Raw genomic sequence first — 288,358 nt, 5'->3', positions numbered from 1 at the left:
ATCCACCACTCTACCTGAACCGAGAGTGGTGATGGAATTTATCTCACCTACGTTTGCATTTTCTTTACTAGCATTACCATTTACTTCAAAGGCTGTGTTTGGTGTTTTAGGATTAGGTATCGCTTGTCTTGGTAACACACCTTTAGGTTGTACTTTCTCCTGAGCTAACTGTTGTAAGGAAAGTTGGATGGCTTGTAAAATCTGTTGTTGAGATTGCATAAAGGTATCAAAATGATCCGGTTGTGGAGTAGTATTTGCTACTGGTTGTGTGACAGGAACTATGTCACGTTGATTATTAATGGGTGGATTTTGGTAGTAATTATTTACCGGAACGATACATCTATTAGTATTATAATTATTATAATTACCCTGACCTTGTCCTTGTCGTGGTTGAGCTTGGTTGTTATAATTATAATTACCCTGACCTTGTCCTTGCCTCGGTGGACCTTGGTTGTAATTGTTTGTTGGCCTAACATTTGGGTTAAACAACCTTGGAGGTTGTTGATTATTTTGCCAACCGAAGTTGGGGTTTTGTCGCCAAGTTGCGTTAGGTTCGCTATTAATGGAACAAACATTATCTTGTTGTGATTGTTGTTGTTCATAGGCGAAAGGACAATAGGAGTCGGGATGCTCTGGACTCAAACAGAAATTACATGGATTTCAGTTGACATTCATGATGGGGATAAGCGTTTGTTGAACAGAAATAGCCTCTACCATTTTAGTTAGAGATTCGATTACATTTTTAAGTTTCGGATCGGGTTTCATCTCAAACATACCGGCGGCCTTTACTGTTGTAGAAGAACTAGCGTTGCAGGAGATATCATCACTACCCCCCAGTTATTATTACACTTAGTTTAATCTTCTAAAAATTTATAAGCCTCTGAGGCTCCCTTAGTTAGGAAACTACCCCTATTCACTATGTCAAGCACCTCCTTGTGGTGGTGTAACAGTCCCTTGAAAAAGGCACGAACTAGCGTGTCTTTCGCGAGGTTATGGTGTGGACACTCTATAAGTAGATCGGTGAAACGATTTCAAGCCTCTGAAAATGATTCATGAGGATTCTATCGAAAGAAATGAATCTTGGAAAGCATTTCATCGATCTTCAGTGGTGGGTAAAAATGTTCCATAAACAGTTAAACAAGTTTAGCCTACGAGTCCACAGAATTTGGCGCTTGGGCAGTTAACCAAGACGCCGCCTTATCGGCTAAAGTGAAGGGAAATACCCTTAGTTTAATTTGTTCAGCACCAACCGTAGGATGGTAGAATGTAGTAAGGACTTGGTCAATCCTACGCATGTGCTAGTAAGGATTTTCATGGTCTAACCCATGAAAAACGGGTAACAAATTAAATATATTTGGGGGGATTTGGAAATCCCCCACTGGGTCTGATAGTTTGATGCAAGATTTAGGGCTATCGTTCAAGGCTTTGTAAAAGTCAGAGAGAGGAAACTCTCTTTCTTCAGCCATTACTTCAGGTGGTGTGTGTGCTATATTAGCTAGAGGTGTAGTGAGTGGTATACTAGAAAAGCGTGTTTGTTGACGTTGTCGGTTGATTACGTTAGGCATTTTTCTTCGGCCTGACCTTAATCTCATGCAAGGCTAAGGCAATCTTAACGAAACACAACAACACTCCAAACAATCCTGATATGCTAGTATGAACCTCTAACAGGAGATGCGAGGTGTGGAAGAAAAGAGTGCCTGAATGCCTCCTTGCTTCACTTATGAATAGCGTCTTGTTTACGTATGCTCAGTGTGTATAACCAGTTAAAACACTAAAAACTATGAAGAAATGGGAATTTGAAACAAACTTGTGGAAATCGGGCAGTTTCAACAGAGGGCGCAGGTCGCGCTCAGAATAGGCCTAGGTAGGGCGCAGCTAGCGCTCAGGTTCAAGCTAGAGTTCCAGGCGTTTGGGTGCAGGTCGCGCTCCAATTTAACCTTGGTAGGGCACGGGTCGCGCTCAAGGAAAACCTCAAGGTCCAGGCGCTTCTGCGCGGGGGGCGCTCGTGTTTTGCCTTGGCAAGGCACGGGTCGCGCTCAGCCAAAAAGTGGAGTTCTAGGCGCTTGGGCGCGGGTCACACTCTGTGTAATTCTTTGAGGAAAATTTTTGATCTTTGAAACGACAACAACCACGGAGAATCAAACAAGGGTGGGTGGGTTATGGGACTTTGGAAAATTAACAATTCTAAAGAAAACAATACTAAAAGGAACTAAGATGGCAGCAGCGCCATTTGATAATAGTAAAATTGATAGTTTTACTAATGAATAAAGCGATGAAACTCTAAACACAACTATACTCATGATTATCAAAGATTTCTACTCTCGATACTATTGAAGTAGAGTTGGAATTGAAGATTCGTTCCACTCCTAATTCTTTAGCATTCAAGTTTCCTATGACTATCAATCCTACCAAAGTCAATGAGAGTTTTACGAATTATACTACGAAATGCTACAGAATACTAAAGTTTGAATCTAGAATAAGAATTAGGGGGGAATTGAATCCACCTTGAATCCAACTTAAGAAACTGGCATAGATTGTTGTAATCCAATTCTTACGTTCTTACGGTAAGAATTGGTCGTTCTAATCCCTAATTATACATAGCATCTCTACCAATTCATAACTAGCATGTGAGGACGTCCACCCATTCTCATGGCGAATCAACGACCTTCTAGAGTGGAATAGACTCTTACAACGATTCTATACTACACAATCAGGTTTTCATCAAGGCTTCATCAAACCCTTCTAATGGAGGTTTAGCCTTGATTTATCAAACTATCATTTCCATATGAAATTGAATAAGACATACTATAAAGATTCTAACTTTATTAAATTCAACTAAACAATAATTGAAATCTAAATTAACAACTAAGAAATCATTAACGACTAAGAATTGAAATTAGAACTAAGCAATTGTAAATAACAAAAATCGAAATTATCAAGAACTAACTATTTTATTTATCTAATGAATGATAAACAATGATTCAATACTAAAATTAAAACAAGAATAACAACTAATTAATTAATTGAAAAACTAGATCTAGAACTAAGGTTTAATGGCTACTCTAATGGCTACTTTTTATCGTAAGCTAATTGATACTTAAAAGCTAAGTCTTGTGTGTGTAAATGGAGGAGACCAGATCCACATTTTCGTGCATGGGCTGAGGGTCCATGTTTTGGGCCGGAAAATCGAGCCCAAAGCCCAATTTCTTCAGTCCACAGGGCCCTTTTCAGCTGGCTTTGACTTCAATAGAGTTTTTGTCCACTTCTATTCCTCTGATTGGGTCAAGGTTTGAACCATTGGAAAGCGCTTTCCGAGCCGGTCGTTTTGACATAAGGTATGCCCAATTCCAAAGCTTGAGTCCAAAGATACAATCTTCGGAAGGTCTGCTGACTTTTTTGTGCGGCTGTTTTATGCCCGTCTTGGCCTTTAATCCCAGAACTTCTTAGCAACCAACCCTTGCTCGTTTATATCACCAAAGTGGCACATTTCAGTACTTAATTGACTTCAATGCCTGAAATACATAAAAGCACGTAATTACTATTAACTCTTATTTATTACTCGCATAATTGGTCTAAAAGTATTATTGTTAAGGGGTTAAAACTACAGTTTTGGGCTCTTATCAATATACTTCACCAACGTCAACAAGCACTGCCCAAAGGATAGTTTCCCACTACCAAGGATCGACATACTTGTAGATCAAACATGCGGCCATGAGCTCTTGTCATTTATGGACGCATACAGTGGATACAACCAAATACCACTTGCAGAAGAAGACCAGAAAAAGACGTCCTTCATAACCGAGCAAGGTACGTTCTGCTATAACGTCCTACCTTTCGGCTTGAAGAACGCAGGTGAAACCTACCAAATACTAGTCACCAAAATGTTCAAAGACTTGCTAGGAGACACTATGAAGGTCTACATTGACAACATGGTGGTCAAAAGCGAAAAGGCGGGTGATCACATCTCCCACTTGCAAGAAGCCTTTGAACGACTTAGCCAAAACAAGATGAAGCTCAACCCAATTAAGTGCGTATTCAGAGTAGCCTCAGGGAAATTCTTAGGTTACCTTGTTTCACAAAGGTGCATTGAAGCAAGCCCAGAATAGATACGAGCTCTCCTTGAAATGCTAGAAGCAACTACAAAGCAACAGATCCACAAGTTATCTGGCATGGTTTCAGCCCTCAACATGTTTATCTCAAGAGGATTTGACAAGTGCAGACCATTCTTGCAAATACTCAAAAAGGGAGCAACACTCACATGGATAGACGAGTGCCAGAAAGCCTTCAACGACCTGAAAGCTTATTTATCAACTCCACCCGTCCTGTCCAAACCAGAAGAAGGAGAAACACTGGGGCTATACCTTGCAACTACCGACTTTGCAATAAGCTCAGTTCTTTTTCGCGAACATGATGGAGTCAAAAAGCCGGTCTACTTCACCAGCAAGACGTTGGCAGATTCAGAAAAACACTACTCTCTAATGGAGAAAACAATGCTTTCTTTACTCTACTCAGCTTGGAAGTTCTGACCTTACTTCCAATCTCACAGCATCAAGGTCATCACTAATGTACCCATCAAGCAGGTATTGAGTTCCAACAACAAAATAGCCCGTATGGCCAAATGGGTTGAAGAACTCGGAGAACATCACATTGAGTTTGTTCCCAGAACGTCTTGCAAAGGTCAGGTCGTTGCTGATTTCTTAGCGGATTTCCCCGCCGAAGACATCAACTGGGAACCTGAGCCCATCACTTCACTCCATCAACCAGCCACCCCCAAACACATGGCACTTCCACGTAGATGGAGCATGCAATAAAAGCGATAGTGGACTGGGGTCTGTGTTAACTTCACCAAAAGGATCCCAGCTACAAAAATCAATCAAGATCGATTTCGCCACGTCCAACAACGAAGCGGAGTACAAAACATTGATCACAGGCCTCCGCATAGCACAACAACTACAAGTCCTAAAGCTTAAAGCTTACAGCGACTCCCAGCTAATCGTCAAGCAGTTCACCAAAGAATATGTCACGAATGGAGCAAACCTGGCAAAGTACGCTCAGGTCGTTAATGACATCATCAGCTCGTTCAAAACATTCTTCTTAGAACATATTCCTCAAGAGGACAACAGACATGCAAACAGCCTGGCTTTCCTAGCCTCCAAAACACAAGAAGCATGTCCGACCACAGTCTACATTAACATCCTGGAACGACCCGCGTACCATAAAGAAAGTGTCAACAGCCTCACAGATTTCCAGCCCTCATCCGAAGAAGAGATCAGTCAATCTTGGATGGGCCCATTTCTCAAGTTCATCGTACATGGTGAGATCCCATCGGAAACAAAGAATGCTAGTGCAATATAATTTTGAGCCCCAAGATACACAGTGATTAGCGGACGACTATTCCGCAAATCAGTAGGAGGACCCCACCTAAGGTGCATAACTCTGAGAGAATGACAGCTCATTTTCGACGAAATCCACAAAGGTGAATGGGGCAACCACGCAGGAGCAAGATCTTTGGCACATAAAGCAATAGCCTAAGGGTATTATTGGCCAGGCATGCATATCGAGGCAAAAAAGTACGTTCTTAAATATCTCCAATGTCAAACATTTGGCCACAACCACCTAAGTCCAGCAAGGAAATTAATCAATATAGCCAGCCCATGGCCTTTCCACATGTGGAGGCTAGACATCATGGGACCGTTCATCCCACAAAAGAAAACAAGGCTCAAATACGTAGCAGCAACAGATTACTTCACCAAGTAGGTTGAATAAGCAATTCCACTAGTCCAAGTCAAGGAAGTCAACGTAATCAACTTCATATGGACCAATATCATCACAAGATTTGGTCTACCCCACACCCTTGTCATGGACAACGGAACATAATTTGCTGGCACACAAGTCAAGGCTTTTCTACAAAAATGGCACATCACTCAAGTAGTTTCTACACCTAGATATGCACAAAGCAAAAGTCAAGCAGAGGCCACAAACAAGGCTATCAAAGAAAACCTCCAAAAGAATTTGGAGAGCAAGAAAAGCAAATGGCCAGAGCATCTCGAGAACATTCTATGGGCATACAAAATAACAGCCAGAGCCAGTACAAATGAGTCTCCTTTCACACTTTGCTTCGGAACAACAGCAATAATACCATCAGAACTCACACTCACAACCACACGTTCTGACATCGTCGAGTCAGAAGACAATGACACTATCTTGGCAAAAGAAGTTAATCTCCTAGAGGAACACAGAGAAACAGCTGCAATATCCCTAGCTCGGTACCACCAAACAATCTAACGATCTTACAACAAGAAGGTCGCCCCAAGATCTTTCCAAGCCGGGGACCTAGTCCTCAAAAAGACACTGGCCCCAGCCAAACTCGACCCAACATGAGAAGGCCCCTACATTATTAACAAAGTCGTTGGAAATGGTGTATACTGGATCAAAACTCAGCTGGGTGACATGCTTCCCCGACCTTGGAATATAGCTCTCCTAAACCGATTCTATCAATAAGTCTTTCTCCAAATACATAAGTTAATATGAATAAAATTTCATTAACATTTTGTGTACAGATATCATTGTTTACATTACATAAGTACAATGCATTTCACACTGCGCAACCCAACCTACGTCATCACAATGTTAGGTCGTACATCAAAGACAGAGTCTACAACGACTCAACTACAACCACGCAGTGGTTAAATATGAATCAATTCAAACAAGGTCCCCCAAAAGGACCCTAAATCAACTTAACACCAACACCAGGGTTAAGTATGATTCAACTGTAATTGCCACTCAAAGGCCAATTATCAAACAAATACAATCTAGGGGACCCCCAAAGGGACCCTAAGTCAACTTACGACCTCACAAAGGGTTTAAGGTAGACTCAAATATAATAGCCACTGAAAGGCTAATTATATCAAGCAGAAGTTCGCCCAAAAGGAACGAATCATGGCGTACACCTAGGGACAAGACGAAGCCTAGGTACCAACTACGCAAATATACCAGGTCGTACACAAACACTTTACGACCTGTAACAATCAGACGACCTAACAAAGTCAAGCAGTTCATTAGTATGACTACTATACAACACAGGTCGTCAAACAACAAATCAAAAATAGCAAAAGCAATCACATGCATGCTTCAAGCAAATTCCAACAAGTAAGTAATTTAAATATTCCTACTTCCATACAAATTTCGGTTAGATACATGAGGCCCCCAGGTTATCCCAGGAAAACGAACTCAGTATCCCCATCATAAGAATATAAAGTATATCAGTATCAGTATCAACTCGGACAAAAAAATATATTGTTCAAACACTTTACCCACATCACAAACAACAATCAAACCAAAAAAAGCTTAAACAACATGCGATACTTGATCAACATTCAAAGGATCTAGCCCACAGCCCTCTTCACCCACCGGGCCACTAGCTAGATCAACAACAACTTCATGAACATCCAAAGAAACAACAACTGGAGGCACAACTAGAGGGGCAGTGACCTTGCCTCTTTTTGTGTATGAGATGAGATGGTATATGGATGATGTAGATAGATGATGGTCGTTGAACAAAATAGAAGCGTATTAAAACATAATTATCCCTCAATGAGTAAAAGATGAGTAGGGTATCGTTCCACTTTTAAGTGTATGTTTATATGAAGAACAGGACTGGAAATGGGGTTTGAGGGATTAAAAACTATTATTATAGATATTGTAGATTCTAATGCTAAACTAAACTAAACTAAACTATTGAGAATTTATAAAAGAGGAAATTCAAGAGATTAGAATCCACCAATACTTTTGATATATGACCTTCTGCTTCATGGTTGTTCTCACAAGTAAACTACAATTAGGCAATCGAGCGAGTGTCGATGCCCTCTTGGATGAAACATGGTTAACGAATAACTCTACTTAAGGTTGTTCCTATATTCATGTTACTAGTATCTTCTTTCCTTTTATGTGAGCTTGGGTAGCTATTCAATGAATCACCATCTAAGGCAAACATAAGGAATACTTCCCTTACTATAAAACAATACACAACTAGAAGAAAAGTAGAGAATAATAGTATAATGTTCAATTACAATAAATAAAACCCTATTCTAGCATTGTATTCAATTGCAATAAATAAAAGCATGTTACTAACAAATATTCAATTGCAATAAATACAACCCTAAACTAGCATGATATTCAATTGCAATAAATAAAAACCTTAATCTATACTTCCATCCCCTGGTCTGGGCAATGAAACTAATAACTAAAAACATAAAGAACTAACCTGATTGAAGAACACCATGAACTAGAAGAATCATTAAACCTTAAGCACTGGCTTCATCTTCTCCCTTGAAGGAGAAGATTAGCCTTCCATAAAAAAAGAAGAACACTATGAACAAGAAGAAGATGAGTCGAAGAACATAAGACTAGAAAGACTAATTTATTAAGACTCAGCTAGTTAAAACCTAATCTTTTATTATTAATCTCTCTCTGCCTCAAGTTTTGGAGACAAGAATATAAGTGAATTGGCAAATTACATGAGGCACTTAGGTTCTCTATTTATAGAGGTTACAATGAGCTATAGAAGCATTCCAAACCGTCATTTGTTTCCTAATACAAATAGACTTCTTTCAGAGTCCAACTTCATCTCCAAAACTGAGAAGGAATTGGCTATAGTGTCGATCCATGCGTCTGGACGCACTATTCATACGTCCCAGATGCAAGCAATGCGACTGGATGCGCAATCCATGTGTCCCAGACGCATAAGTCTATTTTGTCTCTTCTGCTCTATCCTTCTATCCTCTTTTGTGGGCTTTGGTCAAAGCAACAAATTATTTGGCCTTGGGCTTCCAAATAGGCGTTAAAATTGGTCCAAGTCGCATCTTTAATAGCTTCAATGCCTTGGCCTTCTCCTAGATTGTCCACAGGCTTCCCATGTGATCCTTAATGCTCCATTTTACCCCCTTTTCTCTAATATTCCACAAAACTCTCTTTTTCACCTGTAGAATCATAAAACATAACTTACAAACACTATTAGTCCACTAAGATGGCTAAACAAGAGGTATAATCGAGGGTTAAATAGCATTTTTTGAGCACTTATCACAACTCCCAACTATCCTTTTGCTAGTCTCTTAGCAAATAAGATAAAAAATAGATAAGTGATCAAAATCACATCCAAATAACAAAAATAAAATCCTAACTCATTTTCGCAGGCATCGCGATTGCATTTACCATATGCAACAAGGCTTTAAACCTTTAAGTTCCCCAAAAATGACGAGTTATAGTCTCGTGAGGGCTTCAGGTGATATACCCACAAAATCAATCAATAGCATGTTCAAGAATGATAGTATTTTTTAGAGAGAGAAATTCCTTACCCACTCAGTGCTTACTCCAACAGACGGTCTCCATTGCTAACTACATTGCTGCAAAGACTCATAGATTATGATGGGAGATAGTAAAAATTGACAAAATTCTCAATCAAGGCTTATGTGTGTACTTAGTCAATCTCTTATACTCTCCTATCCAAGAAATGGAATCCCTAATTTACCATAGGTAGATAATCTCGACTTTCAATCCTCACCGGTCATACCCTCAGAAAATAATCTCTCAGAAGATGGTCTACTATTTTACCTCATATATGTGGGGAAAAGAATAATGAATGCGAACATCCCACATACTACCTTGAAAAACAGACTTCTTGATGAAATTAGTCTCATGGAAAGAATGTCAATCACATATGAAGTGTCGGGTCCTTCACTTTAGCATCCTCTCACCTATTCTAGACTTCGTACCATACTGTAGTGATAAGTCATGGGTTGTAACTTAGTTTGGGTATTGGTTTATGAAGAAAAGGTAAAAAAGATTCTAAGGTTGTTTCTGAAAACACTAAGGGTTTCACTTCATTCTTTAGAATATTTCTTCAAATTCTATATTGCAGAAAAAATTTTTCCTTTGTCTTAGCTTTTTCATCTATTCTGTTCAACTTTTTTTTTTTTAGCTCAGTGGTATATCCTTGATTAGTTCTAGATATGCTTGTTTTCCACTAGCTTCTTTCACTTCGAACAGAATGATGGTCTTCATTGTATCTCTCTGATATTTCCTTGTAATCTTCCTTTTGTGCTCTTTATTTCTATTGTTCCCCTCGTATTCTTATAAACATATGGGTATGGATGATAAAGATTTTGGTTATACTCCTTGTCTGGAGTTGAGATAAAAGGTTTTGAAAGAAAATGGCTTATTGTAAGGCTCAAAAGGGTTTAACATGATGGTCCTACTAGGTGGGATAAAGGCTAAATGGGTTCACTACTTGACTTATCAGTATGATACTCTATTTCGAATAGACTACAAGACCTAATGGCTATCTCCCCAGTTGATGTCACTTCGTGATTAACTAAATCAATGAATAATGAGACTATATTACAACGACATAAAGAACTGAAAGATGTTGAGTCTCTAATACTCGGATTTTTCGTAAAAACTCTCCAAAGAATGGGTATAAAGCTCAAGTTTCACGGGCTAAGTCTAAAAATTCTACTTCCAGTTTACTAGGGGTTTAAATCTCTCTTCTAGCAAACGTACACAAAATTGACCAAGTACTATGGTGGTGCCTTGATAAAGAATTCTATCAACAAAAACTATGTTCGAGCATAATAAATAGTCTAAGTGGTAATGAAATCAACAATATCAACTATCTATCAAACTCAACACTAAGCAGTATAGAATATATATCCCAGACTCATAATTAAAATTCATTTTTCTCATGCTATTCATATAGAAACAAAAATATCTTTATTTTTGAAAGCTAATTTTTGAAATTCATTTCTCAAGTACACTCTCCCCCAACTTAACATATGCATTGTCCTCAATGTATAGAAATTAAGTGAAATGGATGAGAAAAAGGTAGGATATTACCATTGATGCCAAATATCAATATTTAGTTCAAGAAACAAATTTTTAGGTCTTTTTACGTCAGATCCCCAAGACGTAATGTGAGTCTTTTAAAGTCAGATTCTCAAGACTTTTGAGTCCTTTATAGTCAGATCCTCAAGACTAGTATTATATCATGCATTATCAATTTGGAGTAAGGAAATCAGATTTTCTTACCCAAATCTGACAAATGTTTGGAGGACGAGGAGGTCTCACCTTGTGGGTCGTCAAAAATACTCCTTGATATGCTGGAAAGATTGTTGGTGAAGTTATTTCTCTACCTTGAACTATTTTAGGTCTGATGATTGTGTGATAGGCCTTGTGGTTCCTCTGTGTAGAAGATTGACAAAAATCTTTCTTTCTAACAGGACAATAGTATCTAATGTGCCCTTTACCACCACAGTAATGATAATGGATGTCTGGCTGACTGCGCTCAAGGTAGGCGGTAGACTGGTTCACATACTTCTCTCATTCAGACAATGATGATGTAGAAGAGGCTTCAACAGTGCAATGCTTCTTATTAATATGGTCCACTTTCTGCTTCAGAAAGCTCATTTCAGTTTCTAGATTCTGTTGTTTTTCCAAAACTTCTTTAAGCTGATTCTCTAGTAACTGATTTTTCTGGGCAGAAGTCTGTTGTTCATCCTGAAATGTAGAGTTCATCTTCTCAAGGTATGATACTCTCTCTTTCAATTTTCCATTCTGGTCACTTAAATCCTGAATTTTCTACAAAGATTCCAAGAACATGGCTAGCAACTCCTCTGTGGTGGGGTTCTCAGGTTCATCACAGTTTTCTGTAGATTGAGCACTCTCAATTGTATCTTCGAATATGAAGGATTCTTATATCATGCTATCAAGGAAGTACACCTTTCCACCTTCGGTGTCATCACAATCCTTATGCAACAGGTGAAAGATATTTATGTCCATGGACATCTTACCAAAGTTGATCTTCATTTCACCATTGTGATAATTTATCAAAGCTTTTGTGGTAGTGAGGAAAAGTCGGCCTAGAATAATTGGAATTTTATCAAAGGCCTCCTTGGTGTCTATCACAATGAAATCCACTGGATAGTTGAAATCGGCTACTTGAACAAGAACATCCTCAACTATGCCTCTGGGAATCTTGGTAGAACGGTCAGCTAACTTCAATTTGACTTGTGTAGGCTTTAGGTTCTCCAGGCCCAACGCTTGGTACACATTATATGGCAAGAGATTAACACTAGCACCAAGGTTTAAAAGAGCATTACCCGTGAATTTTTCTCCTATCTTGCATGATATTGTAGGACTTCCTGGATCTTTGAGCTTGACTGGAGCTTGCTGATGGATAATAGATGTTGTTTGTCCAGCTAGAAATGCTCGCTTTGGAACATGAGTACTTCCCTTTATGTTGCATGCATCCTTCAAGAATTTGGCATATGATGGCAACTGCTTGATTGCTTTGAGAAAGGGGATATTAATGTTATCTTTCTCAAATGCCTCCTTCATCTCTAAAAATTGCTTGTCCTTTTTGCTTTGAGCAAAAAACATAGGAAAATGTGCCTTTGGTACAAACACATCAACATGTGTCTGCTCTTCTTTCTCTTCGACATTCTTGCATATCTTGTCTTGGTCATCTTGACAAATGGGAGTGGAAAGGATTTCCCCCACTTCTTTTTGAACTTCATTTGAAATCTTGACCGATTGCTCTGTAGCAATGTCATCATGAGAAGGTAAGTTAACCTTGTTGTCTATCTTCAATCCTGATCTAAGAGTAGTAACTGTGTTGAATGATCATGGAGGTGATCAGTACTAGCAGTTGTCCTAATGTGGCATACATCTTCACTCCTCGATATTGGTTCCAATAAGCTAGGTTGAGTGGCTTGTGTCTTTATAGACAAAGCAGTAGTGAGTTGGTTGACCTTGGACTCTAGAGACTCCATTCTAGAACATTGACTTTCCTGGGATTGCTGGAGATTGAGCTGAGACTGTGCAAGAAGCTCTAGCACACTTTCAAACTTCTGATTTTTCTGTGATAGCAAAGTAATAGCATTCTCCAGGTTAGCAGGTGCGGCATAATTTCTCCTAGGATCAGGCACTAACTCTTCACTTGTATTGGAATTCTACTGAGAGTAAAATTGTTGTTGAGGAACCAACTGTGAAGCTTGACTTGTCTGTGGAATATAACGCTATAACAGAAAAGACATTTAAAATCACTCTATAAGTGATGTCAAAAATATACGACGTCACTTTTGCAAGTGATGTAACTGGTGGAGACGTGAAAAGCCAGGGTTTTCCACATCACTTTTTAAACGATGTCCACAAGTGATGTTACTTCACATCACTTTTTAATTGATGTCCACAAGTGATGTTATAACTTTTCATCACTTTTTAATCGATGTCCACAAGTGATGTTATAACTTCACATCACTTTTTAATTGATGTCCACAAGTGATGTTATAACTTTGCATCACTTTTTAATCGATGTCCACAAGTAATGTTATAACGTTTAACATCACTTTTTAAGTGAAATCAATAAGCCCGATTAACATCACTTAGGAAGTGACGTTTCATCCAGATTCCAATTTACTTGTAAAGTGATGTGAAATAACTCTATAAATCACTTTAAAAGTGATGTCCCATTTATCAAAATAATAAAAAAATAATAATAAAAAAAATAAAATTGCCAATATCATCCCCATTTTCCTGGTCATTTATCATCAAATAAAGATGAAACGTATCTTAAAATCACATTAATCACACAAATATCATCTCCAATTACAAATATTATACTATATACAAATATCATCTCCAATTACAAATATTACACTGTGAGCATCTGCAACAGTTACATGAATGCCAAGGTTGGCAAGAAGAGATCGAGCCCTAAGGCAATTTTGAACCATCACCCCGTACCCAAGCAAAGCAACATCTTTACCCTCTACAAGAACCCTGCCTTTTCCAATTTGGAAACCAGTAGAACCAGTGTCATGAGCTATGCCAAAGATATTTCAGCTGTAAGTTCACATGTTGACACGTCCACACAAACAGACGTGTGTTCTGGAAGTCCATACATGAAAGACATAATGTACAGTAATTACCTCCAGGGGTATTCCATTGCATAAAAGCTGTTCATCCCACCAACGGCACCTCTTGGATAGCGGAAGCAAATGGGTTTATCATCTACATGGGCAGCAGTCACCACCATGTTTACAAGCTCAACCTCATCCGCTGGAGCCATGACAATCATGTTTGGCAAGCATGACATGAATGTGATATCAAATTCCCCACCAAGCGTGGGACCATCAGATCCAACCAGTCCAGCAGTTGAAATTGTACACTGGTACCTTTTGCCGATCCACGTCATGGACAACCTAAGACCACAACAAAAAGTTGAGGGAGGGAGAGAGAGTGTTACTTCCAACTATAAGATTTTAAAAATATAGAACGGAGAAAATCAAGAAGTAACCATGCATTTTATATATATTCTACGCAAGAAATACTTGTGTATCCATTTGGGATATTAAAGCAAATATGTTAAAACACTAGAATATGAGGCATCATGATATTGATGTAGTGGATCCAATCTGTGAAACTATCCAATATTTGTGCATGGAATTGTTCAATCAGTATGGTATAGATTCTACTTGCATATGAAAAGGAATGTGGAATTGGGCTATTTTTGGTTGGCATAGAAAGATCAAATTATTACTTTTAGGATATTTGATTTATTTCACGTCAGAAGTTACTTTATCCCTAATCATGACTTCTTTATCCCTCACCATAAGTATTTAATGAGAAAAAAAAATTCATAGAGAAGGCAATGTTATATTTTCTTGCCTACATGCTCGAAAATGTTCATGCTATTCCAAGTAGATTAAGTAGAACTAGTAGTCTAGCATAGATATAACATTGCAGATGTCATCGGAAGTTTCTAATTAATCAAACACATGCTCAAGTTTAGAGTAATAAGAAGGATAACCTGATCATAAGCTCTCTGTAGAAATGTGGATGGAACAACACAGGACGACTTCAGTCCCCCACAAGACAAACCAAAGAACAAAAGTCATGATGTTGCTTTCGACCATCCCCACATCAAAAAACATGTCTGGGAAGCTTGCATGAAATAATTGAAGTGATGGATCCATTTCCATGCCAGCATGAACAACCACAAGCTCTTTGTCCCTCTTGCACAACAAAAATGGCATGAGATTGAACCAGCTCCAATCCAGTAAATTCGTGATGAAAAACCACTCCAATATGCTCTAAGGAAAACCAAGAAGAGTACCTTAGCAGCCTCTCTAAACTTTCGAAATGATTTACTGGATTAGAGCTTGCTAAGAGTGGTAGATAAAGCACTGATTGTTGTCTTGGAGCCCTCTTCTAGCTTTGGGTGTAAAGAGTATCGGCTGCCATTTAAGATCACTACCATATTGGAATCCAAGTATCCAGCATTGCTCATTGCCTCATAAATCTGTCCAGCCATAGTAGTTACATTGCTAATCACAGTCACTACACGGTCCTGCTTCCCTAGAACATCTCGTGCAGCAGCAATGCCTGAAACAAAGCAAAAACTTAAAGAAACCACCCCTCTATATAAAGCCTTCCCCTCGTTTAAAGAAAGCCCTCTCTGTGAGCTACAAATAGTGGGATGTGATGTGCTTACACAATACAAGCACATAGAACAACTTGTCAGTTAGCAAGTCCTGGAACAAAAGCGGTGGTTGAGATTCCCGAAAGAAGAGAAGTAATTGGGACAAACTTAAAAAGTTTTGCATCTGGGTTAGCGGACACTGTCTGGAGCCATTGGTAGTGATTGTGCAGAAACACATCTCCTCCTTTTTTTGAGCAAACAATAGCAAGGCCCTATTAGGAATGAACCAAACTTGTTAAGATTTTAACACAAGCTCAGACGCCTAAATCAGAAAGTAGAAGGTATATCGGAACTAACATCCTTGCTTGATGTTTCTATAATGCTGGTCAATTGCATGGTGTTTGCTTGCAAGATACGGTGGAATACATCTGGAACCTATATAAAGAACTACATATATCAATAGTAAATATACATGAGATGTTGAGAAGAAAGTCATACTCTGAAATGAAAGGATGATACCTTTTGTTTTTCTCTAGTTTGTCTTTGATGTGGAGAAAGACTTCTTCCATCTGAAAACCAAGAATCTCCAAGATCCTCCAAGTGCTTTTCAGGTCGGGGGGGGGGAATGGAGGATGAAGGTTTTTGTCTAACACAAACTACATCTTGACCCCCAACTGCCATTCCGACAACTATGTGTGTCCCATACCTCTGGATGAACCTGATAAGTAGAGCAATCATGAACAAGTACTAATACCTACCGATATTTGTTTCCTTTACTCATATATACAGGGTGAATTAAGAAATAAGTACCTTGATAGTGCGCCAGGATCCCAATTAGGTGCAACATCCTTCTTTACTTCATCTTGGAGGACCAAAGGAGATGTTGTTAGGGGCAAATAGTATAGGGAGATGAAGTAACCATCAAAAGCAAGATATTTTGTTTCAGTGGTATCTTTTAGCCAGGCTCCAGTTAATTTAAATATAGAGTTAAATAACCAGAAGGAATTTTCCCTTGGATCAAAGATTTCTGGTTGAGTAACTCAGACATCTGCCAATGGAAAAAGGATGAGTTTGAAACCATAAACATCATTAAAAAACACAAATAAGATTCACTTAACAAGAAACCAGAACAGAAGTCAAACTGCACTTTTAAGGAATGTTTACAGATACACTAAAATAGAACTATTCCACTATCACGATGCAAGTGTTCAATCATATCATCCTTGCACATAGCCACATAGGTCCACACTAATTTTAATTGACTTGTGTGGGAATGTGAATATCAATTATTGTGTGTGATTGAAACCTTTGATGCCAGGCAGACGTGCCCTCGGCCTAGTGGCCTGCTGCACAACTTGACACACCAAGTGTTGATTAAAGTTTAATTGGTGAATTTAAGCTTTGTTTAAGCTTGATTTCGACATAAGTTTGTAAAAAAAAGAGCGTACCTGATTCAACTCGAGAACATTAGATTTGAACCGAATCTGATCGCCTTTATCGCACCGAATATCTTTGGAGACACCTCGAATAACAGAGTCATTGGCAGGAATGACAATATCTCTTTTGTCCACTTCATCAAGAACCACCAACCTTTTACCAGTATCTCTCCCTTTAGCAAACTAAAATCCCTAAAATTTTGAAGTGAGGGCGAGTTCCATTCTTAATTTTGTTCTTCGTATGTATTAGGTATTACAAATCTAAATCTATGGACCGGGCCTTGCTTAGAGGGTTTAAGCCTTTTGGGTATTGGTGGCGGTTTTTTATTTTTTATTTTTCATTTAAGGGCGGCTAGTCTAGCAAACCAGCGTCCACCTGTTTCATTTCTATTTAACCTAATTTTTTATATGTTTTTTTCTAACTAATTAACTTAATTAAGAGGTATATTAATAATAATACTTCTGGAAGTCACATTATAAGTGATTTCGAAAACTTGGCAAATTCACTTTTAAAGTGATGTTAAATATATAGATATTATATCACTTTATAAGTGACACGGTGAGTGACAACACATTTAAAATGATGTTGAATACATAGATATTACATCACTTCATAAGTGACATGGCGATTGACGTAAAAAGGTGTTACTATATCACTATCACGACATCACTTATTAAAATGATGTTGTACAACTCTACTACATCATCCTTTTAAATAAGTGATGTTAAAAAAAGATTGTGATAATTATTACATCACATGCTAATAAAAGTGATGTCATAGTTTTCATATGACATCACTTCGCTGAAAGTGATCTAAAATTAGTGATGTCATATGTCATATTTGTTGTAGTGTAACTTTGATCTTGAGGCCCAGCGTTCTATCTCCAATAATTACCTTGAAAGTTATTACCACCTTGGTTGGCCCTCTGAAATGAGTTCACATTGTACTCTCCAACTGATGCATGTTGATAGTAACCAGGACATTCTAGAGTTGCATGGGAAGTGTCTGAACAAACTTCACAGTATCGGCTAGCTTGCATGACTGGGAGAGATTTAGCTTGAGACTTGTTAATTTTGGAGGGATTCATGGAGAACTGATTGAATTTCTTACTCAAAGTTTCAATGCTGGTGGCCAGGCTGGCCAATGTAGACTTCAGTTCTTGATCTGATTGTTCATGTGCTTGGTAACCAAATTGATTTGGCTCCCCCTCCATGCTAGCGACATCCTCGTTGCTAGTAGTCCATTGTTGTGTTTCTTCAGCTAAATTCTCAAAAAAGTTGTAAGCTTCATCTCCATCCATTAATATAAACTTGCCTTTGTGCATTGACTGTATCATCTGCTTGTTCATCATCGAGAGTCCTCGATAGAAAAATGAGCCAACAGTGCTCTTGTCATTATCCATGATGTGGACACGAGACTAGCGATTATTGAATTTCTCCAGCCTTTGATGATATTCTTGATCCACCTTCCCTTTGAAATTGTTGATGGCTTGCTGCATGGCATCTGTCTTCTGGGGTGAGTAGAACTTATTCATAAACTTTGTTCTCAACTTCTCCCAGTTGTCTATTGAATTGATCGGCTGTGCAGTTAACCATTCGGAGGCTTTACCTTCGAGTGAGAGCGGAAAAAGAATCAACTTGATACTCTCATCTTTGATATTCTGGTTCTTGAAAGTTTCGAGGATCGATAGAAATTTGTTCATGTGAACATATGGCTGAACATTGTCTGAACCATTGAACTCCGGAAGCATAAAGATTATTGATGCTCTAAGTTCAAACTGGTTAGCTTCTGTCTCTGGAAAAACGATATTGCTGGGTGGGTCTCTAATGATTGGCAAATAGAAATCGCTCAGCTTCTTCCTCTGTTGTGCTTGCATGTGTGGGATAGCTTCAGGATTATTCAGGTCCACAACACCTCCATCATTGCGTGTGGCCATTGAATCAATCTTGTCTAGTATTCTTGCTATGCGAAGATGATGAAAAACTATCCTACTATGCTTGAATGCAATTAAACTAATATGCAATTATTCTAAATTATACTAATATGCAAAACTACTTTCCTTCAACTGGGTTGGGCTTTGCAGCTAGTATCTCGCCCGTTGTCTAAAGCTGTCTCTTCTAGGGTTATGGTGAATAACTTGGATTGCTTAAGTACCACGGCCTACAGACGATAGTCCGTTTTTCAAGATTCAGACAAGAAACACTAGAGTTTGATGTTTCACTGTGTTGGCTTACAACTTCAATTGTTGAAAAGGTCCTAAATGCAATTATACTAGAAATCAATAAAACTAAACTACAATGCAACTATACTAAGAATGAAATAAAAAGAATGAAGATTCGACTAACCTGGATGGTAGATCTTGTCTTCGAGATGTCCTTCAAGCTTTTTTCTTTCTTAAAAGGATGGATGATGCGGCTAAAATTACCTCAAGATCCAAAATTCTAATCTTGAAAGAAAACGTTAAACATAAACAACTTAAAATGGCAGCGGCGCCATTTGACCTTGCCTCTTTTTGTGTATGAGATGAGATGATATATGGATGATGTAGATAGATGATGGTCGTTGAACAAAATAGAAGTGTATCAAAACCTAATTATCCCTCAATGAGTAAAGGATGAGTAGGGTATCGTTCCACTTTTAAGTGTATGTTTATATGAAGGACAGGACTGAAAATGGGATTTGAGGGATTAAAAACTATTATTATAGATATTGTAGATTCTAATGCTAAACTAAACTAAACTATTGAAAATTTATAAGAGAGGGAATTCAAGAGATTAGAATCCACCAATACTTTTGATCTATGACCTTCTACTTCATGGTTGTTCTCACACGTAAACTACAATTAGGCAATCGAGCGAGTGCCGATGCCCTCTTGGACGAAACATCATTAACGAATAACTCTACTTAAGGTTGTTCCTATATTCATGTTACTAGTATCTTCTTTCTTTTTATGTGAGCTTGGGTAGATATTCAATGAATCACCATCTAAGGCAAACACAAGGAATACTTCCCTTACTCTAAAATAATACACAACTAGAAGAAAAGTAGAGAATAATAGTATAATATTTAATTAGAATAAATAAAACTCTATTCTAGCATTGTATTCAATTGCAATAAATAAAATCATGTTACTAACAAATATTCAATTGCAATAAATACAACCCTAAACTAGCATGATATTCGATTGCAATAAATAAAAACCTTAATCTATACTTCCATCCCCTAGTCTGGGCAATGGAACTAATAACCACTAATACAGAAAGACCCATATACCACGGTAGAAATTCATCTAATTTTTTGGATGTTAGTTTATACCACTAATTTATAGAAACCGTGACATCTTGTTAGATTATACCACGGCCCATTCGTTTTCCATTTTTCAGTTATGGAGTATCCCACGGTTTCCTGGCAAACAGTGGTTTATATTTCGGCAAATTAAAATCCCGTGGGGATAGAAGAATTTATATCGAAACAGAAAAAGAAAAAAAAAATGAAGTTCCACTCGCTCTAAACCGTTAGCACTCAGGCTTTCAATTTTCTTCTGCAACTTCCATTAACTTTAGGGCCAATTTCTCGATCCCGAACTTTAAGAGATCAGTGTGTTTGTTTCATCAGGTTGTGAGCTTCTTGTTTTGTGCCTGCTTCGTTTTTAATTTTTCTTCATTCTCATCTAGTAAGAATTTCTCATTTATACTTTGAAATTCAAAGTTTTATTTTTTAATTACATATAGAAAGTTTATCAGTTAGAATTTCTCATTTTCACTTCGAAATTTCTGGTGTTTAATCTATGTTTGTCGTCTGAGAAAATCTAATTACTAGACTTCTTGCCAATCAAATTTGAGAGAGTTGGATACCTAATTGACGATTTAGGATTTAGGTTTTGTTTCTTTGTGATGAATTCACTGTAGTGGGTTGGTTGTTCTCTAAATAGCTTGTCTTGCTCTTAATGTGTTTGATTTAATGTATGTGTGGGTTGGCTGGAGTGGTCTTAATGTGTTTGTTTTGACTTTTGATGCTTTTCTGGATTTAGGTTTTTCATTTTAAGTTCACACCCTTGTCTGGTGATGTTGTTAGTAATGTTGTTTAGCGGTTTTTATAATTATGCAAAGGTTTGTTTTATTTCTTAAATGTTCCAATTTGGGATTTTTCTGGCTCTTTGAAAAAAAGACTGGTTGTAATATACTGAAATCTTTGTCAAGTTTAGAAATTAGGCATGATACGATATAAAGGATAATAGATGGCAATAGTCTTCGAATCGTTTAACTGCTGTCAAATATGAAATTAGTTGGGACAAGATGTTGAAAATAACATTGATAGTTGTTAAATTGTGTTAAGTTGGACTCTTTGGCAGGTCTGAAGTTTCATTCCTTCTCGTTGCACTTTATAACATGTTGCTTAAGACCAATGGATAGTCGAACTGATTTCAAGATAGATAGTAACTGTGAGGAGAGAGAGCGAGAGACGTGACTGCTATCTAATAAGATTGGAAGGGAGGAAGTAAAGGAAGGGGATCACATCTATTCTTGGAGGAGTATATGTGTGTGTGTGTGCTCATCAAGGTCTGTTATTTACTTTTACTTCTATTAACTATTCCATATGTCTTTGTTTTTTATTTTTAGTATATGTCTTATAATTAATGATCTCCAAGATAATGAGCTTATAAATTGATCACGAATGCGAATGCTGTGAGTTTCAAGTTAGAAAATTCATTTGAGGCTTGTAATGTTACTGTATGTCGTTGCTTCTAATAGTTATCTGTTTATTGATCGTTATAGGCATTTGACGTTATAGTAGGAGACATGTTATAGTCACAAACCATACATGGATTGTGGATCTTACTCTACCATTTACTGATTCTGGACTTCTTGAGTAGTTCCATTTTAAAGGTTGAATTCGGGTGGCTGGTCTTTTCTTTGGCCATTTACACCACAGTTGTGTGGATAACATAAACAAAAATGGGTTCAGGGGGCCTCCAAGAGAATAGGTTGTAACAATTTTCTGGTGTGTTTTTAGACTGTAATCGTAACTGCTAATATTAACATAGTTCGTAATACTAGCTTGGTTTACAAATTCTCTTGAGTTATGCCTCTGTACATGTAGAAATTATGTTTTTTGAGGGATTACTCTATATCTTGATTACAGGTTTAATGGATTTTGCGCTAGATAGAGCACTTCAATTGCTTCTTTGATATTTTTTGCAGCTCATACTAGGGAATGCAAACCATGTTAAATTTATATGCTAAAGAGATATGGTTCTTACTTCTTAGTATGTGTCAATATAATTTTATTTTATTCTTTATCGGTAAAAGTCAAGTTATAACAATATATTGGTCAAAGTTTCAAAGTGTTATAAATTGTATAACAATTAGATTTCCTAATGTCTGTGCTTCATTTTTGTAATAGATGAAAAAGTATTACCATAACTAGATTGTGAACTCTATTCCTTTCTTTACTTCTTCTTAACTCACTAATATACCACCTTCTTACATACTCTGATCTTCGAAACTTAAAAATAATGGTGTCTGATGTCTTGTGCTCTTATTGCAGATTTAGCTTCTCCACTTTATTATTTTCACACAGTAAGTGATAGAAGAGATCTTATCAGGTTTGTATACTGGGGAGAATGGAAAGTGGTTCTTTTACAATCTTATTAAATCGGATTGCTTGTTTAACATGCAGGACACAACACAATGACCACCGTACTTCGGTCACTTTGTACTGCTCATATGGCCTTTTGTGGTACTCCATGCTAATCAACTCAAGCTACACTACTAGCCTGACCTCAATCCTCACAATCCCACCATATCGGTTAGTTACAGGTATTTGTCCTAGTCTCATGCAGGTGTGGGCGAGTAAGAAAAAATAGTATTCGGGAATGAAGACTAGATGTGTATGCATGTTAGTTGTAGTGATTCAGTTGAAATTTTATATATTTGCAGTTAAATTGTTTGATGTCAAGACCATGTACATATGTAGGTGAAAGCATTTGATTGGCTTCACACGAACTCTTTATTGGATACTAACTGAATTCCGGTCAACTTATGGACAGGTAAGATGCCTAGCTTACAATTTTTTAGAAGTACTTTTGACTTCATATTTTTATGAAGGTTTGGAAATGATTTCTTTCCTAAAGTGTATTAAAGCTATAAAGAGTAACTCTAATTCTAGTTATTTCAATCATAAATGCAACCTCATCTAGATTTAAGATTGATTAAATGAATGAGAGCTTCTTGTTTTTATATAATGTTTTTGATTTTTTCTATTTCTTATTAATTTATTTTTCACTTAACAAGATGTTTCTTCACGAGTATGCAACAATTATTATCTTGGCAGATTATAGATTATGCGTCGCAACCAACTAATCATACTTCAAGAATCTTAAGGAACCAATGACTTAACAAGGTATCGTAAGTGGTTGGTTATACAATTTCTAAATTGTTTTACTTATACCTTTTTTATTTTCTAATCACAACTATTTCTTTTATAGGGTGATCAAATTAACATTGCTTGGTCTTGGCTGAATGCTCTTGAGACAAGAATGCCAACATATAAGAGAATGTTCTTGGTGAAGTTATATAGATTTACATTTTTTTTTTCTTTTGTTATTCTTCCATTGCAATACAATTTGGAATACAGAACAAGATAGAGTGAGTAGGTTTGGAGGTTCTTTATATTATATTAGTATTAATTAGAATATGAATTTTCGATTGGGAATGAATTATTTTTGGGTGTTTTAAAATTAGTTATGTGGTGGATCATGGTGTTTTAAATTTGTGATGAAGTGGAATGTGATACGCATAATTATTTTCTAAAGTTATTATGTGATTGAAATATTTAAATAATCAGGGTATTTTTTTCAAATATGGTGAATATACCACTATTCTGGAAAAACCGTGGCTAATATGGTGACTTTATACCACGGTTTCTCATAATATCAGAACTTCGTAATGGTCATATACCACGGTTTTGAAAACCTTATTACCACGGTTCTAGACTAAATCGTGGTTAATAAGTAGAAGTTTATACCACGGTTTTTCTAGAAATATTTACCACCCCAGCTGATACCACGGTTTAGAAACAGTAGTAAAAGCCTTTTTACCACTGTAAAAAACAGTGGTATATGACATTTTATGTAGTAGTGAACTAAAAACATAAAGAACTAACCTGATTGAAGAACACCATGAACCAGAAGAATCATTAAACCTTAAGCACCGGCTTCATCTTCTCCCTTGAAGGAGAAGATTAGCCTTCCATAAAGAAGGAAGAACACGAAGAACGAGAAGAAGAAGAGTCGAAGAACATAAGACTATAAAGACTAATTTATTAAGACTCAGCTAGTTAAAACCGATCTTTTATTATTAATCTCTCTCTGCCTCAAGTTCTGGAGACAAGAATATAAGTGAATTGGCAAATTACATGAGGCACTTAGGTCCTCTATTTATAGAGGTTACAATGAGCTCTAGAAGCATTCCAAACCGTCATTTGTTTCCTAATACAAATAGACTTCTTTCAGAGTCCAACTTTGTCTCCAAAACTGAGAAGGAATTGGCTACAGTGTCGATCCTATAGGAACCGTTATTCAGAATGACTATTTCTACAAACCGCGAACACCAAGCGCAGCGGAATTAATGGGTGTCCACGATTTGTGATTGGAAAACATACCTTTGAGAATCGGTCTAGATAACTCTGAGAATCCAAGCTTTATGAATCCGAATCAACAATCAACCCCTTGATCTTCTTTTGTATTCCTTTAGAATAGATTGGTCGTTGTGTGGACAACGATCTACCAATCCCCTTCTTTCTCACAAAGCTAGATCCAATTTTGGATCTAACTTTCCTTGCCTCTTTTTCTGTTCAGATGAATAGTGAATTTCGGCCAAAGAGAAAGTATTCTATTTATAGGCTACAACAGGGTTCATGAGGAGAAATTAGGGTTGGGCCTCCTAACGGGCTTGGCCTTTCCATGTTCGCCCAGAACACACGGCCCAAGTCCGTCAACAAATGGCTTATTCCACTAAAGGACATTGTTGCACTACCACCCTAATCCTAAATTTCGTGTCAGCGTTTATGGGCTCCATATTATATGCTCGTTGATCTCCCCGTGTTTAAGATATCGAATGTCCGTTGATTAAGTTAAGTTACTGACAACTACATTAATCAATTTCTTATGTCCTTGAGTAGTACCACTCAACCTCATTCTCATGTCGGAATAAATCCACCTGCATGGTTTACATGACAATCTTTTTGAGCTCCTCAAGGGGACATCATCAACCCGACTTCTTGCGGGACACAGATTCCTTCTATAATCAACAGTACACCTTACATACAATGTCATTACCCAATCCATCGAGTTTGTTGATTCATAAATGAATCTCACTCATTGATGATTTAAAGCAATGTACAATGCATGTAAGTGCCTGTTATTATATCCGGATTAGGAAGACAAGCATCCATAATAACAGAGGCGTTTGTTCTCTTATATAGTCAGTATAAGGAGAAACAACCTTATTTGGTCATGTTCAATACACACAAAGTGTACTAGTGTAATCCTATAGTCAAGATAGACTAATATCAGATTATACTACAACCGTACCAATGGTTTGTCCAAATCCATCTAGGTTGTGGACGATTACTTATACTTTATAAGGTACTGATGATATGATCTTCTGTGTATTCACACCATATCATCTACAACATAAAGTATTAGACACATGCATATAACTAATAACATATATAATATGCATAACATTTGCCTATATGATTCTCATTCAAAATATAAAGAATTAGAGTTAATACAAAAGTAATGCTTTTAGTATATAACCCTATTAGATCCATGCATCTGGACGCACTATTCATGCATCCCTGATGCAAGCAATGTGTCTGGACACACAATCCATGTGTCCCAGACGCAAGCAATGTGTCTGGATGCGCGATCCATGCGTCCCAAACGCGAAAGTCTATTTTGTCTCTTCTGCTTTATCCTTCTATCCTCTTTTGTGGGCTTTGGTCCAAGCAACGAATCTTTTGGCCTTGGGCTTCCAATAGGCTTTAAAATAGGTCCAAGTCGCATCTTTAATAGCTTCAATTCCTTGGCCTTCTCCATGATTGTCCACGGGCTTCCTATGTGATCCTTAATGCTCCGTTTTACCCCCTTTTCTCTAATATTCCACAAAACTCTCTTTTTCACCTGTAGAATCATAAAACATAACTTATAAACACTATTAGTCCACTAAGATGGCTAAACAAGAGGCATAATCGAGGGTTAAATAACACTTTTTGAGCACTTATCAGGTAGCCGGAACAGCACCTAGGTCGGTCAGATCGTCTACTTGTATCTACACCAGTATCGTCAGCGGATTAATTGCGTTGCGAGCTTCAACTTTCAATCGACATCTTGGGAGCTCATACCTACGATCTAGATCCAAATAATCATCTACTAGAACGTAAGTATAACCACCCTCCACCAAATCAACCAGGTTGTTCTATTCAGTCTCAGCTTGTTCAGCAACGGCCCGCTGCTTCTTGCACTCGGCAACCCATTGCTGAACCTCCAGCTTTGCAAAGTCAAGAGAGTGTTGCAACAGAGCCACTTGTAGGAACCATTATTATCATAATCAAATATTTCTACAAACCGCGAACACCACGCACAGCGGAATCAATGGGTGTCCACGATTTGTGATAAAGAACATACCTTTTAGATCCGGTTTGATAACTCTGAGAATCCAAGCTTTATGAATCCGAATCAACAATCAACCCCTTGATCTTCTATTGTATTCCTTTAGAATAGATTTGACGTTGTGTGGACAACAATCTACCAATCCCCTCCTTTCTCACAAAGCTAGATCCAATTTTGGATCTATCTTTCCTTGCCTTTTTTTCTGTTCAGATGAATAGTGAATTTCGGCTAGAGAGAGAGTATTCAATTTATACAACAGGGACCATGAGGAGAAATTAGGGTTGGGCCTTCTGACAGGCTTAGGCTTCCCATGTTCGCCCAAAACACACGGCCCAAGTCCATCAACAAATGGCTTATTCCACTAAAGGCCATTGTTGCACTACCGCCCTAATCCCAAATTACGTGTCAGCGTTTATGGGCTCCATATTATATGCTTGTTGATCTCCCCATGTTTAAGATATCGAATGTCCGTTGATTAAGTCAAGTTACTGACAACTACATTAATCAACTTCTTATGTCCTTGAGTAGTACCACTCAACCTCATTGTCATGTCGGAATAAATCCACCTACAGGGTTTACATGACAACCTTTTTGAGCTCCTCAAGGGGACATCATCAACCCGACTTCTTGTGGGACACAGATTCCTTCTATAATCAACAGCACACTTTACATACAATGTCATTACCTAATCCATCGAGTTTGTTGATCCACCAATGAATCTCACTCATTGATGATTTAAAGCAATGTACAATGTATGTAAGTGCCCATTATTATATCCGGATTGGGAAGACAAGCATTTATAATAATAGAGGCGTTTGTTCTCTTATATAGTCAGTATAAGGAGAAACAACCTCACTTAGTCCTGTTCAATACACACAAAATGTACTAGTGTAATCCTATAGTCAAGATAGACTAATACCAGATTATACTACAACCATACTAATGGTTTGTCCAAATCCATATAGGTTGTGAACGATTACTTATACTTTATAAGGTATGCGATGATATGATCTTACATTGTGTTCACACCATATCATCTACAACATAAAGTATTAGACACATGCATATAACTAATAACATATATAATATGCATAACATTTGCCTATATGATTCTCATTCAAAATATAAAGAATTAGAGTTAATACAAAAGTAATGCTTTTAGTATATAACCCTATCACCACTTTCCCACCCAACTCTTGCACCTGAGCCCTCAGCCCTGCAACCTCAGCCATCTCCACTTGCTGCTCGGCCACCAGCTTTCTATAAGCTTGCTTGCTGGCATCCAACTCATTCTTGTACAGATTTAGTAAGACGCTATCTCCCTCAACTTCATGTACATGGCCAGAACCTAACAAAAAAAAGATATATTTAGAGATTAGATGGGATCAAAATTGACAAAACCCAAAAGAAGCAAGCTCAGAACAGAAGAACACTCACATAGCACAGCGACCGATCCATCTCCTGCAAGCTCACATCTAAATCCTTACCATCAAGCTTACGCCTATCCCCATCAAGCACAATACTCTCCAGCAACCCCCAGCAATCAACTTGGACTTGAAGCTACAGTCTCCATTCTCCACAAACTTCCTCAACCCACTAACAGGGTCGTCATACATAACCAACCTATTCAAAATGTCACTTGCACTCTTCTTACTTGGGTCCACACTTCCTGACCCCTTGCACTGTTTAGAAGCAGGCTCAACATCATCAACCTTCTTCTTTCCACGGGCTTCAGCCACCCCAGCATCAGCAGCCAAATCAATTAAGTTCATCTTATTCAGATGAACCTGACCTGATGAAGTTCGACCCTCAACAGTACTAGGTCGTTCCTCAGACTTAATTCGGGCCCTCTTAGCCCCCTCCGACTCAACCACTTCGGAGCGCCTCTTCAGAACAGGCCTCCGCAACGAAGTGGGAGCATCACCCTCTCCACCAGCACTCCCACCAGCAGCAACACCACCAACACTTCCAACACCCGCATCTCCAGAGGAGAAGCAGTTGGATGCAGAGCAATCTGCATCACCAGAGGAGAAGTGGTTGGATGCAGAGCGTCCTCCATCCCCCAGCTCAGATCGTTGGGATGCCAAACGATTTGCGTCACCCAACTCAGAACGTTGGGATGCCAAACGATTTGCGTCACCCAACTCAGAGCGTTTAGATTGCGTCACTCCTCCAGCCGTCCTCACCGCCTTTAGCGGCTTTCAGCGGCTCCACCACCATCCTAGCTCCCTGAATGGTTTGTCACCAAAGACCTCGCCCTTTTCACTCCAGAAATAGATGCTTTCTTTTGGCTCTCCCTCTCCATGACAAATTTCAAGCTAAAATTAGAGATAGCAACCACAGCTTTGCGAGCCCTCGCTTTTTGCTCCAGCCTCTTACGGTTGATCTTCTCTTCTCCGCGCCTCTTAAAATAATGCGCAACCTCCCCCAACAATGCTTATTTCTCCTCCAAGCTCAAACAAGCAAACCTTTCAATAACACCGGCCTTAGTACGAAAACGAATGTTGATCTCTGCAAAAACAAACCAAATACATCAGAACGTCCAAATTATGATATACCATACACGCATTACAACCTAAAACCAACGACCTACCAGGCAACTGTACAACACAATTCTCAATCTCCAAACTAAGAGGACAATATCTACCCACATCCAACAACGGCCTACACCCTCATTCCTTCTTGCTCACCCCCATGATAACAGGAGACTTCCCCTTAAAGACATGAAAACTGAAATTCAAAGCACCCGACCTCCTCCCAACAATGTGCTCCATCACATCCGATAAACAGATGTTATAACCCCTATCATTCAACAGATCCAACACATGGAGAATCCTCCAACTGTTCCTTACGAACTGACAATGGGCTTTCCCCAAAAAGTTCAACACCTCCACAGTAAGACGAGAAAAAGGCAACCTCATCCCAGCCTTCAACTATCCGTAACAAACAACAACTCCTCCACCCCAAGGAACGTAGTCATCTCCATACAAATTCCTCTCCTCACTCAGGTCGTACATGGCCAGGTTGGACTCCACCCAACCAAACTCCTCCCTCAGAGCTACATAGCAATCCTCCGACTTAGGCTTCCTCACATCTATCGTCTCCAACGATGAAGACGATGAAGTCTCTGCACCACTACTAACCCTATCATCAACCTCTTCATCACTTACCATTCTCTCTCTCCATTCATCAACTTCAACCTCACCATTCAAACTATCACTAGTCATAGACATTGCACAAATCAAAGAAAGAAGAAAAGATTAAATTTTTTAAGTGGAAACACGAACCTGATAGCAAAGGAAGAGAAGTTTTCTTTCTTTTCTTTCTTTTCTTTCTTTCACTCTGGTTTTTTTTCTTTTTTTCCTTTGCTTGAAAAAAAAATGAACAGACAAAAACGCTTTACAAGTCAAAACACTCAACTACCCAAAACCTCGAGACTTTCAAAAAATGTTTCGTGTTCCCAAAACCTAAATCATTACTCGCCCACAAATCGCCGTAATTTCTGGCCCACGAATCTAGCCCAACAGTTCCCGCACATTCTCCGAAACCTATATTCAAAACAAAATAGTTGTCAGACACGTGCTTTCAAACTTTACTTTTTAACCGTTCTTGTTCCACGCAACAGCTGTCTAAAGAACAAATAAAAAAATAAAGCGGGCTGTGTAAGTACCCTCTGTTCCACACTACAGTACACGTGTCCATATAACAGGTCGTCCTCTTTCAGGTCGTCCAACACCATCAGACTGTACCCAATGACCCAACACCCGTGTCGTCCAAGCATCGATTCATGACCATTTATGGAAGGATATCAACTAGCGCAATCTTGGAGCTCAATCAACGCCACAATCAAGGAAGCATTAACTTTGTAACAGCAGATTAATGGCAAATCATCAAGATAGCACACAAGGTGGATCTACAATTCATAACGGTCAAAGCACACATCTATAAATAGAGAGAGATTAACTACATAAGGCTTGATTCAAGTTTACCCCGAAAAACTTGATACGTAGGCAACTCTTATCCCAAGAAGAGTACGGCCATTCCCTATCTTCCAAATCCTCAGGTCGTAGTCCAGTAAACACCAACATCTACACCAAGTGTTCCTACTTAATTTGATACAAACTCTTATAGTGCAAACTTCTATGGTTATCTATCTAACTCATATTACCTACTTGATTATCAAACAGGATCTTAGTCACTAACTTCAAAGGTTAAGGCTATCAGATCAAACAACCACTAAGTAAGTTTGCAGTGCAAAACATTCAATTTGAATTTATAGGGTAAAAGATTGGCATGTATCCAAAGTTCTACTGAGGTACAAAATAGGTGGCGGGACAAAACACCATAATACAAAAAACGTTGTGACAGTTATATATGCAAGTAGTTAAGAAATTTCAAAGAACTTTTCAGTATTTAAGAAATATATGACCAAGGATAGTGTTATCGAGTACAAATATTATATACTTGCATCTGGTCTACTTCTTTTATAATAATAGGTAGTGCTAGTGTTAGTGATAGTGCTTATTTGTCATGATATGACCAAATAAAAAAAACATAAATAAGCTAATAACAATATATATTTCCTCGAACACTTAGTCTTGCTAAGGTATTTAACATCAAACTTTCAAAAGATTTGCTCAACTTAATGTCATCACATATATATTGATTTTTCACTTTCAATGGTGTTGTAAAAGCAAGCATGAAAATATATAGAGAAGTGAATCACGTACATGCAAAATAATTTGAAAATAATACCAATGAATTCTTAACAAGGAATAGACATTGCATCTTTTAATTTTAACTAATCTTCCTTGCCTAAAGATTCCTCATATGATCAGTAGTCTGTTATTCAAATAGTATCGAAAACAGTAATAAGAATGCAAATAAAACTTATCACTGAGGATTGTGCTCGGCACAATTTCCTTAAGACAAAAAACACCGCCGGTATGGTTGCTGCCGGCCTCAAGCGTACGTCTCCCAGGATACAACAGCGGAAGAGCGAGGCACCAGCCAATGACCTGCTCTGCAGAAACTCTAAGTGTACTCCAGACATGGTTTTTTGTAAGATGAAAAATAATGCTTTTTCCCCCCTTTTATAAACAAGAGAGAGCTATGTTTTATAGATCTGATACTCGCAACTCAAGGCGAGAGTCACGACTCCTCTACTGGCAAGTTTTTAATGAGCGAGAGAAAATGCGAGTAAAATGTTTTGACTCGATCAGAAAAGGAAAGATAATGTAACAATAGTTTTTGGAAAGAAGACCAAAAGAATTTCCGCAAAAATAAGCCCAGTACTCGCACCCACGCGAAGCCCAATTGGGTGGATTTGCCCCCCCCCCCCTGCGCGCGACGTGTGTGGGTACACGCGCACTAAGGTTTTCTGGAGCTCCCACCTCCCGAGAGCCCCCAAACCAAGGCGGCCTTGTGTGCGTGAGAGCACCTCCTTGTATCTCTCTACACTATCCCTCCATAAGGACACAAACAATATAAACTTAAAAGACTTAAGTTTAGTAACCAATGTGGGACTAAAGCCCCCCACATTAGAGAGTAGTAGAGACATAAGGTCATGGGTTCAAACCCATGAGGACACAATATCATTCAAGATTCCAACAATCCCCCACATGAATGAAGTTATAAAGAAACAGAAGAAAAAAAGAAGAATGTCTGGAGTATGAAAAAGTTATGAATGGGCTGAAGGTGTCATACGACTTGAACCTTCGCTTGGTGTTTGTCTGTCGGGATTACTAATTGACCAGTGACCTTAGTCTTGAATTGTTCAACATATATGTAATCCAAGTCAACAGGTAACACACATAACTTCAAAAATCATCATAGAGTTCCCTCAGTTGTGGTCATATAGCCATGAGCTTCCCAGGTTTCATGAGTGCTCTAGAGAACAAGCCTATAAGTTCTCATAAGAAGCGGCTTTACTTCCTCACTCATATAGGTGCCTCTATCAGGAGTGTACTGTATCATTACACCCCACTGGAAAAACTAGCTATAGAAAGCATTAAGAGTATTCACTCATCTTTTAAAAGATACAGAAGGTACTACTACATCATAGGGATGGGTACAGAGTTTTCACTCTAGGTGTAGTACCCCCACAAATCACGCAGATAACTCGTTTCCCCATTGAACCTTGATCCTGGGATCTCCATTCACAAAGGTTGGGTGTCAGTTATCGGTGATTTAAATAAACAGGCTTAGTCTTTAATAGACTTTAGCCCCATCCCCCTCGATGTACTAAAAACCTCTCTAGCGGGCGCTTTTAGTTAAAGGATCGCCTAAATTTTCTTTTGACCTCACAAAGTCAATAGCTATGATCCCATCTCTTAACAACTGTCGCGACAAGATGTTATGTCTTCAATTTAATATGTCGAGATTTCCCATTATAGGAAGTATTTTTTGCCCTCAAGATAGCAGCTTGGCTATCACAGTGAATAGAGACAGGTGGAACAAGTTTAGGCCAAAGCGGGATATCCATCAAAAATTCCCGATCCCTCTGCTTCCTCACTAGCTTTGTCTAAAGCTATAAACTCGAGAATCCATAGTGGAACGGGCAATGCAAGTTTGCTTAGATGATTTTCCAAGACCGCACCCCGCCATAGTGAACACATAGCCATCGGTGGATTTAGATTTCGAGAATCGGCAATCCAATTGGCATCACTGTACCCCTCAAGCCGCAATTTGGATATCCGCCATAATGAACACCATAATTTGAAGTATATTTCAAATATCTCAATACTCTGATAAGAGCATCCCAATGCTCATTGCTGGGATTTATAGTGTATCTACTGAGTTTGCTTACGGCGTAAGCTATGTTTGGTCTAGTGCAGTTCATGAGATACATGAGACTGCCTATAACCCTAGAAACTCTAAAGGAGATACACCTGATCCAATATTTTTTGTCAAATGTATACTAGGATCATATGGTGTTCTGGCAGGTACATAGTCAAATTGATTAAATCTTTTAAGCATTTTCTCTACATAATGAGATTGAGTCAAATTAATTCCATCAGAATTATACACAATCTTAATGCCAAGAATGACATCAGCAATACCCAAATCTTTCATGTCAAAATGCTTACTCAAAAAAGATTTAGTCTTATTGACGGTTTCTAAACTGGTTCCAATGATCAACATGTCATCCACATATAAACAGATAATTACACTAGATTGTTCCTCAAATTTACAATAAATGCATTTATCTGCCTCATTTATATTAAACCCATTAGAGATTAACACATTGTCAAATTTCTCATGCCACTGTTTAGGAGCTTGTTTGAGACCGTAAAGAGATTTCTTTAGTCTACAAACTTTTCTCTCAAGGCCTTCTAAAACAAAACTTTCTGGCTGATCCATATATATCTCCTCTTGTAATTCCCCATATAGAAATGCCGTTTTGACATCCATTTGGTGAATTACGAGATTATGAGTAGAATCAAAAGCTATTAACATTCTAATAGATGTAATCCTTGTCACAGGAGAGTAAGTATCAAAGAAATCAAACCCTTTTCTCTGTTTATAGCCTTTTGCTACTAATCTCGCTTTATATTTATCAATGGATCCATCTGCCTTAAGTTTATTTCTAAATAACCATTTATTCCCAATAGTTTTACAACCAGGGGGCAACTCAACCAGCTCCCAAGTGTTATTGGTTATAATGGACTCATATTCACTTAGAATGGCCTCCCTCCAAAAAATGGCATCGAGGAAGATGACATGGCCTCACGAATAGGTCCGAGGATCATCCTCTACCAAGAAAGTAAGGAAATCAGGTCCAAAAGAGGTGTTAATCCTAGGTCTCTTGCTCTCTCCCGAGTTCAATTTCATCTTTTGAGAAGAATCTTCTCGAACTCTAGGAGCAAGTCTAGAAGAACTTCAAGTCCCTCCGGATCTCTCAATGAATGGGAATTTATCCTCAAAAAGACAAAGATCCCTAGACTCAATAATGGTATTATCATCAACAAATTTATTTTTATATTTGAAAACTAAAACCTCAGTATTTGCTATTACATTGCATACCCAATAAAGACACAATCTACAGTTTTAGGGCCAAGTTTAGTCCTCTTGGGTGTTGGTATAGACACCTTAGCCAAACACCCCCACACTTTAAAGAATTTATAAGACGGTGTCCTATTTTTCCACATCTCATATGGAGTTTTATCTGTGTCTTTAAAAGGTATCTTATTCAGAATATAACAGGCCATTAGCAAAGCCTCCCCCCATAGGTTCATAGAAGCCCCAGAACTATTGATCATATCTTTGAGAGTCCTATTTTTCCTCTCTGCCACAGATCAAATGACTAAACCATATAAGAAGAAGTAGATGCTTTATTAAATTCAAAATCAGTTACATTGAGCTTAAATAAGCCTTCATCTAAATAACCTTTACCCACAAAGGTTCCCCCCTTAGTCAGAACAAATTTGTCTGACTCAAAGACAAGTTTGAACCCCTTCTTACTTAAAAGGGAACCAGAAACCAGATTTTTCCTAATATCAGGAACATAAAGAACATCTTTCAAATTAAGAACATTTCCAGAAGTGAACTTCAAATTAACAGTCCCTTTTCCTTCAACTCTAGAAGAAGATGAGTTACCCATGAACAGACTTTCTCCTTCTCTCAGAGGAGTGAAGAACGCAAATGCACTTTTGGTGCCACAGATGTGTTTGGTAGCCCCAGTGTCTACCCATCAATCAGTCATGTTACTCACCAAGTTAACCTCAATAATCACAGCAAAAAAGTTACCATCCTGAACTACATTTGCTTGTGCCTTATCTTTCTTCCCATCATTCGGACCTTTTTTGAATTTACAGTCCGGGGCTATATGACCTCGTGATCCGCACACATAGCAATGAATTTCAGGATTGTAAGGTTTCTTTTTAAAGTGAGGTTGGGAATGTTTATTCTTGTTCACATATGGTTTCTTTTTGGCTTGGAATTTAGATGATTTAGACTTAGAAGAACTAGCAGCGTTACCTTCAACCAGGTTAGCCTTAGCCTTCATTTCTGTAGTCTCCACATTGATTTCAGCCTTCCTGTTGTCCTCCTCGATCCGAAGGTTGACGATCAGATCTTCTAGGGTCATCTCTTTCTTCTTATGTTTGAGACTGTTTTTGTACTCCTTCCACAAAGAAGGGAGTTTCTCAATGATGGAAGCAACCTAGAAACCTTTGCAGATTTTATAACCTTCCTGCAAAATCTCATGAATAATTATTTGCAGCTCCTCCACTTGAGAAACAACAAATTTCCATCTTCCATCTTGAATTCCAGAAACTTTCCTACAAGAAACTTTTTCGAACCTGCATCTTCAGTAGCATACTTCTTATCAAGTAAATTCCACAACTCTGTAGCAGTCGTACACACAGCATAAACATCATACAAATCAAGAGAAAGACAATCAAGTATATAATTCCGACACAAATAATCCTTCTTTTCCCATCTGTCCACACCACCAGAACGACCAGGTTCTTCTTCATCGTCATTTGAAATGGGTTTCTCAATCGAAATCCATTCAACCAGTTTTAGAGTAGTCAGATAAAACCGCATTTTCATCTGCCAGTGCTTGAAATTTCTACCATCAAAAATCTCAGGTTTGACAGACTTACCACTAGGTTTTTCCATTTCAGTAGTATAAAAAACAAACGAGCACAAATACAATACTAGATAATAAAACGTTTTTTCATCTTAAGATTGTTATTCAAATAGTATCGAAAACAGTAATAAGAATGCAAATAAAACTTATCACTGAGGATTGTGCTCGGCCTTAAGATGAAAAACGCCGCCGGTATGGTTGCTGCCGGCCTCAAGCGTACGTCTCCCAGGATACAACAGCGGAAGAGCGAGGCAGCAGCCAATGACCTGCTCTGCAGAAACTCTCAGTGTACACCAGACATGGTTTTTTGTAAGATGAAAAATAATGTTTTTTCTCCCCTTTTATAAACAAGAGAGAGCTGTGTTTTATAGATCTGATACTCGCAACTCAAGGGACTCGAAAAGGAAAGATAATGTAACAACAGTTTTTGGAAAGAAGACCAAAAGAATTTCCGCAAAAAAAAGCCCAGTACTCGAAGCCCAATTGGGTGGATTTGCACATCCCCCCCTGCGCGCGACGTCCACTAAGGTTTTCTGGAGCTCCCACCTCCCGAGAGCCCCCAAACCAAGGCGGCTTTGTGTGCGCGCGAGCACCTCCTTCTATTTCTCTACACTATCCCTCCATAAGGACACAAACAATATAAACTTAAAAGACTTAAGTTTAGTAACCAATGTGGGACTAAAGCCCCCCACATTAGATAGTAGTAGAGACATAAGGTCATGGGTTCAAACCCATGAGGACACAATATCATTCAAGATTCCAACATAGTCTACATACCTTTTTACCGAAAATTTGTTGCCGGTGTGGTCGATTGGTGGTGACATACAACAAAGATGATCAATTACATCCTTCACTTGAGCATGCATATATAAAGAACTTGATTACAAATATCTTAAATTTTTCCTAAAGGTTAGGGATGGAGGAAGCATTTTACAGTCATCAAAGGATTAGGGGAGCATTCCATTAAGGATCAGGGGAGCATCCGATGAGTGTGAAGATCCAATGTTCAATAATTCTTTCTGTGCCATACCGATGTACTGACCAGTGGGATTATAATAGGCAAAGCCTAGTGGACTGAGAAGTTGAGAACCATAACATTTAGCAGTAAACAAACCTGTGGCAGCCAAGCTTAATATGCAGAGAGGCAATGATGCTTGATCATGCTTGCCCAATTCTACTATTGGTGATTAGAATCCTACTTGCCAAAAATCAATGGAAACTAATCAAACTATTATAAAATCCTATGCTCCTCACAAATACTGTACCATCAATTAGGAAGTCAAATACAATGTTGGATCAAATTTAAGAAAAAACTGAGTATTGGATCAAATCAACTATAGTACAGATCTAAAAGAATTATTTGTCGCTTATCTATGATAAAACTAAAATATATATTTTAAGATATATATATATATAGCTTAAAAAAGGCATAGTCATATGTATGACACGCGCCTCAAGAGACACGTACGTAGAAAGTTAATAGATAAAGAACTATAGAAAAGTTTTACTTGATCCTCATATTTCATGCGTTCGGTCTTAAAGAACTTTAGGCATCAAGATGCAAGACGATTAAAGGCATAACCTGCAAAGGTTTTCTTCTATTTGTGATTTGATGATTTTGGAGAAGAGCAGGCGGGATATAACGTCAAACACTATTAATTTTGCATTGGTAATGGTCTTGGTTCCCTTTGAATTGAATCTTGAGTTTGTACTGTAAGAGGAAATTTATAATAGGAATAATCTTGAGTTTGTTTGTTCCTTGAGAGGAAATACATCGGGTGCATAAAGAGATCCACGTGGGCTAAGATAAAAGATATACTTTGCCCTTTAATATATAGAGAGAGAACAGGATTTGGAAATACACTCAAACTTTTCAAAAAGGTTACCAAAAGAAAAAAAAAACACTATGAGGTTCCACGTGGTATGATAGGTTTAGAGAAAATACTATATTTCATATTATTATAATGCCACCTAGGAGAGAGAAAAATCTCTTTTAGAGGTCTCTAATTAACAGATAGTAGATATTTTTTTATGTGTGACTTTTGGTCCATTTTTTGTGATGATTTTGCCCTTAACTTTTTTAATTGAAAAAATGGACATTTTGTACCATGAACTTTTCTGTTTTTAGACCAAGAACTTTTTTTTGAAGCAAATTGTACCATGAACTTTCTTTTTTTTTATCAGTTTGGGCCACCGTTACGATTCCGTTAATTCATATGCATATGTGGCATGCTGGATATATATGTGTCCGACTAAATGCTCATGTGGCACCGTTGAGGTACACACCTAATAACCGGTGACGTGGCTCCAAAAATTCTCCAAAATGTCACCAAAATTTCACGCAAGTTTTTGTTTTGATAAACAAATTTCATGCAGGTTACATGTGTTTCCCCAAATCCCAAATTAAAAAACCTAATTAAACCTCAATCCCCAAATAAAACAACTAATTAACCAAAAATTACATCGGTATTTGTCACGTGCAACAAATGCAAAAATCTCGAAACTTGATCACCCCTTATATCAAAATCCATTATTTTACACTTCCCTCTTCTCGTTATCGGTTTCGCAAAAGGAATTTCATCAATTGAGTCCACAAACATCATTATATCATTCAAAACACTAGCTTTTAATAAACAATTCTTTAAATTTGAACAACCCTTGAACAAAACCCATCTCTTCAATTGCCTAAACAATGTCAAAAGCGTTACATTCTATTCTGCCACTTGAATTTGCACTTAAAACAGCTGTTTTTTAGAGGGTAGATTTGGGATGCTAAAATTTTTGCTATTGTTGGTTGGAAGTTTTGAGGTGTTGATGATGAAGCTTCTTTCATGGTGGGAGGTTTTTTTTAGAGGGAGAAAAAAAATAACAGGTTCTTATGTGGGGAATCGAACTCCAAACCATTTTATTTTACCGGCTTGCCCCAAATTCCGCAATGCAAGAAACAAGTGTGGTGTTGTTTGTGACGTAATGCTTACATAGTCGAGCCACATCAGTTTTTGTTAGCTGTCCATTTGAATAGTAACACATCATCCTCTGTTAGCATACATAGTTGTTTGTACACATAGACAAATCCTCTAACGGAACTACACCGGTAGCCCAAATTAATAAAAAAAAATAAAAATTTATGGTACAATTTGCTTCAAAAAAAAGTTTTTGGCCTCAATTGATAAAACTAAAAAAATTCATGGTACAAAACGTTTATTTTTTCTTTTTAATTTAATGATTGTTTTGTCCTGATTTTTTTATAACTGTTTTGTCCCTCTATTGATCGTTAAATTTAAGTGATTTTAGATGTGTGTTTAACCCACCCAGATAGGAAAATTTGCTAAAATGACTATAGTTTTTTTTGTGGCGTTAAGTTTAATAACATAAGACTAAACTCCGGCCACTTCACTTTTTTTTTTTTTGACCAACTAAGATACAGTACGGCACTTCAGTTGACACTGTCAAACTTGGTCGTTTATTTGTCACTTTTTTTTTTTGGCAAAGTGGTCATTCGTCACTTTATCTTATTCTTCTTGCCTTAAAGGATCTTTGTGCATTAAAAAGAGGAGGGACTAATATAACTGGCACGTTCGTTTCGTATATGAATTGAATTTTCCACATTCAGTTGCCAGATCAAGAAGCATCTATAGGGCCGGCCATATCGAAAAAGAAGGCATAAATGCACACTACCAGATTCGCAAGTGCCTCTAGCAATAGTTAATTCCTTCCCGTCCCTTTCATATAGCCGTTACAGCAAGTCCAATAGAGAGCTGCTCAATATAGCTGCTAAAAGGTGTTACCTAAGTTTTTTTTGGTAGAATGGCAGGTTTAGGTATGCAAGTCAAATTTGGCAGGTGAAAACCGAAAAACAGTTCCAATAGGGTTTTAAAGTTGGAGTGCCAAATTGATACATTTGTCATCTGTCCAATATTTTTGTTACTTAAGTTGAAAATTAAAGCACAAACGGCAAAAAATGTGCCGTCCGTCGAAATTTAACATACAGACAGCAGAAACTCTGTCGTCTATCTCCCGAAACATAATTATGGCAGTTGTTAGACAATACCACAAATTTGGTTGGGTTTATCACAGCAGCCATATTTAAGATCCTTCTAGCAGCCCCATTGAAATGACATTTTGGTGTTTGGGGTGCTATATGGCCCTTTAGCAGCCCATATAGCACCCCATTGGACTTGCTCTTAGCATAAGCAAATGCAAACCCTTTGAACAGTTTCTTTTTGTTATACAACTTATAAAGGCATCTCCAATGGGGGTGTAAATCATATAGAGTGTAAAGTTTACACTCCAAATGTCAAAAAATAATTTCCAATGGGAGTAGTATATCGTAGGTAATAGACTATTAGTTGAAAGTCATCTCACTATTAGTTGATAAATAGCTCGGGCGACACTTTAACCAACATCCGAACAAAAAAAATTTCGGATGTCAATTTAAGTCACTCCCTTTCTAGTTCTAAAGTCATAATTTGTAAATTTTTTAACTCAGACACTGATGTCTGAGTTTAAAATCCAATTTTTTTTTTACACTTTTCTATTGGGGACTATAAAGTGTGGATATTATTTCATTTTTTTCACCATAAAAAAAATGTAGATATTTATAGGCTATACAATAGTATATAATTGGAGTTGTAAAATCCTAATGGCACCTACTATACGTAGAGATAAGGGTGGAATTCGAGCTAAACGAGCCGAACTTTATTATGTTCAAACTTGGCTCGTTTATTACACGAGTCTTAAATTGAGCAACGAGCGAGCTCGAGTAGCTTGGTTATTTTACACTACAAAGATATTATTTGAGCTAAACGAGTCGAGCTTCATCAAGCTCATTTGTTATACAAGCTTTAATTTCAGCTCGAGTTCGGCCCATATCGTTAAACGAGCGAGCTCTAACCGAGCCAGAACCGCTCAGCTCAAATTCCACCTTTACATGGAGCCTATATGTGGAGGTGTAATTTTGCACCCCAATAGGAGGATGCCCTAAGAAATTGACCTCTAGTTTATCCACAGATTTAGGTGATGTGACCAAGTTGTATATTATTTTTAAAAAATAGAAGGTAATTTGGAAGCCTGATTTTCTCAAATTGTATATAGAATGAAATAGTATATTTTCCCATTTTTTTTTTTCATTCACACAATTTCGTCACCATATAGTTCTAGCATTTTTCAATGGATATATATATACTAGAGGCATGAGTAAGACACTAACACCCGAACCATGCACCTCTTAGGCGAAGTCCAATGGTGTGGCAAAACACCAAATATCACGGAAATTCTGATCTAATGGTGCGTCAAAACGCTAACCCACCAACGCTATCGATATAACTTTACCTATCTATAACGCTAGTTTTAACGAGATATCATCAAGTCTACACGCCAGTATGAGTAGCGGGTAGCAGAAATCTAAGCTACACGCCACACTCTGCGGCGACTAGATTTTTTTTTATTTTTTTTCCCACATGCCACTACTACAGAAAAGCTCATATAGGTAAAAAGCTTTTAGCCACTGTTTTCAAACCGTGGTAACAACCACCGTGACAAATACTTCTAACAAAACCGTGGTAAAAAGTACATATTATATACCACGGTTTTAGCTAAAACAGTGGCATTAGGATTTCCGAACCGTGGTTAATAGTCTTTACAATTTTCCCTATCCGCGGTGAACCATGGGAAATAGTGATGATATATACGACGGTTGGATAAAAACCGTGGTTTATAGACATTTAAAAAAAATAAAAAAATAAAACCCCTAATTATTCAATTTTCATCATATTCAACCTTAGAACCTGCAACCTGTCCATTTTCACCATATCCACATTGGATTTAAAAACACATTGTTCAAATAAACAATTCATAATGCAACAAACAAAATAAATAAATTTAGACATTGAATTGCTAAAAAGAAGTTTGAACTTGTTCCATCCGGCCAAAACATCAAAATAATAATGACCAACTTGTTCCATCTAAAACATCAAAATAATAATGACCAACTTGTTCCATCTAAAACATCAACCAAGTACCGAATCTTAACTGGAAAGGGTCAAAACCTAGCTAAGACACAATGCTTGGCTCGAACGCTCCATTATGCTGAATGAATCTAAGAATTTCAAGTTGAACAACATCAAGTTCCTCTTGTGTGTATGTATCTTTGAGGCTTAGATTTGTCATATACACGATCAAAGATCAAAAGGTAATATAATAACTAAATAATTAATGAAGAGTAACACAAAACAGAGAATGTTAATGTATGACTACTTCTACTTTACAACGAGAGTAAGGCCATATCAATGGGATTGAAAAATGTCGCAAGACCAGGAGGGCATCTATTAGGAGTAATTGACAAGCTTACTATGTCTACCCCGTCTTGGGCAGCCTGGGGATATAATAATGGCAATGAAGAAAAATATAAGATCTTACAAAATGCATATTTATAATATATAGTTGTGCATGCATGTGTGTCCGTGGGCGTGGAGTACAAGGATTAATTTGCATCGTAGAGAGATGCTACCATTAGATGAGTCTCCATATTTATTTATTTATCCATTTTTTTTTTTATCGTAAAAGGTGGGTCTCCATAGTTATCTGTAGATAAAGTTAAAAAAATTTGGATGACAAGTAATCATTTGCATCTTGGAATGTTGCGGATCATCGTTAGAAACGTGAGTTTATCCCAAGTAATGACAGAGCTACATACAGCGTGTTGGACACCAATATGAGGTGTCCAACATGAAGACTTCACCCAAAACGTTAATGAGGTGCATTGATGTTAAAAGTGATTTATTATCTGTACTTGGGAAAAAAAAAGGAAATGCATCAAATGCACTTGCAGAGAAGCTGCACCTAGTGATTATAGCTGACCGATAGTACTCACTCAATAGTCTTTGGTGAATGTACAACTCATACACAAATAGAAGCATCAATATGTTATTGAAATTTGAACGCTTTCGAACAGCTATAAACAATTAATATCTAAATAGGATAAGCAAACTACTAGCGGGTAACTAAGTTGTCTTTATGTTTCTCTTGTTGATAAGGAGCGAGATAACTTCATGTTGATAACTAGAAATAATAATTAGATGTTATATCAACATTTATATATATAAATAATATAAATCTAAACTACAATGAGTGTTGCAAAAAGAAATTATGTAAAGAAGTTTGTATTTGCAAGTTGCAACCAACACTAGATATTCATGGATTTCATAGATAACGAATTAATCAACATGTGTACCTGGTCAATGGCAGCAACAACATCTGCAGCGAAGCCTCCAAAACTCTTGTACAATGCCTTGTAGACCGAAATGCTGAAACAGATTTTCAGACCATCAAAAATGTCTACTTACATCAAACTTTGACATGGAAATAATACTTCACTATTTATTTACTGTACAATGAAGATGAGAAGCTTTCCAAATTACAAAGTAGGGCAGCTGATATGGTCATAAAATTTTGTGTTTTTGCTGTTAGATAGCAGTGGATGGCGTGCAATTAAATGTATCCAATCAATCACCGCACCAGCCACCAGCTCGTGCACAACCTACACACCTAATAACTATACATACCATATAAATTAACTTTTATAGGCACATTACTAAATTTATATTTTCCATCTTTATAGATCTTGAAAAGACATATAATATAGTTCAATAAGATGTATTCTACTACATGATTCGTTCAAAGAGGCAAATTAGCAAAAGAAAATCTCAGGTAGAAAAAAAAATTGATTGCACCAAAAGAGTACATGTAAAAATGTAATCTAATAGTAACAAGAAATACGCCTTAAACAAGAACCTAGACAAATAGTTTTTCATTTGAGAAAGAGTACAGTGGTTTTCTCAGCATAAGAGTTTACCCTATACAGATCTGGTACAGTTATCAGGTTTTCTAATGACATATATACTTGTATTGTAGTGTTCAGAAAGAAAAAAATCACAGTCCATAGGCAATTGTATATATCCAAATTAATTACTGTGAGAAAAAAATGAATTCATCGTGAGCGAGGAGCCATGCCACTTGCTTTGCCAAAGGGATGCCCAAAGAACGATGACAGGGAATCCCATGGTTCCCGCCAAGAATGGAAGCCGTATGCCCGCATTTCGGGATTATAACTTTCGCGATGACCTTTAACAAAAACAAACACGCCTAATTAATGGAAATTGACAATCCATCATCATATTAAGCATCGGCTAAAACTCTATACAAGGCAATGAAAAGTGCTGCAATTTACTATCACTGGTACTATCTTTATGTAGTTTTGCACACATTTATGATATAGTGGTTAGAAAAACTTACGATCCATGACCATCACCGTCAAATGGTGAAGCATAGTCTTGACTGGCATTGAATATTCCTCTTGTTATAGCGGATGCAGCAAAATGACAAGCACCAATCAGTTTTCTATTACAAGAACCAGATGGAAAATCACTCGTGACTTCACAGATACCAGAAAAGTGTTCAAGAACCGGGAAAACATGCTCAAAAATGTCATCGGAGAAGCTGGGGTGTGTTGGATCAATTCCAGTGTCAACAAAACCAATAACAATTCCTTCTCCAACTAATTCAGGTCCACCTTCCTCAACCCATGCCCCTAGAGGAAGACCCAAGAACTTTGGAGTATGGGTAGTTGCAGTTCGGACTGAAAAATATAAAACCACGTTGGCCACTTCTTGTCTCCTAGAAAGCTTCTCTGCCTTTGAAAATCATTAAAGTCATGACATTATAAGATGTATAAATAGTTTATTTAACATTAATAATAAATGCTATGGCATCAAGATAAAATCTTCCATCTATATATGCAGACAAGATACACACTTATTCAATCGGTGGAGGCCACGAAAGTGAAAGTGGATTATATTGGAAAACCTCCTGCCTACAGATCGACCAGATTGGTTTACATTAGATAACAGTGTCATGACCAATTTTTTTAATTCCTCTTAGTAGAAGGGTGGATTGACACCAACCGGTTTTACTTTCTGAAGCTGGAGATTTTCAAGTCGGCATCAATTCATGGTTCTAGTGACGCTACACAACAAACACTTTCCCGAGGATCAAGCTGCTACTGAAGTTGATCTTAGAAGCTAACCAACCAATAGTTTCTAAACTGCGAATGCTTATTAATCTAATGCTAGACATGAATAGAAGTTTCCAGTCCTAATATCACTGAAATAGTTCGACCTTACACATGGAAAATGAGTCAAAATACAATAAACCGAAGATATATGTATGACAAACCTGCTGAGTGGTTACAAGTACAACAAAGCCATTGATTAAGTAATGATAGCTATACAGCTTCAGATAATTTCCCCCCTTTAAAACCCACTTCAACAGAAAATCATGAACTCGATTCAGATAAGATCCCTGACCTAATCTGGAAATGTTCCTGTTTCTTAAGAAAATGCAAATTAAGTGTGTCTCATAAAACAATCCAAACTCCACAAAGTCTTGGAAATTGAGTATTGATGAGTTCAATAAATGGATAAAAAAAAGTTTAGGCATAATCCACAGTGATCTCAAGTGCAAGCTGTACTCGATGACAATACCACTAGAACCATGCTACACCTACAAGTTTGTATGATTTATTGGGGGGGGTGCTATGACCTAAGATTCATATATTTCTAACACATTAAAACTGCCACTAGAAAACTAAAATTAACTAATTCTACAAACTTAGAAACCTCAGAATACGTAAACGAATTAAAACCAATGCCTGAATGTCTATTTGAAAACAAAAAGTATGTAAGTCAAATTCTCACACTTACACACATCATGAATGAGTACATTTATCCCCACATATAAATTTGTAATTTATCTTATTTTTGCTTTTTCATACGCATTAAGGGCACTAGATGTTAGTGTGTGTGTGTATGTGGGGAGTGACATTAAACACATTGAGAAACATACTATACTCCCACATAATTGAGAAAAAAAAACATAAAAACATGATCAAAATAGATTTTAGTACTAATCAAAACACTTAAGAAACAAGAATGTGGTAAAATTCAGAAGTACCTTGGTTTATTAAACTTATTAAGTGTTCCATAAGCTCCTCCTCCATGTCTAATACCATCATCACTCTCCAATTTCAAGTCATCACCAATATAATGAACTTCAGGAGCTTGTTTCAAAGTAACTATATAAACTGCATGCCCCTCATTTCTTTTCATGAAACAAAACACCCCAAGTAAGTTTAAACTTTCTTCTTCAACAGTAAATTCTAAAACTTTTCTAGTACTTAGCTCATTTCTTTCAAGTACTAGAAAAGTTAACCAACAAAACTAAACACACTAGTCTTGAACTGCTTTAACACAATGCACAAGTGATTAGATAAACAAGTAATAAAAGTACTTGAGAAACAAGAATATACAACTTTCTTGGGTGGTGTGAATAGGTGTGAAGTTTTGTAAAGGGGTTTCTACAGTTAAACTCTCGAACTTTTACCAAAAAAAAATCACACTATCTAAAAATGATAGCCTAACGAAGACATGGGATATAATTGTTGACTAGATACCACTATATATTCTGTAGCACTGAGCATCCAATCCAAAACTACTACTCAACAGGTTAATTCTTTCGGCGCCAAGGTTTCCTTTCTCAAATCAGGTTTCCCTTTCTTAACAGTAGGCATAACCACATCACCAAAACAAGCTGATGGTAATCGATTAAGACGACCCTTAATACCTTTCACAGAAATGGTGAAATACTACAAACAGTTGGAATATTATCAAATACTCTCTAAGGTTTCCACCAAGGAATATTAGAGATCACAATAGTTTATCTCTAGTACAAACTAATCAAAACTAACAGAAATACAGCCTACATCCAGTAGCTTTCATACTGAACTTTCCAAGGTTTATGACCTATTACTAAAACAACTAATGCTTAACATAAACAAAATTGGCTGTTAAGCGTATGACAAAATTGGATTACCTTTAGTAGCAATTGCCAACAAATAGTCTTTGTGTAACGAACTGACGGTAAAAGTGGGCTTAACCCTTCCTTGCGGCAAAACAAGAAACAATTTTTTTATCAAAATTCTCACCAATGGAAATCACTACAATTTTGGGCTTTATTTGAATTGGAGAAGAAAATCAAACTTTTAGAAATTGGGGTGAGAGATAGAGAAAAAAACAAATACCTGATCGATAACCGAAATTGGGGAGAGATGAAACAAAACTCTACTTGAAACCCTAGCTAGTTGAAAAGAGGGTGTCGATAGAAGTTTTAGCGCTAGACAGTTTTTCCCATTTTTTCTTTTTTATGGTTTTTTATTTTCTTTTTAGATTGTTTTACCCACGGTAGGTTTATTTTTTGGCAAAACATTAGCCACTTTTTCTGTAAAAACGGTGGGGTAAATGAATGTGAGAAAACAAATTAGGAATTTTATGTTGTACCGTGGTATATGGCATATTATATGCCACTATTTTACGAGACTAGTGGTATTTGCTTGTACCGAAATTAGAAAAGCCATCTTTACCGTGGGAATTGACTATTAGCCACCGTTATTGGGAAAACAGTGGTATATACCATTTGACCTACCGTAATGTGCATTTCTGTAGTGGTGTACCTTTGACAATGGCGGCTGTGAGAAAAACCATTGCCTTTGCAAACGCTAACCCACTAAATCTATACACTATACTATTGTGGTTTAGTGCGATGGCGCACCACTATTGGACTTAGGCTAAGTCCGGCCAATGGTGCGGTAAAACACCAAATATCACAGAAATTCTGATTCAATAGTACATCAAAACGCTAACCCACCAACGCTATCGGTATAAGTTTACCTATCTATAACGCTAGTTTTAACGAGATAGCATCATGTCTACACGCCAGTATGAGTGGCGGGTAGAAGAAATATAGGCTAAATGCCACACTGTGTGGTGGCTAGAATTTATTTATTTATTTATTTTTCCCATGTGCCTTTTACAATGGCGGCTGTGAGAAAAACCATTGCCTTTGCAAACGCTAACCCACTAACTCTATACAATATACTATTATGGTTTGGTGCGATGGCGCACCACCATTGGACTTAAGCTAAGTCTAATGGTACGGCAAAACACCAAATATTATGGAAATTCTAATCTAATGGTGCGTCAAAACGCTAACCCGCCAACACTATCGATATAAGTTTACCTATCTATAGTGCCAGTTTTAACAAAATAGGGTCAAGTCTACACGCCAATATAAGTGGTGGGTAGAAGAAATCGCTAAGTTACACGCCACACTGTGTGGCAGCTAGATTTTTTTTTTTTTTTTTTTTTTTTTCCCACACGTATTTGACAATGGCAGGTTGGAGGGTCAAAATAAAAATTTCCTGTACACAATAGGTACTTACGGCTGTGAGAAAAACCATTGCTTTTGCAAACGGCTAATCCGCTAACTCTATACACTATACTATTTTGATTTGGTGTTTTGACACACCAAACCATTAGACTCGGCCTTAACCTTACCAACTCGGTTGAGAGCTGGTATGAAGTCATTATTATTACGTGCAAGTTTTAGCACAATGAACATTCAATATTCTGATATATAGTACAGATTTTCCACGCAATGAACAATGAATAGTATATATGTATAAGAACAAAGATTCAAAGAAGTTGAGGTTGTCCTTGGTACAGTGGTGTAAGACCAAGACTTCAGCCGTGACTGTAAAAGTGCGTTCGTCAAAGGCTGAAGATAGTACATGTTAAAAAAATAGCTATATTTTAGGACAAAAGATCTATTGAGTATTGACTAGATTGACTTTAAAAATGAATTCCTCTTGAGCAACTGGAATTTATTCCCTCTTATATAATTTTGCATTAAAGTTATCTTTTCACGTCAAATGACTTCTTAATCATATCGTTATTCCCTTCTATTTTCTTTATAACTTTCTAGCTAGATATATTCGTTTGATGGTAATATATAGTCTAAAATTCTAAATTCCATTTTTAAGATATTGTCATTTATTTTTCATAGTTATTACAACCAGTGTTTATTGTAATGATTTTCATCAAACCATTAAATCTTGAACAACATATCAAGTGACTAAGTACCCATCATAATGCTGACTTGAAATGAATTCTGTCCAAAGTCCAAAATTCAAATATATTCAAGCTAGCACAAGTAAAAAACTATCTTAAGACTTGAATGCTAGTGTATACTTGTATACTAGTAATACTACCCAGCTCAAGACTCTTTCTTTTTTCCGCTAAAGACCAGCTCAAGACTTAGCAGCTAGCACAAGAAAAAAACCCATCTAAAGACCAGTTCAAGACTTAGCACAAGAAACAAACGATCTTTTTAGACTTTGAATAGTAGTACACTACCCAGTTCAAGACACCAAGGCGAGAATCAAGGCAAGAGGTAGCTAGCTAATCACTGTCTTCTGTACCTTCACAGTTCACACAAGCAAACAAACCTAAGAAATAGCGCATGCGAGAAGAAAATCAAAAGCTAGCTTTGATTCTTTGAAAAAAGTAAGCAAGAGTACTGCTGCCACGAGGTGGGGTACCAATTTACCCAAGGAGAAAGGAATTACCGAATTACAATCAAGGCATCTACAAGACTACAACTACATTATACACTTGTGGATTTGTCGTCATGGTCCAAAATTAATATGGGGCCCCAAACAATGGATGAGCTCCCATGCGTGCACCACAAGTTCTGTTTCCCAACCTTGCTTGGATAGTGATAGAACTCTTTTTCTCCTTTTTCACTTTATCATCCATTTTATTATTTTACCCTTCTAAGTTGCCTATAAAATGCACACCACCACTACATCACATAGACAGATAGACTAAGAAGAAGAGCATAGATTTCTCAAGTACAGAAGATATAATATATCTTGAGCGAAAAATGGAGTCCTTCCCAGTTCTCAACATGGAGAACCTAAATGGTGAAGAAAGAGCAGAAACCATGGAGATCATTAAAGATGCTTGTGAGAACTGGGGCTTCTTTGAGGTAGAAACCAGTTGTTATTAGCTCCTCCCATTTTCCTTGTCGATGTCTTGAGTTTTCTCAGATAATTACTTGTTGACTTGGTTCATTTGTGCTTGCTAGTTTATAAACTGTATATATACGAACTTTCTACATGTACATATTTGCAGGAATTATGTAACTTAAAGTGTGTTTGGTTTCATTTTTGTTTTTTTTATATGTTGATTTCAGTTAATGAATCATGGGATCTCTACTGAGTTATTGGACACTGTTGAGACTCTTACAAAAGAGCACTACAAGAAATGTATGGAGCAAAGGTTTAAGGAACTGGTAGCAAACAAGGGTCTAGGGGAGGTGGACTCAGAAATAAATGACATGGACTGGGAGAGTACCTTCTACTTGCGCCATCTTCCTGTGTCAAACATGTCTGAGATTCCTGATCTTGATGACCAGTACAGGTAACCCTTTATATTAACAATACCGACTTGAGAACGTTTATAGTAGTATATAGTTCAAATGTCAAAGTATGCTAGGTACTCAGCAGTTGGTAGTTAGTAAATAAACATAAAAATCCGACTAGACTTTGAGGCTTGAAATAAGAGCAGCGCTTTGTTTTTCTATAACTTGAATTGGCAAGAAGCATATACTTAATTTGGCCTAACTGTACTGTGTACACTTCTTGTAATTCGTACAGGAGTGCTATGAAAGAATTTGTGAAGAAAATAGAGAAATTAGCTGAGCAATTATTGGATTTGCTCTGTGAGAACCTTGGGCTAGAGAAGGGGTACCTTAAGGATGCCTTCTATGGATCCAAAGGACCAACCTTCGGTACAAAGGTCAGCAACTACCCACCATGCCCACGCCCAGAGCTCATCAAGGGCCTAAGAGCCCATACTGATGCTGGTGGCCTCATCCTCCTCTTCCAGGATGATCAGGTCAGTGGCCTCCAGCTTCTCAAAGATGGTAAATGGGTCGATGTTCCACCAATGCGCCACTCCATCGTAATTAATCTCGGTGATCAACTTGAGGTACGCATTGTTTTTAGTTTTACCATGATAGACATTATTTAAAATTTTGAGACTAATAGCATAAACTTCTCTTTATTGTAGGTGATCACAAATGGCAAGTATAAGAGTGTGGTACACCGCGTGATTGCTCAGACTGACGGTAACAGAATGTCAATTGCCTCTTTCTATAATCCGGGAAGTGATGCTGTGATCTACCCTGCACCGGCATTGGTGGATGCAGAGACTGAGGAGATGTACCCAAAATTTGTCTTCGATGACTACATGAAGCTTTATGCTGGTCTGAAATTCCAGGCCAAGGAACCTAGATTTGAGGCTATGAAGGCAGTGGAAAACACCATAATACCAACTCCAATCGCGATATAGCTTAAGACCTAATTAGGCAATAATTGCATTTGATATGCCAGTGTGACCTTGTGTGGTACCGTAAATAGCTCCTGTTTTTCCTCGGTGTAAAAGAAGGGTTAGTCTTTTGTGATGCTCTTGTCATTTCATAGAGTCATAGACTATAGAAAGTGTAATGAAAGTTAACGTTGTTATAAAAAGGATTGTTTTGTGTGTTTTAAAATTTTGTTCATATAGATAGGGTGACCGGCAAAGCTCAACGAAAAGCCTATTTTAAATTTTTTAATGCATTCTACTAGATTTTGGCTCCTGTCTGCCAAATTGCATGACAAATCTCGAGTACTTTTGAGTTTTGCCAATATAATAAAAAAAAAAGCTAAAGCTAGGGTGCGCAGGTGTATGGGTGTGCAGTACCACTAATTGGGGTGCACTCTGCGCACTGTAGAAGAGCTCCAAAAAAATATAAAGAAAAAAGGAAAAGAATAATAGGAAGAAAGTCTTTACGGTGGCAGCACGAAACTAAGATTTTAATCCGGGGAAACAGTAACTATATCAAATTATAGATCAATTTCAACTTAATTTGACGGCATATTTTCCTTGCACAAATTATGATAGTGCATTTTACATTAGCAACTTAGCACAGGCCTTCCTAGTCAGTGAGCAATTTTTTTATATATATATATATATATATATATATATATATTTTTTTTTTAATCAATCTAGTGAGCAATTAGAAGCAATTGGTTTTTAGAGCATCTTTAGGAGAGAAACAAAAAAAACACAAAAAAATTTAACCAATAAAAAAATACCAACTTCAAGAGAAACATCAAATATTCGATATCAAATGACGCGGTTTTGAATAAACCACACGTATAGCCCAGGTAACTTTTTCAAAACCGCACTACTAAAGCCCATCTTAAAAGCTCAAATCTACGTGGTTTTCCTAAAATCGTGAGATGCCATCAACTTTATTCTTTCTTTTTTTTTTTTCAAATCTCACGCGATTTTCACAAAATTGCGTAATTGAAGTCCACACTCTAGCCCAAACTCATACGGTGTTTAAAAAATTATATCGCGAGAGAGATTTGATACAATACCAAAACAAATACCAAATTTTGGCCGATTTGGTGTTTATTTTGGTGTTTTTTTTAGTGATTTCATCCATATGTATTTCTCTTAAAAATAAAAAAACACCAAATTATTAAAAATTTGGTATTTGATACTAGGATAATATCTCACCTAAAAATACTCTTAACATTAGACCACAAACTTCTTTAATTGGTAGTGTAATCCACAAAAAAAAAAACTTGTTACCAAAAAAAAAATCCAAAGGAAAACTTGCTCAAAATTCAAGAAACAGTGCATCACTCAATAATTTCTCTTTTTCTTTTACAATCTTGGCTAGCCTACTAATAGGATGTCATTTTGTGACTCGAATCTTGGCTTTTACAGTAAGTATATATGTTACATTACTTGCATCGATCATCTCTAACCAAGCCAATCCCGAATTCGAGGAGAGGGACAAAAGCATTACAGCATTACAGCGGGACCTATCAAAGAAGCTAATGAAACATCTTGTTTGTTAGTTTCTCTGCAGACTTCATAATAGCAAATGCTGTCCAGTTGTATTAGCTTTCCCCAGATTGCTTGAGTGTGCTGTACGAATGTCAGTGTCACGCTTCTTTCTTTCTGTTAACCCATATTGAGGGACCCCAAAGTTGGAAGCCTATAGTTTAGCCCTATTTAACAGCAGATTTTCTATATTTCTACCAGCCAGTTTTATATGAATTCCACTCATATGAACTCGAAAGAAATTTCACGAAAAACAATAAATTAGAAACTGATTTTTGATAGAGATATTATTTCCATCATATAGATCATCTTTAAAAAAAATCAGCACATTTGAAGTTATAAAATTATCCAATAATTCAAATTTTTCAAATTTCAAAACAACTTTTAATAAAGTTAAACATTTTAGTTTTGACTAATTTTTTGTAAGAAGATTCTCTATTATGAGAAGACTATTTTCACCAAAAATCATATCTCAATTCATTTTATAAATCCACTTTTGGTGGTGGAGTTCATATAACCGGCTCCATCCTTCTAATATATATAGATAAGACTATAAGAGGTCTTCTTTCAAAACACTGTTGCACAATCAACACTCTACATAGATACATAGAGGAGCAGGACCTGCACAGCGTGCTCTGCCTATACACCATACATGGCTTACATTGTTCCCATTTTAACTTCCATCATTTTTTAGCTTCAAGAAACTTCAACTGGTAAACTAGGTAAACTAAAGAGAATATGATCAAATTGAAATTGTCAGATAGTATTGCCTTAGCAGCTCAGAAGCTTGGATCTCCACTCATCATATGCTTAGAGTATTGTGTTGTTGAAGCCCATGAATTCTTTCATAGTTTTCCAAACTTACTTCAATTGAAATAGAAGTGTAATACATCTACTCTAGTTATCAGAACGTCCATGAGCATTCAACATCAGTTTGGACCTTCTGTTCTCCAAATTTCAAACTCGCTGACTTAGGAAATTAAAAAGTATACTGGGATGTCAACACACACAGGCAAGTCGTCAGCTGTTAGTATTTGCTTGGGTGCAGTTGCTTCATCCGTGCTTTATGGGATTCCCAGAAAGCCAACAAAACTGATACCATCCAAAGTCCGCAACTCCTTCCGTACATTTGCAAGCTTCACCCATACAGATTATTTCTTTTGTATTCAACTTCAATCAACCGTAGTCTGACAAGGTATATACACCTATACAAGTAGAGAACATCCTAAGACTTGTTGACTGTCTCCTTGTTGACTTGTCTCCCCATCTGCAAACTTAGTGCAGAACGTCTCTTAATCCTTGTAACGCCTCTGTTATGTGTCCACAGTAGCTTCGATCTTCCAAGATCTTAGTAGGTGGCTCTTACCAAGAGCTTACAGAAAGTAGCTTACCACAAGTATCACACCCCTCAACCCCTAGTTCCACTATGTCAGCAAACACCATCGTAGACCTCAAAACATGAGAAGGGACTTTCAAGATATAAGGTCCCTCACCTACTATTGGAAGAAAGATAGCTTGTAAGCTTGCAATCACACACAAAACATGAAAGTCAGTCTGCCAGTGATTGATTTTCTTATAAAAATTCAGTCACGGTTTAGATACCCAGATAGTCAGATACATTAACTTGCACAGTACCCATGTTAGAAACTATTTTTAGAGTGGAATTATGTATAATGCCATGGGCTTGTATTTTGCTCTCTGGGTGATATAGCTTGCCCAAGGACATAGGAGATACAAACAGGCAAATGGAAAGACACAGTCACTGATCAAGCTCCGGCTAATGGCTAAAGGCTTATACAGTGGAGACAATATTCTAATGAATCTATTTCAACATTTATATCACCCTCTGAAACATCATTTTTGGCCCGAATTGGCTAACTATGAGCATTTCATCCCTTTTCGGACAGTGAAACTACAAACGTACATCTTGGATTTCATTTTATGCAAACAAGTAAAAACTGAAAATCCCATTCCTTTCAGAAAATACAAATGTTAGGTAACTAAAGCAAACACCAGCGGTATGATGTAAAGCACCTTTTATAGCATTCCTCCGCTAGCGTATGAGTTAAATGTGATAGTGGAGGAGGATGCTAGGGGTATGATGTACCAAAGAGGATAAGCTGGTTTTCTAATACAGGTTGGGGTCCGCCTAACCCCTAACTGCTTCAAAAAAAAAAAAAAAAACAAAGCAAACACCAGCTACTAAGGAGGTAAGGCAAAACAAATAATAGTTTGCCTTCATCTCTTTTCTGAAAGTGAAACTAACAAATGGACATATTGTATCACAATTATGTATGTAAACAAACACCAACGACTGAGGAGGCAAGGCAGAACAAATAATAGTTTGCCTTAATCTCTTTTCTGAAAGTGAAACTACAAAATGGACATACTGTATCACAATTACATATGTAAACATGTAAAAACTGACATCCCATTCCTTTCAGAAAATACAAATGTCAGGTATCTATATCATACACCAGCTACACAGGATGTAAGGCGCCTTGAATTGTACGGCCAAAACTGCCAACACAACTAACCTAGCTGCAATATTCAAATTCCCCATCCCCCCCCCCCCCCACCAAAAAAAAACAAAAAATATGTGTATAATACTATAAAGAAAGAAAAATCTTTGATTATGTGTATATTGGTGCAATGTACCAACAATATATGGAGTCAAGGGTTTCAGATCTGAAATGTTTAAGCATTTTGTTCATCATAGAAACATTGACATGCCCTTCATTGTTCTTGTTCGCAGAAAATGAGGATGATGCACTTGAGACATAATACAAAAATTGGACAATCAATTAGATTCGATAGAGAAAATAACATAACTTGATTACTATCACAAACAAATTCACAAGCGCATCTTATCTATAAAGCCATTCAAGAAGAAATAAAAAACAACATATCTTTGGCAAGCACAAACCTGTGTGCAGAAAAGAATCAAAATCTTTTCATTTCCATGAAAAAGAAAAAGAAAAACGAAGAAACAAAATCACACAACCTTTTTGTTCTCATGGATAACGGAACCACACATGCTAACACTCCAAGAACTGTCAGCCAGAAGCCCAGAACAGCAGAAAAGCTTAACTTCAACAGTCCACATGGGAGAATCCCATTTAAAACACCAAACCTGAAAACAACTATTTCTGATCACCTTTCTAGCAAGCTTATACCCCAATCCCTGAAGTGGGAGAATCCAAACGAAACTACAGGATATGTTGTTCACTAAGAAGCAAAAGGGTTTTCAAAAAATTTAAGAAGAAAAAAAAATAAAAGTAAAATAAGATTATTATCAGCCAATAGAAACAGTTTTTGACAATAAGATGCGAGTATATTGAAGAAGGGTCACATACTCTAATACTAGATCTGCATTTCATACCACCTTAATTAATAACTGAGCACAGTACAATGAAGGAAATCAGCAAATAAATTAGTAATAGTCATTTTTGGATACCTCCAATGCTTTGTCGTATGTTTATTTAAAATTATGGTCATCTAACATAAGCACAGACGTACATCCAGTACCATTTAAGCCGCACTGTATCCTAAATGGCTAATAGCTTACATATATAAGGATATGCAAGGTCCGCTTAATACACTCAACATGAAAACTACCTATGGATTGACAGAGGGAGCTCAAACCACATGCTGATTACTGATGGTTTGACATTTTGAAAAGACATTTGACTGGTTAGAGGATTTTAACATACTGAACAATCTCTCTGATTTCTTCAAAATTAGCCATAAACCTAGGTAGCAACTTCAACCCTGGAAAGAAAGATGAAAATCAAGTAGAACATTTTCAAAAGAGGTTATGGATCATTGATGTTTCTACACTATTATCAGTATTTTAATATATTTCTATGAATAAAATGCCCTCCTGTTTCTTCTAGGCTATCGATTTTGTAAAGTTCAAATCACCTACTACAGACCATCCAACCAATGACATGTTATCCCAACTAGCTCCTCCATACATATTTGAGATCACTGAAGTTCGACATAATGACATATATAGGCATTCGATGGAATGAACTCATCCTCTGAATTTTTCAACGACATTAAAATTCTCCATTTAGACTTTGTACATATAAAACAGTTGTAAACCTAGGTAGCATACAAAAGATGAGACTCTTCCGGCTGATTGGGGCATGCATAAAATATCCCTATCTTCTCTTGGCCGCCCCCCCCCCCCACCCACACTACTCATCTGTACACCCATACTGTGAACATAAATCTCAGTTCTGCAGCATTCTTCTTGATGCGCATCATTAGGCCTATTATCAATTGATAAAACTCGCTTTCACTTAGCCATACATATAATGAGCACTTGGGAATGCCAAAACAACCATCTGATTCAGTAACCAATCCCAGATTTGATGGGTAATATCTGCCTCAATCTCCCCACCTCAATGACAAACAGAACATAGGTACATTCATGTGAACCGACATTTGACCAAGATATTTCCTCTACATATTTTTCTTCTATAGTTTTTTCAAAAAATAACGTAAGTCTACATCTAGAGTCCCATGTTTTGGCGGTGAGCATCAATTCCTATGCACTAGAACTCTAAAACTATAGAGCAAACATAAATGTACCAAACTGATGCTTGGAACCAATTGTAACTAGTAACTGCACTGACTCTCCCATCCGTTACTACAAACTATATATATACCATTAAAAGAAAATGAAAGCCCTAGCATCTGTAACTCACACTTACACCTTGGCTAATCTCCTTTCATGTAAAAATAAACATGGGGAAAAAGGGATAAACATTGATAAAATAATTGTGTGCTGCACACCTGAGTCCTAACACTCGAATAGTTGATTTGTAAAGGACCTGAACAACGTCTAAGCTGTATAAAAATAACAAGGACATGCCTATCGGACTATCCCATTCAAATAAACCTGACCCTCCTACCCAACTGAAGTATGTTCTCATGTGTAGAATATAGGTTACTAAAGGGTGCTTACATGGAAATTTTCCATATGGAGTATCCACACTACACAGATCCTAGGTAGCTTTCAGGACCAAAAAAATAAGTGTGCATGCCTCTAGGGTTTTACCACTATAAAATCCTTTTTGTTGTCACACATGTAGATAATTTGATGATACAGGACTTGAACAATCATCGAAAATTTGAACATTGAAAACTATAATCTGAGATTATCTCAAGAAGTCTATAAGCTATATAAACAAGTAAGTAATCATGTCTCCATCGTGAAAAATACTATGTAAACAACTCACCTTTTAGTTCATCAGTTGAATTTCACCGATTTGTTCAGATCGCGTATCATTAACCTCTCCAATATAAAATACATTCATAAATTGCATATTGCAGATTAGGCACATGACTAAATCCTATCACTGTCCTTAATAGTTACCTGATAACAATATATAAAGTTTGTGGCATATGGAAGAACGTGTTTATTGCATCATCGCCTGATACAGTACTTGAATTCCTGCCAAAACTTAATCATCTTTAGAGTACTTTTAACTTAGCAACCAAAAGATTCATTAGGCATATGTGATCAGGTTATATTACAGAAAGAAAGGAAATAATTGTTTACAAACAAGCAGAGTAATTATTTTTTTTCTTTTCATTCTTTTTCTAGGTTAAAAAGTAAACTCAACAGGCCAAAGATTCTCTACCTGTAAAGTGAACGTCTTAACCATTAGAAATAGAGAATAATATATGCGAAACATGTTTTTAACAACGTCTATGATGTCTATCTTTCTTAATGTCAATGTGACTATCAACCATTTCAGTGTAGCATCAGAAAGAACTTTGGTTTTCATAGATTTGGTGAGGATACAAATATTAGGGGATAAGCGCAACAGCAGACACCACTACACCACCACAATAGGGGCTATTAAGATTTGGAAGAGCGTGTATTCTTAAACGATGACAAAACACGGGTACAATACGAACATTCTAGGTCAAAGTTTCATGAAAATACACCAGTAAACTCTGGTGGGACCCAACTACCTTGAAATAAAACTCAGTTTCTTCACTAGACAACTACAGTCAAATAACTACAAACATGAGCATGATTTATCCTCAATCTTACTGATGCACTCGGGAAATAGAATGCCTCCATTGTGGCACTTTGAACCGAAATTCAAGTGATTATAAAATATGGTGTAAAGCATTTCAAATCCCATGACTTCTTACAGGAAAAAATCTTAAGATGAAAACAAAATCAAACTGAACATCCACATTAAAGGACTAATAATACCATTGCACCTAATGAAAGAAGTAAGGTTTAAAGACAATTTAATGGAAGATATATGGAAACGATACAACTACAGAAGAGAAAATTACCTAAGACATCTACAACATGTAGGGATCCCTTTACGCCATTGTAATTTGCTAAATAAAATAAAGAGGAGAGTAAGAAGGTGAGAGAGAGCCTCAACAAACGAACAGATACAGCCAGTACAGAGGATACAACACATTAACCCCAGATGATGCAAACTCCTCAAAATGACTGCTCCCAACCCAATTACTTAGCTACCAACACATTTCTAATTTCTGTTGTCTACGCAAACATTCTCCAACGAGAGCTATGTCATCAGGGGTCAGACAGAGGCCTAGTTTCCCCAAGTGTCCCCTTTGACCGCTTCAGTAAGACAACATGCTTAATATTTCAATATAAATTGCCCCTAAAGGAAGTGATGTGTTGGCCCTCCTTTGACAATACAGTCAAGGAGAAGGGTCGCTCCCTAAAGAATAGCACAAGAAAAGACAAATCCTCACGCCCATTCATTGAATTCCTGTGGTAGCCTTCCAATTAATAAGTTCTCTGTTAGAGTTCTATGAGGACATCTCCTGAGGGGAATTAAGGACTAGGCCCGCAAACTAAAACCCTATTATTTCCTATTATAACCCAAAAATTTTAGTAAGTTTCTAGTATGTAAAACCTTGTTAATTTCTTACACAAATATTGAGTGATACAAGACCGAAACTAACTAAGTCCGTATCCTCTCTTTTCTCTCCAAACTTTTGTCTCCATTAATAATCATAAGCTTTTACTTTCTCCAAACAGTAAATGATGCACCTGACACCATAAAGGCTTGCACTACGTGATTCCAAAGCTCAATATTGTTAACATAACACATTGCAGATGATACACATTTTTCGCGGAATACAAAAGGGGCTACCCCCACCCCCACCCCACCCCCCACTCCAAAAAGAATAATAATAATTAAATTTAAAAAAAAAAAATGAATAGGTTTCTACAGTAGCAAGGGATGTCATCTATGATTCTACTTCTATAACCCGAGTTCACTGGTATACACTCCCTCGTACAATAATATATAGGCATCCAACCTAAGGTATATGAATTGGAATACAAGTTTTGGATTATAACTACTTAACAGGTTGAGCAAAAACGATACATACGTCCAAACAGGCATCACTATCATTGACCGATTAAGGATAAGAAGCATACATTAGAAATGTCAAACGTCATAATAGAAATTGTGACTGCAAAACATGATATATATATACACATATATTTTATTGGATAGATAGATATTGTCAAGATCAACATAGCACACAGTTTCCAACGAGAATAAATTCAAGTTTGAGCCTTTTGGTCAGTATAACTGAGAAAACAACTAAGTTACATGTGTGTCCGTGTCCGACACGGATATGAAGTGTTTGACACGGTGAAATATCAAATATCGAGGTAAATCACATACAAAATGTGTCCAATATGTGTCCGACACGGACACATGGATACATAATGGCATGTCCATGTTACATAGGAAAACAATATATGCTGATATACATCTACCTATAAAACATCATGCTTATTCTATAAGCAGTCAATTGCGTAATTATGGAACATGCATACGTAATAATATGAGAAACTATTTCTAAAATATCGATAACATAAAATAATTTGAATCCAAAAATGAGTATATTACCCAACAGCAGAGATCCCACACCTTTAGTTGGTCAAGTTTGCATTAAATTAGGCAGTACAATCAAGATGAAGTAGGGCAATTAAAAACTTAATTATTAAATTGCAAAGGGACACTAAATGAACTCAATAAAATCACAAGAAGAGAAATGATTAAAATTCACCTCTAAAGCCGTTCCGTCCAGAAGAGCTCAGAGAGATCAAATCATTATGGGAGCAGAGATTTGTGCACTTCAAATTCACAACTCTTCTCCAGAAAAAAAAATCCACGGCCAAACAACCAAGGACTGGCATAGTTTTACCAGAACAGGGGAAAAAGGCCTATCTTGCAACAGTCTATGTCATGAATACTTGGAAGAAGGACCAATATGTGGGAGAACCTCCTTTAAACCATAAGCAGCTTAACCAGCGTCACGTCTCCAAAGCATGACTACCTTCATCCTTTCCATTTGCTTCTGCTGGAACATCAGTGTTTATAACCTTATCTTCACCCACCAGTCCTTCCGCATTGGAAGAATGATTCTTCAGAACAACAGAAATGTCTGCTTCAGAAGCTCCAGCAAGTTTAAACCTTTCCACAGCAGCATCCAGATTCTTCTTCCAACCATCTAAACCAAGTTTGAATTCAACTTGGGACCTTTCAAAGAGCATATTACCCCAAAAGAGATGTATCTGAGATCTCATGACAGCTGCTTGCTCTGCCGCTTCATCAGGGGAAACAGTGGCCTGACCACCTCCAGACAGACCACCATCTGCATCTGTTCCCTGCTTCTTTCTTCGTTTTAACAAGTCATCCTTCTTGCTGGAACTTGGGTCTTTGAGTTCATTAATTCTCTGTTCCTCCAGTTTCTCCCACATTGCAGTAGCGGCCTTCATCTTTTCTTCAGCATCATTAAATAGCTTAATGGTTTCTGTCGGATCCCAAGTTTCCAGATCAACCTTATTTGCCAAAGTAAATGACCATTGTAGCTTTGCGGTCTCAAAATGCTGCTGCCCCAATGCAAGCAACCCTTCATAAAAATCTGGCTTGATTTTGAGTGCTTCCTCATACTTCTCCCCCGCAAGGGCATACTTCTCCTTAACCCAATCATAAGCCAGCTGAAGCTGCGCGGTCATCACCTCCTTTGACGCGTTGTCATCTAATGGGATACGCTTCCTAGCCGCACACATGTGAACATTTCCCCAGTTAAAAAAAGCCAAGGCAGCAACCTCCTGGAACTTTGAAGCAGCCATGTCGAATAGGCTTTGAGCCTCTTCACTCGTGACTGTCTCTTCAAGAGCCTCAGAACAGAGCTCCATCCCAAGCTCATGCAGATCAATATGAGCATCAGGATCAATCCCTACGTGGGTCCGGAACAGCTGAGCAAATTCAAACAACCAGTCATCCATCTCCACTTCCTTGCTTTCATTATCATCTCCAGCCTTTTCCTTGGGAGCTTCTTCCTCTGCTTTATGAATCTCTGTATCCATAGTTTCTGATATAGAACTCTTAGGAGAAGAACGAGACCCACTCTCATCAGTTTTCACACCCTCGTCCTCCACTGGCCTCTCCTCCTCTTCTTCTATCAACGGTGGCTCTTGGTCAGGACTCACCTCAACAATATGCAATCTCAACATACCAAACGTCTCATTTTTCTCCTTACCCTGCTCCTTTGATATCAAACTGTCCACACATAATTCTGCCAATCTAAGCTCCCCAGTTGAAGTTATGGTGACCAGATCACCATCATTGTCCTTATACTTAACCAAAACTGATTTCGAAGACGGGAAACGAGTACTCACCGTCTCCCTCAATACTCTAAAACTACAATTCACAGGCATCTGAGCAAGCCTAATGTCATGATCATAAACAAGCTTTAATGGCCTCCATTGAGTAACCATAGGGTTTGAAGCCTGCACATTAATCTTCTTCAATACAGAAGAAAACTCGTCCTTGAGGTTATTCTTATTCAATGTAGTAGTTACAGGAGTTGCCGTAGAAGAATCCTTTGAAAGCTTCAAAGCTGTTTTCGTCGCCTGCTGCTGCGACTTCACCTCAGACCCATCTTCAAAACTACCACGAAGTTGTGGATTCTTCTCAGCCACCTTATTACTAGGTGAAGTCACATTCCCTCCTACATTCAAAACCGCCTTCTTGGCCACTGGCCTAGCAGGCAAAACAGGACCAAGTCCAGCAATAGGTGCACCTCTAACCGCGGAAGCACCAAGTGCAGCTGGAGAAGGACGACTCTGAAGATCCTGCTCATTCCTCGTGGTCCCCCTCAACCTAGCAACAATCTCCAACGCGTCCCTATTATTCGGTTCAAACCCCAAGACCGCCAAAACATCATGCATTGCCATATCAAGTTTACCCAAACCCTCATAAGCTCTAGCACGACGGACTAAAGCCCGCGAAAAAAGTGGCTGAACTTGTAAAGCAAAAGTGCATTCAGAAACAACAGTTTCATAATCAACAGGCTTCATTTGCATTAAACAAGCAGCACGGTTACTATGAAAGACGGCGCGGTCTGGGTGGGTTTTGGGTGTTAAACGAAGGGCATTTTCGTAATGTTGTAGTGCTGTTGAATAGTCTTTGGATTGGAAACGCTTGTTTCCTTCTTCTTTCAATTCATGAGCTCTTTTCATTATTACGTCCGTTGTTTCAACATTAACTCCGTTCTGTATAATAACAGATTTTGAGGTGTTACCTGATGATGATGATGATGGGTTTGGATTCGCTGCTCCAGCACTAGTCTTCTTTTTCTTACCTCCTGATTTTCCCATCGGAGGGAACGTACGTGCTCTTTTTTTATTGGTGTGTGACGGAATAGTGTTTTAAGGACGGGGATTGGATAATAAAATACAACCCTAGACTAGAAAGTGTTGTGTAGTGGATGTTTCTAGAGACTTCTATGTTGGAATTTTTTTTAATGTTGGAAATGTGGGATTGGGGTTTTTGGTTTGCTCTTTTGGTTTTGAGGAGAGGCTGTTTTTCTAGGTTTTAGACAAGCCAAACTTCCCGCACGCACGCACTCTTGTCTGAGTCCAGGACCAAAATATCAATATCGGTTAATATATCGGTGTACTCAAAAATCGATATATATCAGAGATATTTATTTTTTTGTGACCAGTCAAAACTATTTAAAATATCAAATATATAATATCAAATATATCGAAAATATATTAGAAATATCGGATTTATATTAAAAAATAGTCAAAAAATCAAACGATATATATTATAAATATCATATATATCGATTATATCGGTAATATAAAATTTTATATTAGAAACTCTGATATATATATCGGAAAAAAAATTCGATATTTGGTAGATATATATCGAAAATATCAATATCGGTGTACAATAGATATATCGGCGATATTTTGGTCCATGATTTGAGTATATGGGTTCCCCCACATAATCACAAAGGACCTGACTGGTTCATTATGCACGAACCCTCTCGAATGGAAATGGTTCGTAAGTTAATGTTTTTTTCCTGCCACGTGGGCTTGCTTTTAACCATTGTGGCAAAGTGTTTTTGATGATCATAAAAAGAACATACAAAGCTGTACAGTCTATACATAAATATAAAACTCTTGGTTCATTGATGTTAATTGCGAAAATAAGAAAGGATTGTAGATTGAATTTCATTGATATTGATTTTGCTAATCTTATGTTTACTAAGTTTGAAATTACAACGGATACTCTCCATATATGAAGGGAGAGGAAGAATTAAACACATTCAAACTATTCTAAAAAACCCTAAATGTCAACAATAACTATTCTTCAGGTGCCATGTTTTGGTTACACCCTCTTTCACATAACACATAACTAGGTCTTCTTCCCACAAAGCATGCTCGAATAATTTCATCATATTTCTTTTGTGCTTCTCATACTGCAATGACGGGTTTGCATTAACAAAACTGGGAGGAATGTATGTCAAAGCTTCCTTACCAAGGAACATCGACCCAAAATATCTACCCAAGAACTAGTCTTGCCTGATTTCGATGCTGCTTCTCGTTCTTTGTGTTCACTGCTTCTGCCTTCAACCTTTACATCCAGGTTTCATTACTCCTCAATAATCTTTTTTTTTTTTTTTTTTTTTTTTATGGTATACTCAATAATCTTTTGATTGTAACGCAACTTATACGTTTGAAGCTCATTTCAAGCCAACCCTATGCAATACAATTTGTATACAAAAATAATCAACTCCTGTTCAAAAATCATTCTTCTATACTCTGTCTTCAAGCATCAAGCGCAAGAACTGTTATAGTTCCTCGACTATTGGCAGTCAACATGGTTGGGCTATCGCTCTTCCAACACACAGCACTAACGAAGTATGGTATTGCTGTTGGATTACTTTAATCCTACATATTTAACATGCTAATCTAGTATTGATCAAAAAAATAATTAAAAGAAAAATACCTTCAAAGCTGCCGAAATTAGAGATTGACAGTAAATAGAAACTTTCCAAAGCTGAATCCAAATCGCGTAGTCTTCAGCTTTCTAATAGTATTCACCACACAACACACCACAAAACACTTTTGCTTTTCTTCTAGTTTTAGTTGTACTTTTTCTGGAAAGACTAATGGTCCTTTTCTCTAAAAATTCATTCTCTTATATAGAGAAACTTTGAGAATATGTAGATGTGTGTGTAGTGGGATCCACTTAGGATTCCAAGTCTTATCTTAAGAAGACAAGTCCTTGTCATACAAGTACTTGTACTTGATATATTAAAACCCTTTTAATATATATCTCTTTAATATGGAAAGTGCCTATTAACAAATCCATATTTACAATAAGGCCACTACTACAGAAAGGGTCATTAACCACGGTTGGTCAAATGATATATACCACTATTTTTCCAATAGCAGTGGCTAATAGTCATTTACCACGGTACAATTTGCATTCCCAATTTAGGTGCAAGCAAATACCACTGTTTGTAGTATACAGTGGTATTTATTATGCCATATACCACGGTACCACCAAATATGGATAATTTGTTTTTGGGAATTCATATACCCCACTGTTTCTCGGAAAAAGGTGGTTTATATTTTTCGAAAAATCAAACCTACCGTGGATAAAGGGGTTTCCAAAACCACTGGCTAGAAAAAACAAACAAGTAAAACTGAAAACAGGGCAAAAAACATTGCGATGAAACTCCATCTTTTCAATTGTCAAAAGGGTTTCTGCTCTATCTCTCTCTCAGATTTCTCCAAGTCCTGTTCTTCATTTCGGACAAGGTTAGTCTATCTCTCTCTAGATACAGATGCAAGGTTGGTCTTTTCACGAAAGTAAGATGATGTTTTGGTTAATTTAATTTCTTAAACTTGACTAAATAAATATAAGATCGCCTTTTTTTTGTAATTAGGTTATTGTTATTGAACTTGAAGACATTTTTTTGTTTGTAATTTTTCTCTGCAAAATTTGAAGACATTTGGGGTATTTTGTTGTAAAAATATCCGAAATTAGGGTGGTTACAAGTAAACATTGGAGAGCTAAAATTGAGTGGAGTAATTAAGGAAGCAAACATTGGAGCTCCTACTGTAGGCAGGGGTTACGCTTAAGTGAAAATAACGTGAGAAAAATCACGAGGCAGAAGATAATACAGTAGAAAAAATATTAATCAGTACAAAGCAAACAACATTGCGATAAAATTAATTTGGGGTATTTTGAAGTGTTCTTCATCTGTTTAGACTTTAGTAAGGTAGCTTTCGAAATCGAATCTGAAAGTATCAAGAATCAGGATGCATAATCTCCTAGCTACTTCCATCCCTTCCATTTTGTTGTTGCTAGATAGTTTTAACTTACCTTAGTTCATGCTGAAAAACGAATCCATAACTCCCCAAGGTCTGTACTCATCCCTGTCTCTTGGTGATGGCATGCAACAGCTCGATAATGGCCTATAGTGGCATGTTGATTGCCTGTATAGTGGCCTGGTGTAATGTCTTGACTTTTAGGCTTTTAGCCAAGCTTAGTTTGATAATTTGGATACAACGTTGTAGGTTTTGCTAGTGGAGTCTCATTGTGAGCTTGGTTATTAAAATTATTAATTTCGAGTATTGGGTTAGTGATATTTTATTGAATTCGGGATTCGATTGTTTCCATCATGGTTTGTTTTCATTGTTTAGTTTAGTTAATTAAAGTTTATTGTGGGGAAATTCAAGATGTTAATGTTATATAGGACTTGCTTATGTCAATTGAATGCCGATTTTAGAACACATGAATTAAATGGTGAGTTTGTTACATCAAGCTTGGTGATTAATGACACTTTCAAGATGTTAATTTTCTGAGTGTAGTGGATGGTAATGAGCTGCTCATCTAATAGCATGTATGAGCATGTAGTATCCATGGGTCAATATAACACATCACGTGAGCTAGTTTAAGCTAATATATATGCCTTAGTGAGATAATTCTCATACTATTCATTACCAATTGGTTTGGTTTCACTATTATGCATAACTGGATTTCAGTTCAGGAAAATCAAGAGCTCGTGATGTATATCTGATGAAGGAATCGAAGCTATAACTAGTGCTCCTCATAATTTCAAGATTTAGTCTATCTACTGGATGAGTGGAATGTTAGGTAATCTGATATTATTCTTTTTGCACTGTCTAACAGTATGTGGAACTTCAACATACTTATTGTTTCGAATATTTTTTGGAATTTGTATAGGGTAACAGACATGCACTTGATTTGTGGCTGTTAGGTTATACTATCTCTACTTTTGACATGAAATGTTCCAAAGCTATTATCCTGTACTCCAGCATTTGAAGCCATCTCTACTAAGGAATAAGGTGTTGCCAACCATCCCCTTAACTTGTTCTTGACAGTGGTAATGTTGCTGATCACACACCCATTTGATCATGGGTAAGTAAACAGTTTTCATTGTCATTAATTTCTAATGCATACACATTTAGTGACGTGCACTATCAGCTCTAAATCTGCATGACAAGTTATTGTGGCAGTACCATAATGTCGCACTTCAGTCTGAACTCTTAACCACAATTCACACTTCAACAGTGTCAGTTATAGCTTTGTCCAAACTTTTGAACATTCGCCTCCAAAATCTTCGGTGTAAACTTAACGTCGATATTAAATGCTCATAGGTTTGCCAAATCAAAACTGGTTCAGAACTTCATCCTACTTTCTTTTTATTGGTTTCATATTATTTGCATTGCTCAATAAACTTTCTCCATGCAACTTATGGTGTGTGAAACTGCTATTTCTAACAGCTTATGCATCTTCTCACGCATTGTCACAAACTCATCACAAGTAATATCAAAATTGATAGGTGCTAACTTTGGTATCATCTGTGGTTTTTCTCCATCTGATTACTTCCCTTAGATCACATAATATTACAGATACAAGTTTTTAGTATAACCGTGTACCACGATATCATAGAAATAGTGGTATACATATGTTTTATACCACGGAAAACTTGAGTTTCTTTTTTGTTGCTAGTATATGCCACAGTATTTCTGGCAACAATGGTATTTAGTAATCTGCTTACCCCGAAATTTTGTCCAACTGTGGGCAAAGAAACTTTATTTCGTTTTTTCGTAATCAAACCCGAAACCGTTCGTGCTCATAGAGAAAAACTGAAAGCCCTTTCTTACTCAACGAATCTGGGAAAAAACTTTTCACCTTCAATCGCTCTACGAAAATACTCAAAAACCTAATTTTTTGCATAGATTTTATATTTTTCAGTTCAAAATTCATGGTGGGTTTCTTGAAATTGAGATTTGATGCTTCAGTGTGGTGTTGTACGTGATTGTAGGTTCTTATGGGAATTGATAGGGAGTTCAGCTTGATCCATTAGGTATTTTTTACATTCTCTTTGAATTTTTCTTGTATGTTGTGGCATGTGAGTTAATCTTGTGATTGCCTCATTCGGCAGGAAGATAACAAAATACAAAACTAACGAAGCAAGTAATCTTTTATTGCAAATGAATGAAATTGTGCATCTTGGGAAGTTAATCAAAGTTGGATGAAATGGTGCAGTCTTCCTTTGTGTAGATCGACTTCTACTTGATCCATCAAACAAGATTTGCTATGGTCAGCTGGTCATTGCCCATTGACTTGTTTGAGTTTACTTTGAATAAAATGTTTATTTTTTGTTTTTTGTGTTTTGTAGATGAACGAACCTGGTAAGCAAGTGAGGAGTGCTATAAGATGTAACAATCCTAGCAGGTCACGTATTGGTTTTAAGGTATGAGAAGATTATAGTTACATTTGTTTGTGTTTTAGAACTGACGCTGATAGGTTTTTGGTTTTATAGATGAAAAGTAACATTTCGGGCATTTGATATTTGTTTAGTATCTAGGCCATGATAGAGTTATATCTATTAACTGTCTAACGATTGTGTCGTGTCACATTGGTTTCAACTGCACCAAAGAATTACTTCATGCATCCTCCCGTGGTATACTTGCATTTTGAGAAAGTATTATTGAGACTGTATTAGTCTTGTCGTGTGTTCCCAATCTTGCATTTACTTAAGTTCGTATTTTTGCTGTAATGTGCAAAGGAATGAAGAAAATTGGGCTTCAAAGTAGTTTGTTTTTTCTTCACCTTCTTTTACTTCTAATGTGATTTGAAATGCTAGTCTTCCAGTTGGTGGAGCATTCAGAGAACAATGAGAAACAATCTGACTAGAATAATCATTTTAAATTGTATATTATCATCTACCATCTAATGATATGAATAATCATTTTAACAGGTGAGTCATGAGTGTATATGTTATGCGAAAATAATTCGTTACGTGTTTATCCTTTACTAACATTTAATTAATTTTTGTGTTGATTTTATTTTGAAGTGTGGTCATGACAATACAAAGATGTGAAGGGAAAGGACATAAATGCCGGGTGATGTGGGAGATGATTATGATAAACAAAATCTTATGCATTCATGATCTATGTTTGTGTTTGGAAAAATTTATAGAAGGTTCCAAATATTTTTCATTTGTCTGTACTTAGGCCCGTGTCAACCTGGTGATACAAAGTGTTGGTATTACGTAACGAAGCTTATGAGGGAAATAATGGAAGCTTGTTTAGATAAATTATTTTGAAAATAAGGTATAAGTTGTCATATCATACACTTTAGCATTCTATTTTTTTCGTTAATCTTCATTATTAAGTTATTACCTCTTGATCATTGATTGCGCATATGACAAACAAACTTAACACTCAGAGATATATACCTACATACAAGATGAACTTATATATGTTGTTCGACTTGAAATTCTTAATTTTATCCAGCATAATGGAATGTTCGAGCCAGTTGTGGTGTGTACGCAAGGTTTGGAGTCCTTCCAGTTATGGTTTGGGGATTGATCTCAGCATTTGTTTATATATTGGTGTTGCCAAACTCTTGATGTATCAGTGGAACAAGTATACTAGTCTTTTTATATTTTGAAAGGAACAAGTTACTCATTATTTTGATGTTTTAGATGGAACAAGTAGAATTGGATGATTCTTTTTTTATTGATGCAAAAAAGTTGTCAAATTCTTTTAGAAATTCATTGTAGCATGTTGGATGTCTCAATTTGTTTATTTTGTTTGTTGCACTATGTATTGCTTGAGCAGTGTGTTTTTTAATTGGCAGGTTCTTGATATTGCAGGATGAATATGAAAAAAAATTAAATAAACAGGGGCTATTTTTTTTTAAAAAAAAATAGTATAAACCACGGTTTTGTTAGAACTGTAGTATAACAAGATTATATAAACCATGATTATTATGCAAACCGTGGTAATAGATATCACTACTTCCCACGGTATTAACCACGGTTTGGGAGATCATAATACCACAGTTATAGAAACAACCGTGGTAAATAATATATACTTAATACCACGGTTTTATTAGAAGTATTTGTCACGGTGGTTGTTACCACGGTTTTAAAATAGTGGTTAAAGGGTTTTTACCACTGTATATAACAGTGGTTAACGAGCTTTTCTGTAGTAGTGGGCCCTTGGAAATTTCAAGAAAGTCCTTTCCTACCATTAATTATATCTAAGTCCCTCCACCTATTTTGTATTCACAATTAGACCATTGGGAATTTATTCTTCACTGTCACACCCATGTCTAATTGACCCAATTTGACATTTAACATCAATTGAGCATTAAGAAACTATTTCTTATACCGGTTGGGTTTGAGCTCAATTAGTTATGTCACAATTTCCTAATACATAACTCCGTAGAGTGGTGGATCCTTTATTAGAATTCGTGATTCAAGACGTCCTACATTCATTACCCAAAATGTCAAGTCTAGTCTATGAATAGACATTTCTTTTTAACATCTCAAAGTAATAAATTTGAGACACAATGAATTTTCACAATTCCTCAAGTCTAGGGATTAATTGGTAGAGTGAGATTGCATACTAACCTTAACAGCGAATTTATAGTGTGTTCTCACTTTGATCCCCTCAATGTCAGTCATGTGACTACACCAATATACAAACTTAGAGTCATACTCAAATGATTGAGATATCATCATCCTATCATATAGCAATTATGTATATTACAGTCTTATAAATGAAGCGTTCGACTTCACCCCTAACTGTGAGCATTCTAGGTAAATAGATACAATCAAATCTCCCGCACATGACTCTTTATATGCTTGATTGTTCTAATTCTATTACCTATGGAACTTATGGTTTCATCATATGATATTAGTTCACCCATATGCATAATAATAAGATTCGTGTATTTAATTAAACATCATCATGTATAAACAATAAATGTTCATTGGCTTTGTAAAGGCCAAATATCCCAACAATCTCCCACTGGCCTTCAAAGCCATATAGCAACCATTCTAAAACCCATAATATTAATATAAGGGTCTGCACATACATATATACCAATATATAGTATTTGGTCCTCATAGACTATATCATTTATAATGACTAGTGTATCATATACATATGAGACCATTAACATAGCCATTGTACCTTCAACCTTCTTGTAAAACACAAGGTCCTTCCTTACATTGATCAAAACCAAACGATTTGATTGTTTGATCAAAGCTTACATTCCAACTCCTTAAAGCTTGTAGGAACTGTAAAGCCTCTAGGTTTTAAAACGCGGTCTTTACATCCATTTGCCAAATCATATAGTCATAATGAGTAGCAATCACTAGAAGGGTTCTAATGGACTTTTCATGGCTACTAGCGAAAAAGTTTTCTTATATTTGATAACCTCTTTTTAAGTAAACATTTTCTCCACCAGTCTCGCTTTAAAAGTCTCTACCTTTCTATTAGCTCCCCTTTAACTTTTGAATAACTACTTATTCTTAATAGGCTTAATATTTGGCAATGGATCAACAAGTTCCCAGACTTTGTTGGAATACATGGACTCCATTTCCGATCTCATTGCTTCAAGCCATTTTCTCGAATCAATATCAAAAATTGCTTCTTCGTAGTGTATAAGATCTTTATCCTTGTCATATGATATAACATATAAAGTGTCCCTTAATAATAGGGTTAACTTTTCTGGAGGTCTAATTGCCCTCCCACTACGACGAAGTACTGGAGTAAGTTTAGATAAACTCTGAACTTTACATGGAAGTTTTATCTAAATTATAAATTAATCTAGATTGAACATAAATAGGAATATCTATTGACATTTCTAAGGCTTATCTCAAAAAAGATATAGAGAGAGTTTGAATAACTCACCATAGTCCAAACCATACCCCATAAGGTTATGTTCCTTCTTTCTGCAATCTCTTTTTGTTGTGGAGTTCTTGGTGCACTTAATTGAAACAAAATCATATTTTGCATTAAGTTACCTTTTGTTTTCACATTTATAGGCCCATGTACTAACTCCATTAACTATGTGGCTCTTGACCCTTTACTTTAAAAGATCTTTTAGTCATCTCTCCTTCTAAGTAAGATTACAAGTTGAGGAAGATTATAAAGGGAGTAAACTTAAAATCCCATCTTTCACCCAATCTATCAATCCTATTCAGATTGATATGACCAAGTTTAAGTGCCACAAGTTTGTTAGATTAACTGAAGAAAATACCCTCTTTTGAGGTAATAACATATGATGAATTACTAATATCAAAATCATTTATTTCTAGCATAGAAGAAAGTAAATAGAGACCATTTTCCAAAAAACCAGAGGCAATAATCTTTTTATTTAATCTGATTACAACTTTTGAATCAAATGAAATAGAATATTATATTCTGACTTATAATAAAGTGCAGAAACAGAAACCAAATTTCTCCTTATCCCTGGAACATAAAAATAGTCTTCTAAAACAAACATTTTCTTTTCTAATGCTAAACAATAAACTCCTATTGATACTGTAGCAACATTTGCCTCTGTCGTCCCTAGTGCTTGGTACACCTTTTCTTCATTCATTCTTCTTTTCCTCTGAAACTCCTGTAACATTTTACAAAAGTAGTTAGTGGCCTCTTATTCCACATAACAGGTGTTAGAAGGAAATACCAACTCTTTGGTTTCAAGAATAAAGGATTGCATACCTTCTTTTTGTTTTGTTTCATAGCGGATACTCTCTACGGTTGCTTTCCAATGACCGGGCTTTTCACAATGATAACAATTACCTTTTGCTTTAGCCCCTGAATTCTTCTCCACTCCCCTTTTGCCCCAAGGGCAACTTTTTACCCTTTTTCCACTTGCCTTTTTGCCTTTCGGCTTAGGCTTGGAAACACCAACATTTTCTCGAGACCAAGATACTTGGCTTAACCTTAACTAAGTCTTTAGCTTTCTGCAAAGAGTTCATTAACTCTGGCGATTGTCGGATCCATATTGTTCATGTTGTAGTTCAACTTGGAACCGATTAAATGAAACTGGCAAAGGCTGAAGAATAGCATCAACCTGAGAATTGGCGTCTATTTCAGCGCCTAGGATCTCCAACTCGTTGACATAGCCAATCATCTTAAGGATATGCTCCCTAACTTGAGTCCCATCATCCATTTTTGTATTCATCAGGTTTGCCATTGCAATCTGACGTTTAGTGCGATTTTGTTCGCCAAACATCTCTTGCAAATTGGTCATGATCTCAGTAGCTGTACCAAAATTTTGGTGTTGGTGCTGGAGTACGTTTGACATGGATGCCATGAGATAACACTTGGACATCTCATTGGCCTTTTGCCATTTTTTGTACTCATCTTTCAGCCTTGTGATATTAGCTTTTTACGACCACTTAGAGTTTAGAACTCTCTAAATTGAAGCAAAAGAAATCAAGGTTCCTTACTCACGATCTTCGTTGAGTAGAGTTAGAATAAGGATTCGAACTACCTAAAGTATAGAACAACTACAAATTGGATGTTACAATAAGGGAACTAAGGAGTAAGGTTATAATACTAGGTTTCTTCCTAACAAACATTAAAGCAAAACATTTAAGTTTGAAATCATGCACTTAAACAAAATACAAATTACTAAAAAGAAAGGTGGAGAGTTAATCCTCCTCATGTGAAACTATCATTAGTTGTTTATTTGAAAAAAGGTTTTGATTCTTCCTAGACTCATAGACAAGTCCCTAATGGAAAAATAGAATTGATCCCTAGCATGCATGGCTCACTTAAGAGCTCATACATGCTAGCAAGTGAAACCAAACAATGACTTATCTCTAAGCTCATTGTTTGATTTCTAACTAGACACTACACCAACTATCATTTTGGGATAGGATGTAGTGTTAGTTGTTCATCCTAAAAACCTACCAAACTCACAACCAATGTTTTTTCCCTCACATGAGTTGGATTAACTCCCCAAAAGGGAAGTTAGCTCATGATCCTTGGGACAAGGACTTATGAACTAATAAAAACTCCAAAGAGAAAGAGAGAGAGAGAGAGAAGAATTAACAACAACCAAACTCACTTCTATTATATCTCTAGAAGAACAAGTGTTCCTCCATTAAAACTATTACAAGCTTTTTGCCAAATAAAAACTAAAAACTAACTTCTCATTTTCCCTAAGGAACTAAAATAATGCCATGTGAGGAAAATAAGTCAAGGGAGTAAATGGAGTATCCCCCACCTTTGTCTAATTTCTTCTCCATTTGAGAGAAATCTCATTTCCTCCCACGTGAATTAACAAACCACATTGATTCATTTTTATCTACCACATTAAAACAAAGTGACACCTTGCCTTTTTCTCACTATTAACACCTAATCTAATTTATTACATGCAAGGTGTCAACTTTGCACCAATAATTTGTTATCTTTGTCTTGACATGCTCCATGATTGATTACTCATCCAATCTTGTGGCCCCAAGATAGTGGGTCCATAATGCGATCCGATGGCGATCCGGTATTTTGGGCGTTTTACAACTTCCCCTTTATCGCGTAGAGTTCATCGCCCTGATTGTCTGAGCAGCTCTCTTGTCGCATTCGGAGTCCTGGTTCGAGCGGTAGGAGCTTTAGAAGTTTGATGCTTCAACGTGGATTTAGAAGAATTCATATATACGCCGTTCCTCGTGCTTTATTGCAGGTTTAACCAATATTTCCATGTTTACTGCAAATACCTGCAAAAGTATGAAAACATATTTATTTCATGATTATTAAACACATAATGAACCAAATTTATATGTCTCAATGGGGTTTCATAATACACTTTTGGGTACTTATCACACTACCCCCAAACAGCACTTTGCTTGTCCTCAAGCAAAGAAGAGACACTAAAATAGATAAGTGGCCAAAAATGTGTAGTCCTAAACTAATTCTCGTTTCGCAGAGTGCGATTGCATTGACCATATGCAACAAGGCCTTAAACCACTAGGAATTCCCTAGTGGACGAGTTATAGCCTCGTGAGAGTTTTCGAAGAAAAGATACTCACAAACTTTATTTATACTACAACGACTTCGATGTGAAACTTGTTTCCTAAATTAATCTCGGATATCCATACATCTCCTTAGCGAGGGAAGCGAGGATTTATTTCTTTGAAACTCAAGTTAATATGTATTCAATAATTAAAACATCTACATATGATTATTCATGCGATGAACTTTTCATTGAAATATACTAGCGGGGTTGTTTTCGGATCTTTGGAGAGCATACCTAAATGGGTTCTCCGCGGTATGTGTTGAAACACATATTCACTCAAAATTTTCCCACTCGGGTTTTGTTAACTCCGGTTAATGCGGTGGGCACACGTTTCCTTACATCTCAATGACGGTCGAGGAGGAGCCGATGTCGATCAATCACATCTACTACTTATTATCACACCACCCTACTCCTAATTGGAGCTAGAAGTCTTTATTAGGTATTGTGGGGCTTAGGTGATAGTGTACAAGAAAATGGAAATGGATAATCAAAATTTACGAGTATGAGAGAATAGGGTCTTCATATATTTACACTAGAGAAATCTTTGTTTCCTTTCCTTCTTCTAACCGAGTTTTTCCAACCTTGTTCTTAAGCCTCCGGATACTAAGATTTTTTTTTTTTTTTTTTTTTTTTTTTTTTTTTTTTTTTTTTAAGAACATGATTCTATTTTCCTTTTCTGAAGCAAGTAACCCGACTTATATTTGGGACAAGTCTTTCTCTTTATTCTTTCCACATTTCATCCTATTTCTCATACTCATCACTTAGGTAGGTTCTTTTATTTGGTTTAATAAATGGGTAAGGAATTTTTTTGGTGAAAGTGAAAGGTTTGATGAAGCGGTTCGATGGGAGTGACTAGCGGTAAAATTTTTGTAACAGGTAAGAATTTTTAGCTATGTCGATCCAAAGAAGGCCTAAATTCTCGCCTAGGGTTGGTGGTGATCAAGTAAGTAGATCGTAATTTCCTCTAATCGGAAAAACTACTCCCCGCGGTCATCACACACAAATCACTCATATCAAGGCTTTTGGTTAGATTCTCCACGGGGTTTATAGTTTAAGTAACTAACCGTTGTTTTCGAAACTTATTGCTATGTACAATCAATGATACTCGTACATGAATATTAATGAAAAGATGTATAAACTATTGCGTGCGTATTATCTAAAGTTTCTAAAAACAAATCCTAATTAGGATACTAATGTGAGATTTCTAGACAATTTTCATCATTGAAAAGGAAACAAGACTTTGTCACTAAGTACAATTATTAATATGAAAATAAAAACTATATATAGGCTACAAGATGCCTAATTTTTTGCTCTGAGGTTTAAAGCACCCCCAAACAAAATGATGTTTAGTCCTCGAAGGATCAATAATTAAAAGAGAAAGTACACGAGAACCGTGAGCAAAATTAGGGCTAGATTCTTTGGAAGAGAGGTTGGAGATCATAATATATTATTCAGAAAGAACAAGAAAATGTTCAATAGCACACTAAACATAGCACACGATATAATAAACCACAGCATACCGAAACATGAAAAACAATAGCACACCAAATAAAAGGTTTAGCTAGATATATGTACAATGGCAAACTCAAGTTTACCATCCAATAGGGGCGTGAAGGTCCGGCGTCCTCTTTAAGGAAATGCATTTCCTTAGCATCTACCAATAGATAATAGTCCGCCAAATTTCTGCCCATTCTTTGTCTCGGATTCTCTCAAATTGGTCTTCATCTTTTTCGTCCTTTGGGTAACATCGAACATGCCTCGGTATCGGCGGGACGCTTCCATTAATGAAACCTCAATGAGCCGAATGATTACGTTTCTTCGGGCACATGGAATCCACCTTGACCCGATCATGAAAAGTAGCTGCAAACTGTGGGAAATGTGTCTTCATGATTCGGCAAGCGGTGACTGGTAAAAGTATATACTTATCCTGAAAAGTTCGAGCTCGTTTTGGTGGAGATAACACAACCCATAATGTTAAATAATGCATGACCACGAGCTAGTAATGAATACAACGCATAGCGACCTCATTGGCAGTAGAAAAATGCCAATCTCCCATAATGTTTAGGAGTACAAATAACATGGCAGTCCCCATGTTCATGGTCATGCTTGCTAATGGAATGGTGATGTTTCGCCATGGCACATGGCCATCTCCTTCCCGTTTGATCACAAGACCATCACCATAAGAGTCGAAAACGCTTTCCACTAAAAAGGAGCGGTAAGAATTATGAAAGATGTCTTGCCAAGATGCACGGTGGTTCGTGATATGGGAGGTCCAAAGATAGAGCAAGTTGTTGTTCGAGAAAAAGATATGAGGGTGTGTCATCAACTTCGGATTGTGAACCCGTCTAAAGTAGAAACCATGCGCATGGTTGAATGCTGGTGTGTCATCCATATTAGCATAAAAGTATGCAGCCAAACTAGGAGAATAAGTTTGGTCAGGTTGAAGAATTAGGGAAGACCACCCAATGTTTGTGATGTAATCATGGAAAAGATGGCCATAGGCATTGGAATCCATCATAGACTGAAAGGATTGCTCAGGAATGAGTTTGGGAGGGACCATGGATGATGAAGATGCTGTGTTTGATGAAGATGCCATGGTGGATGAAGTAATAAACTAGGTACGGCAACTGGATGGAAAAATGAGTATGTAAGAAAATAGACCCTCCTGTAGCACATGTTACAATTATATTAGTCACAATGGAAATGATGACAATCCTATTAAGCATTTCATACAAAATAAAACAAAAAGATAAGATAAAATGCATAGTACAACGGAAAAAACGTAATAACATATATGATTATATACTTATTGACTTAGTAATATCATGGATTCTGATATTGATCTAGGAGATGCATATTTTGCACCAGATTGTTTAGGTCTTCTATTTGTTGGCCGGTGCATCTGAATGTCCCTGGTTTGGGCAGAGAGTCAGTTTGATTTTCCATTAGGAGCGTGATTTTGCAAGGATTGAGAATGAGTTTCCAAGATCTCTTCTGTCAACATCATGAGTTGCTTGGCGATCTTGGAAATCACGAAGAGTTGTGATGATGATATTTCGACGGCGTGTAGTTCCCTCAAACCCCGATGAAGGAGTTTAATGCGATCCATAGGATTAATAATATTCAAAGATGGCATTTTCATCAAATAAATGGTCGAATTTGAGCTTGGGGTGTTACGCTCATCTATCGAGTATTAGGGGTCCAAAACCAACAGAGTAGTCTGTTTGAAAGACCTTTATATATGCTCTTTGAAGGGGTGTCTCGGAGAAATTCTTGGATAACCCTAACGCATCATAATCTAGCGTAACCAAAGTGGGTAGAGCTGCGACCTTCTTGTTTTCTTGGTGATTACGTTCGGAGGTGTTGGATCATACAAAAGTCATCTCCGAGTTTGCAAAATCCAAAGTAGGTGAAGTCGAGGCTTTGTGACTTCAGATTGGTGTGATGTACCTAACACATTATGTCCCAACCCGATTGGAGCACAACACGTTGATTCTGTTTCAAAAGCGTTGAAGAACAATGTGATGTGTATTTTTGACGTCGCCATGAGATCTGGTAGCTCATGGTAAAAGTTTTTGCGGAATCAAATGATGACTCTTGAAAAAGGGACTCCTGGTTATTTATTGGGATTTGAAGTATGTCGGAGATCATGTCCTTATTCAATTCCAAACGTTGTCCATAGGCATTGAAGTAGAATCTTCCATCTTCATAACCGCTAAATTGGTAGAACATCAAAACCAATTCTCGGGAATAACTAGCTGATGAATGATATAGAAGAGGTGTCCAGCCGCGACGACTGATTTTAGTGTCACAATAAGGAGAAAACCGGCCCTCTTCGAAAGATTTCAGGTAGTCTTTCTCTGCCGTTATTTTTCTTGGTTGAGCCATTAGTGAGGGAAGGATAGTGAAAATTGTATGAATAAGAATGGCTTAAAAAAAAGAGATTTATAGCCAATCTGGAGTCCAAGTGTAGTTAATGACCCATGTGATTATGAACAACATCATAGGGGATCCACAGTAAGTCTTTGTCATGTCAGATATCCAAATATAATTAATGAGATTGTTGAATGTTTAGAAAATACGGAGGAAAGTTTCACAGGGTAGTTAAACTTACACGTAATTTCAGAATTGATGATCATAACTCAGTAATAGAATATGGATAGAATAATCGAGCTGCATCTGTGACAAGTGTTATGTGTACCTTGTAGCGTGCGTGATTTTCTCTGAACACCATGTGTATCCATTAATGATTTTGGTGAATTTTTGGATGGCCTTTCTTTGTTATGGTTTGCTTATTTATTTACTTATTATTATTATATTATTATTATTATTTTTTTTTATTTTTTTTATTATTTTTATTTTTTTATTTTTTTATTATATTATTTATATATATATATATATATTTATTAGAGACGAAAAGACAACTAATAGACACAACTAATTAATCGGAACTTCTCCATTTAATAATTAACCCTAGTTATTACAAATGTGTGAGAATTATTTAACACACCATACTAATATACAAAATGAAAATATATATAAAAAAAAAAAAAAAAAAAGCGGTTACATAGATCTAGTTATCTTTGCATCGTGAATTATTTATGTATGCATGAAAGTGACAAGAGAATGATGATAAACACAAGAGAATGATCATCACAATTAATGTGATAGCCCATTAGCGCGTTGCTCCTTTTCCCATCGCTCTAGTTTATTCATTATTGTCAAGAAATTGAAAATTTGTGAAGAAGAAGTTGTGAAGATTGAGAGAAGGGAATGAGTGAAAGAGGAAAGGAGAGTTGTATTTATAACTTGATTTCTGACCGTTGGGCATCTGACCGTTTGGATCAGTCCGTTGGGTTCTGACCGTTGGGCTTTGAGAGTAGGCCCAATGAATCAAGGAGCAATCTCATATTTTTGAAAGTACTATATTCACATAACATAAATAATTTCTCATTTAAACCGTCTGGAGATACAAAATTATGAGAAGTCAACCGATATATAATAATTTAGCACTAAAAAATAAAAATGCAATGCATTAGGGAAATAAATGACATAGTCATTTTTAAACCAAAAAAAATAAGCGACTCTTTGGGAATCCTCGGGTTAGCGAGAAGATGAACCCGGTTTTACGTCTTCGCCACGACGAACAAATGAGTTATTTGGGGCAGGAATGTGGCCTATATCTTTGTAGCAACCGATCTTGGAATTCTTTGCTGATTAGCCATCATCATTCTCTGGAATTGGCCTTGGCGATTTCTCATTTCTTCTTTGGAATTCATGCAGGAAGTAATCGTCTCTTCTGGCGAAGAAACATCCTGCGCGATACTAGAATTCATGTTCCTCAAGGCATCCATAGGAGTATTTATTTACGCGATGGTATCTTCGTTAAAACGATCGGTGGTGAAAGAGGAGGAGGAGGTATGCGTTATCATGCTCAATGTCATCTCTAGCTACTTGGGTCCCAATGGTCCAAAACACAAGTCTCAAAAATTCCAAAATTCTCGAAAGCCCTTGTTTCAATGAAAGGCGAATTTGGAACCCTAAATTAAGCATAAAATTTGAGTAACAAGTCTGACAAGAGGAGCTGACTGTTTGACGATGGTCGTAAGAATATGGCCCAGGAAATGGACCATACAGAAAGTGTGCTTCCTCTCCTGTAGGATCCACAGCAGGTGCAAGAAAGTCTTGTTCACGTCAGAGGTCTTTGAAGTTCCAATGACATTGTGCGCCAACCATTGAGTGACGGCTAATTGGTTACGTCGGCGAATCTTTGGTACATGATTCGAGCGGTGTTGTACTCTCCCTCGAGAAGCGTGTCAAACATCAAATCCCTCGTGGTCGGATACTCTGACAATAACAGGGTCGGGCTATCCGAGTTAATCGGAATCTGCGCGGTATTCGAAATCAACTCCAGCGTGAGTTCACGTTCCATCCCATCCGCCGTAATCCAAAATTCGTCACTCCGGAAACCTCCATTGTTATAAAATTTCAACACCAAATCTTCGGAATATTGAGCTGGGATTCGATGCAAAAGATATTCCCACTCTCTACTTTCAATTTCCTCATCAAAAAATGGGTGAAACATCCCGGAATTATATAGATTTGCGAAATTTCTCTCGACTGTAATTCGTCTTCGTGCTGCCATAGCGCGGTTTAAATTGAATTTTGATAGTGCAAATAGTAAGAGGAGGTGGAGGAGGTGCTGCTGGAGGAAGGGGGTTGAGGTTGGTGGAGTTTGGCCCGCGTGCGCGGGTCGAATTCTCTGCTGGTATGCCGCGCGCGCGAGTGGATAGTGAGGGGACCAAGATCCGTTTTTTGTGGAAGAAGAAGTGAGGGGGGTGGACGCGTGGGTGCCCCGCGCGTGGGCTTTGTACCCGGATCTTGGGTTTTTGGGTCGGGTCAAAATTTTGGCCCAAGTACAAATGAATTACAGAAATTCCTCTTATGTCGAAAAGTTCGAAATTTCAAAGCGTGGAAATTTGATTCGTTTCAACTCCGAATTTAACGGATGAGATATCAAAACGATCAGTATTAAAAATGCCATCCACTAGAATATGAAAAATCACATTCAAACATCAATTTTTTATTTTTTTATTTATTTATTTTTTTTTAACAATCTTTGGTTTTTATTTATTTATCCTTTATATACAAATGTACAAGTCGAGAAGAACGTGTCAACAACACCGGAAATCCAAATAAAACAACACATCACAAACAGCTTAACTCAGGCAACTTTCATGTCGGCTCTGGGTGAACCCAATCCAGCCAGACTGTGGCTTATCCTTTATGTTTTGGGGGCCTAGGGTTTAGGACGGTACCATCCTTGACCAATGTGCAATGGTCTAATAATAATATTACCCTTAGTACATATGGTATAGCCTCAAACCGCCCCGAAACAGTCACATAGAAAACTGAATGGGGTTGGCCTAGGGGAATCCATTGCCCGTACGAACTATGAAATATCCGATGGTGCATATCACGACTCTCTTTGGGCACCATGCTGGGTGCTAATAAAACAAAACGTGTATATACATGTTGAGTGTTTTAACGTCAGATCCTCAAGACGAATGTGAGTCTTTTAACGTCAGATCCTCAAGACGAATCCCAACCTGTGGGAGCAACGAGGCGGACGAAGTTTATCCCTGTTGGTGGTGTCGGACAATAATATACCTTATACCGGCTCATCTCGGATAAAAGATCAAGACACGGACGAGAAAGGAGTTTGACGGTTCATACACCACCCCATCTTTTTTAAACTCGCCGCTTTTCGAGCAAAAAACTACGACCATTACCAATTCGAGATGGGTGAGATTTGGACCAAATGATGAGTTGGAGTTCGCGAGGAAGAGAATAGAAAAAGGAAAGAAAGAAGGAGTTGAAATTTTTGGTACCCATTGTTTTCCTGGAGGCACCGTTTGCTCGATTATCAGAAGACATTTATACTCAGTTCTGAATTAGAGTTTTTGTGGACTAAGGTTCGGCGCTTGCAACCACACACTCTAGGGAATTTTAGAAAAGAAAATAGAAGAGGGCCCGGCTACCCTAATGGCATACTTTTCCGTGTTTAAATACATGGAAAGAAGTACACCAGCGAATCTATTAGTCTGTGTAGACTGGATCATTGAGAAGAGTCTCTTCGACATCTGGAGAGCGCAACTCATGATAATGTTTAAGGCGCTGGCCATTTACTTGGAATTCGCTACCATCATTTACGTTTTTCACAGAGATAGCCCCATAAGGGGTGACAGCAGAGACAGTGAAAGGACCAGACCATCGAGTTTTTAATTTTCCTGGAAAAATGTGTAATCTTGAGTTGTACATCAAAACTTTTTGACCGATTTTGAACTCTTTTCGCAATATGTGCTTGTCATGCACTCTTTTCATGTTGGCTTTATAGGATTTCGAGAGATCATAGGCATCACTCCGAATTTCCTCAAGCTCATTTAACTGCAATTTTCTCTTTTCGCCCGCCACGTTAGTGTTATAATTGAGGCTTTTGATGGCCCATAGGGCACGGTGCTCAAGTTCAACGGCAGATGACAAGGTTTTCCAAAAGCGAGGCGATACGGAGACATCCCTATAGGTGTCTTAAAAGTCATTACGTATGCCCACAAGGCATCAGATAATCGTAGAGACCAGTCTTTCCTAGATGGATTGACAGTTTTTTCCAAAATGGATTTTATTTCTCGATTAGAGACTTCTACTTGACCACTGGTTTGAGGATGATACGGAGTTGCCACTTTGTGCGTGACTCCATATTTCTTTACTAATGATTCAAAAATTTTATTGCAGAAATGTTTTCCCCCATCACTAATTATAGCTTTTGGAACACCAAATCGAGAGAAAATATTTCCTTTTACAAACAAAACTACCGTTTTATGATCGTTAGTGTTTCGACCAAATATGATCAAAACACCAAGTGTTGATGAAAAAGACGAAGAACGTAGAAAAGTAATTAGAAAAATGATGGTGATTGGGGGAATGATGAGATCAGACCTTGCGGTTGCCTCATTACCCAAATTATCGGTGGGATCAAGTCTCAAGAACGTAGTTCAGATGAAAAATAGTTTTGTATTTATATAGGTAGAGTAGAGAGTCCTTGCAGCTCAAGTAATCTTGTAGCTTGAGCAATTGTGATAGACTATAACTTTCAACTGATAATTATCTCTTTGATAAGAAATGAATCTGGACATAAATCAATGTACATTAGTGGCAAGCCATGTGGCTAAGGTTCAGCCTTAGCCACATGAGTTAATGGGCCTGTACATTGATCCATGATATTGCGAATTGGGCTTTAGCCCTGTCGATTAAACGAATAAAGTGGAGACTCCTACCAATGGACGTTTGCCACGTAGGTGGGGGTCGAAACACCGCCCCCTCTTTGGCATGCGAACAAAGTTCATATGGCAAAGAAGAAAGAAAAATGAACGGAATTATAACGAAGTGTCGTGCGAAAGGAAATGATAGGAAAATTGACTATCGAAAAAAAAAAAATCGTGAATTATCGGGAACGAAAAAATGTCAAACTAACGGATACGAAACGCAATGTAATTAAATAAAAGATGGCCGAAAATGCATAAAAAAAAAATAAAAATAAAAAATAAAATATGCACAGACATAATTTCAAAAGAAATTGATTGCCGAAAAATCAGATTTAACGCGATTACGTAAAAATACGAAATTTGAATCTGACGATGCGTGCGGCCGAATATCGATACTTGGATTATACGTTAAAAATTAAGCGTAGGGGCAGTTTAGTAATAATAAAAATAAAAGGTAGTTAAATATGAATTGGACTCAAAGTGTTGGATGAGATAAGAATTGAGAGTATAGATAAAGTTGGAGTTGGAGAAGAATCCTATCGAACTGAAAAACAGCTCGACCTTATATAAGTGTTGGCACTTATCAAAATAGTCGTGGTTGAGAGAAAAAAGGTTTGAAGTCACAATCTATCGCTCAAAGTTAAATGAATCAACATATGCATGCATAACCTTCAAAGAAAATTCTTCCCTTTCTCCCAAATAATCTCCAATCATGGTTTGATTAAGCCCATTAGTGTCTTCGAGAAACAAAGCAACTTTTCGGAGAACGCCCGATTTTCCTCGAACTTATGAGAAAGCCGATGCCCTTGGAAGGTTTTCGATTGAATAGCGAAAATGCCTTTCTGAAATTCTATTTTGAAAGCACGCGTTGCTCAGAGTAGCAGCTTCTCAATGTTCAGAATTTGCTTGAGTGTAGCTCATAGTCAAAGATGGCTCCTTCTTCTCCACGCAGTACTTTGATTCTCCATTGACACGTCATCCTCGGGACTCTTAGGCGGATACAAATCACCGATTAGAGCTGTTGGTCCATCCATGCTCCCATTGACTTTATGATACCAACCAAGCACTTAACAGATTCATGTCGGAATGACATATCCTGGACTGGAGACAATGTCGTCGTAGATCCAGAAGGAGGGCCTAAAGCAGTCTTTAGAAGGCCATTGACAGTCCTGCATATATCTCTCAAAAATATTTGGTGCATCCACATTGCAGTCATAGTTCACAAAGATGTCAATAACGATTTGAGAGTCTTGAGATATCTTCTCCAACAAGTTGAGAACTGTCATTTTTGTAAAAACTAGTGAAGAACGTTCTCAAGAACTTCGTAGGGACAAGCATAGGAAAGAATATTCCAACCTCAGCCTTCAATCCGGATCGAAACTTGGATAATAAACTCATCAAAATCGAACCACGGTTTGGAAAACACTCATGACCGACAAAGCACTATTCTTCAACGGTGATAAGCGAGGTACCGCTTAATAGCACCAAGAAATCTGTCATTTGTCCGCCATATTGGACCACTATTCTCCATCATGACCTTAAGAAGCTCCGGGGACAAAACTTTGGAATTTAGGGGGTAGTTAGTCACGGGGAGTTGTAGTGGCGATCCTATCGAACTCAAAAGATGGGATTCCTCAACAACTTTAATCTCGGTGGCAAGTTCCCGAGGTGGTAGTTTACCATGTCCCTATAATGGATATCGAATTTTGTACCGGTGGTAGCATGTTTGAGTTATGGAATCCGGATTTTGAATTGGTGGATGAGCGTCCTCACGATTGGTGGTGTGACCTTAGTCTCTTCCTCAAAGAAAAACTGGGACACATCTCTTTGAGGCGACAAAAAAAAAAAATAAAAAAAAAAAAAAGATCGGCCGGAGAAGATGGTGATGAAGGCGCGAAGATGAAGATGGCGCCACGTTCAAATTGGTACTAACCAATATGATACGTGCAACGCTTGTGAATGAAGGGTACCGTACTGATTCTTTATAATATGGGCAAAGTGTATCCGAATTGAAAGAATAAAACAAGATCTGCGTGCCACCGACAAAGAAAGGAAGGGCACCGTACAGTGTTGCCTTGAGTTGACCCGATGAACCCGGTTTTTGAGCTTCGACCCGATTATTTATTTATTTTTTAATTTTTTATTTATTTATTTTTTGCAGGTAGAAACGACTCTATTACACTCCGAAAAAAAACGAAAAGTCTACAAAGAAAAGTGTCGAGCGGAGAAAATTTTTCGCTTTTAGAAATTTGATGTAATGCGACTTTTACCGCTCGGAGAAACGGCGGTACTACGAGCAAAATATATTCAAAAGAGTTGACGGATAAAAGTTTTGTTAATAGAAGAAGATTAAAGCTTACCAAAGTTTCGTTTGAGAAGAGACGGTTAGGCCTTAGAAAAATAATGAAACGGCGAAAATTTTACATTTCGGAAAATTTTGTTTCACTATCTCAATGGCGGTCCCAGGAGGAGCCGATGTGATCAATCCACATCTACTACTTATTATCCTGGCCTTCTTTCTAATTGAGCTAGAGATTAACATTAGGTATTATTGGAAACAGGTGATAGTGTACAAGAAAAAATGGAAATGGATAATCAAAATTCTGAGTATGAGAGAATAGAATGTTCATATATTTGGCTAGAAATAGAGAAATCATTTCTCGTTTCCTTTCCTTCTTCTGGATACTAAAGTTTTTTTTTTTTTTTTTTTTTTTTTTTTTTTTTTTTTTTTTTTTTATTTTAAAGCTTAAGAACATGATTCTATTTTTCCTTTTCTGCAAGTAATCGACTTATATTTGGGACAAGTCTTTCTCTTTATTCTTTCCACATTTCATCCTATTTCTCATACTCATCCTTAGGTGTAGGTTCTTTTTATTTGGTTTAATAAATGGGTAAGGAATTTTTCGTGAAAGTGAAAGGTTTGATGAACGGTTAGATGGAGTGGGACTAGCGGTAAAATTTGTAACAGTAAGAATTTTTTAGCTATGTCGATCAAAGAAGGCCTAAATTAAGCCTAGGGGTTGAATTGGTGATCAAGTAAGTAGATCGTAATTTTAATCGAAAAACTACTCCTCCGCGTGTCATCACCACAAATCATAAATATCGAGGCTTTTGGTTAGATTCTCCACAGGGTTTATAGTTTAAGTAACTAACCGTTGTTTTAAACTTCTTGCTATGTACAATCAATGATACTCATACATGAATATTAATGAAAAGATGTATAAACTATTCATGCACGCATTATCTAAAGTTTCTTAAAACAAATCCTAATTAGGATCTTAATGTGAGATTTCTAGACAATTTTCATCATTGAAAAGGAAACAAGACTTTGTCACTAAGTACAATTATTAATATGAAAATAAAACTATATATAGGCTACAAGATGCCTAATTTTTGCCTCTACTGAGTTTAAAGAGCCCCCAAACAAAATGATGCTTAGTCCTCAGAAGGATCAATAATTAAAGAAAGTACTGGAGAACCAAGGAGCAAAATTGGGCTAGATTGCTGGACAGTAGAGGTTGGAGATCATAATATATTATTCAGAAAAGAACAAGAAAATGTTCAATAGCACACTAAACATAGCACACGCATATAATAAACCACAAAGATACTAAACATGAAAACAATAGCACACCAAATAAAAGGTTTAGCTAGATATATGTACAATGTCAAACTCAAGTTTACCATCCAAAGAGGCGTGAAGGTCTCAAGTCCTCTTTAAGGAAAATGCATTTCCTTAGCATCGCTACTAATAGATAATAGTCGCCAAATTTCTGCCCATTCTTTTGTCTCCGGATTCTCTCAAATTGGTGCCCGTCTTCATCTTTTTTGGGTAACATCGAACATGCCCCGGTGTCGGCGGGGCGCTTTCCATTAATTTTAAAACCTCAATGAAGCGAATGATTCGCTTTTGCCGGGCACATGGAATCCACCTTGACCAGTCCATGAAAAGTAGCTGCAAACGTCGGAAATGTGTCTTCATGATTCGCAAGCGGTGATCGTAAAGTATATACTTATCCTGTGAAAAGTTCGAAGCTCGTTTGTTTGGAGATAACCACAACCCATAATGTTAAATAATGCATGACCTCGAGCTAGTGCACCGAATACTAACATAAGCCAACCTCATTGGCGAGAGAAAATGCCAATCTCCATAATGTTTAGGAGTACAAATAACATGGCGGTCCCCATGTTCATGGTCATGCTTGCTAATGGAATGGTGATGTTTCGCCATGGCATTAGCCATCTCCTTCCCGATTTGATCACAAGACCATCACCATAGATAAGTCGCCAAACGCTTCCCACGAAAGGAACGGCAAAATTATGAAAGATGTCTTCGCCAAGATGTTAACCGGTTCGTGATATGGGAGGTCCAAAGATAGAGCAAGTTGTTGTTCAGAAAAGATATAAGGTGTGGTCATCAACTCCGGATTGTGAACCCGTCTAAGTAGAAACCATGCGCATGGTTGAATGATGGTGTGTCATCCATATTAGCATAAAGTATGCAGCCAAACTAGGAGAATAAGTTTTGGTCGGTTGAAGAATTAGGAAGACCACCCAATGTTTGTGATGTAATCATGGAAAAGATGGCCATAGGCATTGGAATCCATCATAGGCTGAAAGGATTGCTTTCGGGAATGAGTTTGGGAGGACCATGGATGATGAAGATGCTGTGTTTGATGAAGATGCCATGGTGGATGAAATAAACTAGGTACGGCAACTGGATGGAAAAATGAGTATGTAAAAAAAAGACCTCCTCAGAAGACATGTTACAATTATATTAGTCACAATGGAAAATGATGACAATATTAAGCATTTCATACAAAATAAAACAAAAAAAGATAAGATAAAATGCATAGTACAACGGAAAAAACGTAATAACATATATGATTATATACTTATTGACTTAGTAATATCATGGATTCGATATTGATCTAGGAGATGCATATTTTGCACAATTTCGTTTTAGGTCTTCTATTTGTTGGCGAAGCTGCATCTGAATGTCCCCTCGGCCGAGTACAAAGTTTGATTTTCCATTAGGAGCTCGCGTGATTTTTGCAGGATTGAGAATGAGTTTCAAGATCTCTCCTGCCTCAACATCATCATGAGTTGCTTGGCGATCTTGGAAATCCTGAAGAGGCCAGGATGATGATAATGCAGCGTGTAGTTCCCTCAAACCACGATGAAGGAGTTTAATGCCGTCCATAGGATTAATAATATTGAGATGGCATTTTCATCAAATAAAATGGTCAATTTGAGCTTGGGGTGTTCTCGCTAATCTATCGAGTATTAGGGGTCCAAAACCAACAGAGTAGTCTGTTTGAAAGACCTTTATATATGCTCTTTGAAGGGGTGTCTGCGGAGAAATTCTCATCGGATAAACCCCAACGATCATAATCTAGCAAGAACCAAAGTGGGTAGAGCTGTGACCTTCTTGTTTTTCTTGGTGATTACGTTCCGGAGGTGTTGGATCATACAAAAGTCATCTCTCCGAAGTTTGCAAAATCCAAAGTAGGTCGAGGCTTTGTGACTTCAGATTGGTGTGATGTACCTAACACATTATGTCCCAACTAATGGAGCACAACCGTTGATTACGTTTCAAATAGCGTTGAAGAACAATGTGATGTGTATTTTGACGCCGCCATGAGAATCGGTAGCTTCAGATAAAGTTTTTGGAATCAAATGATGACTCTGGAAAAAAAGGGACTCGGTTATTTATTGGGATTTGAAGTATGTCGGAGATCATGTCCTTATTCAATTCCAAACGTTGTCCATAGGCATTGAAGTAGAATCTTCCATCTTCATAACCGCTAAATTGGTAGAACATCAAAACCAATTCTCGGGAATAACTAGCTGATGAATGATATAGAAGAGGCGTCCAGCCGCGACGACTGATTTCAGTGTCAAAATAAGGAGAAAACGGCCCTCTTGAAGAAGATTTAGTCTTTCTCTGCCCGTTATTTTTTTTTGGTTGAGCCATTAGTGAGGGAAGGATAGTGAAAATTGTATGAATAAGAATGGCTTAAAAAAAGAGATTTATAGCCAATCCGGAGTCCAAGTGTAGTTAATGACCCATGTGATTATGAAACGAAGCATCATGGGGATCCACAAAGTAAGTCTTTGTCATGTCGGATATCCAAATATAATTAATGAGATTGTTGAATGTTTAGAAAATACGGAGGAAAGTTTCACAGGGGTAGTTAAACTTACACGTAATTTCAGAATTGATGATCATAACTCGATAATAGAATATGGATAGAATAATCTGTACATCTGTGACAAGTGTTATGTGTACCTTGTAGCGCGTCGTGATTTTCTCTCGAACACCATGTGTATCCATTAATGATTTTGGTGAATTTTGGATGGCCTTTCTTTGTTATGGTTTGCTTATTTATTTATTTATTATTATTATATTATTATTATTTTTTTTTTTTATTATTATTATTATTATTATTTTTTATATTTTATTATATTATTTATATATATATATATATATATTTTATTATATATATATATATATATATATATATATATATATATATATATATATATATATATATATATATATATATATATATATTTATTTATTAGAGCTAAAAGACAACTAATAGACACAACTAATTAATAACGGAACTTCTCCATTTAATACATAACCCGCATAAAATGTGTGAGAATTATTTAACACACCATACTAATATACAAAATGAAAAAAAAAAAAAAAAAAAAAAACAAACGTTACATAGATCTAGTTCTTTTGATCGTGGTATGCATGAGTGACAAGAGAATGATGATAAACACTGCCATCACAATTAATGTGATAGCCCATTCGCGTTGCTCTTTTCCCATCAGCTCTAGTTTATTCATTAAATATATATATATATATATATATTTTTATATATATATATATATATATATATATATATATATATATATATATATATTTATTAGAGACGAAAAAAAAGACAACTAATAGACACAACTAATTATCATGAACTTCCATTTAATACGTAACCTGCATATAAATGTGTGAGAATTATTTAACACACCATACTAATATACAAAATGAAAATCAAAAAAAAAAAAAAAAAAAAAAAAAAAAAAAAGCGGTTACATAGATCTAGTTATCTTGATTGGTATGCATGAGTTGACAAGAGAATGATGATAAACACCGCCATCACAATTAATGTGATAGCCCATTCGTTGCTCCTTTTCCCATCGCTCTCTAGTTTATTCATTATTGTCAAGAAATTGAAAATTTGTGAAGAAGAAGTTGTGAAGATTGAGAGAAGGGAATGAGTGAAAGAGGAAAGGAGAGTTGATTTATAACTTGATTTCACGACCGTTGGCATCGACCGTTTGGATGATCCGTTGGTTGACCGTTGGGCTTTGAGAGTAGGCCCAATGAATCAAGCAATCTCTATATTTTGAAAGTACTATATTCACATAACATAAATAATTTCTCATTTAAACCGTGGAGATACAAAATTATGAGAAGTCAACCGATATATAATAATTTAGCACTAAAAAAATAAAAATGCAATGCATTAGGGAAATAAATGACATAGTCATTTTTAAACCAAAGAAAATAAACAACATCTTGGGAATCCTCCGGGTTAGCGAAGATGAACCCGGTTTCTACGCCTTCGCCCCATTGAAACTTCAACTTGAAGCCGATCGGCAGAATGTGGCCTATATATCTGTAACAACCGATCTTGGAATTGCCGCTGATTAGCCATCATCATTCTCCTGGAATTGGCCTTGGCGATTTTCATTTCTTTGTCGAATTCATTCTGGGAAGTAATCGCCTCTTCTTCGGCGAAGAAACATCCGCGATACTAGAATTCATGTTCCTCAAGGCATCCATAGGAGTATTTATTCGGGCGATGGTATCTTCGTTAAAAAAAATCGGCAGTGGTGAAAGAGGAGGAGGTACGTTATCATGCTCAATGTCATCTCTAGCTACTGGGTCCCAATGGTCCAAAACACAAGTCTCAAAAATTCCAAAATTCTCGAAAGCCCTTGTTTCAATGAAAGGCGTAGCAGACTGGAACCCTAAATTAAGCATAAGCTGAGTAACAAGTACAGCAAGAGGAGCTGACCTGTTTGACGCGGTCGTAAGAATATGGCCCAGGAAATGGACCATACAGAAAGTGTGCTTCCTCTCCTGTAGGATCCACAGCAGGTGCAAGAAAGTCTTGTTCACGTCAGAGGTCTTTGAAGTTCCAATGACATTGTGCGCCAACCATTGAGTGACGGCTAATTGGTTACGCCCGAAGCGAATCTTTGGTACACGCAGTTCGAGCGGTGTTGTACTCTCCCTCGAGAAGCGTGTCAAACATCAAATCCCTCGTGGTCGGATACTCGACAATAACCGGGGGTCGAGCTATCCGAAGTTAATCGAATCTGCTGCGGTATTCAAATCAACTCCAGTGAGTTCACGTTCCATCCCATCCGCCATAATCAAAATTCGTCATCCCGAAACCTCCATTGTTATAAAATTTCAACACCAAATCTTCGGAATATTGAGCTGGGATTCGATGCAAAGATATTCCCACTCTCTACTTTCAATTTCCTCATCAAAAAATGGGTGAAACATCCCTAATTATATAGATTTTAAAAATTTCTCTCGATGTAATTCGGCTTCGTGCTGCCATAGCGCGGTTTAAATTGAATTTTGATAGTGCAAATAGTAAGAGGAGGTGGAGGAGGTGTCGCTGCTGGAGGAAGGGGTTGAGGTTGGTGGAGTTTTGTACAGCGTCTGGTCGAATTCTCAGGGCGGTATGCCGAAAGTGGATAGTGGGGACCAAGATCCGTTTTTGTGGAAGAAGAAGTGAAGGGTGGACGGCGTGGGTGCCCCCCATGCTGGGCTTTAAAACCGGATCTTGGGTTTTGGATCGGGTCAAAATTTTTGGCCCAAGTACAAATGAATTACATAAATTCCTCTTATGTCCCGAAAAGTTCGAAATTTCAAAGCGTGGAAATTTGATTCGTTTCAACTCAATTTAACGGATGAGATATCAAAACGATCAAGTATTAAAAATGCCATCCACTAGAATATGAAAAATCACATTCAAACATCAATTTTTTTATTTTTTATTTATTTTTTTTTTTTTAACAATCTTTGGTTTTATTTATTTATCCTTTATATACAAATGTACAAGTCGAGAAGAACGTGTCAACAACACGAATCCAAATAAAACAACACATCACAAACAGCTTAACTCGGACAACTTTCATGTCGGGGCCTGGGTGAACCTAATCCAGCCCGGTATCCCGGGTTTATCCTTTATGTTTTGGGGGCTAGGGTTTAGGGCGGTACCATCCTTGACCAATGTACAATGGTCTAATAATAATATTACCCTTAGTACATATGGTATAGCCTCAAACCGCCAAACAAATCACATAGAAACCGAATGGGGTTGGCCTAGGGGAATCCATTGCCCCGTCACGTAACTATGAAATATCCGATGGTGCATATCACGACTCTCTTTGGGCACCATCTTTGGGTGCTAATAAAAGAAAACGTGTATATACATGTTGAGTGTTTTAACGTCGGATCCTCAAGCAGGCGAATGTGAGTCTTTTAACGTCGGATCCTCAAGACGAATCCCAACCCGGGGAGAAAGCGGGACGACGACGGTTTATCCTGTTGAGTGGTGTCGGACAATAATATACCTTATACGGCTCATCTCGGATAAAAGATCAAGACACTCGACGAGAAAAGGAGTTTGGCCCATTCACCACCGTCCCATCCTTTTTTCGCCACTTTTCGAGCAAAAGTACTACGACCATTACCAATTCGAGATGGGTGAGATTTGGACCAAATGATGAGTTGGAGTTAGCGAGGAAGAGAATAGAAAAGGGAAGAGAAAGAAGGAGTTGAAATTTTGGTATCCATTGTTTTTTCCGGAGGCACGTTTGCTCGATTATCGAAGACATTTATATTTATTACGAATTAGAGTTTTTGTGGACTAAGGTTCCTAACTTGCAACCACACACTCTAGGGAATTTTAGAAAAGAAAATAGAAGAGGGCCGGCTACCCTAATGGCATACTTTTCTGTTTAAATACATGGAAAAAAGTACACCAAATAATCTATTAGTCCGTGTAGACTGGATCATTGAGAAGAGTCTCTTCGACATCCGGAGAGCCTTAACTCATGATAATGTTTAAAGCTGGCCATTTACTTGGAATTCGCTACCATCATTTATGTTTTTCACAGAGATAGCCCCATAAGGGGTGTGAGCAGAGACGATGGGAAAGGACCGGACCATCGAAGTTTTAATTTTCCCGGAAAAATGTGTAATCTTGAGTTGTACATCAAAACTTTTGACCGATTTTGAACTCTTTTTTAAGTAATATGTGCTTGTCATGCACTCTTTTCATGTTGGCTTTATAGGATTCGAGAGATCATAGGCATCACTCGAATTTCCTCAAGCTCATTTAAGCGCAATTTTCTCTTTTAGCCCACGCGTTAGTGTTATAATTGAGGCTTTTGATGGCCTCCATAGGCGCGGTGCTCAAGTTCAACCGGCAGATGACAAGGTTTTCCAAAAACAGGCGATCACGGAGACATCCCTATAGGTGTCTTAAAAGTCATTCAGATGCCCACAAGGCATCGGATAATCGTAGAGACCGATCTTTCCTAGATGGATTGACAGTTTTTTCCAAAATGGATTTTATTTCTCGATTAGAGACTTCTACTTGACCAATCGGTTTGAGGGATGATACGGAGTTGCCACTTTGTGCGTGACTCCATATTTCTTTACTAATGATTCAAAAATTTTATTGCAGAAATGTTTTCCCCCATCACTAATTATAGCTTTTGGAACACCAAATCGAGAGAAAATATTTTCTTTTACAAACAAAACTACCGTTTTATGATCGTTAGCACGACATGCCAATGCCTCAATCCATTTTGACACATAGTCAACTGCTACAAGTATGTATAGGAAGCCATGAGAATTTGGAAATGGACCCATGAAGTCGATGCCCCATACATCAAAGATTTCCACAATTAGAATGGGATTTAAGGGCATCATATTGCGTTGAGTAATGCGACCTAACTGCTGGCAACGATTGCATGCTTTGCAATGCTCATGTGCATCTCTAAACAGTGTTGGCCAATAAAAACCACATTGTAGAACCTTGGCCGCAGTTTTCTTACCACTAAAATGACCACCACAAGATTGTTCATGGCAGAAGGATAACACATCGTTGTGTTCCCAGTCGGGAATGCAACGGCGGATTAGTTGGTCTGAACAATACTTGAAGAGGTAGGGATCATCCCAGAAATAGAATTTCACAGTGGATAAAAACTTTTTCCGGTCATTACGAGACCAAGATAAAGGAACTTCCTCGGTAACTAAGTAATTTACTATGTCAGCGTACCAAGGGGGACCGAAAAAATAGAGTACAAGTGTTCATCCGGAAAGGAATCCGCGGATAGGATCGGTATCGACGATCAACATCACTTACAAGTCTTGATAAATGGTGCGCAAACCACATTTTCGCTACCTTTTTATCTCTAATTTCGAGAGTAAACTCTTGCAAAAGGAGAATCCATCGGATCAACCTTTGTTTTGCATCTTTTTCGCTAATAGATAACGAAGTGCGCATGGTCAATGTAGACAATAGTTGGAGAACCCACTAGGTAAGGGACTAAACTTATCTAACGCCAGATACAACAAATGAGAAACTCTTTCTCGGTGGTGGTATAGTTACGTTGAGCTTCATTGAGGGTTTTACTCGCATAGTAAATGACAACCGGCTTATCTTCGGCGTTGCCCTAGTACAGACTCCAATAGCATAGTAATACACACATTAATTCAAAAGGTTTAGACCAATCGGTGGTTGAATTATAGGAGGCGGTAGTTAATGCGGTTTTAATACCTCAAAGGCTTGTTTGCAACTGAAATTGAAATCAAAAGCGGCATCTTTTAAGGGGAGATTGGTTAAAGGTCTAGCAACCTTTGAGAAATCTTGAATAAATCTCCTATAGAAACCTCGCATGTCCTAAGAATGCGAATGTCTCGAACAGTTTTGGTATAGGAAGTGAAGCATTTTTTCTATCTTAGCTTTGTTTCTACTTCGATTCCGTCCTTTGAAAGCGATATGTCCTAAAACTATTCCTTTAGTAACCATGAAATTGCATTTTTCCCAATTAAGAACAAGGTTTTTCTCTTCACAACGTGTAAAGACCTTTTCAAGATTTGATAGGCAAACTATCGAAAGAATCTCCATAAATTGAGAAATCGTCCATGAATACTTCCATAAACCGTTCAACCATATCACGAAAATATGAAGCATGCAGCGTTGGAAAGTACCGGGTGCATTGCAAAGGCCGAAAGGCATTCGGCCTATATGCAAATGTACCAAATGGACGGTGAGCGTTGTTTTTCTTGATCGCCAGGATCTATGACTATCTGAAAATAACCGAATAACCATCAAGAAAACAAGTAATAGGCATGACCGGCTAAACGTTCGAGCATCGATCGATGAATGGAAGTGGAAAGTGATCCTTACGAGTGGCGGCATTAAGTTTCGCGATAGTCAATGCATATTCGCCATTTTTTGGGATCTGGCGGAAATGCATTCATCTTTATCATTTCGCACAACCGTAATGCAGATTTCTTTGGAACTACGTTAATGCGGGACCACCCAAACACTATCGAGATAGGGTAAATAATACCGCATCTAGTAATTTTAACACTTCTTCTCGTACCACATCTTTCATGGTAGGGTTTAGCGATTTGTGGTTCACTGACGTCTTAGCATTTTCTTCCGTGTATCGCGATGGGTGCACACATTAGGTTCAATGCCTTTAATGTCATCGAGGGACCATCCAATAGCAGAACGATGTTGTTGAATGACATTAATTAAACGAGCTTCCTGATCGTCAGTTAATTGTGAAGAAATAATAACTGGGTGACGACCATCAGCATCAAAGTCATGCGTATTTTAATTCGAAGCGAAGTGGTTTTAATTCAGGGGGTGGGGAGTGGGTATTAAAGATTCTTGAGGAAGGTCATCATCCATGTAGTATACAGAGGGATGATCATCCAAGTTACTAGACATCACTGTTGTAGGGTCAATTAATGGTACTGACTCTAATAACTCATTTACTTCGTTTGTATAATCATCGTCCTCAAACTCAGAGTCGCTAAAGGAAAGAAATTGGTACACTTCATCCTCAGGAAAAGAGTTTGAGAAATACTCTTGGAATCTTTGTAAATCTGTTGACTTCACCATCAATGTCAGGCTCTGGAATTTGTTTCATTAACTTGAACACATTCACCTCGACCGAAAGATTTCCGAAGGACATGGTCATGGAACCATCTCGACAGTTAATAAGAGCATTAGCAGTGGCAAGGAACGGACGTCCTAAAATGATAGGAATGGAATCACAAGCAACTTCTGTATCAAAAATAACAAAGTCTACAGGATAGAAGAAATCTTGGACTTTTACAAGGACGTTTTCCACAATTCCTTTTGGATACTTTATGGAACGATCTGCTAACTGTAGAGTCATGGTGGTAGGTTTGAGTTCATGAAGACCTAATTGTTTAAATAAATAATATGGAAGTAAGTTCACGCTAGCTCCTAGGTCTAATAAGCCAGATGGAGTGTATTTGTCACCTAAGGTGCATGGAACCGTTGGTCGACCAGGGTCCTTGTATTTTACAATACCATTGTGTTCGGTGATGGAGGGAAACTGTTCAGTGAGGAACGCTTGTTGAGGAACATTAGTTCTCCTTTTTGTGGTGCACATATCTTTTAGAAATTTTGCATGTTTTGGTAGTAATTTTAAGGCATCGAGAAAAGGTAAGTTGATTGTTAAAATTTGAAAAGTCTCTCGAATTTCAGCAAAATTGTCATCAGGTTTATTCTTTGCCAAGCGTGCAGGAAACGGTGCCTTAGGTCGAAATTTAGCGAAGGGGTCTACTTGCTTGTTTCCTACATTCGGAGGTGTTGACTTTGTTGTATCAGGGGAATCTTTTGTAGGTTCATTATTAGAACTAGAATCCTTGGAACCTTCTTTTTTCTTTTGTTGATCATCGGCATAACGATCGATTGTCTACTGCTTTTTCAGATCGTAAAGTAGTGATTGCATGCACCTCACCTTGGTTGGTTGTGCTTGTACCGGGGCATTGGTGAGTTCAAAGGCTGTGTTTTTGGTTTAGGGTTTGAGGCCGCTTGTGCAGGAAACACGCCTTTTCGACTCTTTTCTTGCGCCGATTCTTTGAAGTGATTGTTGGATAGGCGTTAAAATTTGAGATTGTTGGTTCATGTAAGCCAAGAAAGTCTCATTTGTTCTATCCGTAATGGTTGGTATGAGTTGTGCAACAGGTAGTAGTTCTCGATTATTGCTTAGAAGTTGTTGATTATAGTTGGGATTTGGATTAGCTGGAACAAGGCTTCGGTTGGTCTGATAATTAGCATTGGAATTATTTTGAAATTGACCTTGTTGGTATTGTTGATTATTTCCTTGGCGGTATGGAATAAAATTATTGGTAGGTCGAACAGGTGGATTAGCGAAACCAGGAGGAGCCCCCATTTGTTGGTTATTTTGGCGCCAAGCGAAATTCGGATGTTGTCTCCATAGTGCATTGGGAATGTTGAATGCACATGCCTCCTCTGCTTGTTGAGTAGGGGAAACATATAACAAGGGACAATATGCATCGGGATGATCGGGGACTAAGACAAAGGACACAAGGAGGGTGTCAACGTTCATGACCGGGTTTTGGTAGTTGATCGTTTACTTGAACTGCAAAGGGCATCTACTTTTTAGTTAGGGATTCTATCAAATTTTTTATTTCGGGATCGGGTTTTACCTCAAAAATAGATGTGGCTTTTGTAACGGTATCCTTTGATGATCTAGGCGGCCGGTGTTACCCCGGTGTGTACCTTTTTTTCGCTTGTTTTTCAAGAAAAGTATAAGCTTCAAGTAGCTCCTTTGTCCATGAAGCAACCTCCGTTCATTATATCTAGAGTTTCTTTTTGATGGTCGCATTGACCATTAAAGAATGAACGAACAAGGACTGCTTTTTCTAGTTGGTGGTGAGGACATTCTAACAGAAGATCAGTAAAACGACTCCATGCTTCCGTAAATGATTCATGAGGATTTTGACGGAAGAATTGAATTTTCTGAAGCATTTCAGTTGTTTTCTTCTGAGTGTAAAACTGAAGCATAAAATCTTGAACTAGTTTATTCCATGTGTCTATGGATTGTGATTGTTGTCCCGCTAGCCGATTGATGCTTTTTCCGCTAAAGTGAATGGAAACACCGGGAAGCAAGAGTTGTTCCTTAGAGCTATTTGGATGATGAAATGTTGTTGCCACTTGTTGAAGTTCACGAAGATGATTATACGGTTTTTCGTGCTCCAAACCATGATATATTGGTAACAAACTGAAAACGCGTTTGGTGGGATACGAAAATCACCGACAATGTCCTCGAAGTTTGATGCGGGAAGAAGGTCCTTCCTGTAATGCAAAGATAGAAACCGAGGGGCTTCTCTGGCGGGTGGAGGATCGTCGGCCATAATGAGAAGTTGATGGCAATGAAGGATTATGATGAAGGTAATTAGCAGAAGAAGAACAATTTTTATGTGAGAACTTACGCAATTGCTTATCGTATGTTTTTCGACGATAGGTTTGTTCAATTTCTTTAGTAGAACCAGACCTTAATCTCATGCAAGCATAAAATTAGATCTAACTTACAGAAGGAATTATGAGGACTCGAATTTTATTATTATCTTAAGCATTAGGGTTGAACAACATATGCCTAAGCTGCTGCTAACGTAGCAGTGAAGCTAGGAATACGTGTGCATAAACCAACAGCCAGGTCACAAGATAGATATGAGGGAGGATTTCCGTGCAAGCACGGTTCTAATTAAGTAACCTCAATCTTTCAAGTTTCCTAGACACCATTGGAATATGATTAAGATTTATGGAATTAAAATTTATGCAAAGGTGGTATTAAATTAATTTTAATTTAATTTAATTTAATTTAATTTAATTTAATTTTTTTTTTTTTTTTTTTTAAAGATTTATGCAAGGTTTAAAATACAAACATACAAATACGATCTACTCATACAATACTAGGTGCAGTAGCATGTGAAGATACTCTACTCATACGTATAGCTATACGAATAGGCAAGCTTGTGTCATCGATAAATATTTCCATACGTACAGGCAAATATACATCAGTAATACGTATATGTACGCTAATTTGTAAATCGATATTACGTAAATGTATATCAACAGTAACAGGTGAATTTGAATCACTCATACGTATCTAAATACCTTAGCATACGAATACAGTATACATACGCAGAATAGATGACAAAACTAAACATGCAAAGTATTATACCCAAACTAAAATACGACTCTTGTATTGCATAATAAATCGATTTCGACAATACTCATTGAGATTGCGAATGTCCTATATAGAGCAAACTTTTACCCGTAGGGTTTAGAAACAACTTACCCAACTAAGATTTTAACCCTCGTTGGAATGTTCTCCTCTTTCTTGACAAAATCGACTTAATATACAAGACCCGGTAATGATATCGTAGAGAAATATCAAACATGTAACAAGAAACATTTATAATTAGAAAGACATATACCCATGCAAAAACAATTACCATTAATATGTAAATATACATTAATATGTAGATCATGTCCAAGTAATCGTATATAAATATTTACGGTATCTAACTTCGATTCATACATAATGCGAGGCTAAAACTTAAATAATGATCCATAAATATTACCTAATACTATATACATGGCATACATGCAGAAAAACATAAAAAAATTTACTGATATCTGAAAATTGGAACTGTGGTAATTTTCCGCGTTTTAGCCAAAAAATTGAAAAAACTAACGCTTCGATCCGTCAACGCTGATTAATCCCAAAGGAATATTGAATGTTTCAGGTACAGGGCCAAATATTTAGGCCTGGAAATGGATCAAGGTGGATCAGGAGATGCTGGTGGCCGAAGATGAGCAGTAAACAAGAAAATTGACTTCATGGACGCTGTTCACACTTGTAGCGACTACACTCCAGCGCTGGCGACGTGTCAAGTAATCCACAGTAAGTTCAATTTTTTATGGAAGTCTTATAATCTCCTGTAGGTTTGTTTCCCTGTCCTAACTTTTGGTACCTGAAAGTGGAACGAAATTTTTTTTGGATTACAGGTCAATCGCGAGGCAAAAATACGAAAAAAATATGAAAAAAAACGTAATACGAACTAGAAGGAAAGAAAGAAAGAGAATGGGGGTTCCCCCTTGATGCAACTTTCGCTTTGTAGCCCAAGTTCTATTGCTTTAGAACAGCAGCGGCGCCATTTGATATTAGCTTTTTACGATCACTTAGAGTTTAGAACTCTCTAAATTGAAGCAAAAGAAATCAAGGTTCCTTACTCACGATCTTCGTTGAGTAGAGTTAGAATAAGGATTCGAACTACCTAAAGTATAGAACAACTACAAATTGGATTTTACAATTAAGGGAACTAAGGAGTAAGGTTATAATACTAGGTTTCTTCCTAACAAACATTAAAGCAAAACATTTAAGTTTGAAATCATGCACTTAAACAAAATACAAATTACTAAAAAGAAAGGTGGAGAGTTAATCCTCCTCATGTGAAACTATCATTAGTTGTTTATTTGAAAAAGGTTTTGATTCTTCCTAGACTCATAGACAAGTCCCTAATGGAAAAATAGAATTGATCCCTAGCATGCATGGCTCACTTAAGAGCTCATACATGCTAGCAAGTGAAACCAAACAATGACTTATCTCTAAGCTCATTGTTTGATTTCTAACTAGACACTACACCAACTATCATTTTGGGATAGGATGTAGTGTTAGTTGTTCATCCTAAAAACCTACCAAACTCACAACCAATGTTTTTTCCCTCACATGAGTTGGATTAACTCCCCAAAGGGAAGTTAGCTCATGATCCTTGGGACAAGGACTTATGAACTAATAAAACTCCAAAAGAGAAAGAGAGAGAGAGAGAAGAATTAACAACAACCAAACTCACTTCTATTATATCTCTAGAAGAACAAGTGTTCCTCCATTAAAACTATTACAAGCTTTTTGCCAAATAAAAACTAAAACTAACTTCTCATTTTTCCTAAGGAACTAAAATAATGCCATGTGAGGAAAATAAGTCAAGGGAGTAAATGGAGTATCCCCACCTTTGTCTAATTTCTTCTCCATTTGAGAGAAATCTCATTTCCTCCCCGCGTGAATTAACAAACCACATTGATTCATTTTTATCTACCACATTAAAACAAAGTGACACCTTGCCTTTTTCTCACTATTAACACCTAATCTAATTTATTACATGCAAGGTGTCAACTTTGCACCAATAATTTGTTATCTTTGTCTTGACATGCTCCATGATTGATTACTCATCCAATCTTGTGGCCCCCATAGATGGGTCCATGTGCGATCGATGGCGATCCGGTATTTTTTGGGCGCTTTTACAACTTCCGCCTATCGCGTAGAGTTCATCATACGATTGTCCGAGCGACTCTCTTGTCGATTCGAGTCCCGGTTCGGCGGTAGGAGCTTTAGAAGTTTGATGCTTCAACGTGGATTTGGAAGAATTCATATATACTGTTCCTCGTGCTTTATTGCGAGGTTTAACCAATATTTCCATGTTTATGCAAATACCTGCAAAAGTATGAAAACATATTTATTTCATGATTATTAAACACATAATGAACCAAATTTATATGTCTCAATGGGGTTTCATAATACACTTTTGGGTGCTTATCACCTTGCACTAGCATTGTCTGCTGGTTCAGGGGGGCAAGAGGTAGTAAGAACGAATTTGTAACTTTCAGCAGTCAAGATAATGTTAATGTTACGCTTCCAGTCCACATAATTAGGATCAGTTAAGTTGTTCTCTTTCAAGATAGATGCTAAGGGACTGAAATTTGATTGAGACATATCTGGAACATTTACATTTACACAAAAATTATTATAATGCATTTAATATTGGTTTTGGGAATTTAATAAACCAATTTCCCGCTTATATAATAAAAATACAACACCCTCCATATTGTATCAATAAGACAAATATAAGCAATGGAAACCTAATACTTATGAATAATCTCTTATCCGTAGGGCATCAAAATTATTCAACTTAATCAGGCGAGTAATACTAGACCCATCAATTTTACATACATGTAATATGATTTCCATTATTATTCCTTTTGCTACTAAAACATAATGCACAAACCGTAGAAATTTGTCAACTATGTTTCAAATTAAATGTACCATCATCATAATTCATTAATATAACTGCGAGATAATGAATCCGTAAGAGAAAATATTCCCACTAGCCATACATGGATTTTTCTTCTCAAAAATAGACAATAGGTAAAAATATTTTAGCATGCAATTAATTTATCTGTAGGGATCATATTAATCACATCTAAAAATATAATAATTCGTATTGAATTGATAACGTTGTAGCAAGGAATTTAATTCGTAAATTAAATGCCTTTACCACTTGCTTTATATAGATCGAGGGTATTAATTAATAAAAAAACAACGTTAAGACAATGACATATTTCTAATTTTCTAATTAAGAGACTATGCATCTCTTGCCAAAATTAAAGATCTCTCATTAATATATTAGTGTAAAAAAAAAAAAAAAAAAAATAGCTGGCATCATATGCAAATTGTTATCTCATAAAGATCATGCATGCAAATAAGAAAAAAAAAAAATCTAATATAGCATGTAATGTGTGTATCTAATATATCATATAATAATTTAGCATCTGGACAAGCATATTTGACTCATGCACGTACGTCCTATGTGTTTGCATCATTATATATGCATCTTTAATTAGTATATAGTGCATGACTCCATGTTCTATGTTTTTGTGCATCCCATGCATTGAATAAATACTGTACTTGTCCAATAAAGTAAGCTGTAATAGAAAACTTCCAAAAAATAGAACTGCACATGTATACCAATTATAACCATGTCTATTGTACAAGCTTCAAAAGCTTTGTAAGCACTCATGTGTCATAGTAGACAAAGTTCCAACAGCTATATACTTCTAAAAAAAACGTCATTTACTTAGCATGTGGTCCATATATATCATGCAAAGAAGAGCACATGTCAGGCAAAGAAAACTTAAATGAAGTACAAAGCCTTAAAAGTACATCCTACTTTATTTTGTTAGTAGCTACTAACATGGCCAAAAAATTAGTCCAACGTCTATTTATCTTATGTAAAAAGATTATGTTTAATTAAATAGGATACATGATAGCCACTAATTAAACAAATTAATATGCAAACAGTAAAACAAAAATTGTACAGACTATTAATATACTCATGCAACAAAAAACCATATTAATAAACTAACATCTCATGTTAACAACGTTAATATATTTTTTCTTTTATACAATTTTAAATAGTACGTCCCAATACTAAAAAAAATTGCACCTTTATTACTAAGAACAAGCAGATATGAAATTACCATATATCTCATATAAAATTTTCAGATCTGATTATTCTTTTTAAAAACAAATAAAAATAGATAATAAGCATTACCCATTTCCGATACCAATTGTTGGATTACTTTAATCCTACATCTTTAACATGCTAATCTAGTATTGATCAAAAAAAATAATTAAAAGAAAAAAATACCTTCAAAGTCGTAAATTGGAGATTAACGGTAAATAGAAACTTTCCAAATTTGAATCCAAATCAGTAGTCTTGATCTTAAGTAGTATTCACCACATGACACACTACAAAACACTTTTGCTTTTCTCCTATTTTTAGTTGACTTTTCCTGGAAAGACTAATTGTCCTTTTTTAAAAAAGTTATTCTCTTATATATAGAAACTTTGAGAATCGTAGATGTGTGTGTAGTGGGATCCACTTAGGATTCCAAGTCTTTTCTTAAGAAAGCAAAGTCAAGTCCTCATCTATACAAGACTGCGTACTTGATATATTAAAACCCTTTTAATATATATCTCTTTAATATGGAAAGTGCCCATTAACAAATCCATATTTACAATAAGGCTCTTGAAACTTTCAAGAAAGTCCTTTCCTACCATTAATTATATCTAAATCCCTCCACCTATCTTGTATTCACAATTAGACCATTGGGAATTTGTTCTTCACTGTCACACCCATGTCTAATTGACCCAATTTGACATTTAACATCAATTGAACATTAAGAAACTATTTCTTATACCGGCCGGGTTTGAGCTCAATTAGTTATGTCACAATTTCCTAATACATAACTTTGTAGAGTGATGGATCATTTATTAGAATTCGTGATTTAAGACGTCCTACATTCATTACCCAAAATATAAAGTCTAGTCTATGAATAGACATTACTTTTTAACATCTCAAAGTAATAAATTTGAAACACAATGAATTTTCACAATTCCTCAAGTCTAGGGATTAATTGGTAGAGTGAGATTTGCACACTAACCTTAACTGCGAATTTATAGTGTGTTCTCACTTTGATCCCCTCAGTGTCAGTCATGTGACTACACCAATATACAAACTTAGAGTCATACTCAAATGATTGAGATATCATCATCATATCATATAGCAATTATGTATATTCTGATCTTTATAAATGAAGCGTCCGACTTCACCCCTAACTGTGAGCATTCTAGGTAAATAGATACAATCAAATCTCCCACACATGACTCTTCATATGCTTGATTGTTCTAATTCTATTACCTATGAAACTTATGGTTTCATCATATAATATTAGTTCATCCATATGCATAATAATAAGATTCGTGTATTTAATTAAACATCATCATGTATAAACAATAAATGTTCATTGGCTTTGTAAAGGCCAAATATCCCAACAATTGCATCATCATCACTATCATCCATATCAAAAGAGCCGAATTTGTGCCAAGCTGCAGGTTTTGAGATGGCCTGTACATAGGGAAAAAACATCGGTAAGAGAAGACTAGGAAAAAGCACAGCTAGACGGTCAGCAGTATGGTAAACCCTAGCTTGGTCAATCTCGAGTAAACTAACCTTGTGGTATACAAATACTTCGTTTGTTTCACTTCCGCAAGCAATGTATTCACTGTTTACAGAAAGGCCCACAATTTTTTTTTCATTGGTGTGGCCTTTAAACGTGCGTACTTGAGGATATTCCACAGAAGGCAAATAAAGGGGAGCAGACGTTAGGTTTGACAAAGAACAATAACAATTGATGTTTAAAGAGCAGGAAATGTTTTTGATTAAGAAGGTGCTTAACGAAGCTTTTAATCGAAAATAAAAGTATAAAGCCAACAGATTGTCGGTTCTCAACCTATGTTACATGGACGTACTATATTTCAAAAAAATCCATGTCGGATACACATGGACACATATGGTATGTAATATACCTCAATTTTTTATATCTCGCCGTGTCAAGACACTCGTATCCGTGTCGCATATGTATGTGTCAATGTAACTTAGCTCTCAACAAAGCATTACGGAAGCACCACCATTCACATGCTATATCCTAAACTCAAGAAGCTTCATGAACAGGTTCTAGATATTTTTCCTACTTTGTGAGCCGCAAGATAGTGAAAGGGTCCTGCTATTCCAAACACAAGTTGGTATTAGATATTTATCCACCCAATTTAACAAATCAAAAAGGACTTTCGTGTTCCTTTAGAAACCACCTATTCCACCACCAATTTAACACTGCCACACCACTCCTCAGGGTGACAACCACCATTACTGATGCACCAGCACTCCTCACGGTGGCAGCCCCACCATCAAGAATGGGGCATAAGGAAATATTGAGAAAAGGCAGTGAATCATTTGAGGGGGGGGGGGGTGTTGAATTTTTGAGAAGGGTTTAGGAGAAGTTTGTCTGCAGAAGTAAGAACCAAGAACATGATGATTTGAGAAAGAAAAAGGACCCATGGTGGTGGTTTGGCAACATTTTCCATCAAGAGTTGATTATAGGATTTTGGTTCTCTTTAAGAAGATAGCGCAGGGCAGTGATGGGGGTGGTCGCCTGTGAGGAGTGGAGACGGTGGACAAGGACATGAAAGTTACATTATCAAATGTTAATTAGGGTGGATTTATTAAAACTTGGGGTTGAAAATACAGGACCCTTAATAGAATTGTAACTTTCCCAAAAGCCTTAAGCCCTCAACTAGACTAGTAAATCACTACGAAATTCAGGGGCTACTGCCTTGGAGCATAAACCTATTTGTACGGAAGAAATTCATACAGTTCATATCATTCCTGAATCTTTTATAAGCAACAAAGTTACATAATAATCAGGTATCCTATGGAAAGAAATGGAAAAGGTTAATGTCGCAAAGGTCGGGCTAGTCTATGCCAAACAAGAACTAAAGAAAGTGACAAAACCAAGCCTATTTTACTTTGATATACTAGAAAAAAATTTAACTAATTATACGAGTAATATAACTTACTCGCAAATTTTCCTTTACATCCCACAGCCGCAATGTGCTGCTTGTCGACGCTGATGCAAGTTCGTTGTTTGACAAAAATTTTACGTATGAAACAATTTTTCTGTGTCCACTGAAAACATGGGGAGGAGTACTGGTGTTTCTCAAGTCATAATAGTGAATGTGATGATCTGCAGAACCAACCTGTAAATGCGAAAAAGATGCTACTAAGTGTATTACAATAGATGGATAGATAAGTCAAGTTTTTTGCTACAAAAGTATGGCACAAAATCAAATAATTTCAAGCACAGGAGGGGTTTTTATGCCAACGGAAATGCAAACTAGTACTTAACGATAAAAGAAGACCAGCAACCTTTTCTTCAAATAACTCAGTCCAGAGCTTGTTTGAAAAAACAATAAAGGTAGAATACAATTCCACCAGACTCTCCTTAAAGAAATTCAAGGCAAATTTGCTCTGAAAATCTTACTTTTTTTTTCCGATAATTAAAGCGGACTCATATTTCGAAAAAATGAATAAAAATTAAAAAGTTGATTTTTCCGCTTTCCCGACCCTGAGCTGTCTTAAAATGATGCAGAGAGGACCATACCGAGACATAATTGCTAGAACCAGGATTGTACTTGACAGTTGACAGAACCATGGACCAAAATATCGCCGATATATCCGATATATCGCCGATATATATCGGTATTTTGGTACACCGACATCGATATTTCCGACATATATCCACCGAATATAGAACTCTTTTTTTTCCGATATATATCGGAATTTCCGATATGAAACTTTATATCGCCGATATAATCGATATTTCCGATATAATCGATATATATCGGTTGACTTTTTGACCATTTTAAAATATAAATCCGATATTTTCAATATATATCCGATATTTCCGACATTATATTTCCGATATATCCGATATTTCCGATATTTTAAATAGTTTGGACTGGTTACAAAAAAATAAATATATCCGAAATATCCGATATATCCGATATATATCGGTTTTTGAGTACACCGATATATTCGTCGATATCGATATTTTGGGCCTTGGACAGAACAGACGTTTGCTTCCATTGCGATATTTAGCACACTAGCTTTTTGCTTTGTGCACCAAACCTTGACCTGATTGTGACATTAAGGACATGAAGTTAGTCTCAGATGAAACAATTTAAACGGTTACACAGACATCCAGGTTCAGGCAATATAACACTCCATACCCCAGATATCAAACTCAATACATAGTGTATGTGACTGCTTAGACAACAAATATGCTACTCAAATCTACCATCTACATTAACTAGCAATCAATTTTTTGTTTGGTGAGAACTGGTATGCATATGCATTGTAATCAATACTTTATAGAAATCAACAATGCTGTCTGGTTCTCAGGCCAGAAGACCAATGTACCATCTTTACCTTTTCCCCTTCGTGGTACTGTTACAACTAGCATAATGGGTTGCTTTAGCGAGACAATAAATTTTGGTGATTCCATTGGGCACTCATCAAATTGGATTGGGCAACCCAAAAAAAAAAAGAAATTTTACAAATTTGCCATATTACAAATTTGCCATAAAGCCCAAGCCCAGCAACCAATTCAACCGGTATTGCCAAAGCGAACCCTCGGGTCGTTTACATTTTTACTCAAGCGACGACCAGTATGTATGCGGAAGGTGTACTCAAACGACTTGGCGAAGTCGTTTTCATTTTACACTCAAACGACATGGTGCGGTCGTTTGAGTGTAAACAAAACGACATGACCATGTCGTTTAAGTGAAAACAGAAACGACTTCGCCAAGTCGTTTGAGTGTACACTCAGACGACATGGCCATGTCGTTTGAGTGTATACTCAAACGATATGGACAAGTCGTTTGAGTGTTACTCACACTAACATCGTTTGAAACTTCGCGGCCATGTCGTTTGAGTATACACTCAAACGACTTGGTCATGTAGTTTGAGTGTCAAACTACTCAAACTACATGGCAGCGTTCAGTGTTACTCACACTAACACTCAAACTACATGGCCGCCGCAGTTTTGAGTGTTAGTGCCACTCAAACGACTTGTCCATATCGTTTGAGTGTACACGATTTTGTCCATATCGTTTACTCAAACGACTTGGCCATCTAGTTTGAGTGTAACTCAAACTCAAAGTAACACTCAAACGAAATGGTCATGTCGCCCGATGCGAGTGTACACTCAAACGACTTGGACATGTAATTTGAGTTTACACTCAACGACTTGGTCGCGTGTTTGAGTGTACACTCAAACGGCGTGGACACGCACTCAAACGATTCCAAATGCACTCAAACGACATGGCCGATTGAATTAGAAAAATTGAAATCCGATTTAAAAAATTGGGTTAGAAACAACACAATTACATCAATAAAACTACATGCACTCTACACTCTTTATCCATTTATGACATAGTATCTTTATAACCAAGTTAAAACATGTAATCAAACATGCTATAAAATCTAAAATAATAATTTGTTTTATATCTAAACTTGTTATTATTATTATTTTTTCAATTGTGAATCATAAACTAGTTTGGGGTTTAGAGTTCAGAGTTCAAGGTTTAGAAATTTCGTACCAACATATTTCACTTAATTATTTGAAATAATAATTTGTTTTATATCTAAACTTGTTATTTTTTATTTTATTTTTAAAATTGTGAATCATAAACTAGGTTGAGATTTAGGGTTTAGGGTTTAGAGTTGTTTACAAATTTCGTGCTAACAAATTTTACTTAATTATTCAAAATAATAATTTGTTTTATTTATAAACTTATTATTTTTTATTTTCTTTTTCAAATTTTGAATCATAATCTAGTTTGGGTGTTTGGGGTTTGGGTTTAGGGTTTAGGGTTTACAAAATTTAAAAACCAGACAAAAAAAAAATTTAATTTCAAACATATTTCACTAAATTATCCAAATCTAAAATAATAATCTGTTTTATATCTAAACTTGTTATTTTCATTTTTTTTATTCAATTGTAAATAATAAACTAGTTTGGGGGTTTACAAATATATTTCACTCAATTATTCAAAATATATCAAAATTTCAAATATATATAGAATACTCATTCTTTTCGGTTTAGAGTTTAGGGTTTACATAGAATACTCAAGTTTCTCTACATACTCAAGTTTTTCTCTACACACTCAAGTTTCTCTAAATGGAACATGAAGATGAAGAAGAAGTATTTGAGGTAATGTTTGATGTACAACAACAAATTAGAGAAGAACAACAAATTAGAGAAGGAGAAAATAGAAGATATGTTGAAAGTGAAGAAGTGGAACAAAATGTTGAAGGTCAAGGTGAAGAATTTGAAGATCGCGACAAGTCGAGCAAATGAAATTCCGAGAAATCGTCGACGACAAAATGCAAACCTAAATAATGAGGTAACACTTGATTAAAATGAATACAAAACACTTGATTGATTGAATGAATGAATGAATGGATGCAAAATGAATGAATGCAAAACCCGAGCCCAAACGACATGGTTTGGGTCGTTTGGTAACACTATCAAACGACATGGGCCTATAGTTTGAGAACACTTCTGAACGACATGGCGGTGTAGTTTGAGAACACTTCTGAACGACATGGCGGTGTAGTTTGAGAACACTACGGAACGACATGGTTTGGTCGTTTCATTACACTTCTGAGAACTACATGGCGGTCGTTTCATTACACTATAGAACTACATGGCGGGTGGTCGTTTGGACTCTTGATGAAACTACATGGCTGGGTCGTTTGAAACTAAATGCATTGTTTGAGACTCTTGTTTTATTCTTCTATATGTAGAATTCTTTGCGCTATCGGGGAACCGATCTTACGCAAACTTCGAATGATGTGGATTGTCAACCGATTTTAAGTGATACAACAAAATTTTTACTACGAAAGAGGTATGATTGAGTAGGCATTGATTTCATTTTTTTTTTAAATTTTCTAAATATAATTTTATTAGTGTATTAATAATAGTTGTTGTTTTTTATGTGTTTAGGTCTTTCATACACGTAGCGAGGCAATCGATTGGGCAACCACTAGAGGAAGACAAGTTAATGTTGTTGTGGTCATTGAAAAGTCGGAGTGTGCCAAAGGAAACCGAGTAGCAAGATTGAATTTGGCTTGCGAGTGCTTTCGGGTGTGTATCGGTCACACAAGAAGGAAGGCTAAGAGAAGGCTAATAAGAGAAGGTCGGGGAACCAAGAAATCGGGATGTCCATTTAAGTTAAAAGGTATTTTCCAACGCTGCCTTGTCGATAGTTGGAAAATTGTCATTCTTAATGGTGTTCACAACCATCCATTGGCGAAGACCCTTGAAGGACATGCATTTGCTACTTTCGACTAACCGTTCGAGTTCGGTATTTGTCGAGAGATGAGTAAGTGTGGAATAAAACCTAAACAAATATTGGATTCCATCAAGAATAGGTATCATGATAACATCTCTAGTATATCCTAAGTCTACACCGCAAGGCGAAGGTGAGGAAATTGGATATGAGCGGTCTCACACAATTCTGAGAGATTGCGTGAGTTGTTAGCAAAAGAACATTATTTTGAGGAGTTGAGGCGGGATGAGAATACCGAGGAGATAACGGGATTGTTATGGGCCCATCCGAAGGTGTTAAGTTGGCTCGGACTTTTCCAACGTTTTTCATGTTAGACGCTACCTACAAAAAACTACGGTGTATCGGTGGCCTTTCGCACGGTTTGTTGGGGTGACTTCAACATGGAAATCTTTCACCGTGTGTCAGTCTTTGCTTCATCGAAACAACAATCGACTATGAGTGGGCCTGCATCATTTTAGTGGCTTGCTTGGTGACATAAGTCCATCGTGATCGTGTCCGCGAGGGACTTATACGATGAGTGCGGTGAGAGTTTTCCTAACACACAAGCATCTATGTAGATGGCATATCGCTACGTCGTCCTTTCAAAATGTTACGATATTTTTCCAACTCTGAGAACTTGTAGAAGGCCCGGTTCGTGGAACAACGTAGTCAAATCGAAGCGAGAGGTTATTTTTCGTAGATGGGATGCTTTGGAAAAATATTACAGGGTTGAGTACTCAATTTTGTTTGTTATTTCGAGAGACTTGGTTTCCTCGCGGGGATCGATTCGTATGTTGTTGGACCGACCAACACATTCACTTTGGGAGTACAACGACCAATAAAGTTGAAGGGTCTCATGCTTTCGGTGAAGCGTGTACTAGGAAATGCAAACTATCATGATTTTTGAGTATGTTTAGCTTAATCCACCCGATTCTAGAGATCCGGATGTCCGAGATTAGAGCTACGCCGAGAGAAGTATGATTGTAACTTCGGCACCACCACGGATTCCTTTGTTTCGCGTGAACTTCGGAGGCCTTGTCTCCATAAAGTGTTTAGACTTGTTATTTGAAGAAATAGATACCCAGCGTAAAAGCGTGTTAAAGATGGAGAGATAAGGTGTTGGTATTTATTTGCGCACGAGTCATGGACTGCCATGTGCTCATGAATTAATTGAGTTTGAAGAGCAAAAGCGGTCCATCCCTTTGTCTGCTATCGACCCCTTTTGGAAAACATTATGCGCTTCTCCCAATGTGTCGGTGGGTGTTGGTCGATGTTGCACCTTCGATGGACTTGTTCATGAATAGGTTTGCAATGGTTTACGAAGAAGAGCGAGAGGGTTATGATTAGGAAGCTTATGGAGATTGCCGTACGAGAAAGTACATGGCTAGTACGCCTTATGAGGAAGCAAAACCAAAAGGTCGGCCGAAGGTAGGCTGCAGAAAAGCTTCAAACTGGAGATGATAACTCTTTGGCGAGATCCATCTCATTTTGAACATTCTCAACGTGACCATGAAGAGTGGGTCTCGTCACAACCAAACACTTCGCCACCCAAAACAACCACACTACACCAAGAAAGAAGTCTTCTCCAAAACTACCAACCCAAAACATCCACACCACACCAACAAATAAGCCTTCTCAAAAACACCAAAACAACCACACCAAGAAATAAACCTTCTCCCAAAACACCAAAAAACAACCACACCACGAAATAAGCCTTCTCTAAAAACAGTCACACCACGAAATGTGAGAGATGGCTTAGACTTTGGAAAGACGAGGGGTCCTAAGGATTACGGGTTGGATATTTCTGAAGAAATGCATAAATACATTGTTAGAGTCCATGACCCGTTGGCGATGGCAAGCTGCGCGGTTATAGAGCTTTCTGCATTGCATTAGGAAGAAGTCAAGAAGAATGGCCACAGATGAGAAGGGAGTTGTACGAAGAGCTTATTGACAACCTCCCCCTTTATTGTACTTTGTACAATCAAAGTGAGGTTTTGTATTCGATGAAGGAAATCCTACATGAAGAAGGTTCGCACCCTTAAATAAGTGGATGAGCATGCCTTTTCTTTGGATACTTATTTGCTTCAAGATTTAATGTTGTCCTTATGCATTTAGGAGCTCGTCGATTGCTTCCTTCTCATCATGCTGAGAACCCAAGCAAATCTGAGAGAGTGACCCAAGTGTTGGGTAGCGCACATGTTGGTGGAAATCATTTTGTCAATGTTGAACTTGTTGAAGATTGTCCGGTTCCTCGATGTCGCCAATGGCTTAGAGCTCGATATGATATTCTTTGAAAGTTGGAATTTGGCCTTGACGAGTAAGGCAATTGCAATTTATGGCATTGAACATTCCCAATTTAATATGGGAAAATGAGCTCGTTGAAGACCCAACGATTACATGTTATCGACTAAGTTGTTTGTATGTTGTCGATATGATATTTTGATGTAATTTGTATTTTGATGTAATTTGGAACAAGTGTAATTTGATTTGATTTTTATGTTATCAATGTTAGGGCTTTTATTTGATTTGATTTGGAAATCGAGTGTCGACTAAGTTGATTCGGACGACAAATTTTGAAATCGGCGATCGACTAAGTGATATATTGATGTAATTTGATATTTTGATGTAATTTGGAACAAATGTAATTTTATTTTATTTTTTGTTATTTGGAAATAATGTTAGGGCTTTTATTTGATTTGATTTGGAAATCGAAAGTGATCGATTAAGTTGATTCGGACGGCAATCGAAAGTGATTTGGAAATAGAGCGATCGACTAAGTTGATTCGGACGTCAATCGAGTGATTTTGAAATCGAATGATCGACTAAGTTGATTCAGAAGGCAATCGAGTGATCGACTAGTTGATTCGGACCGCAATTGAGTGATTTGAAATAACGTTCGTATGTTGTCAATAATGACCGAAACTACACGGTGAGGTCGTTTGGTTTTAATACAAAACGACCCAGCCAGATCGTTTGGTCTAAAGGGAAAACGATGTGGACATGTTGTTTGGCCTTTAGACCAAACGATGTGGCCATGTCGTTTGGCCTTTAGACCAAACGATCTGGCCATGTCGTTTGGCCTTTAGACCAAACGATCTGGCTGGGTCGTTTGGGATTAAAAGCAAACGATCTGCCGTGGTCGTTTCGTATAAAGGAAAAACGATCTGCTGAGGTCGTTTGGCCTTTATGCCAAACGATGCGGCTGGGTCGTTTGGAAGAAAAATTTTTCAAAATTCGTTTTGTTTTTACAACACTTTCATATTCATCAAATTCCACTTTTCCATTCAAACATCAAATATCAAACACTCTCATTCATCAAATTCCACTTTTTCATTCAAACATTAGATATCAAACACTCTCATTCATCAAATTCATCCATACATAAAATTCCATTCAAACATTAAACCCTAAACTTAAACAAATTACATTTAAACATTAAACCCTAAACCCTAAACATTAAATTCCATTCAAACATTCATGCAAACATCATATCCATCAATTCATTCGAAGTTAACAAAATTACAAACCCTAAACTGAAACAAATTACATCCATCAAACTAAATTACAAAGTTACAAATCCTAAACTGAAACAAATCAACTATAGTGCCCACCAATGTACTTGCACCTAGTCAAGTTGTACGCCTGTTCGAATGAGGACCTTGCTTCCTCTGGCATATCATTCCCAGCCAATTGCAGACCTCTCTCTAGCAAACGACTGGTTTCATCGATGACGTCGTTCTGTCGAAAAAAGAAAAATCAAGATAAGTTACCAATCGAATGCAAAAAATCACAGTTAGAGAAAACTCAATTAAAAATCACAATACTTACAATCGGTGAACAGTTAGGCAGTGTCTCCAGGGAGGGATGAATCGGAAGAAGCTCAGGGTTCACCAAAACTACATGAGAATTCCTCGCATACCAAGTCATGTAGTTTTGATGACACTCCCATGGATAAGATGAAATAGGTCCTCGGTTGCAGAGTTGGATCACGTGATTCTGCCACGACTCCCAGTAAAGTGGCCCAATATTGGTCCAGCTCACCTCATACCCGCGTCCTGCCACAGTTCTTGTTCTCCAATTTGGCATTGGAGGATCTTTAGGTACAAGTTGCACGTGACCCGGTGACGCGCACCACCCTTGCGGCAGCGTAAAGCTCGACAATGTTGAAAAAACATAGCAATCCCTCAAAAATGCAATGTCATCGATCGGGTTTGTATCTCGATATTTTTGTAGGGATGCCAAACAACTGAAACAAAATCAAATGTGTCATTAACAACTCTAATGATCAATTACTAAAAATAAATATAAACAAACTTAAATACCAAATTGTCATTGAATTTAATACTTACATTGAACTCATTCAAATCATCAATTATCATTTCGATAAAACCGCAATGCATCGTTGTGTCGTAATAGTGTGGAGGCGGCTGGGATGTGTCTATGAGCACGCTTGGTGAGGCGAGATATAGTTGAAATTTGGGATTTGTCATGAATACCGGAAAATACTCATAGATCCATGCCTAGATATACACAAATAGTTAACATATTGATAGAGTAATAAAATTAACATTAAAAAAAAATAAACTCTAAAATACTCAAATTTTTACGTAGAAGAGTCATATAGCTGTAACCCCTTTCACCTTCGCGCACATGTGGCGGCCCGAGACCTCTATATAAAAGCGCCAAAATTTGCGCACCCCATGCATACTCTTCTATCTCACTGAATTTCAACAACGGCCTCGGATAACATATAGGCACTCCGGTCCCGGACTTGTCGGTAAAAGCGGCACATCAAAGAAAAAGCGGAATAAAAGCTCTAACGATCCGTTGAACATCCCGGAAACTTCGAGGCCTTCTCTACCACATTCAAAAAGCGTCACATAAAGGGCTATCATGAATCTTGTTCGCAAAATGCTTCCGGATGAATTCTAGCCTTACTTTTGAAGTGAACCTGCTAGCTTCCATCTCCGCCCTAATCAAATCAATAGGGAGCCCCAGACCAAGATGTAAGAGATTTATCGATTGTTGTAAGTTCAGCTCACTGTCCCCTTGCATCGCTCTTCCTCTAATTGTGACTCCACAGATTTGGACAACATCGTCCAAAGTCACAGTCATCTCCCCAACTGGCATATGGAAGGTGTTGGTCTCCGGATGCCATCTCTCCACAAACGCCGAGATCAATGGTGGATCCATATGCTCGTGATAACCTTCCGCGAGATCAAACAACCCGATCCTTCTCAATCGCTGCGGCAAATCTCGGAGACCTTTCACATTCATTTTGAAATTCCATTGGGATAACTTAAGCTAAGTGTGAAACACACTTCAACGCTCGCGATCCTCCGAAACAACCGAGCACGCATTAGATATATATGAGCGAAACAAAATATTTTGTAAAAAGAAAATCAAAGTACACAAGAAAAACAAAATATTACCCTTCTCTCCCCAAACATCGCGGCGACATGCACCGCATAGTCATACAACAACTCGACTCATACGGGCCTCCCCATACACACATCTTTGAAACTCCAAATCATCATTGGATTTTCTTACGAAATCCAATACGGAGGTGCTTCTTCCTTCGGTGGTGCGTCTTCTACCACATATTCTTCAACATCATCATCCTGCTCATCCTCCTCCTCACTCTCCTCCTCACTCTCACTCTCCTCTTCTACTATACTCTAAACCCCTTTGTCTAAACCTACATCTAAACCTACATCTAAACCTACATTAGTATCACTATCTACACTATCTACACTATCTTCACTAAACGAATCAACCTCGGGGAACCTCAAGAACCTCTTTTCCAAATGGTCCCCTACTGGCTACTGATGCCGTTAAGCCCGTCGCCCCTCTATGTCTTTTTCTTCCAACTGCATCACCGCTAGAGGAACCGCCACCAAACAATTTCTTAACACCCTTTAATGTAGTTTTACATTACATTCTTCACATTCTTTGATCGAGGACCCATCGCTACAAAGAAAAATAAAACAAGTATTAGTAAACCATATTTAAATAAACAATGTACAAAGAAAACCACTAGAAAAAAGAGATCATCCCAGTCGTAAAACTAATAGACTTATAAGCTTGCTATGATAACTCCAAGTATATATGAAGAAATAGAATGAGGCGTTACGCTATCCAAATTCTATCGAATTTTGGGCAGAGTTTCCTTTGTTTGGTCAACATTTCGTATACTTAAACCTGTCATAAACTGGAAATCAATAATGACATCCTTCCAACAACCATATGTACATACCACCCTATAAAATTTTCAACCCACAATACAATTTCTGTCCCTCGTCAAGCATAGGGGAAACCACCCAAAAAAACCACCTTGATTGTACATTCAGTAAATTTGATAACCAAAGAAAAAGCTTCTCACCTATAATGCTTTACCGCCGGTTTGTTCCCCTGTATCCAGACCTTAAGCAAGTACTCGTAAAAGCTGCATGTAATCAAGGTCATTACTCATTAGTCAAGACTCAAGAACATAAGCAATATAAAAGGTGAGTAACAGAATGTACAGAAGGTCATTATATAGTGTATTTGATTATTAGCTTATATAGTGTCGTTCGTTAAACAAATTAATAAGACTGTAAACTAAAAGGTTTTGAGACTACACTGTGTAAGCTTATGAAGATATTATATAAGTTTTCGACGAACACGTCCATTTAAGAGAAAGCTTGATACCTACACTATAATATAAACACATATTACAATATAAAGATTCTCAAATACTAGAACTACTATATTTTTTTTTTATGTCAGCTGACTAAGGAATGAGCAGCATTTTTGTTGCCCATCCCACATGACATGATATGAATGGGCTTATAACTAATAAACACCAAAATTCAACAGTATCCAATTATAATATGGATTCATAGGCGGACAGTGGATTGAACTCACAAGTTAGATAAAGTACCATATCATAAAGGAAAAAGCGGGCTTTTTAAAACCGATTCGCTCTTCTATATGATCAAATATACATGTTTCTTGTATTTGTTTTACAATATTGTTTTGGTTTAGTATTAATTTTCCACATTGTTAACTAGCTTATTGTGTATATGTTCTACTTAGGTCTTTGGCGGTGATGGCTTTATTGCTCGAGACATATCCTTTGTCAATACTGCCGGTCCATCTAAGGGTCAAGCGATTCGCTCTTATAGTCATCTGCAGATAAATCGTGTTTTATCGATGTTCCATTATTGGTTACCAAGACACTTTTTGTACACCCTCTCGAATCGACAATTTCTAGAGAGACCGATATCTATGGAACTAAAACCTAGTACACTTCAGTTCACTTTAGTTCACATTAATCGACACTTAGTACACTTTGTACCCTTAAAAAAAAAATCTTTTGTTGTTCACTTTCAATGCATTGATTCTCTTTTTCAGTTTCTATCGAAGAAAAATATATAGGAAATTCGAGCTCATTTTCTCATACTATATAAAGATGAACAAGACAAACATCACATTCCATAACTCATCACATTCCCATAATATATAGGAAATGCGATTTAGGCTTGGGCGGAGGCTGCCTAATGTAATTCGGTGGTTTCAATACAAAGACTCAATAAAAACTTGGTGTGTGACGGGTTTAAAAGGTAAGTGTCTTGACTGTTAATCGTGGGGCAGAGAGGAGCGGGCAACCCCTAGTAAGTATATAACAACCCTACTCCAATTGTCGACAACTCTTCGTTAGATGTTATATAGACCCAACGCTAAAATGGCGGTGGTCGTATCAAAATATTCCCACAATAGAGATATTGAAAAAGAGATTGGGGGATCTCGACATCTTCCGTGTGTACTAAATAAACTCCATATTTAATAAAGAGTAAAAGTGTAAAACAAAACAATCCCTATTTCACGGAACCCGTGCTATTAATGAGCCCCTTCCTTTTAGACTTCTCAAAGTATTGGATTTGCATTCTGAGACCTACCCTAGTGCAAACCTTTGTGCTGATTCTCCAAGATCGCAAAAAAAGGCATTTCAATTATAGACCTCTTTTTATCCTTTTTCCACCAAATGGTGGTGAAGGCGACCCCTTTAGCGTTTTCTATAAATACTCGTTGAGGTAAGGAAAATAACTTCCAAAATCCAAAGCTTACCTAGGGCTATCCACCTTTCTTCATCCCTCTTTTTAGGTATTCTTTACGGTCCTATACTCTTATCTAGTTTTGAGCTATGGGTTCGGGTACCACAAGCCTCTAGGACGGTCTTGGGTGCGACAACGATGAAGGGTAGGAAGGTTACCAACCTATCAAAGGATGGGTCGACAGATTTTATTACGTCCAACATCTCCGACAAGCAAGAGGTGAAAGACCCTTTCTATGTATTGGACTTGGGAATTCTAGTGAGCCTAATGGAGAAATGGACGCGTACCATGCCCATTGTCCGTCCCTTTTATCTTTGTCAAATGCAATCTCGAGAGCCTGCCTTCCTAGGTGCACTTGCGGCTCTAGGAGCGGGCTTTGATTGTGCTAGCCGCTGAAATTGAAGCCGTCTTAGCACTTGGAGTTTCACCGGATCGAATTGATCCGAGGCGGTCGAGGCCAACGCAACTCTTTTGGTTCCAACTTTTTAGCAAAGCAAAGATCCTTGCTCTATAGCTCTAACTTGTAGGTAGAGAATAAACTTTATTCCGTAGAACCCGATTATCGGCTATTAGAGTATTACCCTCCATATCTCTTAAGATACCACCATAGCCCGCTCTCTTTGTGTGCGGTACCATGTGTCCATGTGCATTTAATTCCCTTTTAACAATTCTTGAATATGGCTCCATTGTGCATTATAAAATTTCTCTATCCGTTTACAACTAGTGAAGTAATTGCTGATTTCTTTGTGATTCTCACCAAAAAGATGGAAAAAGGCGAAAAACAACTGGCGTGATAAATTCACAAAGGGCAGAAAAACCGAAGTCCTAAATTATTACTTTGCTTCCGCTTATAGGCACTTGCAAAAAAAAAAAATTGGAAAATAAGAAGAACCGAGAACGTTTCCGCGGAACTTTTCACCGGAAGCGGTGGGTACGCACCACGAATTCTTGAAGTGTGTTAAACTTGGAAAGTTTAGATCCCAACGCCACATGCTATGACTTGTTCCAAGTGTTTATTGGATGAGTAAGTAAACATGGCCTCTTGTTGGAAAGTAGTTCATCCTTAATACTAAAAACATTAAGGATGGGTATTTTAGCATGCAACCTGTGAAGGCTACTCCTTTAGCATGCTCATCTAGTCGTGCTAACCCAACATGTCGAGGGTGAGGACATATGAATCAACAGTTTTTGGACCAACATGTGATGCACTAGACACATTGCTCACTGGATTTCAGCTGCGGAACTCGGTGAGCGACCGGTTAGTGTTTCCCAACATGGGAGCCTACACGGTACTGGCGGGATCCAACTTCAACGGATTCAAAACATCCGCTATCTCCACTTACCTCGCCTTTTCCACTCCAACAAGAAGCTAACATATGAAGCAGTTCAAGTAGGCAAAAACATTGTATCGGGGTATGAAGCAGTACAAGAATGGATATGAAAAATCATTTCGTAGTATCCCTCCTGACATCCTTATGGTGAGCCTTACAATAACAGCTCTTCATGTATTCTAAACCAACATATTCAAAATAAAACTTAAAGCAAAGCACGATTACCTTTGACAAATCTCGGTTCAATTTCTTCACAGTAACATTCAACGAATCCAACATCAGAAAAACTCGGAATCACAGTAACATTCAACGAATCTCGGTTCAATCTCGGTTCTTTTGACAATTTAACCTACAAAAAAACCAACCCAACATCAGAAAAACTCAATTCCCAAAACCACCAAATTCCAAAAAAAAAAAACCGAACTTTTCTCACATTTTCCTCAACAACAAGCCTCAATCTAGAATCCGCTTCATGAAACCATCGGGCAACTCAAATTTTTTTTTTTTTTGGGGTTTAGACTCGCGATGGCGATAGAGATGACCGGTTAGTTTGGGTTTTCCCGGTTTCGCGATTTGGTGGGGGGTGTATTGGGCTTTTGTTTGGGCTTTGTTGTTTGGGCTTGGATTGGAGGCTGCCCGATCTAATTTTAGTGGCGCCCAATACAGCACTCTAAATTTTATGTGCCTGTAAAAGAGTACCTTGCAATCATCACCGCCAGATACAAGTATTGATGGTTCCGTAAGCGAAAAGTCAACACTCCAAGCTCGTTTTTCATGCTCTTTATATTCCATCACACTCTAAAACCCAAAAAATTGTGAATTTCTTGAAAATAAAGATGAAAGGGAGGGAATCATAGATGTAAAGGTCGAATAACTGTATGATTAACTCCAAGAAAAGGACTCACCTGCTGTTTTGACACATCCCAAACCGCGACCATTCCTTCATAATCGCTACTAGCTATATGGTTTGTTGTGTACTTATTTCCTAAGCAGTTAAAATCGGTTTTCAAAACTAATTTGTCGAGGAGCGATATGCGATTAATCGGTTATATCGGATGTATATATTTAATGTTTTCAAAATATATAGCTTATAATGATTTTGGCCTTCTAAATTCATCCGGATTTTTTTGTGACGCATAATGTCCCTGAATAAATCATTAAATCAAAACACCCAAATACTATTTACAAGAATAATTTCGTTTTTTTCTACTTTTATAAATATATACCTATAGTGTTTTTTAAATGAAACTATTGGTTAGTGTTTTAATTAAGAGTAATTGGTCATTTCATGTGCTGGTTAATAAAAAATCAAAACCACCACGCCACCATCAATGCATTTAATTAGGCATTTAATTAAGCCATTTAATTTATTAGCCGTTCAAAACAAATGAAAAGTCTTTCAACTTCTCTCTCACCAATGAATGGTTGCTCTCAAAGATGCAGGTTGGTTTGGGTCTCTAAAAAAATGAAGTCTTTTCGCATGGATGTGACCCCCATTTCTAAGAGTCTTTAGTTCCAAGAGTGTGTTTTGCACTTGATACGGCGTGTCTTGGTAATAGTTGTAGACTTGTAGTACATCTGTAAATAAATTTCTTTTCTTTGATGGATTTGTGGTCTAAGTCAATTTTATTTGCCTTTATTTGGTTTTACAGTGAGGAGGAAGCCGGGAAGAAAATTTACTCGGTGTCCGCAAAGTACATCTTTTTCCTTTGTCTGTAACGCGCCTTTGGAAATCGCAGACAAAATTATAAGTATTTCCATCATCTGTTAACGAATGATTGGTTTCTTTTACAGTATTTATATGAAAAATATGTATTATTCCGCCCATAACTGTTTTGAAGACTCGAAATTGGCATTTTATGTGGTGCCTCTGTCAGATTCTGATTATCATTCACTTGGCTCAGTGAAGATGTCATTGGTTCTACCTTTTTTTTCTTAAATATTAATTGTCTTCTTTTCTGGTTAATTAACTTTAATTGTATTCTAAATAATCATATAATTTATGTTTTGATCTATCCTTTTTTACGGTCTACACTTCGAATATTCATTGTATGGATTGTTCCAATTTCAGGGTAGAGCTGTCTCATCAAGTGCAATTTGCAACTTCTCATTGCAAAGGTATGATCTTCTGCCTAAATTTTTTCTATTTTTTCATTGGATTTTTGGTCTTTCAACATATGAATACCAGGTTGGCTCTATATTGGAATGCTCGACTGTTATGATCTTTGATTTAATTGATTAGAACATTTACTTTTATTTCTTTTCATCGTTTTATTTATTGCTGGTGTCCTTTTGGACATCTTGGACATACATCTTTTAGGTCTCTTGACTATAGGTCCTTAGTGTGGAGGAGAGTAGGTCGCCTGAGTACAAGTCGTTGGTGTGTAGGTTGCCTAAGCGTGTTAGGGGAGATTTGTGGATGATGGCACATATTGTTTGGGATTGGTAATTGGTATTATCTCACAATTATAAAATCAATATTATCAAGCAATTTAAATTTGTATTAGAATTTCAGTTCATTACTAATATGGCCTCTGGATAGTATGGACATTGGAATCAATAATTGGAATATGTCCTAAAATCAGTCACATAGTAACAAAATAATAGTGTAGGTGGGGTACACTGACGCCCCTCGTGGGCAATGTCAGACTTGACCTTGCTTTGAACTGAACAGTCGGCTTAACCGGCGTTTAACCTCTTGAAGAGTTTAATTTTTTTTTTTTTGTAAAGGCTTAATGCAAGCACCACGAAAAACCAATAATGAAGGTCGAAACTATATAAAGATGGTGGCGTCGATCTTGGAGGAACCTAATTGATAAATCCGGATATGAAAGGCGTGTAGAGAGACGGACTACGCTTGACTTCCTCAAGTTGAGCGGCACAAAGCTCACCATGTCATAATCATCACCATGCTAAGAAGATCACATTTTACTCTTTGCAGCAAAAGCAGACTCTTGAATGACTTTGTACAATATCATTAATTAGTGCTAACAAGAATTAATAGAGCAGATAATACAGCCCCTAAACTAATAATAGTGAAAAGCTGCAAGCCTACGTACGTGATGTGAGGACTCTGTAAAGGCGTGTATATATATAAACCCCAGCATCTATGGTGTTCTACAAATAGTGGAACTTCCCTTAAAATTGATAACAAAAAATGATTGAAATATCATGTAAATCAACCCAAAAGCTTACCTGAAATAATGGGAAAAATGTAGTTTATCCCATTATTGCAGTACCCACGAAGCTTACCAATGCTGGAAAGGAGACCTCCGTCACAACAAGCACAAACTGCCAAGACACTGTACATCCTGTTTCTCTTTTACGGATGCGACTATTTGTCATGTACCACCCCTCTGGATTTTTTTTCCCCAAGACTTCTTCGAATCAAGAGCTGGTTAACAAAGGCGAAGTTTTCCATCCAGGATTGCATGCCTCATTGCGACAAATATTACGCACCCGATTGGGCGTTCGTCCCAAAGATCTCGGATAAATAGATACTTTACATTCAGAGTCAACAATCTCCGGATCTCATGGATACTTGCAATCGGGTTTCACAAGATCGGGGAAAAGAGGTATGGAGTCATAATTCTCATTCACGTATCAAATGCTGATTATTCTCTTTTCAGTTTTTCCTTTTCTTGTATTGACATTAATGCATTTTTGGTAATATAATTACTCTCGATCGCAGAAATTTTCTGGTCTTGACGATATCATCCATGATTCAGAGAGCGGGACATGAGCCATGTTTTCGATTTTGAATCTTTCATGTATAGGTACTTTCTAACTTTTACCACTTTCAATCATATGATATTTGTTATCGATGAGTGAATCTCGAGAAATTTCATCATAGGGTCAAAAATCAGCGTAGCCAAAGACAAGCTTCCCGCCTCACATCCGTTTTACGTGGCGCAAAGGGTTCCATGTTGATGCTACTTTGGGTCAAATACTCAAATGTTTCCACACTTCAAGAAGTTGTAGGACCACCGGCTATGCCCACAATCCGGCAAGGTGGTACGGTGTTTTTTTTTCTTTTTACGTAACGGTTGTGTATCTGCAGCAGTTGTGTGTTTGTACCTATGGCCAATTAGTCATTTGTTTTCTCAAATGCAACCATGTGGTTAGATCTTTTTATGTCGTTCTGATTCTCCCATTTTTAATTGTATGCCACACAATAAATACCCAGTTAATATTAATTACGGGTTATTAATTACCATAAATACACAAAGCCCTTCACTTTCCGTCTCCCTCTCAATCTCCACTCTACTCTCTCCCACTTTCTTTTGCAAACAGTAAAAGATAGCCAAATGAAAAAAATTTATATTTTCTTCTGCTCTTGAAGTTTAATTCATATTTCTCCTCTTTTTAGCTTTCTGATTTATCTATTTTTTCATTTGTTAGGTACAACTACAAAAGCTCAACTCTTATTTGAAGCTGCTTCTAATGGAAATCTATGGCGTCTCAAGAGTAACAGCTTCACTCTCAACTTCTCTACATTTGTGTTTCTTGCCTTATAGTATTATCTTATAACCGATTTTTTTTGGAGTAGATTTGGCTGCGGAACTTGATGTTGAAAAGAGAATAGCGGCAACAGTTGCCAGTATTAAGAATTCAAAAGGCGAATCGACTCTTCATCTTGGTGCTGCAGAGGGAAACGGTGATATTTGCAAGTACTTGAGGTTGGGACTTTTAGGGAGAATTGAGATTTTGGTGTGAAGTATATTTGTGAATTGGATTGGTTTCGAAGTTGGGGTTTCGTCATGGCAGCTGTTGATGTAATGAAATATGCTCACAGCCCTGTTTACCAATCATTCTAATGCAATCAATCTATGTTCGATTTGGGACTGTGCAGAAGCCATTCCTTATTAATTTATTGGTTTTGCAGCTATTGCAGTGACATCTCCTCTTTTTATTGAAGAGGGAAGGATTTTTGACAGTGAAAACTGAATAGTGGCCTGAAGAGTTGAATCAGTTTAAACCTGGGGATGAAGAAGCTAAGAATGTTGTCATAGATTTCTTTGGATTGGCAGGTGTGTCCTCTTTTCTTTGCAAGTTTAGTGATTTTAATTACCTAATGCAATCAATATACATTTCGATTTCGATTTGTCAGAAGCCATTCCTTATTTATGTTCAAAATTCCCTAAATGCAATTGTACATTAGTAATTTGTGTAAAATTATTGCTTATGGTCAATCACATCCTTTGTTTCCCCTAAAGTAGTCATCCGCACAAAAGTTATGCATGTTTTTAATTCATCCCATAGTCATCCGCGCACAACGTTGTGAACTTTTCTGTTCAGCCAAGAAGAAATATTCGTTTTTAACTAATATGGGCTTGTGTCGTGTGGTGATCATGTTATATTTATTTTGATGCCTATTATGTTAAATAGCTAACCAATGGCCCTCATCGGCGTTGATAACAATGTTAGAGGAGATTTTGTATATCTCTCTCATAGTTAATTATGCATGGTCAATCAATGGGTGCTGTTTTCAGCAGGATTTTACTTGTGTGTAGTTTTGGGATTTGCAAATTTTTCCTTGCTGTTCAGTCCTTTCCTTTGCTGTTCAGTCTTTTTCCTTCATGGGCAGCACTAGAAAAGCCCCAAAAACTGAACAGTCTGTTCCTTGATTCAGTGCCCCAATTGAATGTGTCTCCATTGACTCCTTTTGTAGTGATTTTACACTAAATGAAACGTTGCCCGATGACGCTATTTCCCAGTCTGCTCTCTTTATCTTTCTGATCTTCTCTGATTTCTTCTATCTCTCAATCTCTATTTTCTTTCTTAGTTTTGTTTTCTTCCTCACAAAGACCCATAAAAAATTTACTTGCTCCATTTCTCTAACCCTTCGTGATGCAATGTACTAAAACCCGCCCACCACACGACACATTAGAACCATGTCAACTCATGCTTACGAGGGAGCCCTCCATCCTCATTGTTGTTAGATGTATTTCCTAAGAACTCCTTGGTAAAGCGATGTGTTAACGTTCATTTCTTAAAAGTAGTCATGTATGTAGTGTGTCGAACTTCAGCTTTTCTTTTATTTTATATAAAGTAGTCTTTAAATGGTGTTGTTTAGTGCTTACTGTCTTATTGCTTTTCATTGTATTATTGTTTTATAGACTGCGCACTTTATATACAACCAAGTTATTTTCCATTTGCCAACGTTTGGAAATGGCTGGGACCGGAGGCCATCCAAATTTGCTTTATGTTAGTGATAATAGTGTGCGCCAACAATAACAACAGGCTCAGAGAATTAGAGAAAGAGAGAGGCAAAGAAAATTGACTTCAGTACAGATAGCTCACCGAAAGGAGCGTATCCGAAGGAATTATTATCGACGAGTCCAAAACCAAATAAATGAACAACTTGCTTTTCAGAGAGAACGCATGCGTGTTGCATGGCGCTCGCCTCGATTGATTCCTGCTAATGAATTGTTGGACTCCAACAGTCTAACCCCTCATAGGCTGACCCACGTACGCCGCCAAGCTAGGAATATTTCTAGCCAAATGCTTAGTGCAAGTCAACATTCACAGCGAAGACGCCTGACTCCTATAAGGCAACGAGCCCGAAACTTAGGCAATCAAGAATTGGGTTGTATTGATGCAACATCACTTCCATCATAAAGTGGAAGCAATGATGGTAAATCTAAAACCCCTAGAATTATTTTGTGACTAATACCACCCTAGCTTATTCCTCAATGAGACAAATTATTCCATGCATATCACATTATCGATTGAATAAATTTGTCCATTTGTATTGCATCTCCTATTTTGTCTTATTTTTGGAAAATAGGTCGATTGTCTCAACTTTTCAATCCTAACATACCCAAGAGTATTTCCAAGAGGATCTGTATGTCAATTTACAGTGTTCTGTGTTCCTGTTCCTGTTCCTCAGCTCTATTTGACACTAAATTTCTTAGGCTTTTAATCCTTTAGTGCATTCTGCTTTTGGAGTTAAGCGGGAAGCTTGCTTATCATGTTTTTTTACCAAGGTCAGGATCATGACTTTGAGGAGGATTGTGGTTCCAGGTAACACTGTAGTCAAATACATTAGGCTTTGCTGTGTGAAGATAATAAAGTGAATACTTATATCATAAAATGTGGAAATTTTGGACGCTGGTCATAATTATCCCTCCCACATGTAGCCATGTAGGTCACGCCTAATTTTGTGTATGTACTACATTCTTTCAGTTACATTGCGCCCAAATGTGTGAAAGCAATTTAATCGAAGCTTCGATTAGGTGGATCTGTATTTCATATCATAAACTAAGATATTGGTAAACAGAAGGCCGAAAATGTATATCATAAACTAAGATATTGGTAAACAAAAGGCTGAAAATGTCAATAAGTATTTTGTTATTACTGCGAGATTCTTTCAGTATCAGTGAAGTAGACTTTTTCAGTATCAGTGTTTGACAAAATGTTATACGCGGCTGTACTTGGTGTGACCAAACAACTGGAAGGCATTAAAGGACCAGGACCTTATGCGTCCTCTGTATATTTTAATCTATATACTTGTAAGGATTTTTAAGTGTTACTTCATAAGCTTCTAACATATATATGTATTGCGTCATTTTTAACTGTTCTTTTGTTTCTTCATCATTGACAGAGGTACCATCTCCCGATGAAGTGGAGGTTTATTTGGTTCTACAAGATTGTCTTCGATTGCGAGAAAATTATGTGTTTAGGGAAGAGGTTGCTCCTTGGGACAAAGAAGTCATAACTGATCCGAGCACACCAAAACCTGGTCCAAATTCATTTTCATACTCTTCTGAGGCAAAAACTAACGTGAGTTTATACTTTTGAAACTTGTATGCTACTAAAGCTGGTGATTTTGTATTTCCATTTCTTCAATACTCCCCTCTTCTGCTTAGTAAGTAAAGACTGAAAGCATGACTTGGTAATTGCTGTGGGGATGCGTCAATTATTTAATTTCTTTTCAAAATTTAACTGTCTTTTATTTATTTTCACTTAAATATTATCCTTTTCCTTTTCGTTCACAACATTATTTTTGGATAGAAGATGGAGTTGTTCAAGTTTATACAAACAAAGATTGTAAGATGTCAACTCCACAGTTTATTGTGCTTCAGGATTTTCTTACATCCTTTCTTATTATCTTCAAAAAAATTTATGCTGTTCTTTTACCTCTTTTCTTTCAGCGACAAAAACTTTTCCCTGTGGCTGATGCAACAATCTTTTTCACTGATCTGCATCGTATTCCTAGAGTGATTACAGCAAGAAATATTCGAACTCTGTTATCATCGCCTGGTCCTTCTTGAGCTTATTATGTGTTACTTAGGGATTTAATCCATGACTTAGAGAAAATCAGCAAAAACAATTCTGTCATCATCGCCTGGCCAACATATGAACTTATTGTGTGTTACTTAGGGATTTAATCCATGACTTAGAGAAAATCAACAAAAATAAATATTAAAATAATAGAATACCGCAAAAAGATGGATTCTAATCCAACCTCTGTCTGATTTGTAGGTCCTTTAAAGTTATGCAGTTGTAGTTTAGGATCTCAAGACTACTCCTTAATAATTTTTTATTTAGTAGAAGTTTTTAGTTATTAGTTTTTCTCATTCTCTTATGACAATTATGACAATTGTGGGGGTAATTAATGTATCTTTCTGATTCAAATTTAGAGGAAGCAATTATTCTTCAATTCCTATGTTTGCTATGTTGAGTATGGTCTTTGACTCAAATCTATAATAAACAATTGCAATTTTTTTTTTCACATTCTTTGTATGGTTCGTCTATAGAACTAGATGACATATTTTGTTAGATTATTTTAGTCGTCCCTTTGTAAACAAGTTATCATATATACTCTTTTTAATACATTAAATTTGTCATCCACGTGTATAACACATGTTTTTTGCTAGTTAGTATAATCATACCAAATATTTCTAAATAGTGATCCGAGATATAACAAAAAATATCAAATTCTCATAATCACATCTAACTAGCTCAATTTTAGAGTACTACAAATATGTTAAACACAAAAATTACGTTAAATATTTAAAGGAATAAGAAGATTGAGAAACAATAATATTTATTAGAGAGATAATACAATAATTTGTATATTTAATTTTCGTTAAGGAGGGAAAAATAAGTAAACTCTTAGCTTTGTGTATATTATTAATACGGTTTAAGAATCTAATTCGTTAATTTTACATATGTTTTTGGATGGAAAACCGATATTTTCAATAATTTTTTTTCTCGATTTAGCTAGAAATCAGTCATCTCAGCCGATTAATCGGTCAATTCAGTGATTAAATCGGTTCGGTGAGAAAAAAAAAATTGATAAAAACTAATAGGTTTACGAGCGATACGCGATTAATCGGCCGATTAATCTGATATTGATATCATAGCTTATTCCAGCTCAAGCAACTTAGTTTGGACCCTGTGGACATCTCCACTATGGGACAGTGCCTGTGCAGATTCATTTACCACCTGGAAAGTACAAGAAGAGGTCAATTAAGGACCTCCAGTAAAGGGGGTGGGGGTATTTCTTGGGGTTTCCATCTTCACCTGGGGAGGGGAGTTTAAACATGTAGGTGTTACATTAGGACAGTTCTACCAAAAAAATAGCATAATTAGATTAAGTTTATGTACAGTTTAGTTAGGAGACTGACAGGAGCCGCATACATTATTACTAAGGCCACAATAAACACATACATAATCAAATCTTTTCGTCTTTCTTTTCTTTTCGCAGTTTTTTCTTTTCTTTTCGCAGTTTGACCCAAAAAGAAGAAAAAAAAAATAAAAAATTGATATAGCTTAAAGTCAGAAAAATTCTAACAGTTATTATATAATGTGATTCAACCGTTCAACTTAGTGTCTACTAAATATTGAGGCGCTGCTAGATGATCAGGTTCTGACAAACAATATTCACTCCTCCTCTTGATCCACCCAAACTCCCAAAGGAATAGTGATGCAATCACAATCACAATGGCATTCGCAATTAAACGAATTCTCAATAAAACCAAAATAAATACTTTTATAATAAATAATATGAAAATAGCAAATAAAGCCAATTCTAATACTCCCTAATGACATAAAAACTAATATAGGACTCAATTAACAATGTGAAATCCTAATTCCCATCAAATAGCTTTTGACAACTCAAACGAAATAATTGGTGATTTTTTGATTGACAAAAATACCGGGAAATACTATGTACTTTTCGAAATATTAACTTTACCACATTGTACCATTTTTGTGACAAATAAATGCAATGCACTTTTGTGTTTAGTACAATTACTACAACGTCAAGCATTCTATCCAAAACTCTTCACCAGATTCAGGCCAAAACATCCTAAAAAGTGATCCTAGAGTTGGAGATGAAAGTGGACAAACGATTCTAGTAGCACAAGGTCCTCAAAGTGCGTGCTTTAGAGATGTTTTAGCCTGAATACGGTGAAGGAAATTGGATGGAATCCTAGTTTTGTAGTCATTGTACCAAATGCAAAAGTACATTGCATGTTCTTGTCATAAAAAAAAGTACAATGTAGTAAAGTTAATATTTCGAAAAGTATATTGTATTTCCCGGTATTTTTGTCTTTTTTAATTCCATTATTATTATTTTTTTGGTAAATTACAATGGTATTAACCATGCAATATTGGGATCAAAATGACAATGAAGTCAGACGAGATCTTACCGAGGAAAATTCGAAAACCTCTATGCGGCGAGAAACACCAACAGTTGCAAACAACTCATTGTCGCGATCAAACTCAATGCTGCATCCGAAAAATGCCTTTCGATGCTAAAAAGAAATCTAGAAAATCTTAGTTCTTTATGATTCTCACCAACAAAAATATGAAATAGAAGAAACTTAAGACTCTACTTGGAAAAACGCCAACAACACTAACAACTTGATCGACACGATCCTACCTTACTTGGGGTGACTACTAATATATAATGCAAAATCATATGGTACCAACTAGCTATGTTACACGGACACACCAAATTTTAAAAATAATCCGTGTCGGATACGTATCCACGTGTCCTTGTCGGACACATACTAGACATATTGTATGTGATTTACCTCAATTTTTTATATTTCGCCGTGCCAAACACTTTGTATCCGTGTCGGATACGAAAACACGTATTCATGTCAATGTAACTTAGGTAGAAGCTTCAACAATCGATTAACATCAATTAGTTTAATGAAAGCCCGCGCACACTCACAGAACCAACAAATTACTATGTGGGATAAGATGCACCGAGAGTTAAGAAAATAATTTATTCCACATGACTATGAGATGGATTTATTTAGGCATTTGTGAAGCAGTAATATTCACATCCAATGAATATCAAGCACGTGTCCAGCATAAACAGAACTACCAACCGACCTCAAGTCCTCGTCATCATAACTCGCTTCATAGTGATTCGACTCTCAAGCAGGCGATCTATTCAACCAAGCGACCCCTAACCGACCTCAAGTATTCGTCCTACGAGCTCGCCTCTAAGTGACTCGAGTTGGATAGAAGACTTTACTTAGAAGCGACCTCCATAGCACTCACTCATCCTGTTCCATAACGGCTTGTAACATATGTATTTATTATTGCTTTCAAGACCGAAGCTTCAGGCACGCACCTCATTGATTCTCCATAACTCGCCATCATGGCTCGCCAATGATGAGGAAACCTGACCTGTCACGGGAGAGCAGGAGGCGCGGGCATCTTGCATATATAAAGAGGATGAGGAACTACGTTTGACCTTATTCAAGTCCCCCTCCCGAGAGTGAGAACTTGATACATAGGCAGTTCGTCCATACGAACTCGGCCAAATCAAATCCACAATCTAATCCCATATCCTTGATTGTAAAACAAACCACCAAATCTAACCTTTACATCATTGAAATACCGGCTTCAAAGTATGACTGCGTGTACTGAGGAGTTCCTTTATTGTGCACAGAGGCTGATTTGTGGATCAGAAAGTTGGGAGATATTTGATTGGTTTGCGCATCAATTAAAGAGGAATTAGCTTTCAAAGATATTTATGATGTGTCTGATGCCATTAAATATGCTCTCAAAGCTGAAGAATTCATTCGCTCCTCTCCTTCTACAACTGCTAGTGCCACTTCCACCCTTGTTGCTTCTTCATCAAAACCTCCTCCTACAAAAGTGGGTCCAGTCACCTGCTACGAATGTAAGGAAATTGGACATGTCCGAAGCGAATGCCCTAAACGTAAGCGTGTTGGTTTAACACAAGATGAAGAAAATTTCACCCCTTCCGAAAGAAGTCACTGAGATAGATGGATTTTTTACTTATGCAGATTTTGGTTATCCCCAATTATTTGTTTGCCATTCTATGGAGTATTACTCCAGTTGTTAAGCATGATCCTACGTCATGGCTTCTCCATAATACTTTCCGTACACGTTGCACTTCGAATGGCATGTTGTGTAATGTTATCATTGACAACAATTCTAGTAATAATATTGTTTTTAACGATATGGTGGACAAGTTGAAACTCAAAGATGAACCACATCCTGAACCTCACAACATTTCTTGGTTACAGTATGGTGCCATAGTCAAGGTTACTCATCGCTGTTTAGTTTCTTTCTCCATTGGTCCTAAATACAAAGATAACGCCTGGTGTTCAATTGCACCTATGGACACTTACACTTGTTACTTGGTCGTCTATGGCAGCCTGATCTCCTTGTTATTCATAATGGGTGTGAGAACATGTATACATTCACTCTTAGTGGCGAGCAAATTGTTTTGGCACCATTGACTCCATTCCACTTCATTATCAAGTATGACCATGAAGCTCTTCGTTATTTTAATACCAATAAGGATTTCAGTACTCGACATATCAAGTGGAACTCTTTCTTACAAAAGTATACTTTCCACTTACAATTTCAGGCTAGAAAGAATAATTGAGTTGCTGATGCTTTGAGTCGTCGTTCTCATCTCTTGGTTACTCTTCGTACATCTCTATTTGGTTTTGATAAGTTACGTGACTTATATGCCGAGGATGCCTATTTTGGACCTATCCATGCCGATTGCTTCGCACATCATGGTGTATCTAGTGAGTTTTTCCTACATGATGGTTTCGTATTGCGGGGTTCACAACTTTGTATTCCTATTTCTTCCCTTTATGATCAGATTATGACTGAAATGCATACTGCGGGTTGAGTGGTCACTTTGGGATCATAAAGAACATTGCCTTTATCAGAGAGAAGTACTTTTGGCCTACTACTATGTGTATAGATATTAAGCGGTTTATTGAGCAATGTTATGTGTACCAGACAACGAAAGGTAAACATACTAATGCCGACGACTTCCTATTCCTGACAAACCTTGGGTTGATGTCTCCATGGATTTTGTGTTAGGTTTACCTCGTTCTACACATGGAAATTATTCAATTCTTGTGGTTGTGGATTGTTTCTCCAAGATGACTCATTTCATTCCTTGCACACGCACTACCGATGCTGCTCAAGTTGCTCATTTATACTTTTGTGAGATTGTTCGTTTGCATGGTTTGCCTCGCACTATTACCTCTGAGATGTCAAGTTTACTAGCTATTTTTGGAAAACGTTATGAAAGCATTTTCTCCAATTGTTTATAGTTTTCCACCAAGAGACTAATGGGCAGACTAAGATTGTAAATCACAGTTTGGGAGACATATTGAGGTGCTTGATTGATGATAATTCTAAATCTTGGGAGTTTGTTCTCGCCCAAGAAGAGCTTGCTTATAATAACTCTGTCAATCGTTTTACAAGCCTTTCTCCATTCATGATTGTAACCGTCAATTTTTCAGAAAATACATGGATTTCTAATGCTGCATTACAACAAATGGATCCTACTTTCTACCATAAGTACAAGGACTTATCTCGAGGAAGAGCACTTCTCAAGCTGGAGGATTGATGCGAGGACGTGATTGATTAATCATGTGCACTGCCCATGAATCAATTATACAACACATGTTTCTATTTTCCATTTCAGTTCGCAGTTAATTAGATATAGAATAGTTTCTATTTTAGTTTTCCAAGTTCTATTAAGACTAGGATTTGTTCTTTTTAGCAACTAGTTTTCAATATAGGCAGATCTGCAGATGTAAACCTTAATATTTTCAGACTTTATATTATTATTATCGGATTAAGAGAATTCATTTTTCTATTTAAACCCTAGGTTTTGGGTATTTCCATTAACTTTAATTGTTTTTTATCATCAAAGTTTGCTTCCACCTTCGAATTTACATCAGTATTACAGTTTCTGGAAATATACAATACAGTTTCCTAAAGTTGTTGTTTATTAGGGCTTTGAACTAGATTATAGAAGTTTTTTCATAGTAAATTCACAACCCAAAAGCACACAACTGACGTGATCTTACCCAATTTATGTAAACAATGTTCAAAGACCTACTTCAGGTTCCATTAATGGGTGTGGCCGTGTGGGTGCTCAGTTGGTTTCGAATGGTAGAGAACTCAGCGTCTAAGATATACAAGGTGACACAAGTCAAGGTTAATAGATAGGAATATTAGGCAATCAGCATACTGATACAATGCAACTCAGTAAGTAAAGTGACTTCCTTTCTACCAGAAGAACCGCTCCTTTATCCTACGGATGATTTTTTTTTTTGTACTATTTTCTAGCAAACCCTTAGTTTAATGTAGGTTTATGTTTCTTTAGTTATAATTAGGTTTAGCAATTGTAGCCACCATTAATTCTCAATCAATCAAAAGCTTTAGTTCTTCATTTAATTTGTCTTTTCAATTATGTCTTTAATATATGTAGTTAATATGATTCCAATGACACTAGACTAAACCTCCATTAGAGGAGGTTTATGAAGCCATGTGAGGATGATTAATCATTATCATTTATTGTTTTGTGATATTAGCTTTTCCTTACGTTAGAGATTAGAATATCTAATTTGGTATAAAAGCAACTCAAAGTTCATTACTCACGATTTTCATTTTCGTAGAGCTAAAGTAAGGATTCGAACTAACCTAAAGTCTAGGACAACTACAAATTGTTTGTTACTCTTAGGGAACTAATGCGTAAGGTTATATTACTAATGCTAGGTTTCTTTCCTACACAACATTAATAAAAACATTAAAGTTTGAAATCATGCACTTAATACAAAAGACAAATTACTAAAGAAAGAAAAGTGGAGAGCTAATCCTCCTCATGTGAAACTAACATTTAGTTGTTGATTTGAAAAGTTTATTGATTGTTCCTAGACTCATAGACAAGCCCCTAATGGAAGAAAACTTGATCCCTAGTATGTACAACTCACTTAAGAGCTCATACATGCTAGCAAGTGGAACCAAGCAATGACTTATCTCTAAGCTCATTGCTTTGATTCCTAACTAGACACTACACCAACTATCATTTTGGGATAGGATGTAGAGCTAGTTGTTCTTCCTAATAACCTACCAAACCAACAACAATTGTTTTTTCCTCACATGAGTTGGATTAACTCCCCAAAAGGGAAGTTAGCTCATGATCCTTGGGCCAAGGAAATTACAACTAGAAAAACAAAAAGAGAGAGAAGAGGAAGAAGATAAACAATCAAACTCACTTGCTTTTTATTTTCTAGAAGAAAACAAATGTTTCCTCCATTAAAACTATTACAAACATTCTTACAAAAACTAAAACTAAAAACTAAAAATAGCTAAGGAACTAAAATAATACAAGGTAAGGAAAATAAGTCAAGGGAGTAAATGGAGTGTCCCCCCTTTGTTTTGTTTTCTTCTCCATTTGAGAGACATCTCATTTCCTCCCATGTAAAACATCAAACCACATTTACTTCATTTTTATCCACCACATTAAAACAAAGTGACACCTTGCATTTTTTTCACTATTAACACCTAATCTAATTAATTACATGCAAGGTGTCAACTTTGCACCAATAATTTGTCATTTTTGTCTTGACATGCTCCATGATTGATGACTCATCCAATCTTGTGGGGCCAAGATAGTGGGTCCTACGTGTAGTCTAGTGGCGGTCCGGATCTCTTTGGGCAATTTTACAACTTCACGCCCTATGCGTAGAGTTCATCGCCCGATTATGCGAAAGCAGCTCACTTTGTCGATTCGAGTCCTGGTTCAAGAGGTAGGAGCTTCGGAAGTTTAATGCTTCTCTGCGGATTTGGAAGAATTCATATATATGTCGTTCCTCATGTTTTATTGCAGGTTTAAACCATATTTCCATGTTTACTGCGAATATCTGCAAAAGTATGAAAACATATTTATTTCATGATTATTAAACACATAGTTAACCAAATTTATATGTCTCAATGGGGTTTCATAATACACTTTTGGGTGCTTATCACACTACCCCAAACAAAGCACTTTGCTTGGTCCTCAAGCAAAGAAGAGACATTAAAACAAATAAGTGGCAAAAAATGTGTAGTCCTAACTAATTCTCGTTTCGCAGAGTGCGGTTGCATTGACCATATGCAACAAGGCCTTAAACCACTAGGAATTTCCTAGTGGACGAGTTATAGCCTCGTGAGAGTTTTCCAGAGAAGATACTCACAAACTTCATTTATACTACAACGACTCAGTGACAGAAACTCGTTTCCTAAATTAATCTTAGATATCCATACATCTCCTTAGTAGGGAACGAGGATTGATTTATTTGAAACTCAAGTTAATATGTATTCAATAATTAAAACATCTACATATAATCATGCATGCAGTGAACTTTTCATTGAAATATACTAGCAGGGTTGTTTCTGAATCCTTTGGAGAGTGTACCTAAATGGGTTCTCACAGGTATGTGTCAAAACACAATTTCACTCAAAATTTTTCCACTCAGGTTTTGTTAACTCCGATTGTCAAAGTGGGCACGCGTTTCCTCACATCTCAATGCGGTCGAGGAGGAGCCGATGTCGATCAATCACGTCTACTACTTATTATCACACCACCCTACTCCTAATTGAGCTAGAGGTCTTTATTAGGTATTGTGGGGCTTAGGTGATAGTGTACAAGAAAATGGAAATGGATAATTAAAATTTACGAGTATGAGAGAATAGGGTCTTCATATATTTACACTAGAGAAATCTTTGTTTTCTTTCCTTCTTCTCACTGAGTTTTCCAACCTTGTTTCTTTAATGGGATTTTTTTTTTTTTTTTTTTTTTTTTAACTGGCTTAAGAACATGATTCTATTTTTCTTTCCTGAAGCAAATAACTGACTTTTATTTGGGACAAGTCTTTCTCTTTATTCTTTCCACATTTCATCCTATTTCTCATACTCATCACTTAGGTAGGTTCTTTTATTTGGTTTAATAGATGGGTAAGGATTTTTTTTTTGGTGAAAGTGAAAGGTTGATGGAGTGACTAGCGGTAAAATTTGTAAGGTAAGAATTTTTAGCTATGTCGATCCAAAAGATGGCCTAAATTCTTGCCTAGGGTTCGGGTGGTGATTAAGTAAGTAGATGCGTGATTTTTTCTAATCGGGAAAACTACTCCTCTGTGTCATCACACACAAATCACTCATGTCAAGGTTTTTGGTTAGATTCTCACAGGATTTATAGTTTAAGTAACTAACCGTTGGTTCGAAACTTACATGCTATGTACAATCGATGATACTCCAGTACATGAATGTTCATGAAAAGATGTATAAACTATTGCATACATATTATCTTAAGTTTCTTAAAAACAATTCCTAATTCGGATACTAATGTGAGATTTCTAGACAATTTTCATCATTGAAAAGGAAACAAGACTTTGTCATTAAGTACAATTATTATCATGAAAATAAAAACTATATATAAGGTTACAATTTGCCTAATATTTGCTTCTGGGGTTAAAGCACCCCAATAGAATGATGCTTAGTCCTCGAAGTATCAATAATTAAAGAGAGAAAGTACGAGAACCATGAGCAAAATTAGGGCTAGATTCTTTGAACTGAACGAAAGGTTGGAGAACATAATATATTATTCAGAAAGAACAAGAAAATGTTCAATAGCACACTAAACATAGCACACCTAAATAAAAAAACAATAGCATACTAAAACATGAAAAACAATAGCACACCAAACATAAGGTTTAGCTAGATATATGTACAATGGCAAACTCAAGTTTACCATCCAAATAGGATGTGAAGTTCAAGCGTCCTCTTGAAGGAAATACATTTCCTTAGCATCGCGCCAAAAGATAATAGTCTGCCAAATTTCTGCCCATTCTTCGTTTCCAGTTTTCCTCAAATGTGTCTTCATAGTTTCATCCTTCGGGTAACAACGAACATGCCTCAGGTACCGAGCGGGACGCTTCCATTGCCTAAACCTCAATGAACGAATGATTCTGTTTGATGGGCACATAGAATCTACCTTGACCCAGTCATGAAAAGTAGCTGCAGACTGTGGGAAATGTGTCTTCATGATTCGACAAGCGGTGACGGTTAAAGTATATAACGATTCCGAAAAGTTGCGAGCTCGTTTTAGGTTGGAGATAACACAACCTATGATGTTAAATAATGTATGACCTTGAGCTAGGGGCAATCGAATACAACGCAAAGCGACCTCATTGGCGGTAGAAAAATGCCAATCTCCCATAATGTTCGAGTACAAATAACATCGCAAATCCCCATGTTCATGGTCATGCTTGCCAAAGGAATGGTGACGCCACGCCATGCCACATGGCCATTTCCTTCTCGTTTAATCTCAAGACCATCACCGTAAGTTTCGCTAAACGCTTGCCACCGAAAAGGAACGGTAAGAATTATGATAGATGTAATGCCATGATGCAACAGGATCGTGATATGGAAGATCCAAAGTTATTGCAAGTTGTTGTTCAGAAAAGATATGAGGTGTGTCACCAACTTGGATTGTGAACCCGTCTAAGTAGAAACCATGCACATGGTTGAATGCTGGTGTGTCTTCCATATTAGCATAAAAGTATGCAGCCAAACTCGGAGAATAAGTTTGGTCAGGTTGAAGAAGTAGGGAAGACCATCCGATGTTTGTAATGTAGTCACGGAAGAGATGACCATAGGTATTAGAATCCATCATAGGCTGAAAGGATTGCTCAGGAATGAGTTTGGGAGGTACCACATTTGATGAAGATGCAATTGATGAAGATGCCATAGTGGATAAAGTAGAGAAATAGGTAACGACAAAGGCAAACTGGATGGATAAATGAGTATGTAAGAGAATAGACCCTCCTGTAAGCACATATTAAATTATATTAGTCACAACGCAAATGGTGACAATCCTATTAAGCATTTCATACAAAAGAAGACACAAAAGTAAGACAAAATGCATAATACAACGAAAAAATGTAATAACATATATGAGTATTTATTTATGGACTTAGTAATAGTAGAAAATTATGGATTGTTATGTTGATCTTGGAGATGCATATCGTGCACCAGACTGTTTAGTTCTTCCATTTGTTGGCCGAGTTGCATCTGAATGTCCCCGTGGCTGGCAGAGAGTACGGTTTGATTTTCCATTAGGAGAGCGTGATTTTGCAAGGACTGAGAATGAATTTCCAAGATATCCTCTGTTTCAACATCATGCGTTGCTTGACGATCTTGAAATCACAAGATTTGTGATGATGATATTTCGACGTGTAGTTCCCTCAAACCCCGATGAAGAAGTTTAATGCCTTCCATGGGATTAATAATGTTGAAGATGACATTTTCATCAAATAAATGGTCGAATTTGAGCTTGGGTCGATTCGTTCCTCTATCGAGTATCGAGTCCAAAAACCAACGGAGTAGTCTGTTTGGAGTACCTTTATTTGTGCTCTTTGAAGGGGTGTCTCTGGAGAAATTACTAGATAACCCCAACGCATCATAATCTGTGTTACTAAAGTGGGTAGGGGTGCTGACCTTCTTGTTTTCTTGGTGATTACGTTCCAGAGGTGTTGGATTAGACAAAAGTCATCTCTTTGAGTCTGAAAAATCCAAAGTAGGTTAAGTTGAGGCTTTGTGACTTCTGATTGGTGTGATGTACCTACCACATTGTGTCCCAACCAGTGGAGCACAACACGTTGATTTTGTTTCAAAGAGCGTTGAAGAACAATGTGATGTGTATTTCTGACTTCGTCATGAGATACGGTAGCTCGTAGTAAAGTTTTGGCGGAATCAAATGATGACTCTTGAAAAAGGGACCCCTGGGTATTCACTGGGATTTGAAGTATGTCGGAGATCATTTCCTTAGTCAATTCCGAACATTGTCCATAGGCATTGAAGTAGAATTTTCCATTTTCAGATCCGCTAAATTGGTAGAACATCAAAACCAATTCTCGGGAATAACCCATTTCTTTGAATGATATATAGAAATCCGCCCATCCGCGATTATGATTTCGGTGTCAAAATAAGGAGAAAACCGGCCATCTTTGAAAGTTTTCAGGTAGTCTTTCTCTGCCGTTATTTTTCGTGGTTGATCCATTGGTAGTATTACTGAGGGAAGGATAGGGAAAATTGTTTGAATAAGAATGGCTGAAAAAGATGAGATTTATAGCCAATCTATGAGTCTGTACCAATCTGGAGTCCAAGTGTAGTTAATGACCCATGTGATTATGAACAACATCATAGGGGATCCATAGTACGTCTTTGTCATGTCTGATATCCAAATACAATTAATGAGATAGTTTAATGTTAGAAAATACGGAGGAAAGTTTCACAGGGTAGTTAGACTTACACGTAATTTCAGAAATGATGATCATAACTCAGTAATAGAATATGGATAGAATAATCAAGCTGCATGTGTGACAAGTGTTATGCGTACCTTGTAGCGTGCGCGATTTTCTCTGAACACCATGTGTATCCATTAATTATTTTGGTGAGTTTTGGATGGCTTTTCTTTGTTATGGTTTGTTTATTTATTTACTTATTATTATTTTATTATTATTATTATTATTATTATTTTATTATTATTATTTATTTTATTATTATTATTTTTTTATTTTAGAGAGGAAAAGACAACTAATATACACAAATATTTAATACGGAACTTCTCCATTTAATACGTAACCCGTACAAATATGTGAGAATTATTTAACACACCATACTAATATACAAAATGAAAATCAGAAAAAGAGACGGTTATGATAAGAGCCCAAAACTGTAGTTTTAACCCCTTAATAATCATACTGTTAGACCAATTATGTGAATAATAAATAAGAGTTAACACTGATTACGCGTTTTTATGCATTTCAGGGCTTCAAAGTCCATTATGTGCGGAAATGTGCCACTTTAGCGAGATAAAGGAGCAAAAGTCGCCAGAAACTTCGAATGCCATATCTTTGGACTCAGACCTCGGAATTGGGCCTACTTTATGTCAAAACGACCGGCTCGGAAAGAGCTTCGTAATGGTCCAAGCCTTGACCCAATCAGAGGAGCAGAAGTGGACGAAAAGTCTGTGGAAGCCAACTGCAGCTGAAGAGGCCTTTTTGGACTGAAATAAATGGGTTTTGGGCCTGATTCTCTGGCCCAAAACATGGCTCCAAGCCCATGCACGAATTTTAGATCTGGATGTATAAAAACAAAAGCTTCATTCTTTGTTAATGGTAGATAGTTAGGTTAGAAAATAAATTAGATTAGTTAGCCTCCATTAAACCTTAATTCTAGATCTAGTTTTCATTAGATTAATTAAGTTTAATTTCATTTCAATTCTTGTTTTAGATTAAACTCTCAAATTATTGTTCTTGATTGATTAGATAATAAAAATAGTTATTTTGTCAATTTCGATTTATAGATCTAAATTCCATTATTGTTTGTTATCATTTCATAGTTATTAATTAGATTTCGATTATTGTTTAGTGAAATCGCATAAAATTAGAATCTTTTCATTATGTTTAGTTTAGATTTAATGGGAATTGTTAGTTTGATGAATCAAGGCTAAATCCTCCATTAGAGGGGTTGATGAAGCCTTGATGAAAACTTAGTGGTTAGTATAGAATTGGTTGTAGAATCTATTCCACTCTAGAAAGTCGTGTTTCGCCATGAGAATGGGTGGACGACTTCACATGCTAGTTAGTACTCGGTAGAAATGCCATGAACACTAGGGATTAGAACTCGAATTTCTTGCCGAAGACGCGTGAGAATCGAGATACAACATTCTACGCTAGGTTGTTAAGTTGGAGTCGAGGTGGATTCAATTCCCCTCTAATCTCTTTATCTAGATTCAAAAACAAGCATATTTCCATAGTATTCGTAGTTAAATTCAACGTAGACTCATTTTAGTTTCATCGTAGTATAACACCCTTCGTAAAGCTCTCATTGACTTAAGAGCGACTAGTTAGACTTAGAAAACAATCCATGCTAGGGAACTAGGAGTGGAACGAACTTCGTACTCCATTTAGTGCAATTCGCATTGAGAGTAGAAGCTTTGATATTAGACACGTAAAAGGATAAGTTTTAGTTTACTTACGTTGTGAATTCATCGTTCATTTCGTAGGTAGACTATTCATTTTACATTTATCAAATGGCGCCGCTGCCATCTTAGTTGCACTTTAGCATTGTTTTCTTTGTAGAAGTAGTCATTTTTAAGTCCCATTAAACCCACCCACCCTTGTTTGATTCATACTGTGGTTATTCGTTTCAGCGTCGAAAAATTCGAGAAAATATAAACGAAGGCCTGGCGCCGCTTCAAGAGAGCGACCAGCTAAGTTCTTGGAATTTTCTTCTTACACCGAAGCCCGCATGCAAGGAGAGAGCGACCCGCTATGTTCTTGGAATTTCATCAATACACCGAAGGCCGCCGCCTTCAAAGAGCGACCACCCCGCTAAGTTACTGTATTTTTTCTACCACAGCTCAGCTTCAAGGAGAGAGCGATTCGCTTAAGTTATCGAACTCGAATTTACACTTTGGCGAGCGCAGCTCAAGTCGAGCCAGCGCCGCCTTAGCTGAAATTTCGGATTTCCCAGGTTTGATTCGAACTTCGAGTTGTCAAGTTTTTCAGTGTTCTAATCTCTTATTTACACCGAACACGCCGTAAACAAGACGCTTATTCAAACGCTGTAGCAAGGAGGCATTCAGGTACTCCTTCTTCCACTCGCCCTTCTTCGCGGGAGGAGTTTTAATTCTAGTATAATCGGGCTTGTTTTTTCAGAGAAATAAATACAACACGCCTATCTAGAATTTCACACACTACACCTGATATTATGGCTGAAGAAAGAGAGACTCTCTCTCGACTTTTATAAAGCTTTGAGCGATAGCCCTAAATCTTGCATCGTTCTAGCGGTAATCTAACGGGGATTTTCGAATTCCCCAAACATATTTAATCTATTACCCGCTTTCCATGGTCTAGACCATGAAAACCTTACCAACACACGCGTAGGGATTGAACAAGTCCTTACAACATTCCATCATCCTACCGTTGGTGCGGAACAGATTAAACCGAGGGTATTTCCCTTCACCTTAGTTTGATAAGGCTGCGTCTTGGTTAACGCCCAAAGCCCTAATTCTGTGGACTCGTGGGCCAAACTTGTTCACCTGTTTATGGAACATTTTACCCACCCCTAAAGACGGATGAGATGCTTTCCAAGATTCATTTTTTCCGACAAAATCCTCATGAATCATTTTCGAGGCTTGGAATCGCTTTCACCGATCCGCTTATAGAGTGTCCACACCATAACTTAGCTAAAGACACGTTAGTTCGTGCCTTTTCAAAGGACTTCTACACCACCATAAAGAAGTCCTTGACATAATGAATGGGGGTAGTTTCCTAAGTAAAGGAGCCAATGAGGCTTACAAATTTTAGAGGATCAAACTAAGTTTAAATAACAACCGGGGGTAGTGACGATTACTCCCGCTCCGCTAGTTCTTCTTCCACGATTAAGGCTACCAAGATGTTTGAGGTTAAACCCGATCTAGAACTTAAAAATTTAATCGAATCTCTAACTAAAAAGGTTGAGGCCATTTCTGTACAACAAAAGCCTATCCCCGTCATGAATGTAAATTCAAATCCATGTAGTTTCTGGTTGAGTCCCGAAAGCATCCCGACTTAATCGCCCTATAGCCTATGAACATTCTTGTTCTATTAATAGTGAACCTAACGCCTTTGAGACAAAATCCCAACTTCGGTTGGAGAAATAACCAACAAGTCACACCTCCGTGGTACAATAATCAATATGTTAGGCCAACACACGCTTATAACCAAGCTCCTCCAAGACAAGGGCGAGTCGGTGGGTAATTATAATAATTATAACAACCAAGCACAACCTCGACAAGGTCAAGCACAAGGTCAATATAGTTATAATAATTATAATGCTAATAGAGGTATCGTTAGGTAAATAATAACTATCACAATCCGCCTATAAATAATCAACGCGACATAGTTCCAGTCACACCACCCGTGACTATTACACCCACACAACCGGATCGTCTTGACACCTTCATACAAGTGAGCCAACAACTTTTCCAAACCATGGCTCAATCTAACCAACACATTCTACAATCTGTTAATAATTTAAACCAACAGTTAGCCCAAGAGAAAGCCCAACCAAAAGGCGTGTTTCCAGGCCAAGCGATACCCAACCCTAGAACAAGAAACACAGCCTTTGAGGTAAACGGTAATACTAGTACGGAAACTACAAACGTAGGTGAGCTAAATGCCATCACCACTCTCCGTTCTGGAAGAGTGGTTGATAACAAAGTAACTATGCCTATAGTTACCCCATCAAGATTCCTACAACGGATATCGAACTAGATAACCAAATAGAAACCAAGAGCCTACAACCGTAGAGGTACCGCTTAAACCACAACCTAAGAAACAAAAGCCAAGGTTAAACATCCTGTTGATTCATATGCTAATTATAGAGAGAAAACACCGCTTCCCCAAAAATTAGCCATGTTAACTAGGGATACAAATTATGAGGAGATTAGGAACGTTTCAAAAATCTAACTATAAACCTTCCCTTTCTCGAAGCTATTAAAAAGCTACCACACCATGCTAAGTTTCTTAAGGAGTTGTGTACTACTAGGCGTAAGACCAATATAAAAAAGACGCTTTTAATGTAACAATTCCCAACGCTTATCTGAAAATAATGGAATTGTTAAGTACAAGGACCCCGGTCGCCCTATCAGACAATGCACCTTAGAGATTCTCACACGACGACAGCTTATTAGACACGGGGGCTAGTGTTAACTTACTCCCATTTTATTTGTATAAACAAATAGGTCTAGAGGAGATGCAACCTACTAAAATGACGTTGCAATTAGTCGACCGGGTCTATTAAGTATCCTAAGGGTGTGGTTGAGAACGTCTTTGGTTAAAGTCCAAAATTTTACTACCCAAACCGACTTTCGTTATCCTCGACACGTAAGTCACTAACGACTGTACCTATCATTTTAGGGCGCCCTTTCTTACACGCCAACGGCTCATAAACTGCCGCGATGGTTCGATGTCCTTGTCCTTTGGCCATCTTTCTGTTGAGGTAAATGTTTTCAAAACGAGGACACAGTATCCCGATTCACCTACAAATGGAGAGGTTAGCATGATCGAGAGCTTAGCTCAAGATTACTTCAAAAACATGTTTTCGAGAAACAAATTTTAACAAATTCCTTTCCTTCGAAATTCGACTTTAACAAACAATGACCTCGGTAGTAGATTTAAATCGAAGAAGAATTCCTGCAACTCTTTTGCACCACTTCTTTACCACTTCGCGAGTCCCCCCTTGCCAACAACCATTCATCCCTTGATGCTATGACGGAAGATGAATTTTTCAATCTTTATCCCAGTGATCCTTTTGACCCACCTATTGAGGAATGTCTTGCATATATCAAGATTTCTGATGATATGGACTTGAGAGCGTTAGCTGAGAATCATTCACCTTCCATCACCAATATTCCCCACCCTCCACCTTTTCAAAGGAACCTCGAAGTTTGCACTTCGATCCTTTAGTTTTCCCGTGCTTCATGATTTTTAAATCCACCTAGTAAACAAATACTTCCCAAGGATAAACCACTTGACACTTTCATTTTCAGACTTGAGACGGTCCCTAACTACACCATGAATGAAGTTTTGTGCTAAACCCACATCCTCATTTTTTTCCATGCTTTTTCTCTAAAACTTATCCCAATCCACCATATCTTCCACAACCATTCACTTTTCCACATTTATTCACTAGGACACCCTCTCGCTTCAAAGATGAAACCTAAGGTGTATGCTCGGTTATGTTATAGGTCTATCCGCTTCGCTTTCATTCCACTAGGTCAGGTCCTAGGAAATCTTGGTGCTTGATTGTGTTTGGATATGTTTGCTGTGATATTTATTTATGGAATGATCCACAACTATTTCGGGTTGTTGATATATGATAAACCGCATGTTCATACATATGTTTAGATAAAGTCTCGAGTATCCGATCATAAACGACTCAATTTCTGTGTTTGGTGCACTTCCTTTCATTTCAATATATTATTGAGTGCACCATTCAGGTAACCGGCCCTCCCTATGGAGTGTGTGGCTGTAAGTACCGGATCCTAAGTCCACGTTTCACATAATTCACGTTTTCCACTCTTGCATGTTTTCTCGGTTTTTGAGTCATGTTTTCTATGGTGTGAATTATGTCTTTATGCTTATTGTTTTCCTTTATATTAAACCTAATTCATAAAAAGTAAAAAGTTTAAAGATATATAAAAATAGTAATCTAGCACGCCTCGAATCGACTTTAAAAGACCCCGCGTTTTAAAACAATTTTTTACAAACCCGTTTTCAAAAATTTGTTTGGGGTGGGGTGTTTGGTTTTTCCATTCTTGATCACTCAAATTCCTATTCTTACCCCCACCTCGCCCCTTGAAGAGTAGCTAGATTTCTACTTGTTTGTTGTTTTGATGTTGTCTTTTATTATTTTTAGTAGATAGGATGTTACGTTGTTAAATTCGTAGTTAATTTTGACTTTTGTAGTGAAATGTTGTTTGAATGACAATATGAATATAATGTCGTTATTTTCATTGTGCGTGATTAGTTAATGTTGATCCCACCTTCCCAAACTGTTTGGGGGTGGTGTTATCTATTCCAAAGATGATTTTATATAAACTTCATTCATTCTACACTCACAACCCACACTACACCTAACTTCCATCACTCACCTTTCACTCCCACGTTTCGCCTCATTTTTCAATTTTCAAGAACTCCGAAGACTTTTCAATTTTCTACAAGAGCGCACTTCAAGGCTCAGATATTTTGTTCTGAATTTTGCTCAAAGCGCCACCAAGGCTGTTGAGCCGATTTCTCGCCCAACACTGGAATTCCAAAATACAAAAGAGACGACTCGCTCTAGTTGATTGGCCTTTCATGAACCGACTCGACCGTGGACCAAAAAATTCCAGTTTTTCCGCGAGTTGTGCCCGGTTGTTTTGCAGCTGTTCCAGAGCGTAGTTTTGAGATGACATCTCCTACATTGATACCGGAACAATCTTTCGAAGATTTGTTTCAAAGCACTACTTATGGTGCTTGGTTTCGCGAGGTGATCACACACGTAGGCTGGGACTGCTTATGGTTCTTGCAAGCATTTGTTCTTGGACTTGCCATGCCCGCTAAAATACAACACCCATGATGCTATTGGGTAGATAATATGCATGTCCGGGAGTGGAGGTAAGTTTTAGTTTCTGTTAGTGTCTGCTTATGTCCCAAGCAATTTAATTCTGTTAACCCCATAATGGGTGGAACTCTTATAGAGTTGCGTCAATTTTTTATTTCCTATATTAGTACGTTCTAACCTTGTTTTACAGATGTTCCTGAATTTCACGCGCTTCAATGGTATTTTTCCTACCCTCTCTATTTAAATGCTTTGAGGACAAAGCATGCTTTTTGTTTGGGGGCATAGAAACACGTGTAATTAAGACATTTGCTAGGATATAAATATATATAATATGCATTTGTTTTCTAGTTAAAAAATTCAAAAATTTAAAAATATAAATAAATAAGTTATGCTATACACTTAGGAATATTGGTATTGTTTATTTCTCCATGCTTTTAACAATCTAGAAGTCTCACATAGCTGTTGCATCAGAATAATTGTTAGAAACGTAGGTTAATACGTAGGTAATAATCTTTGCATCTATCTATAAATATATTACATGAGTATCTATGATTGTTAGCAAGTAAGTTTTTCAAATCTAGGCTAGAGTACTTATTCTACAAATCCCTGTGAGAATATAGCCTAAAGCCTTATATGGTTTTAAACATTTGAGAAATGACACAAGGGAGAAGTAAAATCCGGATAGAGAAATCACACGCCCACTTGCTTGATCACTAAACCATATCCTAAGTGAGAATTTAGGCCGCTCTTTGGATCGATATAGCCGTAAATTCAAACCTATGAATTATTTTCCGCTAGTCGCCACTCTCGAGCCTCTTCTTTAGCCTTCCATACACCACAATTCCTTTTTTACCCCCGCAAAACAAAAACAAAAAAAAAAAAAAAAAAAAGAATAAATCAACCTACCCAATTTAGAATAAGTCCGAGAATAGAATGAGTGAAGAAAAAGAAGAAGAGAAAACCCGTGGTAAAACAAAAATTGTTAGTTGCTTTCAAAAATAAAGAAAAGAAGTTTCCATCCAAAGAAAAGAAAAATAGAAATAAAATAAAACTCCAAAAAAAATAGAATAAAAGGGAGTCAAAAGCCAAGGAAAAGAAAAAAAAAAAATATGGCTAAGGATGGAAACAAAGTGTAGAAGCAAAAAGAAAATAACAAGGTTTTTCTAAGTTACATAATACTGAAGACTCTATTATCTCAGACTTGTCCTTTTGAATATCCATTTCCTTCCTTCTTAAACCATCTCCTAATCCCCGTGAACACCTAATAAAGACCTCTAGCTCAATTAGGAATAGGTTAGTGTGATAGTAAGTGGCAGATGTGTTTGATCGACCCCGCTTCCTTGTTGTCATTGAGATTGTAAGGTAAAGTGTGCCCACTGTATTAATCGGAGTAGCGAAAACTTGAGTGGAAAAATCAGAGTGTTGTTTCTTGACTATTATTGTGAGAACCTACTTAAGGACGCTTATTCCGAAGTTCTCGTAAACAAACCTCGCTAAACATTTTATAGTACTACTCATTGTGTATATGTTTATTGTAGATGATAGATTTTTATGCATATATTAACTTAGGTTTCGACTTGGTTATTCTTATTCAATTGCTAGAGAGATGTATAGATAGTTGAGCATGAATAAGGAAACAATAGTTTTATTTTCTTAGTCGTTGAAGTATAGATAAAGTTTGTGAGTACCTTCATCGGAAAAAACTCTCACGAGGCTATAACTCGGCCCACTAGGGAATTCCTAGTGGTTTAAGGCCTTGTTGCATATGGTCAATGCAATCGCGACTCAAATAAACGAGAATAGTTAGAACTCCATTTTTGGTCACTTATTCTAATTTCTCATCTTTGCTTGAGGACAAGCAAAATGCTGTTTGGGGGTGGTTTGATAAGAGCCCAAAACTGTAGTTTTAACCCCTTAATAATCATACTGTTAGACCAATTATGTGAATAATAAGTAAGAGTTAACACTGATTACGCGTTTTTATGCATTTCAGGCTTCAAAGTCCATTATGTGCGGAAATGTGCCACTTTAGCGAGATAAAGGAGCAAAAGTCAGCAGAACTTCCGAATGCCATATCTTTGGACTCAGACCTCGGAATTGGGCCTACTTTATGTCAAAACGACCGGCTCGGAAAGAGCTTCGCAATGGTCCAAGCCTTGACCCAATCAGAGGAGCAGAAGTGGACAAAAAGTCTGTGGAAGCCAACTGCAGCTGAAGAGGCCTTTTGGATCGAATAAATGGGTTTGGGGCTTGATTTGCGGCCCAAAACATGGCTCCAAGCCCATGCACGAATTTTAGATCTGGATGTATAAAAACAAAAGCTTCATTCTTTGTTAATGGTAGATAGTTAGGTTAGAAAATAAATTAGATTAGTTAGCCTCCATTAAACCTTAATTCTAGATCTAGTTTTCATTAGATTAATTAAGTTTAATTTCATTTCAATTCTTGTTTTAGATTAAACTCTCAAATTATTGTTCTTGATTGATTAGATAATAAAAATAGTTATTTTGTCAATTTCGATTTATAGATCTAAATTCCATTATTGTTTGTTATCATTTCATAGTTATTAATTAGATTTCGATTATTGTTTATTGAAATCGCATAAAATTAGAATCTTTTCATTATGTTTAGTTTAGATTTAATGGGAATTGTTAGTTTGATGAATCAAGGCTAAATCCTCCATTAGAGGGGTTGATGAAGCCTTGATGAAAACTTAGTGGTTAGTATAGAATTGGTTGTAGAATCTATTCCACTCTAGAAAGTCGTGTTTCGCCATGAGAATGGGTGGACGACTTCACATGCTAGTTAGTACTCGGTAGAAATGCCATGAACACTAGGGATTAGAACTCGAATTTCTTGCCGTAAGAACGTGAGAATCGAGATACAACATTCTACGCTAGGTTGTTAAGTTGGAGTCGAGGTGGATTCAATTCCCCTCTAATCTCTTTATCTAGATTCAAAAACAAGCATATTTCCATAGTATTCGTAGTTAAATTCAACGTAGACTCATTTTAGTTTCATCGTAGTATAACACCCTTCGTAAAGCTCTCATTGACTTAAGAGCGACTAGTTAGACTTAGAAAACAATCCATGCTAGGGAACTAGGAGTGGAACGAACTTCGTACTCCATTTAGTGCAATTCGCATTGAGAGTAGAAGCTTTGATATTAGACACGTAAAAGGATAAGTTTTAGTTTACTTACGTTGTGAATTCATCGTTCATTTCGTAGGTAGACTATTCATTTTACATTTATCAGGTTACATAGATCTAGATGTTCTGGATCATGTTATGCATGAGTGACAAGAGAATAATGATAAACACTGTTATCATGAATACTGTTACAGGACAGCCCATTCGCGTTGCTCCTTTTTCCATCGCTCTATTTGATTCATTATGTTCAAGAAATTGAGAATTTGTGAAAAAGAATTTGTGAAGAGGGAGAGAAGGGAATGAGTGAAAGTGGAAAAGGAGAGTTGTATTTATAACTTGATTTTTGACCGTTGGGCATCTGACCGTTGGAATCAGTCCGTTTGGTTCTGACCGTTGGGCTTTGAGAGTAAGCCCAATGCATCAAGGGACAACTAATATAGTAGGAATCCATTATTTTGGGTTAGGTCCAATATTTTTGCCCAAGCCCAAATGATTTCTAGAACTTCCCCTTATGCCCCGAATTGTTCCGAAATTTCAAACTTGGAATTTCGATTCGGTTTAACTCCAAATTGAACCAATGAGATATCAAAACGATCGGCATTAAAAATTCCATCCACTGAAATATGACATAATCACATTCAAACTCAATTTTTATTTTATTTTATTTTTATTTATTTACACTTTTATATACAAATGTACAAGACGAAAGGAACGTGTCAACAACACCGGAAAGCCAAACAACACATCACAACAACTTAACTCAGGCAACTTTCATGTCGGCTCGGGCTTAAGCCAATCCCGCCAGATCGCGGGCTTAACCTTTATGTTATAGGGGCCTAGGGTTCGTGATACCATCATCCCCGACCAATGTGCAATGGTCTAGTAATAATATTACCCTTAGTACATATGGTATAGCCTCAAACCGCCCCTTGATACAGTCACATAGAAGACCGATCGGGGTTGGCCTGGTGGAATCCATTGCCCGCACGAACTAGGAAATGTCCGATGTTGCATATCACGACTTTCTTTGGGCACCATGCTTGATGCTAAGGGAAAAACGAGTATATACATGTTGAGTATTTTAACGTCAGATCCTCAAGATGAATGTGAGTCTTTTAACGTCAGATCCTCAAGACGAATAGGAGTCGTTTAACGTCAGATCCTCAAGACGAATGTGAGTCTTTTAACGTTAGATCCTCAAGACGAATCCCAACCTGTGGGAACAACGGGACGACGACGAAGTTTATCCTGCTAAGTTGGTGTCAGACAATAATATACCTTATACCGGCTCATCTTGGATAGAAGATCAAGACCTGGACAGAAAGGAGTTTGACAGTTCATACACCACCCCATCCTTTTAAGCCCTGGCGCTTTCGAAAGCAAAAAGTACTACGACCATTACCTATTCGAGATGGGTGAGATTTGGACCAAATGATGAGTTGGAGTTCACGAGGAAGAGAATAGAAAAGGGAGGAGAAAGAAGGAGTTGAAATTTTTGGTACCCATTGTTTTCTAGGAGGCACGTTTGCTCGATTATCAGAAGACATTTATACTCAGTTATGAAGTAGAGTTTTTGTGGACTATGGTTCCGGCGCTTGCAACCACACACTCTAGGGATTTAAAGAAAAGAAAATAGAAGAGGGCCTCGCTACCCAAATGGCGATTACTCTGTTTAAACACATGGAAAGAAGTACACCATCGAATCTATTAGTCTATGTAGACTGGGTCATTGAGAAGAGTCTTTTCGACATCTGGAGAGCACAACTCATGATAATGTTTAAGGTGTTGGCCATTTACTTGAAATTATTTGTCATCATTTACGTTTTCAAAGAAATAGCCCCATAAGGGGTGACAGCAGAGACCGCGGAAAGGACCGCACCATCGAAGTCTTTAATTTTCTGGAAAAATGTGTAATCTTGATTTGTACAACAAAACTTTTTGACCCACTTTGAATTCTTTTCTCAATATGTGCTTGTCATGCACTCTTTTCATGTTGGCTTTATAGGATTTCGAGAGATCATAGGCATCGGCCTCTCAATTTCCTCAAGCTCATTTAACGCAATTTTTCTTCGCACTGCCACGTTAGTATTATAATTGAGGCTTTTGATGGCCCATAGAGCACGGTGCTCAAGTTCAACCGGCCGATGATAAGGTTTTCCAAAAACGAGGCGATAAGGAGACATCCCTATAGGTGTCTTAAAAGTCGTTCTCAGATGCCCACAAGGCATCGATAATCGTAGAGACAGTCTTTTTCTAGATGGATTGATGCTTTTTTCCAAAATGGATTTGATCTCTCTATTAGAGACTTCTACTTGACCATCGGTTTGAGGATGATAATGGAGTTGCCACTTTGTGCGTGACTCCATATTTCTTTACTAATGATTCAAAAATTTTATTACAGAAATGTTTTCCCCCATCACTAATTATAGCTTTTGGAATACCAAATCAAGAGAAAATATTTTCTTTTACGAACAAAACGACCGTTTTATGATCGTTAGCACGACATGCCAATGCCTTAATCCATTTTGACACGTAGTCAACTGCTACTAGTATGTATAGGAAGCCATGTGAATTTGGAAATGGACCCATGAAGTCGATGCCCCATACATCAAAGATTTCCACAATTAAAATGGGATTTAAGGGCATCATATTGCGTTGAGTAATCGCCCTAGCTGCTTTGGCGGCGATTGCATGCTTTGCAATGTTCATGTGTATCTTTAAACAGTGTTGGCCAATAGAATCCACATTGTAGGACCTTGGCCGCAGTTTTCTTACCACTAAAATGACCACCACAAGATTGTTCATAACAGAAGGATAACACATCATTGTGTTCCCAATCGGGGATGCAACGGCGGATTAGTTGGTCGGAACAATACTTGAAGAGGTAGGGATCATCCCAGAAATAAAATTTCACAGTGGATAAGAACTTTTTTCGGTCATTACGAGACCAAGATGAAGGGACTTCTTCGGTAACTAAGTAATTTGCTATGTCAGCGTACCAAGGAGACGAAAAAATAGAGTACAAGTGTTCATCCGAAAAGAATCACGATAGGTTCTCAGATCAGATTATCAACATCACCGACAAGTCGCGGATAAATGGTCCGCAACCACATTTTCGCAACCTTTTTTTATCTCTAATTTCTAGAGTAAACTCTTGCAAAAGGAGAATCCATCGGATCAACCTTTGTTTTGCATCTTTTTCGCTAATAGATAACGGCGCCGCGATGGTCGGTGTAGACAACAATAGTTGGAGAACCCACTAGGTAAGGATCGAAACTTATCCAACGCATATACAACGGCGAGAAACTCTTTCTCAGTGGTGGTATAGTTACGTTGAGCTTCATTAAGGGTTTTACTCGCATAGTAAATGACAACCGGTTTATCTTCTCGGCGTTGCCCTAGTACAGCTCCAATAGCATAGTCGCGTCACACATTAATTCAAAAGGTTTAGACCAATCAGGTGGTTGAATTATGGGAGCGGTAGTTAATGCGGTTTTTAATATCTCAAAGGCTTGTTTGCAATGAAACTGAAATAAAAACGGCATCTTTAAGCGGGGAGATTGGTTAAAGGTCTAGTAACCTTTGAGAAATCTTGAATAAATCTCCTATAGAAACCTGCGCGGTCCTAAGAGTGCTTGTGAATGTCTCGAACTGTTTTTGGTATAGGAAGTGAAGCAATTTTTTCTATCTTAGCTTTGTCGACTTCGATTCCGTCCTTTGAAACGATGTGTCCTAAAACTATTCCTTTAGTAACCATGAAATGATATTTTTCCCAATTAAGAACAAGGTTTTTCTCTTCACAACATGTAAATACCTTTTCAAGATTTGATAGACAATTATCGAAAGAATCTCCATATATTGAGAAGTCGTCCATGAATACTTCCATAAACCGTTCAACCATATCACTGAAAATATGAAGCATGCAGCGTTGGAAAGTACCAGGTGCATTGCAAAGGCCGGAAGGCATTCGTCTATATGCAAATGTACCTAATGGACAGGTGAACGTTGTCTTTTCTTGATCAGCAGGGTCTATGACTATCTGAAAATAACCTGAATAACCATCAAGAAAACAGTAATAGGCATGACCGACTAAACGTTTGAGCATCTGATCGATGAATGGAAGTGGAAAGTGATCCTTACAAGTGACGACATTAAGTTTGCGATAGTCAATGCATATTCGCCATTTTACTGGGATACGAGCGGAAATGCATTCATTTTTATCATTTCGCACAACTATAATGCCAGATTTCTTTGGAACCACGTGTACAGGACTCACCCAAACACTATCAGAGATAGAGTAAATAATACCCGCATCTAGTAATTTTAACACTTCCTCTCGGACCACATCTTTCATGGTAGGGTTTAGTCGACGTTGCGGTTCACGCGACGTCTTAGCATTTTCTTCAAGGTGTATGCGATGGGTGCACACAGTAGGCGCAATGCCTTTAATGTCATCGAGGGACCATCCAATAGCAGAACGATGTTGTTGAATGACATTAATTAAACGAGCTTCCCCGATCGCCGGTTAATTGTGAAGAAATGATAACCGGGTGACGACCATTTGGATCAAAGTATCGACGATTTTAATTCGAAGGAAGAGGTTTTAAATCAGGGCGGATTGGGTATTAAAGATTCTTGAGGAAAGTCATCATCCATGCAAGAAACAGATTGATGTTCATCCAAGTTATCGGACATTACGATCGTAGGGTCAAATAATGGTATTGACTCTAATAACTCATTTACTTCTTGTGTATAATCATCGCCCTCAAACTCGTATTCGCTAAATGAAAGAATTTGGTACACTTCATCTTTCTCGAAACGAGTTTGTTAAATACTCAAGGAATGTGTCAACCCTATTCACCTCACCATCAATGTCAGGCTCTGGAATTTGTTTCATCAATTTGAACACATTTACCTCTACCGATAGATTTCCGAAGGACATGGTCATTGAACCATCCCTACAGTTAATAAGAGCATTAGCAGTTGCTAGGAACAGACGTCCTAAGATGATAGGAATGGAATCACATGCAACTTCTGTATCCAAAATAACAAAGTCTACAGGATAGAAGAAGTCTTGGACTTTTACGAGGACGTTTTCCACAATTCCTTTTGGATACTTTATGGAACGATCGGCTAACTATAGAGTCATGGTGGTAGGTTTGGGCTCATGAAGACCTAGTTGTTTAAATAAGTAATATGGAAGTAGGTTCACACTAGCTCCTAGGTCTAGTAAGCTAAAGAGTCGTGATATTTGTCACCTAAGGTGCATGGAACCGTTGGTCTACCGTGGTCTTTGTATTTGACTATACCATTGTGTTCTGTGATGGATGGAAACTGTTCAGTGAGGAACGCTTGTTGAGGAACATTAGTTCTCCTTTTAGTGGTGCATATATCTTTCAGAAATTTTGCATGTTTTGGTAATAGTTTTAAGGCATCGAGAAAAGGCAAGTTGATTGTCAAATTTTTAAAAGTCTCTCGAATTTCAGCAAAGTTCTCATCAGGTTTATTCTTTGCCAAGCGTGCAGGAAACGATGCCTTAGGATGGAATTTGGAAAAGGGGTCTTCTTGCTTATTTCCTAAATTCTGAGATGTTGACTTTGTTTGATATGGTGAATCGTCCATAGGTTCATTATTAGAAATAGGTTCATTGGAACCTTCGGATTCCTTTGGTTGATCATCTGGCATACGTATTTGATTGTCTACCTTTTTTCCAGATCGTAGAGTAGTGATTGCATGCACCTGACCTTGATTGGAGGTGCTTGTACCAGGTGCATTAGTAAGTTCAAAGGCTGTGTTTGATGGTTTAGGGTTTGGAACTTCTTGTCCAGGAAACACGCCTTTCTGACTCTTTTCTTGCGCCAATTGTTGAAGCGATTGTTGGATAGACGTTAAAATTTGAGACTGTTGGTTCATGTAGGCTAAGAAAGTCTCGCTTTGACCTATCCAAACGGGTTGCAGGTTGTGCAAATGTAGTAGTAGTTCACCACTATTCCGAGAAGTTGTTGATTATAGTTGGGATCCGGATTAAATTTGGAACAAAGGCTGCGGTTGGTTTGATAGTTAGCATTGGAATTATTTTGAAATTGACCTTGTTGGTATTGTTGATTATTTCCTTGGCGGTATGGAATAAAATTGTTGGTAGGTCGAACAGTGGATTAGCTAAAACCCGAGGAGCCCCCATTTGTTGGTTATTTTGGCCGTTTAAATTCGGATGTTGTCTCCACGGTGCATTGGGAATGTTGAATGCACATGCCTCCTCTGATTGTTTAGTAGGGGAAGCATATAACAAGGGACAATATGCATCAGGATGGTTAGGACTAAGACAAAGGATAGATGGGGGCAGTGTCAACGTTCATGACTTGTTTTGGTAGTTGATCGTTTACTTGAACTGCAAGGGCATCTACTTTTTTAGTTAGGGATTCTATCAAATTTTTTATTTTGGGATCGGGTTTTACCTCAAAAATAGATGTGGCCTTTGTAACATTGTCCTTTGATGACCGAGACAACTCAGTGTTACCCCAGTGTGTACCTTTTTTCGCTTGTTTTTCAAGAAAAGTATAAGCTTTGGTAGCTCCTTTGTCCATGAAGCAACCGCCGTTCATTATATCAAGAGTTTCTTTTTGATGATCAGAAAGACCATTAAAGAATGAACGAACAAGGACAGCTTTGTCCAGTTGGTGATGAGGACATTCTAACAGAAGATCAGTAAAACGACTGCATGCTTCTGTAAAGGATTCATGAGGATTTTGACGAAAGAATTGAATTTTATGAAGCAATTAAGTTGTTTTTTTTCTGAGTGTAAAACTGAAGCATGAAAGCTTGAACAAGTTTATTCCATGTATCTATGGACTGTGGCTGTTGTCCTGCTAGCCAGATTGACGCTTTTTCCGCTAAAGTGAATGGAAACAGGCGAAGCAAGAGTTGTTCCTTAGAGACTGCTGGATGGTGAAATGTTGTTGCCACTTGTTGAAGCCTACAAAGATGATTGTAAGGTTTTTCGTGCTCCAAACCATGATATATAGGTAACAAACTGAAAACGTTTGGTGGGATACTGAAAATCACCGACAATGTCCTCAAGTTTGATGCGAGGAAGAAGAAGGTCCTTCCCGTGAATGCAAAGATAGAAGTCCGAGAGGGCTTCTTCTGGCTTGGTGGAGGATCGTCGGCCATAATGACGTAGTTGTTGATGGCTTAACGAAGGATTGTGATGAAGGTAATTAGCGTAAGAAGAACAATTTTTAGGTGAGAACTTACGAATTGCTTATCGTATTTTTTCAACGATAGGTATGTTCAATTTCTTTAGTGGAACCAGACCTTAATCTCATGCAAGCATAAAATTAGATCTAACCGACGTAAAGAATTTAGTAGGACTCAATTTTATTATTATCTTAAGCATTAGAGTTGAAGAACATATGCCTAAACCGGCCGCTAACGAAAGCAGTTGAAGCTAGGAATACGCGGTGCATAAAACCAACAGCCTGTGTCACAAGAGAGATATGAGGGAGGCTTTACGTGCAAGTACGGTTCTAATTAAGTAACCTCAATCTTTCAAGTTTCCTAGACACCATTGGAATATGATTAAGATTTATGGAATTAAAATTTATGCAAAGGCGGTATTAATTTTTTTTTTTAATTTTTTTTAAAGATTTATGCAAGGGTTAAAATACAAACATGCAAATACGATCTACTCATACAATACTAGGTGCAGTAGCATGTGAAGATACTCTACTCATACGTATAGCTATACGAATAGGCAAACTTGTGTCATCGATAAATACTTCCATAATGCATGAGGGGCAAATATACATCAAGAATAATGTGATATGTACGCTTAATTTGTAAATCGATATTACGTAAATGTATATCAGCAGTAACAGGCAAATTTGAATCACTCATACGTATCTAAATAGATTAGCATGCGAATATAGTATACATACGCAGAATAATACAACAAAACTAAACATGCAAAGTATTATACATAAACTAAAATACGACTCTTGTATTGCATAATAATTCGATTTCGACAATACTCATTGAGATTGCGAATGTCATATAGAGATCAACTTTACCCCGTAGGGTTTAGAAACAACTTATCCAACTCAGATTTTAACCCTCGTTGGAATGCTCTCCTCTTTCTTGACAAAATCGACTTATTAAACAACACAATTTTCTAAAATGATGATTTTGGAGGGGAAAACAGTTGATTTTGACCTCGAAAATAACCTCCACTGAGCAAAGCTGGGTGGAGACTGCGTGCGCGCCGTCGAGATCTTTCCGAATTGAGCTCACACGCGTGATTCAGAGAACCGTAGCCAAAGTTATGGCCAAAATACCAAAACACATCCTAATTACTATGTATAACTCCTAAGTTATAGATGCTAACATGCAAATAATCACTCATTCGGTAATATATATGTTAAACATGTGACTTAGATATATATATATATATAGATAACCATGCAAAACAGTTCCATTTGTATGTATATATACATTAATATGTAATTCATGACATGTTAACCGCATATATATATTCACAGGCGTATTCACATGATTCATGCATAATTCTAGGCTAATACGTAAATAATAATCCATAAATTTTTCCTAATACTACATACATGGCATTCATGCAGAAAAAACGAAAAAGAAAAATAACACTGAAAATATGGAACCTGTAGCTTCCCGCTAGTCCGCCAAAGAAATGAAACAGACGTTTCAATCCGTTGACGCGATTAATCCCAAAAGAGATTCAAATTATCAGGTACAGGGCCAGATAGTTAGGCCTGGAAATGGATCAAGGTAGATCAGGAGATGCTGGTGGTTGAACAAGGGCAGCAAACAAGCAATTTTGGTACCTAGAAGTGGAACGTAAAATCCGTGAGGGAACAGGTCAAATGCGAGACAAAATCCAAAAAAAAAAAAAAAATAACAAAAACGTAAGAACGAAAGAAAAGGAAAGAAAGGAAGAGAATGGGGGTTCCCCCTTGATGCAACTTCCGATCTGTAGCACAAGTCCTATGGCTTTAGAACAGCAGCGGCGCCATTTTGATATTAGCTTTTCCTTACGTTAGAGATTAGAATCTCTAATTTGGTACAAAAGCAACTCAAAGTTCCTTACTCACGATTTTCGTTTTCGTAGAGCTAAAGTAAGAATTCGAACCGACCTAAAGTCTAGGACAACTACAAATTGTTTGTTACTTTTAGGGAACTAATGAGTAAGGTTATATTACTAATGCTAGGTTTCTTTCCTACACAACATTAAGAAAAACATTAAAGTTTGAAATCATGCACTTAATACAAAAGACAAATTACTAAAGAAAGAAAAGTGGAGAGCTAATCCTCCTCATGTGAAACTAACATTTAGTTGTTGATTTGAAAAGTTTATTGATTGTTCCTAGACTCATAGACAAGCCCCTAATGGAAGAAAACTTGATCCCTAGTATGTACAACTCACTTAAGAGCTCATACATGCTAGCAAGTGGAACCAAGCAATGACTTGTCTCTAAGCTCATTGCTTTGATTCCTAACTAGACACTACACCAACTATCATTTTGGGATAGGATGTAGAGCTAGTTGTTCTTCCTAATAACCTACCAAACCAACAACAATTGTTTTTTCCTCACATGAGTTGGATTAACTCCCCAAAAGGGAAGTTAGCTCATGATCCTTGGGCCAAGGAAGTTACAACTAGAAAAACAAAAAGAGAGAGAAGAGGAAGAAGATAAACAATCAAACTCACTTGCTTTTTATTTTCTAGAAGAAAACAAATGTTTCCTCCATTAAAACTATTACAAACATTCTTACAAAAACTAAAACTAAAAACTAAAAATAGCTAAGGAACTAAAATAATACAAGGTAAGGAAAATAAGTCAAGGGAGTAAATGGAGTGTCTCCCCCTTGTTTTGTTTTCTTATCCATTTGAGAGACATCTCATTTCCTCCCATGTGAAACATCAAACCACATTTACTTCATTTTTATCCACCACATTAAAACAAAGTGACACCTTGCATTTTTTTCACTATTAACACCTAATCTAATTAATTACATGCAAGGTGTCAACTTTGTACCAATAATTTGTCATTTTTGTCTTGACATGCTCCATGATTGATGACTCATCCAATCTTGTGGGCCCACATAGTGGGTCCTATGTGTAGTCCAGTGGCGGTTCGGTCTTTGGGCAATTTTACAACTTCCCGCCTATGCGTATAGTTCATCGCCCTGATTGTCTGAGCAGCTCACTTGTCGATTCGTGAGTCCCGGGTTCAAGAGGTAGGAGCCGGAAGTTTGATGCTTCTGTGCGGATTTGGAAGAATTCATATATATGTCGTTCCTCGTGCTTTATTGCAGGTTTAAACCATATTTCCATGTTTACTGCGAATATCTGCAAAAGTATGAAAACATATTTATTTCATAATTATTAAACACATAGTTAACAAAATTTATATGTCTCAATGGGGTTTCATAATACACTTTTGGGTGCTTATCATTTTGCAATTAAGAACTTCAAGTTCTTCGTTATGAGTAGCTAGAGATAGAGCTTATAATGGAGAACTAGAGTATATAATCACCACCAAAGAGATTTGTTGTGGAGCTACACTCTCATGCTAGTGAAACCTCGATTCGAGAGGACTTGATATTCACTAGGGATCAATACAAGCGATTCGATACTAACTAATAGTTAATCAAATTGCGTTGTGGATTAAACCCCTTCTAATTCCTTTATTCATCATTTAAATTTACTATTTTCATCTCCTATCTACTATTTTGACTCTTATTAGTGAAACATATTTGCAATCTAGATTCGTATCCAAGTAGTGTACAACTAGAGTTTGGTGAACACGACTACTCCCCTTTATCTCACATGATTTAGAGAGTATTTATCTACTGTTTTTCCACCATAATTTACTGTTCACGATTTCATAATTCTACTATTCATCAAGGCAAATCAAAGTATTCATTATCAATGGCGCCGCTTGCCATCTAGTTTTTTTACATTACGCGTATTTAGATTACAAAACACTGTTTTCACTATTCACAAAACACACACTAAAACACTGTTCGTAGTTTCTTTGAAATTTTCTGCTACTGTTGGAGTGCATACGAGTTGTGCAACCAACTCACTGCCCTCCCGTGACCTGACCCTAAAAAAATCAAGTCACTGTTTTCACTCACGCACGCACGTGCCTCATTTTTGCTTGGCGTGACTCGCCTTCTACATCTTAAGCGCGACACGCTCCCAAATTGTCCTATTACTAAGCGCGCACACGCCCTAGGTTAATTATAGTTAATTAAGTTTTTAATATTATTTGCAATATTATCTCAATAGTACAGTATAGTACTCGTATGCTAAAAACTCTAAAATTTTAAAAATTAATTTTTTCATTCTAAACGGTGTCTAGAAAACTCAAAGAATTGAGATTATCTAATTAAGGAACGTGCATGCATGAAAAACCTCCCTCAATTCTTAGGTGGCCTTGCCGTTGGCGTGAACCAAAAATACAAAAAAATAAAAATAATTAATCTTAGTTAAATCAATAAACCCACCTACTACCTGTTTCATAGGCCAGATATCCAGGCCCAACATGAAGCCCATAGTAAAAAGTTTTTTCCTAATTCTTAAAAACTTAAAAACTAATAAGGTTAATCTTTTTACAGGACTTCACAATCCACACCGTGTTCCCGGACCAGTACTCATATAATTGTTCAAGTAACATAGACGTGCTTCAAGGCTGTTGAAGACGCTATTTATATGCGTAGCAAGGACTCTTACATCTATATTATAATGGTAAACTGCATGTTAAGATGGGGACCAACTTAAGGGCGACATGTAGTGGTATAACTTAAGTTGCCCTCGTGATCCAGTACCATTTTTATTACCAAATAGAGTTAAAATTGGTTGGTAAGAAATTCTTATCTTCTTCCTACTTCACGTTTACTTCCTTTTTGGGTAAAATCCTCCATTGATAACAGTGTGAGTTCCGAAAAAGGAAGAGATAAACTATGGATCTCTCTGAGTTTGAAATCCCAAGGGCTGTGGCACACATCGAAGTTGTTTCGCTGGAGCCACAAGAAGTGATAGTGGAAAAAGGAAGTGAAACGGTTGCAACGGTAACCAGTAGCATACAACTCTCTTATGCAGAGGCAGCGAAGCAACAAGCCCATCACCTGGTGGAATTTCATGAACTCCCTATGCCTGAAAATATGGGGCCGGTGAGTATCCTGCCATCACCATTCCTGAAAGAGTTTATGAAAAGGGGTTGCTATACTGTAAACACTGTTTGGTGGGTAGAATCGATTTGTAGAAGGTCCCAATAGAGAGAGTTAGAATCCTAGCAAAGAAAATCTGGCAGCCAACAGGTGAATGGCTTATCACCCCAATTGACAAGGGCTATATCTTTCTGAAATTCTCTAATGCAGAGGATCTAAATAGGGTGTGGTCAAAAGGAGCATGGGACTTTGAGAAGAATATTATGCGCATTAGTTAACGGACTCCTAACTTCTGCCCAGAAAGCCAGAGACAATCTCACGCCTTGGTCTGGATCAGAATTCCAGGGCTTAGTCAGGAATATTGGGAGCTTGAAGCTTTGATGTCAATCGCTAGAGGTGTAGGCTACCCTATGCAAATAGATGAGGGAACTCTTAACAGGGAATATGGGTATTATGCTCGAATCCTAGTGGATGTTGATCTATCAGAAGCAATACCGGATTAAATATATGTCAAGACTAAAAAGGTACAATTCTAGCAGATTGTAGAGGTTGGGAAGCTTCCCAAAATGTGCACACATTGCAAGATAGTCGATCACCTGGTCACAGAATGCAGGAAGCTAAAAGGGGTAATGAATAAGGACAAATAGGTGATAACTGACTCCACTCCCCAAGTGGAAAATGTAGCTGAGAAAGCTAGAAGGAAAAGAGGGAGAAAACAGAAACAAGGGGAACCAGTAGGCAAGGTGAAGCAATCTGGATACCGAAACACACTGAACAGCCTAAGGAAACTCAAGTGCAAAACAGATTCTCTGGGCTGGAAGTGGAGGATATTCATGAGCTTGATTCTTGTGAAAACCAGGAAGCATAAGGAGATGGGGTAATCATAGAAAAGAATACTATACAGGAGCCAATCATTTTAGAGGAACATGATCAAAGCTTAAGTGCTGAGAAACAATATGACATGAGCATTGAAACACAAGAGGAACATAACCAATACGAACAAGAGATTGAGAAGTCTTCTTTAGCAAGAAAGGGAGTACAGGAAAAGACACATGATGAAGAGGTAGTGACCCTGAGAAATAGTCATTCATAGGACAAAACCTCATGTCCTACAGACCATACAGTCCGGGTGGAAAAGAATAATGCAGAAATAAGGCCGAGAGAGTGCTCCAGCTTATTGTATACAAGCAACAAGTTAGAGAAGAAGAGGATAAACCACCTGATCCGACATCTCCATAATATACAAGATGGGCTGATATAGTAGCAAGGGCAGAGGAGGATCAATAATGTGAAGACCACTCACAAGAACAAGAGGAAAACTCTCAGGCTTCTAAATATGGCAAACCAAAATGGCAACTACAACAGTTAAAAACCCCAGCAACCAGGTCCAGATCAAGGTCTATGACTGGAGGAAGTGAAAATTGACAAAGGTGGTCTTCACCATTTCTCACAATAAAACTTCTATATTCTAAATGAGGTGCACCTATTGGAATATTAGAGGAATTGCAAATGACAAGTCACAGAACAGGCTCTCGAAGCTCATCAATAAATGGGATCCAGATATTGTTGGTATAACATAACCTATGATAAATCCCATTGACATTTCAAGTGCTTATCTCCAGTCTTTCGGTATGAGTGCTTCTTTTTACTCCAATGATAGCCAGAATAGAGTTCCAAACATATGGCTTCTTTGGAAATCTACAACATCCACTCCTACTCTTCTACATCAGTCTTCTCAACAAATCACAGTAGAGGTGGAGGGTTGTCTGATTACAATAGTCCATGCACACTGCATATATGTTCAGAGAAGACAAATATGGACTGAACTCAAGAAAATAAACTCACTCAATCTTCCATGGCTAGTTCTGGGAGACTTTAATGTATATTTGAGTATTTTGGAAAAGTGTGGAGGAAATCGACCATCTGCAGCAGCCTTGAATGATTTTCGAGATTGTATAAGTGAATCTCAACTTATGGAGGTCCCAAACATAGGATTCTCATATACTTGATGGAACAAACATGTGGGCACTTTCAAAATTCTGGGGAAATTAGATAGAATGTTATATAATGCGGAGTGGTGCTCTAAATTTTAGGGATGGAATTACAAAGTAGGTAGTAGAATATGCTCAAATCATTCTCCAATTATGGGACGTGGCATCAGTGTTCCGAAGCCTATAAACATGCCTTTCAAATTCTTCAGTATATGGTGAACTTATCCTAACTTCAAAGACATTGTGAAAGCAAACTGGGATATACCCATATGGGGACACTCAATCTATATACTGACACAGAAGCTGAAAAGATTGAAACCTACTCTGAAGAAGTGGAACAAAGAAGTGTTTGGAAACATTACTTCTAAAGTAGAAAAGGAATTGAAGCTCCTGGAACAAATGCAAGAACAGTTCGAGATGAAAACTGTGACAGAGGAATTTATTAAAACGATGGTTGAATAGGAAAATAAAGTGGAACTTCTTCTGCAGCAAGAACAGATGTTTTGGAGACAGAAATCTAAAACTCAATGGGATAATGATAATGACCGCAGCACAAAGTTTTTTCATGCTATGGTTAATATAAACAAGAGCAAATCCATGATCTCAAAATGAAAAATGATGATGGTCTCACATTGATTTCGCAAGAAGAGATTGGCGGGTTCATAGTCAAGCATTACTTTGATAAATTTAAAAAGGTTGAACATGAGATAGACTAGAACTTTATATAGAACATGCCGCAAGTGATCTCTGATGAAGATAATGCAATTCTATCTAGGCATCCTACTGCAGAAGAAGTTAAGGCAGCAGTCTTCCACCTAAAGGCAGATAGTTCTCCGTGACCAGATGGCTTCAGTGGCTCTTTCTTTCATCATTGCTGGGACATAGTGGGACATGATCTAGTAAGAGTTGTGTTATATTTCTTTATTAAAGCTAGACTGCCTAATGGATTCAATGCCAATTTCATTGTACTGATTCCGAAAGAAAAGAATGCCAATCAACTAAATAAGTATAGACCGATATGCTTATCTAACTTTGTGTTTAAAGTTATTACTATGATTCTTGCCAAGAGATTGTGTCCGATTGTAGAAAAAAGCATCAACAAGGAACAATATGGATTCAACTCTAATAGGAATTCTCAGAAAGCCATTGGGCTAGCATCAGAGATAGTGAATGAACTGCAAACACCCAGATATGGAGGTAGCATTGGCATCAAACTTGATATCTCCCAGGCCTTCGACACCATTGATTGGAACTTTCTTTGGGCAGTGTTACAGTAGGTCGGCTTTAGTGAGAAATGGATCCAATGGCTAAAAGGATATTTTGTGAGCAATTATATGTCAATCATGCTCAATGGAGGACCTATAGGCCATTTTTCTATAGAGAGGGGTCTAAAGCAAGGTGACCCACTATCTCCCATGCTCTTTGCATTTGTAGAGGACTGTTTAATCAGAGGTTTCTCGAAAATGGTTCAAGATAAAAAAAATTCAGCATATGGTGGTCAATGCCAAGTATTGTAGCCCTTCTCACTTAATGTTTGCGGATGATTTTTTTTTCCTGCAATGCTAACATGAAGTGTATTAAGAATATTTTGAAGCTTCTCAATAGATATCAGGACACTTCTAGACAGCTAGTAAACAAGGGCAAATCCAAAATCTTTTTAGGTTCGATGACTAAATGTAAGAGAGATCGAATACAGGAGACTCTGGGAATAAATGAAGGTACTTTGCCAGAAAAATACCTTGGAGTCCCCCTCATTACAGGAAGAGTGACTAAAGCTGCTTTTGTGCCTCTAGTGGACAGAATCAGAAGAAAGGCTTCAGGGTGGGCCGAAAAGATGCTATCTTTTCAGGGCAGAGTGGTTCTTACAAGACATGTGCTTAACAACATTCCGGTGCACAACATGGCTATCTATAGATGGCCAAAATCAGTCCTGAAGGAATGTGAGACCATCATAAGAAACTTCATCTGAAGTGGCAATCCAGCCGAGAGAAAAACAATAACTGTTTCTTGGGAAAAGACATGCAAACCAGTGGAGGAAGGAGGTCTCGGGATAAGAAGACTACAAGACATTAATCTTGCAATGCTCATGAAACAAGCTTGGTGTTTACTAACAGAAGACTGTGACTGGTCATCTTTTATGAAGGCAAGTACACTAACAAAGTTGGGGGATGGTCCAAATACAAGTCCTCAACAGTTTGGCTAGGAATATGATGGGCCCTCAAAGAAATGGCTCCACTTCATGGATGGATCGTGGGCAATGGCAAAGATATAAACATATGGAGGGACAATTGGTTACTGAGGAAACCTATCTGTGATTTCTTTAAGGAGGAAAAAAAATGATATTATGAAGCTTCTGGCAATTCTGACTGATTGCATCCATGGAGAGGACTGGAATTTTTCTACCAACATGATTCAAGTGCTAAATCACATTGGCATTGAAACCGCAGAAATTCAGTAACCACACAGCTCCAGAGAGGATGAAAGAATATGGCTATCAACGAAAAATGGACAATTCACTGTCTCAGCAGCACATGAAGATATAAGAACTGAGGCCCATAAGCCCGTATGGTGCAAATTCATATGGGGTGCACATGTCCTACCAAGAACGAAAGGAATAGCTTGGAAACTGGCCCATGGTGCCACTAGAACAGACGAGCAATTGAAAACAAGAAAAATCCAGCTAGCCTCGAGATGTTGCATCTGTATGAAACAGGAAGAAACATTGGATCATCTTCTATTCCAATGCGAGTTGGCAAGGAGGGTTTGGCAGTATGCAGGTCATTGCTTTGATCTCAATCAGAGCATGGAATCACTAAACGACATCCAGCAACAGGGTAAGCACTATAGCTCGCTAATTCTGGATATGTGGAAAGCATGTTCCCTGACAAGTCTAGTGAGTTTATGGAAGAATCGAAACAAGGTACTGTATGACAACAAGGTTTCCAACTTCAAAGAAATTTGTTTCTTGATTCGAAGGGCAATAGTAAGTGCTTATCACAAGTCCTCAGGACACATGGAAAATTTGATGAGAGATATGAAGATACTCCGAGCCTTCCAACTTCAACACAAACTTCAAAAATCTCCAAAAATCTTCGAATGTTATTGGAATCTTCCTCCGACTGGAATTCTAAAGATGAATGCTAATGGAAGCTCCAGGGGTAACCCAGGTAACTCAGGGTGGGGTGTTGTTTATAGAGATCATAATGGGGCTTTCCTTGGGGCAGCAGCGGGTGGTTTCCCATGAGCCACAACGTCATTTGAACCCTGCCATAAAAGAAGTAGTAAGAGTGGAAGTTTTGAGATTACTTGATAAGAGGTTAAATCTGTAGTTTTAACCCCTTAATAATAATACTTTTAGACCAATTATGCGAGTAATAAATAAGCGTTAATGCTAATTACGTGCTTTTATGTATTTTAGGCATGGAACTCAATTATGTGCAGAAATGTGCCACTCTGGCGATATAAAGGAGCAAAGGGTTGGTTGCTAAGAATTTCTGGGATTAAAGGCCAAGACGGGCAGAAACAGCACACAAAAGTCAATAGAACTTCCGAAGATTGTATCTTTGGACTCATGCCTCGGAATTGGCCGTACCTTATGTTAAAACGACTGGCTCAGAAAGAGCTTTCCAATGGTCCAAACTTTGACCCGATCAGAGGAGAAGAAGTGGACAAAAAGCCAGTTGAAGTCAAAGCTAGCTGAAAAGGGGCCTGTGGACTGAAGAAATTGGGTTTTGGGCTCGATTTTCCGGCCCAAAATATGGACCCTCAGCCCATGCACGAAAATGTGGATCTGGTCTCCTCCATTTCCACACACAAGATTTAGCTCTTAAGTATCAATTAGTTTAGGTTAGAAAGTAGCCATTAAACCTTAGTTTTAGATCTAGTTTTGAGAATTTTAATTAATTTATTAATTAGTTATCATTCCTTGTTTTAGATTAAGTATTTGAATCATTGTTTTTCATTGATTAGATAAATAAAATAGTTAGTTCTTGTTAAATTCGATTTTGTTATTTAAAATTGTTTAGATCTAAATTCAGTTATTAGTTGTTATTCATTTCTTACTTGTTTAATTTAGTTTTGAATTATTGATTAGAATCTTTATATTCATAAAGTTAGAATCTTTATATTATGTCGTATTCAATTTCAATTGGAAATGATAGTTTGATGAATCAAGACTAAACCTCCATTATGATGAAACCTTGATGAAAACTTGATTATGTAGCGTAGAAACGTTGTAAGAGTCTATTCCACTCTAGAAAGGAGTTGATTCGCCATGAGAATGGGTAGACTTCCTCACATGCTAGTTATGAATTGGTAGAGATGTCATGTATAATTAGGGATTAGAACGACCAATTCTTACCGTAAGAACGTAAGAATTGGATTACAACAATCTATGCTAGTTTTTAAGTTGGATTCAAGGTGGATTCAATTCCCCCCTAATTCTTATTCTAGATTCAAACCTTAGTATTCCGTAGCATTTCGTAGTATAATTCGTAATTCTCTCATTAACTTTGGTAGGATTGATAGTCGTAGGAAACTTGAATGCTAAAGAACTAGGAGTGGAACGAATCTTCTATTCCAACTCTACTTCAATAGATTCGAGAGTAGAAATCTTTGATAAGTCTTCGTATAATTTCAGTTTTAGTTTTACTTGCGTTTAGAGTTTCATCGCTTTATTCATTAGTAAAACTATTAATTTTACGTATATCATTACTCGATGCTGGCATTATATACCCCATTTCAGATAGTGAATGGGTGAGGCCAATTCATGTAGTCCCTAAAAAATCCGATGTTACAGTCATTCGTAATGTCGATGGAGAGTTAGTTTCCACCCGAATTCATATAACGTGGAGGATTTGTATCGATTATAGGAAGCTTAACGCTATGACACGTAAGGATCACTTTCCTTTACCCTTTGTCGACCAAATGCTTGAATGTCTAGCTGACCACACTTACAATTGTTTTTTAGACAGCTACTCTGGCTATTTTCAGATTATTATTGACCCTAATGACCAAGAGAAGACTACATTCACATGTCCCTTTGGTACGTATGCATATAAAAGAATGCCCTTTGGCCTTTGTAATGCACCTAGTACTTTCCAGCGTTGTATGCTATATATTTTTAGTGACATTTTGGAGAAATTTATGGAAGTATTTATGGATGATTTTTCCATTCATGGTTATTCCTTTGAAGATATATTGTCTTTCAAATCTTTCTAAAGTTTTGAAACGGTGTTAGGAAAAGAACTTAGTTTTAAATTGGGAAAAATCTCATTTTATAGTCACTAAAGGCATAGTTTTAGGCCATATAATTTCTAAAAATGGAATAGAAATAGATAAAGCTAAAATAGATAAGATAGCGTCTTTGCCTATACCACGGACCATCCGGGACATTAGAGCCTTTCTAGGCCATGCAGGTTTCTATAGACGTTTCATAAAAGATTTTTCAAAAATAGCTAAGCCATTAACACAATTGCTTTTAAAAGATGCCATTTTTTATTTTAATCATGACTGCAAACATGCTTTTGAAATTTTGAAAGCCGCTTTAACCTCTGCACCTATCATACAACCACCAGATTAGTCTAAACCTTTTGAACTTATGTGTGATGCTAGTGATTATGTTGTTAGTGCTGTGCTAAGATAGAAGTTAGATAATAACTCTACCGTTATTTTTTATGATAGTAAAACCTTAAATGATGCTCAACATAATTACACTACTACTGAAAAGGAATTTATAGCTGTTGTCTATGCCTTAAATAAGTTCCATCCCAACTTAGTTGGTTCCACAACCATCGTCTATACAGACCATGTCGTGCTTAGGTACATTCTCGCGAAGAAGGATGCTAAGCAGAGATTAATCCGTTGGATTCTTCTCCTAACTGAATTTACCTTAGAAAATAAGGATAAAAAAAAGTGCTGAAAATGTAGTTGCAGATCACTTATCTAGGTTAACTAATGAGGATGACAGTGATTTCGAATTGATATCTGACTATTTTCCGGATGAGCATCTATATGCACTTTTTTCCGCACCTTGGTATGCAGACATTGTTAATTTTTTAGTGTTCGAGATCATTCCTGATATATGGAATAGAAATGAACGCAAGAGATTTTTGGACAAAGTTAAATTTTACTACTGGGTCGAACCCTACCTTTTTAAGTATTGTGCAGATCAGATAATTCGTCGTTGCATTCCCCAATAGGAGCACAATGAAGTCTTATCTTTCTGCCATAAACAATCATGCGAGGGTTATTTTAGTGGAAAGAAAATTGCCGCCAAAGTTCTTCAATGCGGTTTTTATTGGCCGACCCTGTTTCAAGATGCCCATGCACACTGTAAAACGTGTATTAGATGTCAACAACTTAGGCATATTACTCAACATAATATGATGCCCTTAAATCTGATTCTTATAGTGAATATTTTTTATGTCTGGGGTATTGATTTCATGGCCCGTTTCCTATTTCGCATGGTTTCATTTATATTCTTGTAGTTGTAGATTACGTTTCTAAATGGATTGAAGTCATGGCTTGTCGTAATAATGGTCATAAAACTGTAGTATTGTTTATGAAGGAGTATATCTTCTCACGTTTCGGCGTACCTAAGGCCATCATTAGTGATGGAGAAAAACATTTATGTAATAAAGTTATTGAAGCTTTAGTCAAGAAATATGGAGTTACCCATAAGGTGGTGACTCCGTATCACCCACAAACTAGTGGTCAAGTAGAGAAATTAATTTTTTTTTAGAAACAACAGTTAATCATGATAGGAAAAACTGGTCTAGACGCCTAACAACTGCTTTATGGGCATATAGAATGACTTTTAAAACACCTATTGGTATGTCCCCTTACCGCTTAGTTTTTGGTAAACCTTGTCACTTGCATGTTGAGTTGGAATACCTTGCCCTGTGAGCTATTAAAAGTTTAAATTTCAACATTAACGCCACTGGTGTCAAGCACAAATTATAATTAAATGAGCTTGAAGAAATCCGTAGCGATTCTTACGATTTAGCGAAGGATTATAAAACTAACATGAAACGTATTCATGATAAACATATTTTGCGTAAAGAGTTTGACCTTGGTAAAAAAGTTTTGTTATATAACTCACGTTTGCATATTTTTCCTAGTAAATTAAAAACACGTTGGTTCGGACCTTTTCTGGTTACTGATGTCACTCCTCAAGGAGTAATTACTTTGGTAAATCTCAAAGACAACAGTACCTTTTAAGTAAATGGCCAACGCTTAAAACATTTCCACGAATTACGTTCACCCGCTGTAGAAGAAACCCTTGTACAAGACCCTATTTATGAGGAATGACCCTCTATGTTGGTGTACTTCCTATCCATATTCTATATTTTGGGAGTACTCCATTAAGGTAACCGGACCCTCTTTTCGGAGTGTGTGGTTGTAAGTGCCGGATCCTTAGTCCACGTTCATGTAATTCACGCATTCCTTTCATACACTTTTTCTCATTTCTTTTTAGTAGTGTTTCTCTATGGAGTGATTTACATTTGTACTTGCTTTATTCTTGTATTTTTCAAAAATTAATTTCATAAAAATTAGAAAATATAAAACCCCTAAATATTAGATAGATTAGAAAGTCTAGGATATCTGACTTTAAAAGACCTTCTTTTTCACCACAAAAAAAAAATCATCCTATTCTAAAATTTTGTTTGGGGGTGGGTAATCACCCCACCTTGTTCTCTCAATTTTCTATCTTTGTTTATGCTGTTTTAAGTCGTATAGATTCGTGTGACACAATCTAGTCTCCTAGATTTCCTTCTACCTCATAACTTATTCCATTTACGTATTTTGAGGCGTTCTTCTACCATTTCATATGTCACCCACGGTTAGATTTGAGTTTTTCCTAGATCATTTTATAGCATTTTTCATGCTGATCATTTTCATAGCTCATTCGCCAAAATCGGACTGCAAACGAATTGGGAATCTTTGTTTTAAGTTTACGAGGTAGCAGGACAAGATCAGTACATATTTTAGAAAAGATTTGGGCTTGGGCCAAAATTCATTTTTCCACCCAACCCACGGTATTTACACCCCATTGATCATTCCATTTAAGGTCCAACACCGTCCCATTCACTTCATCTTCCCAACCAAAATTAAACCTAACCTAAATCGATCCCAGCGCGCCCTGCGCCTCCATCGAAATAGACCTCCACCAATTTTTTACAGCACCTTCCCCTAATCATCCACTACTTAAACCCCTACCCGTATTCAAATTTCATCTATAAAATGGCCCTAACAGTAAAAATCTTACCGTAATTCACATTTAACGCGGGGATATTCCAGCCATTCTACAGGTTGGAGATGCGTGCTAGAGGGTGGGATAGAATGTGGTACTCTACTAAGGAGTACTACCATGAGGATTTGGTGTTGAAGTTTTATAGGAGTAAGAGGATACTTCCTTCAGGAAGGATGTTTGTGGATTTGGATGGAGTTCACCAGAATGTGACTCATGATTTGCTCGCTACCATCACTGGGATACCAGTGAAACTGGTCACCCTGACCTTACAGTGATCCCAGTTTGATGGAGTGCATCAGCTGATGCTAGAGATGCTACTTGAGGGTTGATACAATGATCATTCTCACTGTGCCAGGCAGCAGTCATTGAGAATTAACCAGCTGGCTGTGACGCTGTGGCTAGGAAAGAACGTCTGTAGCACTTCGAAGCCGAGTGACATCAGCTTGTCTTTCTTGCACGTTCTTTGGGTTTTACAGAGCAGGAGGTATGGTTTTTACCTCATTGATTTTCTGCGTGATGAGCTTATCGCTGTAGGCCTTACTACTGCACCTCTCCCTGTTTTAATTACTAAGATTATGTTATTTTGGGGTTACGTGCCTGAATCACATATGACTCATCTTAAGCTTCATTCAAACGCAAAGGCGTATAGTGAGTGTGTCCAAAGGAATTGGACATTGCCTGAAGAGAGAGCTAATGGGATATATCAGGATGAGGATGAAGATGAATATCCTGTTTGTTTTGCTGAGAATGCTATGGACCGTGCTTCTTCTGATTTTGTACGTTTTTCACTACTCCATAGCGGGATGCGTACGCTTTATGATCATCAGCGAACCCTTTTCTACGCTCTGTGAAACTATACAGAAGCGCCAGGGTTCCATTCAACGTGATCAACGCAGCCAAGAGCATAACGTCTGAACCATAGCCGACAACCACGCTGACATGTTTAACACTTTAGAGAATATGGAAGCAGCGCAGACAGCTTTTCAGGCCGAGATCTTGAGACGTTTGCCCCAGCCAGGAGGTTCACCTTCTTCTTCTTACTCTAGACATGTGCGTCGTCGTCCTGCTGATGGTTCTGGACCATCTTCTTCTCATGAATAACTTCTTTATATTGGAATTGTTGTGATGAATTTGATTCGAATGTATTCTTGTTTTGTAATAACTATTTAAATTCCGTATTTGTTTCCATACTTTAGTTTAATTAATTATTAATTTCAATTTTTAGTTAAGTAGTTAGTATTTATTTGTTTATGTGATTATTCATCTATGCACGTATTGTTAAATTTAATACATGATTAATCACATATTTTTATTTTACCATATAGTTTTTCTGTTGATATTCAACATGTTTAGGAAATATAATTGATCAATGTCATGAAAACCCCCCCCCCCCTCTCAAATTGTTTGGGGGTGGTATATTTTAATATATATTAACGTATGAAATGACATGCCTTAATCACATTTATATAAGTTTTGGGCCAAAATATAAGAACCTTTGGGCCTTGTTTAATTTAATTGGGACCACAATGTAATTAGGTACCTGATATTTCAAGGAATTCCAAAGTTTCATGAAATTTCAGAAGCTAATCTAATAGAGAAACCCATTATATGCAACCTATGGGCCTTGTTTAATCAATTGGGATCCATAATGTAATTAGGAACCTTAAATTTCGTGGAATGTCAAAATTTCAGGGAATTTCAGAAGAAATCATATATAGAAATTCCAAAAACTGAAATAGAATTCTTGTGTAGGAAACTATTCTAAAAATATGTTTTTTCACATCTTTTTATTTTAGCAACAATCCGGCCTTAGACTTAGCAACCAAACACAATAAAAACAATCTCTAAGCACATGTAGTTTCATTACTGAAAACCCTAAACACATTGCTAAATCTCAGAGTGCGCACACGCCTCACACAAGAGCAAAATTAGTGCGCACCGAGCTCGTATAAACCTGTATCATCATTCTAACTTGCGCACTGTGCCCACACAAGGGTTATTCCAAGCACGCGCGCGCCCTCACCGCCACACAGTAGGCTCGGGTTTCCAGGTTCCACTTTTCTAACTTCTAGTACTTCAATTCATTACCCGGTTGTTATGTCTATTCCAAAAATTATACTGGAACAGTCTTTTGAGGATCCTTTTCTCAATGAGAAATACGGTGCATACTTTGATGATATGATATTACAGCACGAATGGGTGACCCTACTGGTAAGGCATGATCAAACTTATTCTCCTGCACTTACTAAATATTTTTATGAGCATGTTACCTTCTTTGACCGCTCCCATGGAGAACAAGCCCTAAGAATCATGTTAGATAATGGACCCTTGGAATTAACTAAGTACTTAATTGCTTTTTCATTAGGAATTTCAACCACTGCCCAACACACCCATATTGATTATATAGCTGATAATGACAACAATTATGATTGGGTAAACTTCCACGAGACTTATGGTGCTGGTATATTTCGAGTAGAACACCAAGGCCAACATAATGTATCCTTAGGAAGCATGGCCCTCAATATGGGCCTTGTTATGCTTTTCCTTAAGCTTAATGTCCTAGGAGATTGGCACTTCAAATCTGCGGATCCCCGCACATACAACACTTTCTCCGCTTTAGCCGAAGGGCATTGGTATTATGATATATCCAAAACCATAGTGGATGGTCTTGCAAGAGCACAGACTGTTAGGCATCAATACTTTCATATGCCAGTTACAGTCACTTGTATTATGCTATTCTTTTTCCCTTAATTATGTACACTTTTCACTGATTAGGTTAAGGTTGATACAATGCACACGACCACTACACCAGAATGGTCAATTCCTAACAGACCACTTTTTTCATTTCTAATGGATATATCTGTTACCAACTTTCTTACGAATATATCCGTTACTTATCAAGTTTTTCGTTAGTATATATCCCAATTTATTTTTTTGACCCAGCTTTTAATATGTTTTACCGAGAAAAAAAGAAAATAAAACAAAAACCAAAAGCCAAAAGCCAAAAGCTTCTCTCAATCTCGAATATGAAACCTAGGTTTAATGAGGCCAAACCATGTTTACCATCCTGATCTATCACTCGAAGAAGAGGAAAGGCTCGTCTTTTCTAAAGAACAGAGGTACACAGTAGTAGTCTCCAAAATAATAAAAGATGGTAAGTTCAGGAATAGCAGATCCAGTAATTGAGAAAGAGGAAGAAACAACAACAACACTGGTGGTCAGATCGCTCCTATTATCAAGCTCGAAGAAGTAGCTATCACTACTAGTGAAGAACACGAAGACGTTTTTCTAGATCTGTAACCACTTTACCAGTTCTTCAGATCTCTCTCTCTCTCTCTCTCTCTCTCTCTCTCTCTGTATCAGATCAATATATATATATATACGTGTCCATGTCTCTTGTTGTTAATTGTTTGCGCTGTAGTAGAAATAAAAAAGCCGATCTTTTTATAGCTCGATTGTCAACCACTTTCCTAGAATGTTTTGATATTCCATACTATTCAAGAAAGCAATTCTTACTTCTCGTTTCCTTTTCTGCAGGGAGACAAGGAGCATGTGTTCTCGTTTTTTATTCATTCTAGACCTGGATTTGTATTCAACAAGGCAACGACAAGATCCTCCTACTTTTATGGCCGTTAGATCAGTGATAGTATACAGGTATGAATTTTCTTCCACTTTAAACAAACTGCAAAGGAATGATAATAGCTTATTTGTTATAATTTAAGATCGATAAGAAGTATGCATAATTTGTTTTCTGTTGGGTGTTCTTTGTTTGCTAAATAATGTACTGGTGAAAATTTTCTTCCAGGTAGATTAGGGAGAAGCAACTATGATTCTAGCAAAGCGTATTCTGCTTGGAAAGGCATTAAATGACTCCCAATAATCATCAGTTTGTATTTTTATCAGACAGGTGAGCTTTACTCTTTGTAATTCTTGGTTCGGATCATATGTGTTCGCGTGATGATGTATCTTGATCCATTTCTTTCATCTATGGACATTTTTTACTTTTTACTAGAATGAATGTTCTGGTGATCAAGTGATACAAATTTATGCTTCTGTCTCTTATCGGGCTGGACCAATCTTCATAACTTTATGATTCTAATTAGTCACTGCAAGAAAATTTGTTTTAATAGTAGCTCCATCATCATATCTTTATCAGAAATGTGTGGAATTAATCACTGCAAATGGTGTCCCGATTAAGTCGACCCCCTGCCATATATTAATGAAAGCTTCTCCTACATGTCCTGTACAAGATAACTTATTGACCCTCGGTCCTGGTTTGTACCTGTGATCGCAATGGGAGTTGAAAATGTGCCCATTCTAGCTGTCTATTTTGTCCTAAATTAGGTAATGGATTTGATGTATATAGAATACCAGAATTAGCTAGGTCTGGATTATCTAATCACACAATACATGTATATTGGTACAATTCAATGCATATGTATTACTCATTCATTCAAGTAGCTTATGTTATTGTGTAACCTCATTGCAGTTGCATACCATTGTATAACTTCAGCTATACTTACGATTATATCATGTCAACATCAAGCAGTTTCGTTGACAGGTGAGTGAAATTGTCTTTTTTTTTTCAAGATTTTCCTCTTTTCTTTTATTATTTTATTTATTTGTGTGTCGTATTTATTCGGGTGGTCTAGGGGGACAGCCTACGTTTATGGATTTTCATTTGGGGATTTTGTTTCTAGCTTTGATGTTTTCGTCGTGTAGTTTTGGGTAGTTTTGTGTTGGGGTTCATACTTTCATTTGTGTATCTTTGATGTATGTGGGAGTCCCATGCTTCTCTTAGTACCTGCTAAAGGGCTTGTCTTTTATAGAGTTAGGGGTGCCAAAGGCAAACTGATGTTGTGAATATTAATTCTACTTCGTTACATAACAGGAAAATAACCTTTTTAAGACTGGAGGAGAGAAATATTGTCCCCTCCATCTAAATCATCGGTTACAAAAGGACTCGAGTATTGTTTGGAGTTGCTTTGAAGATAGCTAAGATGAGCTGATCTTTAGAGCAAAGAGATCACATGTTAAAATGTATTTTAATGTGAGTTGGGTTCGATTAAACCGCAAAAGAGTATTTGTAGTTACACATCCGTGTCCCCAGATCTAAGTGCTTCTAAGATCTTTGTGCCGGATGCCTCATACCCATGTTGGGCACCAACACATGAATCCGTGTTAGTCTCACTTATTTCTTTATTTTATAATAACATGATACTTAGTTGCTAGAAACTTTATTACGAAATGAAGCTCCTTCTTCTTTCTCTAGAACCTCGGTTCCATATTTTTTCATAGAAATCTTCATTTGAAGATTATTGGGTGTGGGCCATCCACACGCTTTTATTAGGTGTGTGATCCCGCTTAGTAGGGGTGAGGAGTAGTAGCGTGTCTCTCGCCATGTTGTAGGCTCTATCTTAAAAGGTAGTTTATTCCTCATGTTCTATGTTATTTAGGTCTGCCCACCCTTTAAATCTTGAACCCCAAAACAACCGATATTTTAGCCCGGTTGCTTTGCTGGATGTAGGTGACGAGGAAATTTAATGTGGTTTATAAAGGGGGGAGTGTTATTGGTCCAATGGGTATGGTTTAACAAGTTGTTCAAGGTAGTGGTTGCCATGTCCGACAATACAATCATTTTTGCTTTGAGAGGTATGTATGTTTTCCTCTCTGAAAGTCATTAGGATTTCCAACAAAGCACGTTTAGAAATTTATAATACTAGATTACTAGTTGCAGACTAACCAAAAGCTTCTTCCTTTTTCTGTTAATCCAATTTGAACCATGGGTTTTCAAAGACTTGGTTCTACCGGGTTTTAGGGGTCAAACTATATGTTATGGATCAAGTAGTGGGGTCAAATGTTTTGCATTGGTATAGATAACCTGTTGTTCTTGTCCATAGGGTTTTAGTGATCTACTTTATGTTTTGCTACTTTGGTTGTCTATCTTTTGATCTGAATAGAAAAAAAAAACAAATTATATTGTCTTTGGTTGTCTATCCTTCGTGTAATTGGCTTTATTTTACTTTTTTTTTTACTTTCCTCCATGGTACACTCAGTCATATAATTGGTAAAAGAAAGGAAGAAATGAAAGTAGTTGTAGTCTTGTAGATATGCACCATTAAAAAAGGACACCGCTATGTATGCGGGTATGGACCCCACTATGTATGTTTGGGAACAACACGAAAGCAATCTAAGCCTTTGATTATTTTTCCTTTATTGAACTGGACACCAATTAAGTTCATGGTAACTTCCTACACTTTGCATATAATATATTTCATGTATGAACGTAGGTTGCTACCGCCTCTATATGCATTGTGTTTCAAGTAATAATTTTTTCATTTTCTAGTAGCTTGACTTATTTTTAATACATTATGGTAATGTCATTTCTAATAATTTTTTAACCATTTGCTAGTGTGCAGTTGTTGTGAAGCAAGCCTTGCTTATAGAAGTGCATGTCAAAGAAAGAAATGAAGTTTTGAGTTTGACATATTAGGTGTACTTGTAATTAATGTATTAAATGTGTATGGTAAATTTTGTTGGTAAGAAATCATTCACCCATTTAGTACCATATTTTTTATGTCAAGACTTAGTATTTATGATCAATAAAATATATTTGTTTGACTTGAATGGTGGAGTTGGTGTAAATTGTGTTTGGAATGGTAGAAGTATTTTGTGTTTTCTTTACATGGTTATATGACTTGAATGGAGTTTTTTTTTTTTCCTATGGTGGGGTGTGCTACTGCAAGCTTGGGTGTGGGTGTAGGAGGAGCAGGAGCAGGAGCAGGAGCAGGTAGTCCAAAACAACCGGGCTAAAATACATATTATATTTTTTTTCAAAACAGTCCCCATACACTAACGGATATATCCGTTACAAATTTGTTACAAATAAATATTGACTATTGGTCAATGACATTAGTAACGATCATAAGTGTGACGAATGTCATGAAATGAACAAAATTCACTCGCAAGGTAAGTGTTACAAATTGGAACACTAACGGATATAAGCGTTACTTAAATTAATTTTAGTAACGAATATATCCGTTACAAATATTTATGTAAGTGACTGTAACACCCCAGACGTAACGGATATAAGCGTTAGTAAAAATATTAGTAACAATTATTACCGTTACCAAACTCCCTTTTTGGTGTAGTGGACCAATGCTATAATCCGTTCTTTACGTGCTATGGTTTGGACTGGCTAGCGCCTATAACCTCACCTAGTAGCCCCATGCACCCCGTCCGACCAAATTGCATTAAATAGGTTTGCTAGGGTAGATGAAAACAGGATGAAGGCTTAGAAAGTAGTTATAGATATGCAAGATTTAAAAGAACCTCATTTCACAAATGTGGAGCAACCGGAGGATAATGCATGATTAGAAACATCTATATATGGTAATATTTATTATTTTTCTGTTAGAGTCCGCTTATGTCCCAAGCGATTTTTTATTTACTATTATCTCCATTATGGATGGAACTTATATAGGAGTTGTGTATGCATTTTAATTCTTTATATTTGTATTGTTTAACTTTCTTTTATAGGTGCTCCCATTTACAAGCACATTTCTATAGTACTCTCTATCCTTTATTTTCATTCCATACTTTGGGGACAAATCATGATTCTGTTTGGGGGTGGTATTGAAACACGCTGTAAATGTTTAAGCACATATTTGGTTGTATATTACGTATTATTTGTTATATAAAAAAAAAAAAAAAAAAACATAAAAATAGTTTGTACTATGCACTTAGGATAATGGTATTATTTCCTTTTCCATAATGATATTAGTTTAGAAATCTCAAGTAGCAATAGAATTAAGCGTAGTTCTTAGAAACTTAGGTTAATATGTAGGTAATAGTCATTGCATCTTTTCATTAACATCTTGCATGAGCATGTATGAATGTACTTGGCAGTATTTTTCTGAGACATACGTTAGACTACTTAATTTTACATATCCTGTGAGATTCTAGCCTAAAAACTTCATATGAGTGAGTATTTAAGTGATAACACAAAGGAGACATATAATATGAGTAGAGAAATCACACATCCACTTACTTTATCACCATACCATATCTTAAGCGAGAATTTATGCACTCTTTGGATCGATATAGCTAAAAATTCATACATATAAGTAATTATCCGCTAGTCGCCCCACTGAGCCTTTCATTAGCCTTTTTGCAACCACAAATCCTTTACCCATCTTTTAAACCAATAAAAATAAAAATAAAAATAAGCCTACCCATCTTTGAATGAGTCTGAGAATAGGATGAGTAAAGAGAATAAAGATAAATACCTGTAGAAAACCAAAAATTAATTAGTTGCTTTAGAAAAGAAAAAGAAAAGAAGTTTCCATCCAAAGAAAAGAAAAGAAAAACAAAAATAGAAATAAAACAAAAACTCCAAAAATAGAATAAAACGAGTCAAAAAAGCCAAAATAAAAAGGCTAAGGATAGAAACTAAGTATAGAAGCAAAGTAAGAACAAGGTTTTCTCTAGTTATATATAATTGAAGGCCCTATTATCTCATACTTGTTTATTTGAATATCTATTATGTTCTTCTTAAACCATCACCTCAGCCCCGTATCACCTAATAAAAACATCTAGCTCAATTAGGATTAATTTGGTGTGATAGTAAGTAGTAGATGTGATTGATCGACCTTGGCTCCTTTGGACGTCATTGAGATTGTGAGGAAACGTGTGCCCATTGCACACTGGAGTGAGCTAACTTGAGTGGAAAAATCAGAATATTTTTGTCTTGACAAGTTGTGAGGACCTACTTAAGGACGCTATTCCAAAAGTTTCAGAAGCAGACCTGCCATTGTATTTTATAACATAGTTTATAGCATGCATGTGTATTATTAGATGATTTGATTATTATGCGTGTATTAGGTTAGGTTTCAGAAGCATTGTTCTTATTATATTGTTATTGAGATGTATAGATATCTGAGATTAAATTAGGAAATTTTATTTTTATCTCTTAGTCGTTATAATATAAATGAAGTTTGTAAGTACCTTCTCTGGAAAACTTTCATGAGGCATAACTCGTCCACTAGGGAATTCCTAGTGGTTTAAGGCCTTATTGCATATGATCAATGCAATCGCACTCTGCGAAACAAGATTAGTTAGAACCACATTTTTGGTCACTTATCTGTTTTTACTTCTCATCTTTGCTTGAGGGCAAGCAAAATGCTGTTTGGGAGTGGTGTGATAAGCACTTGATAAGAGCCCAAAACTGTAGTTTTAACCCTGTAACAGTCATACTATTAGACCAATTATGTGAGTAATAAATAAGAGTTAACACTGATTACGTGTTTTTATGTATTTCAGGCTTCAAAGTCCATTATGTGCAGAAATGTGCCACTTTAGCGAGATAAAGGAGCAAAGGTCGGTTACTAAGGAGTTCCGTGATTAAAGGCCAAGATTCAAGAACACAAAGCCTTTCTAAAGCCCGGTCAAAAGCTGAAAAGTTGACGCGGGCAGAAACATCACACAAGTTAGTAGAACTTCGAAGGCCGTAGCTTTGGACTCAGACCTCAGAATGGGGCCTACCTTATATCAAAACGACCGGCTCGGAAAGAGCTTTCCAATGGTTTAAGCCTTGACCCAATCAGAGGAGCAAAAGTGGACGAAAAGTCTGTTGAAGCCAACTATAGCTGAAGAGGCCTTTTTGGACTGAAAGAATTGGGTTTTGGGCCTGATTCTCTGGCCCAAAACATGGCTCCAAGCCCATGCACGATTTTTGGATCTGGACATATAAAAACCAAAGCTTAACTCTTTGTTAAGGGTAGCTAGTTAGACCTAAAACAATAGATAATTCTAGATCTAGTTTTTATTTAATTAAATTAAGTTTAGTTTATATTCAATTCTTGTTTTAGATTAAACTCTTAGAATCATTGTTCTTAATTAGTTTAATAAATAAAATAGCTATTTGTCTATTTCGATTCTTGTCATTTACAATTGTTAGATCTAATTTCATTTATTACTTGTTATTCAATTCTTAGTTATTAATTAGAATTTAATTATTGTTTAATTTAGATTAGTAAAATTCAATTCTTTATATTATGTTTAGTTATAATTTAGTCGGAAATGATTGCGTCATGATTCTCGGCTAAACCTCCATTAGAGGGGGTTGAGAAGCCTTGATGAAAGCTTGATTCCGATTATTGTAGAGTCGTCGTAATTTCCCTTCCACTCTAGAAACGATTAGTTTACCATGAGAATGGGTGTAATCGTTCACATGCTAGTTATGAATTGGTAAAAATGCCATGTGTAATTAGAGATTAGGAGTAACAGATTCTCGCGATGGGCCGATTCAATTCGGATTATGACGATTCGTCATTAGTAGGATTAAGTCGAAGTTAAGGTGGAATCAATCCCCCTCTAACTCCTTATCATAGAATCGACGTAGCATTCCCATAGTTGTTCTAATAGTCGACTAGTTGCATCTCGTGGGTAGTTGCATCGTAGTCTAGTTGCCATTTCGTAAATCTCTCATTAGACTTTAGAGTTAAGTTTAATTATACGTAGAGAGCACAGCATGCGGAAGGACTAGGAGTGGAATGAATCACTCTAATCCACTATATCTGTTCAATAGATAGAGAGTAGAATCTTTGATAAAATATAGACACACACATAGTTTTAGTTTACTTACGTTTTGAGTTTTATTGTTCATTTTGTAGGTAAACTATCGCATTTTATCATTTATTAGCACTCAAAAGTATAGTTTAAACCCATTAATAGTACTCTACTTAGGCCAATTATGTTTATAATAAATAAGAGTTAGTACTCTTTACTTGTTTTTGTACATTTTAGGACTTGAAGTTAATTAATTAGGTGACTAAAGCACCACTTTTGCATGGAAAACGAGGCAAGATGATTGCCAAGGAAGTTCTACATTTAAAGCCCAAGAATCATGGAGAAAAACCTTTTTCAAGCCCAGTCCAAGCTGGGAAGTCAAAGTCAATCCGGGTAGAAAAAGGATAGAAAAGTTAACAGAACTTCAACAGGCCGTATCTTTGGACTCGGGCGTAGTTTATGTCAAAACGACTGGCTCAAAATCAGCTTTCCAATGGACTCGACCTTGCCCCAATCAGAGTTGTAAAAGTAGACGAAAAGGGCACGGAAGTAATTTCCAGCAATTGTGGTCTCTTTAGATTTAACCTAATAGACTTTGGGCTCACATTAGAGGCCCAAAGTCCCCCTTTTTGGCCCATGCACGAAAATATAACCCTAACCATCTCTTATATAAAGAGGGTTAAGGGTAAACACTAAACCTCTCTTCTAGCAAACCCTTAGTTTAATTTAGGTTTATGTTTCTTTAGTTATAATTAGGTTTAGCAATTGTAGCCACCATTAATTCTCAATCAATCAAAAGCTTTAGTTCTTCATTTAATATATATAGTTAATATGATTCTAATGACACTAGGCTAAACCTCCATTAGAGGAGGTTTATGAAGCCATGTGAAGATGATTAATCATTAGCATTTATTGTTTTGCAATTAAGAACTTCAAGTTCTTCGTTATGAGTAACTAGTGATAGAGCTCATAATAGAAAACTAGAGTATATAGCCACCACCAAAGAGATTTGTGGTGGAGCTACACTCTCATGCTAGTGAAACCTCGATCCGAGAGGACTTGGTATTCACTAGGGATCAATACAAGTGATTTGATACTAACTAATAGTTAATCAAATCGCGTGGTGGATTAAACCCCTTCTAATTCCTTTATTCATCATTTAAATTTACTATTTTCATCTCCTATCTACTATTTTGACTCTTATTAGTGAAATATATTTGTAATCTAGATTCGTATCCAAGTAATGTACAACTAGAGTTTGGCGAACACGACTACTCCCCTTTATCTCACATGATTTAGAGAGCATTTATTTACTATTTTTCCACCATAATTTACTGTTCACGATTTCATAATTCTACTATTCATCAAGGCAAATCAAAGTATTCATTATCATCTAGTCGTTTGCAAAAGTTAAACTGTTGCTCTTTAATGTATGAAACTCACAGTGGCATAAAGTTGTGACGCAAGACTATATGAAAAACTCATAGTGGCATACGATGAAAGTGAGAGTGGCGTAATGAGAGTGTCATCAGTCAGTGCGGCTTAATGAAGAAATGTGGGTAGAAAAATGAGATAATTTAACACTTAGCTCTTAAAAGAAACAGTTAGGTTCGTGGTGTGTAAGTGATTGTTGTTCGGGTTGTCCCTCGCCATGAGGCACCCAAGAGCATGGGAAGAAGTACGCAACTCAGAATGACATGAAGTATAACACTGTTTGTGGCATATGCAGTAATGTTCCTGTTCGGCTAAATGGTGCCGAACAGAGGAAGATGTTTGTGGAGTTTCAAGAGGTCTGCCGAAGTATGTCATGAACCTTATATCCCCAATAACTGCAATGACTATCCCAATTCCATCAACGTCATATCCCAATTTAGCACTTGGCGCTTAAAAGAGTTGTGTTTGTTTTCTTAGCAACCTCAGCAATAAGAAAAAAATATTTTTGAACTTAATAGATTTTCTATGATTGGAGAGTCGATTGTTTGTGATCGGGTTGCTTTTATGAGAAATACATGTGGTAGGTTGGTGGTAAAGTTGTGTACTTGATTGATTTGGTTTATGCTTACTTACATAATTAATTTGTGTTATAAATTGAGTGAATTTGTGCTAAAAGTCATCTCTCTTCATGTAGACTATGGCGAATCAAATAAGACTCGATGACGAAGAATTTCTTAGAAATTTATGTTCTGAAAGTTTTGTGTACGATGAAAGTGATTATGTGGATGTGGAATCTTCTGTTTCCCTGATTGAGAGTGAATACATTGACAGTAGTGATATCGACGATAAAGAGTCAGATATAGATAGAGCTTATATAGAAAACAAAACAACATTTTTTTCTATGCAGTTCAAGACCTCGGAGGATGCTTACACTGTTTATAATGAGTATGCCAAATTAGTCCGCTTCGGTGTTCGTAGAGATGTTGATGCATTCTAGGGTTAGAAACCCTTGTTTTGAGTCCTAATTGGTTCACATCTCTACTACTTATAAGTGGCGTGGGTGAGTTAGCCATTTGCGCCGTCTATCGGTTTTGCACCTGCTCATTTTTTTAACACATGTAAAGCAGTATAAACAGCATGGGTGAGTTAGCCATTTGCGCTGTCTATCGATTCTGCCCATGCTCATTTTTTTGACACGTGTAAAAAAAAAAAAAAAAAAAAAATCATAAGTTTGATCTGTCTATCGGTTCTGTCTATTTTGTGTTTTTCCTGCTCATTTCTTGCACGTGTCAAGCAAAAAAATTAGTTGTTTTAGTTTCTATAATTGAATTAGAAGGCTAGCTTCTAAATTCATTATTCCTTTAGTCTATATATTGAGTTGTAGGCCTTTGGCCATACTTGGTTGTTGATTAATAAACTTTGTGTTTGTGTGAGAAAGGTTTTCTCTTTGTGTGTTCTTGTTATTGATTATTTGCAGGGTGATTATAAGCAATAACTTGTCATCTCCCTTCTCGAATTTGTGAGTTTCAAGTCCGGTTGTCGCACAACCGTAGTAGCTCACAAGCAACCAGTTCGTAATTCTCTGGCGTCACGTTCATATATATATGCACACTAGTGCATCAATTGATATCAGATTCATAAGATTCTTCCTGCTCTTAGTGCCACTACCAATCGCTTCCGCTCACAGCTCCATCCTCAAGTTCTTCTGTTGCCACAAACTTGATTTGCCATATATATACCACCCAAAGAATCAGTAAAGAAGAGAAGAAGAAAGAGTAATCTTTGTTTGCCAAAGTCCGCACCACCAACTAGTTTTGTTCCTCTATTCTGGTAACTGATTTTATTTCGTCGATCTGTTTTCTCCTTCCCTATTCTCTGTCTGTGTTCTCCCCACTTTCTATTTTTGTTTTTCCCATTATTAGTGACACCCTTCGTGTGTAGTGTCCATTCCCAGCAAGATTTTCTAGGTTTTAGACAAGCCAAACTTCCGCACGCACGCACTCTTTGTGATTTTCTTCGTCATAAAGAACAATAACAATTGATGTTTAAAGAGCATGAATTTTTTTTGATTAAGAAGGTGCTTAACGAAACTTTTAATCGAAAATAAAAGTATAAAGCCAACAGATTGTCGGCTCTAAACCTATGTTATATGGACACACCATATTTCAAAAAAAAATCGAATACATATCCACATGTCCTTGTCGGATAAACATGGATACATATCGTATGTAATATACCTCAATTTTATATATCTCGCCGTATCAGACACTTCGTATCCATGTCGCATACGGACACACATGTCTGTGTCAATGTAACTTAGCTCTCAACAAAGCATTATGGAAGCACCACAATTCACATGCTATATCCTAAACTCGTGAAGCTTCATGAACAGGTTCTAGATATAACATCCTGCTATTCCAAATCCAAGTTGTTACTAGATATTTATCCACCCAATTTAACAAATCAAAAAGGAATTTCATGTTGGGGCATAAAGAAATATTGAGAAAAGGCAATGAATCATTTGAAAGGGGGGGGGGGTAAGTTTGTCTGCAGAACTAAGGACCCATGGTGGTGGTTTGGCAACGTTTTCCATCAAGAGTTGATTATAAGATTTTGGTTCTCTTTAAGAAGAGAGGTAGCATAGGGCAGTGATGGGGGTGGTCGCCTGTGAGGAGTGGTGACGGTGGTGGGAGAATGGTGAAATGAGGTGGCTACAACAAGGACATTGATAAGAGCCCAAAACTGTAGTTTTAACCCTGTAACAGTCATACTATTAGACCAATTATGTGAGTAATAATTAAGAGTTAACACTGATTACGTGTTTTTATGCATTTCAGGCTTTAAAGTCCATTATGTGCAGAAATGTGCCACTTTAGCGAGATAAAGGAGCAAAGGTCGGTTACTAAGGAGTTCCGTGATTAAAGGCCAAGATTCAAGAAGATAAAGCCTTTCTAAAGCCCGGTCAAAAGCTGAAAAGTCGACGCGGGCAGAAACATCACACAAGTCAGCAGAACTTCCGAAGGCCGTATCTTTGGACTCAGACCTCGGAATGGGGCCTACCTTATGTCAAAACGACCGGCTCGGAAAGAGATTTCCAATGGTCTAATCCTTGACCCAATCAGAAGAGCAGAAGTGGACGAAAAGTCTGTTGAAGCCAACTGCAGCTGAAGAGGCCTTTTTGGACTGAAAGAATTGGGTTTTGGGCCTGATTCTCTGGCCCAAAACATGGCTCGAAGCCCATGCACGATTTTTGGATCTGAATATATAAAAACCAAAGCTTCACTCTTTGTTAATGGTAGATAGTTAGACCTAGATTAAAATTAGATTAGTTAGCCTCCATTAATGAGTTTTAGAACTTAGTTTTAGAATTTCATTTCTTGTTTTAGATTAATTTCTTGAATCATTGAATATCATTCATTAGATAAATAAAATAGTTATTATTCTTGTCATTTCGATTTTTGTTATTTCAATATATTAGATCTAGTTTTAATTATTGTTGGTTACCATTTCTTAGTTGTTAATTAGATTTTAATTATTGTTTAATCTAGATTAGTAAATTTCGAATCTTGATATTATGTTTAGTTTAGATTCATATGGAAATGATTGCGGAATGATTCTCGGCTAAACCTCCATTAGAGGGGGATGAGAAGCCTTGATGAAAGCTTGATTCCAATTATCGTAGAAGTAAATTAAGTAATTTCTATTCCACTCTAGAAACGATTAATTCGTCATGAGAATGGGTTTAATTGTTCACATGCTAGTTATGAATTGGTAGAAATGTCATGTGTAATTAGGGATTAGGAAGAACCAATTGTTCTTCGTAGCAGTTCAATTTGGATTACGACGATTCGTCGTTAGTGAGTTAAGTTGAGTTAAAGTGGAATCAATCCCCCCTAATTCCTTATTATAGAATCAACGTAGTATTTCCGTAGTTGAATCAATTATAGTTTGTATCTTGTGGGTAGTTGCATCGTAGTATAATTCCCCCTCGTAAAGCTCTCATTAGACTTAAGACCGATTAATTAGACTAGGAAACATTCCATGCTAGAGAACTAGGAGTGGAACGAATTTGTTACTCCACTCTATTTCGATAGATTTGAGAGTAGAAACCTTGATAAATATAGACACATAAGATAGTTTTAGTTTACTTACGTTTTGAGTTCGACGTTCATTTCGTAGGTAGACTATTCATTTTTATGTTTATCAAATGGCGCCGCTGCCATCTTAGTTTCACTTTAGCATTGTTTTCATAGTATAATTAGTCATTTTAAAGTCCCATTTTACCCACCCACCCTTGTTTGATTCATACTGTGGTTGTTCGTTTCAGCATTGAAAAGTTCCGTGAAAAATTACGGGGCCATCGACTGCCCATACCGAAGGCGACCAGCTAAGTTCTTGGAACACGGGCGACCAGCTAAGTTATGGAATACGGAGGCGACCACGCCCAAAAGCGCACCGCACAATCTCTATGCTGAAATTTGCCGGACTTCCACAGGTTGTTTCGAATTTCGATTTTTCAAGTTTTTCAGTGTTTTAACTTGTTATATACACTGAACACGCGTAAACAAGACGCTATTCATAAGCGAAGCAAGGACACAATCAGGTATTCCTTTCTTCCACACCTCGCATCTCCAGTTAGAGGTTTCTACTAGTATATCAGAATTGTTTGGAGTGTTGCATGTTTAGTTAAGTTCGACTTAGTCTTGCGAGATTAAGGTCCGGTGAAGAAAAACAACTAACGTAATTTACGGCAGCGTCAACAAACAAGTCTATCTAGTTTCCCATCCACTACACCTCTAGCTACTATTTCACACACACCACGATACTATGGATGAAGAAAGAGAGACTCCTCTCTCGACTTTTATAAAGCCTTGGCGATAGCCCTAAATCTTGCATCGTTCTAGCGGACCGATTGGGGATTTCGCATCCCCCCAAATATATTTAATTTGTTACCCGTTTTTCATGGTTTAGACCATGAAAAACCTTATCGCTACATGTGTGTGTAGGATTGAACAAGTCCTTACAACATTCCACCATCCCTACGGTTGGTGCGGAACAAATTAAATTGAGGGTATTCCCTTTCACCTTAGGCGATAAGGCGGCTTCTTGGTTAGTTGCCCAAAGCCTAATTATGTGGACTCGTGGGCCAAACTTGTTCATTTGTTTATGGAACATTTTTACCCACCCCTAAAGGCGGATGAAATGCTTTCCAAGATTCACTTCTTTTCGGCCAGAATCCTCATGAATCATTTTCGGATGCTTGGAATCGTTTCACCGATCTCCTTATAGAGTGTCCACACCATCACCTAGCAAAAGACCGTTAGTTCGTGCCTTTTCAAAGGACTTCTACACCACCATAAAGAAGTCCTAGACATAATGAATGGGGGTAGTTTCCTAAGTAAAGGAGCCTCGAGGAGGCATATAAATTTTTGGAAGATCGGACTAAAGCGTAATAATAATTGGGGGTAGTGGCGATTACTCCGCTCCGTTAGTTCTTCTTCAGCGGTTAAAGGCTACCGGTATGTTTGAGGTTAAATCAGATCCCGAGCTTAAAACTCTAATTGAATCCCTCACAAAAAGGTAGAGGCCATTTACGTACAACAAAAGCCTATCCCGTCATGAATGTAAATTAAAATCCATGTAGTTTGTTGGAGTCCCGAGCATCCCGAGCTCCCAATCGTCCTATAGCCTATGAACATTCTTGTTCCATTAATAGTGAACCTAACGCCCTTGGAGACAAAATCCCAACTTTGGTTGGAGAAATAACCAACAAGTCACACTACGAGTGGTACAATAATCAATATGTTAGGCCAACCTTACGGTTATAACCAAGCTCCACCACAACAAGGATAGGATCGGGGTAATTATAATAATTATAATAACCAAAGCCAACCTCGACAAGGTCAAGCACAAGGTCAATGTAGTTATAATAATTATAATGCTAATAGAGGTATCGTTAGGTAAATAATAACTATCATAATCCGCCCATAAATAATCAACGCGAGATAGTTCGGTCCACACCACCCGTGACTCTTGCACCCCACACAACCGGATCGTCTTGACACCTTCATACAAGTGAGCCAACAACTTTTCCAAACCATGGCTCAATCTAACCAACACATTCTACAATCCGTTAATAATTTAAACCAACAGTTAGCCCAAGAGAAAGCCCAACCAAAAGTGTTTCCGGGTGGCGATACCCAACCCTAGAACGGCAAACCACACCTTTGAGGTAAACGGTAATACTAGTGCGAAACTACAACCATAGGTGAGCTAAATGCCATCACCACTCTCCGTTACGGAAGAGTTGTTGATAACAAAGTAACTATGCCTATAGTTACCCCATCAAGATACTCCACACGGATATCGAACTAGATGCGAAATAGAAACCTGAAGAACCTACCCTTTGTAGAGGTACCGGTTAAACCACAACCTAAGAAGCGAAAGCCAAGGTTACACATCAAGTCGAGCCATACGCTAAATATAGAGCGAAACCACCGTTCCTCAGAAATTAGCCATGCTAACCGGGGATACTAACTTTGAGGAGATTAGGAACGTTTTCAAAATCTAAGGATAAACCTTCCTTTTCTCGAAGCTATCAAAAGCTACCTAACCACGCTAAGTTTCTTAAGGAGTTGTGCAATTGCTAGGCGTAAGACCAACATACCTAAAGACGCCTTTCTAAGCTGAGCGGTTCCCAACTTTATCCGAAAATAATGGAATTGTTAAGTACAAGGACTCGGGTCATCCCATCTTTGTACAATGCACCTTAGGAGATTCTCACACGACGGCCCGTCTTTACTAGACACGGGGGCTAGTGTTAACTTACTCCGTTTTATTTGTATAAACAAATAGGTCTAGAGGAGATGCAACCTACTAAAATGACATTGCAATTACGATCGGTCTATTAAGTATCCTAAGGGTGTGGTTGAAAGCGTCTTTGGTTAAAGTCAAAATTTTTACTACCCGGCCGACCGTTATCCTCGACACGAAGTCACTAACGACTCTGTACCTATCATTTTAGGGCGTCCCTTCTTGGCTATTGCCAACGGCTCATAAACCGGGCGCGATGGTTCGATGTCCTTGTCCTACGGCCATCTTTACGTTGAGGTAAATGTTTTCAAAGCGAGGACACAATATCGATTCATCTACAAATGGAGAGGTTAGCATGATCGAGAGCTTAGCTCAAGATTACTTCAAAAACATGTTTCGGAGAAGCAGTTAACAAATTCCTTTCCTTCGAAATTCCGACTTTAACAATGACTCCACGGTAGTAGGCGAAATCGAAAAAGAATTCTGCAACTCTTTTGCACCGCTTCTTTACCGCTCAGCGAGTCCCCTTTGCCAACAACCATTCATCCCTTGATGCTATGGCCGGAAGATGAATTTTTCAATCTTTATCCCGGTGATCCTTTTGACCCACCTATTGAGGAATGTCTTGCATATATCAAGATTTCGATGATATGGACTTGAGAGCTCTAGCTGAGAATCATTCACCTTCCATCACCAATATTCCCCACCCTCCACCTTTTCAAAGGAACCTCGAGTTTGCACTTTCGATCCTTTAGTTTCTCCGTGCTTCATGATTTTTTAAATCCACCTAATAAACAAATACTTCCCAAGGATAAACCACTTGACACCTTCATTTTCAGACTTGAGACAGTCCCTAACTACACCATGAATGAGTTTTGTGCTAAACCCACATCCTCATTTTTTCCATGCTTTCCCTCTAAAACTTATCCCAATCCACCATATTTTCCACAACCATTCACTTTTCCACACTTATTCACTAGGACACCCTTTCGTTCAAAGATGAAACATAAGGTGCATGCTCGGTTATGTTATAGGTCTATCCGACTTCGCTTTCATTCCACTAGGCTGCGTCGTAGGAAATCTTGGTGCTTGATTGTGTTTGGATATGTTTTCTGCGATATTTATTTATGGAACGATCCACAACTATTTCGGTTGTTGATATATGATAAACTGCATATTTATACATATGTTTAGATAAGTCTAGGGAATCTGACTTTAAAAGACCCAAGTTTTCGTACAATACCAACGTTCTGGAGTATAGGCAAAACAAAATTTTCAAACTTAAAAAGAGTTTTCCAATTTTGTTTGGGGGTGGCGTATTTTGGTATTCATTTCAAATCATGTTGCCACCTTAAGCCTGTAATGTTTACTCCAGTAGAGTTTGTGTTAGTTAGAAATGCGATACCGGTTTAATTGTGCTTCATATTATCATTATCATCTTTACAATATTTCATTACAGAGTGCGCCAATTTTTGCCACGTTTCTATGGTAAATTTTTTCCTTATCTCTTTACACTTTGAGGACAAAGCGTTCGATTGTTTGGGGGTGGGATAGAAACATTTGCAAAAATTAGACACTTTTAGGATGTAAATTACGCACTTTTATTTATAAAATGTTAAAAATTATAAAAATTAGTTAGTTACATAATTTAATTGTGCTATTGAATTGTTTCATGAACCCCCTTCTCCCAAATTGTTTGGGGGTGGTATAGAAACACGATGTAAATGTTAAGCACATATTAGGTTGTATATTACGTATTATTTGTCTTAAAAAAATAATAAAAATAAAAATAAAAATAAAAATAAAAAGTTTATGCTATACACTTAGGAATATTGGTATTGTTTCTTTCTCTATGCTCTTAATAATCTAGAAGTCTCAACGTAGCTTTTGCATTAGAATAGTTTTAGAAACTTAGGTTAATATGTAGGTAATAATCTTTGCATCTATCTATAAATATATTACATGAGTATCTATGATTGTTTGGCAATAAGTTTTTAAAATCTAGGCTAGAGTACTTATTCTACAAATCTGTGAGAATATAGCCTAAAAAGCCTTATATGAGTGAAACATTTGAGAAATGACACAAGGGAGAAGTATATTCCAAATAGAGAAATCACCGTCCACTTGCTTGACCACTATACCATGTCCTAAAGAGAATTTAGGCCCTTTTGGATCGATATAGCTAGAAATTCCGACCTAAGTATATTTTCCGCTAGTTAAGCCTAATCGAGCCTTTCATTAGCCCTTTCATAAACCACAAATCCTTTACCCTATTACAAAAACAAGAACAAAAAAAAAAAATCAACCTACCCAATTTTAGATAAGTCCGAGAATAGAATAAGGAAGAAAGAAGAAGAGAAAAACCTGTGTAAACAAAAGTTAGTTAATTGCTTCAAAAAATAAATAAAAGAAGTTTCCATCCAAAGAAAAGAAAAATAAAAAAGAAATAAAATAAAACTCCAAAAAAAAAAATAGAATAAAAGGAGTCAAAAAAAGCCAAAGAAAAAAAAAAAAATATGGCTAAGGATGGAAACAAAGTGTAGAAGCAAAAGTAAATAACAAGGTTTTCTCTAATTACATAATATGAAGACTCTATTATCTCGGACTTGTCCTTTTGAATATCCATTTCCTTCCTTCTTAAACCATCTCCTAATCCCCATGACACCTAATAAAGACCTCTAACTTAATTAGGAATAGGTTAGTGGGATAGTAAGTGGAGATGTGTTTGATCAACTTCGCTTCCTTGTGTGTCATTGAGATTGTAAGGTAAAGTATGCCAACCGCATTTTGGAGTAGCAAAACTTGAGTGGAAAAATCGAGTGATTTTTGTCTTGACTTTTATGTGAGAACCTACTTAAGGACGCTTATTCCAAAGTTTGAGAACGGACACATTACTGCATTTCATAGCATTACTCATTGTATATATGTTTATTTGTAGATGATTGATTATTATGCATATATTATCTTAAGTTTCGACATGATTATTATACGTATTCATTGCTAGTGAGATGTATAGATAATTGAGACATGAATAAGGAAACAATAGTTTTCTTTCTTAGTCGTTGTAGTATAGATGAAGTTTGTGAGTACCTTCCTTTGGAAAACTCTCACGAGGCTATAACTTCGTCCACTAGGGAATTCCTAGTGGTTTAAGGCCTTGTTGCATATGGTCAATGCAATCGCACTCATTGAAACGGAGAGTAGTTAGAACTCCATTTTTGGTCACTTATTCTAATTTCTCATCTTTGCTTGAGGACAATCAAAATGCTGTTTTGGGGTGGTTTGATAAGAGCCCAAAATGTAGTTTTAACCCACAGAATGATCATACTATTAGACCAATTATGTGAGTAATAATTAAGAGTTAACACCGACACGTGTTTTTATGCATTTCGGGCTTCAAAGTCCATTATGTGCAGAAATGTGCCACTTTAGCGAGATAAAGGAGCAAAGGTCGGTTACTAAGGAGTTCCGTGATTAAAGGCTAAGATTCAAGAAGATAAAGCCTTTCTAAAGCCCGTCCAAAAGTTGAAAAGTCGACGCTTGGGCGGAAGCTTGACACAAGTCGCCAGAGAACTTCCAAAGGCCGTATCTTTGGACTCAGACCTCGGAATGGGGCCTACCTTATGTCAAAACGACCGGCTCGGAAAGAGCTTTCCAATGGTCCAAGCCTTGACCCAATCGGAGGAGCAGAAGTGGACAAAAAGTCTATTGAAGCCAACTGCAGCTGAAGAGGCCTTTTTGGACTGAAAGAATTGGGTTTTGGGCCTGATTCTCTGGCCCAAAACATAGCTCCAAGCCCATGCACGATTTTTGGATCTGAATGTATAAAAACCAAAGCTTCACTCTTTGTTAATAGTAGATAGTTAGACCTAGATTAGAATTAGATTAGTTAGCCTCCATTAATGAGTTTTAGAACTTAGTTTTAGAATTTCATTTCTTGTTTTAGATTAATTTCTTGAATCATTGAATATCATTCATTAGATAAATAAAATAGTTATTATTCTTGTCATTTTGATTTTTGTTATTTCAATCTATTAGATCTAGTTTTAATTATTGTTGGTTACCATTTCTTAGTTGTTAATTAGATTTTAATTATTGTTTAATTTAGATTAGTAAATTTCGAATCTTGATATTATGTTTAGTTTAGATTCATATGGAAATGATTACGGAATGATTCTCGGCTAAACCTCCATTAGAGGGGGATGAGAAGCCTTGATGAAAGCTTGATTCCGATTATCGTAGAGTCGTCGTAATTTCTATTACACTCTAGAAACGATTAATTCGCCATGAGAATGGGTTTAATTGTTCACATGCTAGTTATGAATTGGTAGAAATGTCATGTGTAATTAGGGATTAGGAAGAACCAATTGTTCTGCGTAGCAGTTCAATTTGGATTACGACGATTCGTCGTTAGTGAGTTAAGTTGAGTTAAGGTGGAATCAATCCCCCCTAATTCCTTATTATAGAATCAACGTAGTATTTCCGTAGTTGAATCAATTATAGTTTGTATCTTGTGTGTAGTTGCATCGTAGTATAATTCCCCCTCGTAAAGCTCTCATTAGACTTAAGACCGATTAATTAGACTAGGAAACATTCCATGCTAGAGAACTAGGAGTGGAACGAATTTGTTACTCCACTTTATTTCGATAGATTTGAGAGTAGAAACCTTGATAAATATAGACACATAAGATAGTTTTAGTTTACTTACATTTTGAGTTCGACGTTCATTTCGTAGGTAGACTATTCATTTTTATATTTATCAGACATGAAAGTTACATTATCAAATGTTAAGGTATTTGTTACTGCCGGACCCCAATTTGTGTTGGGCGGACTCCAAAAAAAAACAATTATTACAAGTGTGCCATTGGTTTCAAAAAATCCAAAAAAAAACAATTATTACAAGTATGCCATTGATTCCCAAAAAATTGAATTCGAAACCCCAAACTTAAACGACCCGGCTAGGTCGTTTGGACTAAGTCCCAAACGACTTGGCCACACCGTTTGGGACTTAAACCAAACAACCTAGCCAGGTCGTTTGGACTAAGTCCCAAACAACTTGGCTACACCGTTTGGGACTTAGTCCGAACGACCCGGCCACACCGGTCAAGAGCCCAAAAAACAGAACTTTGAATTTTTTTTCAAAGTTCAAATCCCAAACGACATGGCCACACCGTTTTGGACTGAGTCCAGACGGTGTGGCCATGTCGTTTGGGATTTGGACTTATAAAAAAATGGTCACACCGTTTGGACTTAGAAAAATCCCCAACGATATGGCCACACCGTTTATACTCAGTCCAAAACGATGTGGCCATGTCGTTTGGGATTTTAACTTTGAAAAAAAATTCAAAGTTCTGTTTTTTGGGCTCTTGACCGGTGTGGCTGGGTCATTTGGACTAAGTCCCAAATGGTGTGGCCAAGTCGTTTGGGACTTAGTTCAAACGACCTGGCCGGGTCGTTTGGACTAAGTCCCAAGCGGTGTCGTTTAAGTTTGGGGTTTCGAATTCAATTTTTTTGGGGACCAATGGCATACTTGTAATAATTGTTTTTTTTAGATTTTTTGAAACCAATGGCACACTTGTAATAATTGTTTTTTTTGTGGGAGTCCGCCCAACACAAATTGGGGTCCGGCAGTAATAGGACCCAATGTTACTTAGGGTGGATTTAAAATACAGGACCCTTAATAGAACTAGCCATTTGGCTTGGCCTATGGCCGGACTTGCTACATAGATAGCTAATGAATCAAAAGCCTAAAGTCCACTTGAATAAATAATATATGTATATTGATAGCTAATGATTCATTGCTTATAATATATGTATACTTTGTTTGAAGGGTTTATGTTATTCTAATTTTTTTTGAAAGATTTTGATTCTATTTTTGGGTTATTATTGTCCTAAATAACATTTCTTATCATCCTCACCTATATAAACTATCAAAATATAACGCAACAATCAAGGAATAGAGCACTCAAAACATACCATACGTTTAAGCGATAACCAAATTATATTCATTGTGCACATTGATCATCTTGTTGTTGAGTTGCACATAACCTATGTCATATCTAACTATGAGTCAATAAGCGAATATTGAGATAAATAGAAATTTTATATCCAAAACATCAATGAGTAAATACTAAAATTTAACCTATAATAGCAAAGCTCAAGCCATTGCTTGAGGTCTCACTGAGAAGCCATCAACATTGCAAGCAAAGCATCAGGCCATTGCTAATGTGCTATAAATAATGGAATACAAAACACTATATCTTGGCTATTATAGCTATCTTCCTATCATACACCAAACATGGACCATTGTAGAAGCAGTCACTAACAACAAATCAAACCAATCGACTTTAGACCCTAAAGCAGGAAAAAAGATATTGCAGATAGATGGTATTGAACAAAATAAACAAACAAAAGGATCCTTGCAGTCGTGAATTTGATCCTGCAACCTTGCCCATGAACTAACTTTATATTGTTGTTTCAATAGCGAAAAAAAGTGCTAGCATCAAAACGTGTAAAATTATTTTTTACCAAAACAAACAAAAAATACAATGATAAACAAAATTCTTAAAAAGCAAGTCATGCACCATATTTGCATCTGGAAAGGGCATAACAAACTAAATAATTCCATAAATTGTGCGATATCATGTTTCTCTGTAAAAAAGGCGAGTCTAAGGAAATTGACACAATTCTAAGTGCAACAAAAGGCTCAAGCGTCATAGTTGTAAAAAATAATATTATTTCAGAGTTTGCAAGAGGTTTGTTCAAAAGTGATTAATTGAAACTTTGAGCAACGCCAAAAAACAATCCTTTGTTGAAATGAACGGAAACAAAATAGAACACTCAAGGAAGAAGTGTACAAATCAAGGAGTAAAAAAAAGTGATCCCACATTTCTTACCTATCATTAGCAACTACACCATCGCTAGTGATACGTTAAGTTAGTTTACATAATTAGAAATAAACCTCGTTAGTTCTGAAAATACAGAAACGAAATTAAGGGGTGTGATGTGACCTCTCAATATCATCAACTACTGGGATTGGACCATGATTTCTCTTGTAGAAGAAATCCATAGGAGTCACATATGAGGAAATAAATATAATTGAATTAAGAAATTGAGGAAAACAAAAGCTAGGGGAATTACCTGTCGGGGTCTCTTCAAAAAAAAAAGCGATCAATTTGACTTGGAGTAACAGAACATTTAGGATAGATGATTTCTTTTTCTTTTTCTTTAAGAGAGTTTGGGGTTTTCTAGGTGGATGGCGAACAATTGAAAAACCAAAGAAAAAGCAAAAACTGGGTGTTTCGATTTGTTGTTCTTATAATTTGAAATCAAGGGTTTCTTGAGTTAATACTTTGGAGGAGGGGCAGAGGGAGAAAAGAGAAATAAAGATAATAGAGCATTTCATTTTTTTATTGCCGAATTCTTGAAAAAGCTGAGGTGTCCTACTAAGAGAAAAAAGGGGGTTGACGTGTCTTAAAGTTTCATCCCCTTAGTTTCCGAACTTGATATCCAGAGTTTCAATAAGTTAAGCAGTAACTTTATAAAGAAACCAATCAGAAAATAATCAATTATTCAAAAATAAGAAAATGCTCAGAAGAAATTAAGTATAACAAAACAAAATGGATCACAGGAGAAGCCAAAGCACATTCATATATTCAATTATCTGGAAGTACTAATGCTCAATATGCTCAATTATCTGGAAAAATGTTCTCTTTATACGACGGTATAAAGATAATATAAAAAGTATTATCATTGTCTTGAGTTGTGACCCCTAAACAAACACACTAAGCACTAACAACCGGTCATTTAAAGCGTTGCCTCCACTTTGGCGTTGTATGCATAGGATAAGCTGGCTGAAGAGATCGATGATTTTTGTTGGTGGTGTTGTTTTTCGGTGCAATCATGGACACTTGTATGGCCATGGAAGAATGGGTTGATAATTCTCAAGCGAGAGACAGCTCGAGCAATATTCTCCCCATGCGTCGATCCGGGGCGACCAGCGGGACCCTAGTCGAGTAAAGAAGTCATCAACAATATCGCGTGAATGTTGTCAACACGGCAATATACTCCTATGCCAACACAGATCCGTCTCCTCGGGCCATTAACTACTATAATCAGTCTGGGTCGTTGATACCACCTCTTTGTTCCCCATTTGACTCTGAGCTTAATGATCAACAATGTGGACCTCAAGAGGTGTCATTTTCAAATGCATCGTCGATATGTCTACATGAACTTTTAGCTGCCAAACTTATTTTTCTCAAGCTGCTTTAGTATTGATGAATAATTAACATTAATCCAAGAGAAGAAACTATAAAAAGGGTATCAGTTTTGATTAATTCCATTTCTCTGGCTTCTATAAAAAAAAATTCAGGTGTGGCAAAACTACACGTGTAACATCGTCATCAGGTTTTTGCACCACAGCTGGGAGGATAACCCCAGACTTCTATACACAGTTAGTAGCAGCTGTGAACATGAGTTATGCCCTCGATCACTATGCCCCGCCCTTGCTTGGTCTTCAAGATTGTAATTTTGTGAGGGAAACATTCAGAACCATCGCCGATTCTTGCCCACCCTTGGAACATTACCCCGGATGGTGGTTGTTGGTCTGGGACTCATTTCTGCAGGTGTCATGCTCTGCCTAATTCTCTGGATTTTGTATGCAAACCGCCCCCAAAGGGAGGAAGTGTTTGTGAAGCAATCCTTACCAATAAGTGGTCCTAACAGTAACAACATCCATAGTCGCAGCAATAATAAACTATCCCCACCGCGTGGGAACATAATAAAACAAAATGGATCACAGAAGAAGCCAAAGCACATTCATTCACAAGTTACCTTTTCATTTCCTGCCCTGAGAGCTAACTTATCAATAAGATAAGTAGTAGCTGCTACTTGCCGCTTCACAACATCTTTGTTTGTGAAATCCTTGGCGTAATTTACTCTTATATTTTCAATGTATTCCTGCACAGATACCGATTAATGTACAATTATTATCACATATGCACACAAACAGTACTCAAGAACAAACATAAAAAACAATACATGGAAATGAGTTAAGAATTTACTTTTCTGACCTCTAGCCTTCTCATATTTTTCCTTGTCACTTTGGCCTTTTAATGAACTGCTAGCTGCCAAGAATACATACTTGAATTTTTTTGGATTGATAGGGTCATTCCAAAATGCTAACCATGTAACAGTATTGTCATGCTTTACTTCTTTCCACCTGCAAGCCACCCCAAATAAATTAACCCTTGGAAGGATAACAGAATAAATCCTCATTCACACCTCAAAACACAAAATAAGTGCAATCTTAATGCAATTGGATTCGGGAACCTTTCACGGTATTGAGCACTCTTAACTGGAGCACCTTTTCCTATATTGATGGTAATATCTCTTGGACGAATGCGCTTTTTCAGTTTTCCTATCTGAAAGCATAAAAACCAATAAGACTACATATAATAACCTCTATGATAAAAATAAACTCTATTAACAGCCATTCTAAGCTTTTAATCGCATGCTTTTCTAAAAATCAATCATTTTATAAACAACAAAGTATATAACCTTGGGATGCTCTCCACAGCCACGGAACAGTCCTGGTGGTTCAACTCTAAAGTTTCCAACCTGAGATTGAGAATGTCACATCCATTAAAAAAAATGTAAACCTTGAATAAATTAGCATGTACCTAAAATTACATATGCATATAAAAAAACATTTTCAGCGGAAAAACTAAAACACCCCCCCCCCTTTTTTTTTTTGGTAAAATGCAAGTACTCTAGGTATATATATGCTATTACAAACGAAAACCATAACCAACAGCTCATGACCATCCATAATGGGGACTATGTACTATGCAACAAAGCACAGCCCCTAAACAGCACCAACTCTGGAGAATTGTGTATGCTTTTTATCATTCTACGTTCCCAATTTCTCCAAACCACGACTTCGATATACACCATCATCTTAATTCTTTCTAATCAGAGTTTATACATGACTCAATCTGAGACCTATTTTATTAGAAAGAATTAAGTGCAATTACCAACAAAAGATTCATGTTACATTTAAATAAATATCTAAGAGCTTATATACGTCAAAGTCAAAGGTAACCTTCTCTTTGACACCTTCAACAATAGTCCACACATACTTCTCTTCTTGCTTCATCTTTTCTTCTTTCATGAGCTTTTTCTCCTGCAAAAGTCATGAATGTTAGTCAATTCAAAACAACATTGAACAATAAGCTAAGATCCATATACAACTGTTTCTTTATGTAACAGTAATCACACTAACATACTTCTGTACTCATTTGTTTTTTCTTCTCCTCATTTTGACGCCATTCATAGATTGGGGTGAAATCACAAAGTTCAAATTTCTTTATAATATGATTCTTCCCTAGTACTGTTCTCCAATCAATCATGAAATTCTCTAAAATTTTTGGCTTCGTAGCATAATCAGTATCTTTCATCACTGCAAACATTGTTGCAACCTGCACTTAGCAATGGTGAACAACTCAGTACTAGAAACTGAGAGATAAAACAATTTGAATGCATTAATACGACAATTTAGGCTGGAAAAAGACCATGTACTGAGTATTTAAACAGAAAAGTTTTTTTCTCAATAAACATACAACATATATTATATTTTTCTCCACCTCCTCTTGTTCAAGAGTCAAATCAACAGGTGTACTGAGTATTTAAAAAGAAAAGCTTTTTTCTCAATAAACAGACAACATATATTATATTTTTCCCCACCTCCTCTTGTTCAGGAGTCAAATCAACAGGTTTCCCATTGTAAATCATATTTCAAAAGATATATTCTCAAAAGAAGAGATTGAATATCTCAAGGAAATTATGAAGAGGGAATGGGAATAGTTTTTAGAATTAGTTTAGTTATTTTAATATTGTTAGTGAATATTTATGTGAACTTGCTTCAAGTATCAACAACTTTATTATATCTCCTGATTGTTTAGAAGTGCAGTGCTCACATCTGTAAAATGCTCCATGCTAACCAACAAAGTTATGATGGAAGCACACATTCAAGCCATATGCACACTATCAAGACTACAAAGGACTTGTGTCTGCCTAAGCCTGAGTTCAACACCTTCGCAACCAGCGATGGCAACTATGTCCAATTTTTAGCATTTTATACAGATGTGAGTTCATGTGAAAATAATATTACCTCAAGATCCTCGAGAGTTAAGCGCCTATTTTGGGATTGTGCCTCCTGCCTCTTTAACGCATACTCAGCCCAGACACGCTGAGAATCTACAAATTCACTTTCCCATGGCTGTCGACATATGACAGAATATTAGTATATATGAATATTAATATACAGGTTTCAACTTTAGATACACATAAAATTGTGAATCAGGGGCTCCAGGAAATACCTGTATGTAACAATAGAGATTCGGGATGAGCTGGTCCTCTTCATGACTCATACCACTTCGGAAATGGGTTACTCCAACATTTGTCTGTTGGCTGTATCTGAGGTCACTTTGTGGAATCAATATGTGACCCATTGACATCATACCCAGTCCTCCAATTTCCTTTGGTGTATAGAAGATGACAGGAGGGAACCTACATAACAGATTATTAATTAGGACCTTCCTAAAAATTCAAGAAATTCAATTGGTAAGAAGGTAACCATATTTCCTACCTGCTAGGCATCTTTGAATTCAACCCAATTTTAATACGTGTTTGGATTTTATTTTCACATTTGACCAGCAAATCTAATAGTTCTTGCGTATGTACAGTTGCCTTGCGGAAGTATGTCATAAGACCTGCCAAAGGCAATCAAAAGTACTTGAGTCTCTGTGGTATCACAAATTCTACATCTACAAATAAAAAAAAAAAAAAATACAAAAAAAGAAAACTGAAAATTAAATGAAAACCAAAGGTAACAATGTTACCTATGAGAGTTGTATTCCATTTGTTGACTATCTTTGTAAATGTTGTTGACCCTGACGAAATAAGACATGAATATACACGTACGATATACTTCTTGATTTGATGATCCTCATCAAACTCGTAACTCCAATCAGGAACATACAATAAGAATGTTGTGATCATGTAAATGAGAAAGGCGATAAACCCTTCAAGCCTGGAACATTGATAATAAGCCATTAAAGGTTTGCATTCTTACGATGAAGACTTCTTATATTTTATCTTTTTGCGTCTTATATTGCTCACCAGTCACCATTGCCAACGATATGCACTGAAAATGGAGAAATGTCCTGATTTAAGTACTGTAGGTCTGACCTTTGTAGTGAAAGTCTCTATTAGAGCGACAATAAAGTATACCAAAGCAATTCTCTGCAAGTAAAATAACGAATTCTTGAGAAATTATTTGAATTGGGCAATCGGCTAAGGAATTAGATAGCTCTTGCTATGATCAATTGGCGTAGAAAGGCCTACGCCTAGTTACCAGTCTCTGGATCAAATCATGCATTTAGAATCGTAGGATGGAGTAGGATTGCTAACTCAACCCAAAGTTGTGTCGTTGCATGTTATGGGTCTAGTACAACCCAAGTTGAAATTTACCCTTAGTTTCCTGGGCTTTCACAGTTTTGTTTTTCTAAAATATGAACAAAAAAAAAGGGTTAGCAAACCTGAAGAATGCCACACCAATAGATTTGCTTCATGTCAATTCCATAAGAGAGGTCGTCAGGAGCATGAGAGTAGCCACCTTCAATCATATAGAAAGTTGTGTTAGAAAAAAGCTAGAAAAGTTAACAATAAGAAATATTTCGTGCATAACTTTTATTTCTAAATTTCTTCCATAGATTATCTTGTAAAATAATTCCCCATAAGAGAAGATTTATTGTTCTATTGATAATTTTCTTAACCGTATCTCCCACCTTTTGGATTCTCTACAAATTAACAGTAGAACAGCTAAATATGAGATCATCTTCATTCGGTTTCAGAAATTAATCTTACACAGTAATGTAGACACATGGATACACTACTATGAAATATGCTAGCCAGGCCATGTCACAAAAAAAATCCCAAACATCCTTTATGAAATTCGAACTCATCCCTTTCATTTTAAAGTTTGACACTTTATTTATCAGATTTGAAGCTGAGGTGAAGTGTGTTTATGACTTCCTATCAGCTTATTCGTATATTTTGAGGTTTGAACATATCATCACTATATTTAGCACGTACCTTAAGTGCAAGAGCAATTGCAACACCCACAATAAAGAGAAAAAACGGCATGATGAAATCAACCAATGTGCAACCATTCCATGGTGAATGATCAATGCGTGCCCACGCTCCCCCAACGTCATCCACCAATATCATTATCTCTACACACACCGAAGAAGGCAAAAAAACGCAAGTTAAAATGCTAGTTTTGGTGGATCTGATTTGGCTTCTTCTGCTTTCTTCGGCTTCTTGGCAGCCTTTACTTCATGTGGCTTGTCAGGTTTTGCATCGGCTTGCTTTGGTTTGTCGGGTTTCACATCGGCTTGCTTTGGCTTTGGTTTCTCTTCTTCCTTCTTGGCATTTTGTTTGATCTCTATCCCTTTTATTCAATGGTTGATCCAACACCTAATCAAACAAACCCCAAAACACAGCATTTCAGTTCACAAAACACGTTACTCTGGTGGTTATATAGCCGGTACTACATAAATTGACTAAGAAAAGAACACAAGTTAAGACAATAATAACAATAATTGTATGTAATTGCAAGTTTCAAGCCTACCATGTATTTAAGTTTGATACCTCTGCAAACACGTATATTAGTCCCATCATCATTCTTCATATTGCGGATTATTACAGTATGTTTTATTTTGCTAATAATAGTATCATCATAATAATTACACCAACAGTTCTAACCTACAAACCCATTATTGTTCATCCATTTACGCATATACCATCAACATATTACCACATACACAATTCAAGGATATCAAGGGACATCAAAATAACAGGAAAAACAATAACCACAAACCCCAATATCAAGGAAAATCATTTAACAAAAAAAAAAAAGGTACCAATGGCAAGGAGCTGAAGAACAGATAATTCTCTAGCCAATTGTTGATGACCCTCTGATTTCACATGTACATAATCCACTTGTTTCCTCCTTATCAAACTTCTAAACCCAACATTATTATTCCCACCACCACCACCTTTCTCTTTCTCAACCACCATCCTTACACACCTATAATAATAACAATACTATTCTTCTTCTTTTGAAAACTGAAAAACCAAATGAAAAAAACTAAAAACTACCCGCTTATCTCCAAACCTTCAAAGATTCTATCTTTATATGCATGGAGAGCGGGAAGATTATAATTGGCACCTAATCAAAGAAGAAGAAAATATAGACAGAAGAATGCGTTGGCCAGTTATTGTAATCCTACCGTGCTTCTTATCGATTGTTTGGCTATGGATTTCTCTTGTTCCAAAAACAGACCACGAAATATCATTCTAAGTTTGCTTATAGCTTTTGTGGAGAGATATTGTTCTGTATGTAGAACATGTATAAACCTAAGATATATATGTGCGGAGACCTTTTTTTTTTTTTTTTTTTTTTTTTGTTTTAGGGAAGAGTTTTGTTTTTTTATGTTTGTTTGGTTACGAAGAATTGAAATCTGCAAAAAGGGCGTAGATTTACTTTTTTTTAGCCGAATTATTGTAAAATATGATGTGTCAGTTTCAGAGAAAAAAAAAAGACTGACGTGGGTCACTGTGAGCATTCTCAACTACTCAGTATTAATGGTCTTTGATTATAACTTTCCCAAAAGCCTTAAAGCCCTCAACTAGACTAGTAAATCACTACGAAATTCAGGGGCTACAGCCTTAGAGCATAAACCTATTTGTACCAAACGCCTTAAGCCCTCAACTAAACTAGTAAATCACTATGAAATTCAGGGACTGCAGCCTTAGATCATAAACCTATTTGTACGGAAGAAGTTCATACAGTTCATATCATTCCTGAATTTTTTATAAGCAACAAAGTTACATAATAATCAGGTATCCTATGGAAAGAAATGGAAAAGGTTAATGTCGCAAAGGTCGGGCTAGTTTATGCCAAACAAGAGCTAAAGAAAGTGACAAAACCAAGCCTATTTTACTTTGATATACTAGAAAAAAAAAAACAACTAATTATACGAGTAATCAAGTGAGCGGAGCGAACAATCTGGACAGGAAAGGGAGGAGGTGTTATGTGGACAAAAACTAAGTTGGTTGGTTTCTGTCTGTCCTCACCTATTCCTTTCCCTCCTTCCTTCCCTCTCCCTCTCAATCAAACCCTAACTCTCTCTCTTTCCCCACTACAAACCCATCTCTCCCTCTCTCTTCTCCACCCTCCGCTCACGCCCCCACTACTCAGCAGTTATCTAGTATAACTTACTGGCAAATTTTCCTTTACATCAGCCGCAATGTGCTGCTTGTCGATGCTGATACAAGTTTGTTGTTGGACAAAAATTTTACGTGTGAAACAGTTTTTCTGTGTCCACTGAAAACATGGAGACATAATAGTGAATGTGAGTATCCGCAGAAACAACCTGTAAATGCTAAAAAGGTGCTACTAAGTGTATTACAATAGATGAATAAATAAGTCAAGTTTTTGCTACAAAAGAATGGCACAAAATCAAATAGTTTCAAGCACAGAAGAGGGTTTGCATGCCAATGGAAATGCAAACTAATAATTAAAGATAAAAGAAGAGTAGAAATTTTTTCTTCAAATCACTCAGTCCAGAGCTTGTTTGAATAAGCGATACAGGTAGAATACAATTCCACCACAGACTCTCCTTAAAGGAATCCAAGGCAAATTTTCTATGAAAAACTTACTATTTTGGATAATTAAAGTGGAGTCAAATTTTGAAAAAATAAAAAATAAATAAAAAGTTTATTTTTCCGCTTTCCTGATTCTGAGCTGCCTTAAACTGATGCAGAGAGGAGCCTACCGCGACATAATTGCTAGAACCAGGATTGTACTTGACAGTTGACAGAACAGATGTTTGCTTCCATGTCGATATTTAGCACACTAGCTTTTTGCTTTGTGCACCAAACCTTGACCTGATTGTGACATTAAGGACATGAAGTTAGTCTGAGATCAAACAATTTAAACGGTTACGCAGACATTCAGGTTCAGGCAATATAACACGGCATACCCCAATACATAGTGTATGTGACTGCTTAGACAACAAATATGCTACTCAAATCTACCATCTACATTAACTAGCAATCAATGTTTTGTTTGGTGAGAACTGGTATGCATTGTTATCAATACTTTATAGAAATCAGCAATGCTGTCTGGCTCTCACGCCAGAAGACCAATGTACCATCTTTCCCTTTTTCCCCTTTCTGGCACTATTACAACTAGCATAATGGTAAGAGCCGCATACATTATTACTCAATGAAGCATGAACACTCCTCTAGGGGCAACGTTTCTGTGTCGGACACATCGGACATCGACACTCCCCAACACGCCTACGACACGTGTCCGATACTCAATTTGGAGTGTCGAATTTATTAATTAATTTTTAGAATTTCTGACACTCTGAAGACACTAGGGACACACGGGGACACTTCTACATTTTATTTCTATTTTTTTTAAAATAATTAAAATACTTAAAAGAAGACACGACTTGGGTAGGGTTTTTACTTCACTCTTGAAATAAGAAAAATGAGGCACAATGCACGACTACGCTTAATGATTGCCAAGTCCTTTTTATATATATTTGTTACAAATTTTCTGTAATTGTTATTTCTTTCGTTGGCATTAACTTGCATTATTGGACATGTATGTTGTTGTTTAATATTTTAGAGTTGGACATGTTCAAAACTAGTGTTCATATTTTGATTAAAATTTGGTGGAGAATATTAAATTTCAATTATATATATAATATGGGCATATGACTATAATGTGAGCATAAGAATATGGCTCTATCCCTCATATATATATATAGGAGTGGGATAGAGGCACAGTTACTGGAGCCACATTCTAGGCACAGTGAATCCAAACTATTGATGTGTAGCAAATCCTACGGACATAGTCTATTCTAAATTACCAAAATGAAATAAACGAAATTTCAGAAAAACAAAATTTTGCGAAACAAAAAACACGAAATAAACAAAAAATCGATCAAACCTTCTTCTCCAAAATTAGATCGAGAATTTTTCTACCCTCTTCTCTCCAGAATTCACGAGTGGGTTCTCTCTTTGGGCTGTGTGCTTCTTTCGTTCGAGGTAATTTCTCTATTTCTCATTGCCACATCGACTTCTTTATTAACGTACTATTTTCACAAGATCGGTATATTTTGAATTTTGAGGAACTGAATGTTATGGAGTAATTAGGTAATTTTATTGATTGTGGTTGGCTAATGGAACATTCTGCACGATAATACATGGACATTTTGCCATATTTACCACTGTAAGAACGCACGTTGACCAAATGCCTTCGTTATTTAAATCATTTTGTTGCTATTCTTCTTGCTGTTGAGGTTCCAGTTTTATTATCCTGCTGTTACTATCTTCTTATAATTCAACCAAAACGTCACCTTCTCACAACTGGATGGAGTGTCCGTAGTTCAATGCATGTAAATGATTGCAATTTGGGACAGTTTTACAATTTAACTTTATTAGCTGAAACGTTGGTACTGGATAGACTTCGAAAATTCAAAATGAGTGTTGCTTCCTTAAGCATAATTCGTAGTATCCTATCTTACGCAATTGCCTTTAAAACTTGGCGTTTTCCATTCTTTTTGCTTTACAGTATTGAATGTAGAGTTAGAGGACGAAGACGACAACGATGAGGAGAACGAAGACGAGGATGGGGAGGAGAATGAAGACGAGGACACAAATGATGACGAATATGATTGAAGCTTGTATTTTCTGTATTAGACTGTTGACTGTTGGAGCTTGTGTTTCTCTTTTTGGAGCTTGAAGCTTGTATTGGAGTGTGGAAGTAAGACTGTTGCATTGGCTGCTTGTAATGCTATTTTGGATGTTTGTACTACTTTCGTTGGGTGCGAAAGGTTTTGCGAGTTGCATGATGTGGATAAGCTTATGTAAGTGTTTATGATGTTTTGTTAATGGTTTTATGGATTATAGATGTTTGCGTAAATTAAATTGTGAAGGGAATTATGAATGGTTTATCTTATGTTTGAAGAAATGTGTTGCGTAAATTCTAGTTGTCGTGTTGTTGGTAAAATGAACTTCATTTTATTTTAGTTTTGAGAATGTTTCTTGTGAGCTATTTCTGGTTATTAGAGTGTTAAATTCCATTTATATTCTTAATTGATATTTGCGTTTAAGCTTTATTACTTACTAAGCACACTTGACTGGAAAAACTAAGGTGCTCCATTGTTTATTTATGCAGTAAGTGATTTGAGGTTTCAGAGTTCGGCTGTTATTGCTTTGCAAGAAGCTGCTGAAGCTTATTTGGTGGGGCTGTTTGAGGACACGAATCTCTGCGCCATTCATGTACTCAACTTTATTTGGTGGGGCTGTCAGAGTTCTGGAATTGTGAGGAAGTTTTAGTGATTTGAGTTTTATTTGGGTTATTTGGGTGAATTGTCAGAGTTTTAGTAATTTGGTTATTTAGTGAATTGTCATAATTTTAGTTATTTGGGTTTTAGTAAATTATTTGTTCATTTTGAAATCTGTCAGAAGTTTTAGTAAATTATATGAGCTTTATCGAAGATGGTGTCAGTAGCTTGTATTAAAGGGAAGGTCTGATTTGATTAGAGATTGCATATTAGAGAAAAGGCCTGATTTTATTAGAGGTTGCATATTAGAGGGAAGGACTAAAAATGGGATCTCTCCGGTACTCATCTGGGTAAAACTCTACGAGATATTGGAATATCATTTGTTGCAAGTCTTTTGGAATGTGTATGGACAAAGAAACTATGAAGAAAGAAAGGCTTAAATTCTGCTAGTCTCTGTTGAGATGCCCCTTGAACTTTCAGTTTCCTTCATCTTTAAAGTTAAAAGGGGGATCTAAAATTCTAAACAAGAACAAGTCAATGTCAGTGCTGAATATCCAATAAGTTTGCATAGCGTACAAGCTGCAACTGATTTATGCATATTACAACACCATATTCAAGTACCACAATAAAGACTTGTGCTACACAACCTTCTAGAAGAGCTTGAACTAATGCGTCAGGATCAAACTAAAGCGTCACGATCAAACTCTGACAAACTAATGCATCAGGATCAAACTTGTACTTGTGTGTAGCAATGTGAGTGCTGTGAGGGGAGTCAAGTATTGGATGACATGCAAAGGAGTTGTCACAACACTGCCTAAACTTAAATCATGCTTCCCCTAGTCCTCTTGAATAAACCATAGGACTTTTAAACAAAAACTCAAAAGGACAAACACATTGTTTCCCATTTGTCTGATATCTGCAATACAAGTTGAACTACAAGATAAAAGGGAAAATTTTGCAGATCACCCACGAAATTTCTGGAAGCAAAATATGCAACTAATCCAAAACTAAAGATTAAATAAAACTGGGGGACAAAATGCATTAATCTGTAACCATAACAAAAATACCACATTCACATGTTTTCAACAGAAGTAACAGAGAAGAAAACAACATAAAAGTATCTAGAATGGTTGTACTAGAACCTCATAAAGCTAAACTGAAAATACTTAATCAACCTCCTCAATCTTGGGTCCTGCACCGCTACCACCAGCTGAAGGAACATCCTCATCCATGTCAGCACCCGCGCCCTGCCCTTGGACTAAAAGACTCCATTTTCTTTACTACATTCTTCTAGTTCATACCGTCAGGTTCATGCTCAGAACGCTTGGGATTACTAAACAAAGACTCCAAGAAACTCATTTAAATAGTTCACTTACTCCCTGACGAAATCCAGCCATCAATCCCATAAAAGACTCATTCAAACAACTCCCTTGTTACATCGTAACCAGCATAATTACATTCACCCTTGTTACATTTGCAATTCAGCTGTCTACATCTTAGATTTTTCAGAGGTACTAATGACGATGCTCTCGTGTCTTCCAACCATTAGAAGTCTCTGCAAGCGCGACAGGTCAAAAAAAATTTCCCAAGAGATTGGATTTGGCTCGACTGTTTCAGGATCCTACTTCCATGGCATTTTCGAATGCAATAAGGAGTAGACAACCAATAACATTTCTCTGATGAATGAGTGTTATCACCACACCTATTGCACAAAGTTCTTTCCATCTACAGTAACAAAAAATGTCAAAATTGTGGAAACAAGAGCATTGTGAACAAAGTATAGTAGCAACTACAACTCAAACAAATTGTTATCCATTTAAGCAAGTCACAAGTGTAAATGTAGAATAAGGCTAGTTGAGAAAATGCGTAAGGAAATTCAAAAACCATATCTGCTGTTACACCGAAATTAATTTTCTTATCACTCATTTTGAATTTTCGAAGTCTATCTACCAAGGTTTCAGCTAATAAAGTTAAATTGTAAAACTGTCCCAAATTGCAATCATTTACATGCATTGAACTACGGACACTCCATCCAGTTATAAGAAGAGAGTAACAGCAGGATAAGAAAACTATAACCTCAACAGCAAGAAGAATAGCAACAAAATGATTTAAATAACAAAGGCATTTGGTCAGCATGTGTTCTTACAGCGGTATATATGGCAAAATGTCCATGTATTATCGTGCAGAATGTTCCATTAGCCAACCACAATCAATAAAATTACCCAATTACTCTATAACATTCAGTTCCTCAAAATTCAAAATATACCGATCTTGTGAAAACAGTACGTTAATAGAGAAGTCGATGTGGCAATGAGAAATAGAGAAATTACCTTGAACGAAAGAAGCACACAACCCAAAGAGAGAACCACTCGTGAATTCTAGAGAGAAAAGGGTAGAAAAAATCTCGATCTAATTTTGGAGAAGAAGGTTCGATCGATTTTTTGTTTATTTCGTGTTTTTTGTTTCGCAAAATTTTGTTTTTCTGAAATTTCGTTTTGATAATTTAGAATAGACTATGTCTGTAGGATTTGCTACAGATCAATGGTTTAGATTCACTCTGCCTAGAATGTGGCTACATTAACTGTGCCTATATATATATATATTCTTTTTAACGTGTCCATGACGCATCCGTGTCCTACTTTTTTGAATTATGCCGTGTCGTGCCATATCCGTATCGTGTGTCAGTGTCCGTGCTTCATACTTATTACTAAGAGCATCTCCAATGGGGGGTGTAAACCGTATAGAGTGGAAAATTTGCACCCCAAGTGTCAAAAAACTCTTTCCAATGGGGGTGTTATACCATAGGTAATAGAGTATTAGTTGATAAAGTGGGTGGAGAATTCCCCATCTCGCTATTAGTTGATTAATAGCCCGCGCGACACTCAAACGCACGTCTGAGTAATAAAAAAATCGGACGTCACTCATTTTAACCGTTACTTCAAGTGATGTCCCATTTAAATTTGAACTCAAACGTCATTCCAAGTGACATTCCGACTGTAATAGGTGCATAAACAGTATATCACTTTTGTCTCCATTCATTTTCATTATAATTCTCTCCCACGCTTTTTTTCTTTTTTTTTTTTTTTTTTTTTTTTTTTTCAATAGGTTCTCTACCTCAAGATGAAATTTCTCCAACACCCGCCAATGGGAAAAAAAAGAAACCACCTATTGAATTTCAGTATTTCACCATTAGTGAAGATGTGAAACTTTGTGAAAGTTGGCTAACAATTAGAGAAGATGGGATTGTAGTGTGGGTCAAACTTCGGGTAGTTATTGGCAACGAATAACAAATGAGTTCAAATTGCGCAATCCCGGCACTCCACACACCTTAGAATCAATCAAAGCGCATTGGCAAATGATTAACAAGGGTATGAGCAAATTTGTTGGCTATATGGCACAATTGGAGAACAATCGTTCTAGTGAGGAATAATTATATATATAATTATTCCTCTTAATTATATTTTTTTTCTTTTTACTTTTCTAATTTTTTTTTTTTTTTGTAAGATGGGATGAGCAAGAGTAGCTTACCAAGATCAAGATGGTAGCCCTTTTCCTTTTGGCCATTGCTATCTTATCCTTAAATATACCCCCAAGTGGCATAGGTCAATAGAAACAAAGTCAAAACCAAAGACTTCTTCAAAGAAAATTCAAGGGGAGGGGTCATCGAATGTTAATGATTCACAAACTCCAATTTGTTTAGATGAAGATGTTAATGCGTCTACTATGATGACTAGTGAGCTTATACAACCGGATGACATGAAGAAGCAAAAAGAGAGAAAAAGGAGAGCTAGTGAAGCGGCAAAAGTGGTGGAGGGGTTTGTTAACCGTGTTGAGTTGAGAATGGAGAAACAAGACAAACTCTTGGAAACACAACTTCAATCTAAGGATCGTGACCAAGAGTTGAAAAACAAAAAAATTGAAGCTATGGAAAGAAGAGAAGAAGCTAAAATTATGGCTATGGATCTTTTGGTTCTTCTGGATTTTCGACGTGAATACTTTGAAGCAAAACAAGACGAGATTTACAAAAGGTGGAAAGGAGGCAATTGAACAAGTGGTGGGGGGGAGTTTGAGATGTAATATTTACTTATTCTAGTATTTGTTCTTGATGTTTATTTACATTCCTTAAAAATTGAATTTGGTAGTAATTTTCAATTGCAGATGTTCTTTTATCAATCCTTTCTTATATATATATTTCATAAAATCAAACATTTAAAGTTGATAAGTTTAGATGTATTTTTCTTAGACTATGGTTGAGACTATGGCCTAAAATCAACAAATGATAATTTCCTTAAAAAAAAATTAATAAGACATGCAAGTTGTTTGGCAATTAATCACAAATCACTCTATTTGAATCTCATTGAAAAAATGAAACATTGATTACTTTAACCACACATTCTACTTGACTCTCATTGAGAAGAATGCAAATTAATGAGCCCCACCCAACTATCATGCTTGAGCTCATGCTCTACTATATCGGCCTCTATGTCCTTGAAACTCTGCCAAGATGTGTCAAGTAGAACTCGACGCATGCCATGTGTCAATCTCAATGACAAGACATACATAGACTGTAGAGTATCCTATTTATATGGAAAAGTATACATTAGTCTATTGAAAAATTAAAATACAACAATTAACTAATTCGAGCACATAAAACTTACCACATCATGTTCGTTAATGTGTGGATCTAGCTGTGGTAATACACTATTGTCAACGGGTGGAATCACATAATTAACTAGTTGGCCTTCTGATCCAACCATACGTGACATCCAAACATCCTCTGTCGGGTCAACCCCCAACAGCACATGAGCATCATATCCACCTAGTGCATAGGTCGCCTGTGAAGGCCCTGGGAATTAGAGGTCTTGTCTTAAGGCCTTCGGAGTGACTAAATCAAGGTTGGATGCAAGATAAACAGGCCCCGGTAGGATGGACCCTCGAGAAACAGTAGCCCAATAATAGTCATAAGTACCATCATCCGCAGTGATAAAAGAACTAACAAACGGCCAATGGTTCTCTTGGTACCACAATATCTACGCAAGAGTGACATCTACAACACACATTTTTTCTAATGGTGGGTAGGGGATAGCAACCTCTCCCGTAAGTTGGCACCAAGCTCGATCCCCAAGGTATCATGCCTTTAAAGGGCCTGGCGAAACCAAAACCACCCTTCTCCTACTCAAGTCCAAGACATGGCGATAAGAATCCCAATAGTTTTGCATCGAACCATCCTCAGCAAATGAGTCACACTCTCTCACCATTATGCATGATGTAATCCAAGGTGTCCATACGATTTTATTAGCAGTAGCCATCTCAATCTGCTGACGAGACAAATGAATATTATGTCTTACTGTTCCATAGTGTTTCTCAACTCTATTTTTACCCCAGGCCTTTATCCTTGGAACTTCATCCCCGTTGTACAATGGATTTTGAATGGGGTTCAATGTACGCGTGTACTCAAACCACCAATACTATAGTGAAAATAAAATAATGGTTAGCATTCGTTAGTCAGTTTTACAAATTTAATAATACACGGCCTGTAGGAATTCAAACACCAAAGTTTGTTTATAGACATTTAAACAAACGATTTCTAATAATAATGCAAATCTTAAATAAAAAAATAAAAACTAAAACTTACGTGGTTTTCAAGCACTCTCTTTGATACATGTGTTTCTGGGTTTTGAATCAGTGGTGGATGTTGTTGTTGTTTTATATAGGACTCAATTAACAATGTGAAACCCTAATTCCCATCTTTCTTTCATTTTGATAAGTTACGTGACTTATATGTCAAGGATGCCTATTTTGGACCTATCCATGCCGATTGCTTCGCACATCATGGTGTATCTAGTGAGTTTTTCCTACATGATAGTTTCGTATTGCGGGGTTTACAACTTTGTATTCCTGTTTCTTCCCTTCGTAATCAGATTATGACTGAAATGCATACTGCGGGGTTCAGTGGTCACTTTAGGATCATAAAGACCATTATAAGTACTTTTGGTCTACTACTATGTGTATAGATATTAACCGGTTTATTGAGCGATGTTATGTGTACCAGACAACGAAAGGTAAGCACACTAATGCCAATGACTTTCTATTCCTGACAAACCTTGGGTTAATGTCTCCATGGATTTTGTGTTAGGTTTACCTCCTTCTACACATGAAAATTATTCAATTCTTGTGGTTGTGGATTGTTTCTCCAAGATGGCTCATTTCATTACTTGCACACGCACTACCGATGCTGCTCAGGTTGCTCATTTATACTTTCGTGAGATTGTTCGTTTGCATGGTTTGCCTCGCACTATTACCTCTGAGACGTCAAGTTTACTAGCTATTTTTGGAAAACGTTATGAAAACAATTTCTCCAATTGTCTACAGCTTTCCACCAACAGACTAATGGGCAGACTGAGATTGTAAATCGTAGTTTGGGAGACATATTGAGGTGCTTGATTGATGATAATTCTAAATCTTGGGAGTTTGTTCTCGCCCAAGCAGAGCTTGCTTATAATAACTCTGTCAATCGTTTTACAGGCTTTTCTCCATTCATGATTGTAACCGTCATTTTTTCAGAAAATACATGGATTTCTGATGCTGCATTACAACAAATGGATCCTACTTCCTACCATAAGTGCAAGGAATTATCTCGAGGAAGAGCACTTCTCAAGCTGGGGGATTGATACGAGGACGTGATTGATTAATCATGTGCACTGCACATGAATCAATTATACAACACATGTTTCTATTTTCCATTTCAGTTCATAGTTTTTTAGATATAGAATAGTTCTATTTTAGTTTTCCAGGTTCTATTAAGACTAGGATTTGTTCTTTTTAGCAACCAGTTTTTAACATAGGCGGATCTGCAGATGTAAACCTTAATATTTTCAAACTTTATATTATTATTATCGGATTAAGAGAATTCATTTTTCTATTCAAACCCTAGGTTTTGGGTATTTCAATTAACTTTAATTGTTCTTTATCATCAAAGTGTGCTTCCGCCTTCGAATTTACATCGGTATTACAGTTTATGGAAATATACAATACAGTTTCCTAAATTCGTCGTTTATTAGGGATTTGAACTAGATTTAGAAGTTTTTGCATAGTAAATTCACAACCCAAAAGCACACAACTGACATGATCTTACCCAATTTATGTAAACAATGTTCAAAGACCTACTTCAGGTTCCATTAATGGGTGTGGCCGTGTGGGTGCTTAGTTGGTTTCGAATGATGGAGAACTCAACGTCTAAGATATACAAGGTGACACAAGTCAAGGTTAATAGATAGGAATATTAGGCATTCAGCATACTGATACAATGCAACTCAGTAAGAAAAGTGACTTCCTTTCTACCAGAAGAACCGCTCCTTTATCCTACGGATGAATTTTTTTTTGTACACTATTAACTTTCTCTCTCCTAACTCATCCTTCAATCATGAACAGCTAAGATAGTCGAACTTGATAATATTTGGAGAGTACGGAGCTAAATTTTACTAAACATCATAGTACAATAGTATAACAACTACTAATATTATTGAAGAAACTTACTAAGTCGGTCTATAGCATTTTTTAAAGAAACTACCTAACTACCTTCACAGTGATACAATTAAGTAGCCGAGTCATTGATTGCATTTCTCGTAAGTTTGTAAACTAAGCTCCTATCACGTTTTTTCGTTTATATCAGCATGTGGAAAATATTAAGGTGCGGCTTCTAGATCAACCTCAGAAGAAGCCTTAAAATTCCTCAAAAGTTGTTGCATTACCACGAAATTGCAGATAGTTTTCTTTTCTTTATTTTTTTAGCACAAATTGCAGATTTGGCATTTAACAGAAAGACCTGAAGCCTAACATTTGTATTCTATGATGTAATATGTAAGGATACCAATTTGGCAATTACGCAAACGTTGGCCAAATACGAATATAAAAAATTCAGTGACATTCAGGATACCAAATTATTAATATAGAGTATAAACACACCAACAAGATACATCTAAACTAACCTTGATACTATGTTGGCTGGATGAAAGAGATCCCCATGCCTAAGTTCTGCAATCACCCCCAAATGACTGATTTGAATGGTAAGAAAATAAGCTAATCAGAAGATTGAAGGTAGAGTGGAATGGAAGATACAAAGATTTCATAAACTGTAAGTAAGAGACAGCCATTAGAAAAATCTAACAGTTTGATCATCATAATACATTGAATCTAACAGCGTACAAACTCCGCATATTTCATTTGCTGTCAGTACTGATCAAGATTTTACCATTTTTAAGACTACTTTTAGGGTTTAGACCTGAATCTAGCCTGAATCTAACCTGAACCTAACCGAACCTAGCCTGAATCTAGTTTAAACATGTTTTTTGAATACCTCTTACAGGGAGGTAGGGAGTTACAGAGGAAAAAAAACAAAAAAACCGGAAAAAATGGTATGGAATGGAGGGAGAACGAATTCTGGATAGTACTACACAAAGAAGATCGGGAATATGGGGGGGAAAAAGATGATCTTGCAGCCAAATCTGACGGGGGAATCAAGCCTTCATTTGAAACAATCTTGTCCATTGTCTCAAGCAGGGAAGCCATTGAAACCCACAGTGTGGCACTCTTTTATATCCCTTCTGAGTCTAAATCTTGTTTTTCAGTACATTCAAAAATTCTTTATACTCTTTTTCTGCTGCTATTTGGTCGGTCTTTTCTTGTTTCCAAGCTAACAACCTACTATCTGAACAACCTGTATTCTAGGTTTCGGTCTCTTGATTTTTGGGTTTCCACACTAACTTTCTTTATGTCTTATGGCTGGATACAGTTTCTACTCTATGAAAGTTTGATGGATCTTCGAGAAGAACTGGAGCAGATCTGGGCAGATATCCCTGCAGATAGACCTACACCTGACTATGAGTCTGACTACCTATATACCTATGCAGATACCACAGCCACCCTACCTCAGAAGCATCGAAACTTCAAATATCAGAAGAGTACATCTACTTCTCTCCAATCAACTGACAAAGCCACCAGGCCAACCAAAAAAACACACTCCAGTTCACAAAAAAAAAAAAAAAAATCACCTGCTATATATCATCCAAAATCCAACCCCATATGCTCTCATGGAGAACATCATCCATGTTCTTGCACAAGCTCATCTAATAAACTCCAAGGAATCAAATCCACTGATGGAGATCCCACGAGATCTGATGCTCCAAACTAGTATAAAAAGGAAAACTTCTTTGATCGGAAAACTCTTCACCGATACCCAACTAGACCCAAATGAAGTGATGAGGGCTATAAGGGCAAAATGGAACCTAAAACAGAAGTTACATATAGTTGTAACACAAGGAAACCTCTTCATTATCAGCTTTGAGAATGAGATTGATAAAAATAAAATCCTCAAGAATGAACCATGGCAGATTATGGGGTATCTCCTAGTACTCAAGAAGTTTTCCCTCCATCTCTCACCACAACAGATTGCTTTTGACACAGCCCTCTTTTGGATCACCTTTACTGGGTTACAATTAGAGCATCAATCACCTGAAGTGATAAAGCTACTAGCTGCTGCGCCAGGTACCTTTCGAGAGGTTGATCCAGCAGAAAACGCACCAAGAATGGCAGCTGGGTATAGAGCAAGAGTAGAGGTGGATCTTCATAAGCCACTCAGTCAAGGAACAATGACAGAAACTCTATATATGGGACCAACATGGGTTGGATTTGAATACTCAGGTGTTCCTTTCCACTCTTGCAAAAAATGTTTTCAACTCACCCATGATACCGCCATGTGTAATGAAGCACCACCAACAGTGACCGAACTTCTTCGGATCACGGCAATAGGGACAGAATTCCAACAACAGGTCACTTATCCGGGAAGAGAAATCATTCCACAAGTACTCACAGAGATAACAAGTAACATGATTTCAAATAAAACAAGGTATCATCAAAGCAGATTTGAGGGAACTGTGGATTTATCATGTGTAGATCGTGTGACAACTATCGAAAAAGTTGCGGTGGCTCTAAGGAAAGAAAAAACGGTGCAAATCACAGAAATAGCTGAACCAGTTGAAAAACTGGATATCAAGGAACCAGGCTTAGAAGGGATGGAGATTTGCTGTGATCCATATTCAAGTCCGAAACCAATCAAAGTGTTTAAACCAAAGGCCATAAAAAGAAAGCCCAACCCTTACCAAAATCCAACCCAAACAACACCACTCGTTTCTTCACTACCAACCAAACTTACCCAAAAACTATCAAAATCACCGACTTCACAATTTTATCCCAAACCCCCAAGACCACCAAAACCAACATCAGTTTCATCGAAACTAACTGAAACTATCCTCAAAAGAAAAAAAAGATTGCTTGAGTCAAAGGACTCACGTCCTCTAAAGAAAAGACAATCAAAGGTTTCCATTACTGACCCAACACCAATAAAAAAAACAGATCTGGAGGATGAAAATTTCTATATCCCTCTCCCACCACCATCAAATCCAATCTCAACAAATCAAAATGCCCTCCAACTCATACAGCCAAATGCCACAATTCCAATGGGAGAAGGAGAAAACTTTACAACAACACCAACCACAAATCCATCAAATTCGGTCCCTTCAAATGAGGCTATCATTGATATGATTCACAGCCCAAATGTGACACAGCTACTTCTAGCTCAGGCAAATCTCTCTGGAATGAACATGGTTGGGATCAAAACAACCAACTCTCAGATGAAACCACACATCAATTAGTTGACAGTACTAATGCTGATCACTACCATCATGCTGAATGGGAGGAAGATATGGCAATACAAATGAGTATTGAAGCACAGATCTCTTTTGACGCCTCTTTGGTAACTCCAATCTCTGAAGATCCATCAAACTTGCATATATGGGAAATTGGCTCTGGCTCCAGATCTTCAACTCAAAACGAGGTTCCCCTGTCCCCCAATACTCCAATTCTTAAACTTTATATCCAGCTTGTTCATATTGGTTTAAAATGTGTTTATAGAAGTCTACCTAGTTTTACAAATGCATATATATGTCTTGCTTATCATAAAAGTATTATGAGTCAAAAATCCATGTTAAATATCCAATATATTAACTTGTCTAAGTTTTTCTGCCCTCACTCTGTCATCTATGAGTTTGTCATGTCTATAAATAACAATTTTCTCTATATGCAACTTACCTGTTTCTGTTATGATGGCCGAGATTGTTTCACATGGATTTTTAAAAGCATGAAGAGTAGATGTATAAAATACTATCATTGTTGTTGCTTAGCTCCCCTAGCCTCAAATGGGTTTGTGATTGAACCAGATCAGTCACCAGTAGTTAATATATGAAGACGCTTTCCTGGAATTGTAAAGGGTGTGGAAATGCTTCCACTATGAGACACTTACATGATCTTATCTCTGTAAATAATCCTGATATTGTGTTCCTTTCTGAAACTAAAGCTTCGATCACTACAATCAATTCCCTCATCCATCAATTCAATTACCCATACCATTTCATTATACCACCTGTTCATTTAGCTGGAGGTATGTGCCTTCTTTGGAAGGAAGGAGTCGATCTTAGAATTCTTGACTCAACGACAAATTCTATCACCTCTGAACTTAATAGAGGTACTAGACACAGATGGTCAGCCTATTTCTTTTATGGTAGCCCTTACAAACATCTTAGGAGTCAAAGTTGGGACCCTGTTAGAAAACTTTCAAATTATAATTGCCCTATCTTGGTTATTGGTGATCTAAATGTCATTCTCTCCCCAGCTGAAGTGTTAGGAGGGAAACCTTATGAATATAATGATGGTGAACCTGTTCATGATATCATCAATACTCAAGGGTTTATTGATTTAGGCTATAAAGGCTATCCTTACACTTGGTCTAATAAGAGAACTGCTCCGGATAATATCCAGAAAAGGTTGGATAGAGCTCTTGTAAATTCTGAATGGCTACTTTTATTCCCTGAGGCTGTCTTATCTCACAAAGCAGCTATAGGCTCTGACCATTGCCCCTCTTACTCAACTCTCAACCTCTACCACACTCATCTCCTGTCCCTTTCAAGTTTCAATCCATGTGGATCAATCACCAAGATTACAAATCTATGGTAAATAATTCCTGGAATACTACCAACCTGAATCTGCTTTCAAACTCAACGGTGCTCCCCATTAAAAATCATCTGGCTTCTACAAAAAAAGCACTAAAATACTGGAATAGAACCACCTTTGGTAATATTTTTAACAAGATTAAAGTCTTAAAGCTGGAAATTGAATCTATTCAAGGGAAGAGTCCTACTAAAGAAAATGTTCTTTTAGAGCATAACACTTTAACTCTTCTTGACTCTCTACTTGACTGTGAGGAAAAGATTTGGAAGCAAAAATCTAGAGATTCTGATATAAAGGAGGGTGATAGGAACACAAAGTATTTTCACATTAAGACTTTGAGACATAGGAAATATAACAGGATTGATTGGTTAAAAACTGAACAAGATTTGTGGATCTCCTCACCTAGACTCATAGGTGAAGCTTTTGTAAAACATTTTAAAACTTTTCTCAATATTCCTTTTCAGGCTAACACTAATAATATCTCATCTCTTTTTCCTTTAATCATTTCTCAAGAGGAAAATGAGGATATCACAAGACCTGTTACTAAGGAAGAGGTTAAAGCAGTCATGTTTAGTATGGGAGCCCTCAAGTCACCTGGACCTGATGGTTTCCCTGCTATCTTCTATCACTCTTCTTGGGATATTATAGGTGATGACATCTTCCACATGGTGTCAAATTTCTTCTCCACTGCACATTCTCTGGATATCATTAATCACACAAACATTGCTTTAATTCCCAAAACCCAGAATCCTGATAATTGCACTGATTTTAGGCCTATAAGTCTATATAACATTTCTTATAAGCTTATCTCGAAAATGCTAGCTAATAGGCTTAAATCTATTATGTTCCCCTCTATATCCCCTTATCAAAGTGCTTTTGTTACTGGGAGACAGATTTCTGACAATGTGATCATTGCCCACGAGATTATCCATACTATGAAAAGAAAAAAAGGCTCTTCTGGCCTGATGGCTATAAAATTAGATATGTCTAGGGCTTTTGATAGGGTTAACTGGGAATTTTTACTGGACATTTTAAGTGCTCTAGGGGTAAATCAACACTCTATCTCTCTCATCCACCAGTGCATTTTATCTGCACACTTTTCTATCATTGTTAATGGTACCCCTAATGGTCACTTCACCTCAAATAAAGGTCTGAGGCAAGGAGACCCCCTTTCTCCTCTCCTTTTCATCATTTGCATGGAAGTTCTCTCTAGATTAATTGAAAAAAAAAATGAGAACAAGCTGCATGGTATCAAGATTTCACATCAGAGTGTTCCTATAGCACATCTTCTGTTTGCAGATGATGCCTTTATTTTTGGCAGAGCTAACATGGAAGAAGCTAATACTATACTAGATGTATTAAATGAATTCTGCGCCATAACAGGCTAAGAAATCAATCTTAATAAGTTTGGTATTCACTTCAGCAAAAATTTGGAAGGTAACCAGGCTGCTATGATTCAAAAATGTTTAAACATGAAAAAAAATTGAGGTGGGAGAAAAATATCTGGGTTCTAAACTATTCTTAGGACAACCCAAATAAGAAATCTTTGCTGAATTAATCACCAAGGTTAATGCTCGTATTGCAGGATGGAAGAGTAAACTGCTCTCACAAGCTGCAAGAACAGTGTTAATAAAATCCATCATGACTGCCATCCCTGTGTATAATATGAGTACATTTCTCATTCCCCTCTCTGTTACTGATAAAATTAATGCTCTTCAAAGAGATTTTTGGTTGGGGATAAAACAAGACAAATCCAAAATAATGTACCTGAAAAGCTGGTCTTTCATTTGTAAATCCAAAAGATCTGGTGGGTTGGGTATTAGAGACACTCATCTTAATAATAAATCACATCTTTCTCGTATTTTATGGCACATGATTACTAATCCAAACTCTCTGATAGCATCACAGCTCAAAGCTAAGTACTTCCCACATACTTCTTTTCCTCAAGATAATAAAAACAATGACTCATCATGGTTCTAGAAATGTATGATTCATATTCTAATACCCCTCATCATTAGAAACTCAACTTGGCATGTGGGTATAGGTTCCAATATTAATGTTTGGAATGATGCTTGGATACCAAACACTCCCCTGGGTAAAGTTCCACCTTCTATTCCTGTTAATAACTATTACACTGTTGTTTCTCAACTTATTGATAATGATTCTAGATCATGGAATATTGAGATCCTGAACTCATTATTTGATCCTGGTATAGTTAGAAATATTCTTTGTATTCAGTTGTCTAATACTAATCTACATGACTCTTTGCACTGGAACTTAACAAAAAAAGGGATTCACTCTGTTAAATCTATGTATAATAATCTAAGTACACATTACTCTCTGACACTCACTATTCAATCTCTTTACCTGTCTTTTTGGAATAACAAACATTCACCAAGGCAGGCTTTACTAGCATGGAAGCTATACAATAATGTTGTTCCAACTAGAGATCATTTGGCTACTATTATTTATATACCTGACAAGAGTTGTATGCTATGTGGCTCTAATATTGAAAGTATACATCATCTTCTATTAGAATGTGATTTTACTAGGGCTCTTTGGTACCAAATCCCTTGGCTTATTAGACTTGAGAATTTTAGGCAACTTCAAGTTAAAGAATGGATAAGTTTATGGTTTAATCCACCTACAAACTAGCAGATCCACAATGAGACTTGGACAAAATTTTGTTTGCTTTTGTACTCTAATATTTGGAGAGAGGTGTTCTGTGTTTCATAATAAAAATATTCCATCCTTATTTAGAATTTCAAAAATAATTGTTAGTTTCTTCTCTGAACCTACAAATCATAGAGTGATTACAAATATCACAAAGGTACCCACATCTGTAAATTGGGAATCACCACCAAAAGGCTATCATAAGCTAAATGTGGATGCTAGTTACCATATTACAGGTAACAGAGCTGGGTTTGGATATGTGTTAAGAGATGATAATGGAATATTTTTGGCTGCAGGTACCACTCCAGGATGGGCCTCGAGACCCAACGAATGAATGCAGAGGACTTCTCTATGCCCTCAAATGGTGCCGAGGGCTTCTAACTACTAACTTAGTAGTAGAGATGGATGCAAAAGCTGTGACAGATCATTTACAAGGGAAGCCATCAAGTGTAGGATGGAAATCAAATGGAACTCTATCCGATGCAAAGATGTTTTTGAATGCTTTTGATAATGTAAATATAGCTTATGTTCACAGAAGTGGAAACAAAGCAAACACATATACTAGCTAGCTTTTGCAAGTAAAATACCCAAATCCCTATATTTGGACACGTAACCCTCCACCATGGTGGCTAAAACTCCGGAGGTGGACTATCAAAAATGTATTAAGTAGCAGATCTAATGTAGCTCCAATATGGTTGCAACATAACCTGGAGCAAGAAGTGATCAATGTAACACCATGTTTATATCAATAAAATAACAAATGATTACCAAAAAAAAAAAAATAGAATATCACTATTACTATATTTCAGTAATTTTCTTGACTGGAGTACATTGGTAGTCTTTTCACCCTTTTTAAGGGCAAAACAATTTTTTTATCCATAAAATAATCAAAGTATGCTGTCTATGGGAGCCACGCACAATAAAAAAACCTATAAAACTAACACATTCAATAAAAAGAGAATATTACAACACACCTCATAGAAGAACTATTGGCATCAGCATAGTAGAGTTCACTCATCCTTTTGTTATCCCACCTCAAGCGTCTACGCGCTACTCCCAATTTGTTGCCAATGTTACCACATTTATATCCTTACGGGGAGGCACTAGGCTTCCCAACATTTTTTGCTAAGATTTTCACAACGCCTTTTTAATAACAAGTCATAATGATTTTCATTAAAATTGACTGACTTGTTTGGGCACCTTGGAGTCTTGGACAACGTTGACCCTAATGAAGTGAAAGAAGTCTTAGAATTTCATCCCTCTAATTTCGATATTTCGATATTCCTGATGCCTAACCTTAAAAAAGGTTCCTTCGATATCAAGTATGATTCGGTGCTCTTCCTTCTTGTTTGAATACCACAATTCCCAATTGATTGCTTTAGGCAGTTTAGGGTCTTTTGTATACTGCTATTCAGTTTAGCAATATTGTAGTATTCTCTTGCGGTAAGCCTCGTTATAAGGTACTTTGTACCAAATCCGCTTGAAGTAAAGTTTGCTAAAAGTCCATTTTCGAAGGACCACGCTAGCATGTTGCTTGGCCAAAAGGATTTTACCAAGAAAACTCTGTTCTTGTTCTTGTTTCAAATCCAACACTAGTTTGTAATGCCATGCTATACAAAGTGCTTTCAAAGCCCTAAGACCTAAACAAACTCGAACCCTCTCAAAGTCTATCGCAATTTTTAACACAAAAGCAGTCCTTAACCATCTGTTTTTCACGTCACCTTCTTCAAATGTAAAACGCAACCAAATTACTTCTAGAGTAAGCAGTCACTCCATCATCTACATAGAATGGATTGACTAAAACACTGCCTGCCGATTTGTTCACCAAGATGGCAAGATGCTTTTGTCCATTCCTAACTACACCATAAAAGTTAGCAACGACATATTTTCCTGTTTCCCTAGTCAACCAAGTAGAAACTATAAACTCAAAGCTAGCTATGATTGTGAAAACTAGAACTTACTGCAAAAATCAGATACATGAAAATATCAATTAAAATAAGTGAATAGAATATGATATAAACAAAATTAGAAACTCAGATACCATACGAGGTGCCTTAACTTTCTAAGATCATACCAAACGTGCAGCTAGAACAAAGGCATTCAAAATGCAAAATCAAACTCAAAGCATAGCTTACCTTTCTATACACGTACAAATTTATGAAATAAGAAGAAAACATTTTAAACACCCAAATTTCACATTATAGATGAAACAGTACGTGGGTGAGAAAAAAAAAAGAAGAAAATATGCAAGCGTTTCCATTATCAGCAAATCTCAGTAGTGCATAATACTATTGGCAAAGCTTCCGTCCGCTTTGTTGCTATTTTTTATCAATCTTCTTGGGACTTGCTTGGGCAGGAAGTAACAAACATGGTTGCTTTATTCTTCTCTCAAAGTCATTCTCTCAAACATCTTAATCATACTAATATTGTCCTTATTCCTAAATGTCCTAATCTAGCTTCTTGTAGTGATTTTAGACCAATCAGTTTGTGTAACATCTCTTACAAGGTGATATCAAAACTTCTGGCAAACAGACTTAAGACTATTATAGGGCCTTGTATATCTCCTTATCAGTCTGCCTTTGTACCTAATAGACAGATCACAGATAACATCATCCTGGCTCATGAGATTATGCACACTATCAAACATAAAAAAGGAAAGTCTGGCCTGATGGCTATTAAGCTTGATATGTCTAAAGCCTTTGACAAGGTTAATTGGAACACCCTCTCTTCTATCCTCACATCACTTGGTCTTAACCATAACTCTGTCAACCTTGTAAACCAATGCATCTCATCACCCCAGTTCTATGTTATTCTCAATGGTACACCTCATGGTTTCTTTAAGTCCTGCAGAGGTCTCAGATGACCCTTTATCACCTATTCTCTTTATTTTATGTATGGAAGTGTTAACCAAAATCCTTAATGAAAAAACACATAACAGCAAGCTTCATGGTATTAAAATCTCTAGAAATAGTAGTCCTATTTCTCACTTGTTGTTTGCAGATGATGCTTTCATTTTCTGTCGAGCAAATTTGGATGAGGCAACAGAACTTCTGGATGCTCTTAACCTCTTTTGTGAGATCACAGGTCAAAAAATAAATTTTGAAAAATCAGGTATCCACTTCAGTCCAAACATGATTTCTCCTTATACATCTAATATCATGCAATTACTTCACATGAGAAAAATATCTATTGGTGAAAAGTATCTTGGTTCAACTCTTTTTCTTGGTCAACCAAAAACTAGGATGTTTAATCATCTTATTGATAAGGTAAACATTAGAATTGCTAGGTGGAAAAGCAAGTTGCTATCACAAGCGGCTAGAACTGTTCTTATTAAATCTATATCATCTGCTATCCCTGTTTTTCATATGAGTACATTTCTGCTACCAAAATCTGTAACATCCTCTTTGAATGCTATTCAGAGAGACTTTTGGTGGGGGGGAAAATAAGGGTAAAAATCATCCTTTATATCAGAAGAGTTGGAGCTTTATTTGTCAATAATTTGTCAATCAAAAAAATGTGGGGGCCTAGATATTAGAGAAATGGAAACAAATAACCTTGCTCATCTTAGTAAAATCCTGTGGAATATCATTACAAAACCTGACTCTTTGCTTTCCACATGCTGAAAGGTAAATATCATCATAGTTCTAATAATTTACCTACTGTACACAATTCTGGTGCATCTTGGTTTTGGCAGGGAATGCAAACAGTCTGCAAGACTATAGTCAAGGAAAATGCTATGTGGCAAGTGGGATCAGGTAAGGAAATAAATATCTGGACAGACTCATGGATTCCAGAAGTCTTACATGGTAGAGTACCATTTCAAACAGTGCAAAATCCATTGTACAGTAAAGTTGTTGATCTTATAGATGTTAATACTAGATCTTGGAATATAGGTATCTTAAATTCTCTTTTTGATATTAATACTTCACAATGTATTCTAAACTTATACATTCCTAGGAATAACCCTGTGGATAAACTACATTGGACCTTAACCAAAAATGGGAAACACTCTGTAAAGTCTGCATACCATCAGTTAAGTTTAAGATATGTCACCAATGTGAATCACAAAACTAGTATAGCTTTCTGGAGAAATGATCTTAGACCTAGAGAAACTTTGTTTGCTTGGAAGTATTACCACTCTTTTATCCTGTTTCGGCAATAAACTACTTCAACACAATGAGAGCAATGGTGACGAACACACTAAGAAACAGAGGAATTTGATGTTGGGGGAGATGAAACTGAACCAAATAATGGCTGCCTACGTACCCAAGATCTATTATCTAGGGATCAAGTTTCAACGTAGTTCCTTATGAAAAATAATATAGTATTTATATAGGTAGAGTAGAGAGTCCTTGTAGCTCAAGTAATCTTGTAGCTTGACTCTCAACTGATAATTATCTATTTGATAATAAATGAATATGGACATAAATCAATGTACGTTAGTGGCAAGCCATGTGGCTAAGGTTCAGCCTTAGACACGTGAGTTAATGGGCCTGTACATTAATCCATGGTATTGCAAATTGGACTTTAGCCCTGTCGATTAAACGAATAAAATGGAGACCCCTACTAATGGACGTTTGCCATGTATGTGGGGGTCGAAACACTGCCCCCTCTTTGTCATGCGAACAAAGGTCACATGGCAAAGAAGAGAAGAAAAAGCAAGGAAAAAATGGAATATGAAAATAGTAAGCGAAATGTATAACAAAGTGTCGTGTGAACGTAAACGATAGGAAAATGGACAATCGGGAAAAATTCGTGAATTATCGGAAACGAAATAATGTCAAACTAACGTATATGGGACGCAATGTAATTAAAAAATAGTTGAAAAATGCACAGAAAAAATTTCAAAAGAAATTGATTGCTGAAAACTGTACCAAATGCATTACGTAATAATATGAAAGTTGATTTCGACGACGCATGCCAGCGGAATAACGATATTAGGATTAGACCGTTGAAATTAAATGTAAGGGCAGTTTAGTAATAATAGAAAGAAAATGAATTTAACTAAGAAATGGATTCAAAGGTTGCGGATAAGAATGTGGAGTAGATAAGAATTAAGATTAGAGACAAAATTGGATTAGAAAAGAATGTGGAGTAGATAAGAATTATAAGAGTTAGAGTTCGGATTAGATAAGAATCCAACCAGCAATGTAAAACTAGATCTAAGAAATATTATATAAGTGTTGGCTAAGCTCCATACGCAAAACAGTAGACGGAAAAAAACTAAGTAGAGAAAGATATACAAGGGTGAGCGATATGGCGTGGCAAGGCAAGGCAGCATGCGATGATGAATCAAGTTTCGAATCGGTGGCATTTATGCAGAGACAACGAAAAAGAAAAGGTTAGTACAAGTGGTGAAGCCGATGTATGCATGTTATTTTCTTTTTCTCGTTCGTATCTGCCTCTTCTCAAAACGATTCTCAAAAACCATATTAACCTCATCGATTAATTATCAAAGCAGAGATCGATAGAGAGAAAACAAGGTTAATTTTGGCTATCTTTTTTCTCTCTGCACCTGTTCTCTTCAATAATTTCCAATATTCAATCTTTATCTTTCAAGAACGAATCTAAAGCAAGAAAGAGATGAGATCGTTAGAAGATGAATTGTTTCCATCTACTGAAGATTGAAAGAACAAACATGTTAAACCGACAATTCTACAGATGTTTGGCATCAACAAATACGATGTTCTTATGGGCATTATTCTTGATAGCATTAACAACTTCCTATCTAAGTTTCCAAAGTTTTGTTGATTCAGGTTCGAAGTATTGAACAACATCATGGGGTGGTATTTAATGAGATCATTATCCAAGCAAAAACCCACGCTGACCTTAAAGATTGAATGGTGGGGTTATGAGATAACTTGCTGGAAATATAAGTGGGAGGAGTGGACGCAAACATTTGTGGTGGGGTATATATTGCTACTGTTGAAGAGAGTCATATCAAACAAAAGAAAATAGATTAACTAAGAACCAAAGAGAAAAAAGACAAATTAAAGTGGGAAGGCATACAAATATCGAACAGGAACTTAACGAATTCTTTTAGTTAATAGGATTGTTGACTTGTTGACTTTGGTAGGAAGAACGTATCTGACATTGTTGTTGTTGTTGTTGTTGTTTTTTTTCGTAGGTAGAAATAATTGTATTATATGGGCGAAAGATAATCGAGAATAGTAAGAATCGATGACGATTGTAGACTTGGTGAGGTGGAAAGAAGATGACAAATATATCGAATACACGAGGCCGCAGCATAATCTAGCTCAGGATTGAGCAGCTTCAAATTGGATCAGCTAGGATATTAAGCTTAAATTATTGAGTTTCGATAAAACTTAAATTTAGCCTGTCAAAGAAGACGAAGAAAACGGAGAAAAGTGCGGAGAATATGACAAAGTGGTGTCGGAAACAGATATGTTAGTATTTTTTTATTAGTTATCGTAAAATTGTGGTTAAGTTTGAAAAACTGACGAAAAGATTTGTATTTTTGTCGCAGGTTGAAGCGGAGGAATTACGAGCAAAAGATATTGACGAAAAATTTCGAGTGGAAAGATCTCAATGCCTTAGAAAAAATAAAGAAGCTGAAGAAAGGTTTTGCTCAAGGTGATCGCGCCGCAATGCCGTAGAATAAATAAAGAAGTTGGAGAAAATTTTTGCTCGGAAAAATCGAATTTAAAAGTGTCTCGTAAATATCGCCCAATGCCTTAGAAAAAATAATGAAGCTGACGAAAAGTTTCGTTGAGAAAGAGCGGCGCAATGCCTTAGAAAAAATAATGAATGCGGAAGATAGTTGACCGAAAGTGCTAAGCGAAGTGAATGTAGATTTCGAAGAAGAAAACGAAGATTTAATCGAGCGACCGTAAGATAATTGACAGAGACAATTGATTAGGTAATTGTGTGAATGTAATACCATAGAGCTAAAACTTCTTTTGATGAAAAATAAATAAAAATAAAGTATGCGTTTGCTATTTAATGTTGTTGTTGTGACAGATAACATACCTGTGGAAAACTGACAATGTTGGTGATTTATGTAGTTGAAATGAAATAGAACAAGACGCCCCCATATAGGGAAAAATGCCCTCAATGCTAACTTAACTCGGCAAAATTAGACTAAGCGAGTGAAAAAACGTTCAAATTTCGACTGGCAAAAAAAAAACGCGGTGACTTAGTCGGATATTGTCATAGTGATAGTAACGAACTAAGCGAGCGTAAAAGCGTTCAAACTTAGACTGAGGAAGTTAAACGTAGTAACTTCGTCAGATTTTGTCGTAGTGATAGTAATGACTAAGCGAGCGTAAAAAACGTTCAAACTTAGACTGAAAAAGCTAAATGTGGTAACTTCGTCAGATTTTTTCGTAATGATAGTAATGAACTAAGCGAGCGTACAAAGCGTTCAAACTTAGACTGACGAAGCTAAATGTGGTAACTTCATTAGATTTTTTCGTAATGAGAATAACGAACTAAGCGAGCGTAAAAACGTTCAAACTTAGACTGACGAAAAGATGACTGCAAAAGTGATGTGTCTTGACCCTTCGCTTTTAACGGCGGCGGAGAGATAAACCAATGAATCTGCATGACGTAAGTCATTTCGGGGTCTTTGAGTGATAGAGATGCTATCAAATTGTCGAGCAAGACTATGTATCAAACTAAGATAAGCCACCATACGCTCATCTCTTGCTTCAAAAGACCCACCAAACTGATTGGCAACAAGGCGAGAATCCGTGTATAACTGGAGCTTTTGTGCCCCCAGTGTCAAAGCTGTTCTCAAGACACAGATGGCAGCCTCATACTCGGCTTCGTTATTTGAAGCGGCGAAGCTACGTCGCACAGATTTCCCAATCTTTTCTCCGCTGGGTTTAACAAAAAATGCATCCAATTCCAGACCCAGATTTACTATGGGCGCCATCTGAGTAAACAATCCATAGGTCAATGGGATTAGGAATTGCTTTTTCATGTTGGTCTTCGTCGCCCCCAGTTATTGGCGGCAGAATGTCTTCCCTAGATTCTTCCTGGCGCAAGAAATCATCAATAGGAGAATCATCAATCGGAAAATCAGCTATCAAAGAAGCCAGAGCATGTCCTTTTCAGTAGTACGACTTTCAAAGACAATGCTATATGCACTAAGATAACTTTCCCATTCTGCGAAAGTTATCGCAGAATATACCACTAGGTTGATCCGTTGAAGGACTTGTCAATATAGGAGGACTGACCAAGTATTTCTCCAGTTGTTGCAATGCCATCTCACAATCAACGTTCCAAGTTGCCGCCCCCTTCAAAGTCTGGAAGAAGGGATGACAACGATCGGAATATTTAGAAATAAATCTATGAAGAGCGGCAAGCCGACCAGTAAGTCGTTGAATTTCCTTCTTATTTTTTTGGTGATGGCATATCAATAACGGCGCGTATCTTATCAGGATTAGCCTCAATACCTCTACGAGTCATGAGGTATCCCAGAAATTTTCCAGAAGAGAGGCCAAAAGAACATTTGGCGGGATTTAGTCTCATGTTATACTTGTTAAGCCTATCAAAAACAAGTTGAAGATCGGAAAGATGATCACCAGTATGCTTCGATTTAACGACTATATCATCGATATAAGCCTCCATTATTTTTCCCAACAGATTGGAAAAAATTGTATTGACAAGCTTTTGGTAGGTTGCACCGGCATTTTTCAGACCAAAAGGTATAACAGTGTAGCAAAAAATGTCTTGGTCAGTGATGAAGGCGGTGAACTCTTGGTCATCCACATTCAAAGATATCTGGTAGTACCCTGAAGAAGCATCCATAAAAGATAGGCGTTGGAAGCCTGAAGTGGCGTTCACCAGTTCGGAAATTTGTGGCAATGGATACGGATGAATCAGACAAGCTTCGTTAAGGTTCAGATGAACTTTATGATGAGTGGGAAGTTACATCAAAGGGACTTCATGCTAAGTGGGGTGAAATCCATTTTATCCAGAAGATTTAAACAGACAGACGCCCCCGGTCGAGCCTATGTGGAAAATGACACCTGCCATTACCTCTTACAAGAGTTAGAGATTTTAGGCGGTACACACATTCGGTCCGACCGAGATTTTTTTTTGCGGTAACCCGGTCTATCTAGGTCGGTAGTTTGTCCGGAATTGTGGTCTTCCATCTAGTTGCTTCAGGACACCTTCCATCCCCTCACCGGTCGGACTGCGGGATGGCGCTTTTTCTCAAATCTGCGAGGTCGGCCTTCCCTGTCAGGTCGGTCCAGTCTAGGATGAAGGTTTTTCTTATACTTTCTTCCGTGACGCCTTTTTTCCCTGTCTGGTCGGACCTGTCTAGGATGGCAATTCCGCAAATCTGCAAGGTCAGCCTTCCCTGTTAGGTCGGTCTAGTCTGGGATAAAGTTTTTCCTTATACTTTTTTCCGCGACGCCTTCTTTCGGAGGCGTTTGTACCGCCGTTTGCGGTAGTGGAGGCGGCGGTGCTGCTGCCTTCCGGAACCTAGTAACAAAAGTACGTAACTTTTCGTCACGTTGTTGCTTGATGTTCAAAAGTGAGTCGACATCCTTTGGCGTCTTGCAATTGTGGTGGAAACGATTAACAAACTGATTTTCTAGTTCATTGAATTGGTGAATTGATCTTGAAGGCAACTCATTAAACCAGCGTAATGCTTCTCCCTTTAGAGTTGATGGAAAGAGCTTACATATGAGCGGATCATCTCCACCCCATAACACCAACTTATTTTTGAACGATAGAACATGCAAGCCAGGATCTCCTTCCGACTCATCATAAAGTTCAAAATCGGGTTGTTTGAAGTCGGGATGGTGGTAAGCTTCTTGAATGTCGGCTTAAAACTTATCAAGCACGCCATCATTGATCGCCAAGTTTTTCATTCGTACATCCCTTGACTCTCTATAGTTAAGTTCTTTTGCAATCAACTCTTTCAACTGTTGTTCTGTTAGAGTTAAAGTATTGGCTCGAACAACTGGACGCCCCCGGTCGTGCCCATGTGGAGAAGGATACCTTCCATTATCTCTTATTGGAGTTAGAGATCTTTGGCGGTATGCACGATCAGCTCCGACCGGTGATTGTCTTTGTCTATCCCTGTAACCAGCCTGTCTAGGCCGGTAGTCACCCTTGGCCGAGTGGTCGGTATAATTATACCACTTCTCCATGTTTTGTTGCTCTTGTCTAGGATGCCCGCCTTCCCAGTCATGTCGGACATATCTCGGATGGTGGTCTTCCCTGAAATTGCTTCTCAGAGGTAAATCTTCCATTTGAGATCGGACATGTCTAGGGTAGTAGTTATCATTGCCAATCCGATTCTCCCCATAAGTACGGGTAATAGGGTCATTACTCTTAGAGTGTGCACTGGTTGATTGTGTTTGAGAAATAACACGTTGTTGAGGACGATGAAGTGGATCTTCAAGACGGTCCCATACACTGGAATGGCCTGTGTCCCTTCGTGGTCGCCTGATGTTGTTGAATTTGCAGCCTCGTCCACCGGCCTTTGCCTCTTTGCCAGCTTCCTTCTCAAGTTCCTATTTTAAAATTTTGACTCGTCGTAACTCACGCTCAACCGTATTAGGAGTGGCGGTGGTGGTGGTGGTGGTGGCGCTGCTACGGTTGGATGTTGAGAATTGATCCTACCACTAGGAGCAACTTGATTGTTCAACGGTTCTTGCATTGGCCGATTTGAATTTCGAGGGTTGCGATTCCTATTAGCAGGAGGAATATGTTGACTATTTGGTCTGCTTCTTGTGCTTACCATCTTGATTGTTTCACGTGATAATGAATTCTAAATTCCCCACAGACGGCGCCAATTATGTTTCGGCAATAAACTACTTCAACACAACGAGAGCAATGGTGACGAACACACTAAGAAACAGAGGAATTTGATGTTGGGGGAGATGAAACTGAACCAAATAATGGCTGCCTACGTACCCAAGATCTATTATCTAGGGATCAAGTTTCAACGTAGTTCCTTATGAAAAATAATGTAGTATTTATATAGGTAGAGTAGAGAGTCCTTGTAGCTCAAGTAATCTTGTAGCTTGAGTAATTGTGATAGACTATAACTCTCAACTGATAATTATCTCTTTGATAATAAATGAATATGGACATAAATCAATGTACCTTAGTGGCAAGCCATGTGGCTAAGGTTCAGCCTTAGACACATGAGTTAATGGGTCTGTACATTAATCCATGGTATTGTAAATTGGGCTTTAGCCCTGTCGATTAAACGAATAAAATGGAGACCCCTACTAATGGACGTTTGCCACGTATGTGGGGGTCGAAACATATCCAAACAAAGACCATCTTAGTACTCTTTTCTATGTAGCTGATAAAACTTGTTTGTTATGTAAATTTTCTATAGAATTAGTACATCACTTACTCATGGTTTGTCCTTTCACAAGATCTCTTTGGTTTTCAACTCCTTGGAATTTCAGACTAATAGACTTTGAGAATTTGCAGGTGAAAGAATGGATAGACATGTGGTACAAACCACCAGTGGATTGGCCGATTGAGGCACATGATTGGACAAACTTTTGTTTATATATAAACTGGATTATATGGCTAGAGAGATGTAGAGTGTTGCATTATAATACTAAACCAAACTGGAGACATGTTTATAGTCTAGTACAGGGGTTTGTAAATAATTTGGTAGTTGGTTTAGACCATAATATTGGAATTTCACAGCCTTTTGCTTTAGAAATATGGAATCCTCCAAGATTAGGCTGGGTAAAACTAAACATTGATGCCAGTTTTAAAAATAATATACCCTATCCAATTGGCATGGGTTATGTAATTAGAGATTCTAATGGATGTTTCATTGCAGCAGGAACAAATAGAGGCAGGGGCAGAACTGCAGAAGAGGCAGAATGTAGAGGGGCACTTAAAGCAATACAATGGTGTCGAACTTTCAGCTCATCAGTTGAAGTAGAACTGGATGCAAAAGATGTTTGCAACTTTTTGGGAAATAAACCAACAAGCATTTCCTGGTCTTTAAAGACTATACTTGAAGATGTAATAGAATAGCTTGTTACTTTTGATAATGTAAATATTAAGTGGATCAATAGATCTTCCAACATTGTAGCCCACAAGTTAGCATCTGTTGGGCATAATTTACTTCCTAGTTCTGAGTGGTTGACAATCCCACCAAGTTGGTTGAAGCACTTTTTGGAAGATGATACTCGGTCTGTAATCTCATCACTTTTAGTATCTTAATATATATACATATATCTGTTGATTATCAAAAAAAAAAAATGCACTCTTAGCCGTCTTAGGTAGATCTAGAGTATCTTGACTCATTGATGGTACAATACTACCCTCTACATTGGCCTCGTCTTTTTGAGCTTGCTTCTTTGAATTAGTAACTATCACCGTTCATCAAATGCTAGAACTCTTTTCCCAAATGCTAGAACAGTAAATTTGCCGATCATCAAATCTGACCATGGGCCTATAGTTGTGCACCTTAAACCTCATACACCCCCTGCACCCAAACCTTTTCACTTCCAATAGATGTGGGCAAATGAGCCAGACTGTAAAAATGTGATCTCCAAAGCCTGGAACACTCACTCCCTAGGATCTCAACCTTATCGTTTTGTACTAAGCTGAAGAAAGTAAGGAGTGATCTCAAAAGGTGGAATAAGGATATTTTTGGAAATATCCACTATCGGATTAAGAGGTTAAGAGAAGAGATAAAGCTAGAAGTGTCAGTTAAACCCAAGATCTAGCCCTTCCCTCGAAAGTAGGCTTCTGGAAGAAAAGCGATGCAACTTGAAGAAAAGTTATGGAGAGACAAATCAAGGGATACTATGCTACACTGTGACGGCATGAACTCTTGATATTTTCACCTATCAACAGTTGTTAGATTAAATCGTATTGAGATTAACAAATTGAAAAAGACGGATGGAACTTGGGCCGAAGACCGACATGCTCTCAGTACTATCATTGAAGAACACTTTAAAAATCTTTTTACCTCGTCGAACCCTGTTAGCAAAATAAACGAGCTCAACATCTTTGACCCCGTTATTACTAACGATGATAACGAGAGCCTAATCAAAGAGATCACCTTAGATGAAGTCAAAGATGCTCTCTTCTCGATGGACCCTCACAAAGCACCAGGCCCAAATGGCTTTACCCCTTTATTTTATCAGAAATTCTGGGATATCATCCACCCTGATCTTCTAAATACCATCAAAAGCTTCATGAACTCTGACCACCTCCTGACTGAGATAAACCACACAAATATCACCCTAATCCCTAAATGCCAGAAACCAGAAACTCTAGACCAATTCTGTCCCATTAGCCTTTGCAATGTTGGCCTTAGAATTATCACAAAAAATCTTGGAAACCATATCAAACCTCTCCTCGAAAAGTTTATATCCCCATCCCAAAGTGCTTTTGTAAAAGGAAGACAATTTTTTGACAATATTGTCATTGCCCATGAGGTAGTCAGAACTTTGAAAAGGAAAAAAGGCGCTTCAAACTGTATGGCTATAAAGGTAGACCTAAGGAAAGCTTTTGACAGAGTAGAATGGGATTTTCTCTTGGATACCATGGAAGCCCTTGGTTTCTGTGAAAAGTGGAGAAATTGGGTAAACCAATGCATCTCTACTACTTCTCTCTCCTTCAAGCTCAATGGGTCACCTACAGGCTTTCTCAAGCCAGAGAGAGGCATCCGACAAGGAGATCCGCTTTCACCTTTCCTTTTCATCATCTACATGGAAGTTTTATCACGGCTTCTCACCAAAGCCGAGAAAGAAAAGAAAATACATGGAGTAAAAATCAGTCGAAGCGACACACCTATATCTCACCTCCTCTTTGCTGATGACAGCTTCATCTTTTGCAGAGCCAACCTTTCCGAGACAAATCCCCTTAAAGATATTTTGGAGACCTTTAAAAATGTGTCCGGGCAAGAGATAAACTTCAAAAAGTCGGGTATTCTTTTCAGCCGCAACACTCACCACTCAAACAAACAAGATCTCAAAAACATCCTTGAGATCGAAAAAACAATCACCCATGAAAAATATCTCGGTGCCCCCTTGATTCTCAGAAGAAAAAGTGGAATTGAGTTTGATGAAGTCATACAAAGGGTTCTTCAAAGAATAAGGGTTCTTCAAAGAATGGAAGGGTGGAGAGCTAAACTCCTGTCCCAAGCGGGAAAGCTTACCCTCATTAAAGCCGTCACCTCAGATATACCCTCTCACCTTATGCCTATATTCTCATTACCAACATCGACTTGCAATACCCTAGACTCTCTGAATGCAAATTTCTTTTGGGGGAAAACAAAAGAAAACACAAACAAGATCCATTATATATGCTGGAACAAGATTTGCCACCCAAAATCAAGTGGAGGACTTGGAATCAAAATTGCCTCGCACCACAATACCACTTTACAAGCAAAGTTATTTGGGAGAATTGTAAAAGAACCGGACAAACCATGGGCCTCTAGTCTCTTAAAGAAATATGCACGAGGAAAACCGATCCTTTCTGTTAAATGCCCAAAGGGTGCCTCAAAAATCTGGAGAGGTATTATAAAGGCAAGAGACGAAATTCTTCCTCAGTTATGCTGGCATATCGGATCAGGAAATGATATAGACATATGGCTGGATCCCTGGATACCTACTCTGCCAAATAAAAAACCTTTTGGTCCTCCACCATCAAACAACGCCTATAAGAGAGTTGCAGATCTTATATACCAGCAAAACCGCACCTGGAAAATGAATATTCTAGATACCCTCTTTCTCCCAAACATTGTCAGGGAAATCTTGAAAATACAGCTCAGTCAGAACGAACATGTAGACACCATCAGATGGACAAGCTAAGGGAATAAAATGGGGAACTCAACGTCAAATCTGTGTACAAATATCTCAGCACAAAAACATCTGACAACGGGCAAAATCAGCAACTCTGGAAAAAGATCTTGAATATTGATACAGCAGAAAGAGTAAAGTTGTTCCTCTGGAAAGCTGTCACAAATAGCCTTCCTACACGAGAGAACCTGAGGAATAGGACTATTACCAACTCCGCAACTTGCCCGCGGTGCAACAACTAGGTGGAATCTAATTGTCACGCACTCTTCCATTGCAATATGCTCAAACACATGCATCTGGTATGCTTCTAAACTTTCCATTAGAACGGACCATTGGAACCAAACAGATTCAATCGGCTCTATTATTAGTACTATTTGGTCTAACCTACATGATAAAACTATTTTACGAAGCACTATGAGTAATTTCGCCACTACTATATTTTCCATTTGGATTAGTAGAAATGACCTTGTCTTCAGCCAAAAACAAACAAATGTTTCCAGCATTATATGTAGAGCTGAAAGTTTCATTACTAACAATGAAAAACCCTTTTCCAAAAACAACAATTTACACATGTAGCCTCAAATAAACAAACCTCACCACGGATGCCTCTTGGGATTGTAACACAAAGCAAATAGGAATAGGTTTTGCCTTATTGAATAACTTTGGTTATTGTATTGGTGCAGGACACAGTAGAGACACATTCTCTGATCCAGAAGAGGCAGAGGCACGAGCTATCCGAGGAGGACTAGACCTGACTCGGCATTTGCAGATCCGATGTCTCGCATTTTGACGGACTGCAAAAATTTAGCTGAAATGTTGGAATAGAGGAGACAAGCTTATCTTGGGGAGCTACCTCAATAGCGCATGATATTTATGCTTGTATCTCATTGTTGGATGACTGTCATTTTCATTTTATTCGTAGAGACTCTAATTTTGTTGCTCATGCACTAGCTAGTAGGGGAAAGAGAGCTCCTCCATTTTTTAGTTTGAACCCAGCTATGGCTATGCCTCTGATTCAGTTGTCCGTAGATGAAAACTCTGTAGGAAGCGGTTCCTAAATTTTTTGGAAGTGTTTTCCTTTTATCTAAAAAAAAAAAAAAACACACCATCAGCGTTTCATCTTTCTCCTTTGCTTGCTCAACTGCCACAGTCACACCTTCCTCTTCAACACTATGTTTTGTCGTTTTTTCATCAAACACCACTGCAAGTTCCCACTGGATAGGTACACTTTGTATCAATTTCCACATGGATTCTTGCAGAAGAAGTTCTTTCCATGTCTTAAGTCAGGTTGTCTGAAAACATAGGAACGTCAATAGCACTACCCACCTGACTAAATCCCTTCTTATCCCACATTTCAATTTTCAATTGGACCCTTTTTAATAACAACCCATATAGGAACCGTTTTCAGTCCTCTTGAATCTGCATCAATAAACAATTTCCAAGGTCTTATTACACATAACTGGATAGCAATATGCAAAGAACCAATGTCTAACACCTTTCTTCTGTCATCCTCATTATTAGACTTCAAGGTATACATATTATCTGTGTATAACTGCATAGTATACCAATTCTTCAGATGCCATGTTTTGGTTAACACCTCTTTCACGCATAATCAGGTCTTCTTCCAACAAAGCATGCTCAAATAATTTTATCACATTTTTTTGTGCTAATGACTTCATATGAATGACAGGTTTGCATTAACAAAACTGGGCGGAATGTAACTCAAAGCTTCCTTACCAACTGAAGATTGACCTAAAATAACTGCCCAAGAACTAGTCTTGCCTGATTTCGATGCTTCTGCCTTCAGTTGCGCTAACTTGTGCTTCCATTTCCTGGTTCCCATCAGCTTGTACCCCTAAGTTAGGGTTTGCTGCTCCATTGATTCTGTTTTGAACCAATTCCCCTTGAAACCCTAAATTTGGGTCTTTTTTACTCCCACAATCAGTTAAGATGAAACTTCTGCATGGCTATAACGAACTTCCTTTAGCTTTTTAGCAAACCTTTACATCCATGTTTCATTAATTATCGACGATTTTTTAACTGTAACACAACTTAAACGTTTGAAGCTCATTTCAAGCCAAACCTATCAAATACAATTTGTATACAAAACAATCACTCTTATGTATACTTGTGTATGGACCAAATCTCCTGTTCAAAAATCTATCTTCTATACCCTGTCTTCAAGCAGCAAGGACAAGAACTTTTATAGTTCCTTGACTATTGGCAGTCAACATGGTTGGGCTATCGCTCTTCCAACACACAGCACTAATAAAGTAAGATCCTGCATCATCATCTGTATCATCCATATCAGAAGAGCTGAATTTATGCCAAGCTGCGGGTTTTGAGATGGCCTGTACATGGGGAATAAACATGGGGTTAAGAGTAAGACTAGGAAAAAGCACAGCATCTAGTTAGCAGTACGGTAAACGCTAGCTTGGTCAATCTCGAGTAAGCTAACCTTGTGGTATACAAACACTTCATTTGTTTCACTTCCGCAAGCAATGTATTCACTGTTTACAGAAAGGCCCACAAAATTCTTTTCATTGGTGTGGCCTTTAAACGTGCGCACCTAAGGATATTCAACAGAAGGCAAATAAAGTGGAGCAAATGTTAGGTTTGATTTTCTTCATCACAAAGAACAATAACAATTGACGTTTAAAGAGCAGGAAAAAATAATTTGATTAAGAAGGTGCTTATCAAGCTTTTAATCGAAATTAAAAGTATAAAGCCAACACATTGTCAGCAGTCAACAAAGAATTAGGGAAGCACCACAATTCACATGCTATATCCTAAACTCATGAAGCTTCATGAACAGGTTCTAGATATGTTTCCTACTTTGTGAGCTGCAAGATATTGAAAGAGTTCTGCTAGTCCAACACCAAGTTGTTACTAGAAATAAATCCACCCAAATTAACAAATAAAAAAAGTGACTTTCATGTTTCATGTTCCTTCTGATACCACCCATTCCACCACCAACTTAACACTGTCACACACTCACACCACTCCTCAGGGTGACAGCCACCATTACTGCTGCACCAGCGCTCCTCACGGTGGCGGCCCCCAGTCCCCCACAAAAGATGGGGCTCAAAAAAATTGATGCTGCTGGGTCAATAGGGACAGAGATGGAAGAAGAGAATAAGAGATAGAGATGGAAAGAGAGATGGCAGTGATTCATTTGAGGGGTTTTAAATTCGCGAGAAAGGTTTAGGAGAAGTTTGTCCGCAGAAGTAAGAACAGAGAAGATGATGATTTGAGGAAGAAAAAGGAGCTATGGTGGTGGTTTTGCAACATTTTCTATAAAGAGTTTGTTATAGGATTTTGGTTCTCTTTAAGAAGAATGGTAGCACAGGGCAGTAATGGGGGTGGTCACCTGTGAGGAGTGGTGTGGCGGTGGTGTGAGAATGGTGAAATGGGGTGGCTACAACAAGGTTACTCGGGGTTGAAATAAGAGGACCCTTAATAGAATTGTAACTCTCCTAAAAGCCTCAACTAAACTAGTAAATCGCTAAGAATTCAGGGGCTACCGCCTTAGAGCATAAACCTATTTGTACCAGAAATTCATACAGTTCATATCATCCCTGAATCTTTTATAAGCAACAAAGTCACATAATAATCAGGTATACTACGGGAAGAATTGGAAAAAAGTTAATATCGCAAAAGTCGGGCTAGTCTGTGCCAAACAAGAACTAAAGAAAGTGACAAAACCAAGCATATTTTACTTTGATATACTAGAAAAAAATTAACAACTAATTATGAAAATGTTTATACAAGTAATATAACTTACTGGCAAATTTTCCTTTACATCCCACAGCCGCAATGTGCTGTCTGTCGACGCTGATGCAAGTTCGTCGTTTGACAAAAATTTTACGTATGAAACAGCTTTTCTGTGTCCACTGAAAACATGGAGAGGAGTACTGGTGTTTCTCAAGTCATAATAGTGAATGTGATGATCTGCAGAACCAACCTGTAAATGCGAAAAAGATGCTACTAAGTGTATTACAATAGATGGATAAATAAATAAAGTTTTTTGCTTCAAAAGTATGGCACAAAATAAAATAATTTCAAGCACAGGAGGGGTTTTCATGCCAACGGAAATGCAAACTAGTACTTAATGATAAAAGAAGACTAGCAACTTTTTCTTCAAATAACTCAGTGCAGAGCTTGTTTGAAAAAGCAATAAAGGTAGAATACAAATTCACCAGAGACTCTCCTTAAAGATATTCAAGGCAAATTTGCTATGAAAATCTTACTTTTTTTTCCGATAATTAAAGCGGACTCATATTTTGAAAAAAAATAAAAATAAAAAATATTTTTCCACTTTCCCGACTCTGAGCTGTCTTAAAATGATGCAGAGGAGAGCATACCGCGACATAAATGCTAGAACCAGGATTGTACTTGACACAACAGATGTTTGCTTTCATGTCGATATTTAGCACACTAGCTTCTTGCTTTGTGCACCAAACCTTGACCTGATTGTGACATTAAGGACATGAAGTTAGTCTAAGATCAAACAATTTAAATGAATATGCACACACATCCAGTCCCAGGCAATATAACACTCGTTACCACTGACATCAAACTCAATACATGTCGCATGTGACTGCTTAGACAACAAATATGCTACTCAAAACTACCATCTAAGTTAACTAGCAATAAACATTTTGTTTGGTGAGAACTGGTATGAACTGAATATTATCAATATTTTATCGAAATCAGCAATGCTGTCTGGCTATCAGGCCAGAAGACCTATGTACCTCTTTTCCTTTTTCCCTTTGTGGTACTGTTACAATGAGCATCATGGGTTGCTTTAGTGAGACAATAAATTTCATGTGCCTGTAAAAGAGTACCTTGCAATCATCACTACCAGATACAAGCATTGATGGTTCCGTACGCGAAAAGTCAACACTCCAAGCTCGTTTTTCATGCTCTTCATATTCCATCACACTCTAAAAAGTGTACCATAAAAAAATTGTGAATTTGTTGAAAACTATGATGAAAGGGAGGGAACAATAGATGTAAAGGTCGAATAACTGTATAATTAACTCTATGAAAAGGACTCACCTGCCGTGTTGACACATCCCAAACTGTGACTATCCCTTCATAATCGCTACTAGCGATATGGTTTTTTGTGTACTTATTCCAGCTCAAGCAACTTAGTTTGGACCGTGTGGACATCTCCACTATGGGACAGTGTGCCTCTGCAGGTTCATTTACCACCTGAAAAGCACAATAACTGGTCAATTAAGGATCTCCAGTAAAGACCGGGAGGGGGTTCTTGGGGTTCTCATCTTCACCTGGAGAGGGAAGTTCAAACGTGTAGGTGTTACATTAGGGAAGTTAAATAAAATAGCATAATTAGGTTAAGTATATGTCTGAAAATTTACTTGGGAGACAGACAGGAGCCGCTTCCAATATTACTAATAAGGCCACGACATATCTTTCTTTTTCTTTTGGCAGTTTCACCCCAAAAAAAAATTAAGTAATAACAGGTCATTGTTATAGCTTAAAGTAAAAAACATTCTAACAGTTTATTATATAATGTGGTTCAACTTAGTGTTTACTAAATATTGAGGCACTGCAACCCATAACCAACAGAACAAACAACCTCATTATCTAGATGTTTAGGTTTGGACAAAAGTATTCACTCCACCACTGGATCTAGCCAAAGGAATAGCTTTTGAGTTTTGACAACTCAACCGAAAAAATTGCTGATTTTTTCAATCTATTATTATTATTATTATTTTTTTATATATTACAATGGTATTAACCAATCAATACTGTGATCAAAATGACAATAATGTCAGACAAGATCTTACCGAGGAAAATTCAAAAACCTTTATGCGGCGAGAAACACCAGCAGTTGCAAACAGCTCATCGTCGCGATCAAACTCAATGCTGCATCCAAAAAATGCCATTAGATGCCGGAAAGAATTCCAGAAAATCTCAGTTCTCTATGATTCTCACCAAAATAAATCTGAAATAGAAGAAACTTACGACTACTTTGGAAAAACAAAAAAATGCCAACAGCACTAAAAACTTGATCGACATGACCTACCTTACTTAGGGTGACTACTAATATATAACACAAAATCAGATGTTACCAACTAGTGTATTATTATTCCTGGAAATACATTGTACACTTTCTAAAGTTGCCTTTTGTTAGGGTGAACTTGATTATAGAAGTTTTTCCATAGTAAATTCACAACACACAAACAGACCATTGAAAGGATCTTATCCAATTGATGTAAGCAATGTTCGAGGACCTACTTCAGGTTCCATTAATGGGTGTGGGTACTTAGTTGGGTTCGACTTGTGGAGAACTCTGTGTATAAGATATAAAAGGTGACACAGGCCAAGGTTTTTTGATATAAAAGGTGACACAGACCAAGGTTAATAGATAGGAATATTAGGCATTAATAATATTGATAGAATGTAAATCAGCAAGAAAAGTGACTTCCTTTCTACAAGAAGAATCTCTCCTTTACCCTAGGGACAATGTTTTTTTTTGTACTCTCTTTTAACTTTCTCTTTTCTAACTCATCCTTCAATCATGAACAACTAAGATAGTCAAACTTGATATTATATGGAGAGTAAGGAGCTAAATACCGTAGTATAAAAACTATTTATATTATTAAAGAAACTTAATATGTCGTCTATAGGCCTTTTTAAAGAAACTACCTAACTACCTTTACAGTGATACAATTAGTCATTGATTGCATTTCTCATTAGTTTGTAAACTAAGCTCCTATCAGGTTTTTTCCTTTATATCAGCATGTGGAAAATATTAAGGTGCGGCTTCTAGATCAACCTCAGAAGATGCCTTATATCAGCATGGACACAGGTTTTTTTTAACGCAAATTGCAGATTTGGCATTTAACAGAAAGACCTGTAGCCTAACATTTGTATTATATGATGTAATACGCAAGGATACAATTTGGCAATTACGCAAACATTGGCCAATTAAGAATATGAAAATCCCGTGACATTCAAAATACCAAACCATTAGTATAGAATATAAACACGGAAACAAGATACTTCTAAACTAACCTTGATACTATGTTGGCTGAATGAAAGAGATCCCCATGCCTGAGCTCTGCAATCACCCTCAAACGACTGATTTGGAAGGTAAGAAATAAAGCTAATTAGAAGATTGAAGGTGGAGTGGAATTGGAGATACTAAGATTTCCTAAACTGTAAGTAAGAGACAGCCATTAGAAAAATCTAATAATTTGATCATCATAATACCTGTATCGTGTAAAGGTAGTCAGCACAGACTGAAAATCCTCCAGACCTTCATGATAACCTTCTCTTTTTAACGCATTTATGTCTTCAAGTTTATCTAGTGGGGTAACCAAGCTTCGCCTCTTTTGCAAGTAACATTCTTGTAGGTCATTAAACTATTGAAAAAGATATAAATGAGAAAAAAATTCAGAAATAGAGAATATTGTAAGTTACATTCACGGAGACCTGTGTCCATATCCAACACAGATACAAAGTGTCTGACACGACAAAATATCTAAAATTGAAGTATATCACATACAATATGTGTCCGTGTGTGTCCAATACGGACACGTGGATGAGTATCCGACACAGATTATTTTTGAATTATGGCGTGTCCATGTAACATAGGTTATATGAATATGTGTGTACCATAAATAATGTTGAGTATGAAATAAAAAATTGTTTACAAGCCCTAAAGTCTTAATAATCATATCAAGGCGCGCAGCAATCATTATAATGTATGTATGTGAGTTAGGCTTCTGAATTGCAGCGTCATTTGCAACTGTGCAATATTCTTGCCAATCGTTCACGTTTCCAGATAAAGATGAGTTAAGGGCTGACTTTTGTGAAGATCTCCTAGCAATAGTGATTTTCTTATCCAAAAAGAAAGCTAAGGTGGGTTTCTATTTAAAGAGGACGAATTCCTTCCATCATAACCACAACCAAGAATTTGAAAGTTGAACCCCTTTAGCCTACGATTTCATCAGGAACAACACAATATGATGTAGATACAAAACCGGAATACCTGTTTCTCTACCAAGGATAATTTGCCAGGAGATCAAATCTCCAAAGCATCAGTCGTTGACAACGATATGGGCCCATGGAAAAAGACTAAGCAAGGAATCTGATTTTGGTTGTGGTAACGTGTGGGGTGGGGGAGACTGCGAGAGTATATGCAACACTCATATTTTCAAAAAAATCTCATATTGATAACTCATATTTCCAAATCCCCCCTCACACACAAAGCTGTCAAAATAGACAAGAAGAGAAGATGATTTCCATCCATTTTCAAATGATTGTGATGGGCCATCTGTTGTCTCTCGGGATCATCAATAAATCAAGGACCAACTTGTAGTCATAAAAAGACGCATAAATGGGATACTTTAACACCAAGTGTGCAACTTCAGGGTGTACCAGATTACCAGTATTGCTGTCAGGGGATGGCTAACCATGTCTTGCCCCCATTGGGCACTATGCCTCAGTTAAGTATCATTACAAAGTTGTAAGAGAAAAAAATATGACTAGGGACTGAAGGTATTAAAGGAAACATAATAAAATTGCGAACCTGTGTATGGATTCGCCTTTTTCTTGCTACTGCCAGTCCAGATTGAGTAAGGTTTTGCGGATCTGATCCACTGAATGCATCCCTTCTTTGGTGTCCCTGGGAGCTCACTGAAACCTTCATGTCAGTTTTTTTGTTCTGAAAACTGCCTGAACCTATTGCCCCTTGTGAACTACGAGCACCGGACATAAGACCACTGCTTTGCTTATCAATTGAAGAGGGCCATCCTTTTGCTGTTGCAGGCTCATCTAGAGGCATGCGCAATTTCAATGAGTACCTTTCCCGTGTTCGATATAACTCCATTCTATGTCTTTCAACAGAAGTTAGATCTTCTTTAATGTATTGGAGATCATTTTGTATCTACAAAGAAGTAAAGAAACTACTTAAGAACTTGCAGTGTTGACATGCCACACACTTTCATATATTTGCACATCCAAAGTTTTCATCACCGCAGTTGTGTCATTTTTATATATATTAATTATAATTATATCATCTACATTTCAAAGACAATAAGATCTCTCAGATAGACTTAGAGGCGGTCTACTATCAGTATAGATATGTGACAGCAACCTCTCAGTTCCAACAGAAATCTCTTACAACGACAGCCAAACAAATTGAATTAGTGAAACAGTCTAATCCTGAGTAATGGTTTCCCAACAAATAAAAAATCAGACTTGACCGGTCCATTCTCTCATTCTGACTTAGAAATACAGATGTCCTCGAGGAGTTCATCCTCCTAGACAAGTTTCTAGAGAAGGCTTGGGCTCGGAAGAGCCAAACATTTTGCTACAAAACAATGTGAACCACCAGACCATAAAAGGCATGCATCAATCAGTCGGTATTTTTTTCGTTTCATTGTTGGTTTTTACCAAAAACAAAAGTCAAGTGAAAATGCAAGTTGCAAGCTCACGCAAATCCAAATTACCAACTGCCAAATGGTCATCAAGTACAGATCAAAAGCAGGGTCAGTTTGCCGGGTCATTTTTGTCCCCTGAAGCAACATTTGGATAAGTTGTTGAAAATTTTGAAGGAAATCTATTCTAAGAGTCTATACATTACTGATTCTCAGAATGGAAGTTACACATCAAGAATGCAAAACTCACAAATTCAACTTAGTCAATAAAGAGGAAGACAAAATTGTTTTGCAGGTAACAGTAAGTTCAAGAGTGACAATATCAACCTCATTTAGTTCTTCAACTTTCTGCTTCCTGAGGCAGTGCAAGAAATCAAGTAGGATCAGCATATTCGACTCGGCTTCTTCTTGCTCCTTCTTTTTCTTCTTCTCTGCAAGGAGAGACAATAGGCTATCCAGCTCCTTCACCGACACCTCATACCCCTAAGTATCAAAAGAATGCATCACATCAAAATGTTTGCACACACTCATGACTTCGACAAGAAATAAGTGCATTTGATAATCTGATTTATCAATAGGACATTCAGTAGAGCAAAGAGAGGTTCCCAATTGGGAAATTTATATTTGTAATTAATGTGGTTCTACTCAAGTCTCAAACCTATCATAGTCCAGCCAAAATTAAAAAAATATTCCACAACTATGCTTCGTGCACATCTTACATGCAACCACAGATGTTAAGTTAATGTATGATTTTACAAAGTTCAACATTTTTTATATTTATTTTGCTCGGTAAAGATTAACATTTCAACTGCAGGTATCAAAATTATTTCTTATGACCTCTTTCACCATTTCTAATGGAGTTTCATATCAGTATATTCCCATTTAATAAGAGCAACTTGAGTTGTTGCCTGGAAGGATAAGTTGTAGAACCATAAATGACTCTTTTTGTTTCTTATATGATTAATAGCACCCTTAATGCGGAAGAAGTCTTTAGATAGAGCACAGGAAATTATATGGTTTACGTAGTGCAGTCAAGGCAATGTAAGTCCCTACAAAGGCACCATGGGGGCCAATGTGATTTGTGAAGTCTAGGCAGCTTGAACACACCCAGTCAAGGTGTGGACCTTACTTGTGCTTGATTCAAGGTTCCAGGAGCCTTACTTGAAATGCACAGCTAGGGGGGCGAAGGGCCATATGGAATTTCACTGAGCTTTTCAGGTTTCTCTTCTTTGTTTTCTTGGGGAAAAGGAATTGAAGGACAAATCTCTGTCTCTCTCTCTCTCTCTCTCTTGTGTAGTGCAAATGATTTGAATATTAACTCGTACAAGTGTTACCAATTACTAATAGTCACTAGGAGTACAACAGCGATTTTATCTTGTTCTCTAGTTCTTTGATGCTGCGCAATGCACATGCTTTAAGTACATTCAACTATATACATATTACAATTTTAATTGATGATAAGGAAGATATGCTTTTACTCACAAGTCACAATAAGACATTGACACAAGAAGAATATGTCTGAAACAGTATTTATACAAACTTTAATTTCAACCACGTGACATAGATCAAAAGATATCTTGGTCCAGATTCCAGTATTAGGGACACTGGGACAGTATTTCACCACCAGAATGACATCATGAATACCTATAGAATTATATATCAACAAAATAAACAAGTTTAATATGTTGCTTTCTCAAATTGTTCCAAACATAGAAAAACAGACCTGTTGCAATGCCTGACGAAGATGCTCCGTTGGGGATGCAGATTTTGCTATTTGACAAACAGATGTCTTCTTCAATAGCTACAAAATGTAGTACAAAGCAACCTTGTAAAATAAGCTGCGTGTAGAGAACATGAGCAAATACTAAGTAGGTGAAATAAAATAAAATAAAAAGATTACAAGACAAACCATTAATGACCATTCGTAATGTAACATATTCGGTTTTCAACCTCCACGACACTCCTAAGATTTGTATATACGGTCGTTCAATGTATTCCCAGAGCACAAAATCTCTCTCTAGGGATTTTCAGGCTCTACCAATCTATAAAAACTTCATGTAAGAATCTTGCAGCCTACTTGTATGCAACCTATAGGCACACTAAGGCAAACTGGCAATGCAAAATGCCTCAGAGAGAGAAAGCCCGGGGGAGCAAAAACGATCCTCCCTCCCCAGTAGTCTCATTTAACTACTCATGCTCAAAACACCAAAAAGGCAAAATTCACCTCGAAAACACTCATGCTCAACACACACACACACACAATATATATTCACTACTTAGAACATAATCATATATACATGTGTAAACCGCTACCTAACTTCACACATTCATCGAGTCACGGTCATTTGCATATTTATATAATTCTAAACAACTCTACTCCAATATATATTAAAAATAAAAAGCACATATCATAAATGCAATAAAAAGTAAATATATATAAGAGTTTTGAACACGGACCTTATTGAGTAGAAAATTAGGAAAAAGCTGGTTACTAGTGAGAAAATGAGCACAGCAAGGACAATCATTTTTGTTATTAAGATGTGTAATAATACACATGTAACAAAAACTATGTCCACATGCAGTTAGAAATGCGTCTTTAATTATTTGCATACAAATTGGACATAACAAGTCCTTATCTATTTCTACTATTCCTCCTCCATTTCCTGTTGACGTGGCAGCTGCGGCGGCTATTGGTTGTTCGGTAATTGATGTGGCTCGGGGTTCGGACTTCACTGAAGGTACGACTGCTCCTATAGAGCCCTCGCCCATCATTTTTTCTTTTATTATTATTATTATGATTGCTGTATTTATTTATAGTTTTAAAGAGGGATAGAGTGGAGATTGAGTGGGTTTATTTGGAGAACAGATTGAGGAAGATTGAAACAAAGAAAATGTGTGTGTTTATGAGGGTTGAAATGGACCACGTCACAGAGTTTGAAAAACTTTCCTTTTCTTCGTTGGTGTATTTGCGGGCTCATGCGGTTCACAGACTAAACCAAACCGATTTGGTTCTTCATTTTTTTAACATTTAAAAATAATCATTGGAAACAAATTTAGTACGCGGGGATTTTAGTATGTGGGCATGTATTGACATGTGTCCACACATATTAACCTTAGTTAGCCCATAGTTAACTAGTATACTACATAGCTATGCACTAGGGCATGAGCGGAGAAGCCAAGTCTCCAGACACCCTTTGAGAGAACCAACAGGGAAGAATGGGACTCTCTTCTCCAAAACATTCTCAAAATAATTCTAATAACATCTCATCTAAGAAAACTACATTATCTGTCAAGACAATTTCAAAGTATAGCATGCCTAGAAAGTTGACTAATTGAACTAAGGCAGACTAAGAGCATCTCCAATGGGGGGTGTAAACCGTATAGAGTGGAAATTTTACACTCTAAATATAAAAAAACTCTCTCCAATGGGGGTGCTATACTGTAGGTAATAGTGTATTAGCTAATAGAGAGGGTGGGAAATTCCCCCTCTCGCTATTAGTTAATAAAAAACTCGGGCGACACTCGAACTGACGTCTGAGTGAAATAATTTTCAGACGTCACTTGCAGGAACGTCCCTTTCTAATTCTAAATTAATTTTTTAACTCGAACGTCACTTCAAGTGACGTCCCAGTTTAAATTAAAGAGGGACGTCACTCCAAGTGACGTCCCAGTTTAAAATCTATTTTTTTTTTTACACTCTTCCATTGGAGAGTATAGAGTGTAGATATTTATAAGTTATACAATACTATACAATTAGAGGTGTAAAATCCTAATGGCACCTACGTGGAGCCTAGGTGGAGGTGTAATTTTACACTCCCCATTGGAGATGCCCTAATGTCTTTTCCCACCAAAAATATAACCAGGGAACTCATGCTCATGATATTTACAAGGTGGTCAGTGATCATAATGTCAACTATCAGTGTATATTCCTTCAAATCATGACTACTTGTTCATCAAATTGATGAGAAAGTCTCATACCATTCTCTAATAGTACTAACAACATTGTTATTAGCTTAACTTTGAATTAACAATGCAAATATCAAACCCCAAGCATCAAGTACATTCTTCTACATCTTCCACTAAAAAATCAAATTTCATTTCATTTTAGTAAGCTCAATCGTATACCATTTCGTACTTTACTATCAATCATGAAAACAAATCAAAAGAATAAAAAAAAATCAAATATCACTAAAATAATAAAACCCCATCACTTCATACTTCAATTCAAAGAACCCCAACTTATTAAATTAACTCATTAATCAATACACTGAATTGAAGAGTTTGTAAGAGGAATAAAACTTACACAAAATCTTCCTTCTTCTTTTTGGGTTCTCTAGCTCTGTGTTGATGAATTTGGAGTGGGTTAGAGAGAAGAGAGTGAGAGATGAGTTATTGGTGAGAATAAACGAGAGGAGTTGAAAGACAGAAGAGTCATCGGCAGAAACTGAAAGAAGAAATCTAAACTAAATGTCACACCCCGAATTACGACAAAATCAGAATAACAATATTTGTTCCCGACTCATCAATTTTCAAGGTGTGATGCACTTCGATCCCAACTTTCAAAACCCCATCATCGTTTAATTATTCTAATAATTTGAAACCAATAATTTTTTTGAGTCTTATTACTGATGGACTCCATATTGTGTTGGGCAAACCCAAAAAAAAAACAATTATTACAAGTGTGCCATTGGTCCCAAAAAGTCAAAAAAAAAACAATTATTACAAGTGTGTCATTGGTCCCAAAAGTTGAATTCGAAAACCCCAAGCTTAAACGACCCGGCTAGATCATCCATTGTGCAAACCCAACGATATGGCCACACCGTTTGGACTAAGTCTCCAACGATATGGCAACATCGTTTGGACTAACTCCAAAATGGTGTGGCCACAACAACAAACTCAAAGAGCCTCATGCTCTTCCTGATCGACTGTGCCAAGTCCATGCAGTACCAAGGGCATCCCTCCGTTCTGTTTATCACATTAACTGCACACAAAGAATCAGACTCCACCATGATCCTTTTACAGTTCATATATCCTACTGCAAGTAGACCTACCTCTATGCCTTTTAGCTCCTGAATGATCACCGATCTAATGTTTGTGTTTCCCATATATATGATCAGAAGAGTACCCTCATGGTTTCTCAACACTCCTCCATATCAAGTGCCTGTTGTGGTAGCTGATCCATCAGAATTAATCTTGACAGTGTCAACTGGAGGTTTCAACCACTGTCCTTGTATAGGGTTTATTTGTCTCAATAGAATATTCATCCCAAGAGCATACATCATGTTCCTGGTGGCATGGGCCTCGTCAGCTTCCTTTATTACTCTCTGTAGATAAGTTCACATTTTCTCAATTATGTCCCTGCAGAGCACATCAGCGTTATGGGATTTGTTCTTGAATTTCTTGCTATTTTTTTCGTTCCAGATCCCATAGACAGTCGCACATACCATAGTTTGGATAATCTCACTGGAGACCGAGTTTGATCTAGTCATTCTCAGTATAGAGTGCCATTCACGAATAGACTCATGTACTATAACACTAAGCCCCAACTTCCTTTTCACCTCTGCCCAAACCTTTTGAGTGTAGACACAATTGAAAAAAAGATGCTTAAAGTTTTCCGCATGAGCATCACAGAGGCAACACCTTGACTGAGTAAGAATCCTCCAGTGAATTAATCGATCTTGAGTAGCCAAACAACCCGCAAACAATTGCCAAGTAATAAAGGAATGCTTTGGCACCATGTACTTTCCCCAGACCAGCTTATACCAAGCAACCTTTTGTCTCATCTTTTTGATAGACATATAAACAGACTTTGTGGAGAATTTACCAGTGGTAGATGGAGTCCATACTACTATATCTTTGTCAAGATTAATATTGATCGAGGTCTACAATATGCTCATCTTGAATTCACCCTCTGGTAAGAGCATAACTAGTTCATTCTGATCCATTTACCATTTGTGATCAACAAGCTCACTTTGGCATCATCAGGTACTTGTAACAAGTTCCTAGCTTGCGATTCGTGAATAAGAAGCTTTGGTGAAATTCATGGGTCATGCCACAGGCTTGTGTCTTCCCCATTTGTAATCAAATACTTGATATATTTCAAGGTTGTTTTCCTTTGCTTGAGAATGCACCTCTATACCCACGACTAGTACTGAGGAATCTTCATAGTCTAGAAGTGTTTCCTTCTTATATGGTACTCCCAAGTCCATTTTTGTCCAAAGAGTATCTTCTCTACTTACCACCTTAAAGATAAGCCTACATTATGCTGCTATATTCCACACTCTGATAAAGATAAAATTAAATAGCTTACCTATGAAATGAATGATGAAACTCAAAACGTAAGTAAACTAAAACTATTTATGATCCTTAGACTTATCAAAGATTTCTCTACTCTCAATCCTATGAGATATAGTGGAGTAGGAAGTTCGTTCCACTCCTAGTGCTCTAACATGGAATTGTTTTCTAATCTAATTAGTCGTTTTTAAGTCTAATAAGAGCTTTACGAAGGTGTGTTATACTACGATACCTATATGAAATTGATTATGTTGAATCTAACTACGAATGCTATGGAAATATGATTGTTTTGAATCTAGATAAAGGATTAGAGGGGAATTGAATCCACCTCGAATCCAACTTAATAGCCTAGCATAGATTCTTGTATCTCGATTCTTACGTTCTCACGGCAAGAAATTCGAGTTCTAATCCCTAGTGTTCATGGCATTTCTACCGAGTACTAACTAGCATGTGAGGTCGTCAACCCATTCTCATGGCGAATCACGACCTTTTAGATTGGAATAGATTCTACAATGCTTCTACACTATATCACTAAGTTTTCATCAAGGCTTCATCAACCCCTCTAATGGAGGTTTTAGCCTTGAATCATTCCGCAATTATTCCCATATGAATCTAAACTAAACATATTATCAAGATTCGAAATTTACTAATCTAAACTAAACGATAATTAAATTCTAATTAACAACTAAGAAATGGTAATCAACAATAATTAAAACTAGATCTAATAGATTGAAATAACACAATTCGAAATTGATAAAATAACTATTTTATTTATCTAATCAATCAAGAACAATGATTCAAATACTTAATCTAAAACAAGAATTGAAAATGGAACTAAAACTTAATTTAATTAATTAAACTAGATCTAGAATTATCTATATTGTTTTAGGTCTAACTAGCTACCATTAACAAAGAGCTAAGCTTTGGTTTTTATATGTCCAGATCCAAAAATCGTGCATGGGCTTGGAGCCATGTTTTGGGCCAGAGAATCAGGCCCAAAACCCAATTCTTTCAGTCCAAAAAGGCCTCTTCAGCTGCAGTTGGCTTCAACAGACTTTTCATCTACTTTTGCTTCTCTGATTGGGTCAAGGCTTAGACCATTGGAAAGCTCTTTCCGAGACGGTCGTTTTGACATAAGGTAGGCCCAATTCCGAGGTCTGAGTCCAAAGATACGGCTTTCGGAAGTTCTGCTGACTTGTGTGTTGTTTTTCAGCCCGTCGACTTTTCAGCTTTTGACCGGGCTTTAGAAAGGCTTTGTCTTCTTGAATCTTGGCCTTTAATCATGGAACTCCTTAGTAACCGACCTTAGCTCCTTTATCTCGCTAAAGTGGCACATTTCTGCACATAATGGACTTTGAAACCTGAAATGTATAAAAACACGTAATTAGTGTTAACTCTTAATTATTACTCACATAATTGGTCTAAAAGTATGACTATTATAGGGTTAAAACTACAGTTTTGGGCTCTTATCAAATCACCCCCAAACAGCATTTTGCTTGTCCTCAAGCAAAGATGAGAAATTAGAATAAGTGACCAAAAATGGAGTTCTATCTACTCTCGTTTTATTTGAGTAGCATTGCATTGACCATATGCAACAAGGCCTTAAACCACTAGGAATTTCCTAGTGGACGAGTTATAGCCTCGTGAGAGTTTTCCAGTGAAGGTACTCACAAACTTCAACTATACTACAACGACTAAGAAATAAAACTATTGTTTCCTCATTCATATCCCAACTATCTATACATCTCACTAGCAACTGAATAAGAATAACTAAGTCAAAACCCTAAGCTAATACATGCATAATAATCAATCATCTATGATACAAATATAAATACTACGAGTAATACTATGAAATGCCTAGCAGGTTCGTTTCTGAAACTCGGAATAGCGTCCTTAAGTAGGTCCTCACATAAATGTCAATATAAAACCACTCGATTTTTTTCGCTCACTAAGTTTCACTACTCAAAGGTGTGCGATGGGCACACTTTACCTTACAATCTCAATGACAAACAAGGAAGCGTGAGTCGATCAAACACATCCGCCACTTACTATCACACTAACCTAATCCTAATTGAGCTAGAGGTCTTTATTAGGTGTTGCGGGATTAGGAGATGGTTTAAGAAGGAAGGAAATGGATATTCAAAAGGACAAGTCTGAGATAATAGAGTCTTCATATTATGTAACTTAGAGAAAACCTTGTTGTTTTCTTTTGCTTCTATACTTTGTTTCCATCCTTAGTCATATTTTTCTTTTTCTTTTATTTGGCTTTTGACTCCCTTTTATTCTATTTTTTGGAGTTTTGATTTATTTCTATTTTTTTTTTCTTTTCCTTGGATGGAAACTTCTTTTCTTTTTCTGAAACAACTACTAATTTCTGTTTTACCGCGAGGTTTTCTCTTCTTCTTTCTTCACTCATTCTATTCTCAGACTTATTCTATATTGGGTAAGTTGAATTTTTTATTTTTTTTTGTTTTGTAACAGGGTAAGAATTTGTGGGTTATGAAAGGCTAAAGAAAGGCTCAGAGGGGCGACTAGCGGAAAATAATTCATAGGTATGAATTTCTGGCTATATCGATCCAAAGAGGGCCTAAATTCTCGCTTAGGATATGGCATAGTGATCAAGCAAGTGGACGTGTGATTTCTCTATCCGGATTTTACTTCTCCCTTGTGTCATTTCTCAAATGTTTCGCTCATATAAGGCTTTAGGCTATATTCTCACGAGGATTTGTAGAATAAGTACTCTAGCCTAGATTTGAAAACTTATCGCTAACAATCATAGATACTCATGTAATATATTTATAGATAGGTGCAAAGATTATTACCTACATATTAACCTAAGTATCTAACAATTATTACGATGCAAAAAGCTCATTGAGACTTCTAGATTGTTAAGAGCATAGAGAAAGAAAACAATACCAATATTCCTAAGTGTATAGCATAAACTTATTTATTTATATTTTTGGAATTTTTGAAACTTTAACTAGAAAACAAATGCATATTATACATATCTATATCCTAACGGATGCCTTAATTACACGTGTTTCTATGCCCCCAAACAAGAATCATGCTTTGTCCTTAAAGTATTGTAAATAAAGAGGGTAGGAAAAATACCATTGAAATGTGTGAAATTCGGGAACATCGCAAAACAAAGTTAGAACGCACTAATATAGGAAATAAAACCCGACGAAACTCTATAAGAGTTCCACCCATTATGGGGTTAACCGAATTAAATTGCTTGGGACATAAGCGGACACTAACAAAACTAAAACTTACCTTATCTCCCCGCTTTAAGCATCCTCTTCCCTCGTTAGTGAGGCGAGGTTCCTTCGCGATCCTACCCGGTCCATTGTAATTTGCCAAGCTTGCCGCCGGTTATCATCTACTAATGCTAACATGTTAAGTGTTATCATATGCGATGGGATGTACGGGCAACCAAATGAGGTTGCACCGCCATCCCGCCAAGTCATTATTCGCGAAGAGTGAACCACCGATTGGTGGGTCTCATGATTTCAACTTTTTTCCAATCTGTGAATTGTGCACAAAATACAGGTAAACAACTACGCATGATGCGGCTTACTAACACAGGCATAAGAAGATACTTACGCCTCATGGTTTGGGCTCTCTTAAGACTAGCGACTAATACTCGGGGAATGTCATATCGGCGACGTCCCTCAGCTAAAGCGAGGAAAATGTCACCGAGAAGTACCGCGATTTGCAGAAATGAGCGCCATTCCCCAAAATATTCATCAGGATGAATAACATGGTGGTGCCTACGTTTAGGGAAAGGCTACCAAGGGCAATGCTATATCGCCCCTGGTCCATTACTCGAAATACCCCTCCCCCATAATACTCATGGAAATATGTATAATCATAAAGATATACATTATCGGTCATATATGCCCATGTGTGAACAGGATCAGGTATTGGTAATCCTGAAACTAAAGCGACCACATTTTTATCGAATTGATGTGCCGTGTCTTCGACTACGACGGAGAATTCTTGTTCTCCATCCTGATTACAATAGAATTTAACATGGTCGTAGAAATAAGCAGTAAGCTATGGTGAATATGAATCGTCATCACTTACCAGTAGATGACGCCATCCTAAATGCAGGATCCTGTGTCGGAACCAATGTCCATAGGTCTCGGTGCCCAACACATCTTCGAAAGACTATTCAGGTATGACTTTAGGAGATGTTATCTTAACTACTCTTTGAACACTTCCAAAAAATCCTGGACTGACCCTCTGAAAATTGGAATTTCCCGCGTTAACGAAAGGCGCGTGGCGCTTGCGCGCACATAGAGGCGGGTCGGCTCGTGTGTTAATGCTTTTACAGTGTTTTGGGCGCGGGTCGCGCTCAAGGAGGGCGCCGGTCGCGCTCTGACAAAATTTCATGAAAATGTAGAGGTAGGCGCTGGCGCTCGACGAAGCGCGGCTTCGTAGAATCTTTGAAACCGGGGTTTAGAGCAAAAAGAAAGAAAAACTTGGAGTGGAAGGTGCGGGATGATGGTGGGGTGTAGTGTGGTTTGTTAGTGTAGAAAGAAAGGAGTTTAAATAGGTTCCGAGCTACCGAGCGAATCGGGGAAGTTCCCAAATTGTTTGAAGGCAATTTCGAGGAATAGAAAAATTCCAAACCCGAAAAACGAAACAAACCATTTCCATGATTTTCTATAAATCCGGTATCTTTCATACTTGATTTAGAATAGTAACTTCTAAACTCTCCTAGATTTCATGCTACCACCACACAAATCATAGATATGCCGATATCGGCCAAATTATCAACCTTTCCTCCAATACAACTTTACAAACAGATGATCATATAACGACTTATGCCGGTATAAATATTTCCACCCCTAAACAAGTCGGGAAGGTGGGATTAATGATAAAACAAGCAGTACTCGAAAATAACCAATTATATTAAAAATAAAATTTAAATCCAAACAACATTAAATAAACACATTTACTATTTAAATTTAACTACTGAATTAAAATCCAACTAATAAAACAAAATTATGAAATAACAGTGAACACAACTGATGGTGAACACCTAGTTCTGTGATGATGATGGGCCCTGGGATGGAGATTGGCTTGAACCATCTGTCCTTTGGCGACGACGCTCATGCCTGTCGGACTCGGCTGAAACAGAGTCCTCCACGGGTGGCATGCGTCGTAGCATCTCTATTCGGAACAAGTTTGGGCTTTCATCTCGATCATCGAAATCTTGCATCGGGTTTGTTGATCTTTGGTGGATAGTTTCCATGTTAGACAAGATATCGTCCAGAACCCCTTCGAGCATTTCAAATCTCCTCTGAAGGTTCCCTTGCTTCTTTTGAACTACAATCTGTCTATCTCGGATATTTCCACAAATACCATAAACGCACCGCAAGGCAGTTTGCAACACTTGCATGTGTTCTAAATTAGAATTACAATTATCTAATGCATCTTCATCCAGACATGTCATATCTTCCCTTTCATCCTCTGACTCAGCCATTTTTTCTCCAAACAACGGCCAAGTCTCTTGGATGCAATCCGTATAGATACTTGCATTAAAATGCAATTTGATCTTAATAGGAGCAGATCTTGCGACAGCTCTAAAGGAGAGCATGATCTTAGTGATCAATATGGGAAGAGGTGCCAAGCTCTTCCCCACTCCTCGAATCACATTAAACATTAAATCAAGGATGCAGAAATTATACTTATTTGTTTGCAAAATCCGAGAACGCGGACATTGCGGGGCGATATCATCGACTTTGTCTTTCCGAGGGCGTTCCTACCAATCTACCGAGCTATAGCCGGTTGATTGGTTCTCAAATGTGGGCGGCGGACGAATGAGATGTCGGATTGTATTCACCCTCCCGACAAGATCCTTCATCAAAGCGGGAACTCCGATATCGCGGGATTCTGAATTGTCGCTACTGTGTTGCTTTCAAGCGTAATTCCTAATAGTTCGGCCAACAACTGTCTCGTTACTTCCCTCCTCGTTCCTCCTAACTTTATGAAAATCCTATCCCCTTCCAATTCTCGCTTTTTATAAAATTGTTCTACCAAATCATAGTGATAGAACTCCTCAGTCGAGTACCACAGTCCATTCCAATGCCTCTTGATCATCTCCGCGTCGTAAAATGGCGCGAAACTGTCGGAAGCAAACGCGTGCTCCGGCAAAATTCTACGTCGTCAGCGCCATTGAAGTTTCTTAGACAAGTAATGGTTTTGTAGACTGTGGGGGAGGCGAGTGTGAAGAAAAACTACTAAAAACACGGTGGTGGCGATGGTTACTTGAACCGGTGGCTGTTTTCATCCCACTAAAATGGCCACCACACTCTCTGTCATGGCAGAACGAGAGAACTTCATTGTATTCCCACTGGGGAACACAACGACGAATAATCTGATCCGCACAATACTTAAAAAGATAGGGCTCATCCCAGTAGTATAACTTAACTCTGGCCAAGAACTTCTTACGTTCATTTCTTGACCAATTATAAGGCATAACATCAGCCGCTAAATAATTTACAATGTCAGCATACCATGGTGCTGAAAAAATGGCATACAGATGCTCATCAGGAAAAGAGTCCGGTATGGACTCAGAATCAGTCTGATCGTCATTTGTGAGTCTAGATAGGTGGTCGGCAACTACGTTTTCGACCTCTCTTTTGTCCTTTATTTCTAATGTAAACTCTTGCAGGAGAAAGATCCATCGGATTAATCTCTGCTTAGCATCCTTCTTCGCAAGAAGGTACTTAAGGGCTGCATGGTCTGTGTAAACTAAGGTTTTAGAACCAACCAAATAAGGACGAAACTTATCTAAAGCATAAATGACGGCTAAGAATTCTTTTTCGGTAGTTGAATAATTCCGTTGAGCATCGTTTAATGTTTTACTAGCATAATAAATAACAGTGGACTTATTATCTAGTTTTTGTCCCAAAGATCGCACCAACCTGATAGTCACTAGCATCACACATGAGTTGAAAGGTTTAGACCAATGGGGGGTTTTGTATAATGGGTGCAAGTGGTTAGGGTGACTTTTAAAGTTTCAAAAGCTTGCATACAGTTAAAATTAAAATCAAAGATTGCATCTTTCAAAAGCAGATTAGTTAAAGGCCTAGCTATTTTTGAGAAGTCTTTAATAAACCGCCTATAAAACACAGTATGGCCTAGAAAGGCTCTAATATCACGGACGGTCCGTGGTTTAGGTAGAATCGCTATCTTATCTAGTTTGGCCTTATCTATTTCGATGCCATCACTAGATACAATGTGACCTAGTACTATACCCTTTTGCACCATGAAATGACACTTTTCCGTTTTAAAACGAGGCTCTTTTCTTCACTCCGTGTCAAAACCTTAGGCAAAGGTTAGACAAACGATGCGTGAAGGAGTCTCCATAGATAGAAAAATCATCCATGAAAACTTTCCATAAAGCTTCTACCATGTCACTAAATATATGAAGCATACAATTTGGAAGGTTCGGGAGCATTACAAAGGCCAAAAGGCATTCGTTTATAGGTATATGTTCCAAAGGGACATGTGAAGGTAGTCTTTTCTTGGTCATCAATATCAATAATAATCTAAAAAATAGCCGAGTAGCCATCCGGAAAACAATAAAAAGCATGACCCGACTAGGCGTTCGAGCATTTGATCTATAAAAGGTAAGGGAAAGTGATCCTTTCGTGTCATAGCATTTAACCATCTCAGAATCAATGCAGATCCTCCATTTCATAGGACCTTGGTGACAACATAGTCACCCTTCCCATTTCATTACCATGGTAACTCCCGATTTCTTAGGAACTACATGAATGGGGCTTACCCATTCGCTATCGAGATTGGGTATATGATACCGCATCAAGTAATCGTAAGACTTCTTCCCTAACCACCTCTTTCATGGCGGGGTTTAAGCGGCCGAGGGTTCGCGAGAAGTCTTCGCGTTATCCTCCAAATGGATACGATGAGTGCAAACATTAGGGTCAATTCCCTTAATGTCGACTAGGGACCAACCAATCGCAGACCGATGTTCCTTAATCACCCGGATTAAACTTGTCTCTTCATTCTTAGATAACAGAGAAGATATAATTACCGGATGACTACCATCCGGATCGAGTTGAATATATTTTAACTCTGGGGGAAGGGGTTTAAGCACTGGGGTGGAAGGAAAATCAATAGATGTTTCGTCGGGGTCCTCATTTTGCATAATGAATACTTGCTTAGGTAGCAAGTCTTCATACTCAATATATGGAGCAACGAAGTGTCTACAATTGGTGTGGACTCAAGGATGGTGTTGACTTCCTCTAAGTAGGAGTCATTTACAAAATCTGAAGTTCAAAAAAGAAAAGAATTTGTACATATTGTTTTCGGAAACGTGTTGTTAAAATAATCTTGAGCTAAGCTCTCGATCATGCTAACCTCCCCATCTATAGGCCGAATCGGTAATTGTTTCATCATTTTAAAAACATTTACCTCAACCGTAAGATGGCCAAAAGATAAGGACATCTTACCATCGCGGCAATTTATAAGTCGTTGGCGGGTTGCTAAGAAGGGCTTCTAAGATGATCGGTACAAAGTCGTTGGCGACTTACGTATCGAGGATAACAAAATCAGCGAGGATAGTAAAAATCGAACCTTAACAAGCACGTTTTCCACTACACCCTTAGGATACTTAATTGACATGTCCGCTTAATTGCAACGTTATTTTTGTAGGTTGCATTTCTGTAGACCTATTTGTTTATACAAGTAATCACGGGAGTAAGTTAACACTTCGCCCGTGTCTAATAAAGCGGTCGTCGTGTGAGAATCTCCTAAGGTGCATTTTACAGTAGGACGACCAGGGTCCTTGTACTTAACGATTCCATTATTTTCGGATAAAGTTGGGAATTGTTTAGTTAAAAAGGCGTCTTTAGGTATGTTGGTCTTACGCCTAGTAGTGCACAACTCTTTAAGAAACTTAGCGTGGTTAGGGAGCTTTTTAATAGCTTCGAGAAAAGGAAGGTTTATCGTTAGATTCTTGAAAACGCGTTCCTAATCTCCTCAAAGTTTGTATCCCGGTTAGCATGGCTAACTCTCGAGGGAATGGTGGTTTTGCTCTATATTTAGCGTATGGCTCGACTTGATGTGTTACCTTGGCTTTACGTTTCTTAGTTTATTGTTTAACCCGGTACCTCTATAGTGGTAGGCTCTTCGGTTTCTATTTCGGTATCTAGTTCAATATCCGGTGTAGGGAGTACTGATGGGGTAACTATAGGCATAGTTACTTTGTTATCAACCACTCTTCCAGAGCGGAGAGTAGTGATGGCATTTAGGTCACCTACTATTGTCGTTTCCGTACTAGTATTACCGTTTACCTCAAAGGCTTTGTTTGTTGTTTTAGGGTTGGGTATGGCTTGTCCTGGAAACACGCCTTTTGGTTGGGCTTTCTCTTGGGCTAACTGTTGTATGCCCTAATTTATGGATTGTAAGATCTGTTGGTTTGATTGAGTCATTGATTGGAAAAGTTGTTGGGTAACCTGTATAAAGGCATCGATACGATCCGGTTGTGTAGGTGTAGTAGTCACAGGTGGTGCGACTGGAATTATCTCACGTTGATTATTAATGGGTGGGTTGTGATAGTTACTATTGTTAACCGTAACGATACCTCTATTGGTATTATAACTATTATAATTATTCTGACCTTATGCTACACCTTGTCGTGGTAAGCTTTGGTTGTTATAATTATTATAATTTCCTTGACCTTGTCCCCGTCCTTGCCTAGGTGGAGCTTGATTATAGTTGTTTGCTTGCCTAACATTTTGGTTATTAAACCACGGAGGTGTAACTTGTTGATTGTTTCGCCAACTAAAGTTGGGATGTTGTCTCCATGGGGCATTAGGAATAGGATAGTTATTAATAGAGCAAACATTATCTTGCTCTAATAATTGTTGTTGTTCATAGGCGAGAGGACAATAGAGTCGGGGGGTGCTCGGGACTCAAACGAAATTACATGGGTTGGAGTTTACATTCATGACGGGGATAGGCTTTTGTTGAATAGAAATAGCCTCTACCTTTTTAGTTAGAGATTTGATTAAATTTTTAAGTTCTGGATCGGGTTTCATCTCAAACATATGCGGCCTTAAGCTGTTGAAGAAGAACTAGCGAAGGCGGGGATATCATCACTCCCCAATTGTTATTGCGTTTAGTTTGTTCTTCTAAAAATTTGTAAGCCCTCGAGGCTCCTTTACTTAGGAAACTACCCCATTCATTATGTCAAGGACTTCTTTATGGTGATGTTGAAGTCCTTTGAAAAAGGCCGCGAACTAACGTGTCTTTTGCTAGATTATGGTGTGGACACTCTATAAGCGGATCGGTGAAAGCGATTCCAAGCCTCGAGAAAATGATTCAGGGAGGGTTACGTGGGAAGAAATGAATCTTGGAAAGCATCTCATCCGTCTTTAGGGGTGGGGTAAAAATGTTCCATAAATAGTGAACAAGTTTAGCCCACGAGTCCACAGAGTTAGCTTGGGAAGTTAACCAAGACGCCTTTATCGGCTAAGGTGAAAGGAAATACCCTTAGTTTAATTTGTTCCGCACCAACCGTAGGATGATGGAATGTTGTAAGGACTTGTTCAATCCCGTGTGTTGGTAAGGTTTTAATGGCCTAAACCATGGAAAACGGGTAACAAATTAAATATGTTTGGGGGATTCGAAAATCCCCATTCGGTCCGCTAGAACGATGCAAGATTTAGGGCTATCGCTCAAGGCTTTGTAAAAGTCGGAGAAATGAGTCTCTCTTTCTTCAGCCATTGTGTCAGGTGTGGTTGGTGGAATAGTAAGTAGAGGTGTAGTGATTGGTATACTCAATAGATTTGTTTGTTGACGTTGACAGTTAATTACGTTCGGTGTTTTCCTCCGACCAGACCTTAATCTCATGCAAGTCTAAGTCTAAACACGACAACAATCCAAACAATCTTGATATATTAGTATGAACCTCTAACTGGAGATGCGAGGTATGGAAGAAAGGAATACCTGATAAGCGTCCTTACTTCGCTTATGAATAGTGTCTTGTTCTGGCGTGTTGGTGTAAATAACAAGTTAGAACACGAAAAACTTAAAAATCAAAGTTTGAAACAAACTGTTGAAATTCGGGATTTTGGCTTAGGCTTAGATGCGCTCACATAGAAGCGGTCGCTCCTTGTTCCGATGACTTAGCTGGTCGCTTCGGTATGAGGTCTGGCCGTGGTCCCATAACTTAGGGAGGGTCGTGCGTCGTGTTCGGACTATAGGGCAGTCGCTCCTTATAAGCGATGATCGCTTCGATGTAATTTTGTAGCGGAATTTTTCGATTAAAGCGGATAACCACGGTATGAATCAAACAAGGGTGGGTGGGTTTAATGAGACTTAAAATGACTAATTCTATTATGAAAACAATGCTAAAGTGCAACTAACTAAGATGGCAGTATGCCATTTGATAATGATGAAATTGAATAGCTTACCTACGAAATGAACGATGAAACTCAAAACGTAAGTAAACTAAAACTATTTATGATCCTTGGACTTATCAAAGATTTCTCTACTCTCAATCCTATGAGATATAGTGGAGTAGGAAGTTCGTTCCACTCCTAGTGCTCTAGCATGGAATTGTTTTCTAATCTAATTAGTCGTTTTTAAGTCTAATGAGAGCTTTACGAAGGTGTGTTATACTACGATACCTATATGAAATTGATTATGTTGAATCTAACTTCTTAATGCTATGGAAATATGATTGTTTTGAATCTAGATAAAGGATTAGAGGGAATTGAATCCACCTCGAATCCAACTTAATAGCCTAGCATAGATTCTTGTATCTCGATTCTTACGTTTCTCACGGCAAGAAATTCGAAGTTTTAATCCCTAGTGTTCATGGCATTTCTACTGAAAGTACTAACTAGCATGTGAGGTCGCCCACCCATTCTCATGGCGAATCACGACCTTCTAGATTGGAATAGATTCTACAATGCTTCTACACTATACCACTAAGTTTTCATCAAGGCTTCATCAACCCCTCTAATGGAGGTTTTAGCCTTGAATCATTTCGCAATTATTCCCATATGAATCTAAACTAAACATATTATCAAGATTCGAAATTTACTAATCTAAACTAAATGATAATTAAATTCTAATTAACAACTAAGAAATGGTAACCAACAATAATTAAAACTAGATCTAATAGATTGAAATAACACAATTCGAAATTGATAAAATAACTAATTTATTTATCTAATCAATCAAGAACAATGATTCAAAGACTTAATCTAAAACAAGAATTGAAAATGGAACTAAAACTTAATTTAATTAATTAAACTAGATCTAGAATTATCTATATTGTTTTAGGTCTAACTAGCTACCATTAACAAAGAGCTAAGCTTTGGTTTTTATATGTCCAGATCCAAAAATCGTGCATGGGCTTGGAGCCATGTTTTGGGCCAGAGAATCAGGCCCAAAACCCAGTCTTCAAATCCAAAAGGCCTCTTCAGCTGCAGTTGGCTTCAACAAACTTTTCGTCCACTTTTGCTCCTCTGATTTGGTCAAGGCTTAGACCATTGGAAAGCTCTTTCCGAGCTGGTCGTTTTGACATAAGGTAGGCCCAATTCCGAGGTCTGAGTCCAAAGATACGGCTTTCGGAAGTTCTGCTGACGTGTGTGCTATTTCAGCCCGCGTCGACTTTTCAACTTTTGACCGGGCTTTAGGAAGGCTTTGTCTTCTTGAATCTTGGCCTTTAATCATGGAACTCCTTAGTAACCGACCTTAGCTCCTTTATCTCGCTAAAGTGGCATATTTCTGCACATAATGGACTTTGAAACCTGAAATGCATAAAAACACGTAATCAGTGTTAACTCTTAATTATTACTCACATAATTGGTCTAAAAGTATGACTGTTATAGGGTTAAAACTACAGTTTTGGGCTCTTATCACACTCTCGGATCAATGATGCTCATCCCACCTTTCTTTTTGTGTAGTCTCAAAGTGGCATGGCTAGCTTTGTGCAGTTTTACTTGCATAGAGACACCAGCCCATAGGAACCTATTGCATATCTTCGCCACCTTATCAAGCACTCCTTTGGAAGAATAAATGTCTTAGCCCAATAGATGTGGAATGAAGAAATGATGGACTGTATAAGTTGCAATCTGCATTCCCACTAGCGTAGTTACCTTAAGCGTGATGTCGCATACAACCCACATGGACGCCAAAACTATGTGAGTAAGTCTTTGTTAGGCATAAAATATCGTGCGTCTCGTACTGAATTGGTGACGAGATAAATAAAGTCATCATTTGGCTACAAGGGCTTCAAGTTCTCTTGAAACAAAGTCACATTCCCTTAACAATGGTTAATCCACTACAACAATTTTATGATATGACAACACTTTTTTAACGTCACTTTTTAAAAATATAATGTTGTATATAAAATTTGAGATCACTTTTTCCAATGGTGATGATAATAGTTGGTGGTAATATTGTTTTAACGTCATTTGTTTTTAAAGTGATGTAGCAAAGGTCTACAACCTCACTTTCCGAAGTGATGTAAATTTTGTGATGTGGTTTAATATTTTAAATCACTTTATAAGTGACGTGAAAATTTGAAAAGGTTAACCCCCAATACACACAAAGAAAACACGGTCAACCCAATTTGACTTTATTTTTGTGTGTATTTAGGAGGGAGACCCTAATTTCCCATCTATGGGGGGAGGGGGATCCTAATTGGTTTTCGGTGTGCTACAATTTTCAATCTTCTAACAAACAAAGTGAGTTGATTCTAAATTTTTGTCTGTTTAAAATTTAATTGGATTGATAGTTTGTTTAAAACCTATAAATTATATGATTGTAAAATTGAAATTGAAATTCTATTTTAAAGTTTGGAACTTAAATGATATGATTTTGTTGTGTGATTATTAAGATTTTATTGAACAAAGTGGTTATTTGAAGTGATTATTTGTAGTACTGTAGCTCTGTAGTAGTGGTTCCTGATAAGAGCCCAAAACTGTAGTTTTAACCCCTTAACAATAATACTTTTAGACCAATTATGTGAGTAATAAATAAGAGTTAATGCTGATTACGTGCTTTTATGTATTTCAGGCATTGAAGTCTATTTTGTGTATAAATGTGCCACTTTGGCGATATAAAGGAGCAAGAGTTGGTTGCTAAGAAGTTCTGTAAATAAAGGCCAAGATTCAAGGAGAAAAAAAGTCTTTGTAAAGCCCGGTTAGAAGCTAAGAAGTCAGAGTTAATGCGGGCAGAAACATCACACAAAAGTCAGCAGAACTTCCGAAGACCGTATCTTTGGACTTAGACCTCAGAATTGGGTATACCTTATGTCAAAACGACCGGCTCGGAAACAACTTTCTAATGGTCCAAGACTTGACCCAATCAGAAGAGCAGAAGTGGATAAAAAGCCTACTGAAGTCAGATCCAGCTGGAAAGGGCTCTGTGGACTGAAGAGATTGGGTTTTGGGCTCGATTTTCCGGCCCAAAACATGGCTCCTAAGCCCATGCACGAAAAAGTGGATATGGTCTCCTCCATTTGTATGGAGAAGACTTAACTCTTAAGAATACCTAGATCTAGATTAGATCTAGTTTTTACCTTCAATTAATTAGTGTTAGAACAAAGTAGATTATTATTTAGAATCACTATTAGTTTTATAATAAAGTATTAGTTTTCATTTCAATTTAGTTATTAATTAAATTCTTATTTAGTTTTAGTTTTTTTAAATTCATAAATTAGGTTGTCTTCATTTTGATTCTTAGACTATTGTTAAAATTAGATTTATTAAAGTTTAAATTAGTTATTAAATTATGACTTGTTATTATTGTTCTTGTGTTGGGAATGATAGTATAATGATATTAGGCTGAAACCTCCATTAGAGGAGGTTAAGGAAGTCATGTGAGGATGATTGCTTGTTATAATAGTTGTTATTTAGAATAGAAATTTCACATCTCATTACTCTCACCATTGTTCTTTGTGTTTGATTAGTTGAATTCTATTTAGTCTTGATAGATTAAGAGTGGAACGATTCCGTACTCGATATATTGCATGAATATATATGTAAGAGTAGGAAATAAATATTGATAAACCGTAAGAATAAAGTTAAAGTAATCTAATTGAGTTTTTACGGGTTGTCAGTTCCTATAGCACTGTAACACTATAGCCCTGTACTAGCGTTGTAGCACTGTACTGTGGTGTGGATTGTTGTTAAAATTTATTGGGGATTTGTGGTTTAATGGTAAAATATGAGGTTTGATTTCTAAATTGAGTTTCTAAGTTTATTAATGAACCCGAAAATATGCAGATTTTGGCTATGGGTTTATTGAATTTGATATTGGTGATATGAGAAGTATGTTCCAACATGTCTATTAATTAATCTACAAGAGTGACGACAAAGCTTACAAAGCAGGATTTGATTAAGGTGAGTGAATTATTTCATGAAATTTTAGTTAATTTCAAGGGATTAGTATATGCGTAATTAAAATCCTAGAATTTGGGGTTTTGTTTTGGTGGGTAATATATTTATTTTATAAATTTATGAAAAGAGAATGTTTTTAGTACCTGTATGACCCATATAAAATGTTGAGATGTTGAGTACGTTGATAAACTATAACTTAAATTGTGAACTTTGGGTATGTAGTGTACATTTATGGATATACATAAAAATGTATATTTTAACTTTTGACATGTATTATTAGTGGAGTATATTGTTCCTTTTTATGGTTTATAAAGTAATGATATTGGAGTGCTATATTTCGGATACAAGTTATTATGGTGGACTGTTGGGATGGTTGGAATGTTTCCAATGCAAAACTTTATTCTTTTGATAAAGGTTAGTAGATTCTTGCTTTTATTTATTTGTTAAAAAATTTCTTGGATTAGCGTGTTGCTTTAATTTAATTTGATGTATTGAGATTAGTAAAGGGGTATTGTGAGACATACCCTGAAGAGGCCAGGCCAGGCTTGTAAAATATCTTTGGTTCTCAGATATTTTAATTATAGGTGATTTGCCTAACATTATCGTATAAGTTGAAAACTCTTGTTTTGTAAGTTTTTAGATATAACTTATAAGAAATATTGTATGTTTGTGTGTTGTCCCTAGTCTGCCACGACTCCTGGTTCTGCTATTGTATTTATATATTGGGTTTGGCATTAATGAGAATGCTGGATAAAATTCCTTGTTAAGATCAAGGTGTTAGAAAAATTCCTTAGCTAATCACCAAGGTGGATAGGTATAGCAGCAACGGGAGACCTAATAGTGAATGGAAGGTATTGTATTTGATCAGTTTTATTTGTTTTATGTGGAAGTTGTACTGTATAAGACATGCATTAGGGTTTCTGGGATATTGTTTGTAAATTTATTGTTTTCTTTTGATTTGAGGATTGGTTACTTAACTGGCACTAGTTGAGATGGTTAAGTAGCTGGTTCAATGAATTAGTATATCTTTTAGTAGTTGGGTGTAGTTTTATTTGATTTTCAAGAGTAATTGATTCACTGCTTCAACGTATATACAACTCTGTAGCATAAGTAAAGGAAGCATTTGAAATTTTCAAACCTTGCAATAGGCCTACAGTACTACATACCATACAACACAGAGCACTTGAAATTGACCAAACTCTATGGGGGAGATACAAAATATAAAAACAGACAAAAATATAACAAACTCACAGAGTTTGGCAATGTAGGTAAAAGACATGGATATCAAGACTTATAGAGTTTGGCAAAATTGTACCAACCCTGTTAGTGTATACTCACAGTTCACCTAGATCTAGACAGATAAGCAAAGAGGTTGTAACTATTCCAAAAATAAAATTTACGCTTTTGTAACCGTAGTGAGGTAAACTACCAATATAGTTTAGGCTAAAATCTTCAATGGTATTGTAGATCCACTAACACAGTAAATCCAATTGGTGATAAACTCAGCATTGATTATTATTCTTTTCAGAGTTCTCATAGAAGCGTGAGTTTTTTTTTATATAGAGTTCTCAACGGCTTTGGTGAGGTAAGCCGTGATTAGTTATTTTGTTTGATCCATATATATTTTGATTAGGTGATGTTTGACATGGTTTTCGGATTGATCTAATAGAAAGCAATAAAACTCAAATGTCAATCCCTACTTCTAGGGCAGGGAATCGGGTCAGGTTTGACCCGAATTCGAATAGTTTGGGTTCAGGTCAATTTTTATATCAGTTTATTTATTTGGGTCGGGTTCGGGTTCGGGTTCAGGTTCATATATATTTTTTTGGGCTTTTTTTTTGCATTTTTAGTGTTATCCGATTGGGTTGGTCGGGTTTGGTTCGGGTTCAGGTCGGATTCGAATATAAAATTTCAGTTTTACTCGGGTTCGGATATGGTCAAACTAATCGGGTTCGGATTCGGATATAGCCATATTCGACCCGAACCTGACTAGTTCCCTGCCCTACCTACTTCTGACGTACTTATTACATGCTCTGTTTTTCCCTATACATGAATATTGTTTTTAAACTAGTAGCCATTTGGACTGCACAATGATTTTAATGGATTGTTTTCTTCCAACATAATATATGCCGGAGTAGTTTCTTCAATGATTCGAGTGTTCAATGATCAAATGATCATCATCTTGGAAGTTTTGCTCCATCGACTATAGGGGTTTCCTCAAACAAGATAACGCTCTTCAACTCAAAAGTTAAATGGAAGGCAAATCTTTAGGATCTAACAATCTAAGTGAGTGGGTAACTATATGATAGGGGGATGTTATTAAGACGAATATAAGAACTATATGTATTTTATTAAGATGATAGGGGTTTCCATTTTTTTTTCTTGATAAATAACAGAAGAACTGTATAGACATTAGAGGGTTACTTTCAAAAACGCTTTGTTAGTAATTGTAAAGTAACTTTTATAATTCCATTTAAAGTATACTTGCATATTTTCTAAAATAGATTTGCTCGGCAACCTTGATTCTCGATCTACCAGTCCAAGAGATGTAGATCTTACCAATTGTTCATGTGTGTTCATGTGTTATTGTAATTCCAAGATATTAGCACACCATGGAATTTGTAAAAGTAATGTATATCCATTAAGGTGTAGCACTTGAGTTCTCTCTAAAAGCTTAAGGTAGCTCGGTAGGGGCGACCTGTAAAACAACTTTTTAGTGAAGTAGCCATTGATTTTAGAACAATTAAAGAACTCAATTGTTTAAATGGTTATTCTGGCATGTGTTAAAGATCCGATCCATAAGAGAAATCTAGCAAGGACCGTCATAAGCATACACTCCGGAAGTTATCATGGCCCTCAAAGAACTCAGTTATTTCAATGGTTACTCTGGCTCGTGATGAAGATCCATATGAGAAATCTAGCAAAAACCGCCATAAGCACACCGCATACTCTAAAAGTTACCGTGGTGGCTGTTAAATTCAAAGTGTGTGGCTGCCTACATACCATGCTATACAAAGAACATTGCTAAGTAACGAATATAGTTATGTAAGTCCTGGGTAATTAGGTATGCATTGTTTCTTTTAAAAGCTTCTCACATATGAATATATGTGATCAAAAGATATAAGTTAGTACAACTTGATTTATTGATTTCATTATTGGGGTGTTAGGAGTTATTAGGAAGTCTATAATATAAGGTGTTATATGAAGTCTATATTACAAGGTGTTAGTTATATGAGTAGAATTGAAAATCAGTTGATTAAGTGTTTAGTGGTGTATGTAGTATTAAAGTATTACTTGGTCACGTAATACTACACATACGTTTAATGGTGATATAACACTATATGGAAGCTTAAAGATACGTAGTATAGAGACTACACGTAATACTACACATACTACACATACATAGTATTAAAGATTAACACTATATGGAAGCTTAAAAAAGATTAAACGTCACATATAGTGCGTATAGAGACTCAGGTTGTATCTAAAACGGACCTTCAAAAGTATTTAGTACGAATTTGTTTATTTTTATCTCTTGAATATATATCAATTATCGTCCAATCAAGCTTCAAATTGTTCCGATAAGGAATACGCACTAATACAATTAATAGTATATCAAATTGCCCAAATTTGAAGAGGTACAGTGTGTGTCATGAGCTTTTAGTGGCCATGTAAGTGAATCCTAACTAGGTGGTATCACAACCTGTGAGATTCACAATCAGTAGCAAGAGATAAAAATGATAGAGATATCGGATGGTAGGAATTTGATGAGGTGTGAGCACAAGGAGGCTAAGATTCATATAATTATGCATAAGGTTCAATATAAACTTCTTTAGTATTGAGGCTTACATGATAAAAGGGAGAAAAAAGCAAATGAAAATGATAAATTGATTGTTAGACGATAATGTTGTAGTATTATACTTGGAGCAACTCATCACATGAGCTTTTTTGCTATAGATGCCAAGTAATGAAGATTAAGTTTGCAATGTTTTGATGTTTTATTGTATAATTGATTGGTTTAAAATTTTGTGCACTACAAATGAAGTTTCCCTACAATTATTGTTTGCAACCACAGACAGGGGGTTTACTCCTTTATCAATCTCACATCTTAAACATGCGTCAATGGTGGTGAATTAACAATGTGAATTACAACTTTACAAAGCCATTTATCCAATTCATTTCCTGTATGTTTATAAGTTCTTAGTCTATATGGTGAAAGATACACTGAAATTAGGTTGTGCTTTGCTACAATACTTACATATTTTAACATCAATATTTAGTTGAGATTCCACTAAATTTCTCAATTGTTCCATCGAAGTGTCCATTGGAAAATTTGAATTCCTTAATTATGTCTTCAAAGGTGTCGACATGCTAATGTGCTACAGATTGCTTATGTAAATTTTAATCTTGCACTATTGGATTATAAGAATGGCACTGCTTTATATTGATCGATTACTGAGTTTTCAATTCTATTCGTGTTCAAAACAAAGCATTTATTTATAAGCTAAATTTCTCATACAGCTTAAATATAGGAAGGGCCATGAATTGTAATCTACAACTTCCTGAAATTCATAATAATATAATAATATTCAGTTGGTAAGTTATTAGAATTCGCTATGGTTGCTTATATATTATAGCAGAGAAACTAAACAAATAAACATTGAGAAGTATACTACCAATTGTGAGCATGTGAAGGAATGTAATAATCTGGTGGCCTGGTAGTTGCTTTATTATAAGCCAAGAAGGGTTTATAGATCAAACACTCATTGCACTCCTATTCGTGTTACGGCCTTACGGGTTAGCGATATAGTCCACTGCAAGGGTGGATTAGGGGATAGGGTAAAACACAAAAAAAAAAAAAAAAATGATTGTTCTTTAATGATGTCCTATATGAGCTACTCTTCGTATTGCACAGGAAAGTAATTATTGAACTTGCATTGTGCTATGATTCTGAATTGAAAAAATTATTGATATGGGTACTGAACTATAGTGGATTTTAAATTATGGGTGCTGTATTTTTTTTTTTTTTGCTAAATAGGGTACCGTAGATTTGACATATTACTAAATAGGGCACCGTCTATGTATTCGTATACGTATTTGATTATTTAGCTTACGTATTTGATGATTTGGCATGATTTGGCAACATAATGCGTACACATGGCAACTCAGTCTCCACGTAAGTAGCGTGATAAGAGCCCAAAACTGTAGTTTTAACCCTTTAACAGTCATACTTTTAGACCAATTATGTGAGTAATAATTAAGAGTTAACACTGATTACGTGTTTTTATGCATTTCAGGCTTCAAAGTCCATTATGTGCAGAAATGTGCCACTTTAGCGAGATAAAGGAGCAAAGGTCGGTTACTAAGGAGTTCCGTGATTAAAGGCCAAGTTTCGAGAAGACAAAGCCTTTCTAAAAGCCCAGTCAAAAGCTGAAAAGTCGACGCGGGCCGAAACAGCACACAAAGTCAGCAGAACTTCCGAAGGACATATCTTTGGACTCAGACCTCGGAATGGGGCCTACCTTATGTCAAAACGACCGGCTCAGAAAGAGCTTTCCAATGGTCTAAGCCTTGACCCAATAAGAGGAGCAGAAGTGGACGAAAAGTCTATTGAAGCCAACAGCAGCTGGAGAGGCCTTTTTGGACTGAAAGAATTGGGTTTTGGGCCTGATTCTCTTGCCCAAAACATGGCTCCAAGCCCATGCACGATTTTTGGATCTGAAAGTATAAAAACAAAAGCTTAATTCTTTGTTAAGGGTAGTTAGTTAATGGTAGATAGTTGGACCTAGAAATAGATTAGATTAGTAGCCTCCATTAATGAATTCTAGATCTAGTTTTTCATGTAGATTAATTAAGTTTAGTTCCATTTCAATTATTGTATTAGATTAAACCTTTGAATCTTGTTCTTCATTTTGATTAGATCAATAAAGTAGTATTTTTATCAATTTCGATTTTGTCATTTCCATTTCTAGATCTAATTTCAATTCCTCTCCTTATTTCATTTGAGTCATTAAATTAGATTTCATTATTGTTTAATTAAGTAAATTTCAATTCTTTATATCATGTTTAGTTTAAAAGTAATCGGAAATGATTGCGTAATGATTCTCGGCTAAACCTCCATTAGAGGGGGTTGAGAAGCCTTGATGAAAGCTTGATTCTGAATATCGTAGATTCGTCGTAATTTCCTTTCCACTCTAGAAACGATTAGTTCACCATGAGAATGGGTTTAATCGTTCACATGCTAGTTATGAATTGGTAGGAATGCCATGTGTAATTAGGGATTAGGAAGAACCAATTGTTCAACGAAGCAGTTCAATTCGGATTACGACGATTCGTCATTAATAGGATTAAGTCGAGTTAAGGTGGAATCAATCCCCCTCTAACTCCTTATCATAGAATCAACGTAGCATTCCCTTAGTTATTCCCATCGTCGACTAGTTGCATTTCGTGGGTAGTTGCATCGTAGTCTAGTTGCCTTTTAAGTAAAATCTCATTAGACTTTAAGTTTAGAGTACTTACACTTGAAAACATAGCATGCGGAAGGACTAAGAGTGGAACGAATCACTCTACTCCACTATATCTCATAGACTTGATAGTAGAATCTTTGATAAAACATAGACTCTTAAGATAGTTTTAGTTTACTTACGTTTTGAGTTCATCGTTCATTTCGTAGGTAAACTATTTATTTTACTTTTATCAAATGGCGCCGCTGCCATCTTAGTTTCACTTTCGTATTGTTTTCGTAGTGTTAGTACTGCTCTTAAAGTCCCATTACACCCACCCACCCTTGTTTGATTCATACTGTGGTTGTCCATTTCAGAGTTGAAAAATTCCGGGTAAAAATATTGGCTGCGAAGGCTGCTTCCTTGAGAGCGACCACCTATATAGCCTGGAGCAAGAGCGCAACCCGCCCCCATGTGGAGCGCGACCCGCCCTAAAAGCACTGTAATTTGAAAATTACCCAGAGCGACCAAGGCTTCTATCCGAAGCACCAGCGCGCCTTAACAAAAATTTTCGGATTTCGACAGTTTTGATTCGAACTTTAATCTTTCATATTTTTCAGTGTTCTAACCTGCTATATACACTGAACAAGCATAAACAAGACGCTATTCATAAGCGAAGTAAGGACGCAATCAGGTATTCCTTTTTTCCACACCTCGCTCTCCTGTTAGAGGTTTATACTAGTATATCAGAATTGTTTGGAGTGTTGATGTGTTTAGCTAAGTTTGGTTTTAGCCTTGTATGAGATTAAGGTCTGGCCGAACAAAAACACCGAACGTAATTACACAACAACGTCAACAAACAAGTCTATCTAGTATACCACCCACTACACCTCTAGCTACTATTTCACACACATCACCTGACACAATGCTCGACGAAGAAGAGAGGCCTCTCTCTGACTTCTACAAAGCCTTGAGCGATAGCCCCAAATCTTGCATCGTTCTAGCAGACCTAGCGGGGGATTTCCGAATCCCCCCAAATATTTTTAATTTGTTACCCGTTTTTCATGGATTAGACCATGAAAAACCTTATCAAGATTATCGTAAGATTGAACAAGTCCTAACAACATTCCACCATCCTACGGTTGGTGCGGAACAAATTAAATTAAGGCGGTATTCCCTTTCACCTTACCCGATAAAGGCGTCTTGGTTAACTGCCCAAACACCTAATTCTCGTGGACTCGTGGGCTAAACTTGTTCAATTTGTTTATGGAACATTTTACCCACCCCTAAAGACGGATGAGATGCTTTCCAAGATTCATTTCTTTTCGACAAAATCCTCATGAAACATTTCAGAGAGGCTTGGAATCGCTTCACCAATCTCCTTATAGAGTGTCTACATCATAACTTAGCTTAAAGACACGTTAGTTCGTGCCTTTTCAAAGGACTTCTACACCACCATAAAGAAGTCCTTGACATAATGAATGGGGTAGTTTCTTAAGCAAAGGAGCTTTGAGCCTTATAAATTTTTAGAGGACCAAACTAAGCTTAAATAACAACTGGGGGTAGTGACGATTACTCCGCTCCGCTAGTTCTTCTTCAACAGATTTAAGGCTACCAAGATGTTTGAGGTTAAATCAGATCCCGAGCTTAAAACTCTAATTGAATCCCTCACAAAAGGTAGAGGCCATTTCTGTACAACAAAAGCCAATCCCGTCATAAATGTAAATTCAAATCCATGTAGTTTCATTGAGCCCCGAAAGCATCCCGACTCTTAATCGTCCTATAGCCTATGAACAGGCTTGTTCCATTAATAGTGAACCTAACGCCCTTGGAGACAAAATCCCAACTTCGGTTGGAGAAATAACCAAAACGTCACACCTCAAGCGGTACAATAACCAATATGTTAGGCCTACGCGCGCCTTTAACCAAGCCCCCACTCACGACAAAGGATTGTGGTCGGGGAATTTTAATAATTATAACAACCAAGTGCAACCTCGACAAGGTCAAGCACAAGGTCAAAGTAGTTATAATAATTATAATGCTAATAGAGGTATCGTTAGGTAAATAATAACTACCAAAATCCACCCATAAATAATTCACGGAAATAGTTCCAACCACATCACCCGTGGACTACTACACCCACACACAACCGGATCGTCTTGACACCTTCATACAAGTGAGCCAAAAACTTTTCCAAACCATGGCTCAATCTAACCAACGCCTTCTACATCCGTTAATAATTTAACCAAACGGTTGGCTCAAGATAAAGCCCAACCCAAAGGTGTGTTTCGTGTCATTTAAATACCTAATCCTAAAACAACAAATACAGCCTTTGAGATAACCGATAATACTAGTAATGAGTATGAAACCGTAGGTGAGCTAAAGGCCATCACCACCCTCCGTTCTGGTAGAGTGGTTGATAACAAAGTAACTATGCCTATAGTTACCCCACCAGTAGCCCCTACACCTGCTATATTACTAGATATCGAAATAGAAACTGAAGAGCCTACCACTGTAGAGGTACCAGTTACAACACAACCTAAGAAACAGGAAGCCACGGTTAAACACCCAGGTAATACCATTGCTAAATATAGACGTAAAACCACCGCTTTCCACAAAAATTAGCCATGTTAACTAGGGATACAAATTACGAGGAGATTAGGGATGTTTTCAAGAATCTAACTATAAACCTTCCCTTCCTCGAAGCTATAAAAAGCTACCACACCATGCTAAGTTTCTTAAGGAATGTGTACTACTAGGCGTAAGACCAATATACCAAAAGACGCTTTTTAACGGAACAATTCCCAACTCTATCGAACATAATGGAATTGTTAAGTACAAGGGACCGGTCGTCTTTCTGCATACAATGCACCTTAGGAGATTCCTTTACTGACGACCAGCGTTATTAGACTTGGGGTTAGTGTAAACTTACTCCCGCTTTTATTTGTATAGACAAATAGGTCTAGACGAGATGCAACCCACTAGAATGACATTGCAATTAGAATTGATCGGTCTATTAAGTATCCTAAGGGTGTCGCCGAAAATGTTCTCGTAAAAATTCAGGATTTTTACTATCCCTGATTTTGTCATCCCTCGATACGTAAGTCGTTAATGACTCGTGTCCGATCATCTTAGGGCTTAACTTTTTCTGGCAACCGCCAACGCGCGCTCATTAATTGCCACGATGGTTCAATGTCCATGTCTTTTTGGCCATCTTGTTGAAGTCAATGTTTTAAAACAAAGACACAAGCATTACCCGATTCGTCTATGGATGGAGAGGTTAGCATGATCGAGGCGTTGCTTTCGAGATTATTTCAACAACACGTTCCCCGATAATCATATGCCCAAATTTCTTTCCTTTGGAAGATCGGACTCAATATTTCCATCCCTACACTAGTCGATACACATATTACGGATGAGGAGGAGATAGATGACTTTCTCAAAAGATATAGAGGACTATCATAGTAACGAGGATATGACCAATCTAGATGAGCAATTCGATGAGTTTCTTCGAGAAGGTGATGAATCACCCTATCAAGAACTACTTTGCACAACATCCACTTCGATCCCCTCCTTCCACCCTTTCAAAGGAATCTCGAAGTTTGCACTTTCGATCCTTTTGTTTTCTCCCAGGCTCCATAATTTTTTAAATCCACCTAGTAAACAAATACTTCAGAAGGACAAACCATTTGACACCTTCATTTTCAGACTTGAGATAGTCCCTACACACACAATGAGTGAGTTTTGTGCTAAAACCACATCCTCATTGTTTACAGGCTGTCTTTCTACAACTTATCCATATCCACCATATTCTCCACAACCATTCACTTTTCCACCCTTATTTACTAGAACACCCACTCATTCAAAAATGAAAAATAAGGTGCATGATATATATTAAAGAATAAGCATAGTAACCTAGGAAGTCTCGGGAATCTGACTTTAAAAGACCCACTGCTAAAAACAAATTTTCTAAGCTTCGTTGTAAAAATTTGTTTGGGGGTGGGGTGTTCGTGTTTCCGTACTAAATATTTATGTCCCATTAGAGTTGCTTAGGCCATTTTATTGTATTACGATTTGGGTTGACATAATCCATGAATTTAGAGTTCAATTGTTCGCATAACGTACGTAATGCATGCACTTCGAGGCGTTTTCCACTATCTTATATGTCATCCATGGTCGGAATTGAGTGTTTTATGGATCATTGGATTGGAAATTCTCTCCTGATCATTTTCATATCTCATTCGCAAAAATCGGACCGGTAACGAAGCGGCAATTTTGATTTGAAGTTTCGCGAAAAATCGAAAAAAATCACAAATTTCGATTTTGGGCTTGGGCCCAACCAGCTTCACCGACAGCGACACGCGCCCTTCACCTTCACCATCAGTTCATCGTTTTCTTCTCCATCCGCCATTAATGACCAAGCTCCAAAACCTAAAAACAAAATCAAAATAAAAAGAAAACAAAAAATTTACCCCCCAAATTAAATCCCAACCCAAATCGATTCCAAAACACCACCGACCACCACCACTATCGATTTCCATCACTAAAACCACCCGAAAATTCAAAATTTTGGTGCTGCCGACCACCACTCCACCACCACCACCGGGTTGCTTCAACCGGTCTATTAAAATCACACCACTACATCACATTTAAACCCTCACTACATTCCAAACTTCCAATGGCTCAACAACGCCGAATTTTTGCGGAACAAGCTTTTTCCCCCCGACCACTTCGCTACCGTTTTACGGATCGAGATGATCGGTCGAGACTGGAATAGCTTGTGGTACTCGACCGAAGCCTATTACCACGAGGACTTAGTCCGACGGTTCTATGATACGAGGGAGTTGGAAGGGACTAGGATTTTTGTTGTTGTGAAATAAGAGGGCGGAAGGAAGTGACGACGGGTTGTTGGTCGAGATTCTAGGCATTCGCCAGAGTCCATCCGATGTCACCCTGCGAGGAGTCCCAAAGATAATGGGGGTAGAGCCATTGATGCACGAGACAGTTATTGGAGGGGACTACAATGCAAGATCGCGATTGTGTCCGACAAGCTTCCCTTAGGACCAACCCCGGTGGCTCTGACCTAGTGGATTGGTCTAACGTCGAGGGAAGGGGAAGGTCGACTATATCGGCCCGAATCTGCCTCCATATCTTATGGATACTCCAGAGCCGGAAGTATGACTTCTGCATCTTAGAGTTTTTATCGAGCATAATAGGGGGGAGTAGGGAGGACTGTTGCCCTCTCCCCGCTTTGATAACAAAGATCATGCTCAAGCCGAGAGCGACTCGACCGATCGGACATACATCACTCTCCACCGTAACCCTCGCATCTATAAGGGTGTGTCCAATGGGTTTGGAGATTGGAGGATGAGGATAGAGAAGAAGAAGAAGAGGATGGAGGAGCTGAGAATGCCGAGGAAGCCGGGGACATCGGGATGCCTCCGGAGGATGAGGAGGACTTGACTGTTTTGACGCGGATGCCTTGGAGAGGTCTTTGGGCGGATGATGAGAATGCATGGCTGTGATCCATCAAGGCATGCGTCGCTTAACACTATCTGTGAAGACCTCCGGACTCGATAACAACGATGCATCACAACTTCGAGCTCCGTACCGAGAGAGGGCGAGAGGTGGGAACAGATGAGTGCCGAGCTAGAAGCTCGAGCCGGGCCCGGACGGGATGGGTCGACTCGATTCCCACCTCACGGGGACTCTCCTTCCGAGGACACACCATCCAGTGCACGGCGTCGTCGCCCGAAGGGCGATCTAATGGTCTTCGGCTCTTGGGGAGCTCGGGGTGAGCATCTCGGAGCATGTTCCCTCACCCACCGCCCGAGTAGCTAGGGATAGTATAGTTTGATGTTTTATGTTTTATTTGTAGTTTCATTACTGTCATTTATTTTTATGTAAGTTTTATTTCCGTAATTTGAATTTCAGTTATATGAGCTACTCTTCGTATTTCACAGGAAAGTAATTATTGAACTTGCATTGTGCTATGATTTTGAATTGAAAAAATTATTGATATGGGTACTGAACTATAGTGGATTTTAAATTATGGGTGCTGTATTTTTTTTTTTGCTAAATAGGGTACCGTAGATTTGACATATTACTAAATAGGGCACCGTCTATGTATTCGTATACGTATTTGATTATTTAGCTTACGTATTTGATGATTTGGCATGATTTGGCAACATAATGCGTACACATGGCAACTCAGTCTCCACGTAAGTAGCGCATGCACCAAATCAATGGCCTAAGCCCAAATCAAAGGCCTAATCTCAACCTCTTAGTCAAAGAGATCGAAGCCCATATCATCATCGGACTCCTCTTTCTCTTCAACTTTTTCCTCTTTCTTTGCTTCTGCATCTACAGGTGCTGCTGCACCACCACCACCACTAGATGCTGCGACTGCCACAGCAGCACCTCCACCACCGGATGGAACCGAAGCCAGCTTCTCCCTTCCAGAAGCAATGAGCTCTGTTTTGTCTTTATCCTTGACTTGTGACAAGAGCAATTCGATCTTATCATCATCAGCTTCAGCCCCAACAGAGCCGAGAATGGATTTGAGGTTGGTAACAGAAGGTTGAGTGTTGCCACCCAACACGGCAAGTAAATATGCAGCGTGATAAAATGAGGATTTCACGTTTTGGTTTTATACTTAAGTCCGAGGTCCATAGTCCGAAGTCCAAGAACCAAAGTCCAAAGTCCAAAGTCTGTATAGTCGTCCGTTTAGTCAAGTTACCTTACTTACGTGGGTTTGGTAGGATAGGTCGAGTAAGAGATCGTCCAAACCTTAGGGCTCGGCAAGGTTTACAACTGGATTTACAACTTTTGGTGAGTAAGATTTTAGGTTATGTAGTTGGTTTAAGTAATTTAACGGTAATGCAAATAATGTAAATAAATAACGGTGATTTCGATGTAAATAAACAAAGATAGAGAAACAGGGAGACAGTTAATTATACTCATGCAAGAATAATTTTTCAATAGTTTATATTACCACATCACTACAGCTCTAATTCGTCTCGAGTTCATAGACAAACCCGAGACGACGTCGAGTATCGATCCCTAGCGAAATTCCCGCATCTCTGAGTCACATCGCACTAGCATAAGGAGTTGAACTAATATTTCATCTCTAGAATATCATTTCAGCTCCTGGTTCGATTCTACATCAGCTGGACAAATTGGAGAGTTTGTCGACACAGAGAGAAGTCAGCGAGACATTTTGGGTCTCTCGCGAGATTGTTCTAGAGCATCAACACTCCAAATTTATACAGTCTCAATCATTTTGGGACCGGATGTATAATATACACCTAATTCCTAAGCATTGATTCTATAATATTAAAGTGTCAATCCGGATTCTCACACGAGCAGCATAACCTTCCCCCTGAGAGGGGGGAGGGGGGAATTAGCTCATGGTCATTGGAGGAATAATTAAACTTGATGTATACAATAAATAAGTAAATGCAGGACATATATTAAACTTGAAAAGAAATGACTTTTATTAAGAAAAAATAACTTACAGTATTGAAGCTGCTGGAAGAGAAAATGATGGAATGTAAAGTACTGGAATGAAGCTACAGACGATAAATTAAAGATAACTAACTAATGAGTAGAAGCTAAAGCATAAAATGCTGAAGGAGCAATATTGAAGGAATTAATTTGGTTTCGTCCTTTTGTCAAATTGATCCATTCAAAACTTTGAAATACAAAGTTTTGGCTTCATCTGAATTAATTTGGTTATTTGTCTTTTTGTACCTTATGTTTTGTCCCTTTCCTCAATTCAATTCAAACATTGAATGGATATTGATACATGTCTTTTCCTATTGCAATGTGGCACAAAATTGTGACCACCACTTGCCACTTGCCTATGCTGACTCGTCATGCCTTTTGGGCCCGCAGAGTGGGTCCACGTGATGTGTCCAGTGGCGGCGCCGATTTTGGCATTTTACAACTTTTTGTCCTTGCATAGAGTTTGTCGCCCTAGTTACTCTGGCAGTTCACTAGCCGACGTCGGGGTCCAGGTTTGAAAGATGTGAGCTTCGGAAGTTTGCTGCTTCTTTACATGTGGACCCGTTCCGCACTGGTTTTGTTCCTTTGGAAACTTCAGCTCTAGTCAAGCTTTGTTGGGCTTTACTGGGGCTGAGTGGGAAGACTTCAAAAATTCAAGTATTCTCGTACTTCAATGCATGTTTTATTATCATATTCACGTTAACTACGGAAACCTGCAAAAGTACGAAAATATAATTATTACATGATTATTAAACACATAATTGACCAAAATGCTATGTTTCTCGGGGTTTAATATTACAGTTTTGGGTGCTTATCACACCACCCCCAAACAACACTTTGCTTCTCTTCAAGCAAAGAAGAGACATTAAAATGATAAGTGGCCAAAAATATGTTGTCCTAAGCTAAGTCTCATTTCACAGAGTGCGGTTGCATTGACCGTATGCAACAAGGTCTTGAACCACTAGGAATTCCCTAGTGGACGAGTTATAGCCTCGTGAGAGTTTTCCAGAGAAGATACTCACAAACTTTATTTATACTACAACGACTTAGTAACAAAGGCCTGTTTTCTTAATTAATCTTAGGTATCTATACATCTCACTAGCGGGTGAAACAAGAATTAATTCTTTCGAAATTTAAGTTAATATACATACAATAATCAAAACATCTACATATGAATATGCATGTAGTGATCTTTTACAATGAAATGTACGAGCATGGCCGTTTCTGGATCCTTTGGATAGCGTCCTTAAGTAGGTTCTCACAGATATGTGTCGAAACACAATTTCTCTCTTATTTTTCCACTCAAGTTTTGCTAACTCCAGTGTGCAGTGGGCACACGTTTCCTCACATACTCAATGACAGTCAGAGGAGCCGAGGTCGAGAATTCATATCTACTACTTATTATCACACTATCCTACTCCTAATTGAGCTAGAGGTATTTATTAGGTTTTATGGGGCTTAGGTGGTAATGTAGAAGAAATTGGAATGGAAAATTCAAAAATGATAAGTATGAGAGAATAAGGTCTTCGAGATATTTATACTAGAGAAATCTTTATTTTCTTTCTTGCTTCTAACATGGGTTTCCATACTTGGCTTTTTTAAGCTTTTGTATTCCCGTTTGATTTGATTTTGGGGGAAATTCTAACTTTGATAATTCTTTTGATTTTTGGAAACATATTTCTATTTTTTTTTTCTTTTCTTCTAAAATAGGTAACTGATTTTTATTTGTGACAAGTTTTTCTCTTCATTTTTCCGCA

At 37.2% G+C, this 288,358-nt stretch overlaps 6 protein-coding genes, 6 long non-coding RNA genes and 3 pseudogenes across 19 annotated transcripts; 4 read left to right on the top strand and 11 right to left on the bottom strand.

Moving 5' to 3' along the window:
• Window positions 1-44,470: 44,470 nt before the first annotated feature.
• On the bottom strand, window positions 44,471-46,346 carry LOC147475299 (subtilisin-like protease SBT2.2 pseudogene; annotated as a pseudogene). Its single transcript, XR_015209714.1, has 3 exons — window positions 46,192-46,346; window positions 45,415-45,562; window positions 44,471-44,873 (listed from the first exon to the last, which is right to left on the bottom strand). The product of XR_015209714.1 is annotated as a subtilisin-like protease SBT2.2 pseudogene (transcript).
• A 3,539-nt stretch (window positions 46,347-49,885) lies between these two features.
• On the top strand, window positions 49,886-51,690 carry LOC147475298 (1-aminocyclopropane-1-carboxylate oxidase-like). Its single transcript, XM_086582899.1, has 4 exons — window positions 49,886-50,121; window positions 50,329-50,555; window positions 50,792-51,125; window positions 51,207-51,690. Exons 1-4 carry the CDS (start codon window positions 50,017-50,019, stop codon window positions 51,486-51,488), a joined length of 948 nt encoding a protein of 315 aa, XP_086439025.1. The 5' UTR covers window positions 49,886-50,016; the 3' UTR covers window positions 51,489-51,690.
• A 1,896-nt stretch (window positions 51,691-53,586) lies between these two features.
• Window positions 53,587-63,966, bottom strand: PHOX2 (Octicosapeptide/Phox/Bem1p (PB1) domain-containing protein / tetratricopeptide repeat (TPR)-containing protein). Of its 7 annotated transcripts, none has more exons than XM_086582265.1 (3): window positions 61,137-63,966; window positions 56,044-56,172; window positions 53,587-54,535 (listed from the first exon to the last, which is right to left on the bottom strand). In XM_086582265.1, exon 1 carries the CDS (start codon window positions 63,733-63,735, stop codon window positions 61,384-61,386), a length of 2,352 nt encoding a protein of 783 aa, XP_086438391.1. In that variant the 5' UTR covers window positions 63,736-63,966; the 3' UTR covers window positions 53,587-54,535; window positions 56,044-56,172; window positions 61,137-61,383. The 7 variants fall into 7 exon arrangements, with proteins under 7 accessions (XP_086438391.1, XP_086438396.1, XP_086438394.1 ...); XM_086582266.1 differs by lacking the exon at window positions 53,587-54,535 and adding an exon at window positions 58,289-58,503 and having other exon boundaries at window positions 55,849-56,172; XM_086582267.1 differs by lacking the exon at window positions 53,587-54,535 and adding an exon at window positions 58,426-58,503 and having other exon boundaries at window positions 55,849-56,172.
• A 9,727-nt stretch (window positions 63,967-73,693) lies between these two features.
• LOC147475296 (uncharacterized) lies at window positions 73,694-74,050 on the bottom strand. The gene has a single exon (XM_086585366.1). The coding sequence runs from the start codon at window positions 74,048-74,050 to the stop codon at window positions 73,694-73,696; it is 357 nt and encodes a 118-aa protein (XP_086441492.1).
• Window positions 74,051-106,178: 32,128 nt separating this feature from the next.
• On the bottom strand, window positions 106,179-108,635 carry LOC147475295 (E3 ubiquitin-protein ligase COP1-like). Its single transcript, XM_086585365.1, has 3 exons — window positions 108,585-108,635; window positions 108,001-108,180; window positions 106,179-106,492 (listed from the first exon to the last, which is right to left on the bottom strand). The coding sequence occupies exons 1-3, from the start codon at window positions 108,633-108,635 to the stop codon at window positions 106,358-106,360; spliced, it is 366 nt and encodes a 121-aa protein (XP_086441491.1). The 3' UTR covers window positions 106,179-106,357.
• A 410-nt stretch (window positions 108,636-109,045) lies between these two features.
• Window positions 109,046-122,735, bottom strand: LOC147475291 (uncharacterized). The gene is made up of 3 exons (XR_015208729.1): window positions 122,650-122,735; window positions 122,444-122,542; window positions 109,046-109,117 (listed from the first exon to the last, which is right to left on the bottom strand). It is a non-coding gene; the product is annotated as an uncharacterized LOC147475291 (long non-coding RNA).
• On the bottom strand, window positions 115,761-116,431 carry LOC147475294 (uncharacterized). Its single transcript, XR_015208727.1, has 2 exons — window positions 116,146-116,431; window positions 115,761-116,055 (listed from the first exon to the last, which is right to left on the bottom strand). It is a non-coding gene; the product is annotated as an uncharacterized LOC147475294 (long non-coding RNA).
• On the bottom strand, window positions 118,697-122,304 carry LOC147475292 (uncharacterized). Its single transcript, XR_015208074.1, has 3 exons — window positions 122,178-122,304; window positions 121,970-122,093; window positions 118,697-118,762 (listed from the first exon to the last, which is right to left on the bottom strand). It is a non-coding gene; the product is annotated as an uncharacterized LOC147475292 (long non-coding RNA).
• Window positions 120,552-121,820, top strand: LOC147475293 (ornithine decarboxylase pseudogene; annotated as a pseudogene).
• Window positions 122,736-126,026: 3,291 nt separating the features above from the next.
• Window positions 126,027-126,740, top strand: LOC147475290 (uncharacterized). The gene is made up of 3 exons (XR_015207484.1): window positions 126,027-126,211; window positions 126,294-126,519; window positions 126,630-126,740. It is a non-coding gene; the product is annotated as an uncharacterized LOC147475290 (long non-coding RNA).
• Window positions 126,741-131,116: 4,376 nt separating this feature from the next.
• On the bottom strand, window positions 131,117-222,414 carry LOC147475287 (E3 ubiquitin-protein ligase COP1-like). The gene is made up of 4 exons (XM_086585364.1): window positions 221,091-222,414; window positions 220,029-220,094; window positions 132,406-132,484; window positions 131,117-131,197 (listed from the first exon to the last, which is right to left on the bottom strand). Exons 1-4 carry the CDS (start codon window positions 221,141-221,143, stop codon window positions 131,117-131,119), a joined length of 279 nt encoding a protein of 92 aa, XP_086441490.1. The 5' UTR covers window positions 221,144-222,414.
• LOC147475289 (uncharacterized) lies at window positions 178,359-179,851 on the top strand. Its single transcript, XR_015209299.1, has 3 exons — window positions 178,359-178,450; window positions 178,602-178,703; window positions 179,286-179,851. It is a non-coding gene; the product is annotated as an uncharacterized LOC147475289 (long non-coding RNA).
• Window positions 204,801-205,386, bottom strand: LOC147475288 (uncharacterized). The gene is made up of 3 exons (XR_015207287.1): window positions 205,260-205,386; window positions 204,991-205,180; window positions 204,801-204,890 (listed from the first exon to the last, which is right to left on the bottom strand). It is a non-coding gene; the product is annotated as an uncharacterized LOC147475288 (long non-coding RNA).
• Window positions 222,415-243,511: 21,097 nt separating the features above from the next.
• Window positions 243,512-253,899, bottom strand: COP1 (Transducin/WD40 repeat-like superfamily protein). Its single transcript, XM_086581649.1, has 13 exons — window positions 253,421-253,899; window positions 252,687-252,764; window positions 251,291-251,446; window positions 250,114-250,470; window positions 248,793-248,944; window positions 248,595-248,660; window positions 247,364-247,442; window positions 246,609-246,764; window positions 246,395-246,493; window positions 245,912-246,016; window positions 245,332-245,511; window positions 244,006-244,116; window positions 243,512-243,898 (listed from the first exon to the last, which is right to left on the bottom strand). Exons 1-13 carry the CDS (start codon window positions 253,733-253,735, stop codon window positions 243,728-243,730), a joined length of 2,025 nt encoding a protein of 674 aa, XP_086437775.1. The 5' UTR covers window positions 253,736-253,899; the 3' UTR covers window positions 243,512-243,727.
• A 31,474-nt stretch (window positions 253,900-285,373) lies between these two features.
• On the bottom strand, window positions 285,374-285,717 carry LOC147475285 (large ribosomal subunit protein P2 pseudogene; annotated as a pseudogene).
• Window positions 285,718-288,358: the final 2,641 nt, after the last annotated feature.

The sequence above is a fragment of the Coptis chinensis genome, chromosome 9 (assembly GCF_015680905.1).
Source record: "Coptis chinensis isolate HL-2020 chromosome 9, ASM1568090v1, whole genome shotgun sequence".
In the NCBI taxonomy this organism is placed as follows: Eukaryota; Viridiplantae; Streptophyta; class Magnoliopsida; order Ranunculales; family Ranunculaceae; genus Coptis; species Coptis chinensis.
This window is presented reverse-complemented; position numbering and strand designations above follow the sequence as displayed.

Bases quoted from the DNA above. Each gene is read 5' to 3' on its own strand.
- LOC147475298 (XM_086582899.1), top strand. From the start codon at position 50,017: ATGGAGTCCTTCCCAGTTCTCAACATGGAGAACCTAAATGGTGAAGAA. The intron at 50,122-50,328 runs GTAGAAACCAGT...TGTTGATTTCAG, and splicing joins AGAACTGGGGCTTCTTTGAG to TTAATGAATCATGGGATCTC. The intron at 50,556-50,791 runs GTAACCCTTTAT...TAATTCGTACAG, and splicing joins GATCTTGATGACCAGTACAG to GAGTGCTATGAAAGAATTTG.
- PHOX2 (XM_086582265.1), bottom strand. From the start codon at position 63,735: ATGGGAAAATCAGGAGGTAAGAAAAAGAAGACTAGTGCTGGAGCAGCG.
- LOC147475296 (XM_086585366.1), bottom strand. From the start codon at position 74,050: ATGTCCAAGTGTTATCTCATGGCATCCATGTCAAACGTACTCCAGCAC.
- LOC147475295 (XM_086585365.1), bottom strand. From the start codon at position 108,635: ATGGTTCTGTCAACTGTCAAGTACAATCCTGGTTCTAGCAATTATGTC. The intron at 108,181-108,584 runs GTATGGTCCTCT...TCGCATTTACAG, and splicing joins GTTCTAGCAATTATGTCTCG to GTTGGTTCTGCAGATCATCA. The intron at 106,493-108,000 runs GTAAGTTATATT...CCCTATGTACAG, and splicing joins ATGTAAAGGAAAATTTGCGA to GCCATCTCAAAACCTGCAGC.
- LOC147475287 (XM_086585364.1), bottom strand. From the start codon at position 221,143: ATGATGTTCTCCATGAGAGCATATGGGGTTGGATTTTGGATGATATAT. The intron at 220,095-221,090 runs GTGATTTTTTTT...CATTCAAATCAG, and splicing joins TTTTGGATGATATATAGCAG to TCATTTGGGGGTGATTGCAG. The intron at 131,198-132,405 runs GTAAGATCTCGT...TGTACTTTCCAG, and splicing joins AGGTTTTCGAATTTTCCTCG to GTGGTAAATGAATCTGCACA.
- COP1 (XM_086581649.1), bottom strand. From the start codon at position 253,735: ATGATGGGCGAGGGCTCTATAGGAGCAGTCGTACCTTCAGTGAAGTCC. The intron at 252,765-253,420 runs GTCCGTGTTCAA...TACATTTTGTAG, and splicing joins CTAATTTTCTACTCAATAAG to CTATTGAAGAAGACATCTGT. The intron at 246,765-247,363 runs GTAAGATCTTGT...TGTGCTTTTCAG, and splicing joins AGGTTTTTGAATTTTCCTCG to GTGGTAAATGAACCTGCAGA.